The sequence below is a fragment of the Lissotriton vulgaris genome, chromosome 11 (assembly GCF_964263255.1).
Source record: "Lissotriton vulgaris chromosome 11, aLisVul1.2, whole genome shotgun sequence".
NCBI lineage: Eukaryota > Metazoa > Chordata > Amphibia > Caudata > Salamandridae > Lissotriton > Lissotriton vulgaris.
In genome coordinates this window covers 306,768,441-307,056,798 of record NC_141699.1, presented here as the reverse complement: position 1 = coordinate 307,056,798, position 288,358 = coordinate 306,768,441, and the positions used below count along the sequence as shown (strand labels likewise).

The following is a 288,358-nucleotide window of genomic DNA, read 5'->3' as shown; positions in this document are numbered from 1 at the left end:
CTCCAGTCGGGGCTCCCATCCCTCCTCCAGGCCGTCCCTGCGCTTGGATCTGCCGCAGTATATCTCCAGCTCCCTACAGCAGGCCTCCCTGCAACAGTCACCGTAGGCCACAAGGGCCGCAATAGCATAGGCTCTGGGGCGGGAAGGGGGCCAGAGAGCCAACTCAACCGTCCGCCTGTTATCAATGTAGGAGGGGGGCGGGGTGGGAAACCCCACAGTTGTACCCCGCGCTCAGCGTAGTGCTACGGGCGCGCGGCTCGAAGGGGACCTCCACTGTCCAACGTGGCCCCCGCTCACCATAGGACGCCGTGTCTGACTTCTTCAGACAGCCGCACCGCAGGCCTCACGTCCGGAACCCACCACTTGTCCAGCTCGCACAGGGCGATGCAGCACTCTCGCCAGTCCTCCGGAGTCCACAGCTCTCGCTCCAGGCGCCTCAGGGAGTCAGCTCTCGCCGGAGCGCGAGCCAGGGAGGAGTTCCAGTCTTCAGCACACCCCCCCCTCAGGCTACAGGCCGCCGGATCGCACAGAGGCTCACAGCTTCATCAAATGGGCAAATAGGTGCCTCAAACAAAACGTGATCTGTCCCTCAGTGTCTCCGCTTGTCGGCAGGCGCCATGAAACGGGGGAGAGACTTCTCAGCTGCAGGATTATTAAAGGATAGTCGGCGGAAAGTGGGAGCTCTCGGCTCAAGCGGCCATCCTGGTCGTGAGCTAGCTCCGCCCCCCACTTTCCCTACTGTTGCACTCACTGGAGTGGGAGTAGTAATCTTTACCCCTCTGCTATCCAACATTTTCCCTACTGTTGCACTAACTAGAGTGGGAATATTAATTTTTACTCCTCCCCTATCAAACACTTTCCCTACTGTTGCACCCACTGGAGTGGGAATATTAATTCTTACCCCTCCACTAATCAACACTTTCCCTACTGCTGGACTCACTGGATTGGGAATTGATTTTTTTCCCCTCCCCTATCCAACCTTTTCCCTACTGTTGCACTTCCTGGAGTGTGATAAGTAATTTTTACCCCTCCGTTATCCAACACTTTCCCTACTATTGCACTCACTGGAGTGGTATTAGTTATTTTTACCCCTCTGCTATTTTTGACGGATCTCCATCGGGATCTTGTAGCCTCAGGCAGGACCTCTCAGGATGGCAAACTTACCAGGCCTTTTAAATCAGCGCGGGGTGTCCGTCAAGGGTGCATATTGGCACCCTTGCTGTTTACTGTATATATTAATGCTCTAGATAAATCCCTAATAGAGGCAATCCCGCATATTCCGTGTGTAGGAGAATGCCTTGTTCCGGTTCTGATGATGCCGTGCTTTTAGCACGGACCGCGGTAGGCCTCCAGAGGCTACTGGATGCATTAGGTGCCTACATGAGTTCATTGGACCTGATAGTAAATCCCGGGAAATCCCAAATTATGATCACTGGAAAAAGCTATAGAAAAACTAAGGCCTTCTACTGTAATGGGGTGGAAGTGACTATGGTATCTTCCTTCACATACCACTGTAATGGGGTGGAAGTGACTATGGTGTCTTCCTTCACATACCTTGGGGTTTTATTTGACGAGAGAGGCTCATGGGTCCCCCAAGAGAAACTTTTAAAAAAAATGCAGTTTTGAGATCTACAGCATCTTTGCTAGGGTTTGCCCAACTCCTGGGGGCTAGGCCGGTGGAAGCTATTCTTAAGGTGTATTGCTCAAGTTGCCTTGCCATTGCTTCCTATGGTTCTTCTACATGGGGTTCTAAACAGCAGGAGGGGTTGCAGAACACTGAAAATAAATTCTTGCGTAGTCTCTTGTCTGTACCCAAGTCGACCCCAATTTTTTCCATACATCAGGAATTAGGACAGGGCTATGTCTCTGATATTTTGAGCACCGTCCCGCTATTGTGCTGGCTCAAAACCTGGCTTAACCCAGAATTGACTCTGAACCATCAAATCCTACGGGATTGTGTCAAATTGGAGAAATCTAGCAAAATTAAGTGGCTGGTTTATGTCAAGCACCTGCTATTTAAATTGGGGCGTCCGGAACTATTTGAGACACCAGACATAATTTGTAAGGAAGATGTGAAGTGGGTGAAAATGAATTTTATGAAGTTATTAATGTTAGAACGAGAAGAACAGGAGATGAAGAAGCCCTTAGTTAGGGCTCATTTTTTAACCAAAACCACTTTGCTAATTGAACCATACTTGAAACTGGTAAATAGGGCCTTTAATCACTGGTTATTGACCAGGTTCCGTTTTAATTTGATCCACTTCACTCTGGGTGAGTTCCCTGTGTGGTGCAAACCTGAGGATGCAGCTCCCTGCCAATGTGACAACTATTCTGTACAAGATACTACGCATGTTCTGTGACTTTTTTATTGTAATCCGTAGGAAGTTTTTTATTTCTATATTGATTGGTAAAGGTTTCCTGCAAGTTAGTCCTGCCCTACTTTACCTTCTAATGCTGAGTAACCCTAGGGATATTTTTGCTACTGCTAGCTTCCTTGTAGCCGCTATGTGAATTAAACAAAAAAGATGTGTCAGACCAACAATTGTATACCTATTCGGCATATTATAGGAGTGGTTTTCATATTTTTAAATGTGTACTATTTAGGTAATTTTATGGGTATTGATTAATGTTTATGAATATATTAAACATTTTTTAAATGTGGATTAGTCTATTGTTATCTAAATGTATTTTGTACTTTTATGATTTTAATTAATCGAATAAAGTGGATTGATTGATTGATTGATTGAGGTGTATGTATATACACATATTTATTTGTACATTTTCAGATATTTATAAAATGTAACAATAAATTAAAATTAATAGTTTATTATTTGTTCTAAAGTAAACATATTGATATATTCCATTCCAAACTACTTTATTTCGGTCACAAAGACCATAAAAGCACCTATCAAAATACACAATAAAATATATAAAATTTCTCCATATATATTGCACTACCGAGAACATGATTCCACATTGCATTGTAGGCAAATCTCTTCCAGGGGAGCCACAACCCGTGGTCTGATGAAACTGCGAATTATTTAGGGGCAAAAATCCTAGTGCAATTCTGCAATGCTTTAAAGTAGTCTCTAAAAGCAGCAAACTTCAAACTTCATTTCAGTGCAAATGTTTGCAAAAAATAATTAAAACTGCTAAAAATGGCTGAAGATAGGAATGGAAAGGATAGACTATTACTTTGTTAAAACGCTGCTAAGTTAAAATAGTACTCCGCACGTGCCACATAGATTTAAGAAAACGGGAAATGGCAAAAACAATTGGTGCATGGGAATTGTATTTTAGTACTCTATATGCTTCAGCACAATGCACAAAGCCCAGGTTTTTGGAAAGTTGAGTGCGCCAATGCCCGCGAGATAACGCATATGCAGGACAAAAGAGAAGAACATGTTGCTCAGTTTCTTCCTTGTAGTTGCAGGCGGGGCATTCACCAGAATGAGTCTTGGACCATTTGGTTGTGTTGGCATGGAGAGGCAAGGCCCCTAATATGAGCTGCATGTATAATGTGGATTTTCCTGGATGGCAGAGAGCCTATGAGATCTATAGGCTCTTACCAATTCCAGCCTTGGGACTAGGAGACAAGACTCCTCAGGTGATCTCCATAGGTCTGATTTCCCTAGCTGAGTACAGAGATCCCTAATATGCTTAAGCCAGGGTATTTTGGTAGAGCCGGGGATGCTCAAGAGCTCTTTGAGCTCAGAATGATAAGTGGCCAGTTCTGGGATCACCCAGAGACGGCGCCAAAAAGTCAGAGGTCTGAGAACCAGCTCTTCGTTGATGGGTCTAATACCCAGGTCCAGTCGCAATGAAGTGAGAGGTGTGCTGGGTGGAAGACCTAGTAGCTGTCTCATGAAATTTTTCTCCACTTTGTTCAGACTAGTGCTAGTGCTATGATGATGCCCCACAGTTCTGCCCTATACATTGTGTCACCCTGTGCTCGAGTTTTATACATTTCAACTATTGTCCCCACTGGTTTAAATGGTGAGGATCTGTACTGTTTCATGAGCCCTCCTAGTGTCTGTGCTAGCTTAAGGCTGGCCTTAGCCATCTGCAGACCCCACTCTATATGCTCAGTCAGATTGATGCCTAGATAGTCGAACAGCAACACTCCCGTGGAAGCCATTCAAATGTGGATTTGGGTGAGATGTGTTAACAGGATTAAACATCATATACTTGGTTTTGGAAGTGTTTATCTCCAGCCCCCGGAACTTACAGAAGGTATCAAAGCATTCTAGAATGCGCTGGATTCCCATTGGTGTCTTTGAAAGTAGGAGGGTGTCATCAGCAAACATCAGCGCTGGGACCTTGCCCGATGCTAGCCTGGGTGCATCATTATCCTGGACTTTTCTGAGTTGCTCAATGAGACCATTAACACATAGGCAGAACAGGGAAGGTGCTTGCTAGCATGCAACCCTGGCGTACCACCTTGGTAACAGGAAAGCAGGGAGTAAGTTTGCCACGTTTCCCCAATCTCACTTGCGCAAAGTTTTCTTCATGGAGCCTCACCAGAATGTTAAGGAGGTAAGATGTAATGCCCAAGTCTCTAAGTACCTCCCAAAGTTTCTCTCTGGGTACTAAATCGAAGGCTGACTTCAGGTCTACGAATATTAAATCTATTACCACCGCTTTCCAGAAAAGAAGTTGGAGTCTGAATATCTGGTCGATGGTTTAGGTGTTTTTCCTGAAGCCTGCTTGATAGGGGCTCAATATCTCCTCTTCTATCCATGCCTGGAGGCGATCAAGGAGAACCTGCACAAAGAGTTTTTGGGATACATCGATCAAACTGATCGGCCTATAGTTGGTGGGAAGAAGGAGGCAACCTTTTTTATAAATCAGGACAATTCCTGCCCCACGCCAATTATCAGGGGGGGGTCCATGCCATTCACGATGGCATTGAATAGGGTCCTCAAATATGAACCCCAGATTGTTGGTTCCTCTCGAAATAAGTCTCCTGGTAATTTATCTAGGCCTGGAGCTTTGTTGCTGTGGAGCTTGTTTATGGCATTCGTCACTTCAGATAAGGTTATCTCCCCACCACCCCCTGGCATGACTTAGGGGTTACTTTTCGAGATACAGGAGCTTCAATTTCATTTTCGTAACTGGAGTAGAGTGAAAGAAAGTGTTTCTCCCACACTTCAGAGGCAATATTTGGCTCAATTGCTGATATATTACATTTTATGAATGTATGTTTACATTATTTAATTACATTTATTTCTTATATTTGTTAAAATGTATATTAAATCCCCCCAAAAATGTAAAGGTAATTTTATTATATAATGTATTTAACCTAGTCTGCAACGTGGGTTGCATCTGCGGCACTCTACCGGCCCGTGAGTTCGTGTGGGGGCATCTAGTGAAGCCGAGCAATCATCTCTCCTGACCTGCTGCTCCGTCGCTTTGGCTGCTGCTTTCCTGCTCCCTCTCTGTTGCCGCAGGCTGTTCCAACCTTCCTGCGGCCGTTGTGTGTGGGGGAGGGTCCTCGCCATCAGGGACAGCCAGGACTGCAGGTACCAGCCTGAAGTGCCGCCGGAAGCCGCCACCCGCTGAATCTCGCCAGGAGGCGCTACAAAATCGGACTCTTCCCCGGTGGAGCGGGGGACCTAGTCTGCAACGTGGGTTGCATCTGTGGCACTCTACCGGCCCGTGAGTTCGCGTGGGGGCATCTAGTGAAGCCGAGCAATCATCTCTCCTGACCTGCTGCTCTGTTGCTTTGGCTGCTGCTTTCCTGCTCCCTCTCCGCTGCCGCAGGCTGTTCCAACCTTCCTGCGGCCGCTGTGTGTGGGGGAGGGTCCTGGCCATCAGGGACAGCCAGGACTGCAGGTACCAGCCTGCAGTGCGGCCGGAATCGTGCCAGGAGGCGCTACAAAATCGGACTCTTCCGCCGCGTCGCGGGAGCGCGCAGGAGCGTCGCCGGGCTAAGCCCGGGCAAAGGGCGGCCCGTCTGTGGCTGTCCGGGGCAGGCCGAGGCTGGGCTGGGCCACCCCCGTTGGCTGGATACATCCTATGAACATATCCTACAGTTGCCAGCATATCAGGTCAGTGATAAGATTTGGATATCCTCCCCACACTCCTGTGGTTATTGGCGATTTATAACCTGAAGAGAGCCATTTGTTGCATTCTGACATTGAGTGAAATTTGGCCACTACATATTATGGGTGAAAAAACACCGGCAGTGTCTGGGCCAAAGGATAGGCAGAAGACGGCTGCAACAACCACTACTACCCCACTTCCAAGCCTAACGGCCATAGACAATATGCTTCAGAAGACTATTGGTGTTGTGGCAACAGCCATACAGAACACTGAAAGACGCCTTTCGCTTCCACCAAGCATGCCCTGATTTAAGGAGCAAGAAAATTCATTTGACTCTCTTCTTGCCGCATCATATCCAGGGCTCCCTGGAGCTGGCCCTAATGAGATCTGTATAACTCAGGATACGGCGCCTTCAGACCATCTTTTCACAGGAAATAGACTCTCATCAACCCCCACCACGCTCACGACAAATATTATTATGAGCCAAGACTCTTTACCACTGTCAGTAAATGACTCTGAACATTTAGAAGGCATAGATTTGTGCCCGGAGCCCGATATGTCAAATATAGATAGGGAAAAAAGTGTTGGTACACCGGTACGAACTAGGGGGCAAAAGGCCAGGTGCAAACAGAAAAACGTAGTTACTGAGCCACTGACAAATAAGCAAAGAGGCAAGGGTGGGCGTAAGCAACGGAGGAGGGCCCCTGGATCTGTAGGGCAGAGAGGGGACAAGGGGCAGGGACAACCCAATGATATATACACTCAAACCACAGAGGCAAGTGCAGCATTGGGGAGCAAAGGTTTCTGGGGTAGGATGGAGACTTTGTTTTCTACCCTACTAGGGCCCATCAGCCTGCAAATTACAACTATTGAAAATAGGCTGAGAGTGATAGATGAATGTGTAGCAAAATTGGGCATAGGGCATACTCCAGTAAATAAAACTAATTTGGGTACAATCAGTGGAATTAAGGCTGAAAACAATGCAGCCAATACAAAAACAAATGCCCACAATAAAGCCCCCCCACCAACACTGAGACCAAGTACGAGCAAAAACTCTGCAAATGCCCAACCCCCAGATAAACGGGTTCCCAATCCTAGCGCAACAAAGGTAGTTAGCCTAGAAGGTACTATCCTGACTACTGATAAAAATAAAGGGGCACCTGCTAGACAAGCCAACAAGGATGCTCAAAACCCTTCAGCAGTCAAGATGGGCCCAACCTCGGCAACCAATACGAGACAGATTCCGGCCCATATCAGTTTACCCCCAGAATGTGGGGCTTATGTTGCAGTATTAGTTAATGTCCCCAAACTAAGGAAGGACCAAGAGGAAAACCCCACAAGCCTTAAAAATAGAACCCTCCATTGGTTATCTGGAAATTGTAATTTCCCACTGGAAGAATCGAATGAGATTATCCAAACCCAAAGAGTGGGGTGGGTGGGCCCATTGAGAAAAAAGTTTGAGGGGGACTGCATAATTATAAATTTTAGGTCTCTCCACTGGGCCCAGAATACTCTTGCCAATGCCCCAATGCCCTCACCTTGGGAATTTAATACTACTCTGCTTCCTTTGGGTTATTTTTATAGGCACTTAATGGACCCAAATTTTAACCTGAGGAATAATTCCATATTGCTTCATCAGGACCCAAATTCCAATATTAGGAATAGTCCCTCACTGTGTCACTAGGCAATATACCCAGCTCAATTAATGTCTTCCTCATGCTTTCCTATTCCGCCTCAGTACAATCCAAGACAGAGACCTAATTCAAGGTTCAACCAAAATCAATATATGCCCCGGAATGAGCTGAGGTATATATATAATATCCCAACTCACAACCGGTTTGAACAAGCCTTCTCAAATTTAGAAGATCAGGATTGACTGGGGAACGGGGAAAGTTATACTACATCTGAAGAGGTAAATAATGAAAATGAGTTATACCCAATGGCCACTAAAGCTAAATCTGTTCAGGGAATAGTTGTACATGATCAGATTCCCCCAACCACAGCCACAAATGATGATGCAATTCCAACCCCGTTTAAAACAAAGATGAGCATTGATAAAGGTGTTAGGAGCAAGTTAGCCAGCTCTTTATCTCATCCTGATTTGTCAATCATTAGCTGGAACGTTGCTGGGTTAGAACCAAGATTGTCAGACCCGCAATGGGTGCAGCTATTGGATGACAAAGATATTATTATGTTTCAGGAGAAATGGGCTACAGGAAATTTGCACATAGAGGGCTACCATTGTTTCAGTGTAACAGCACCGAAGCCTGACTTTGGACGTGCAAAGGGTGGATTATTCATTGGGATTAAAATATCAGCTGGTGGTACTATTAGAGATCTATCAGTAGGGAACCCGAACATACAGGTCCTTGAATTCAAAAGAAAGACCCGGATTAATTTAATACATTTTTATAATAATGATTTTCATTCTGTACCTAACAGGAATTTTGTAGCGCTCTCTAAGATTTTACGGAATCTGGAATTAAATTCAGATATAGAGGAGGAGACAGGGATTCTCAATGGAGGGGATTTTAATGCGAACATTTCAAAGAAGTATCAGTCTGAGGGGAGAAAAAACCTAAATCAAGCAGAACGAAGGGGTATCGAATTAGAAAATATGCTAACTGAGCACATCCTCGGTAACGCCTTGGATGTAGGTTACACTTCTAGCATTCATTGTGCCCCTACGTTTAGAGGTAGAGATTGTTCCTCAACCATTGATTTTATTTTTATGTCCCCCCACTTAATAGACCGAATAACAAAGTCCACAGTGTTGGAAACATCATTTGAAGACCACAATCCTCTTATAGTCACCTTGCAACTAGGGCCTAACCCAGTATATGCTAATTTAAATGGCGCTAGGGACATTACACCCTCGGGAGATGGCCTCCGATTAAAATGGAGGGGAGTTGATAGTGGGACCATATTAGAAAATGTGAAAAAGGAACATCCCCACCTAATCTCCTCCTGTTTATCCTTTGATGGGAATCCCCTCACAATAATCGCGGACTTTGGCAAATGATGTCTTGTTATGAAAACCTGTTTATCGGTCCCATTGCCAAAGAAAGAGAAAGACGCGAGGTGGTTTGACTCCGCCTGTTCATTGGCAAACAGGGCATTGCGTAAGGCACTAACTAATAAGCCCAGATGCACAGCAGAGGTACAGACGGCTAGGAAATATTGCAAACTCAGAATAGCTGAACGGACAGCTGCATTACTGACAGAGCAGTGGGAGTCACTGGTTGGAAGTGCAAATCAGAAGAGCAGTGGCCCCTTCTGGACTGCCGTCAGGAAAATGCGAGACATAGGCAAACAATTAAATCTTATTAGCTGTAATATAACCAACAGTGTTTGGGAGGCCCATTTTTCCATCATTTATGCTTACCAAGTGAGGCAACACAAGCTTTGTTCCTGGTCAACTGTGTTGCCTACAGTTTGGTCTCCATGAGGTAGAAGTAGCCATCAGTCAGAGCCTTGGTAACAAGGCTCCCGGTCCGGATGGACTCCCTATAGATGTTATTAAGTTTAGTCCGGATCTATGGGCACCGATTCTTCTTAATGTTTTTAATAGACTGCCCTCTGTGCCCATGCCCGATACTTGGTCCACGAGCACCATAGTTCCAATCTTTAAAAAGGGCGATAGATCAGATCCGGTCAATTATCGTCCTATGTCACTTTTGGACAACACTTTAGAAATCCTTGGGCGAGTCCTTTATAACAGGATTTTGGAGTGGACAGAAGAGCAAGGTGGGCACGGTGGAGCAATGTTTGAATTTGAAGTTAATAATCGACAGGTATAACATCGCTCGATCGTCCCCTATTTACCTTGCATTCATGGATCTTTCATCCGCCTTCGATCTAGTCAATAGATCCAAACTATGGTCCATCCTTTTGGACTACGGACTGGACGAAGCTCTTGATAATTTCTTGGCCTATCTCCATACTGACCTCAAGGCACAGGTCAGGATCAGGACAGGCGGGGAAGTATCAGGACCTATTAAAATAGGTAGGGGGGTAAGACAGGGGTGCGTTTTAGCACTCCTTTTTTATCATTTATATCAATGGCCTAGCTAAATCCCTAAAACAAGTGACTACAGATGTGCTAATTATCCAGGGACAACCATTACCAGTTTTATTATACGCAGACAATGCGGTTCTTATGAGCCGCACACCTAATGCCCTCCGCTCACTTATCAAAACTTTTGTTCAATATATGGAAGGCTTAGATCTGCGTGTGAATTTAAAAAAATCTTTTATTATGGCATGTGGGCCTGGGAAGCGGAAGCTCAACACTTTACATGTAGGGACAGATAAATTAGAATCTGGGAAACACATTTCCATACTTAGGGTTGGTTTTCGCTGCGAACGGCTCATGGAATGGGCACTTGGCCCACGCCACGGGCAAGTTCTCGAAAGCCAGCAATTCTATTTTGAGCTTGTCACGCCGAAAGAAAATAGGCATCACTAGAGCTATTTAAAAACTTTTTAGGCTACAGTGTGTACCTGTAGCAACATATGGGGCAGAGGTTTGGGGTCTAGGGACAAGACCCAGTATTCAACGAGAGGAAAACCGGTTCTGTAGAAGAGTGCTGGGCGCCCAATCTCATCCTCTGAGTTCATTTGTCATAAGGAATTAAACCTCCCTTATACATGTGATTTTATCAGAACTAGACCAGCTCTAATCTGGATTAGGATCTGGAAAACAATTCAGCTGCCCTAACACAGGAGACTGTCTTAAATGCGAACAGTGCTTAGCTATCCCCTGGCTCACAGTAGTTTCAAAGACATTGCATGCCGTGGGTAGGGGAGATATTTTCTCCGATCCACTTAGGATCGAGCCTAAAGATAAGAACGAGGTCAAACAAGCTCTATATGCATTTTATAACTCAGAAAGAATAGGAAGGGAAACACTTAAATCCACCGTTGCGACATACATGGGGAATGAATTGTGTAGACAACCACTTCCACCCTACCTCACTCTCCCCATGACCAACTGGGAAAGATCATTGGTATTCCGCCTTAGGGCGGGCTCTGTGAAATTTTTATTGGGTTTCCCTTTGGATTATTATCATACAGCACACTATAACCCATGTCCGTGCGACGGTACAAGTACACAGAATGATTGGCACTTCCTATTTTTCTGCAAATTTTATTTAAAGTATATCAACTGGTTTTTAACCCCATATTTTAGAAAAAGAAGACCTCTCTCTTTAGGGGAGTCTTATTTAACGTTGCTTTCACTGGATACAGATGAACTAAATTTTCGCACAAGCACTTTTTTGAGACTGATATCTCGCGTACGCAAAATGATGGAAAATCCCTAAAAATTTGATCTATGAGAGCAGTAACACATTTTTTTGATTATGATCACTGTAATTGATTTATTTATGAAATGGTACTGTTTGTTTTTATTGTTGTACTTTTCTGGATTTTATGAAATTAGGATGAAGGTCTTTTGAATTGAATTGAACATTATTTTTTACATATATAAAAAATATTTTGTACATTGATATTTTTTACATCGTTCTTATTATTTCAATCATTTTATACTTACCATTATACCGTGTGTATGTAAAATCAATAAAAATATTTTTCAAAAAAAAAAAACTATAGGATGTAGATATTTTTGACATCTATATTTATGACTTGAAATGTGTGTATGGGGATATTTTGGGCATTGATATTCTATCAGTGAAACCTGTGACATACTTCAAGAACTGTATGAAATATTTTGCTCCTAACTGTCATGTTAATTCTCTCGAGCCCTGTGAAAGTGTTTTCCCACATAGTTAACTGACAGGTGTCTCCATTATCTTGTGATAAAAACATACATATATGCATACCGAGAGAGGTTTTTGCATCGGCCTTCTTATTCCACTGATATGTCATTCACAATTTGCTTAGGCCCACCACATCTCTCAGTCTAGGTCGAAGGGTCAGCCAAATTCAGCTACTGCAACTGGCTAGTTTTCACCGTGAGTGATTTCATTCAGTGGCAGAGCTGGTGAGCTAAAACCATACCTTGCTAATGCGTTTGTCTCACATACTTTATCCTTTTGTTTATATTTTTTCGGGCATCCCAGTATGTTTAAACTAAGTATTCAGGTTTCAATAATTCAAAGAAAATTGTTCCTTTTCTTTATACTACTAAGAAACAAACTTTCCTGTGATGTGCAGCTGGTTGTTGGTATTTAAACGGCTCTTTTAAAATTGATCTGATGAATAATTTCCTATAATGTGAAATGGTATTGTAAACAAATGGTCACCCACATTTAAACAGGAAAATATAAGTCTGTGTAGCATTCATAAGACATTTCTGTCCTAAGAGGGTAGCACCAACATTGGGCCTTTCCAGTGAGGATACCTATAAGCCGACATTTTAGATATTATTTAAAAGTATAAAGTCCTTCTCAAAATAAGCTTTCCTATCTGTAGGTAAAACGATTTCTAATACAGAGAACTCACACTAAATGTACATTTAGCATTGAAATCTCAGCTGCCCATGAGTTTTGCACAGATCCTGCTTCCTCAATATGCAGTCTAGTTTCCATTAAAATTGAAACTTTGGCTGATGAGAGTATTTAAAGTCTGAAGCACGAGGAAATAGAACAATATGGACAGTATTAAACATTGTTTTTGGGGGGAATCGGGGAACATGGTCAGATCTTTTCTTTAAGATGAATAGCTAATATAAATACACTTGTATACCCTAGTCCAGCTTTTGAGACTAATACTACGAGCTACATGTTAAGGGTGAGGATGAGAAGACTGCTCCAGCATTTTCAGAATCTCCTTTCCCATGTTTTACATTGTTTACCCAATATGGAATTGAGGCTTCCTCCAAGCACAGTTTAAGGTTGATATTGATAGTTGCCTATATATGCATTCAACAGTTAATTAGGCTTCCTACCCCTGAGTCGATCAGGTGCCTTTGCTGAAGCAGTAGTTCAGCAATAGACTGGCAGATGACTAACTATTTGCCTGATTCTAGTGCCTATCAAAAATAACATTATATTTTCACATCCAAATAATGTTGCTTTCTTCTACGCTTTTTCATCCTCAAATTGCATGTTCTCTCAAAAAGCCTCCTATAAATTCATAAAACCCTGCATGGATAAAATGAGTTTGATTCAAAACACGCTTTTTAACTGTCAAATCACCACATCTTACTTTCCATCCTTTGTATGCATCATTTCTCTGAGACTCTGAGAACAGCCTCATATTAATCACATGAATATTCGCCTTAATCTCTATTAGGGTATTTCTGAGAATTGCCACACCTCATCTCAATCTCAAACGTCTTCTTTGAAAGTCATAACCCTCATCCTAACAATACCGAATCACCTCTAACACATCTCTTAATCCAATCAATAATCTGTCATGAATGCACACACCCCCACCCACTAATGATGACACCTAACTCCTATTAGTTAATCTTCCACAAATAAACCTAACTAAATGCATGGAATGATTCCCTTGACAGACGAAGACTGATCCCAATAACTAACTAATTTTAGGTCTGAAACAATGTGCTACCCCTTGTAAAGCTCTTCAATGCCTCTACAGGGGTAAAACTGGCTATGTAAATGCAATATTACAATTCAATTTAATACAATATATACTCTGCAAACATGATGTAGATGTACTAAATTCTAGCATGACCTCTTAGCAAACAATAATTGATGGCCTCTATCGTGCATCATGTTGCATCCCTCATGCATAGTGACACAACATGACAGGCATTGTGGCATAAAGTAAGAAACAAAACAGAAATCTTAGATGCCCCCACAATGAAATGCTTGCACTGCACGAGCATTAGAAAATCAAATACTCTCATTGGTAGGACACGATTTATGGATTTTGCCAATGATTATTAAAAGTTAGAATCAACATATTTATTTGCAGGATGGACATATATGTTATGTTATGTTATGTTATGTTATGTTATGTTAATTGGGTCTTTTATAGCGCTCGGCTACTCGAAAAGAGTGTCCCGGCGCTTTATTGACAACTTGAAAAAGACAAACACAACACAGAGATTTAAGAAAACGGAGTCAGCAAAATAAAAGTGAGTCTAAGAGGCAAAAACCAAGTTTTCAGGCCCTTCCTGAAGGCCAGCAAATTCGAGGTACTGCGCAGTGTCAGGGGCAGAGAGTTCCAAAGCTGTGGAGCCCGGGACCTAAAGGAGCGACCTCCAATGCGGGCCTTCTTCCCACGAGGAACAGTGGCAAGAAACAGCGACTCTGATCTCAGAGATCGTGACGGACGGTAGAAGGCGAGCCTCCTTTGAAGGTATTTATCCCCCGAGGCGTAGAGGGCTTTGTGTGCAAGAGTTAGGGCTTTGAAAACTATCCGCTTCCGGATAGGCAGCCAATGAAGAGACTGCAACAAGCCAGAGACTCTGACTCGCCTGCGCAGGCCAAAAATGGCTCGCGCTGCCGCATTCTGGACCACCTGCATTGGAGTAGTCCAATCTTGAACAAATTAAGGCCTGTACCGTAGTCCTCCTATGGTCCTCAGATAGCAGAGGAAAAAACTTCCTAAGCATCCGGAGGAGACCAAAACAGGTGCCAGTGAGGGCAAGGATCTGAGATCTTAAAGTCAGGCCGTTGTCAATTTTAATCCCCAAATTCTTAGCCAACTGAGACGATCGCACCGGAGGAGACATATCAGCGGGCCACCATACCTGCCAGTCTGGATCGGATTGACAACCGAAGAAGAGTACCTCAGATTTGTCTGAATTGCACTTGAGGCTGTTCAGTTGGAGCCATTCGAAAACAGCCCCAAGGCACTCACGGATACTCTCTCCATCAAAATCCTCTCCTTTCCCACAGGTAAAGAGAAGCTGGGTGTCGTCGGCATAGGATACGATCTGAGCCCCGAAAGACTCTGCCAATGCCGCCAGAGGGGTCATAAAATGTTAAATAGAGTCGGGCTCAACACAGAGCCCTGCGGGACTCCGACTCCCAGTGGCGGCATCTCAGCAGATCTAAAGGAGGCCCAGACCGTTTGTCGACGGCCAGCCAGAAATGATCTAAACCAGCTAAGCACCGACCCCCTCAGACTGATCTCATGAAGTCTGACGAGCAAACCCTCATGGGGGACGGTGTCAAAGGCTGCCGACAAATCAAGAATTATCAACATGGCTCTGCCACCCGAATCCAGCGTCTCCTTGATGGCTTCGGACACCTCCAGCAGCTCCGTCTCAGTGCTAAGATTAGGGCGAAAGCCCGATTGAGTGGAATGAAGTAGATTGTATGATTCCAAAAAATTAGAAAGCACAGTGTGCACGTGCTTCTCCACGATCTTAGCCAATGCAGGGAGGAGAGAAATAGGCCTATAATTGGCCAAAACCTCGGGATCTAAACCAGGCTTCTTAATGAGGGGAATGACCATAGCCTGTTTCCAGGCCGGTGGGACCACCCCCTGGCTCAAAGAGATATTCAGGAGGGGATTCACCAACGGATTTACCACTGCCCCCATTTTCGCCAGAAATTTTGCCGGACATGGGTCAAGCGGCGAACCCGATTTAAGATTGGCCATGAGTGTCAATGACGAAGGAGCTGAAATAGGCGGAAAGTCTGCCAGGACTGACCCTAGGGGGACAGATGGAACTGGTCCGTCCTCAGAACAAGGGGAGACAACAACCGGCCTCAATGGAAAAGAGTCCTGAATCAGCTTAATCTAAGTAGTAAAAAAGCTGGCGAGATCCGAAGCCCATGTCTCGGTAGGGGCGGTCTGGGTCGCATTCGACCGTGGGGCAATGAATTCCCTAACAATCGTGAAAATCTCTTTGCAGGAGTTAGAGGCAGCCTCAATCCTCCTAGCAAAGTAACTCTTCTTCTCAAGGAGGATATCCCGATGATAGGCCTTGACCATGGTTCTATAATCGAGTCTGGCGGCAGAATCATACTGAGCCTGCCAGGCCCTTTCAGCCACCTTGCACTGCCTGCGGGAAGCAAGCAGCGCTTCAGTGAACCAAGGAGCAGAAACCCGTTTAGATAGCGAACGAGGAGCCCTCGAAGGGGCCAAATCATTCAGCCTGTCCACAAGCCAGGCCTGCAGAGACTCCAGGTCCCTATCTAAAACACCCGTGAGAGGGCATGAATGTTCGCACAATGCCTGCGCCAGCATTTCTGGGGTCACCTGATGGTATGCCCTCAACGCTAATCCTTGCTGTCTGAGGGCACTGCTCGGGGTTTCTTATTCCCCAGTATGTAAAAATTGACCAACCGATGATCTGTCCAAAGGACCGACAAAAGTGCTGTCACCTCTATGGGGGACGTAGAGAAGACCTGATCCAAAGTATGGCCTTTATCATGCGTTGGTTCAAAAAGATAGGGGGCCAGGCCCAGGGGGGCCGTAATATCGGACAGTTTGATCACATCTGTGTCCGAAGCCTCATCCATGTGAAAATTGAGATCTCCAGCCAAGATACAGTGGTCAGCTCTCAGGACCAGCGTTGGCATGACAGACTGAAGCTCATCGAAAAAAGAACCAACTGGACCAGGGGGTCTGTACACTAGCAGCCCTTTCACCGACTGGTGCGGCGCCAATGATAGAGAGAAGGCAAGGGATTCAGACCCATTGATAGCCTCCGTAGGAATAATTGAACATACGACAGATTTCTTCACCATGAGTGCTACACCTCCACCCCTCCCTTCCAGTCTATCCTGCCTATAGGATATGTCTCGCATTACACACATGCCCATAGATTTCACACTAATCTTTGTTGTGGGAATCATGCATTCTTTTATCTGAGGAGATCTCTTAATTTTGACCATTGAATGGCTGAACAAATTCTTTAATACCTCACACCCAGAAGACTCATATTTTCCCTCTCCAACAGAATACTTATCAGTGGGGGTTGGTCAGTGGTGTCAATGCCAGCCTTTTAAGGACACCCGTAGACCCGGTTAAAGGTTGAGGAGTAGACTGGCAGTAGTCAATGAAGTTGTTTTATAGAGAGCATTATTGAATGTTTACTTCAGTTTTCACTATTCTGGCATGCAGACCTAAGTTTGAGGCTATTCCAATTGTTGATGAGATCTAAGGATAGTGGATAGCCTTTTTTGGTCACCCCTACACATACCATTTTGTTTTTTGTTGCTGAAAAACTATTTTGACAATATCATTGCTAAAAATGCACTTTGATCACTCTGGCTTTTTGCGCAACTTCAGGGGGCATCACTATATTGCTACATAAGTCCCTTCCGTTGGCAGTTACTGGACAGCACGCAACTTACAGGGGTGCTATATGGGCGTTGAGGGCCACTTGGAGGCTCAGCATTATAACTTTATATCATGTCCCCCTACTGCACTCCACTCGACAAAACGTGTGATTGTTTCTCCTAACTCTTCATCACGGGGACTCTATGGTCGGCTGTGACTTCAATTCAGTCTAAGATCCGGATCTCGATACATCCACAGCTTCAGTCAGAGTGTCTCTCCTCCTAGGGAGATTCTGTCGGTCTCTGTGACGCTTGGCGCTGTGATTGCCGTACAAAAGGTGATGGTGATGGACGGAGCATCTGAATCAATCAAACACTCACACCCAGTCTAAAGATCTGGGTTTAATCCATCACCGTTCTTTAGCCCACTCTGCCACCCCAGTTCAGACATGGCTATATGCAAATCAGTCTGACCCTGTGCCTCAAGGGAACAGTCCAGCCCGAACTGCCAAGCCATGTCTTCCCTGGACCGGAAACAAGCTTCCGAGGACCGGTTTCTGGCATTCCAGCCGTCTTCAGCCCGGCTTGCTTGAATCCAGTGGCAAAGTGAGCAAGGGACTCACGTCTGAGCATACCTTGCCACACTTATGGTGGCCAAAAGCGGTACAAAAGGGGGTGGTGATGGACGGAGCATCTGAATCAATCAAACACTCACACCCAGTCAAATGATCTGGGTTTAATCCATCACCGTTCTTTAGCCCACTCTGCCACCCCAGTTCAGACATGGCTATATGCAAATCAGTCTGACCCTTTGCCTCATGGGAACAGTCCAGCCCGAACTGCCTAGCCATGTCTTCCCTGGACCGGAAACAAGCTTCCGAGGACCGGTTTCTGGCATTCCAGCTCACTTTGCCACTGGATTCAAGCAAGCCGGGCTGAAGACGGCTGGAATGCCAGAAACCAGTCCTCGGAAGCTTGTTTCCGGTCCAGGGAAGACATGGCTTGGCAGTTCGGGCTGGACAGTTATTACAGTACATTGTTTTAATATGCTGCAATTTGGACATCGAAACTATCTATCCCACATTAAAGAAATTATGGAGAAAACTATTTGTTACCGTCAACTATTTATTGTATATTTATTTTGTACATATTAACAATTATCGCCATTTATATGAACACATGACCTTTATATGTAAGTAAATTCCACATTCAGTTTCTTTAACTGCACTCTCACATTAGTGCAGTAGAGTTTAGCAGGTCTGTGTAACAGCTCTTCAGTGCTGACCAGTGCAGAAAGCAAGTGTTTCTCCTGCTGTTTGTGTTCACAGTAGTCACACTGTTTATGGCGATATTTCCATTATCTTCCAATAATGCCTAAGGTACACACACCATTTCCCTGGATACACAACCTGCAAGTCAAACATTAGATCTGGTTGTTATGGCTTCTGATTCAAGGTCGGCTGTAGAATTGATAGGGAAGGTGTGACATTGGAGTTCATCCCGTTGCACCACTTGCTCTAAGCTGTTGCTGCCCATTCCATCCTAACTGGCAGGCAGGTATATATAATTAGTATAGAATGTACAGCTTCTGTGACATTTTAGCAAAACGTGCTGGACTCATATCTTTGATTATTTTTAATGCAATAGCCCACATGCTTGCAGATGTGGTATTTTATCCCATACAGCACTTGGATAAACTGCAACAAACTGATTGAAATTATGTTCTGTTTTTCAATGAAGGACTCTTCTGGAGCCATTTACTAAAAATAATCTTTTAGGGCAGTGGCTTGAGTGCTCCGAGGATGGTGACTTAGCCTAGAGCTCTCTTTTTTCACCTCAAGTAACACCATCACCATTGGAGAGATAATAACTGGCCCAAATCCTCCACCCTTTCAAAGATACAGGTGGTGGAATATTCAGAGTACTAATGGTTAATCCCTAGGACTCTCGCTTTTGTCTAGGTATACCTTTTTTATATATTTGCTGGCTTTCAGTCTGGTGCTTCTCAGCCAACATTTTGTTGTGAGATCCGTGGAGTTTTCCTCTCAAAATGGCTGCAACTTTGACATGCAATGGGGCTACCCATGTAATATGCAAATAGATAATTGAAGAACAGGAACAAAAAATTCTTCTGTGAGCATTTTTAGTTAATGTAGACTATTTCTTTTTGCTTATCTCTTTTCTATTTTTATATCTCTTTAATGGATAAACTGTTCGTAGTTAGTGAATAGGGAGCTGCTGACATTCAATGGGTCTCAGGGCTTTATGCTCTTTTTATTCCAAAATGTGTAAGATGAAAATATAAGCACAATAGTCAGGAGATCGTTGGTTCCTGGTTTTATCTTTGCTACTGTATTAGACTTTTTTTGCTTCATCAGCAAATGAAAGCAACTTAAACGCCTGGATAATCAACTATCTACTAGTAGCAAACACACTGTGGAAAATAGTTTGAGTATAAATAGTGATACCAAATGGGATGATGGACGGAGCGTTTGAGCAAATCAAAAACTCAACCCCAGTCAACTGATCTGGGTTTAATCCATCACCATTCTTTAGCTCACTCCACCACCCCAGTTCAGACATGGTCATATGCAAATCAGCCTGACCCTGTGCCTCATGGGAACAGTCCAGCGCTAACTGCCAAGCCACGTCTTCCCTGGACCGGAAACAAGCATCCTGGGACGGGTTTCTGGCTAATCAGCTGTACTTATTTTTTGAAACCTGAGGCACTGTTGGGGACATTGAGGCTATCATTCACTCATTTTTACTCATGCGCCACTATTTACTCTGAAACTCACTGCTTTCGTACATGGGCAACTAAAGAAGCCACTGTACACCAGCAAGGTGCAGCCATTCACTATAATGGACTCAGACCTGTTTTCTGGGGCACCTTTAATGGATGGTTCAATCTCCTCTACCAGCATGGCACATTCTATCCCTCCCTGCTCTGCAAATAAAACAATTACCACATTGAAAACCTCTTCTACTGATAAAAGGCTTAAGCAAGATCCTCCTTCTCATGAACAATCACCTTTGTCTATATCTTTAGAGACCTTATTCAGAGAAATTGAAGCCTCGTGACCATTTTTTGAGGAAACAAATAGGCTGATCTAAAATCGTAACAACAAATGGTTGATTATAGAGACAAGGGTGACCTCGGTGGAGCAGCATGAAAGTGATATACAAGATGAAACAGATAAAATCACTGTTTTGCAAAAGGAAGTTCTTCATTTGAAAAAAACACTCAGAAAGCTTAGCAAAATTAAGATTCTCATGATACAAATAGGTATAACAATTTACACATTTGAGTTCTTCCTGAAGGTAAAGAACAAGAAGACCTTTTAGCTTACTTTACTTTGTTTCTGTCTCAATTAGTAGACTTACTTCCATCATGAACCTAATCATCCAACTTGTGCATAGACTAGGTCATTGTCTCTCTGCCCTTCCTGCCAAATATTAAGGAGTGATTATTTTATTTCTCGAGTTCACAGACCTTCTGAAAGTCTTAAATGTAGCTAAATCCTAAAACAAGTTATGTGGTCAGGCAGGAAGATGTTTATCTCTCAGGATTTCTCCACTGCTACAACTAACAGACAAAAAAACTTTCTCAAAGTTTGTCCTGCTCTATGAACATTAGAAGCTCGTTCTGACCTATTTCCTCCTTGCCAATCCAAAGGCACCTGTCAAATTAAGACTACTTTGTTCGAACACCCCTCTGAATTCAGAACATTTATAAACTCCCATGCAGCGGATACAATGGACACAGCAAATCCCTCCTCATGCTAATATATTCTGCAATGTCTTACCATGTTTTTAACTTTGATTGATTTTTCAATGGACTTCTCTCATTGGCTGTTGCATTTTCTTTTTCTTTCTATTTTTCCTTGCAGGTTATCAAGAATGTTTTCATCTTGTCATTTTTTTAATGTTGTGTTCCAGTGTGGTACATTGTCCCACCAGCCACCCACCAGATTACGAGAATATTTGTAGTCTGGTAGGTGGTCCTTTGGCTTTTCCACAGCAATGCTTTTCAAAAAGGCACCGCAATAGGAACATCAAAGCCAGTTCCTGCATGGCATGGACTGTCAAGTCCATGCCATGCAGGACAGGGGGTGGATGCACACTGGAGTACACAGCATGTGCTCCACTGCATGCATCCCACGAGCCAGAGGCAATACAGGGCCATGTAGGGCCCCCTCTGTTTACTCACTGCCGGCATTTTCATGGATGATCACTGCCATGAAACTGCTGGCAGTCAGGAAACTTGTAATATGCTTGGAGTTGCTGCAGCGGCACGCAAAGCATATGAAGGCCTCAAGACCACAGTGCCACCAGTGGTTGCGTTGGTCTCACAACAGTCTAAGCGCATCAGTTTTAATACAGCGGTCGGACCACTGGTGCTGTGGCACCTTACCACCTCCACACATCCACCACGGTCCTATGGGCTGCCAGTGTCGTAGTCAGGCCTATAGTCCTCCTTCAGGAAATTCACCTCACAGAATTGGAGCTTAAATGTAGTTGGGAGGGTTCAGTTTTTGAATCACCAATGTTTATCAAGAAAAATGGAGTAATTATCCTATGTCACACAAATGAAAATGTACAACTTTCACCCAAGAAACAGGTACTGAGGTTTATTGCTTATTGTCAAAATGCTTATTAAAGATATTCCTTTAACAATCTCTAATGTTTATGATTCTACACCACCAGACTACTCTTTTTGCCCCAACATTTCTAGGAAATGTCTTCAATATAGCTATTCATTTTTCATTTTAAGTGGATATTGTAATCAGATTATGGATCTCTTATACATCTTGGGCCACTTCTATTCCCCAAAAACGAATAAGTAACTCCACTACACTATTTCCCAAAACCACCTGGTAGATTCATGGAGACTATCTAATTCTTCTACTAGGGAGATCTTTTTTTATTCCCAGCCCCATGAAGCCTTAACTTGACTTGATCATATTTTTGCCAGTAACTCACTTTTCCAGAACTTTATCAACTCTACTATTGAACCCATTGTGATTCCTGAACATGTGCCAGTTGTTGCAGATCTATATTTACTCCCAGGATATCCCAGGAGTTTTTTGAGATTCATGCAGAAGAAGGGTTTCTTAAAGACCATGATATTTTGGAGGAATTTATGAAGTTCTACAAACTATATATTCCAGAATTTCCTGCAAATCATTCTCCTATTGATGAATAGTTGACAGACATCATTCGTCCAAATCATGAGAATCTTAATTTTGCCCCTCTTGAGAATAACATATCTCTCTAAAAAAATCTCAAAACACTCCAATCTCTTAACAAAGGCAAAACTCCAGACTCTGACATTTTTAAAGTGGAGTTTTACCTAAATTTTTCTAATAATCGTATTCATAAAGAAGGTTATGATCCCACACCGTGCAAACATTATTAGCCTATCTCTTTTGTAAATGTAGATTATAAAATCTTTGCAAATTACTGGCTCTGACACTCAAATTGTTTTTACCCAAATTGATTGGTAAAGAACATTCTGGTTTTGTTAAAGGTAGGCTTGCATCTAATAACTCCTAATTCTTTTAAATAAGGCATCTTCTTTACTATATCCCTTGGTGGCTGTTGCTAATGATGCCAAAAAGGCATTCGATTTGATTGATTGGACATTTTTTTATTAAATCCCTTACTTGGTATGGCTTTAGTTCAAATATGATCTTGCTCTTCTTTATAACTCTCCAAAACGTCAGTCTTGGTTAATGGAAGAGTTTCACAGGATTTTCAATTTTAAAACAATGAGTTTGACAAGGATGTCGTTTATCCCCTCCTCTCATTTGCTTTAGCTCTTAAACCCTCTGTGGAATTTGCAACAACACACTCAAAACAGCATTCAAATATGGAGATAAACATCTGAAACTCTCCACTTATCCAGATGATATTTTTCGTTTTTTTTTCTAACCCTGACTATACTCTCCAGTTTTGGTTCACAAACTTTCTGAACTCAGTCTTGTGTGAGGATATAAGATTAATTCAGCAAATAATTATTTTTTGCCTAATACCAAATTCTGTCTTTAACATGCTTCTGATCCTACTGGTTTTCATAGGAATAATTCTACGATTAAATATTTGGGTATTTGGTTCCCAACTCTATTAAAGAGACTGTTGCTATACACCTAAAGGAAAGAGTTAATAGAACAGACAGACTCCTATCTAATTGTAATACATTGTTCCTATCTTCGGTGGGGTCATCTTGATTCCATGAAAATGATGATTTACACCTATTTTGCTTTATATCTTGTCTTTGGTCCCAGTATATATACCTCTTTCATACTGAAAGAAAATTGGATTCTATACTTTTCACATTTCTAAAGAATAATAAAAAATCTAAATTCTACTTGGCACAACTAAAGAAGGCTAAGATAGAGGGTGGCACTAACTTTGCTGAATTCCAGAGTTTTCATAAACCTTTCTCTGTGAGACAAAGAGTCTAAGTGGCGATTCACGTTACCTCCGTCATATACTCTCTTATGGCTCGATATTGAATATTCCCTGCTTGCTCTTTTCTCTCCTAGTAAAGTTTTTTCTTTCTCCGCAAATAACACCATCACAACTTCACTGCTGTTTAAACATACTTTCTTCGAAAACCCTGTCATCAACCGCAAATTTTATCTCCAGTCTTTTTTACTGTCTCCCTTATGGTATAACTATCATATTACCATTAATAAGAAATCCCTGTATTGGGAGTCTTTGAGGCAATGTGGTATATTATGGGTTCATGATTTATTTGATGGTGTTACATTTCACTGTCCACGCACATTCTTGAATACATTTTCTCTTCTCATGAATATCATTTTGGATATTCTTTATTCGCTGTCGCTACATCCCCCTTCTTCTACACCTGAATCTTCTTTGTATACAACTCTTCCTTCTACTTCCAAAGCTTCAAATATTCACAAATATTTCTTTCTCCAGATATATCTCAAGAAAAATGTAGGGTAGAACTTAGTTGGGAGTAGATGTGGGATGTGCTTGCGCCATCTCCTTAAGGAATAAAATATGGACTATACTTCACAAGGTTTTCAAATGGCCACCACTACTGAATCTTTATTTTTTTTATATCACAGACAATATCACACTCATACCTCTATAGCAAATTCTCCAAGTGCCTGCTTGCATACGGTCATCCCAATGGGGATCTGATGCATCTTCTTTTTCAATGTCAACGCACTGTATCCTTTTGGGAGAAGTTCGGTCTCAACTCACAATAGTCTTTAATATACAGTGCTCCAACTCCCCGCTAATACTTTTTTAGGAAGTCTCTTTGATGTTACCAATGCAGGTATTCATAATAATAAATTGTTAGATCTCATGTTGGCCGTAGCCTTTTTGATACAGGCAAACAGTGATCTGATCAGAGGAAGAAAACAGAACGTAGAGAGTCGATTGTACCAATATCTCTTAACAACGCATTAAGTATCAAGGCAACAGGTACAGAAAAAAACTCAATACATTTCGAGACACATATCTTCATTTCAGTAACTCTTTAGTTAATATTTTTGGAAAACATAATAATTACACAATTTATACAAGTGCAATTTAATTTAAAGGTCCAAAAAGAATTAGAATATAGTGAGAGTGCTCGATGACAGTGCTTGTAAAGAAGTTAAAAGAGAATGGAAGGGTTTGAAGGACCCACCTGGTCATTTGGATTTTGTCATCTATACACCTGCCAAATATATAAGTATTTAATTTAATACCATAAAAGAACTGGCACTGCTGCAAAGTAGCAGCTGCCAACAAGTGTATCATCATAAATGGGTCAAGGCTTTTTTTTAGAAGGCATCAACCTTTCAACCATGCACAAAGGGAGGGGCCACTAGCTGCCCCAAATATGGGGTTTCATCAGGACTATAAGGGTGAGGAGTGGAGGAGCAATCTAGAAAAAGGGGACACCTTTAAAACTGAACATATAAATACAGACAAATTATGTGTGTGACTTTAAAATCCATTACATCTGCTGCCCTCAGCCAGCGTCATCCAGAACTGACAACATATGAAGAGAAACAGGCCCATAGGCTCCGTCTTGAGTGGAGGAGAAAATTCATCTATAACACAATGCACAATATCACTGTTTTTATGAGAGAAGTCACAAAAACAATATCTGTGTGCACCAAATATGAGGTCACAGATAAGCCTCATCTAAGCTGCAGTGTCATCCATCAATATCCACCAAAATCAGAGAGAGTGCCATCAGGCTCAATACCAGTTAGAAACGTTAGAAACGGAGGGGAGAGGGAAGATGTAACCACTAATGGATATATTACATACATATCAATCAATCAATCACATGTTTGTTAAACGTGACTACTCACCCGTAAGGGTCTCTCATGGCGCGTGGTGCCGGTTCCACTTCATCAAGGACGGGGTCTGTCGAAGTGCCAAGTTTTGAGGCTTCCCGTGAAGATTGGGAGTGATGTTGTCTGTCTGAGGTGGAGCAGTAGGGCACTCCAGGCTCTGGCTGCGAGGAAGGAGAAGGAGTGTCGTCCCTATCTTGTCTTTCTGGTGTGAGAGACCACGGCGTAAAAGAGGTGGGCTGATCATAGGGTCCTTTGGGTTGTGTGGAATTTGAGTTGGTTGTTCAGGTATGCTGGTCCGGTGTTGTGGAGGGCTTTGTGTGCTTGGGTGAGAATCTTACAGGTGATTCCAGCCTCGATGATGAGCCAGTGAAGTGTGCGCAGGTGCTTGGAGATATGGCAGTGTCTTGGCAGGTTGAGGACCAGTCTTCTGGCAGGTGAGGTGTTTGTTTATTCTGGCGTAGAGTATATTTTTATAGTCGAGTCTGCTGGCATCAGTGACAGTCTTTCTGTGCTCGAGCGGGATCCATTTCAAGGTCTTACGTAGGAGTGGAGGGTGTGGAAGCAGGATGATGCAATGGAGTTAATCTGGCGGTCCATTTTGATCTCAGAGTCTAGGATGATTTCAAGGATGCATGCGTGTTTCATGGGGTGGTGGGCTTCCGAGGGCAGGAGGCCACCAGGTGTCATTCCAGGCATTGGAGTATGCGCCCATGATGAGTACTTATGTTTTGTCAGTGTTGGCAGCTGCTTTTCATCCATTTGGCAACAGCTTCAAAGTCTTCTTGAAAGTTGTGATTGGCAGTGTTTGGTTTGTTGGATAGGGAGAGGATGAGTTGGGTGTTGTCTGCGTAAGACACAATGTTGAGTCCATGGGTTCTGACGATGGGGGCGAGCAGAGCCATGTAGAAGTTGAAGATCGTGGGGCAAAGGGAAGACCCATGGGGGGACTCTGCAGGTGGTTGGTGAAGGGTCCAAGAGGAAAGGATGAAGTCTGACCCGCTGCATTCTGCTGGAGAGGAAAGAGTGGATTCAGTCAAGGCCCATTTCCGGGATCCCGTAGTCTGCGTGTCAGGGTGCGGTGGGAGACCATGTCGAAGACCGCTGAGAGGTCGAGGAGGTTGAGGGTTACTGTTTCTCCTCAGTCCAGCGAGGAGTGGATGTCATCTGTTGCGGTGAGGAGGGCGGTTTCTGTGCTCTGGTTTTTTCGAAAGGTGGATTGGGACGAGTCGAGGATGTTGTGCTCTTCGATGAAGCTGGTGAGTTTGCTGTTGTTTGCTTTCTCGATGACTTTCGCTGAGAAGGGAAGCAGGGAGATGGCTCTGTAATTTATGAGGATGGTGGGGTCCGCCGAGGGCTTCTTCAGGAGGGAGTTGATCTCGGCCTGTTTCCAGTTGTCGGGGAAGAAGGTGTTCGCCAGGGAGTGGTTAATGGTGTGGTGGAGCATGGATGCGATGGTGTTGGCGGCTCTGTTGAAGATGTGGTCGGGGCTGGGGTGTGTGGGAGCCCCGGAGTGGATTTACTTCATCGCCTTCAGTGTGTCTTCAGTGGTGAGTGCTGTCTAGTTGTCACTTGTTGGCTTCAGGGTGTCGGGTGGCTGGTGAGGGTTCATTGTGTTGGTTGTCTTTGTTGAAGTTGTCGTGAATGTTCTTGTTTTTGTGGTGGAAGTAGGTGCTGAGTTTGTTGCAGAGGTCCTGTGATGGAGGAATGTCCATAGACTCGCTGGGAGTTGTGAGAATTACATGATTATCCTGAAGAGTTCTTTGCTGTTGTGCGCATGTGCAGAGATTCTGTCTTTGATTGCTTTTTTACTCATTTTTCTGATGAGTTGGTGGTGGGTGTTGGTGGCGGCTCTGAAGTTGTTGTGGGCTTCAATGGATTTGGAGTTCCTCCCAGCCTTTTCGAGGTGGCAGTATGAGCGTCTAGACTCTCGAAGCTCGGGGGTAAACCATCTGGCTTCCTTGGGGTGTGTGTTGTTCTTCTTGAGGGGCACTATGATGTTGGTGCTGTTGGAGATCCATCTGTGCAGTGCTCTGGCTTCGGTGTTCGTGTCGTCATCTTCTGTGGTCGTTGAGGTGGAGTTGCTGAGTGAGAGGTGAGCTGGTCATCTGTCATTTTGGTCCAGTTTCTTCATGGGAGCAGGTGCTTGTGTCTGTGGATGGTGGGTGTAATTCCACTAAAAACAGGGTCCTATTTGTGGTCCCGCCTGGAGTTAATCCGATGAGTCTTTAGCTGAAAACGGGGGTCTGGGTTCCTCGCTGCTCTCGCGAGAGCGATTAACTCCAGGCGGGACCACAAATAGGACCCTGTTTTTAGCGGAATTACACCCGTCCATGTCCCGTGATCCTCTTATACGGAAATCACACCCGTCCAGCTCCTTACTTCATAGTCTTCTGAAGCAGGACCACCTAATGCTTAAGCACAAAACTACCACAATTCTTCAATGCCTAACACAGTTAAGAAACCCTGAAATGACCAAATGAACGAAACCACTGGAATTGAAACTTGGCAAAAGTGAATTGTCTCTCGCGCACGAATGAACTTGGACGATTAATGGTTATCCAATTTCAGGGAGCTCCCCAGTCCTGAAGATGATCTAAAATTATAACAGATCGAAACGTCGTCGACCCATCCAAGGAAATGCCCCCACCCCATTGTATATAAGCTCTGTGTACTATACCTTGTTGTTGTGTGACAATTCGTTCTGTTCCACTTTGTTCACTCATGTCACGTTATGCACCTTGTCACTCATGTGAGCACCTTAAACTCCCTAGTACATGTTAAGATTTGAAAATAAATGATTGAATATATGTTTCCCTACGCATTCAGCTCCGGAGCGTGATTTATTTATACGCTTTATATATATATATATATATATATATATATATATATATATATATATATATATATATATATATATATATATATATATATATATATATATATATATATATTCATATATATATCAGGTAATCCGCTTTCAAATGTGCTGAACCAGAATCTCGCCAGCCGGCAAGGAAACTCGGACACGGACCAATTAGGCGCTGAATTTTTCTTTATTGCAGAGTTTCTGTCAAAGACGTTTCGGCTCAACGGAGCCTTGTTCACATGACCTATATATATATAGTAGGTAGTTATAGTTAGGATTGTTTTCAATGCAAAATCTCAAAATTCTTTTGTGAGTAACTTTGGCACCCGTTGACGATTCTGCCTGAAAATTTCCTCAAACTTGCCTTGCGGAGCTTCGGTCCTTCCTTGAAAGTTTGGGGGGGATTCGTGAAGTGGGGGCCGAGATAAAAGGGGGGTCCCAAAACATGTTTTCCCCATGTTAATTTCCATAGGGCGGTCAAACTCACCTTTAGCCCGAACGGCTGAATGGATTTCCACCAAACTTGGCAAAATTGTAGGGACTGGTAGCCCGATGTGCCTTTGCTAGGTCTCAAGAAATGTGCTCCAGAGGATTTTGAGTAATTTAGGTTCAAAAAAATATATATATATCTATGGCCGCGCCCCGGTACGCGCACTGGGGAGCGCACCGGCCGCGCTACGCGACTTGCATGCAGAAAGCTGATTGGCTCTCGGGTGTCTGTAAACATTCTAAATAGTCCGGAGCGGCCGCCATCTTGTGTCTCGGTAGGATCGAGACACAAGAGGTGGCAAAAACAAAGGCGGAATTGACCATAAGGGAGCAGAGTAGACCCCCCCTGACCCCATAGGTTTGATGTGGGGGCTATAAAAGGGCCCCGCTGGGCAAAAAAAAAATTATTTATTTTTTCGATTTTTGCGGGGGGAGCGCCCAGTACGCACACCGGGGAGTGCACCAGGGAGCGTACCATGGGGAAAAAAGAATGACAGACTTTTCAAAAAATGTAGGTTTATTAATAAAATTGTTCTTTTTGTTGTTTTTTTTTTTATTCAAGTACCAACATGTAGGTATCAATGCAGAGTCTAAAATTTAATGTACACAGTCTCCTTTGTAGATATCTTGAATGTTGTTACAGAAGTTATTGTGGTATATGGAATTCATACCATAGTCTGTCAGGAAAGCAGAAACAACATGGAGGCAGGAGATGATAAAGAGATGTTAAATACACATTGGAGATAATATAGTGGGAGAAAGGAAGTAACTATGAGCAAAATTACTATGTAACATAAAAAAGTTGCACAGTATACTATAAGTCTCAATTTATATTATATCTATTTTGGTACTACTTCATAATTTACATATAAAACAGAATAATGTCTCAAACAATTTTTAATTTTTAAATAAAAATTTATTGCTGTGATTTTTCAAAATCTAAAAGAATTGCCAACATTATTTCGTCAGGTATGTGCTCATTTGGATTCCATGATTCAATTTCTTCCACACAATTAAGTAAGTCTTGGTACAGAGACTGATCCAAAAAGTCTAATTCATCAATGTCTTCCTTAGGATTGTTCTCCAGATCAATTTCAAATGAAATATTAATTTTATTTTGTTCTCCTTCCATTTTCTTGCTGTAAATTGCATAAAAAATAAATATATCAGTAGAGATAGGGCACTGTTGGGTTTAAGTTCAGACAGGTACTTGTGAGGTTTTAGGTCTTGCGACCTATCAATGCGCGCAAGCGCATTGAGCGGAGCGTGAATTCAAGTGCTCAAAATCCTCGTCAAACCAAGGGCTTCTTGGTGCGGTTTTCTTTAAGTTCACGTGAATCACGTGACCAAACAAGCACGCGCATCAGCCTCCCTCCCTCCTAATTGCATTTATGGCCGCACAGCACATCAAAGGGCTTCGCCCAGCGTGCGCTCTGCGGCTTTTCCTCCCCTAATTAATCATGGCTGGCCGGCCGTACTTTCAGTTTCCCGGCCGCTCTTCCCGTTCACACACCCGTTCTCTCTCATTTCACGTCTTCGCTATTGTCACGCATTTACCTTTTTTACCCAACTTTCCCTCATCACTCCTCACATGTATCTTTTTTTCTGTCGTTTTGTCTCCCTGTCTCTCACTGTCTGTTCATCATCCCCTCTACTCCAGTTCCTCTCTACCTTTCATTTCACATCTCCAAGTATCAGTTCTTCTCTCCTTTCTTTGCTTCTCTCTCCAGTCTTTGCTACACCCGTTCTCTCTCATTTCACGTCTTCGCTATTGTCATGCATTTACCTTTTTACCCTACTTTCCCTCATCACTCCTCACATGTATATTTTTTTCGGTGACGTAACATACTAACATCTCCCGAACATCTTACTTCACCGCCCACAGAACCGAGACATCCAGCTCTGAGCCAAGGGCGCAGACTCCTTGACTCCGGCGCCTCCCGGCAGACGACCTGTGTGACCTGCAGCTCCTATGTGAAACTCACGGCGGGGCCGACTCAGTGTCTCAGCAATGCAAGGTCGATCAACTGCATACCATACTGTTAAATTAGGGAATAGGGTGCTATTTACGTTGCGTAGACATTGAGTCGAACCAGTGCAGGTAACAAGGCTGCTGTCTGTTTTAGGGTCTCCAAGTCACGCCCCCTCCACAGTATCGTCAGTCAGTGGTTTCGAGCTACATGACAGGGGCAGCATCCAATCACGAGCAGTTTTCACTCGTGAGGGCCCCCAGCACACATCCAAGAACACAGCAGCCAGTCTAAAATGTATCCATAAACCATAAATAAATAACTGAAAACCAGGTAGCCTTGAGGGTAGAGGGGCGCGCTCCCCAGAGGATGAACTCCCAAATGAGGTATTCAATGTAGTAGTGCTGCAAGGGGGGGGTACCTAACTCTGACCAACACCCACAAAGGTATCAAGTACAACCAATGCCCTGAAGGCCGCCATGATGAGCCATGCATACGTGTTTCAGGCATGGTTCAGAGTGTGATTCTTAATCCAGTTCTTCTCTGTTCAGAACCTATGTCCTAGCCCAGAGTTCTCCACAGTCGGGCCGGATCCATGCCAACTTTTTTAGCATATCCACATTTAGGTAAATTAAATGATCTTAAAAGTCTGGCATGGATCCGGCCCTCCTTGGACAACTTTGGAGAACCCTGATCTAGCCTTTCAGTTGTTTCGGTTTAGCCAACACGTGTTTCATCAACAGACTTCATCAGGGCTCACCAGTTCCAAAAATAAGTCTTCAAAACTCACTTAATATTCGTAAATCCACACATAGACGGACATATCACCAAATTAAAAAAATTAGTTGTCAACTCAAGATCCAAAATTCAGAATAATCTCAAGTTTGCCGCTCTCACAGTCTGCCCCCCTAGCCTGACCCTTCCAGGTAACCGTGTGTATGTGGCCTACTTGTATATGTGAAGATTTACAAATCTGAATTTATTTTTGAAGACTTCTATTCAGCATTAGTTGTGCATAAATAAGTGCTCCAGAAACCCTAGCAGCCAGAGAGGGGGTTATGGCCGACATGACTTGAGCGAATGCATAGTGGCCGCTCTTCTGGCTTGTGAGGTGGAGGTCCAGGTAGCCTTACGGATGTCAGGGCCGCGGCCGCAGTCACCACCCAAAGGCTTCTGCAGGTAATTGGATGAAAAGGGTGTCCTGGTGTCATTCTGTGCTCATTAGGCACACCACCCACCGCTGTAGCCCTTTAACACCCCCCTCCCCCTCTTGAAGCCACTGCCAGGCTGCCTGATGGCTACTCACTGATAATGACCACTGGACTCCGGGTCCACTCAGCCGGCCGGCGCTAGTGCTGGCATCTGGGGGGAGCTGGTGCCATTGCTTTGTAAGTTCATAGACACAACCATCATTTGTGTATGAACCAGTTCCTATGACGCCAGGGTTTTTGTTTTATCAAATAATTGTTTATTTGATTGAATCAGTGATATTACCCCAGTCACGTGTTGTGAAAAACACAGATACCGTAGTTGGCCCCACACAAGCCTCGGATAAGTGCGCTTTATGAACTAAAAAGACACAGTTCGTAGGGTGGTGGCTCTGACTTGGCTCCTTCCGCCCTCAAGTAGCATTGGCAAAACTAACCGTTCTGGCTGTCAGGCTTTTTGCTTTGTCAGTGCTTGTTTTTTTGTCTTTTTTTTTTTATTTGTAAAACGTTATCGTTGAGGAGCTGCTGTACCCTCATTAATACAATTAAAGAAAAATGGATAACACCCAAAAAGTTTTCGGTCTCAAAATGCATAGATTACTACAGTAGTGCCTGTCACTCAAGGGACTTTGTGTGATGAGAGCTTCTTGTGAAAGAGCGGACGGCCTTCACTCACGGTGAAGTTAGCCAATGGCTGAAGGGGGCTGACCCCATTGCCTCATGCTGTTGACTGGAGAGGGTGAAAGAAAAATGTGAATGACAACAACAGACCAATGGACGAAGAGGGCTGGCTGAGAGCCATGAAAGCTGGTCTATTATACAGATCGTTTGAGTATTAGCCAAAACACCAGACCTAATAAACTTTGTAACAGTATTCACAGTGTGATCAGAATCTATATGTATAACAAGCACTGGCATTGCCAATATGTCTCGCAGTAGGAAAGTTGGAGCTATTGGTTTTGTAAATGACAAAGCCCTTTATGTTTTTAAAATGAAAACAAAAATAAAAGGCATTGTTATTTGCAATTGTAATAGCTCCAACTTTCCTACTGCGAGACCTATTGGCAACGCCAGTGCTTGTTAACAGTGAAGTTATCTTTGGGCAGTGTATGTATGAGGTAGGAAGTAGAAATATAAAAAAGTGTATGTGAAGAAGCCTAATATAATTCATAATTATACCAGAGAAGCCTAATTCAATCTATAACTATAACAGAGAAGCCTATCTCAATCTGTAATTATATCAGAGGGACAGTAAATAACTGTCAGAAAACGTTTTTACAAATGAACTTAAAGTGCCCCTTCACAAATTTATAACTTACCTTATAGAAAGGTGATGAAGATAAATGAGAAAATCTTTTAAAGATGTATCTCAGGTAGTTGTAGTCAAAATGGCCGTGTTTCCCTCTCATTTTTCATGTATATTCCTGTACATATCCAATCAAATGTCAGGAAAAAAAAGTAGGAAATGAAAGTAACATTTTAATTGGTTGTAAATTCCAACACTTTCATATGTGTTTTTGTCATGTAATTTACCTCAGGATATTTAGACAGGGCTACAACCAAAATGGCTGAATGGAATACTATCAAATGTGGGATAATGGTAGGGAGTGGTATATAGTAGGGTCTATGCTATATTTGGTGAAAGTCTGTCCAGTGGTTTTTATGTAATTTCATTTCCCACATTTTTTTGGGGAGCGCTCACCGGTGCGCGCCCCAGTACGCGTACCGGGAGCCCTACAGGAGTCCGCCATTTCGTATTTCGGTCGAATTGAGACACAAGATGGAGGACAAACAATGTTGGGAATGGGCAAAAAGGGGCACAGTAGACACCCCTTGACCCTCTAGGTTTGGTGAGGGGAGTTTCGGAGGGGCATATATGCCTAAAAAATTCTTTCGCAGGGGAGCGCCCGGTACGCGCACCGGGGAGCGTACCGGGGAGCGTACTCTGGTGAAAAATAGTGAAAAAAGTTACAGAAAGATAATCATTTTGAGTGATCAGAGGTAGGGTAGCTCTGAAAAGAGCTTTTGGGTTCTGTGGCTGACAAGTAGGTTCCAATGCACAGTCTTAAATTCAGGAGGAATATTCTATTCCCCTCATCTGAGAAGTGCACACCATCTCCTCTGTAGATATCTTGCATGTTGAAATGCAAGTTATTGTTGTATATTGAACCCATTCCATAGTCTCTCATGTAAGCAGAAACAGATTTATTCACATGTTTCCGTGCTTTCTCAAATTGTGGACAAAATTGGTTGGACCAGTTCCATTTCTGTCTTTGACATATATTGGAATATACCAAGGCAGTTTGTGGAAAAAGTGTCATCAATTGATCAAAGGTGTCATTTAAAAGCATTTCCAGGCCTACCCCAGTCAAAGTGCCCAAGTCATTTCCTCCACAGTGCACTATTAAGAGGTTAGGGTTTAGCAGATGCAAAAAGGTTTTCACCAATGGTATCAATTGGTGACATCTCAATCCTCTCTGGCCAATCCACTTGATTTCCACATTTGTTAAATCAAGGTTGTGAAAATTTCTGCTAGCTGCATACCTTTGAGCCCAGTGGATGTAGCTATGTCCAATAATCCACACAGAATACATGATGAGAGAAGGTTCTGGTGCAGTCAGATGAAGTGTGGGAATGAAATGGCAGTTGGAATAGTAGGAGTTTACAAAACAATAATTGTGGAGTTTCACTGTTCTTGAATCACAAGCAATGATTGGTGGATTCAGATAGTTGAAAACTAAAAGTTAGGGTGCATGGTTGTGTTTTGTGAAAGAAGCAATTTGAATGGTTAAGTAAAAGTCAATTAAAGAAAGATTTCATTGGATAAGCTGGTGTATTGAGAGGTCAAACATCCTTGCTTAGTTCATTTGCAACATTGTAGAATAAACTTTTGAACCTGAGAGTTCAGTAAGGAGGGAGTTGCTATGGTAACAGATAGAAAGGGCTGAGGGGGGAAGGGTGTTGGTTTTAAAATAGTGAGGGAAGAGTTTTGATTGGTTGAAATTAGGCATATCTGTGTAGAATTAGAGGTTTTCTGTGCCAGTCATGGTTGCAGAGTGTGGAATGCATACCTTTTGCTCTGCTAAAGAAAAATTGGTGTGTGTGTCTGACATTGTTCTCCATCTCCCAAAGCATTTGTAAAGGTAAGAAATGATTCATTTAATTTAGATAGAGACTTGTATGCTCTCTGGAGAAGATTTGGAAGCAGATAGTTTTTTTAATGTTGTTTTGTGTTATGTTTTTTGATAATGCTTGGTTGAAACATTTTAATGCATAGAGGAATTGTATTTTGTGAAATAGTGAATTTTCAGTAGTGAAATTGAATGCTTATATATAGGACCTGTGCTGTGTTTCTAAAATGTTATTTAAAAAAGGATTTTGGGGTAAATGAATGCTTTTTATATTTTTGAGAATGAATTATTAGTGCTTGCCTCAATAAATAAATATATTTGAACCTTTTACAATGATGTCACCTGCATTACCTCAGATTAGGATGCAGATTGAGCTTCTTTCTGGTTGGTTTGTGTCATGTTTTTGGATAATGCTTGGTAAATTGGTTTTGCAGCATAGGGTAATTGCATTATGTACAATTGAGAAGTTTCTCTAGTGACATGGAATGCTTGTACATAGGACCTGTGCTGTGTTTCTAAAATGTTATTTAAAAAACGATTTTGGGGTAAATGAATGCCTTTTATATTTTTGAGAAGGAATTATTAGAGTCGAAGAAATGGAAGTTTTAGAGAACAGCAGAGTTTTTCCAATGAAAAGGACCTTCACGATCTACTATTTGGCCTCAAGGAAAAGTAAGTGAATCAAAGATTAGTGTAAATATGTGATTTGTAAGTTTATATGGGTTTTTACAAACACAATCTTTTAGATTGTGTTTTTTTCCCCGCTGTTATATGATGAATAGTTTGAACTCACTGTTTTTAGTGAAATTCAATAGATTATGAGAACAGCAAAAATAAACTATGTAACATGTTGTTGAAGTTATTCTATCGTTTATTTTGTGTAATTTATATTGTATTCCCCTTTACTCACACTCACTTTCATTTTCCACCCTTTTTCAGCTCTCTTTACTCACACTGCCTTTCTCCAACTCTGTTTCATCCCCGTTCTTTTACTACACTTTTTTCAGAACCCCTCATTCCCATTTCAACTGTCTGCATCCCCTCTGTCCCTTGCACCACTTTTCAGCTTTCAGTCTCTCTGCTTTATTTGCCTTTTCCGTCTTTTCCTTCTTTGCTCTTTTACTAATTTCTCTTTACTCACTCCTCTCTTTTTTCGTACTCTGTCACTATAACTTACCCATTCTCTCTCACTTATCTTTCTTTGCTTCTTGCTTTTATCCTCTTTTTTCGTTTACTACCTCTATGTCCTCAGTCTCACACTCTCCTTGTGTTATGCTCATTTGTATTTATCTACCTTCTTTCTTTTCTCTTACAACAACTTCACTGTTCCTCTCTCATCATTCTTCACCCCAGTTCTTTTACTCCGGTTGCGTTACTACCCCGCATTTCCTATCTTTCAGTATCCTTCTCTTTAGTTTCAGTACCGACTCACATTCTCTCAGTACCATTGCTTTAGTCCTCTTCCCCTCTCTTTCCTTGTTTTGCTCCCTTACACATTTTCCATTCCTTACTCATTGTACTCCACTTTACTCACTCCTTCCCTTAGTCCCTCTGTGTACTTACTTCCTCACTCATTTTCTCTCAATCCTTCTATATTATCGTCACTCCCTTCATCCGTTCATTCTGTGACTCCCCTTCACTCACTCTCAGTCATCTTCCATTCCTCTTTCTTGCAAATGAATTCTCAATCTGACTCCTTTCCCTCTCACTCATTCCCCTTTTACTTACTCTTCTTTCTTGATTTAATTTTGCTAACTCACATTCTTTTAGTCTCTTACTTACCTTCTCTTCATTTCTCTCATCTGGTCTTCCTCTCTGTCACTGAATTTATCTGACTTACTCTTAGTAATTTGCTCTTCTTCTATTTTTTTCCGTCTTTTTGTCCTTCTACATTACTTTATTTCCCTTTCTGTATCCTTCACTCTTGCTTTATTTCTTAGTAGACTTTTATGATTTTTAACCTCTTCACCTGTCTCTTTTATTTATTTTATTTATATTCTACTAATTATAACTTATTTTTTCTTCTCTCTTTCACAGATACAAAGTGTAGAAAAAAAGTAATTAAGTTTACATTAATTATATGGTAAGTATGACTAACAAATGTAGTTTGTCATCATCCTTTGCTTTAACCTCACTACTTTTCTCTCACCCTACCTCACCCCTATTTCCTTACTCTGCATCCCTCACTTATTCTTATCCTCCTTGTTTACTTCTCTTTTCCTTACTTTCCTACCACATTCAACTTCTTTCAGTCGTCCTGCTCACCCACACTCCCTCACTTTCCTTTCTTTTCTGGTTCCATGTCTTTCCTTTACTCAGTTACTTCCTCTAACACCTTTTCTCTGTCTTACTATCTATTACACAGTCCCTTTGTGTTCCTCCCTCTACAGCAGTCTTTTTGTCCCCTTTCATTATGCTCACTTCTTCATTATTTTTTGAAAATTTTTTGGGGGGTGCGCTAACGGGACGCGCTCCGGTACGCGCACCGGGGCGCGCCGGAAAACTGCGCTTACTGGTGCGCTCCAGGAAAAAAAAAAAGAATATACATAAAAAAATAGTATTACATAAATATATAATATAGGACTCATTTTAACCGCATCGCTGCTATGGGTTTTCCCGCTGGGCGCTGAACACTATGATATTACATTGTTTTGTGACAAAGCCAGCTCGTCATCCGCGCAGCGCAGGTAACGCCCATGACGAGCTGGCTTTGTCATTAGCGTCGAAGGGGTTAAAAAATATTACATTACATAGGTATAGAAATTTGCTAATAAAAAACCTTTGAAATTCACTGAAAAAACCATAGGTTTCACACCAGTTATAGTTAGGAATTAGCATTTAAAAAACCTATTAAATTCACTGAAAAAACCATAGGTTTCACACCAGTTATAGTTAGCTGGAAATTTTACTGACATAAAACCATTGAAATTCCCACGTTATAGTTAGTTGGACTCACTATAACTTGTGCGCCTGCAATGCACTGCTGATGACGTCATATATTACATCACTCATGACATGGTCAGTGACATCACTCATGGCATCACTGATGACACCATCCTTGTGACAGACCTCCTTTCAGTGTAATGTAACCCTTGAAACACATATTCAAAAATAGAAACTAACATTTTCAAAAAAAAGGACATACCCATACCAGTAACAACAACCAATTCAGTAATTCCACCATCTATATACACATCCACTCATTCACCAACAGTTCTATATAGTCACTCATACATATACTCACTCATCATATGTAGTGATACACATATACATCCTGTTACACACCGACAGTCAACCAAAAGTTACTCACACACATACAGACACATGCAAATAAACTATTGAACATCCATTTATTTGCATATACAGCTATACACACACTACCACCTTACTTCTAAGGAAAGTTACACATACTTACTCTCTTAAACAATCACTTATAGAAACACATACTTATTTAACAGGAACTCTTACAATCTCTCACTCTCACATATACTCACTTATATACATCAATACTCACATATACTAGATTAAAACATATGTAGTTACTGATAAAGACACTAGTGAGACAGTCATTCACTCACTAACACACACATATACACACTCATCCACCCATACAGTCCTGCACATATGCTGTCTTCAAAACACATACAGTGAGTCAGTCATTGATGCATCTATGTGCTAAGTAATACCCCCACCAAACCATACAGACACTCATACTGATACTAAAAAATATAAAACAACAAAAAAGAATAAAAAAACAGTGACACCATCCTTGTGACCGAGTGACAGACCTCCTTTCAGTGTAATGTAACCCTTGAAACACATATTCAAAAATAGAAACTAAAATATAAAACATATTTATTTTTCAGAAAGACACACATTCCCTGGATGGTGTCATCAGTGATGTCATGAGTGATGTCACTGACCATGTCATGAGTGATGTAATATGTGACGTCATCAGCAGTGCATTGCAGACTCGCAAGTTATAGTGAGTCCAACTAACTATAACGTGGGAATTTCAATGGTTTTATGTCAGTAAAATTTCCAGCTAACTATAACTGGTGTGAAACCTATGGTTTTTTCAGTGAATTTAATAGGTTTTTTAAATGCTAATTCCTAACTATAACTGATGTGAAACCTATGTTTTTTTCAGTGCCTGCTCAAAATAAATAGATTGCACAAAATTGGACCGTGTCTGCGTCTCTCTAAGGTGTGGGAGGACGCCGCACCTGTGTGGAAACTCGAACGTGGATTTCGTGGATGTTGAACTGGCAAGCTTCCGAGCCGGTTTTTACACGGACCCTCCTTGTTGTGGTCGGAGCCTAATGGGAAACATTCCTGGACCCTGTGCCTGGAGTTTGGTTGTACCCCGGAAGGAGTAAGGCTATCCGGCCCCCTGAGCCCGCAAAACAAACTGCATTGAGCGCCGAGTGGAAAAACAGAGTCAGCACAAGTTGCGCGTTGGACGGCTGTGACGAGCCGATGTAATTGACTCTGTATAATTCCAATTAACGGACATACGGGCTTATTCAGGAAAGGGGTAAAGTGCAATGACGCGGAGGAGTGAAGCAACGATTGGAATTGTTTAACTCCAGAAACGCCGTGAATTTCAAATACAGTATTAGCAGGCATGACGGCTGACAGTGTCCGAGACCGGGAGGCGTTGGCTCTGACAATGTTCTCCGATAGTTCTCCGCTCCCTTCTGACAGCAGGGAGGCACCTGACATCTCAGCCAGCAGCAGCGGCAGCAATACCTTGCGGGACCTGATTAAGACCTTGGAAAAGAAGTCCCGAAGCGAACAATCCAAATGGTGGGAGTCTAAATCATTGCAGAGGTATGTGGAAGTGAACCGAATCCCGAGAGGGTTGCGTATCTTAACTACACCCACTTATGATGACCCCAACCCTGAGTTAATGAAAGAGTGGGCAGAGTGTAACCTTGATGCTTCTCGACGCCAAGTATTAATCCTAATTAAATATGCTGACATAGATCGTGCTAAATTATTAACTGAAATAGAGGAAATTAAGGAACAGATGGCAAGTTTGGGGGAAAGTGATGAGAAAGAACAGCTTCTAAAGGCCATGCAAAACCGCCTCAAAAAGGAGGAAGCCAAGATAATTGAGAGAAAGAAGTACAAATTCCAAAGGGACCGTAATGACTACGAGCTCGGTCAAATATTCACTTTTGCCAGGAAATATGATGCACTGCGTGGGGGAGGAAACAAAGCCCAACCTCAGCCCAAGCGTAAACCAAACAAACAACCAAGGGAACAAAATGATACAACTAACTCTACTTTCAGTTCAGACCCAGATTCAGGGTCTGAATCAGAGCGTGTAAACCAGGCACAAAGGGCTGGGAATGTTAGACCGTCACCAGGGCAGGAGATGGTTTTTTTATGCCAACAAAGACTGCAAACACTGAGGGCAAGCACGCAGCAAAAACATATAAGCAGAGAGCAAACCTCAGAAGGCGCCAAAGATCAAGGGCCAACAAAAAGAGGCTATCAAGGGAAAAAGCGGGGGAGAGGCCAAAGCAGGAACCTGGGAAACCAACCCAATTAAATGCAAATAACAATAAAACCATTGTAAATTTGACCCCTACAATATTAACAACGGAGGAAGAGAAAATATTACAATTGGGCCTGTCTTTTGCACCTCAATGCAACTTCAATTACCCAGCAACCAGATGTGACCTGTATAAAGCGGTGAGGAAACTAAAGTTACGCAAATTCTTTGCAACTAAAACCAAACAAAAAGGGAAGACACCATTCACTATTGTTGACCCAGAGAACAAACAAGTATCTATGTTGAGCCAAGGCACACGGGATATCACTGAGCTTTGGGAAACTGATGGAGTAGGATATAATGATAATGTTGAGACACAAAGCGAGGCTAGTTTGGATGAATGTGGCAACCGCATTGTGAAAGTAACCCCATTTAAACCTCCATCGAACTTCACACCAATACTCCCACGAGACACAATAGACATCTTTCATGAGAACGTGGTGAGTGACTTGAAGGACCTTAAATCAAACATGCCCAAATGGAAATTCAACAGACTATCCCATAGCTACAAGACACTGGTGGCCCGCCTATCCAAGGATAAGAACCTCGTTATCCGTGGTAGCGACAAAGGGGGCAACATAGTCCTTATGACCAAATCGGATTATGATAAAGAGGCCTATACACAGATCAATGACAGGAACTGCTATGAACGTATTCCTCCCCAAAAAATTACTATAATCAAGACTGAGTATCACAAGAAATTGTAAGGATGGAAATCAGCAAATTTGATTAGTGGGGATGAACACAAATATTTGAAGGTCAGCAACCCTGTACTACCAATCTTGTATTTCATACCCAAGGTTCACAAAGACCCTATCAGTCCCCCTGGCAGGCCAATCATCTCTGCCAGGGGAAGCCTACTGGAGAGGACATCAATTTACATTGATTATTTCCTACAGGGTTATGTTCAGAAATTAAGATCATATGTACGTGACACCAGTGACTTTTTGGTAAAGCTCAAGGAGGCGGATTGGAGACAGGGGGACTGGCTTTTAGCCCTTGATGTAACTTCGCTGTATACCAGCATATCTCATACTCAGGGTTTGGAAGCAGTTGATTATTATCTCTCTAGGAGACCTGAAGAGTGTAAAGCCCACAATACCATGTTGTTGGACATGCTGGATTTTTGTTTATCTAACAACATCTTTATGTTTAACCATTTGATTTACCGTCAAATACAGGGGGTGGCGATGGGGGCCAGCTTCTCACCAAGTTTCGCATGTCTGCACATGGGAGCTTGGGAGGAGCTGGTCCTCGAAACCACCTACCTGAATGAGATGAGGGACAACATTATTGTTTGGTTTCGATTCATCGATGATTTGTTTATTATTTGGCGGGGTAGCAAGGAGTCTGCTGAAAAATTCATTGCTGAAATCAATGTAAACAACTTGAACTTAAGGTTCACTGCTACATTAAGCCAAAGTAATGTAACCTTTTTGGATACTGAGGTATACACTGAAAACAATGAACTACACACCAGAATATTCCGGGAAAAAACTGCTGGAAACAGCAGTTTACATGCTGCAAGCGGTCATCCCAGGCACCTCATAGCAAGCATCCCCTATGGGGAAATGCTAAGAATGAAGAGAGGATGCAGTGACCCTGTAGAACTGAAACTGGCACAACAGGAAAGCAAAAAGAGGTTCCTAGAGAGGGGATATTCAGCCAGAATGGTTGACACAGCTATTGCTAAGTCTGAACTAATGTCTAGGGAGGAGCTACTAACGGGCAAGCACCAAAAGAAACAACTAGGAAACAGCCCAAACCAAAATGAGTTTAGAATAATCACGGGATACAGTAAGCAATCCAAAGAGATCTACAGGATTGTTAACAAGCATTGGCCATTGGTCATGAAAGACCCTGTTATAGGCAAGGATTTGCCCAGCAGGGTCTCTCTGACATACAGTAGAGCTCCTTCCCTAAGGGACCAAATTGTGAAAACTAATCCTGAACCAATCAGAGGCAGCAGCTGGTGGCAAACAGGCAGAGGCTTTTACAAGTGTAAAACATGCAAAGCCTGCACCCATGGGGTCAATACCAAAGAATATAAAGATGGATTCAATGACACAGTTCATCCAATAACACAGGTATTGACATGTAAGACCGACCATGCGGTGTACGTCCTACAATGCCCCTGTCCGCTGATGTACGTTGGAAGTACCAAGCTACCTGTACATCAGCGAATCCTCCAACATCTAAGAGCAATCTCAAATGGGGACAATACTTATCCTGTTGCCCGCCACTATCGGGAAGTACATCAAAGCAACAACAAAACACTTTCGTACTTCGCGATAGACAGTGTCAACACAAACAGGCGGGGGGGTGATAGAGAAACCAGTTTGAGAAAACTTGAGACAAAGTATATCCTCATGTTAAACACCAAGACGCCATCAGGTTTAAACATCACTGAAGACTTATACACATGTCTACTTTAAATATGTTAGTACTCTGAAACCTAGGATGTTACTTCGTACCCCTTTTGACAACACAGGAAATATCTGGGCTGGGACAGAAATTTGCATCAATTATGTATGTAGGATTACTTAGAGCATCCCATATCGGTCAATCGGATACTGCAGGATGTTGCTGCAACTGCTAACTAACAGAAAAATGAATAAAAAGATAAGATAAATAAGATAAGAAATGAGAAAAAAGTTTTAAATAAAATGAAAAGAAAAACAGTAAAAAAGATATAACACAAAAAAAGTACTCACCATAGGAATAATATTATCTGGAATTTTCAGCTAACAGGTCCTTATTCCTGGGGCTGGGTTAATCCAGATAGAATAGGTGTGATTTATTTTGCACTTTATCTGTACTTTATTTTGCACTGAACTTGCACTTTATTAATGACATGGAAGTAAATATAGATTCTGTAAGTGTAAATTGATCCTTGGGTCAGTTTTTGGTGGTGCAGGGGGATAATACAAAATTGAATTCATTGCATTGCCTTTACATTAAAAACACGGTAACGTTTACATCACAAATCTGCTTGGATTTGCACTTGTTCAATTTAACATCGGATGTTTAACATCAAGACATTTTTTGGTGCACTGAGTGCAAATAACTTAAATGACCCAACGGTTATAAAGCACAAACACCTTATTGGTGATTATGTAAATATGTAAATATGATATGTAGATATATGTAAATAATATATAATAATAGGTATAACTATGAACGTGTTTTAATCTACTTTTGTATTATGAAGTATAATGGGGCAATTTTCTATTATAGAGTGATTCATACAATTTTGTATTTAACCCATAAATAATGAATTCAAATGTATTTTAACCACAATGCACCAGATGGTATTACACCATGATATCATGTGTAAAATGTACTTTATAATTACAATCTTTCATTTTATTAAGAAAAGTATATTATGCAAATCACAGCGGAAAGTATTGCTTCCATGTCTATCACCAAACCGAGCATGTGATCACAAACTTTTTTCTAATGGCTGCTCCTTTAAAAGAACGGCTCTAAGATTATGACACTGTCATGTGAACAAGGCTCCTCGGAGCCGAAACGTCATGCGTTGTGCCTGCTCGAAATAAATAGATTGCACAAAATTGGACCGTGTCTGCGTCTCTCTAAGGTGTGGGAGGACGCCGCACCTGTGTGGAAACTCGAACGTGGATTTCGTGGATATATATATATATATATAAGCAAGTTTGCACGAGACCAGACAGACTATGCTAATGGCCAGATCTTCACCTTCTCACGCAAATTTAATAAAGTTAAGCGCCAACAATATAGTGCGAAAGAAAGTAAAAAACAGACCCCAGACAATCTGATTAATAGTGGGGCCAGCAGCAGCAAAGAAGCTGATGATATGGGAAGTGTGACCTCAGAAGGGTCTGATGCCTTTTCCAGCGCTTCAAGTGGGGATTTGCTATTCAATGAGCAACCGCTAACTATTTTGAATATGGAAGAAGAGTTGGATTTTTTAGTGGCGGAAAGACTGTCAACCCTGCGCCCTCGGCAAAAGAATGCAACAAGAGCCAAAGGAACAGAAGGAGGCATGAAAGACGAAAGAAACAAAAACAAAAACAAAAAATGTGCAGCAAAAGAAACAACAAGGATGGCGCAACAAGAAGCATTAAAAAGTAATGCTGTCATCAATCTCACTGATGTAATTCTTAGCAAAGCGGAGGAACAGCTGCTTTCGCTAGGATTGAATTTTTGCCCAGCACAGTCTTTTAAATATGCCCCGACAAGAGTTGACGTATTCCAGTTCATACGTAAACTAAAGTTAAAAAAGTTCTTTACGTTGCAATCCCTTAAATCTGGAGCCAATGCCCGCTCTACCAATGTAACTTCAGGGGCTCCTGAAGTTTTAGCAGTGGACGTCCCTGTTCTGCTGGATATGCACGATCTTGATACAGCAACTAATTCTCAGCCAATGGGGCCAGACGTGGATTTGTCCACTCAAAGAAGACTGAACAAAATACATATGAGACAGCAAGGAGCAGGACTCACTCCATTTAAAGGCAAGTCAGATTTTGTCCCCGTGATGCCAAAGGATGCGATTGATACTTTTCATGACTGCATCACTACGGAAATCAGATCTCTCTACAAATTGACCAACAGGAACAAGAGGCAAGTATTTAATCAACAACAAGCCAATTATCATGCCCTCATGAAGAAACTTAGCACTAACCCTAACCTGGTTATTAAGACTGCAGACAAGGGCGGGAACCTGGTTTTATGGCCTAAAACAGATTATATCACAGAAGCCCATAGACAATTACATGATATCAACTGTTATGTTAGATCTAGCAACAAAGACTATGGTAAAGCTTGCGATAACCTGTATAAATTACTATCTCAATGGCGCAGGGAAGGAATCATCTCAGGGGATGAGTTTAAGTTTTTACACAATGAGTTCCCAACCCTCCCTGCATTTTACCTAATACCAAAAGGTCACAAAAACATCAAGCCCATGCGAGGCAGGCCTATTATATCTGCACTTAATAGTGTAGGCGAAAGGGTGGGCCAATATATTGATTTCTTCCTCCAGGAGTTTGTTAAAAAGCTGCCCAGTTACGTCCGGGACACCACGGACTTTCTAAAAAAATAGAACTAATTGAATGGCAGGAAGACATGTTGCTGATTACACTAGATGTGGAATCTTTATATACAAGCATAGCACATGAAGATGGCCTTAACGCAGTAAAACACTTCCTGGACCAGAGACCGATATATTTTTATCAACACAATAAGGCAATTCTGAGCCTCATAGAATGGTGCCTAAGAAACAACTATTTTTCTTTTGGAAAAGAGATCTAGCGACAGGTGAGAGGCGTAGCAATGGGGGCCTGCTTCTTCCCCAGCTATGCGTGTTTACACGCTGGCTGGTGGGAGGAGTGGGTCCTTAATGTGACACATAAAGTATGGGTTAAAGAAAAAGTGATCAAGTACCTTCGGTACATCGATGATGTTTTTATTGTGTGGCAAGGTACTAAGGAGGAAGCAATCTCCTTCATTGAGGAAATCAACAATAACTCCTTAAATCTTAAATTTACATCGCACATCAGTGCAAGACAGGTGGAGTTTTTAGACGTTAAAGTCTACGTTGACAACTCAATGAAACTGCAAACCACATTATTCAGAAAACCCACCGCAGGTAATACTACCCTACACGCCTCTAGTTTGCACCCACAACACACCATCAATAGTATTCCTTACGGGGAAATTCTCCATCTGAAAAGAATTTGCAGCTCAGAGAGTGATTTCAGGCAATGCATATTGGAACTAGAAGCACGATTGAGGGAACGTGGCTATTTTTAGGAAACCTTTGACCGAGCTTTGGCTAAAGCCGATCTTAGGACCCGCGAAAGCCTGTTACCTATCACTGGTGATGCATTAGTGCTCATTGCCCCAGTAGAAGAGATATCCGAATCTTGTCCTAGGTTCATCACCTCTTTCAGTAATCAGGAACGTAAGATCAGGCAGATTATTAATAAGAACTGGCCTATCATCTTATCTGATAATGTTCTGGGGGCCCTTTTACCGGAGAAACCCACTGTAACCTTTCGTAGGGCGCGTAGTATGGGCACTGTTCTGGATCAACCATGTCCGGAACTAAAAGAAAAAACGAATTGGTTACAATCTGCAGGTGGTTTTCGAAAATGCTCTAGTTGCCGCGCCTGTAAGTTTGGGATTAATAAATCTCACTATACTACCCCTTTCAGTGATAAGGCAGTTAACATCGTGGGTCAATACACCTGTAAGACAGAATTTGCAGTTTATGTCCTAACGTGCACCTGTGGTTTGAATTACATTGGCAGTACCAAGCAGCAGGTGCACGTTAGGATTCTGCAACATTTACGTGCAATTCTGCATAGTGACCCCAGTTACCCAGTGGCTCGCCACTTTGAGATGAAACACAACAAGGACATTAATTGTCTCACATACTTTGTTGTAGGGGCAGTGCCTAAACTCAGAAGAGGCGGTAACAGAGAGCTGAGGCTCAGACAACTCGAATCCAACATGATCCTGTAGTTCGATAGCAAGTGGCCGCATGGTCTCAACAACACGGAAGACTTACATACTTTTCTGTAGGCTGGCCTTTGTCTACTATTGTTGTCTAACTTCGGTGGGGCTTCTCTTGTTCATTATTTCGTATCACGTTACCCTTGGTAGTCAGGTTCCCTGTTACCAAGGGATTTGTAGAACCAGTCTTCAGAGTTATCAGTTATGTATTTGTACTTGTCTTGATGGCCCTGGCTAGTCAGGATCCCTGTTAGCCAGGGTTTGAATCCCCTTGTAACAGCAACCTCATTGTATATAGTTATTTAACTTAATATTTGAAAATATTTGTATATTTTAGCACTGTTTTACACACAGGGTGTTGTCAATATCACATTTTATCACTTTTTATGATGAACCCTGTTTATATATGAAATGTTTTTTATCAGGCTTTTATCTTCCAGAATGTGACTTCTGGTCCATCTGTACAGTTAGCATGAATTATTCATTTCTTAATGCAGGTAATTTTATCATAAATCATGCACTTTACTTCCTCTCTTGTAAATACAATATCAAATTGGTATGTTTTGCACTTTAGGACATGCACTGTTTGCACACTTTTTTAGCACTTTAGTCTCTATTCTCTGCACTACGCCCACCACTAAATATGCTAGTGACATATGTTGAAGAAGGGTTCGCCCAACCCATGATAGGCATGGGTACTTGCTGGTGATATACTTTATAGTAACCAAAGTTACTAACGGATTTATCCGGAAATAACATGTATTTATTTATTTATTTACTTGTGCTAAAAGAAAATGTTTTACAGTGTAAATACTGGTATTTATATTATGTATCCAGTCTGCTTTCCATATGTCACAACACATAGTGTGTTTACCATGTTTTTGACCACATGATGTGTGGGAGGGTCATGCACTTATCATTTTTTCACCAGGCATTATAAAAAGCAAAAGAGTGACAGACTTATTTATGCATGTGAACAAGGGCTTGTAGCCCGAAACGCGTTATGCATTTCCTGCTTGAAACTTCTTAAACTGGATCAAATACCTGTCATCCATTCCGTGGTCCGTCTCCTGTTTGTGCGCTTCGCTGACCTGAGGGTTGGAAGTGGCGCGTTGGGAGTTCTGTCGGAATATATATATATATATATATATATATATATATATATATATATATATATATATATACCTATCCAGGCCACCATTGAACCATTGTTTTCCTAAAATACGTCTCAACCCCAGGTTCACTTTTTACGGGGTACCCTTGTTTCCTAAAACTCCATCAGGTAGTGTGCTCAGCCGGAGGGTGGATTTGTGGACAATCGTGATTCCTCCTCCTGGGCGGGTGAGGTGGTCCTTCCGAGAGATCTTGCATACTTGCGGAATGGCGATGGCGATGTCGGGTCCTGAGGTGGTGTTGGTCTAGGTTTCAGTGAAGAATACTACATCCGGGGTGGTGCTGTCGAGGAGGTCCCAGATTTTGGTGGCGTGTTTGTGGAGTGACCGGACGTTGAGGAGGATGCATTGCAGGGTCTTCAGTTCAGTAGTGTTATTGTGGGTGGGTTGTGCTGGGCCCATGTTCCTGGCGGTGCTGCGGGTGTGCCAGCAGTGGTGACAGCTGAAGGGTCCGTGGGTGTCAGCTGGTTATGCTAGCTTGCAGTTGTTGGTGCGGCCTGGATTGAGTGCTTGGAGTGCCACTGGGTTGTAGCGTTGGTGGTGCAGAGTTCCAGGGTTCCTGGCGCTGGTTGCAGTAAGGTTGCTGACGGACACAGATGGGCTTGCCTTTGGCAAGCCAGCGGCACAGCTGCACAGTGGCTGCTAATAAGTAGGGGTCAGGGAGGGCTGGACAGCTGGGAGGCGTGGAGGGGAGCTCGATCTGGTCGCTCTGAGGGGTAGGGGCTGCGGGGGCAGCAGCAGCAGGAATAACAGGGGGAAATGCAGGCAATAGAAGAGGAAAAAAGGTAAAAGTGGTGAAAAAGATAAGGAAAAAAGATATAAAGAGTACAAAGTGAGAGCTAGAGAGTCTGAAAGGGTGAGAAAAGCTTAAGGGCGAACAACAGACCAGAAAGGGGTAGAAGAGGAGCGAGAGAGAGGAGTCAGAAGGTCAAATGGAGCAGAAAGCAGCAGAAAAGTGCTAAAGAGGGTGAGAAAAGCTGAAAGGGTGAAAAGCGCAGCAGAAAGGGGCAGAAGCAGAGCGAGAGAGAGGAGTAAAAGGTCCACTGGACCACCAGGGGTGAGGTGCAGGTATAACCTGTGAGTGGAAGAGGGCCTCGAACAGCAACACTACGGGAGAGGCCTTACTTAATGGTGGAACTCCTAGGGTGGGAGAGCAGTTTCACTGACAGTGAGTAAGTGGTCTTGTAACCTTCCAGTAACCTTCAAACGTAGTTTTTAGTGACTCTGGGGATCTGAACTGATAAGGAGAAATACCAATTACCAAATGACAGGTTCCAAATAACACTTAGACTTTCAGCAAGTTACAATTAATTGGAAATGTTCCTCTAATATTTCGTATAAAGCTTGGTGGCTTAATGTTTGTCATTATCATAGTTTAGATACAGCTTTTGCTACTGTGGGGGCCTATTACGATGTCAGGTGGAAGGTCGTCCGACAGCTCCTTGGTGGCGGTCTGCCTGACATCTTCTTCGGCAGTCTGATCATCACATTATGACACGTGCAATCGGAGTTAGCAGGCAGAGGGACCAACCCACGCCTTCCGATGGGCTCAAGACAGACAGTATGACTACAATAGGGGTGGCGCCATCTCGGGCACTGCCATTGGGATTGCAATGTCCCTTTGTCTCTGCCTTTCTATGGGGGTCGACCGCCATTGAAAGGCAGACAGAAAGGGACTTTGGAGTCCGCTAGCAGGGCCCCTGTCCCCCCGGGACTCCGCTAGGGGCCTTAGTGGGCACCTGAGGAGCTCCCCGAAACATCCATGCATTTTGTGCTGGAACTGCATTGTGCCTGGAACACCGCGCATGGATGTTTCAAAAGTGTATATTTACTATTGTGGTTTGTGCTGCTGCCCGTAGCACAAGCCACATTAGGAAAAATACACTTTCCGGCTGCCGTGAATGCGATGGCATTCTTATCAGGGAAATAGAACCTCCAAATCCTTTTCGGGAAGTCCATTTCTGAAACAATGCCAGTCGGACGCTTGTCCGACCGGCATAGTAATGATTCCCTTTCTATCTACCAAATGTTAATGAAGATTTGTATTGTTTGCCACTAATTAATTTCCTAACTAATATTGTTAAAAACCAAACAAACTTTCATACCACCATAAATTGTTACAATCTCTGCATACTCTTAGTTCTACTTCATTTTATCAACCATTCAACTCAAATTTCTGTATTTTTTATTGCATATTTATTGCTATTACTCAGTCTTCAGTAATGACTTTGTCATTACCCCTTTCCTTCATTTCCCATACAAATTACAAAAACAGCTTTGTTTTTTTTGACATAGTACAATAATCTCGTTGTTTAAATCAATGCATTTATTGTTATCGTAATCCACTTTTATGATTGATTATTTTAATAAAGCTGATTACACTCATAAAGTAAAGTATCATGTATCCGACTTTTACAGTGTTTATGCACATTGCTAAGTAATTTAGTCTACAGACAAAAGAGTAGTAATTACGTATCATAAATGTCAAACATTTTTGAAAGTGGAAAGCTGTAGCTGATATATTGGGTAGTCACATAGCATATGAATATTAGGCTCCAAGGTTTAAACAAAGGGCTTGCATCTTTGAACAAGGGGTAATTACTAGTGTTAGGCGTGAATGTCTGACATAATATCGACAGACAGAATATCGAACTACAAAATATCGGAATCCTATCTTCATAAAGGTAAGTACAAAAATATCGGAAAAAAATATCGTAGTACAAAAATATTGGAATTAATAAAGTATTAATAATAATGTAAAAATAATTTTAAAATACATATAATTTAACAAATATTAAATAAAAATATTAAAACAAAATTAAAACTAATACATATACATTTAAAATAAATAAAACACTTAATAATTTAATGTAATTTTTTTTTTTTTAATGTTATTTAATTGATTTAATGTAATATTTTTTTGTTTTTACCCTGTACGCCTGTACCCCAAAAACCCAAAACTGACCCTGAACCCTAAAAATATCCCTGTACCCCAAAAACTGAAAACTAAGCCTGAACCCTAAAAATACCCCTTTACCCATGAACTGAAAACTGACCCTTATCCCTAAAAATACCCCTTTACCCAAAAACTGAAAACTGACCCTGAACCCTAAAAATACCCCTTTACCCAAAAACTGAAAACTGACCCTGAACCCTAAAAATACCCCTTTACCCAAGAACTGAAAACTGACCCTGAACCCTAAACATACCCCTTTACCCAAAAACTGAAAACTGACCCTGAACCCTAAAAATACCCCTTTACCCAAAAACTGAAAACTGACCCAGAACCCAAAAAATACCCCTTTACCCAAGAACTGAAAACTGACCCTGAACCCTAAAAATACCCCTTTACCCAAAAACTGAAAACTGACCCTGAACCCTAAAAATACTCCTTTACCCAAAATAATTAATATTATTTAATTACCAATTAATTATTAATTAACAATAACAATAAAGTAAATATATTAGCACATTAGCTGTAATTAATTTAATTTAATAATTAATATTATTTTTTCAATTAATTAATTAAGAATAACAAAAAATTATATATAAAAAAAATTACTATAATTAATGTAATTAACTAATTAATATTAATTAATTACCAACTAATTAATAATTAAAAATATGTACAAAATTATATTAATTAATTAACTAATTAATATAAATTAATTACCAATTAATTATTAATTAAAATATGTACAAACATATATTAATTAATTAATTATTATTAAATTACTTCCCACCCTATTCCCCTATAAACCCATAACCCGCTACAGAACATATTTATCAATTAATCAATTAATTAAAATTAATAAAAAATTATTTCTCAATTAATTAATTAATAATTCCTACTAATTAATAATTAATTTAACATAATTAAATTACTTCCCACCCTATTCCCCTATAAACCCACAACCCGCTACAGTAGAAAAAGACAATATTTAATTAAATTACATTAAAAATAAATAATAAAACACAATAAATACAATATAATATACACTAAATTTATTTAAAAATTGATATTAGTAACATCGAAGTTATTTATTTCGATATTATTGACATCGATATTTAAAACTTCGATATTACTGATATCATACTAATATCGATATTAAGACTGTCGATATTACTTACCTTCGATATTTTGTCCCATCGATATTTAAACTTCGATATTATTGTATATCGATATTTAAAACTCGATATTTTGTCTGTGTACCGTTAGGCGTGGTCTTATCCTTCCTTATGGCTAAACTGACCATTCGATGATTCTGGCACTGATCTGTAAATTGCAGTCAGGTGATTTAATTTTAGAGCTGAAAGAGGCAATCCAAGTCAAAACTAACCATGGGCATAGTGAGCGTAGCGGGGCTACGCTGAGGTCCACAGAGTTGCAAACAAACTCTGTGGAATTCCGCTGCGCCACCTGCCTCCGTACAGGTAAGTGGTTTTAATTTACTTTTAGAAAATGTGGAAGCACTTGTTAATAAATGGCTAGGGGGAGGGCTAGCCAACTCCACTCCGCTGCTGAGTGTACAGAGATGTTCCTTCTCCCCGTTCAAATCGAAGGAGGCAAACCTCTGCACACTCAGGTGGCGGAGCGGAGGTCTCTGCCCAGGCTTACCCAAAGAAGCTTAGCCTTCATTTGAAAAAAGGGCTGTTGTATGTATTGTTTGGGCAGATTTTTCTAAAGTGCTCCATAGAGGAAAGCTCTTTTTCTCAGGTTTGCTTGCTGCACTCACACAGTGCAATGTAGAGCCGTTTTTGTTTCCAGTTAGGCTGTCTCATTTCCCCAAAATTGGTTGGCAGATATGTTAACATTCGAGGATTGTAAGTCTGTGGCCAGGGACAGAGTTATACCAGCAGTAGTACCATGTGTTCCAGCTTGAATGCCCACCCGAAATGCTCACTGCAATGTGGAATCATCTTAAGGAAATCCAGAAAAAAACATTTTAACGTCGTCGACAGTGTAATAAAAATGTGCCAACTATTTAGTAAGAGCCAAGAAGATCTGTCTAAACATGTAACAGTGGGTATCTGTTAGACTCTAGAAGGAATTTGGACACCAGGATCATGGGATGTTGTGTTAAGGCTTAATATGATCACAGAATTACAGGCTTAGGTACACCGCTATGCACAGAACAGAAAGAGAATGCCAAGATGTGACACATACACCTAAGTCACACCTAATGAAACCCCTGCAGCCTAATCCACATTAACACCATGCCCAGAATATGGCACATAGGTGTATCCAAAATTTAATGATGGTTTCAGAGGAGCACGGTTTTTCACAGGTGGAATAAAGGGAACCATGAAGCCATCTGGTTCTTGCTCCTTTGGGCACTCCTTCTCTGGGTAATCACCAGGCGTGGCGTTGTTATTTTGGATCCATTTTTCAAAAATCCTGAAAGACAAGAATGTGTACATCACATCAAGACTTAAAACGATATGTAACAATAGTTTTGGTTGCCTGTATTTCATAAATTTCATAGCCTTTGAGTGAGGTAAGATCAGTTGCCTGCATTAATTGACCAAATAAGTACATGAGAATAATCACAATTTTCTGCACACATCAATTTCGGGTGTGTTACCGTCACTTCCCAAGACTTCTCTGTAAACTCATTTACTCCTGCCCTTAACAGTTATACATCTCTAGCTGTTTGTTGGGTAGAAATGGGTAAATGAGAAATGTTTGATGACTCACCGGTAACATAATGCATCAAACAAGTGTAACAAAATTACCCATAAATTCATAAGTGGATAAAGAAATGCACCATCAACAACAGGACACAAAGGAAAGGCAAAGAAGTTGATACCCAGTGGTCACTCAAACAGTTACCCATATCGCCTGGAAAATTGAATGGAGACAAATATTATCACTTTGCAGAACACCTTAAGCATGGTTGTGCATCTACACACACATACATGCACACACATGGTGCAGCCCAAAGTGACCTTCTGTGGCGGAGAAAAATGTAAGCATCTCATACATTATTACTTTGTTATACTTTGTTATAGACCACTCTATGAGTCTGACAGGTGTACTGACAAATAGTCCCCATGATCATTGGGCCACACGAATCAAGTTGTTCCTCATGGTGAGACCTTAAAATCTGAGTTTGCCTGTGTCCCTGCCTAGAAGGGACTTGTTATGATCAGGCAGGACAGTTGCTATTGAAAGTGGACCAAGGATGATTTTCATATGGTTAGCATGTGTCTAGATTTGCATAGTGTGCACAATCTATATACTGGAATGCAGCCTCCAGGGATAATAGTTGTTACTCATAAACTGATCTTTATAGACCATGGTTCTACCATTGTTTTCCTAAACGTGTGTTGTCAAGCTGCTAGCTTTCCCTTTGAAGCGTTCACAGATGGTCCTATGTATACAAATGGGAATAAAATATTAAGCAACCCCACTTCCTCCATCTAGTCCTCTGTTAAACGTTGTGAGAGTACAGAAGCGAGAATGACTTTTTATGCAGGGAAGAGGGGACGATGCTAGCAGCTAAGCTTTAGATACTAATTGGATGTAAGAGTTTTTCACGGATTTGATTACGAAGAAGCTAACAGACCACTGCCCAATTAATCCAAATTAATGTAGAATTGAACTTCTGCAAGCTGCATTGATTCCTCTTATTCCAAGAGAACGTTTTCATTTTACCAACAACATGTCAAAACTAATCAACTCAATAGAAGAACTAAAGACTATAAACACCTCTGACTTGTTATCAATTGAATTCCATCCAGCAATAAATTCACAAGGGAACGCGAAAACAAGGGCAACGTGGAAAACCAGGGAGTTAGCTAAATCGATTATGAAGCACGCACCTAGTTTCTCCCAGTGGGGAATTCAGCTTGAACCAGAAATAAAACCAGCCTACCCTACACCACTACTGGAAGACTGGAAGGAAAAACGACCTCTACCTGCTACATCAGTACTCAAAGGAGCACAAAGCTACTCCCCAGAACGGGAAAAACATCTGAGGAAACCGCAAAGTCCAACGTTCCAACAAACAGCTCCCTTTAAAGAAACAATAACTCGGACAATAACCGGAAGGGACACAAACTGACAACCCGAGTCAGGTTTAGCCACTAAATCCGCAGGTCCCTATAAAAACAAAGACAAACTCAAAATTTGTAGTTGGAACATAAACGGCCTAGCCGACAAATTGGAGGACCCCGAAACATTGAACTACCTACAATCGTTTGATCTGATTCTCCTCCAGGAAAAATGGGAGCCCAGCGAAATAACTCTGCAAGGATATATACATTCACCCTAAGAACAAGCAATCTGGGTCAAATGAATTAGTGCAAGAACTAACAAGACTCATAGAGGATGAAGAAACGGATAACATACTAGTGGGAGGCGATTTCAACCTCCAGTTATTCGGCGAACTGACAACCAACGAGATGACGCAGGAAATGGACACAGTATGAAAATTCCACCTCAAAAAATCCCCTACAAATACAAACACAGCAACATTGCCTCCAAGCTCTTTAAAGCTCTAGAAAAATTGAACCTGCACGTTCTCAACGGACGATTTAAAGAGGATATTCCCCAAGTACCAACATTCTACTCGTCAACTGCCTCATCCTATTTAGACTTTATTCTAGTTACACTCCCGTTGTATGACAAAGTATAAGAATTTAAGATAGGAGACAGAGCCCAGAGCGACCACCTGCCGCTAGAAGCCAACTTAGCACTAATCTGTAAGAACGAATCAACCGAAATCAGAAGCATGTGTACAGAACATACTACTAACTACAAGCGAATACGATGCAAGATCTCGGATATAGAAACTCTTACAATCAGTGCAAAAACAACAATACAGGAAATATCTAATACAACCGACAACCCCATCATTCAATGGGAAAAGTTTACAATGGCACTAGGAGAAAAGCATGCCACAAGGAAGAAAAATCAAAAAGGGAATACGACTTGGCTTATGCTTGGCAAAGTACCAACAGCAGAAACAAAAAATATCAAGCTCGAAATAAAAAAAGACCCTCAAACAGCTCCCGCAAGATCCAAACAATCCGGACACTCAACTACAGTTGTCAGAGACCTCGCCCACCCCACGTGTGTGGCCAGTTCTGTCCCTTCATCGCAAGCTCTCTGTGATTCTATTGCCGAGGCCTTTGAGGAGAAAATCCGCAGAATCCTGGAGGGTCTGCAGGATCCAGTTGATTCTTCCACTGGTTTGGGAGCTCCGGAGGCGATGGCCAGTCGACCCCTGCAGGGGGTTTCTCACCTCTGTTTGGAAGCTCCGGCCTCACCTGCCAGTCGACCCCGACCAGAGGATCAGGCGCTCAACTTGGGAGCTCCGGTGATTGAGGCCAGTCGACCCCAGCTGAGTAGCTTTCCCCTCTCCCCTGTGAACCAGGTCCTCAGTCTGGAAGCTCCGGTAAGCGAGACCAGTCGACCCCAGCTGAGTAGCTCTTCCCCGCCCTCCCTGGTCCGGGCCCTCAGTCTGGGAGCTCCGGCGACTGAGGCCAGTCGACCCCAGCTGAGTAGTTCTTCTCTGCCGTCCTTGGACCAGGCTTTTAGCTTGGGAGCTCCGGCAATGGAGGCCAGTCGACCCCATCTGAGTAGCTTCTCCTCGCCCCTTTCGGACCAGGCCCTCAGTCTGGGAGCTCCGGCAAGTGAGGCCAGTCGACCCCAGCTGAGTAGCTCTCCTCTACCTTCCTTGGTCCGGGCCCTCAGTCTGGGAGCTCCGGCGTCTGAGGCCAGTCGACCCCAGCTGAGCAGCCTTTCCTTGCCCTCCTTGGACCAGGCTTCCAGTTTGGGAGCTCCGGCGATTGAGGCCAGTCGACCCCAACTGAGCAGTTTTCCTCTGCCTTCCTTGGAAGAGTTTGGCAGCCTAGCCCTTACGATCTCATCTGGCTCGCCTCTTGACCCTCTTCCGCCAAAACTCTGGAGGTTGTTTCAGGAGGAACTTTTCCAGCCTCTACATTCCATCTGCTGTCAGTCGTTTGAAACAGGGATTGTACCGGGTTGTTGTAAGAAGGCAGTGGTATCCCCGCTTCTAAAAAAACCTACGCTTGACCCTGCCTGTCTTTCCAATTACCGGCCAATTTCCCTGCTTCCTTTTCCAGTTAAAATCATGGAAAAGTTGGTCACCCGCACTCTATCCGGCTTCTTAGAAGGGAACACCTGGCTGGATGAGACGCAATTTGGCTTCCGCCGAGCTCATGGGACGGAATCCGCGTTAGTGACCGTGTTAGACAATCTGCGGGCGCGAGTCGACAGTGGTCAGGCGGCCTTTCTGGTGCTGCTCGACATGTCGGCCGCGTTCGACACGGTCAGCCATCCGACCTTGATAGCGAGGCTGGAAGAGTGTGGGGTCAAAGACAAGGCGAGGGACTGGTTAATTTCCTATCTGGATAATCGTCAACAACGGGTGTCGCTCCCTCCCTTCAGTTCAGAGGAGCGGAGAGTGGGACAAGGAGTACCTCAGGGCTCAGCCATCAGCCCTATACTCTTTAATATCTACCTCCGCCCTCTAGTCCAGCTTATTAAATCGTTTGGGATCTCTGCATTTAATTATGCAGAAGATGATACCCAGCTGGTCTTTTCACTGGAGGGACAGGATGCGGTCCCACTGGAGACTTTTCATCGGTGCATGCAGGCCACAGCGGACTGGCTCCGCTTGAACTCGTTACAGTTCAATGGTACTAAAACTGAGGTGCTGCACTGCTCCAGCGACCGAATCCCCAGGGACCTCCCAAATGATTTTTGGCCCCCGTCCTTTTCAGAGACAGTGTCAGCCACACACTCGGCGCGTAATCTGGGGGTCATCTTTGGGCCTAACTTGCAGCTGGATTTGCACGTAAACAAGACCACCTCAACGTGCATGATGCTCATCCGTATGCTGCGCAAGGTCCTACCTCTCCTCCCTGAGCAAGCCTGATCCGAAGTAGTGCGGAGTACCATCCTAAGTCGACTCGACTACTGCAACGCACTACTATTGGATGCCCCTGCAACACTACTGGGCAAGCTTCAAAGGGTACAAAATCTGGCGGCCAAACTCGCCCTCTCCCGCCCCTACTACAGCTCATCTACAGCAGCGCTTCAGGAACTCCACTGGCTGCCGGTCCACCTTCGCGTTCGCTACAAAGCAGCGTGTATCGTGTTTAGAGCTATTCATGGCTTGGGACCAATCCCGTTGCGGAAAATGTTTGCTTGGTATCTCCCATCTCGAGCCTTACGCTCCTCGTCATCCAAGCTGTTAGTAGTCCCGCGCTTCCAGAGAGTGAGGATGGGTGGCCGATCGTTCAGAGTAGCGGCGGCCAAACTCTGGAACTCCTTGCCATTATCCCTTAGGAGTCTTGAGGCTCTTTCAGCCTTTAGAAAGGCGTTGAAAACCTACCTCTTCCCGAGGATAGGCTAGCTGCTGAAGTTGCTGGTTCAGGGTTCAAAGCGCCAGGATGCCCTTGGTGGTGACAGGCTGCGCTCTATAAGTATACCACAATACCACAATACAATACAGTTACGTAGCTTAAAGGCGTTGCTACAAAAGAAAACTTGGCAAAGGAAACGGGAACTGAACGAAGAACTATGGGCAAAAATTCTACATAACTCGAAACAGAAAAATAGCTCTAGCTTTTGGAAGATGATCCAAAGGCTCCAACAGCCAGACCACAGAGGTATCTCTTCTGAAATACCGGAATTAGACTGGGCCAACTATTTAACAACTCATTTTAATACAATTGACCTCGTAACGAAGAAAGCCGGAGGGACAAACTTGGAAGAGGGAGCTTACCAGCAACTGGGAAAAAATTACACACCCGCTAAAAAAGCAAATCAAGCGCTAAACAAGAAAATAACTGGGCCCCGTATTCTAGCAGAAACGAAGCTAACCCCAAGATAGTCGTCCCTAGCAAAATAGAACCCGGAGTATCGGCTCAGGAAACAACAGACACAATCGTTAAACAAATCTCAAAGGGAAAACTAGAGGGGGCGCCAGGACCAAACGGGATCCCTCCGATATTATATAAACAGGATCCAGCCTTTTGGTGCACCATATGGATCCCAACATTTTACGAAGTAAGGGATTCAGGAAAAATACCAGCATCTTGGAGCGGTTCGATAATAAGCCCAATCTACAAAAAAGGCGCAAGGAACGACCCAAGCAGCTATCGGCTGATTGCCCTGATAGACGTAGAGGCGAAGTACTACGCAAGCCTCATTTTGAAGGATCTAACAGCATGGGCAACAAAAAGGAACATCATCCCAGCAACTCAGACTGGCTTTCGGACGGGCCAGGGAACCCTAACCAACATCATGGCACTAACTCTACTGTCCGACGCAGCAAAAATGTCAAAAAGCTCTCTGTTCACGTGTTTCATCGATTACAGCGCCGCATTCGACCATGTAGACCGACACAAAGTATGGCGGAAGCTGAGCTCATGGGGAATCCCCGGCCCCCTACTACAGCAGTTGGAAATGTTGCATACGGATACATGGGTCCAAATAAAACTGGTATCCGGCACACATCTATCGAGGAAAATAAAGACCAGTAAAGGCCTAAAACAGGGCTGCGTCTTAGTGCCAACATTGTTCAACCTCTTCCTCGCGGATCTTCCCGAAGAGTTAGAAACAGTAACATCCCACGCACCTCGGCTAGGAAACATCACACTCTCAAATTTGTTGTACGCAGACGATCTGGTCCTCGTCAGCCGGTCTTCTATTGGCCTCCAAAACCTTCTAGACAAAACCAGGACATTTTCCAAAGCAAATTCCTTAACAATTAACCTGGACAAAACCAAAGTCATGCCAATGAACTACAGCAAAAAACAGAAGCCTGCATGGTACCTGGATAAACAAAGACTAGAACTGGTAGCCTCATATAAATATCTAGGAGTCATAATAGAGGGCAATGGCTCCTTCAAACAACAACTAGAGGCCACCCGCAGAAAGGGCATGACCTTTCAACTATCAATAAGGCCCCTGCAGAAAGTCCTCCCGGACAGGACATTGGCACCACTTCTACAGGTAATAAAAGCTCGCCTACTGCCAATGCTCTCCTACGGCAGCGAATCAATGCGGGGCAATGATGCAAGCACCCTGAACAATACTATCAGCCATGCATACAGGGCAATCTTCCATCTCCCTAAAAACTCCTCGCCCGCTCAAATGCGTCTTGAATTTGGACTATTGGAAAAATCTGTGGAGAGGAAAGGTCAATACATAAAAAGCTGGCGCAAAATCAAAGACTCGGCGCAAGGATCGTTAAACGCTAATTTATGGACTGAGCTTCACCACAAAGAAGTCTCACCAGCAAGGGCCTAACTAACAAACTCTTTGGAGACCCTAGCACTAAATATGCTTTGGGATACAAGAACGGATTCTGGGACCTTTAAGAAAGCGGTGACAAAGGTCATTAAACTGGTCTCCTCACTCGAGGATAGAGCCACCCTGACCAGGAGAGCGCACGGATGGGTAGTGCTTGAAGGGTATGGAGCCATAAAGCCACAAGAATATCTATCAAGGGGCCTCACACAAAAAACAAAAAACAAGTTCCTAAACTTGAGCTTAGGCAACATACCCATAGCACGTCACCTGGAACCTTGGAAAAGGCCTGATCCGTTAAACACATGTCGCCTTTGTCAATCCGCGAAGGAGGATCTTATACATATTACTTGTATCTGTAAAGCTCTTGTGGAAGTAAGGCGGACCATGCTCCGGCCCCTATGGAACCAGAAGGGTGTAAGATCATGCAGGCAAGCAGTGATGCTTTGCTTTAACCCCAATGAGATTCAGTTGAACTGTAGAACAGTTAAATACTTTGAAATAGTGGCCAAAAAACTACATGAAATAATACAAGGACGCGAAAAACAAACTGCACCAGGAGAATACTAGCCTTCCTAAACGGCCCTCACAAAAACTTTTAAGACTGCTGAGCGAAAACTAAACACACCAGGGGAACAGAGATCCCTGCAACAGCCTTATAACTACAATAACTACAAATAACAATAGCCGTGACCAACAGGAAGTCCCCTAAATGATTATAGACTCCTTGAGATTTTACTAATGTGCAATATCTTTTTGTCTGGAAAAGTTTTATACAGTCAAAAGACTTTTTATCTTTGTGTAATATTGTGAGTTTTTATTAACTGTGCAATAAACAAATTCAAATTCAACAACATGTCCAGTCCTGCCTTCTATTTTCCTTGCTTGTGAAATTGATATTACTGAACAACACCCTTTATTGCTTGTGGAGCCCTTCAAGGGTATAGGAACATGAAAGTCAACATGTTTGTCAATTAGAAGCTCCTTGTAACGTTTCTCATATTAGGTCCCCCATCACCCCTTTGAGAAGTCACAATCAGGTCTGTGGCTGCAGCATTTAGGCATAGGGCTCATTATGCAGCTGTAGAACAGGCCAGGCTCTCTGTGGTAGACCAGATCAAGTGACACCTAATCCTTCATTGAAGGACCCCAAGTTCAATGAGCAGGAGCCAACAGAGGAAGGTGTAAGATTATCACAGGTAGCGGTTATAGTCAATGGGAAAAAACGTTGTCTATTGCAGAGGGAAACATCCGTGTGAATTCTTTCCCCGTGTTCATTTAGAGAACAGCAAACTGGTAGGTGGCACATTGTGGAGCATACAATCATTATCTAAGCCAAAACAGACGTGAGAAATTATAACTAGTGCTAAAACTAAAATTAGCAATAGTAACAATAACTGCTACTACCATTACACCAACCAAGTAGTGGGGTGGAAGTCTCATAGTGTGATAGGAAAACGAGTCAGGGGGGTCCTAAATAAGAAAAGCTGGAGCAATCACGGGCACAGGAGTGTATTTAGGGACCAGTAAAGGGGAAGGCAGAGGCAGGGACAAAGGGGGTTTCAGAATCCGAAGTAGTCACATAACACCCTCTGAGAACTTACTTTTTGGAATATAAATTGAATGCCGAAAATAGATATTCTGTACTGTTTTTCCAGGCCAAATTAGAATTAATATAATATCAGGTAGCTTTGCTCAGCTGTAAGCCAGTGCTTTTTACTCAGATATATGAATGTTTGTATGGTATTCCTACCGCGCAAACCAAGTCAAAAGAAAGTGGAGCACTTCACAGGGTCAAAGACGAGCATAAAGTAAATGAGCTTTGGGAAATGTAGTTGGACAGAGAATGTAGTGTTCTTTAAAGAGATGAGTCATCAACTCCTTCCTAAATTGGAGCAGCTTTGGTGGGGGTCCTGATCAATACTAGGATCTTGTTCCATATCCTACGTGCAGGCAGGGGCGTAGCTTAGTCAATAACATTGGGGGGGGGGGGGGGGGGGGTTGCGAGTATGCGATGTACCAACACGCAATGCAGTTTACCCAACTAAAAAGGACCTGTGCTGGAATGGGGCATGGACTGGAGCGAGTGTAGTTAGAGAAATGACCCCCTAAGCAACAACGAGCAAAAAAGCCCAGTTAAAAATAAACAAGTGCTAGATCATACAATAAGCCAGCACATGACATTGTGTAATGTTTACAAAGTGGCTCAATGCAATCTCACCTTCATGTGGCATACAATAGTATGAAAGGCAATGCTTGTGTACTATGTTGAGTGCTTGGCTTGAGTCATTTAACGGTGCATTTTTTTTCAATTGGGTTCTTTAAAGTAGGTCTAGCATAAAAATGGCCCAGTGCAAGGTCACAGTCAAACCACTGTTCGGGACATATATGGGATTCAGAGGTGGACTGACTCAAACTGAAAGAAGCAAATGAATAGCACCTACTTCTCACTCCTTTACCCTACCACCACAGCCTCCTCTAGAGAAGAGAACTAGGCCTTCAGCTCTATCTGCTTTTAACAACAGCTGTATTTGCAGAGATGACAGTGTCCTGTTCTCCTGCCAGAACTATTTATGGCAAACAACATCCAAGATCACAGTTTGGTGATGGTCCGTCAGTCATCATAGGGATATAGTAAAATAGTGGATGATAGTAGGTTATGGGGGATGCTGCTGTCCATTCCAAAACAGTAAGGTAGAGCAGGGAGTACAGGGGGAGCTACTCTAATAGCAGGCCAGGCTAAGGGGGCAAAGAAGGAGCAGCAAGAACAGATTAGTACCAACACAAGCCCAGCAGCAGTCAAGGCCAGGGGTGAGGCGAGCTTGGGGAGACTAGGCTGATTAGCAGGAGCAAACTAGGATAGGTGGTCTGGAAAAGCTTTCAGAGGCTAAATGAGAATTAACAGTTATCAATTCTGCTTCTTGAAAACCGAGATATAGAGAGAGAGAAGAAGCTGTTAAATACCTAGCCACATGTAATAACACAAGGCATCCAAAACTCTCGAGATCATATAGAAAGGTTTAATACCACTGCAATGTGCAAAAAAGTCATAGGCTCTTAAAGGTTTCTTGCAAAACTTTCCAGTACTTTCAAGGAGTACAGCCCTGTCCAGATTCACTTGTTTGGTATTAAAATGGTGCAATTTTCAGCAGAGTCTAAAACGTAATAGGTGATAGAGAGAGTGCATAAAATGCAATGTCAGGTGGTATATCATTTACCTTAGCATCTAGCTACATGTATACAATTTGCGTTCTTTCCTTCCCTTTCCAATTTAATTCTCAATCATATGATGTAAATAAGAATCTTCTTGAAAGGGATATGGGTGCAAAAAAGAGATGCACAGTGTTCCAATTTCCAGCAGTAATATGGAGCAGGCATAACCAGGAGAATGGCTACATTAATCTTACATGTTATCAATTCGAACAGCACTGATGCAATAATTTTGTCCCCAAATATCAGCTTTTCAATTTATGAACATTCACATCTTTTTCTATCGCAAGCAATATTTTCATTTTTGGCAAAATAAACTCAAATAGCTTCTCATTTTTAACAAAATGTTCTCATTTTAATTTAAAAAATGAATTGTCCTAAAATGTCAGCTTTTTATCTTTTGTAACTACATGTTTGTGGCTCAACATCAACAGAAAGTTCATCTCTCCATTACCAGGTAGGGAGCAGGCCACCAGTCCAAACTCTGGAGGAAACCCCCAACTGCAGTTTGTCTTTTTTTAATAATACATTTGTTTGAACATTTTGGCCTAAATAGTGTATTGAAGAGCAGGGAAGATTGGCTGTGCTCTTTGGGGAAATTCTTGCAGGAAATTGGGTTACTGGTCGAGGGGGGTGAAACTCTACTCAAGCAGCAACCACAGTTTTTCTCAGGGTGAAAAACAAGCAAACTCCAAATTAACCTGTGCTCCACCCTCTGGGCGTAGCGCAAAAGCACTCAGGCTTAACTTGGAGGCAATGTGTAAATTATTTATGCAGTACTTCAAACAGTAATAAAGTGAAAGCATAACACAAGAAAGATTCCACACCATTTTAAAAAAACGTGTACTAGTTAATAAATTATTTGAGACCAATCAGTAGAACCATAGGTATGCAGTTTTACAGTTTTAGGTAAAAATAGCACCAAAAGGCACAAAGTGCTACTCTTGGCCTTCTGGTCGTGCAAGAACAAGTGAAAGTCAGAAGTTCAGGCCGACCATGATGAAGCATGGGCAAGATACAGGGACCAGGTTAGTCCCACTGAAAGAGTTAGCTTCAAAAGTCTAGAATGAAGATCCAGTTTGCAGTGGAGGGGGCAGCAAGGGGCCGGAATTGCATCGCAGATGGTCACTGCTGTAGTGCGAAGGGTAGGTTAGGCATTGTGAACTATCATCGCTGTAACATGAACATCCTGTTTAGACGCTGCAAATAGTCATTGCTGGAGGTACGTGTTGGCAATCACCGTGGGCAGTCCTCCTTTTCTTTGAATAGGAGTTCCACTGGTGCCACACCAAGGGTCCAGTATATGAGGGGCACCTCAGATACTGGACCAGTATCTGAGGGGCACCTCAGATACTGGACCCTCAAGTATCTGATCCAATCCAGCAGAGGCCATCAGGGCTCAGGTTGGTCCAGTTGCAGGTACATGTAGCAGGTCAGCTGGGCAGATACAGGGAGGCCTATTGAGTGTATTATGTCTCTGTAGCTCAGAACAGGAGGTCAGTCAGCTGACCCTTTGAGTCACTTCAACCTGGGATAAAGGGTGCAGGTCCAGTCTTCCTTCATAAGCAGAGCAGGCCTCAAGCAACAGTGCATGAGAGTGCCCTTCTTCTGTAGTATTTACAGGTACAGAAGAGTTGGGTCCAATATTTATTCCTGGTACCAGCTTTGAATTAAGATAGGTCTCTAGATGCTTCCACCCCCAGAGGTGCTTGGAACTTTCTGCTTCCTATTCCTGTCTCAGCTTCTATGTGGACACAAAAGACGAGTGTCAAATCCTTTGTGATTGTGATGAGGCAGAAGCTTTGTGATATGCAAGTGTTGTAGCTGACAGCTCTGCCCCCTATCAACTCAGAGATGGTCCATTCTGCCAACACCTATTCCCCTATGTCTCACTGTCTCGGAGCAATACAAAAAGTCTGATTGCCAGCTACACTTATACATGTAACCAAAATATGGACTGCAGGCAGGACAAGGAAATGCCAACTTTTTAAAAGTGGCATTTTTAGGATTGTGACTTAATCAACTTTAGGATTAAAGAGAGTTTTTTTTAATTACACTTCTTTAGACACTAAACTTGGCATTCATATCTGCTCCCAATTTAAAGTTAACACTCAACCCAATGCCAGTCTGTGGAAGAGGCAGGCCTCACAGTACTGAATAATGAATTTCATGCATTTTACCAACCAGGACATGTAAAACTTAAATGTATATGTTCAACCTTTTAAATACACTGCACCTTGCCCTTCGGGCTGTGTGAGCATACCATAGGGGTAATATAGGTATATTGAAAAAGGAGGGTTGGGCCTGGCAAGAGGTTTATCTTGTGAGGTCAAAATGGCAGTTTAAACCCATACAAACAGACTGCAATGGAAGTCCTGGGACCTGTTTAAAGGGTGGATTAAGTGGGTGGCACAATCAGTGCTACTGGCACACTAGCAGCATTTAATGTACAGGTTCTGGGTACAAGTAGTACCACTTTACTAGGGACTTCCAAGTAAACCTAATGTTCAAATTGGGTGTAATTGAGCATTTGGATAGCCCTTGGGCTATTCATATAGTCCTTGTGCCAAACCCTCACATCCAGGATGGAAAGAGAGAAATTAGGTTTTGTACAGACTACAGATGCCTCAATGCAGTCACTAGGGCTGATGCCCTTCAAATTTCAAAGGCAGGTGAGCTTATTAATATTCTGGTCTCAGCCAAGTCTCAGTACATGATTATTAACTAGTATCACGGCGCTTAGGCCCATCGATAACCGCTGTAATTCACTTAGCGAGAACATACTCCAATAATTCCCTTGTATGACTGACGCTCACCCCCCCCCCCCACCCCCCTGGGATAAGGCACGCCACACAGTGCCTGGAGACTATCACCTCTCACGCTACTCGACACAGCATTTCATACCGAAATAGGAGAGGAAATCACAGACTTTTTTCAGAGAAACAAGGGGTCCGTGGACAGCGTTGAAGTGGTCTGAGAGACCTTTAAAGCCCCAATCCGCTGAATTTGCATCTAAAAAAATTCTGGAATCCTACGTGATATCCAAAGAATACTGAAGAAGCTAGAGGCAGAGCTCAAGCGACTGGAGACTTTGCTCTCTATAGGTCCAGATGGGAAGACCCAACGTGAGTTTCGTGTGAAACTTTTGGACTACATGGACACTGCTGATTGCGTGACTAAATTTAGAGTTAAATACTGGGTGGCTCGTAAATACGGAGGGGGTGAATGCCCCAGCAGGGCACTAGCAGATACTATAAGGAAATCTTGCTTCTCTAACTATGACTTAGAAAGTGTGAGCCCTGAGGGAGTACGGTACAGAAATACTACAGAAATTTTAGATATATTCACCGCCCACTATTATGGGCTGTAGTGTATACCTCCGGCAGGCGAGATCCTCACGAATTGGATGCCTACCTGGAGGATGTGGCCTTAGGACGGCTAGGCGACTCGCAGAGAGAATTCTTATGTGCCCCCTTTGAACTTGATGAGATATGGGAAGCCATTATGCATTTGAAGTCCAGCAAAGCCCCTGGCCTAAACGGGCTCCCTATCGACTTCTACAAAGCATACATTGATCAGTTAACCCCCATCCTTAGAGTGGTGTATCACGATGCCCTCGAGTATGGAACGCTCCCAGCCTTCCATGAGAGAGGCACTTAATTCCTCCCTACAAAAACCTGGGAACCCAGTGAATCAATGAGATTCCTATAGACCATTGTCCCTCATCAACAACGATGCTAAAATTCTCGCTAAGGCACTAGCAAATCGGTTGAACTTATTGATGGAGAAACTTGTCCTTCACGATCAGCCTGGGTTTATCCTAGGGCGTGCGACCACACACAACCTGCTTACCTTCTTTTCCCTATTACATAATGTAGATCCCAACCTCGCGTTGGTGGCGGTCTTCTTAGATGCCACTAAAGCATGTGATTCCATTGAGTGGAACTATTTACTGGGTGTACTACATCGAATGGGCTTTCCTCCACTGTTTCTCTCTTGGATAGGCTTATTTTACCGACTCCCAACAGCTAGAGTCCTAATTAATGGGCGGATGTCTCTGGCTTTCCCATTCACTAGGGGCACTATGCAGGTTTGCCTACTTTCCCCCCTGTTTTTGCCCTTGGCAGCCAGGCTGTGGCAGCATCACCAGGATAAACTGTTGCGCTGTCATTTGCGCCAGAAACTTATATCACTCTACGCAGATGACATTACCCTTTACATTACAGCCCACAGCAAAACCTTAACCCGCTGCTGCGAGAATTCATCATCTTTGGGAAGTTATCAGGGATTCACATAAATTGGGGGAAGTAACAAATATTTCCTATTACCACTGCGGCCATACAATTTCCCCCAGACTTGAGGTATTTGGGTATACGTGTATCCAGGGATAGGCAGGAGCTACTGCACCTCAACTCCGGCAAAGCGCTAGACCACATCACAAACTGTGTTATGCAATGGACCACACTTCCACTTTCTATGGCAGGGCGCTCCTCATTAATTAAAATGGTCGTTCTCCCACAGCTGATGTATTTGTTCCTGAATGTCCCATATCACCCTGGTGGGCACTTCTTCAAAGCACTAAAATCAGAGATGATCAGATTAATATGGGGGGGAAGTCACAACTGCAGTGGACTATACTTACCATACCATACTCTGCAGGCGTCTTTGATGTCCCTAGCTTTGAACTATACTACACGTGCGTTCAGGCGCACTACGCTTTCTACTGGTTCCACCCACCCAATTATATGCCTCAGGTAGCAGCGGAGCAGCGGCTGGCTGACCCAGTCCCCTTAGAGGGCGTGATATGCGCCACTCCTTGGCCTCGGGTAGGGAACCTACATCAATAATGTGTACGGTTGATGCCTGGAGGAGCATTCTGACCCGGTTAAAAGCTCTAATGCTTTATTCACCACTACTTCCATTACTGTATCACCCCCAGATGCAAATACTCCAGGAGACAGAGTTTCGTAAGCTCATGGAACAGACAAAAATCACAACCTGGGGAGACTTATACCATAGTGGGACGTTCTGTTCTCTAGAGCAAATATTCATTGAGATTATTTAACTCCACTAGACGTATTCCTCTATGTCAGGCTCCGACAGGGACTGTGACACAATACCCAAGCATTCCCACTGGAGCCACCTACATTAGCCCCCCTGCATTTGATATTACAATCTACCTCTCCAGGGCATGCTGTCTCTCTACCCTATCACACAGTACACGCTCAACAGGAAACAATCCCTTACCCTGCCTGCACACATTGGGAACTAGAACCAGGCCATGAGCTCTCAGACAAACAGTGTACATATTGCTGTCTACAGACAGAACACATTTCAGTGAGTAGCAGACTCAGAATTACGCACTTCAATTTTTTACATTGCTTACACTATACCCAGCCAAAATGTACAAATATAAGCTGAAAGACTCTGACAGATTCAATAGATGTGTTGCAGAAGGTGCTGACTTTCTCCACTTAGCTTGGGGATGCCTGAGTACATATGCCTATTAGGGTCAGATCTTTGACGCTCTGGAGCAGATGACATCAGTAACCTTGGACCGCACACCTTAAGAGGCCATATTGGGCCACACTGAATTAATGGACAAGCCATATTTGTGCTAACTTGCCATAGCTTTCTTAATGGCCAAATGCCACATAGCGTGCAGATGGGGCAGAGGGAGGGTGCCGAAATTCAAGAATTGGCTCACTGACTTAATATACTGTCTGGAACAGCTGAATAACTATGCAGGGTTGCTCCCTCTGGCTTCACGGCCTAAATATATTTGAGACCCTTTGAAATGCTACCTTATGAAACATCCACCAGCTGCTCATGCCACAAATGATGAAATGTAACCCATATGGGTGTATTACTCTAAGGTGATCGCAAGATGATTGTGCTGTGTACCCTAAGCCACTAGTCGATCTTCCCCATACTGTCATACTAACTGCACTGGGCATTGTTGGTGTTCCGGTAGTCAATAATGTTATATATTGCAAAAGCCAAACGTGAATATTGATTGACTAGTACCATCACACAATGAACTCTCCGCCGAACTGTTGAGCCTATGCTCTAAGGATCAAGGGTAACGTATGGACTCTGTGGACTATATTCTGTGTTATAGATGGCTTCTGCCTGAAATGTATACGATACGTAAACTGGTGCATTTGTGTCTGTGAAATGACAGATTGTTTTTGTTTATGTATTTTCCTCTCAAAAAAAGTCAAATACAATTTAAAAGAAAAAGTATCTCAGTACATTTGGCCCGACTGCTGGCTATTGGCAAATCAGACTCTCTGAGGGTGCCAAGCCAAAAACTGGATTTTTAACCCCTAGTGGGAATTATCAATGTAATGTTATGCCTTTTGTCTTGAAGAATGCACTTGTCACATTTCAGAGGCTGGTGAACAAAGTCTTAACAGCTTTGGAAGCATTTAGTGCAGCATATCTAAATGATATTGATGTCTTTATCTATACCTGGGAAGATCACCTGGTCTACCTCAGAAATGTACTGCAGTAGGCAGGCCTCACTATCAAGGCCACAAAGTGCCAGATAGGGCAGAGTAAGTTTGTGTACTTGGGCCACCTTGTAGGTAGGTGCCAAGTTCAACCATTGGAGTGAAAATCCAGACCATAATGGACTGGGTTGCTCTCACTACCCAGACTCAGGTCAGAGCTTTCTTGGGCCGACTGGGTTACTACAGGAGGCTTGTTAAGGGCAATAGATCCATAGTGACAACCCTTTATGATTTCACTTCCAAAAGAATGCCTAAGAAAGTTAAGAGGACACTTAGCTGTCAAACGCCATTTGATAAGCTGAAGCAGGCCATGTGTTCTGCTCCCATTCTACAAAGTCCTCATTGCTCTAAAACCTTCACTGTCCGTACAGATACTTCAGGCAGTTCTATCACAACTTAATACAGAGGGCCAGGACCAACCAGTAGCTTTTATAAGCAGAATATTGACCCCCAGTGAGAAACATTGGTCAGCTATTGAGAGGGAGGTTTTTGCTGTGTTCTGGGGTTTTAAGAAGTTGAGGCCATACGTGTTTGGCAATCACTACATTGTTCAGACAGACCTAAGCCCATCTTTTTTTTTCTTTTTCTTTTTTTTAATAACATTTTGTTTTGTCCTCATCTCACCATATAGCGTCTGCAAACCAAACAAGAAGTCATCCTTCCATCCTGGGCATCCCAGACTTCTGCTACTGGATTGGCTTTAGGCCTAACCAGGCCAGCTTCTCTGTTTGAAGCTTGGTGTAACCATTGAGCCAAGGGGCATTGAACCAGTCTCATTTCTTTACCCCGTGATAAGAGCAGTGACCAGATGTTAAAGTTATTATCATTCAAATGTCCCTGGTCTAAACAAGTCATACCAAAAGAAGCACTCAGAGAGTTCTCATATAGTGGGGGCCTTGTATCTTTCCACAGTTTGCAAATCTCCCTCTGGGCAATAAGAACATTTGAGGGGGGGGGGGGCTTTTTATATAAGTTTGGGGCTCCAAGGTTTTAAAAAAAGTTTGTTTGAAAGTTTTAAGAACAGCTCTCAAAGTGTGGTATAGGGTCAGAAGTAAATGGGGGATCGGCTATTATTCTGAATTCGCTACCATTTGGGATTCCCCTGGGTTACCCGCATGTCTGGAGGATAGTCTTGCATTGCGATCTGGTCTGATCTTATATCATCAGATGGAGTCCACCCTTGGGAGGTATTAATAACATAAATAGGAAGCTCTTTCTCAAAATTTAAATATTTACAACTCTCCTCCTGGTATACAGCTGAGAAAGAGTCTATAGGTGGAAATTGGGAAATTGAGTTTCGTCTTCAAAATGCAAAACACATAAAAAAGGAGGTTGGCTACTGGTACAAGAATCTTTTGGATGCCGACGTAACTGATCTCCCCCCACAGTATTCTGTATGGAATTTATCAACCTTGGATAGTATAGCTGTTGATTTGTATGATCTTTATCTTCAAACATTATACAAGTATGTTAAACCGGCAACCCTTAAAAAGAATAATTTTTATGTCATCAATAGGCTATTTTATACTCCCATGAAAATAGGAAGATTCACCCCTCTCTCCTCCCCGAAGTGCCCAAGATGTGACTTCTCCACTGCAGACGATATACATATATTTTTTGAGTGTGCTAATCTAAGTGGATTTTGGCAGAATGTGGAGCGTGTTCTTGGAGCAATTTTTGGAGTCAAGATCGATCTGGATCTTTCAACAGTTATATTTGGTATTGATAATGAATTGATTAACTCATTGTCGGCAACTCAAAAAGGCTTGTTATTGTATCTGACCTAAGCCCATCTTATAGCTTAAACAACTGAAGGGTTAAAATCCCAGACTTTTGAGGCGGTCCATTTTCTTAAAGGGGGTGGACCTTCCTGTGGAACATAGGTGTGGGAGTAACCATGCCAAAGCAGATGGACTCGCCAGATATTTCCACTTAGAAAATGAAGAAGACTCTTCTGGGCAAGGTTAAACTCATCTCCTTTCATTTGGTGGTGGTTGTTTAGGAAAGTAGGATTTGCTTTCATGGTTACCCCTCACTTTTTGCTTGGTGTCAGTCTGTTTTTGACCAAGTCTGACTTGGATTCTGCTAATCAGGACTCCATTCACTGTGCTTTCTCCCTAAATTGAGAATGGTAAGTACATGTGTCCATCCACAATTGGCTACTGGTGTACCCTTGTAAGTCCCTACTATTTGGTACTAAGGTAGCCAGGGCATAGGTATACCAGGGGCTGCAGCATCTACTGTGCCACACATGGGAGACACTAAAACTGTGACTACAGGCCTGATATGCAGCCTGGGTTAGTTTGTTGCTTGCACCCCCAGAACAGATATAACCTTCCTTAAATCTGAGGTCACTGCCCTCAAAACCTAGAAATCACCCATAAGGCAGGCTCCACAGTCCTGAGGGCAGGGTGTTGTGTTATAAGTGTGAAGGTGCCTCTGCATGAGCAGGACATCCCTTCAAAACTCCGGAGTTGATTATCCAGGCTTTGTAAGTATGGTCAGCAATTTTGATACATATAGTGGACATCAAGTCATTACGAGATGTCTAACTATATGATTGGTGCACCAAAACCGGCCATGTTTGGTATTAAACATGTTGGAATCATACGCAACACCAATTCCAGTCTTGGAAGTATGATCCCATGTAATGGGGGTTCCCTTGGAGGACCCCCCCGGTACTGCCGGTAACAGCCTTTCAGAGTCTGACAGCAAGCTAGTGCTGCTTCCAACCACACACACGATTCTGCCCTCCTGCTACTGAGCCAAGCTCGAACAGGAGAAGGTAGGACAATAGGTTTCCTGTTTCAGGGAGGTGCGACTACTTCCCAGACATGACTTTGTGTATTTGGCATGGATGGGTGCGCTTGTCAATGTCATCAGACTGCTTTGAAGCGCACATTTGGTGCCCTCCTTGCATACTCCAGTTTGAGCAAGTTCAGGGAGCCCTTGGCTTCTGCCCTGGTGTAGAACTGGACAAAGGACATGTATGTATCCTTCCCTCTGTCCAGCCTCTCCTCTGGGAGGGTCCCTGAATTGTTACAACCCTTTCCCTAGGGTGCTTAAGGTCATACCTGTGGGTGGCTCTTCAGATTCTTTGTGGGACATGATTCAATACTGAAACCATGTCTCTCCATGTCTGCACACCTGACTTTGCCTGGAACAAAGACTGCACCAAGTAATACTCCTGCTGCTCCTTGTCATGCTGTTCTGCAAGTCTTCTTCATAAACTATGCCTGCGCTTCTTCTACAAACTCCACCAGACCTGTGGGCATCAACAACACCCAAAGTAATCTCTCTTGGACTGAAGGAGTCACTCCCCTGCATCTACAAGCACTGCAACAAAGCTGACCAGTCTGCTGCTCCTGACACCCCATGTCCTTTGAAAGGCTCAGAAACAAGGGTGGTGGTTCTGCAACTCCCTCGAGGCCTGACCTGTCCTCTCTGCAATTTTGAAGCCAGTATCTCTCATCGGAACCTCTCGAACTGACCCCCGTGCACCACATTGACTTACAATTTCCAAGGCTTGTTGGCTCCGTACAGCAGAGATCTTCAGGCTAGAAGAAGGTCCAGCATCTCATTGTGCCAAGTACAGCCTCCCCACCACATCCTATGCAATGTGGACCTTTTTTTATTGGTGAGCTGCTCCAGATCCTCTTGCAACTCCTTTGCCTTCAGCCCAGGGGTCCTCTTGAGGGTCTTCCTATGGTCCAGTGGGCTGCCCTATTTGCTCAAGCCTGCTCCTAGTCCCCTGCTTGTGGTGAGTCCTGTGGACCTTGCTGGTCCCAACGTTGCTCCTTCTTCACTTTCCATATTGGTTGCCATTGCCAAGGCTTATTGGTACTCCCGCCAACCACCGACCCTCTGGTTCTAGACATCCTACGTGGGACAGCTCATGCCTCACTCTTTGTTCTCTGACAAAGCTTTAACAAGCACATCCTTGATAGCTCTGTCCCCTACCTTGCTAAATGAACCGCATCCCCTCTTTAAAAAAGAACTACCAAACCTTTCCTCCCTACAAAAAACCTTTAGAAACCACTAAATCGTTTTCACGCAAGGGCAACACAATAATTCTAGGACCTCTGTACATCCTCAGTAGCTTATTCTAGAATTGTAAGCCATGACAAGTGCTGTATGAGCAAAATTCGACCTCTTTTTTTTTCAGCACCACCCCAATCGTTGATGCAATCAAATTCGGTAAAAGTAATTGAGCAAAATGGCCCTGCCATTCTGTCCTCCTGAACTTTTTTAGTCAAATGATCCCTCACCACTTGCTTATATTCCAACTTTTCTGCCAATCTTGTGATTTTGGGGCACCTGTACCCCAAATGAAACTCTGCCCTAAAACTGTGGCTCAACAACTTTGTCTGCCATGATATTACATCAACCAATTGTCAAGCCGGTTACCCTTAACTGGAGTATGAGAATTTGCCCATTTTGCCATGCACCCCCTGTCAAATCAGGTTTGCAGTCGCTTGATTGCCCTGTTGTCCATTGTAGGCCCCTTGGTAATGATTCCATTGTCCTGCCTGTACATCCTGTACATTTCCTCCTGCCCAATGAGAATATCTTTTAGAACACTTTGAACATCCACTTGATGCAGTTTGATGCTGCTGTTCCCAGACTTGGGGGCCTCATTGACCAGCCTAGGTTGTTGCACTACCGGGGCTACCCCAGACCTTTGTGTGGCAGAGTTGTCGCCGTCCCAAATTGCTATCTGGCTGGCAGCCCCAGACCCTGCCATCTCTTCCCCTCAGGGTCTGTGAGCAGCATAACACTCTTCCGAGTCCGCATGTCTGCCTCAACACTGTTCCTGTAAAAGAAAAGTTAGGTCTAGTGTATCATCATTAAGGTCCCTCTCTCCCTGCTCATACCCCTAGTCTGGTACTTACTGCCAGCTCCCCTCCTTTGTCTGAACAATCGATCTGCCTTGCCCAGCTAGACCCCCCTACCACCACAGCGGAGTGTCTGCCCCTCCTTGCCAGTGCTACCTCTTCACCCATACAGTGTTGGGCATAGGTCGGAGGCAGGGGCCGCACCCCAAAATTTTGCCCTTCCCCCTCCTCCAGATCTCCCTCCTCATCACCAAGGCCTACCCCATCTCTTCAATCAAGGGTTGCCTCCACTAACACTGAGGCAGGTCCGGAATAACTGCCAGACTCTCTCCATGTTTTTTAGTGGTCTTCATAATGTTTGGATACCCCCACCCCTCTCTTCATCCCAAAAGACCTGCACTGCTCTGGGGCCTTCTCCAACAACCCCCTGCTGATAGCAACACCCAAGCCCACTGATTGTCCCCTTTAACCCCATCTGCTTGCTGGGAAGGGGCATACTCCTGCTTCTTACTGGCTCCCACTCCCCGGTCTACTGCCCTATGGCAAGCAGCTCATGCTATTCCCCTTTTCCTACCTCGCACCTGCAAATGCCTTTTCTCCCTCCTCTGCAATAGACACTGCTTCCAGGGCTGTTGCATCACTTGCTGTGCATGCGACCGTACCCTGTTCTGCCGGTCTAGACTTGGCCTCGCCCCCCCTCTCCCACCCATAAGTTCTATGGTTGGGCAACATGCTGGGTCTTTCCCATCACATGAGCCATGCACACCTTTGGGGTCACTCTCCTGACTACCAAGCCACGTAAACCCCTTACCTCCACTCTACTCTCCAGAATTTGGCCACAACATGGGGCAAGTAAGCAAGAATCGTTGCTGCCACACCTCTTGCTGCACGCCTCACTGGGTGCACCATGACAATCACACCCTGGGTCGGACGATCCATGCAACCTGCCTCCACAAGCAGGCCCATGGCTTTCTGTACACGTAATTCCTCCACCACTATACACTACACATCTGCACAAAAAAAAGCTCCTAATTTAGTGTTGAAGGGCCTTGAGTCACCAACCAAAATGGGGACTGGCCATATAAAATGCATGTGTATATATAATAGGCAAGAAGCCCAATCGTGCCTAGCCCAAAAGTTGCCCAAATAGCCCAAATGTAGCCTGGGCTGCACCATTGTCCCAAACCTCCTCGGGGGGCACACTTCCCTATGGTTGGCTGCCCCCCAACCTTCATTGTGAGTGGCGGCTCCTCTGGTTGTAGTGCACACTGTCTCAGTGTAACAGGGGCCCAAAGGAGCACAATTTCATTTTTGGATGTGTCTTGCCTTCAGCCATGTCTTTTCCTCACCTGCACAATATTGCTTTTGTGAGCACCCAGAACACCCCAATAAACAATGAAGTGTTGATGGGACCCAACCAGCTGAGTCAAGATACTACTTGTAAAAAAATTAGTGGGTATTCCACCCCAAATAACCCCCCTTCCGAAGAGAAGCCCCTGCCTACATGCATAGATGCAAAAGAACTGCCTCATTGTTTTTTTCTTTGTTATACATATTTATCTGCAGTCTGATGGTGTCTAAAATGTATGTGAACTGAGAACTACCAAAGGTGCAAGAGAAAGGAACAGGGAACATTGGACATCAGGGCTTTGCACATTATACGGCTGGTTTTATTGATGGTACAGAAAGAGAAGACAATGGAATTCCAGGTGAACGGAGGTGATGTAGCCATATTTCGTATCACTCTGGGGGAAATGTGGTGTGGCATGTAGGATGACCTTAAAGTTTGCCAGTGTGGAATTTGAGAGGCCAGGGTGCAGGGTGTTACCACCATCCAGATGCAATGACGTGAATGCTTGGTTAGCAATTCTAAAGTTGTGTTTTAGAATCCATAGTTTCACATAGTTTTTTAGAAAACATAACCGATACCAGACCATCATTTTTCTGTGGGTAATGTGTTCCTTGAGGGTGCAGGTAGCATCACCAGTAAATCCACATGACTTTGTACCCGGTGAAAGTTGGGGTTGGAAGCTCTCAAGGATTATGTCATTGAGCCAGGTTGGTGCTGTTTCCTATTTGTTGTTCTTGGTAAATAACTGGAATTCTCTCTTGGCTAGGTTGAGATTCAGGGAGGCACTGGACATCAAGGTCTGGGTGATGTGCAGGTAGTATTTGAGGTATTGGATGCTGCCTCGGAGGATACCTTTAAGCAGAGTTGTGTGTTATCTGCATTTCTGGGAAACTTAAATGCTGCTACTTGTGAGTGGAGCCATAGGCAGGTCCATGTATAGGCTGAAAATGACAGTGGACAATAGTAAACCCTGGTGGGACTCCGAAGGTGACCTGCAACTTTGGGGAACTGGAGGTGCCCATATGAACAAATTGGTGTTTGTTGGAAAGGTGGAAGGAGTACCAGCGAAGGGCATTGTAGGTGAATCCCATTTGTGACTCCAGAGTGTGTTTGAGGGTGTGATGTTCAGCTGTGGTGAAGTCAACTTAGAAGTCCAGCAATATCAGGAGGCAAGGATCATCTCCATTAATGGTCAAGAGGGCATCATCCTCAGTGTGCAAGGTAAAAGTCTCCATGCTGCAGCATTATCTGAAGCCACATTGGTATTCGTACTGGAGATGGTTATCATTGTGACACATATGATAGTATCAGTAAAACACTTAACCTTGAATATGACTCAGCATTAGAAATGAAGCCAGATCCTATCCCAAACTCGGTGGGTCAGAATATTCCCACCATTCTCAATGCCCATGATGTTCTGCTATCATTTTCTTCAAATAAAATGCTGATGTTGGAAGCTAAACCAAAAGCTTGTTAGTGCATGCTGCTTAGACTAACAATGGATTTGGTGTCTGTTTTGATGTTTGTGTATATGGTCCTGATTTTTAAGTGCTTTGACAGTCTGGTAAATGGCCAGCATGAGGATCCAGGAGCAGTAGTTGCTTATGTGTTGAAGGTACAGAGCATACAGAACTCAATGAAAAAGCAGTGGTAAAGCAAGCATAATTTCAGCTCTTAAGCAGCCCCTCGCAAGCATCTAGGCCCCTTCCACTAGTATGACACCGTCTGCTAAGTCTTGTTGAAGTAATGATCAAGGGCCAGATCTACAAAGCAGTTTTGGGTCGCAGATGGCCTAATTGACAGAATTGGGCCATTTGCAACCAGAAAAATGCTTTTTCAAATGTACAAAATGCAACTCTGTAACTTTTTACCAAATTGTATTTTAGATTTTGTATTTGGAAGGGGCATGTTCAGGACGTCCCTTCCAAATACCAAATTGGTAGGGTATGCCTTACTGTTTTGCGACCGAATTCCAGTTGAGAAACCGTAAAACGTTATCACCAATATAAAACCAGTGGTAACCTATTCGCAAAGGAGAAGGGGTCCACAAGGGATCCCATCCCTTTTGAAAATGTAGAAAGAAAAGAGCAGACAGTGGTCCCATGGACCACTTCAAGGTTTCTTTTTGTTTGTTTTAAAAGGATCCCATTTTCCCTTAAGGAAAACGGGCTGGATTAAAAATAAAATACAGACTGCTTTATTGAGAAGCAATCACCGACATGGTGGTCTGCTGACCTCAGCAGGCCACAATCCCTATGATGGATTTGATCCCTAATGGGTCGCAAACTGCTACCTACCTCATTAGTATGCATGAGGTAAGTAAATTTGCTACCCCCAAGGAATCCCTAAATGAAACTCGATGAGTTTCATACATTAGGAATATCAATTTCCTAATTGTGATTTAGAGAGAATCGCAATTGGGAAAATGTTATTCCTAATGTTTTTTAATCTGGCACCACATTCTAAGACAATTAACAAATATGATATGTTGAAAAACTAATAAAAGGACATCTAGCCCTTATGTATCAGCCCTAAAAACCTTTTATTGAGAACTGAAACTCTGGAGGGCTGCTCTGGATGGAGTAACAGATTGGAAAAGCCAAAACCTTCTTAATTCAAGGAAGGTTTGAAAAGATTGGAAAATCAACTCATATGAACTCCACTTCTTTGTGATACAGGTGCTTTTATAACGCTATCTTCCAATAACCATTCTTTAAAAATAGAATTATAAACGTTTAGGTAATGATTTAGAAGACCACACCCATTTCAGAAGGTGAGTAATCTGTGTCAGAGAAAACCATTTTTCCCTAATATAAGAAGCTCTAATACATCCCTATAGTCTGCTGCTGAGGGCAATACCAGTTGTTAAAGCACCTGAACTTAAGTTATGGGCCTGAGCTGCAACCAAAGTTGTTTTGCTGCATCATGTGAAAGGGACAGCAGAACAGAATCATATCTATTAACATGTGACGCTGTATCTATCTGCATTTGAGTTGACATGTTTTAGACTGCCTTGTGCCATGCACAAAAACTTGCACTATAGTGAAAGGGTGTAAGCGTGATATTCAGCATAGGTTTTGACCTGGACCCTTCCAATAAAATACACTATGCATAGACATAGTTTAACGCTTTTCCCATGTTGTATGTGTGCATTAATGTACAGCACACATGCAAAGTTTGATCATTGTTGGAAAAAGAACACCTGTTTTCCTGCCATGAAGGCCGTACTTGTTTAGTGTAAAGCTCTGCCTATCTTTTTTACTGCTAGAGCTTTGTGTCAAAAACCATGGGTGGTTGCATGGCAATGCCCAAGTACTAACCAAGGGATGCCATCTTGAGACAAAGTGGTACAAAGTAATTTGCATTACTTTAGGGCTGTTGTTGGACCTGGCCCTCTCTGCAGGGTCACCCCAAAACCTTTTGCTTTTACCCTCCACTTTTTTGCTGTATTATTTTTTGTTGGCATTAGGACTCTGTGCAGACCATTAATACCACTCCACCACTAGGGGCCCTGGCAGGGTCATACAACAATGAAAGTCAAGTTGGACTTAGGGCACAACCTTACCTCAATTGTACTATAGGGAAATCCTGCCTGACTAAAGTCTTGGCAGTAAGGATGCTGGCATTACAAATCAAAGATTTTTATCCTAACTGGCCGCTGCTTTCTAAAGTAGACAAGTGCAGACTCTGTGGCTACAAATCAGAATCTCTTTTACATTTACTGTGCAGCTGTACGATCTTGCTTGATTGCCGTCGAACTTTACTAAAGCCACTCTTTTTAATTCATGGTATAAGAACATGCAATCAAGAAATGAACTGGATTTTTAGCACAATGTTCCCCACTGAATTGGCAAGAATAGGTACATTTTTTAAGCTGCACAGGACTTCCTAAAAAAACTCTATACAAAGCACTGAGAAGATTATGTATTAACCCTTAACCCATGGATAACGGACATTAATGCATAGTAGAGTTAGCCTACGCCATAATTGAGTCTTTTTTTAATGTAAACCTTTTATTTATTTTATGGAAGGTTTTTTAACTTACTTTTATCCATTATTTTCATAACAGGAAAGGGAAGATGGCAGAGAGAAAGTCTATATACCAAGTCTTCCTTTCCTCGGGTACAATAAGCCATTCATATTGCATGGTTTTGACATGCAACTAGCATTTTATTTTACTTTTGTATAATTGTGTTTTTTCTTAAATGTTTTCTATTGTCATGGTTTTAAGTAATCTACACAATAAACTTTGCATTGACTGACTGACTCTGTGCAATGTAGCACTGTTAACCAGTGCTAAAGTGCCTGTGCTCACTCCGCTAAACATTGTTAAATTGCTTTACTCCTGGATGACATATTTAATTTGCTTAGGAGTCCCTTGTAGAGTCTTATACCATATACACATGGCCTGTTAATTACAGGCTACTGGTGGGCCTACAGCACTTACTGTGCCACCCACTTAAGTAGCACCCTAAAACATGTCCCAGGCCTGCTTTTGAAGCCTGAATGCAGTTTAATCTGCCAATTCAACTTGGCAATATGACCCCCTCGCCACTCCCTAAACACCCTTTTTATTGCATATACGTCACCACTAAGATAGGCCCAGGTAGCCATGGGGCAGGGTGCAGTGGAATCAAAAGATAGGAGATGTACTTTTAAGTTTACATGTCCTGGTAGTGATAAAACTACTAAATTGTGTTTTACTAGAGTGAGGCCTACCTTCCCGATAGGATACATTGGGTTGCCTTATTACATTTATAAGTGCTAACGTTTGATTAGGACCAGGTAGCCAGTTCATGTTTAGTATCTATGAAATTGTGATGAAAACACATTTGTAATGGTAAAGTCGTATTTTTATTAACAATTTTGAAAATGCTACTTTTTAGAAAGTTGGCATTTTGCTTCCCTAGACAGTCACGCTACAGCTCGATTAGGTGTGCGTGAATGGGCCATCTTCTGGCAGGATGGACGATTGCTGAAGACAGCCCTACTTGAAAATAAATAGGCTGTGTTCTCCCTTGACAAAAAGAATCTCTCACCTCCACATTATCACAACAGCCAGCTTGGAGCAAGAGCAGGGGGGTCAGGAAATTCCATGTACTTTAAAGAAAGTTTCTAGAATCTTATCCCACCTTCCCGAGCAAGGGCGCCATGGTATAAAAATAGGACCCTCAGATCCACTCTTCAGTTCACCTCCGGGCCTGTCGAAAGCCTACTTGTGGACAGCCTGCTGCTGTGACCAGCTGTGCACTCTGGAAGATGGCTTTGCTATAACTGGAAGGACAGTTTTGCTGCCTGGGGCATGCCTTGAACCTTCAGTGGCCAGCCGTGCGGTTTGAGCCCTGCACCGTCACCTGCACCCCAGATTACAGGAATTACTCCAAGGGGTAGGTTTTGGGCCTCCTGTTCAGAGCCACCAGGAACAAAAAACTCCCACCATCTTGAGCCTGTACCTAAGCCTCCCCAGTGGTGTGCCACCAGTCCTGGGCCCTGGGTTGGGGTGCTAAAGGTGCCAAGATAGCCACACTCCAAAACTTGGGACTTTTTCTGACTAAAAACGGCATTGAGAACCAGTCGGAGAATGGGACCAACATGCTCATCGGTCCGCCCAAGAGCCATCGCAGGTTGGCCTGACTCTACTTCTCTGGAACCAACAAATCCTGTTCAGCGGTCCTCGCCAAAGAGGTATCTGAATTCATGAAATTGACCTCATGAAAGTGGCTTTGGTTACAGCCTTCTGCCTCGTTGCGCTAGAGATTTTTAAGATCCATTGAAGCGACTAAGTCCAAACGTGGAAATCTACACCTTACTTCAGCCCAAGGCTCCTCTGCAGTGACACTCCCTCCCTGGACACTACCTGTAGCCTGGCCCAGCTGAACTTTACTTTATCAGAACATGTTTATAAAAATTCTAAGTCTCGAGGTAATCTCTGACCGGGCCCAAACCACTTCTTGTATCCGAACTGGGCTCCATTGTGGTCAGCCATATTTTTTTACTTTGGTCTGGTCCTGTGTGAATAGATGTCTGCAGTTGGTGCTTTGATCTTTTAGGCCCTTGTTTCCACTAAAAACGTTAAAAATTCATAGCTACAGTTCTACTGATAAGATTTTTGTTGTTTTTCTGTCAAATAATTTAATAATATTTACTCTATTTTTCTAAATTGATGTGGGATTTTGTTTTTGTGCTGTGTTTTCCCTTTATTACTGTTTTTGTGCTGCATAAACACTTTGCACATTGCCGCTAAGTTAAACCTGACTGCTTTTTGTGCAAAGCGATCAGGGTTAGGCACAGGTTAATTTTGCGACATTTTTGTGGTTCACCCTCCAAGGGATCGTGGCTGTTGCTTGACAAGGGCTCACACCACAGTCAACCAACAACCTTATTTCTCACAGTTACTTTAAAGTATTTCAACTGGAAAGTAAATTCCACTTCAGCACTGCAATGGTTTCCATCACTTTTGTGATGCTTACTAGGTGGAAAGCGTTAGTAAGTCTTGGCCACAGTTTAATATTTTTCCCACTTTGTATGAATGCTGTACATTTCAGCAACTATGCAAAGTTTGAGAAGTTACTTATAGTGTAAGCCTCTGTAAGTGGCATGTAATGTTGTAGATTCACATGCTCTACATACTCCTGCATACTCCTGCCATCTAGTGTTAGGTTTGGATGTGTGCAACTTGTTTTTCTCCAAAGAAATCTTACAGAGACAAAGTATAGTGACTCTACCATTAGTGATAATATGCATGTGCCATTTCCATTATTAAATTGTTTTTCTACACGGTGGCTAAGGAAGGAATGGACTGCAGGGATACATAAGAAGTCCATGCAAGAAAAATGGTGAAGATATAGAAGAAACCTGCAACAACCATGAGCATAGGCATAACCATGGGAGGAGGATGCCACATGTGAATTCACAGCACCACTTGCCCCAAACAGATAAGTACAGTTTTCCATTCAAGGCTTGTGTAGCTTTAGATAGCTAGGCAGTGCACAGACTGTAAAGCAGTTCCCCTCCAAGCAGTGGTTAGCCAGAGGATGCTTTAAATGACTAGAAATGTGTAAGGAGTATGGCCTGGCCAACACTGGCTTGTTGGTATGCTAACACGTCCACACAATAATTGTCATTGAAGGCATGAGGTGAAGTCCATGTATCTGCTTTGCTAATGCCAGCTATTGGGATGTTAGCCAAAAAAGGTCATGGAGGCTCCTGTCTTACAGGTAGAGTGGGGTCTGGGAGGGACAGGAAAATGTTGTTTGCCTTTAGCATAAAAGGTTTGAATAAATTTGACTAACCAACATTCTATACTTGCTTTTGCGTGAACATGGTTCCTTGAAAAGAAGACAAAAAGCTGTTGTTTTGTCTTACAGAAGGTTTTTGTCCTGTTTACATATTAAATGAGGGCCCCTTTGACATCACATGTATAGGGGGCCCTCTCTGCTACTGAATCTGGAGATAGGAAGTACATTGGAAATTCTATGGTCTGGTTAAAGAGGAAAGAGGAGACCACCTTAGGGTGGGGTGTTTATTGTTAGTTTGAAGGACAACCCTATTCCTAAAAGAAAAGCTCTTCCAGTGTTAGAGCCCGAAGCTCACTGATATTACTGAGGAAAGTGATGGCCACAAAGAAGGGTACTTTCCAGAAAATAAATTGTAAGTAGTCATTATTCCTGGTGATTCGACAACTTGTTTGAAGAAAAACAAACAGCATAGCTCCTGGCCACACACTAGATGGCAGGAATATGCACAGCATGTGAATCTTCAGCATGTGAATCTGCAGCACTACATGTCATGAACAGATGCTTACTGGGTATGTAACATTTTTCTTTCTTTTTGTAGAACTATTTTAAACTTTTTGAACATGCTACAAGCGCATTTCTCCAAAGTTATGCCCGCCTCGAGGAGATGTACACTTTTGGTGCAAAGTCCTGTCTACCTTTCTTAGTAGATAAGGCTTTGCATCTAAAACCATGTGTGGTTGCAGGGGAATGCTCATGTACCATCCCAGGGATACCCTCTTGGAGCAAAGTAGCATATGGTGCAATTTTGCATTATTTTAGAGCTATTTGTTGAGGGCAACTCCTAATTCAACACTTTGTGTCAGTTTGCATCACTTTTGTGTTTGATATCCCTTTTAGCTCCTCATTGACCTCTTAGGCATATGTGAAATTGTCTTTATATGATATTGTATATGGATATAGTCATTTTCTTGTTAGAATGTTTGCGAGTGCCTATTACCACTACTGTGTTGCATAGTTAATTGGATATCATTTAATAACTGTCAAGTTATGTTGGTTTCTGCAAGTTTTTATTTTCAACTAGTATAATGTTGAGGAAAGAATCAAACTGGCTTTTTTCCTCACTAACATCAAAAGCCCTAATTACAATGTCAGGTGGACTTGAATCCGCTGACACCGTTTCAGGGTGGGAACCAAGAGACCGGTGGTTCCGAACACTATATCATGAAGTCGTTCCTGCCAGCAGCAGAAGCTCCCATAGAGAAATGGGAGTTTGTGTAAATCCCTGAACCGTGTGGCAGGCACCTCACAGTGAAGGGATTTACAGGGGGCAGCATAAGTGCCCCGCAGGCCTCCAATCGGAGGCCACAGAGGGATGGGGCCCTACTAGGAGCCCCCAAAGTCACTTTCTGACAGGTTTTCCATGTTGGGAAGCCCAACATGAAAAGCCTGTCAAAAACTGAAATCATAATCCCTGCCGCGGAAATGCTGTACGTAAGGGATTATGTAGCATTTTCCAACTGGCCGACAGGCTCCTTTTCATCAGGGCTTGGTGACCACTGAGCAAGATTTGAACTTTACTTTGATCTTAGGTAAATATGCAAAAACCAGGAGAGGGTCCATACATATGTCCTTCATGGACCTCTCCGGTGCCTTTGACTTGATGGACAAGGACATTTTATAGGGAATCTTGGATCAAGCAGGGATTGTCCCGGCATTAATTCATATTTTAAAAACTTTACATCAAGATACCCATATGAGGGTCCGCTATACGCAACAAGGAGACTATACATCCCCTATTCAAGTCAAGGGTGGAGGGATGTATTTTGGCCCCTTTTTTAGTTTTAACATACATAAATGCTTTGGAGTCCTTTTTAATTTCTTGCACCATTGACTTCCCCAAAAAGTGATACTCGCTTAGTCCCTCTACTATTGTAAGCAGATGACACAGTTTTAATTGCGTGCACAGTTGAATGGGTTGCAATCAGTTTTTAATGGTTTTAATCATTTTATGCAAGATCTGAAGCTGAATGTGAATTTAAAGAAAGAAATCTTATGTAATGATCTGTGACCCAAAGAATACACAGTGGAACACATTTTTTATTGGGGGGACTGAGGTCCAACAAAACAAAACCTTTAGTTATCTGGGTCTAGTGTTTAATGAGAACATGAACTTGGAAATGGTATAAATCCAGAGAAGACAGGAGATGGAGACAGCTTCAGAATCAATTTTAGGTTTTGGCAAAGAAGTTTGAACAAAAACCTCTCCCAGAAATGATTATTCTTTATAACAGTAAAGCTCTTAGTAGGGGCACATTTGGGGCTGGGGTATGGGGTTTTTCTATTCTGAAGGCCCTACAAGGAGAAGAAAATATATTTTAAAAACGATTATTAGTGATCCCAAAGACCCCCCCAAGTTGTATTACCCATGAGGAGCTGGGAATGGGGTTTTTGGAAGATAAGGTAGGCATGGCCCCCATTAAATTATGGTGCAAAATTTGGAACACACAGGAACCGGGCCACAATAAAAGATTTCCTCGTTCAGAGTAATATGATTGCAATACTGTGGATCAAGTACATTAAGAAATGTTTTGTGACCTGGGACTGAGTGACATTTTTGTAGAACCAGATAAAATACCCCTAAATGCAAAGAACTTAATACAAGAAAAATATATTGCATAAAGTGAGGAAGCTAGCCTCATGAAGGTACTAGACCTGCACACGGTTCAATCATACCTGCCACTTTCTACATCTAAATGTATGGAGACTTATTTGACCTGGATAAATGAACCCCAGCTAATGATCTACTTGACTAGTTTACGTGGGAATAATATTCTTTTTTTGGCGGCTTTCCCATTGCAAGCTTCCTGGTTTCCATCATTTCCTTACTGTCCGTGTGATGGGAAATCAAATCAATCTACAAAGCACTTTATACTCTTTTGCATGCTATATCCTTCTCTCAGGTTACAGTTTCTGTGCCCAATTTTAAGAGGGAGATTTTTCAATAATCAGCAGGACGGTTTGTGCTTTCTCTAGCGCTTAGAGTCCAAAACTATATGCTGGTCAGTCTTATATTTATGCACTTTAGCTCAAGGTTATGAGTTTGTAAGGACATTTATATGTGAGGCCAAAAAGCTGTCATGAAATTTGGTAATTCTCAGGGAGTTTAAAATGTTTTCTTAAGTGCTCGTGATTCTCATTTAAAAGAGGGGGACAGTTGATATTTGCATGATTTGATTGTGATTTGATGGTTTTAAACTGTGTTTTTATTGTGCTTTTATGGACTTTGTGGCAGAATAAAGCTTGGAAAATAAATAAATACACTAAAAATATGACTGGACGGTTTAAACTCCAACCGCCTACATTGTAATTTGGGAGTCGAATTTTAAACCATGGATGGAATTGAGGTCAAAGTCATTCCAACCCACATCCTAATGAGCCCCTTATTGTCTGTGAAGCTAACTGACAGGAAATTGTCATATACCCTAATTTTGTTTTTGTGTTTTTTTTATGTTAGATGGGAATAAATGTTTTAGTTTAAACTTCAGAAACATTAGTTTATTTATTTTAATACATTTAAAGTAAGGATTTCATTCAAATTCAAGTTAATAGTGCTGTAGTATTTTTATATTGCTTTATTTTTAAAATAAATATATGAACATTTATTTAGAATACTATTTAATTTGAAATATTTTCACAATTTGTTCTGACTTAAATACAAAGAATTACCTTTGGGGGATGCCACCATGGGTGTTAAAGTATAGGGAAAATTTAGAGTATAAGGAAAATTTTAAAAGTCAGATTTTGTGGAGTGTTCTGAGCACACACTTCCTTAAAATGATTGAAATGTCTATTGGGTGGGTGGATTTTTAGAGCTCAAAATGTAAGAAAGTGTCCAAAAAATGCTAATTGTTCTTCCTGTCAAGTTGAAGGGATATCTAGATGGAATTTTCCATGTGGAGGAGTTTGTTAAAATATGTGCCCATGTATCTTTCCCCTCATCCTACTGGATAACCTGCCTTCATACAGCACACAAGTGTATGGTTAGACGCAGCAGGCCCCTCAGAATTTACTGGTTGAATGAAGATTACAAACTGTGGCAATAGGGGATTGTCGATTTGTTTCCCCTACGCTAGGGTGACCAGGCGTCACGGATTTGCCAGGACGGTCCCAGTTTTTCACCAGATGTCCCTTTGGATTTTAGGAAATTTAGATCATATACCGGTTTTTAGGGAGGGTCGACTGAAAATGGCGAGAGGCTATTTTTTTTTATTTTATAAAGCAGGGATAGTTAGCAGTTGTTTCAAGAAACAATGTAATTAACAGGCAAGCTACTGGGTTTGACAATCAAATTGTATTTATGTTCCTACTGCCTGTTCTGTTTTTCTCTGCTGAGGAGTGCTGTCTTTCCATGCGCTCGCTTGAAGTAAAAATTGTAGTCCTTCTTCTATTTTTGTAAAATGTCCCTGGTTTTGGCTTTAAAATTCTGGTCACCCTACCTACGTAAATTTGATTAAAACAAACTAGTGAAGTGTGTGTGGGTAAAATGGTCAGGAAGGAGGGAAAACATGAAAGAATTAGTGCAAAACATGGATTCCTGCTATAATTTCCTTTCGTAGGATCAATGACTGACTGACTGACTGACTGAAATATTTGTAGAGCGCACAAATGCCGCAGCGTCTTGGCGCTAACAGATACAGATGAGAGGGAGGCAGAGGAGCAGATCAATCTAGTGCTGGGGGTAGCGAGTTCCAGATTTTTGCCGCCTGGTAGGAGAAGGACCTTCCCCCCCAGCGGACTCTGTTTATTCTGGGTTGGCAGACGAGGTCGAGGGTGGATGACCTCAGTGCGCGCGGGGAAATGTATCGGGGCAGTAGGTTATTGAAGTCGTCTGGTCCCTTGCCGTGAAGAGATCTGTGGACCAGGCAGAGAGCTTTAAATTGAATGCGACGTCTAACCGGGAGCCAATGTAGCTCCCGAATAGCATTGGACGTAGGGTGGCATCTGGGGATGTTCAATAAGGCTCTAGCCGCCGCATTTTGGATTACCTGAAGTTTAGACAGCTGTTTTTCTCCTGCTCCCAGATAGAGGGAGTTGCAGTAGTCAATGCGGGACAAAACAAGGGCTCCCATTACCGTTTCCCTAAGTGTGTCTGGGATGTAGGGAAGAACTTTCCTAATCAGTTTGATATTGTGAAAACAGGCTGAGGTCACCTGGTTCACCTGGGCTTTACAGGAGAGTTCTTTGTCTAATAGGAAGCCAAGGTTTCTAACCTTGTCTACGGGAAGAGGGCAGGTTCCTGCTTCAGGGGGCCACCATAGGTCATTCCAAATAGAAGTTTTATTGCCGAACTCAATGCGTGGAGTCACACAGGAATCAAAGGAATTTTATGAAAAGGAAACACCTAGCCGTGCTCTATTGGTATTTCCCCGGAGGAGAAATTCCCTGTTGGTTTCCCAATATAACTTGAATTGGGGCCAAAGAATTCGGGTTTCAGGCAATGTGCTGGTTTTCAATGACATTTTTAGCATCTCAGTTTTACACAAGTTGCAATGACTAAGCTGTGAAAAGTTCATGGTTGACAGTGCTCTGCTGGGCAAATGTTAATTTTTTACTGGTTGTTTCCATTGCAAAATTGTCCCACGTCAATGCAAAAATTAGCCAGCATGTTATAATTCATATATTACGGATGTGGTGCTTTGACCATATGAGTTTTAGATCTATATTACTGGTGTACACTATTCTTACATTTATACCCTTAATTCATTCACTATAAACACAGAAACATTGGTTGTCAAAATATGAATCTGTTAGCAAAACGTGCCTGTTTTGAATATTTACAAAGATGTCCATTTGTATATGCTGTACAAGTATCCATAATAAATATGTTATGGAATGCACATGAAAATATATTCCCCTGACACAGAGGAGGATGAGCTATTGTCTATCCTTGATACTAATATCCCCTCATTTAGAGCATGCACATCTCTGGCCCTTGCAAGCCTGTAATGGTCGCTTTAGGTCAGACATAGCCAACTTCATCAGCCCGCACGCCCTTCCCTCCGCTGACTACATCCTCCTAGGGGACCTCCACTTCCACCTGGAGAACAACAATGACAGCAACACCACCACCCTGCTGGACAACCTCGCCAACCTCGGACTCAAGCAACTGGTGACCACCCCTGCCCACTACGCGGCCACACGCATGACCCCGTCTTCTCCTCCAGCAAGGACATCTCCTTCAGCCACACCACTGGATTCCACTGGACAGACCACAGCTGCGTCCACTTCAGCTTCAGAAGGACCACCACTCACCACCACCCGCAACAGGCTCCCCGCAGAAGCTGGAACAAGATGACCACCGACCAGCTCACCACATCCCTGAGCCAGAACCCACCCGCCAGCTCAGCGAACCCCAACCAAGCCGCCAACAACCTCACAAGGTGGATCACCAACTGCGCAGATGACCTCGCCCCACTGAAGACCCCCCATCAGACCCGGCAGCAAGAAAGCATCCGGGTTCAACGACGAACTCAAGAGCTCCAAGAAGAACTGCCGGGCCCTCGAGAAAGCCTGGCGCAGAAACCCGACTACAGACAACATGACCACCCTCAAGCACGCCACCCAAAAACACCACCAGCTGATCCACACCACCAAGAAAACTGCATTCAAGGAACGACTAGACAACAACGCCCACAACAGCAAGGAACTCTTCAACATCGTCAAAGAGCTCTCGAACCCTATCACCGGAAACAGCAACATCACCCCCTCGCAAGACCTCTGCAACTCGCTCGCCTCGTTCTTCCACAGCAAGATCGCAGATATGCACAACAGTTTCAGCACACAGCCGACGCACCCTACGACCGTACCAACGCCCCCCACCACCACCCTCCGCGCCTGGACCCCGGTCAACACCGAAGACACCATCTGCACGATGAACTCCATCCACTCCGGATCACCAACCGACCCCTGCCCTCACCACGTCTTCAACAAGGCCAACTCCGTCATCGCACCCCATCTCCGGGACATCATCAACGCCTCCTTCAACACCGCCACCTTCCCAGAGAGCTGGAAGCACGCCGAACTCAGGGCCCTACTGAAGAAACCATCAGCGGACCCCACCGACCTCAAAAACTACCGCCCCATCTTGCTCCTTCCTTTTCCTGCCAAGGTCATCGAGAAGACCGTCAACAGACAGCTGGCAGCCCTCCTCAAGACGAATGGATCCCTTGACCACTCACAGTCCGGCTTCCGGGCCAACCACAGCACCGAGACCGCCCTCATCGCAGCCACCGACGACATCCGAGCCCTGCTCGACAACGGGGAAACAGCGGCCCTCATCCTCCTGGACCTCTCCGCAGCCTTCGACACGGTCTGCCACCGCACCCTAGTGCAGCGTCTCAACAACATCAGAATGCAGGAGAAGGCACTGGAGTGGATCATCTCCTTCCTCGCCGGAAGAACACAGAGAGTCCGCCTCCCCCCGTTCAGATCCGAGGCCACCGAATACATCTGCGGCGTACCACATGGATCATCGCTCAGCCCCACGCTTTTCAACATCTACATGAGCCCCCTCGCGGCCATCGCACGCCAACACACCTCAACATCATCTCCTATGCCGACGACACCCAGCTGATCCTCTCCCTCACCAACGACCCCACAACTGCCAGAACCAACCTACACGAAGGGATGAAAGACGTAGCCGAGTGGATGATGAACAGCCGCCTGAAACTGAACTCAGATAAGACGGAAGTCCTCATCCTAGGATCATCACCCTCCACCTGGAACGACTCCTGGTGGCCCCCTGCCCTGGGCCGCACCCTCAAACCAACGGACCACGCACGCAACCTGGGCTTCATCCTGGACTCCTCCCTCTCGATGACCAGACAAGTCAACGCCGTCTCCTCGTCATGCTTCAACATCCTACGCATGCTACGTAAGATCTTCCGGTGGATCCCCACCGAAACCAGGAAGACGGTCACCCAGGCCCTCGTCACCAGCTGACTGGACTACGGTAACTCCCTCTACGCCGGAACCACAGCCAAACTTCAGAAAAGACTCCAGCGCATTCAAAACGCCTCAGCACGACTCATCCTGGACATCCCCCGACACAGCCACATCACCGGACACCTGAGAGACCTGCACTGGCTCCCCGTCAGCAAGAGAATCACGTTCCGACTCCTCACCCACGCACACAAAGCTCTCCACAACCAAGGCCCCAGATACCTCAACGACCACCTGACCTTCTACACTCCCACCCGCCAGCTACGATCGACCAGCCACGCCCTCGCCGCCGTTCCCCGCATCCGAAGAGCCACAACGGGAGGAAGATCCTTCTCCTACCTGGCTGCCAAGACATGGAACTCCCTCCCCATCCACCTTCGCCTGACCCAAGACCACCTCGCCTTCAGGAAGCAACTCAATACCTGGCTGTTCGAGCAGTAGCGGACCCCACTCCCCCAAGTGCCTTTAGACCCTCCGGGTGAGTAGCGCGCTATACAAATGCTTGATTGATTGATTGAGAATCTTCAGGGAGTTTTACATACAATAGAGTTGGGCATTCTTTAATTTTAAACTATTTTCTTGTTGAACCTAGGTTGTGGGAGCTGGTTATCATTAAGCCTTGCTTTGACAGTGATCGTAACGCCCTATTACTGAAAAGTGCTGTCCCTATGCCAGGAGCTCTATCAGGGCATGAACCTGCTAGCGACCACCCTCCAACCGTATTTAATGACAGGCGTAGAGCCCATTGGGCGTGGTTGGAAAAAAACCCTACCAAGATGGCTTGATTATTTGAAGCAGTCATACCCAATCTCGAGGCCATGTCCGAGCTCGTAAATAATGAAAGCGACATACTAGAACCACAGAAGTAGCAAAGGTTAATGGCGCTACCACCTGCAAGCTAGGGAAGGTATTCTGGCTATTATGTGTAAGGGGACGTGGGTAAAGGTCTCCACTGACATGGTTTCACGACCATTGTCAGCTGGCTAAAAATGCGTTGTTGGAGGCTATTAGATCCAAGTGCAGGACCAGAATAAAGAAAGCAAGATCTCTTTATAAATCCATTATTGCAACTGCAAAAAAGGACTGGGAAGTGGACAAATGGGATAGCTTGAAAAAGGCCCTGGAGGCCAAGGACATGAAGAAATTCTGGTCCATTATTTCCAATTGTAGCAGCTCAGGAAAGGTGGCCATGGAGCCTAACATTGATGCTAGCTGCTGGAAAGAGCATTTTCTGGCTCTCTATGCCCCACACTTTATGGGAGTTAATATTTCGGCTTTAGAAAATATGTCGCCTTTTTTTGCAGATACACCCATCCCAGAAATTACCCTGATTGAAGTCACAACAGCTGTAAATAGGATAGTGCCTGGGAAGGCTGCTGGCCTGGATAAGATCCCAGGGGACCTTTACTGGGCTGAACCTATGATCTGGTACCCCAACCTTTGGGTGGTTTTTAATGCCATCCTTCAAGCAATGGTCCTACTAGCAATGTGCTCTGGAGTAGTACTCCTCCCAATATATAAAAAGGGTTCACCCACAATACCAACTAATTATAGACCAATTAGTCTGACTGATATTTCCCGAAAGGTATTTGCAAGGATCATTGTGGGCCAGTTGCAAACCTGGCTGGAGGAGCACAACATTATGACCCCATTGCAGGCTGGGTTCAGAGCAAACATTTCCACAATAGATCAGGTTTTCAGGCTGCAACTTCTTTATTGGAAAACTGTACATCTTGAAGGGGGCAGCCTGCACCTGGTCTTTGTGAATCTTGAGATTGCTTTTGACCTGGTCCCTAGAGATGCATTGTGGGGGGTACTGAGCAAACTAGGGCTACCACATTATCTTCTAGACATATTGAAAAGGCTCCATACCGGCAATTATGCCTGAATTTGCTTTGGGAAAAAGGGGAACTGTGTCAGCCTATTCCAATTGAGAGATGGGTAAGACAGGGATGCGTACTTGCGCCCACCCTGTTCTGCATATATATCAATGGTCTGGTAGGCGCCTTGAATAAACTCAAGGACATAGATGCCCCAAACTAGCGCATAAGCAGATACCCTCCTTGATGTTTGCTGATGACACCCTACTCTTATCTAAATCCCCCATGGGAACTCATATAATACTGGATGGGTTTTGTGAGTTCTGCAGGGACCAGGGGATTGGAAATCAATCTTGATAATACAAATTTATGGTCTTCAACCCCAAAAAAATCAAGGCTTGCTAGCCCACGTATGAATGGTATTGATCTTGAGAGGGTAACCACATTCAATCATTTGGGAGTTACACTTAATGAAAATATGGCATGGGGCCCCAAATAGCTAAGTCAAATCTTAAATTGTGACAGTCCACAGGTGGCTTGGCCAAGATTTATAGGAAATCATTTCACAAGCCACTAAGCCCTGCTGCGGAGATCTATAAGACCCAGCTAAGAAGTGCAGCCCTATATGGGGGGGATTGTGGGGGCATCTTTATCCAACCTTGATTGCCAAAACAGAGAACAACTTCATAAGGCAGCTGTTTAACTTGCCTATGAGCACTCCCTTGGTTCCACTTCGTATGGTGGATCTAGGTGTGAGACCAGTTGCAAAGGGATCAGGATGCAGACCCTTGCTTTGGTGGCGCCGCCTCTGGGCAACCCCGGAACTGGTAGAATTTAGATCTGAGCTTTTAGAGATCCTCAGGTGTCCCAGTGTAGTTAAGATGCCAAGGGCCTTATTTATGAAGGCCTTGCGCCACCGGTGCGTCACTTTTTCCCATTTTAAAAGTGACGCACCGGTGGCGCAAGGCCTTCATAAATAAGGCCCCATGGTTTTCTTATAACAGAGAAAGTTTTTTCTCCCTTGACAGATGTGATCTGTGGAGAAAACACTGAAAAAGCCTGTGTGAGAACCCCACCTAAATCAATAATTACCAGCTATAGCGAAAGTAAACTGTATAAACTCCAAGCAGATTCCTCCATTGGCTCTCTTACCTCAAAATTTTTTAATGTAAAGGCCATGTATACATTTGAGCCTCGTCTAGATGAAATCCGTCCGGCATTAGCCAGAAAACTGTATATGCAGTTTTGTCATGGCTGCCTTACCTTGAGATCCTACACAAAACATTGGTGTGGGCCCTATTGGGGTGTCCTGCCTGTGGCAAGGGTGAGGAGTCAGAATTACATGTACTTTTTTCTGCAAGGGCTAGCATACAATAAGCATTGAGGGTTGAACCAGTTATGCAGAAACCCCGGCACAACACACTGCACAGAAGCTTTTTAGGCTCCTAAAATACAGCACTGATCTGCATATAACCTATGATGTATCGCGGTTTTTAAATTCTATGTGGTGGTCAAGGTGTAATTACGACCCTGTTAATTGATCATATTTTATGCTTTTAGCTTCAATTGTATTTTATTTACTGGTGGTTTTTATCCTTGTTTTAAATTTTTTAAACCAGTTTAATAATGTTTGTATCATATGTGGTCATTCTTTTATGGTGCACTTTCACCAAAATTAAGAATCAACAAATAGAAAATGGAAAATATATCTGAAACTGAAAAAAAAGATATATTGCAAAGACTGGCAGGTGCAACTTTGCATGACACCTCTTACGCATGCACAAGATGTCATTTATGAAACACCTGCAATAGATTTTCCCACATCGACTGCCTGTTTTATATTTAATAAAAAAAAATTCTGTCAGAAAAATGTACTACTAATACATCCCTAATAGACTCCGGTTATTTTGAGAACACGTTTGTAATTCGATTTTGGTGAGTGCATGATTTGAGCCCGTGATTGAAAGTGAGGCCCATTCTCACTCATTTTTGGTGACCAGCACTTATTTTTCTAAATTCTATCCCAGTGCAGGGAGAGAAAAAAGTCCAAAAAGAGAAAATAAGAAGGAAGAGTAAGAAGCAAATGACATCGGGGATTGAAAAGAACGTGAGGAAGTAAAGTATCGGTGCAGGGAGTGTCGGTGGTGCCAATTGGTGCATGAAAGAGGCTGCAGATAGAATGATGACCGGGCAGCCTTGGTGTTTGGCACCCCACAGTCAGTAGCGCCATTCGTGGGCTTTTGAACAAACCTTAAGCACTGATAAGCGTTGCCGCTGTAACTGTTACTCTGTGTGTACAAGCCCTATTGCATACTATAAACTGATAGAGGACATTGGGACAGACGCCTTCGACCAACAGCTTACTTGCGACTGCCTCTTTTAGCCGCTCGCTTGAGACATTTTACATTTTCCCAGAGGATTATTTCTCGTTGGCATGATGTATCATTTGGACTCCCATGCAGAGTACCATTATAAACTAATGGGGTTAACTCAGAAAGTGTTGAAAGACCTGGGAGCAAAAATAGATTAAACAACAATTGGTCCTGACGTACCTTTTTGCGAGCCAGCAAATGGCGTAAAGGACTAGAAAATACAATCCAAACGGTCATTTGCGGTCGCAAAACATTCATACATGGCTCTGCAGTCACTATTACGGAGGGAACGCCCCACCCTAATTGCGAGTCGCAATACACTATTTTTCAAGTCGAAACTCGCAAAACAGTGTAAGTACATGGCCCAGACTAAAATTGCATGAGCAAGCGGGTCACAAACGCATTTGCACATGCAATTTTACGTTGTACATCTGGCCCCTAATCTTTTAGTTTGTATAGTTCTTATAAGTAGAAAGTATTCATAGTATCATCTTTACAATAGGAGATTGTCAAAAGGAGAGTGTAAAGAAAGTGCTCATGTGCAATGTGAACGAGGAGAGATAAAAAAAAGAATAACAAAAATAAAGAACACGATTTCCTAATTCCTATATACACAACACTGGTTGGAGTGTATTGTATGTGGGCCTAACCAATGTTCGGCCTGTATACATTATCTCTTTACTTCCTTATTCATTGTCTGATCTCTTTTCAAAATAATGCCATCTAATTACGCATGCATCATCCTAAAAGTTAATAAGATATATTCCAGGCCAAGAGAGAAAATTGTTGATGTTTCAACCTGTTTTGAGCAGTGAGGGAAAATTACTACTTCTGCATGCAGGTCTTCATCAGGGCATAGAGACAACCGCGGTATTGGACTGAACAATTCATAGCAATATGTTGTCCATGTTGATAGGATAACATCTTATTCACAGTGGTTGTGGACTGGGCAATTCATAGCAATATGTTGTCCATGTTGATTGGATAAAAACCTATTCACAGTAGTTGAGGGATGATGGTCCCTGCGTTGGGGTGAGATCACTACAGCATTTCCAAAAGTTCTTCTCAGAGTCCAATGAAGCAAAAATGCAGAGCATAATGAACGCATATCACATTTAAAATATAAATGTCACATTCAATTCTTCATCCAATATATACTTCACATACAGAAAGCTATCTTTTTGGTTCTGGTGTTGGTGGTGATCATGACTTTTTATATTAGGTAAAAGTTGTATATATTCAGCTCTCTTAATCCATTCTGCTTCTGCCCACCACAGTATGGAACATGGGAAGTTGGTGAGCCCAATTGTGTCACTGGTTCCTTTCTCTGTGAGTGACCACATTCTGCCAAAGCACAATGTTATCACCCCTCAGTATCAGGGACTTGTGGGTTATTGCATGTATGTATTTATCTTATTCTTTTTAACTTGTTTTTAAATATTCTGAATACATGGCTGCTCCCTGAACACGGCTATCATGCCCTTGCAGGTTGTTGTGTCTCGCGCACTGCTTGCAGCCACAATGTTTTCAAATGAACCTTCAAACCACTCAAAAATTGCACATGCATAGGTGGCTATCGTAGAATAGGCTTGCAGCCAATTAAAAAAACACAGGCAAGGTAGACCATTGTCACAGCTGAAATTAGGATCAAGCTAGATTTCTAGGGGTTTTGACTCCCGGGGCGATCCCTTAGTTTACCGCCCTCTATGACAGAATAAAACACAAATCTCACCCACAAGCTACAGAACATCCAGAATGCTGTTCTGGATGCTCACCCAGGCACACAAGGCCCTCCACAACACCGGACCAGCATACCTGAACAGCCGACTCAAATTTGAAGTACCCCAAAGGTCCCTACAATCAGCCAAGCTCTTCTACGCCGTGGTCCCCTGCACCAGAAAGACCAGAGTGGGAGGCCGCTCCGTCTCCTTTCTCGCAGCCAGATCCGCTCCACCTCAGGCAGACAACATTGCTTCCCATCTTCGCAAGAAACCTCAAAACCTGGCTCTTCAACAACCCCCCTCCTTGATGGACTGGAATCTGCATCCCAGCTCACCCCTAGCGCCTTGAGACCCTTACGGATGAGTAGTCACGCTTAACAAACGCCTGATTGATTAATTGATTGACTGCCCAGTGCCAGTAAGAGTGGAGGGGGCTGTTGGGAAGGACTGCGATGAACAGACGATAATGAGCCGGGGCGTTTAGCGACACCGAGAGGGAGAATAAAGAAAAAACAACATTTACTTTGTGCTCGTGGCTCACCAACGCTGCCCCCCAAAAAGTGAGGCCCCCACTAGCTACACCACAGCTTTATTCTTAGCTGTATAGTTCAGCGAGCAACCAATGACACACACCAGCCTCCAAATGATTAAAACCATCACACTCTCCCCCACTACACTATGGGAGGCATATAAGACAGTGCTCAGAGGTCATGCTATCTCCCTAGTTACTGGTTATAAGCGAGAGACACTGAAACATATTGACGAACTGGAGCAAGAGGTGCACAGGCGGAAGCAAACCTGGAAATAACCACGACTGAGGCGGACGCACATAGATTACACTTAGCACAGCAGGAATATAAGACGTTCAGGCATGAAGAGGCTGCCACTAGACTGACCAAGACACAGCACACGGTTTATGAGCAGGGGTACAAAGCTGGTCAATTACAGGCCTGGTTAGGAAAGAAGGAAAGAACACATAACTGGATAGCTTAGATAAGATCCACAGATGGAGACCTAGTAACTAGCTGCATTAAATTACTGAAATTCTTGCACAACACTACAAGGCAATTTACACTCCGCTGGCCACTGCAACGGTGGACGAGAACATAGCATTCTTTCAATATATACACATGTTCACGCTAGACGTGGAAGCTATAGAGGCCCTAGAGAGCAATATCACCCCGGAGGAACTTACACAATCCATTGGAGCACTACATCCGGGTAAAGCATTGGGTCCCAACTGAATCCCAATTGAGTTTTCTAAGCAAGCTGCCCCACAGATTGTGCCACACTTACTAGCCATGTACAGGGAGAGTCTAGACAACGGAATATTGCCTAAAGATCAGAGGCTCGCCCCCATAGTGGCGATACATAAGCCCGGTAAGCCACCTCATGAGTGCACATCCTATAGACCAATTTCCCTACTTAATGCAGAGGCCAAAATACTAGCCAAGGCACTAGCGAGTAGGCTGCAACCACACTTGGGTGCGGTGATCCACCGGGACCAGTCCGGCTTTATGCCCCACCGCAACATAGCGCTAAATCTCAGAAGGCTACATAGTGTAATGGAATGTAAATCCACCATTGCAGAAGGCGCCGCTATACTATCCCTAGATGCGCAAATGTCCTTTGACTTGGTAGAGTGACCTTTTCTATTTGCAGTGCTTAAGCGTATGGGGTTTGGACCTAAGTTCTGTCCGTGGGTCCAGCTACTATACACGGAGCCAGTGGCACGGGTAGTAGTGAATGGCCATTTGTCAACAGAATTTCAACTAGGCCGAGGGACACGGCAAGGCTGTCCTTTGTCGCCACTCCTATTCGCAATAGTCCTAGAACCACTGGCTTGTTTCCGGTCCAGGGAAGGCATGGCTTGGCAGTTCGGGCTGGACTGTTCCCATGAGGCACAGGGTCAGACTGATTTGCATATGGCCATGTCTGAACAGGGGTGGCAGAGTGGGCTAAAGAACGGTGATGGATTAAACCCATATCTGTTGACTGGGTGTGAGTGTTTAATTGGTTCAGATGCTCTGTCCATCACCACCCCCTTTTGTACCACTTTGTTTGCCATAAGTTGGCAGGGTATGCTCAGACATGAGTCCCTTGCTCACTTTGCCACTGGATTCAAGCAAGCCGGGCTGAAGACGGCTGAAATGCCAGAAACCAGTCCTCCGAAGCTTGTTTCCGGTCCAGGGTAGACATGGCTTGGCAGTTCAGGCTGGACTGTTCCCATGAGGCACAGGGTCAGACTGATTTGCATATGGCCATGTCTGAACTGGGGTGGCAGAGTGGGCTAAAGAACGGTGATGGATTAAACCCAGATCTGTTGACTGGGTGTGAGTGTTTTGATTGGTTCAGATGCTCCGTCCATCACCACCCCCTTTTGTACCACTAGAACCACTGGCAGCATCGATCAGGCAAAACTTGACAATACGTTGGATAAAATGGGCATTACGGATGGGAAGACTGCATCTCGCTTTACGCGGATGATGCATTACTCTACTTAACATCTCCGGCGCGATCCATCAATTGTCTCTTGGACATCTGTGGGGTCTATGGCCGGGTATTGGGATGTACCATTAATTGGGAGAAGTCGCTTCTATATGTTCTGCATGGCCTTCCTCCAAGGTTCCCGTGTGGCTGTGCACTCCAAATAGTCACAGATGGGTTTAAATACCTCGGGATATTCATCACACACGACTGCACGTAATTCACAGAACGGAATCTGGCGCAACCCCTATCGCGATTCAAAAATGAAGTCAAACCCTGGCGCACACTGCTTCTGATGATACTTGCAAAACACACCCTTCCCTATTCCTGCGGCGATGAACGCAGAAGTTACGACCTTGCTATGGGATGGAAAGGCACCCCGCATAGCCCTACAGAAATTAACTAGAAGCTGGTACGATGGAGGATTAGCTCTCCCAGACATCAAGGTATATTATTGGGCATCCCAGCTCGTAGCTATTAATTAATGGCTGCACATCCCCCAAGAGGATCCAGCGTTTAGATTAGACAGGCACTTACTGGCTCCATCGGGGATCATGGGAGCACTTTACAATAAAAAGAAGAGAAGCAACATAACAGGCCCAAGGTCACATGCCATACGTATATGGTTTGAGGTACAGAGAGCTCTGGGATGGAATGACGTAGTGACACTATCGATGCCTTTGTGGGACACAAAACAGCTTGAGATGCTGGGCAACACCAAGGGGTTTTGCAATTGGGACCTGATAGGTATATCCACAGTAGGGGACCTGTGGCAGAAGGGAGAAATGGTTACTTTTGCCCGTTTGCATGCCACCTACGGTTTAGCGCAGACAGAACACTTCCGGTATTTGCAAATTAGGCATGCACTTCAATCTCTGCTACAGCCAGGGTCGCGACCTGAAAAATCCTCACCGCTAGAGGATAGACTCTTAACAGATCACTTACACACGTAAGCGATCTCACTGAGCTACCGTAAGATAATAATACCTACTCGGACCCTACGGAAACGCTGAAGGCTACAGGGGAGCGGGATCTGGGAGACATTGAGGAGGCTGATTGGCGGAAAGCACTTGCGTCGCCCAGAGAGGTAGCAATCCCATCGAGACTAAGGCTAGTGCAGCTGAAAATTTTACACCGAACATATTACACGAGGACCCTTTTCCACAAAATTCACCGCACGGGAACACCACTCTGCCTTCGACAATGCGGGGAAGCAGGTACAATTTTCTATACTGTCTGGAAATGTCCCAGAGTCGTTTCCTATTGGGCGGCGGTGATGCTAACACTCTCCCAGGTCACTCATGTCACAGTGCTGCCAGAACCGAGGTGCTGCCTGCTCAACATCTGGGAGCCCACGGACCTCACCAGGATGGCCCAAGTCTGGGTGACATTGGGCATCACAATAGCAAAACGTAACATCGCGCAACGTTGGGGGTCTGGGGATGGCCCTACCCTCGGCCAATGGTGTAAAGATATGGATATGGCAATGGTTGCGGAAAAATCAGTATATATCCATTGAGGATGTCCGAAGAAATGGGCAAAGATTTGGGGAAGCCTGAACAGCTATAGAGGTGACATCACACTCAACATTCTACTAGGGAACATGGAACTGCCACACAGCAAGGTTCCAAGTCCCCACACATTGCCATGAAGTATACTGGGATTTTTGATTGTTTATAGAAATATTTCTCACAAAACATTCAAACAACTTTGTGGATGCACAGGCTACTATTTTCTTTGTTAATGTTTTCATGACAAACTTTACAGTAACTTTAAAACAAATTGACAAAGCCAAGTGAATGACAGACAATGCTACCACAATACCAATACCAATCAACAACAATAAGATTGCCTAAACCACACTTTATTATTTAAGCTTATATACTTTTTGCTTAATGGCCAAACACAACTATTTCTGGGTTTGTACCGGTATTTTATTTATACCTTTTTTTTTTTTTTTAATTCTTTTTCATTACATTTTTCGTGTGAAAAGGAAAAAGTAAAGGAAAAAGTGTTTCAATCTTCAATACAATATATATAAACACTTATACAAAATATTTACAACCATCCATTTCAGATCCACATATTCATTAAGATGTATATTCAACAAACTACATCTAAATACAAAATTTCACATAAAACAAAACAACTACTTATGGTCTCAATAAAATACAAAATGAGTGAATCATTATCAAACCTTTAAGACCAAATTATTATAATCAATAGGAGCAATGGACCATTAATAACATATTTCAGCAAAAACAAATTTGATTCAAACTGTTTGAGGACAGAATGATGGTTCCTTGTCTTATTTTGCTCCTTAGATATGCGTACGCATTTTGAATCAAGAGGAATCACTACCTAGATTCTCATCAGGGTTTTTCTGAATCAACTGCAGGGGTTTTCAAGTCTCTCCTTATGTCAAAGTTTTGGCCACGATATTTATCTTCTCTGGACTTTTTCATTTTTAAGTTCTAAACAAGAGAATATACCGGTTCTCTGTTAAAGCGATGCTGTCGCTATATTCATAGCATGTCTGGAATCCTTCCTCGAAATCTGCTCTTCCACAAAATAACGTTATTTTGTGGAAGAGCAGATTTTTGACTGCGAAGTAGGAATGCAGGGACCGCCAAGATAGATAGTACTCGAAAGAAAGAGCAGCGCGTCTGACAAGAACGCCATTACAAGTGATCCAAATTAGATGCTGCGATGACAAAATGCTGAAAGAAAGGAAAAAAGACTTGTGCAACTTCAGGAAGGTTTCCAAACTATAGATGCAACACTTTGAACACAAAGTACCTTGGATGCGTCACAATCATACACAAAAACAGCTTCAGGGAAGGTGATGCATCGGTTCCTTATGCCTAGGGAAGGTGAATAGCCGGTTCTTTACTGAAGGCGAGGTGATGTGTCAGTTTCTTAATGTGCGGGGAGGAGATGCATCGGTTTCCTACTGCAGCCCTGGCGTTCTTGTAGACTTGGCACACCGGTGCTATACGTGGGGATCGGTGATGCAGAGTTTCTTAATGCGGAGGTGGCGGCAACTGCGCTGCGTTGGTCTCTCCAGCCGTGGTCCCATGATGCGCTGGTGCTTGCCGCCGCACAGCATGGCCTGTGTGGGAATCGGTGTGGTGATCTCGACGTGCAGCCTTTTTCTCCAGCCGCTGGCAGGGCTGCATCGGTTTCTTCAGCGCCACAGAGGCGATGAGGCGATGCTTCGTCTCTTTTCCAGCTCCCAACAACTAAAACAACCTCCAGAGGCCCAATGCAGCAACAGGCACCTCTCAGCAGGACAAAACTCCCAGCAAGGAAGTTCAGGGGAGCTGGTGGTGTAGTCTTTTTGTCCCTGAGACTTCCGAACAGGAGGCAAGCTCTACTTCAAGCTCTTGGAGATCTTCTTCAAGCAGGATAAACAGCACACAGCAAATTCTTTATCCTCTCCTTGGCAGAAACCGCCATTGCAGGCTAAACACGACATCACACAGCAAAGGGTCAGTACTTAACCATCTTCTTTCCCAGCTCTTCTCCTTGGCAGAGGTTCCTCTTGAGTCAAGAAGTAATCTAAAGTTCTAAGGTCTGGGCACCAATATTTATACAGCATTTTCCTTTGTTCTCTTGTGGCAGGGAGGCTCTGTGTTCAGTCATAGAGAATTCTGTCCTCTCGGGTCCAGCTTCCCAGCAGGAAGTGGAGACAGCATTGTATAAGGCAGACTAGGCCCATTCAGGTGCAAGGAAATCTCCTCCCCTACCCTAAATGCAGCCCAGGTCTATTCTGCCCAGCCCCGACTCATCCAGGAAAGGCAGGACACACCTCAACCCCGCAGTGGCTGTCTACAGTGAATGCTCATCCGCAGCCCCTGTCACTCCGAAGCCAGACAGTCAATCCACAAACAAGCAGAGGTACACTGGATGGCTAAACAAGAAAATACCCACTTTCTAAAAGTGGTAGTTACGAACACAGAATGTAACAAGCATTTGCAATGCAATAGGTCTCCCATTTATGTGAGTTTAAGCTATTGGAATTGTAAATGACAATGCCTTTTATTTATGTTCTAAAAACAAAAACAAAAATAAAAGGCATTGTTATTTGCAATGTTACTAGCTCAAACTCTCCTAAATGCAAGACGTATTGCATTGCAAATGCTTGTTCATTTCCGCTTTAGGTCTTAAGTTAGAAATAAAAAGTAACAAAATCCACATTTTTAATATTGTTTCAATTAATTTTTCTCATGTTTTAATTTTGAAATTGCAACCTAGATTTGTGATTAGATGCAGTGTGTGATATTCAACACTTCATTTTGCTTCATCATGCCTGTTTCAGGGGTTTTACAAAGGTGTTGGTGGTGGGTAAGAGCACATGAGTGCGAGAAACAGCACAGTGACATAAGGAATGGGAGGAAAAGCACACAAGGCTGACAACAATAGACAGTGAGGGAACAGGGGAAAAGTACATGAGAAACAGATCACAGGGGTTGGGGGAGCACACTGGGAGAGAAGGAGAAAGCCGAAAAGTACCCTAAAAGCAGTCCCCGTACTTTTTTAAAGCACTTCAACCACTAGTTACATAGCAAAGAAACAGACAGGTTGTTACGCTATGCATGATACTACGTGACATAGAAAAAAATAGTTCAAAAGCACATAGGCTGTGAGGGGGCAAACTAAGGTAATTTTATTTTGGCTGCATAGTTAAAATATCTATCCACTGTTTCCTGGAGGTACTCTTGCATTTGTTTTTGGGTTAGAGAGAACAAAACTTTTTTTTAAACTGGCACCCGCTGGGATGTTCCTAGGAACTGGTGTGTGAATATGGGAAAGGAGGAGTGATGAGCATTCTGATACCAGGTCTGGTATCAGGCCTGACTCTTTAAGTGTTTTTGCCTTCACTAAGGGGAGGGGATAATGCTGCATTTAGTAACAGAAGATGACAGTTTGGACGGGATCGGAGGTAGCGAGGGGCGGAGATATAATGGGGGTTGTTTGAAAGGACACAAGGACCTGATGCGTAGAAGGAGAGAGGAGCTGCAAAAAGAAACAGAAACAAGTAAAATAAACATATGGCTGGGAAGCGCACTGCTGGTGTAGTGGCATGCTGGAATCATGTGCTTGCTGGCCTGGAAGTGGTGCGTGCGTGTGTGCGTGCACGCGCAGTCTACTCTTTTTCGAAGCACACACTTGTGCTTGGCGCACCCCTCCGTGCTCCCGCAAGATGGATGCCGCCACAAGCACGAGTATGTGCTTCGAAAAAGAGCAGAACGACGGCTAAAGGTCCTCCTATGCAGCGCGTGCGCGCTGTGTAGGCGAAACCTAAAAACCATCAATACTAAAAGATGCATCTTTACATTCTGAGTTCAGGCATGCTAAACTTTACCTTCCCTATCTTGTCCCAATGGGAAGTTATATTTATAAGATGTTATAAATAAACTCCCATTCTATCCTATAGGACAAATAGCCTTTCAATTGTGAATAACAAATTTTACTGTAGTTAACTATCATGACATGTTATTCATATCAGGACATGTCCTACCTTTCTCATACACTGCACCCTGTCCACAGGGGTACCTTGAGCCTACCTTAGGGGTGACGCACATGTAAGAAAAGGCAAGGTTAGGGCCTGGCAAGTGGATGAGCTTGCCAGGTCGACATGGCAGTACCAGACTGCGCACAGACACTGCAGTGGCAGGTCGGAGAATCTTTGGCAAGGCTGCTTGTGTGGGTGGAACACTCAGTGCTGCAGGCCCACTAGCAGCATTTGACTTACAGGGCCTCGACACATACAGTGCACACTACTAGGGACTTAGTAGTAAATCAAATAGGCCTATCACAGAAACACCAATCCATAATACCAATTTACACAAAGAGCATATGGAGATGGCGGGGCAACCAGAGTCAACAGGACAAGAGCTAAGAGGAACCGGAAAATCAGAACCAGTGTGACTACATCCAAGGGGAAAAGAAAGCTTAAGTCACAGAGGCCCAGTCATATCAGGACCTGGCATACAAGCCCAAGCAGGACCAAGATAAAGGTAAAAAGGAGCACAAGGACATGGAAGGCTAGGATGACAGGAGCCAAGATGAACAAACTTGGTGGCTACGAACTGGATGTCCTGAACAAAGAAGATCAGGGCTAAGGGGACTAGTTAGTCAAGATGACAATGAGCAGGAGGACTAGGGTAAAGAGTATCAAGAAATGTTGGAGGATGGGGCCTGGGAACTAGTCAGGTCAGGAGTACATGGACAAGGGTCCAGATGGGAGGATTCGGTGAACCAGAAGAATCACAATAAACAAGACCAGGAACAGGGCTAGGAGGACCAGAGAGGTCAGAACCAAGGTATCTGGAATGGACATTCCAAGTGGAGCAGGAGGACTAAGAACTGGTGTATTAGGACCAGGTTGGTGAGGAACAGGGCAACCAGGACAGCCAGAGAAACATGAAACACAGGGGCCAGGCCAAAATCAAAATAACTAGGCCCAGCCCAAGAGGACCAGGGTTGGTTCAGGTAGTACCGGGTAGACCACAAGGACAAGGACCAGGGAAAGAAGAATCAGGATGACCCAAACCAGGACTACTAGGAGTGTCAGCCCTAGGAGAACCAGAACAACAGGGATAGGTAAACATGTACCCAGCAGACAGCAGGATCAGTGTGAGGCTCAGTAGTATCAATAGGCACTGGAAGGGCTAAATAAGCATGAACTAGGAGCAGGACCAGGAAGACCAGGGTCAGGAAAGACTATACCCCAAACCCCCAGATTCAGGAAACCAGAGTGACCAGAACTAGTTAGACTGTGGCCGGGAACAGGATTAGGAGAACCAAAACAGCCCAGAGAAGGAGAACTTGGAAAAGGACTTGGAGAAGGACCACAGTCTAAATGCACAGAACAACCAGGAAGTGAAGGAAGAAGACCAGGGGCAGGAGGACAACTATGTGAATCTAGGCTACATGTATTAGGCAATCCGTTTTGTGAATGGTTGTTATTCAACCCCTCAAACACCCCCTTAAGCCCACATTTAAAACTAGTAAGTGTTTGCTGAAAAATCAGAGCATGCAAAGTGAATAAAAAGCCAGAACTGTTACACTCAGACCTTTGAGTGTAGTGTATGATGCTGGCACAGTAGTCTCAGGGTGGTTCTGAGGACATAGGACTGAAGTTTTGAAGAGGAGGTCAAAGGTGGATGGGTGAAGGAGTGTGGTCTGTGAAAGATGGCAGAAAGAGTTTGAGCCACTCAGATGGCTGCAATAAGGAACAATGGTTAATGGATAACAAATGTGTCAAACGTATATGGAAAATAGTAAAGGGAATTTCAGAATCCTAAGAAGGCTCTAATAAGCAGGAGAGGAGGTGATGGAGACTTCAGATAGATCGTCCAAGATGGCATTCAGTGGATTCTGTGTGACCCCCAGAGCGCACGCATTCAGACAGGAAACCATCTAATAGTTCTTTTTTATTTAATAAGTGTTGTGTATATAGAAAAATGCATATTCTATAATGTTGAAATATTTTATCAATTGTCTATAATCATGTATCAATTTTATCCAATATTATGTTTTTTTATAAGGAATTAAATTGTATTCTATGTGTAAAAACAGTAGTTGACTATTAATTTTTGTGTGGCACATGCCACCTTTCATGTGCTAGTTGGTATTTGATGATTTGCCTGGGTGTTGTACTCACATCTAAAACCTCATGCTTCATTGTGTCCTTGTTTTGGATTCTTCTGCTTTGACTCAGCACTATTGCTACTGTTGGGAGCGCCATCACCAAAAACTAATTCTGTGTCCAAGCTGCAGCCAGAAAATGATATTTGAAAGAAAAACAAACCAAATCAGTTATGAAGCCTCAATAGTGAGTCCAATTCCCCGATCTGGAAAATGAGTATTAAAGTGGAACTATGAGATGATCGATGGGTAGGTCACAAGCATTTAGGCAACAAAATGTATCTGTTTATTCAGTATCTTGTTTCTGGCAAAGAATGAGAATCATTAGGAGGGTTGTTTTGCTTCTTTGAGGTCTAAAAGTACATTTCTGGCTTACTGGAAACATTAGTTCATATTCTAATGGCATTCAGTTCAATTATTATAGTCAAATGCTTTTGCTGTTGGCTCCTCAACAGAATATATCATGGGGGGTGATTACTTTACCGGACTCGCAGCTTGACCGCTCCTGCCGTGAGGGAAACGGCTGTGGGGCTCCCTGCTGACCGACAAGCGCCGTGAGGGCAACGGCTTACAACTACATTACCCAGGTGCCCCTGGGACTATCGGTGCATCCCTGACACGCCTGTCAGCGCCCGGAGGTGCTACATAGCTGAGGAGCGCCGAGCGCTCTAGCGGGGGTGATTACTTTACCGGACTCGCAGCTTGACCGCTCCTGCCGTGAGGGAAACGGCTGTGGGGCTCCCTGCTGACCGACAAGCGCCGTGAGGGCAACGGCTTACAACTACATTACCCAGGTGCCCCTGGGACTATCGGCGCATCCCTGACACGCCTGGCTGCGCCCGGAGGCGCTACATAGCTGAGGAACGCCTCCCGCCCCGCGGGACGCGCGCGGGCAGCGCCGGGCTAAGCCCGGGCAAAGGGCGGGCCCTCTGTGGCCCTCAGGGGACTGAAGGAGACTGGACTGGGCCTGGACCCTTATTTTTTCCCCTTGTGGACCATTTCCGCGCCTGGAGCGTGTAAGACATCTGATCTTTTTTAATATTGAGCTGTATAGGTTGTTTTAACACTTAGTGCTTAGATTGAAGGGTATCTGTTTGCAAGTATTAGTTCTATTAACATTCATAATGTCTAAATCCAAAAATGATAAGGCACCGGTGGGTCCCGCTACTCTTGATAATTTCCTGGTTAGGAAAGTAAACCAGATAAATAATAACAGGCGTGCATCACTGGGGAAAAACTCTGTGGTAGGGGAAATGTCTGAAAACTCCCCTATCAGCCCGTTACAAGGATGTGTAATTAACTCGTCTGATGTCATTTCTATTGACCCTCCAGTGTCCATTTTAGTTAACGTGGAGGCTCATTCTGACCCTCAGGTGCTGTCATGTCCTGATACTAGTGTGTTACATGAGCCCCAACCAGAAACCAGGGCTATAAGATCTTGTAGAACACTCTCTCAAAGGGTAAATGGGAAGCAAAATAAGTCTAAAAAGAAGGATGGTAATGCAATTATCAGTCCTGCAATACCAATCCCTTTTGTTTTTACGGGCACTAACAATGATGGTAATGGAAATGGTGTAAGCATAACTCCTGATTTTCTAGCTTCACTTATAAAAAATCTAGAAGCTTCTTTGACAACTAAAATGGAGGAGCTCATTAAACCATTAACGAGTAAGATAGATAACCTAGCAAAGGAAGTGACAAGGCTGGGTGGTCTGTTATCAGCAAAGAATAGTGTCACATCTTGTGGAAGTGTACCCTCTGGGAGGAAAGGTTTAGAACTTGCCGATATCAACGATACATGTAATAAGGCAAGGGGGAATGCTGCTGTTGCAGTGGCCACTGGTTCTGAAACCCCTATTCGTCCAGATATTCCTGTGGCAGCGGCTCCGCCGATACCATCCACAAAGCAAATAACCAGTAGAGTACCCAGACCCCCGAGGTACAATCGCTATCTTAATTTACCACCAGATTGTGCTCCGTTTGTGGCTGTACTAACTAATGTGCCCCCCTGCGGGACTCATCCCGCATCTCCTTTTGATGAATCCCAATCCTCTTTGAAAAATAAAACTGTGTCTTGGCTCAATAAAAACTGCGGGTTCCCTGTTTTATACTCGGACCAAATTATGACAGTAAGACGTGTAAATTGGGTAGGGCCGTCAAAAAAGACTGGGACAGGGGACTGTATAGTCATAAATTTTAAACACCCCCAGCACGTGGCAACTATCCTTTTGAGAGCTTCTGCATTGGTATATAACATGAATAGTATTTGTGTACGCCCCTTGGGTTACTTTTATGCACATCTGTGTAAACCTACACCACAACAGAATTTAACCAGGCGGGGGTTTGAACCCTATACTCCTGTTCAGGAGTCTCAGTTTCTCTATAATGTTACTAACCCTTGTGGGTCAGGGGGGCCTATTAGAAGTCATAATAGGAGTCCAAGTGACGGTCATCATCAATTTGGGCTGAATCTAATTACACAGAATAGATTCGAAATGTTATCCGGTCTGAAGCAGTGTGACTGACTGGGGGCACCTGCGGCTCAGATTACTAGGGCTTCAGGTGAAACTACAAATTCTTTGAACCCGGAGGGTAAAACTTCAGGAAGCCTTGTTGTCTCCTGGAATATTGCTGGTCTTGCGGCCAAAATGTCCGATGTAAACTGGGTTACCTACATCAAGCACTTTTCTATTATTTGTCTCCAAGAGACCTGGGAGTTGGGCTGTAATCTGTTTTTAGAAGGGTATAAGGCCTTCTTTGTGCCGGCCGTGCCTTCATTGCGGGGAAGGCCCAAGGGGGGTCTTGTAGTCTTTGTCTCCATATTGATACCATGCGAAGTACGGAGACTGGTAGCTCAGCACACAGGGGTCATGGGACTAATTCTATCTGGTGGTAATGTTCTTGTGGGACTGGTGAATTTTTACAATGCTGCTTTTGATAGTGCAGGTTTGAATCATATCCATGCTCTTAATTCTTTTGTCTCTAATTTTATGGAAAAAGTGGGCCATAACCTCATGATTTTGGGGGATTTTAATCTGCATCCATGTGTAGATCCTTTGCACAAGTGTTTATCAGAAATGATCTGTGCTCGTGCGGATTGTCTGCATATGGAGCACACCATAGAGGGGGAAATGTGTAATGACTTAATGAATGACCTTGACCTCTCTTTGGCTATGTCCTTAAAGGACCCTTCATACTGTTTTGATATCCCTACTTTTAAGGGACATGGCAGGGGTACCTTCATTGACCATATACTTGTCTCTAGGACTATGCAAACTTTTTTAGATTCTTTCTGTATCCTCCCTAGTGAATTTAGTGACCATAATCCTGTCACAATCTGTTTGAACTGTCCATGGGGAAAAAATTGTCCTAAAAGTACTGTCGAAGGAAGCTTGGGCACAACAGATGGGAGGAGGCGGTTAAAATGGTCAATTGACTCCGCGGATGCACTCTATAAAGACATCTCTGAAGGGTGTGCTGAGGACATTGACGTTTGTATCAACAGGGGAGGTGAACCTAAATTAGTTCTAGAGGCTTATCAAAATATAGCGGAGAAGGTGTCAGCGTTCTTATCTGTTCCTAATAAAACCCAGGTAAAAGTAGGATCGAGATGGTTTAGCCATGATTGCACCGTAGCTGCTCGCAAATTGAGGCTTGCTTTGTCAGCTTCCCCGAGGGATCGGGAGGTTGTAAAACTCTGTAGAAAGGAATATAAGGCTATTACTATCTCCCGTAAGGAGCTACTGAGGAAAGAGGCGTGGGAGGAATTGCTTGACCCCTCCACCCTGAATAGCAGCACGAAATTCTGGGCTTTGGTTAAGAAACCTTTCTTGATCGAGGACCCTGATGACGGAATTGTTTGCTGTATAACCAAAAAGGAATGGGAAGGCCATTTTAAAAGTTTATATTATTCTGATAATTCTGGATCTATGGCTGTTGCCCCCTATGATAGGGTTACCCCTATTATTTTTAACAAAAGTGAGGTCTTGGCTGCCGTAATGGGCCTCACTGCTAATAAAGCGCCAGGGCCTGACGGAATACCCCCGGATCTTTACAAGTCTGATCCAGCCTTTTGGGCTCCCATTCTGGTTGCCGTATTTAATGCAGCGGCCGCAGTGGGGTGTCCAGAATCTTGGGGACTATCAACTATAGTCCCCGTATTTAAGAAGGGAGATAGGGGAAGTGCACTTTGCTATCGACCCATATCCCTAATCGATTCAATGGTTAAGATCATGGGGAGAGTTATACTTCAACGCCTAATAAGTTGGTCGAATGAAAACCACATCCTGTCAATCTCTCAATATGGTTTTTGTGAGGGGCGCTCAACCATAACTCAGTGTCTCAACCTGTTCCTTATTCTGAATAAATATACTGTTGTTCAGAAGGGAGCAATTCATCTTGCCTTCATGGATCTGTCCTCAGCCTTTGACTGTGTCAACAGGGGGAGGCTGTGGAGGACCATGAAGGACAAGGGAATAGATGGGGGTATTGTGGAGTTCCTAGCGGATCTGCACAATGAAACAAGAGCCAATGTGAGGTATTCTTCGACTGGGGAAACCACGGGTTGTTTTCCAATTAATAAAGGTGTACGTCAGGGGTGCATTATGGCTCCTTACCTTTTTAATTTTTATATAAATGACCTGGAGGCTGATTTACAGGAAATAAAATCTGATTGTCCTAGGGCGGGTGCGAGGGGTATTCCTCTGCTTTTATATGCCGATGATGCGGTCTTAATTTCACGAACTGAATTAGGTCTTCAGGCACTTTTGATTGGATTTAATAAATTTATGTCTGATAGGGACCTTACGGTCAACAGTTCAAAATCTTTCATAATGCATGTCGGCCGTCAACCTAAGAAGAAGCTCAATTTTAAATTGAATGATGTTCCGATACCCATCACCCAGATGTTTTCCTACCTGGGTGTCTTATTTGATACAAAAATGAGTTGGGCCCCACATCTGGCCAAGAAGAAGGGGGAAATGTCCAGGGTAAACGCTTCTATCTTCAATTTTGCCTCTAAATTAGGAAAAAAGCCAAACGGGGCTATGATGAAATTATACAACGCTAAATCCATAGCCACTGCAGTGTACGGAAGCGAGATTTGGGGCTACACAAACAGTGATCAACTTCAAATAGTTGAAAATAAATTTTTAAAACGTCTGTTGTGTGTCCCTGGGAGCACACCGAATTTAGCCGCTCATGAAGAACTTGGCTGTTTACATTTATCGGACATTGTTGGACTGAAACCGTTGTTGTGCTGGGTAAAACTTTGGTTAAGTGATGCAATCCCTCTGACCCACTTGATAGTGGAGGATCTTTTATCGCTTGACCACTCAATGCGTGTACCCTGGCTTAAATATTTGAAGTCGCAATTTGCGAAACTTGGCCGACTGAACCTGTTTGATAACCCGGGGGATATAGTTAAGGGTGACGTTGTTGCAATTAAGAGAGCTTATTACCTGAACCGTAATGCTGCAAGAGATGAAATAGAGCTTCTGAAACCTAATGTTAGAATGTATATCATGTTGAGAACTTGTAATTCAATGGAATTGTATCTAACATGCTCCTTCACCACCCATGAGAAATTTTTGCTGACCCGCTTCAGGTTTAACATCTTTCATCAGCTTTTAATTTGACCCAAGTCGGACATTTTTAAGAAACCAGCAGCTCCCTGTGGCTGCGACGGGAAGTCTCCACAGGACATGCTGCATTTTATATTTTTATGTACATTTTATGAATATCCACGAAAGCTGTACCTGGTTACTCTTTTAAAGAAATTAAATTTTAACCAAATCAGACCCGCCCTTATGTACTTACAGTTGCTGCATTCGGACAGTGTCCTCCAGGTGCTAGAATTCTTAAAAATGACTATGAGACTAAGAAATTGTTTGGATGAGTAAATGTGCATTAACTGTAGTTTATGGCACTATTGCACTTTATTTCGTATATTCTGTATATGGACTTTACTTGCATCTCTTATTCTAATTCTGTCAATGCACTCCCTTTTTTATGATATATTTGTGTTGTATGTAATTTAAGATTGACTTTGTGAGTATTGTGATGTTTTTATTATGAATTGTCTAAATTGTGTGTACTTTTATGGATTGCAATATATCCGAAATAAAGTCAATTTGAATTGAATTGAATCATGGTTGGCCCGACAAGGGCCATAGAAGGAAGGGTTTTATGCATATGCAGGAATCCTGCATGATGGCAGTTCTTGTCATTATAGAGAGTTTTCCATAGGACCAGTGGACAACTCCTAATTTTGCTTGCAGATGTCCTTTAGGATGTCAGAGGTATTGTGCTCCACCATGTTGATGTAATTAGCACCGTCCTCAAGACTCTAAACCAGGCCCCTAGATTTTTGAATAAAGACTCTCAAATGTACTGTATTGGTCACTTCACAAGGGGACCTACGTATTTGTTTCTATTTTCATAAAATCACCCTAAATACTAGATGCCTCTATATCATTGGGATACAACATTTTCAGTTCCGACTTTTGCTTTTACAAATCATTGTTTTCAGGCATTTTGATCTGATTTGTTAAATTGAACAGAACCAGAAGGAATAATTCCAAAATTCACTGGTTTATGTTCTCATAAATTAGGCCTTTTGGTAATCCTATATCTGGCCCTTGTACATTCCCATGGCTGTGTGAGTAGGTATATAGATTTAGAAGACTAAATAGCTTTAACTAGACTTGCAAAGATTCTAATCATATTGAGCATTAATTACCTCTGCAGGTAAATATAATGCTTGGAGTTCAAACAGTGCAGAAACTATTCCATTTAACCAGAGGTCAGGTGAATAGTGAAGTTTTTTGGCTATTTGCATGGCTGTCAGCTGAACAGTGCAGGATCTCTACTATTTAGCCAGCAGCTGGGTAATATTTAGGTTTTCTGCTGATCGCATGGCCGCTGGATGTACAGTGCAAAAGCTCTACTAATTAACCAGTGGAGAGTAAATGATGAATATTTACCCAGGTAAATATTTAAGTTTTCCTGCTATTTACACAAAGCTGGCCGAACAGTGCACAATCTCTCCTACTTAACCAGTGGGTGAGTAAATATTGATGTTTTCTGCTATTTGCATGGCCGCTGGCAAAACAGTGCACAATCTCTACTATTTAACCAGCGGGCAGGTAAATAGTGATGTTTTTCTGCTATTTACATGCCTGCAGCCAAACACTGCAGAATCTCTATTACTCGTCAGTGGCAAGGAAAATCGTGGAGTTTCACTGCTATTTTCAAGGTCACCAGCAAAATTGTAAATAATTTCTACTATTTAGCCAGCGGATAAGTGACTAGCAGACAAAATTCCCTATTTACCCAGCAGGTGGGTAAATAGCAGTTACCTTTTGTTTAACAGTTTTATATTGCTGTGGAAACGTATTTGCAATAAACATATTTTTTTTGTTGGACAGTCATCTTTTTTTAATGCTGCGTACAGCTGATCCAGACAGAGGCACTTTTGAAACCAATCAAAATTGCATTTTCCCTTCATGTTTATGAATGAGCACAATGTTTGCTGGTGTTGTCATCTGGGAGCTGTTCTGAATTGCAATGCTTTAGCTTGGCCCCCGATAGAACACTGGCATCCAGCATATAGAAACTGTATAATTTAACTCATATTCTGCTTTGAAAAAACAAAAGGTTTGCTGTAGGCACACCTTGTTCCTCAATTTTTAGAAGTGTGGCTTTACTGCATATGTGTGACATCTAGGGTTATGTTTACAAGTCCCTATTGCCACAGGAATATCAATTTAAGTGATGTTCCTGTGGCGATATGTGCTTCGCCTAATTTACAAGGGAGCGTTAAGCCACTTATCGGGGCTTAAAACTGCCTTGTAAATAAGGTCCCCTTTCACGCTATACTTAGCGTGAAAGGAGAGGGTAATGGTTGTTATGATGGATGTTGGACCGCAACACCCACTGATTTTGACTCTGCCCTATATATACAAGGGTGGCATAAATATGAGGCAGCAGAAAAATTAAGAACAGGGAAAACCTGGTCTTGAGCAGGCGCAACAAGAAGAAATATATTATTTTCTCCTTGTTTTTGCATGTGTGCTGCATTGTGCCACACTCAAAGAAACATGTTACAGAAAACAAATGATGGACGGAATGCTGACAATGCAAACATTCTCCCCCGTCAAAAGATCTGGGTTAAATCCATTGTTCTTTTGCCCACTACGCCACCCCAGTTTGGACCTAGCCATATGCAAATCAGTCTTGACCCTGTGCCCCATGGGAACAGTCAGACCAAACTGCCGGGCCAGGTTCTCCCTGGACTGGAAACAAACATCCTGGGACTGGTTTCAGGGTATGTCACCCTTCTTTAGCCAGGCTAGCTCGAATCTAGTGGCACAGTGAGCAAGGGACCCTCGTCTGGGTATACCCATCCCACTGAGGGAGGAAAGTGTTACAGCAAACAAATGATGGGTGGAATGCTGACAATGCAAACATTCTCCCCCAGTCAAAAGATCTGGGTTAAATCCATTGTTCTTTTGCCCACTACGCCACCCCAGTTTGGACCCAGCCATATGCAAATCAGTATTGACCCTGTGCTCCATGGGAACAGTCCAGAGCGAACTGCCAGGCCAGGTCCTCCCTGGATAGAAACAAGCATCCTGGGACCGGTTTCGGGCTTTCAGCCCTCATTAGCCGGGATAGCTTGACTCCAGTGGCAAGGAGAGCACAAGACCCACGTCTGGGCATACCCGTCCCACTCGGGGCGGATCGCAACCGCCGGTCAGGCAAGAGCGATCCACCCGAAATCATAATGGACCCCTTGGGTATTTCAACACTCTGCCGTAAAATCTATCACTTCCCCTTCTTTCGGCGGCTAGTGCTGGGATGCCCTATGGTAGCTTTACGCTCTACAAATGCTGAATAATAATAATAATAATAATAATGATAATAATTGGGGTGTTCCAGGATCCAGTACACAATAGTACTTGAAAGCTGTGAATACAGGCCTATTTCGTTGTTTGAAGCCACTTGTATAGCTGACTATCCATTTTATGGATTTTAAATAGGTTTTTGAGGCATTTTATTTGTTGATTTTTCTTTAAAGAGCTTAATCAATGTAATTGTTTAAGGTGCCTCTGCTATATTTTATACTCCTAACGCTCTTGTTTTATTCATCATCTTATATTCGGTTCAGACTACCAGTTGTAAAAAAAAGAACACTTTAATAAGTACTTCTCAATATAGGGATAATATGTGCCTATTAGTGTCAAAGCTTCTTTGTTAAAGAAATGCACTTTTTTGAATTTTTAAAAGACGTGATCATATTTTCATTAAATAGCACAAAAAACTATCCTTGGCTGTGTTTGCCCATTCACTATGGGCTCCTGAAATAAAAGTAGAGGTTGTAGCACCAAGGATAATGTGCGGCATGGCTAGATACTTTATGGGTGCCAAATGCCAATGCTTGTTAGTACTTAGGCTCAAGGTCCTAGTGGATCAGAAGTGATAATCTTGCATAGCCTCTCTAATCTACTAATCAACGCTGTTGCCATACACCTGTTTTGCTAATAGTCTTTCATTTTTAGTATAAGAACTGTTTATGAATGTGTTTATTAACTTTATTATAATTATACTGTTTATTGAGATTTCGTTAGAAATTTGCTAATTTGGGTCCTTCATTCCTGAATGGTTTTTATAAGTTTAGAAATGGCGACTAGGTGCAAACAAACATCATGAACTTGCAATGCTTCTCTTAAAGCTCTGTAGGATTGTGCAGACTTACATGTCTATATATGCATGGTGCAGATAAAATATTGGATCATTGGCAGATATGGGGACTTGTCCCATTGTTCCCATCATGTAGTCATGCACCAGGTTATGCATGCTTTCCCGAGCTGTCACTCCATCCTTTGGATCCATGAATCCTAAACAGGAAAGAAAGGGATAATATCAACAGGATTTCAGCTTCTATCACGGTAAGCTCAACAAATCAACTCGAGAGACATGGGGAAAAGTTCCAAAACAGCCTGTAAAATCTGAACACAAAACTAAAAGTTGGACATTTGGTTTAGTACTCCCTCACTCACTCACTCCGTACTACAGTACATGCATACATAAAGAATATGTCAAAAAGTATGTCTTAGAAAAAGTGAAAACAAGTAAATATGAACGTGGGTGTTAAAGAAACATATGACAGTTCCAGTAAATGTGCCCCAGCTACATTTGGCAAAATGTATATTGGTGGAATTACCATCAGCAGTATTTCTGTTGACATACCCCACGTAATTCCACAGTAGCATTCACACTGATGACAGCACACATATAGCATTCACTGGGAATTAGCTAATTTGACAAATTTAACACAAGGATGAACATCATGAGGAACCCTTCAACGGACATGAGGGCTGTGCCAATTTGATACAACCTTCTTTTCTAAGGTCAATTTTGCTCACTCAGATTTGAGTGTTTGGGCTACTATACTTTGGATTATATGAGAAATGATCTGCTTCTTTCTCAGGACTATGATTTTTTCATACGAAACAGTATTGCTTTATGAGTTGATATTAAAGTCTTTTGTCTATGTTTTGGTTAAAGTTTATTATCCTTATTCATTTTGATCATTTGACCACTTTAACATGGTTGTCTCTCTTTCTATGCACTAGCTACTCTACCAGTCTTCTTTCTATTTCCATATCCCTTTCTCAGTTTTTTCTTTAAGAGTGTGGACATTATGAGAATTGATTTACTCCTCTCAAAGTACTGTGTTTTTTTATAATGAACAGCATTGCTTTATGTTTTGGAATCCATGTCTTTGCTCTGTGTTTTGAAACTGGTTCTTATGATTGCTTATATTGATCTTAGAAACAGAATTGTATATTCTCTGTTCTAAACTGGTAAACTCTGATTTGACCATTCTAACATGGCCTCTCTCTCGGTCTCTGTGAGACAGGTGGTTGTACAAGAGAAAAGTCAGGAGCAGCTGGAGCGGTGAAGTAAGTATCTTTATTCCAGAAAAGGAGACCATGTACTGCTAGTCCTTCCTCTAGTGTTTCTCAACTCAAACTGATGAAAATGGAGTTTGCAGCCATGGAGAAAGAACTTAGTGGCATATTATCAAGAACAGTGTTAAAATTATCGTTGGTTTAGCGGCATAAAACTGCTGCTAAAGCGGCGATAATGGACTTGATAATATGCCTTGGAGAATTCCAATAGAAGCCCATGTTCACACCACAACATGGACTTCTATTGGAATTCTCAAGGGCATATAATCAAGCCCATTATCGCCGCTGCCGCTAAACCGCCGATAATTTTTAATGCCGTTCTTGATAATATGCCCTTTAGAAGCATGGACGCAGGGCAAATACAAACATGTTGTTATGTGCAATAAACGGGCAGCTCATGGAATCCATGACTATTAAGAAAAGAAAATAATACTAGCAAATTATTAAAAAGTTTACAAATAAAGACAACACTGAAATTTGCAAAATTTTAAATGTCCTGCAAATGTGAAGAGATTTAAAATTGGACAATAAAAATAAAGGTTGTACTTGCAGACTCATTAGAGGGAGCAGTGCAAGTGCACCTAACAGAATATAGTATGGACGATGGGTGGCCTCAATTGAATTTAGAAAGACTCCAACCTTCACATCAAATTTAAAAGCTCCCTTCCCATTAAAATTGAGACTTACATTTTTAAGATTTGTTTATGAATTAAATAAAATATATTTCATAATATGTGTATTTGATTGACGCATACTTGTTTCTGTATTTTTGTGCATTGTTTCACGGTTTGAATCATCGAAATGACTTAAGCCAAGGGCACTGATTTTCAATAATGACTCAGTAGTGGTCCCCAGATCCCAATAATGATTCAGTATGGGGCCATTAGGTTCCAGTTGTAATTATTAAGTGGAGAACCACAGAAGTCAAAAGATTAAGAACCACTGCTCTAGGGCATACATTTTAAATTTAAAGTACATGAAGACACATGGGATTTTTAAATGTGTTCCTACAATTAACTGAGTCACAAACTGTGAAGAGATAGGTGTTATAAAGAAGATTGAGGAAAGAAAGAAAGAGAGAAAATGACGATAAATGGCAAAAATATAAACAATATGATCAGAACTTTGGTTACAGAGTAAAAAATGGTCAAGTGACGTTAGATTACAGATGAATCTATATAGGGGCTGATTCCGATCTCGGTCGGAAGGGCGCCGACCCATGGTCGGAGCCCCTTCAACCGAATCAGTCATTGCCGGCTGGATTCCATTCCGACCGAGCCTTTCCGATGGGCTCGGTCGGAATGGAATCTGACTATGATTTCCAGATGGGCTACGACGGGCTCGGAGAGCCCGTCTGCCATCCGGAAATCCTCCAGTACTCCACTGGTCGCCTCTTTCCGACCGAGGGAGTACGATGGCAGCTTTTCACTGCCTTTTCATGCGGGTCTGTCCGGCATGAAAGGGCAGTCGGAAGCTGTTTCTGGAGGTCTCCAGCAGAGCCCCCATGGGTGTCAGGCCGCCGGATGGTGGCCTGGGGCACCTATGGTGCCCCTCTGTTGATCCCTGCACCCGGTGGCAGGCACCTTGGGGTGCCGGCCACAGGGTGCAGGGATGAACTGCACCCCTGCTCTCAGAAATGAAAGTATGCTTTCCGACGGGAAGGCATGCTTGCATTGACAGGTATACGAATGTGACCGAACCCTGTTCGGTCGCATCGTACTACCAGGGCAGTAACCCACGACAGCAGGTCGTTGGGTTACTGCTCCGGAGTCCGGACCGATGTCGGACGGACTCATGTCCGTCCAACATCGGAATCAGCCCCTTAATAGAACATCAAATTTTCATCAAAATGCTATCAAATAGGGGGGCGGGGGTTTAAAGAACATTCTCAGAATACATTACACCATTAAACAATCAAAATAAAACGACCAATAGGCCAGTTAGAGAGTAAACAGTTGGTTAGGTGTTACATTAGAATACAGATTCATCTCTTTATCTATAACATTCACATTGTAACACATTCTCATCACATATTGAAAAGTCAGATTCAGAGAACATTCTAAGACCATGTAATATTTTTAAGTACAGATATTGAAGAAAGCTACACATGTAATAATCTTCTAAGCATTGGATGGTTAACTCAACAATAATATAGTTGCTAAATTCATCAGTAATAACAGAAATACATGATATTCAGAAGCTTAAAAATCAAAACTAATATGGCTAGTTGTAAAATCTGATGAGTTCATAAGAAAAGAGATGCACACCTTGTCATCCATACTAAATCAATCTTCTTTTGCCATAGTGATTTATTGGCGTGGAAAAACCTGCTTTTCGCTTCGTCTCAGTGCGCTGTGACATGAACAATTTTACCACAAGGAACCCCTTTTCAGATTCCACCAGGCTGCACTGCCACACTCATGGTTTGAGTCCAATGTATCAATTTCTTTAAATTTACTCTTAATTTAATCCTTGTTTCATCATGCTTTTTAACCCATTTACTCTTCTTTCATTATCAATTCATTTTACTCAATCTTGTAAGCGTAGGTATTTCATTAAAGCACAGAGTTCCATGTAGGGTTTCACTTGCCATGATTTTAATAAAACAACCCAATGCATTTCGGGAAATCACTTCCCTTCCTCAGGGGCATCTATAAATATAAAAATGTGTCATTATAAAACCATATTTATAACAGCAAACTGAATTAACAATGTAACAACAATGTTTTGCAAAACCAGTTTACACAATGAGGCATGTTCAGGACCATTTTCATGCTCTATTTAATTTCATCATTAGTGTTTAACTCGAAATTTCTCAATCCATTTACTCCTGTTTATACTGGCAGTTTTTAACAAACACTTAGGGGTCGATTCCAATTCGGGGAAAACTGCTCCGAATATCAGTTCGGAGCGTTTTTCCCATACAAATTGTACCCTGCAACGCCCCGCGTACGTACGTCGAAGTTCGATTCGTACCAGGAGCCGGACTCCATACGAATCGTACAGAGACCGTATGACCCGAATCCCCGTATGAGTCTCCGTCGGAACCCTCTGTATGCGACATCTGTACGGCTCGTGGCTGGTTTATACGACCCAGCAAGTATGATACGTGTCGGGTACGCACCCTATGACCCTTTTTTTATGGTAGCTGAAAACAGCCATAAAAGCAGAGTTTGCGCCAAAGCAGGTACAGAACGGCCCCCCGGGTATGGTGCATAACCCCCAATATCGCAGGGGTACGCCCCGTATACCCAGCATACATGGGGTACGGTGCATACCCCCCATGATCACAGGGGTACGCACCGTACCCCATGTAAGCTGGGTGTACGGGGTGTACCCCTGCAATCATGGGGGGTACGCACAGTACCCCATGTACGCTGGGAGTACGGGGCGTACCCCTGCGATCATGGGGGGTACGCACTGTATGGTGTGTATGTGATTGTGCGCTTTTCCGTACAAATCGCCCTTACCTAACGTGGACCGTACGGATCCGGTCCTGATCCCCCGGTCCGGATCGAACTCGTCGGGTCGTACGGCGTGTGTATGAGTCGTACAGAGATTCGTATGGATGTTTTTTTTACCAGATCGAAATCGACCCCTTAAATGCAAACATGACCCATTGTGCGCTTACCATGACATGTGAGTCCCGCGTTTGTTAAAATGTTGTAACATTGTTAATCAAGTTCACTGTTATAAATATGGTTTTATAATGACACATTTTTGTATTTATAGATGCCCCTGATGAAGGAAAGTGATTAAGTGATTTACCGAAATGCATTGGGTTGGTTATTAAAATCATGGCACGTTGAACCCCTACATGGAACTCTGTGCTTTAATGAAATAACTACGCTTGCAAGATTGAGTAAAATGAATTGAGAATGAAAGAAGAGTAAATAGCTGTAGAATTTCTCAATGACAATAGCTGCTAAAGGCCATGAGGATGGTAAAGATGCTGGCTAACTACAAAGGTGAGGGCCAATGTTCAGAGCAGACATTTAAATTGGGTGATATTGTGAAGCTTCAATAGGGTATCTGAGTAAGTTGATCTTCCTTTTTATACTCCATGACTTTCCATTAGGAATTTTGGTTGGCTAATTTACTGAAGAAAAACCATTTGGTCAATGTTAGGAAAGATAAAATACTATTTTTTAAGGTATTTCAAAAATTAATTCAACAATTCATGAGAACATTGTGTTTATGGTTATGTGTATGGTAATAAAGAAAGGAAAGACTACTAATCCCTCCGCTCTCTCTACCTCAATATCGTACTCAAACACACGAGGGAAGCCCATCAGAGATGAGAGTCCTCTACGCAAGTGGATACAAGCTAAAGGGGGGGTTAAAAATATGGCACTGCGGTTGTCAGGGAACAGCCCCACGGATGTAGTACATCTGAAAGCTCCACTTGAGGATGTGGACTGCAATGTTACTTCTCCGTTCTTGCCTGAGGCCCCTCTCGTACCAACTAGGCTGGAAGCAATCTCTATAGCTGGGGCAACTCTTCAACTGGAAACTGATAGTACTGATAGCACTGCAACAACAACTATAACTGCAACAGCAGCAGTAGCAGCAAATTAAATATGCCCATCAACTGTGCACATATCTCCAACCCCAGTATTGGAAGTTACAACTAATATATCAAACATGACGCCTCCAGCTGTTGTACAGTCTTCCTAACTTGCATTAATCCTAAAAAACGCTAACAGAACACCGACAGGAAGCACAGCAGCACTTCCTGCAATTGAGGGAAGACAGCAACAAAATGCAGAACTGTCTACTGGAGGTAAGCTGAGAGGAGTCACACAAGAAATCGAAGAGCTTCAGCAGAGGGTGCTGGGTGTTGAGGAATTGCCCGCTCGTACAGAGACCTCAACCTTCCAGCATGAAACAGACATTTTGGCGTTCCAGAGGGGTCAGAGGGATCAGATCCTCGTGCATATGGGGTAAAACGATACCAACATGCTTTTCCAGACTTGGCCGATTGGGATTGGGACTCACAACTTCAAAGAGTACACAGATTACAAGTATTCAATAGAAACAAAGTGAGTAAATTTCCCCATCCCTTTTTGATTTATTTTGGTAATTTCTTACTTAGGCAGGCAGTATCTATCAAAGCAAGACCCAACTCCCCGGTGACAATAGAAAATGTAACATTTTTTGTGAGGTCCTACCTTAGTAAGACTACTATGGAAAAGCGATGGAAGATGCGCCAACTCATTGACCCCTTTAAATTGGCGGGTGCTCAGGTATACCTTCAGGAACCAGCACGTCTTAAAGTAGTTAAAGCTGGTCATACTTACTACTTCACTGATGTTAAGGAAGCCGAGTTAGCACTCCCTAAACTTTGTTAAAATGTTTTTTTTTTGTGTGATGTCATATTAAGCTATGTGGCTCTCTCATCAGGGGGTACAAGACATGATAAAACCTGCCTTTATCGTACATATTTGGTTTTATCTCTTTTTTTCTTTTGTTTTTGAGCAGAATGAAATGAGTCTGATTGAGGGAAGTCTACATAAGAAGTTTATATAGAAACTTTATTTTTTTCTGCTTATTTACTTTTATTTTTTCTTAATTAATATGCTGTTGCAGGGTTTAGATAAGGGGAGAAAGAAGATTCTGTGGCTACCTCTCCGATAGGCTGCCCCTACAGCGGCAGCAGGAGATAGAGGTGGGCTCTCCCTTAAGGTACAAATGAGTGGCGGGAAGGGGAGGGGAGGGATGTGTAGGTAGGGTAAGGGGGACAATAAAAACGTGGAAAAAGACAACACAAATACAATTGAGGTAGAAGGCGAACATAGGGGAATGTCTACATATATGTTACATCAGAAAAATTATAGAATACTCAGATTTATGAAATGTATCAAACCAGACGTTTAGCTTGGAATGTTGCAGGTCTTAACAATAAAGGCAAGAGGCGACTAGTATGTGAGGAACTAAAAATGTATAACCCTCATGTGGCGCTGCTCACAGAAACCCACGTCTGTTATAAGGATAGGAACCTATTAGGGCAACTGGGTTATGAGGTAGTGGTTTGCACAACTTTAAATGCCTCTATACGAGGAGTAAGCATGGGCGAATTTTGCGAATCTCGCGTTCGCGAATTTTGCGGATTTGCGAACTCGCAATCCGCAAAATCCGCGAATTTCCGCGAATTTGCGGATTTTTTTTTTGTGTTCGCCCGTGTTTCTGCCAGTTCGCGAGGGTTTTTACAATTTCGCAATTTGCGAACTTACCTGTCGGGTCGCAAGTTTTGCGAACTTGTTTTTTCTACGTGTCCAACCTGTTTGGGACACTCTTCTTCATCACTGCCACTCTCTGTCACCACTGCCACTCTCTGACTACTCATGCCACCCTCTGGCCCACCCATGCCACCCTCTGTTTCATCACCACACCCTCTGGTTGTCCAGTGTACATTATTTTCGGCAAAGCAAAGCACACCTTCCCTGCCTCAAGTGACCTGAATTAATTTGGGGCTGATTAATGTGTCACAGAATATTTTTTTAGCTGGCACCTGCTTCCTTAGTGCGCCCTGATTAGTGATCTTTTGCACTTGCTAAGTGCTTTCATTGTTGCAAAATTAGTTACAACACCTGCCCTGCCCCAACTGACAATAATGAATTAGGGGCTGATTAATGGATTTTAACTTCCAGCCTGGGTCCTGCTTGTCTCCCTTAGCTGTAATTCAGGACCTTTGTGGCATATGTGTAACTATTCTGAGGTTCAGAGCAGGGTCACATAATAGTTGCAACTGGCAACTGAACTCTGGAGGGGCCCCTCAGGAAGCACTACAGGAAATGGCTACTAATGATGAGCCTGAACTTTTGAACCTGGTAAGTAGTTTCAGTTTTGCTAAGATCGTATTTCTGCAATTTAGCACTTATTCGCGGGGCGCGAAGTTGTACTGGGAAGCCGCGAACTCACGCGAACAGTGCGAGCAGTGCGAGCAAAATCCGCTGCTCGCGGATTTGCGGATTTTGCGGGAGATTCGCGAATCTCGCGGATTGCGAATTTCCCGAAAATCCGCAAAATCCGCGAGCGAAACGGATTTTCCGCCCACGCCTAACGAGGAGTGGCTATTCTCAAGAAAAGGCAATTACGAGGAGAAGTAATTAAAAAGGCTTCTGATAAAGGAGGCAGATGGGCGATCGTACAAATGGAGCTGGAAAATTGTAAATATGTATTCTGTGCAGTATATGTGCCTAATATTGATGATCCATTTATTTTTGATTGGTTGAATATCGATTTATTAGCTTGGGAGGGGGATTTTAACTGTATAATGAATTACGATGAGGACACTACTAAGAAGGGATCGTTTCAACTCATGCGTAAGACGCGAGCTGCTATATTAGAATTCGCTCGCTTACACAATGTTAAAGATATCAGGCGGAATTTATATCCTAACATAGCAGGGTATACTTACTACTCTCCACCTCACAAATTGTGTTCATGTATCGATATGGCATGGGCTTCAGACAAAATTTTAGAATCTTGCATCATGGAAATCTGCCCAAGAGTAACATCAGATCATAATCCAATTCTTCTTCTATTCAATATTACATTAAGGATACAGGAACCAAGACATTTTTCTTTTCCCAGATACTTATTGGTGGATTTAGTATTTATCTCTCAACGTAAGGAACATATTAAAGAATTTATAAAAATTAATACCAATTCTGCTGCACTTATATATGTATGGGATGCCTGTAAGGCCAGTATAAGGGGATTCCCCCAGCAGTTTATACTTAAACAGAATGCAGAGCAAAAGAAAGAGATTAAGACCGAGACATCTAATATTATGACACTTGAAAAGCACTTGGCGGAAACTCTTCGGCATGGGGTACCAAGCTTGCAAAACGCTGCCCAATTAGTAATCAAATTAGTAGCCCTTCGATCTGCCCTTAAAAATTCTTTTAGAGAGAGAAGCAGCATTAAACTTCATAAATACAAACTGTCACAATATGAAAGCTGAGACAAGGTTGGGAAAATCCTTGCATACAAAGCAGCGGATGATAGAGCCAGTACATTAATTAAGTCTATTAAAGGACCCAACAGTATTACATATAGCCAACCGGCACAAATATTGGAGCAATTTGTCATCTACTATAGTAAGCTATACACTCCTGAAAACTGCCCTACCGAGGTTAGTATTCAATCGTACATCCGTAAGAATTTTGTAAATGATAGGTACATAGAAAGAGAAAGTTTGGAACGGCTGGAGGAAAAGATTACACTTATAGAGCTGAGACTCGCTATTACTTCTCTTCCCTCAGGTAAGGCAGCAAGGGAGGATACGCTCCCTTTAGAAGCATATATAATCTGCATAGACGAATGGCTGCCACTTCTTTGTCTGGTTAGAAGACCACCAAGATTATGTTCCTCTTAAAAAAGAACAAACCAGCAACAGAATGCGGGTCTTATAGACCTATCTCGCTGATCAATGCGGACTCGAAGGCATATGTTAAACTCCTTGCCACGCGGCTTGCTCCACTCATGCCAAAATTAGTCAACCCTCAACAACATGGTTTTGTGTTAGGAAGGGATACAACATCCCATGTAAATATGGCAATAACAGCATTTGACGTAGCAGCAACTAATCCCACCCCACTCGGAATGGTATTATTAGATGTCGAAAAGGCTTTTGACCGAGTGGGGTGGGATTACCTCTGGGCTGTAATGACTCAATATAGCTTTAAGGGGCAATACTTGAGGAGTGTACAGGCTTTGTATGATCACCCCAACGCGAAAATTGGCTATGCGGGTATGATGTCTCCTAACTTTTCAATTCTAAGACGGACACGTCAAGGGTGTCCTTTAACACCCTTATTGTTTGCACTCTCTATGGAGCCATTTATAAACGCTCTTCAGGCACAACCCAATATTATTCCTTTTCAATTTGGCACAAACACTCTTAAAATTACAGCATATGCTGACGATTTAGCGGTGTTCACAACAGATGTGGTAGAAGCCATAGCAGGGGTTACTGAGGAAGCAAACAATTGTGGAGCCATCTCTGGCTATAAATTAAACTTAAATAAAACTCAGGTTATAATGAATTACAAACCTCCAATCCCTGTTCATGGTATCTATCAGACGGCCACTTATCTTGGTGTAAAAATCTCATCTAAAATAGGGGATATAAATTCACTTAATTACAATGTTTTATTGAAGGAAGTGGCAGCCCTTCTGAAAAAGTGGCATAAGATTCCTCTTAACCTTATAGGGCGGATTAACCTTATCAAGATGAAGATCTTACCGAAATTTCTTTATCTTTTTAGGTCTAGTCCTTTATGTGTTAATAATTTTTTCTTCAAGAAACTTGATGGGATTTTCAGCAGATTCATATGGAGATCTAGAAAGGCCCAAAGATCAATTTCTATATTGAAGCTTCCATTTAAGAAAGGCGGGCTTAACTTTCCAGATTTTAGAATATATTTCTTTGCTACCTTCTTGGGTCGCCTCTGTAGCCTTTTTTTTCCAATAATCAATTTTATTTTCATCAGTTTATGTTAGGTAGGGACGCTAATCAATTTCTGGAAAGAGTAAATGACCCAAACTATTTTAAAAAGGTTAAGTTCAAGACTGCTAGGGACGCGGTACGAATATGGAATTTAATTTTGACTATTGGCAGGACTTCTTTTTTTCACTCTAAATTGTTATTGTGGACAATCCGGTATTACCAGGAATTTTTAGCGCTAGAGTAGGTTGTGCATGGGCCAATTTTGGTATAAATTCTTTAGGAGATTTAATGGTACAGCAGGTCTTCTAGACTTTGAGACACTCAAGCTTCTTTATAAGCTGCCAGAACGGATGCGGTTTAAATAAATACAAATACGTGATTTTCTCACACGTAAAATGAATCTGAGAGAAGCTAAGACAATGATTGTTGGCTTTCATGACCACCTTGGTCCTTTTGCAGTGTTGCGGGCTACGAGCACTGCAACCCGAGACCTTTCCTGGCACAGCCGTTTGCGGACTAATGCATCTCCCCTGGCTACTGTTTATTTTCACTTATGTATGACCAACATGTCAAAACATGCTACTAGCTGGGTAACGTTTGTAGTAATTATTCTTTTTTATGACATTGTGTGATCAATTGCCTTATTACCTGTGAAACTAAATAAAGTTTGGGACCATTGGTCTTAAAAAATAAAAATAAAAATGAATCTGAGAGAAGTATCCGACTCTGATATTTGGACATGCTTATATTCTGAAAATAAGAAATCGTTAATTAGCGCAGGCTATAAGTGCCTCAGCCAATATAAAGCTGATGACTGTCCTAAATTGGCTTTGAAATGGACCACAAGACTAGGCGTAAATGTAACCGCACACAACCTTTCTTCGTCATTTAGCAATGTTACCAAAGTGGTACAATCTTCTAGTTTGAGGCTCCAACTATACAAAATAGAATGGGGGTCATTAGGATGTCGGGCGGATTGCCTCCGCCAGGCTGGCGGTAGCCACCGCCGGCCTGGCAGAGGCAATCCGCCTGACATCAACTGCCTAATTCCCCCCGCCATATTAGGATGGCGGGGGGACCGCGGCGGTGTAAAACACCGCCCACCTGTTTTCCACCCCAGTCGCCTTGTGGCCGAGGCGGAAATTGTTTATTATGGTGGCGGTGTCTGTTAGACACCGCCAGCCATATTACAATGGGAAAATTGACATGCCTTTCTGTGGCGGTAATGCCACCACGGAAAGGAAGGCGGTCTTCACTCTGGGGCCCCCCTGCGGGCCCCCAGAGTGAAGGAGAATGGGGGGTGCACACGGGGGTACCTGTGGTACCCACCCATTTACATAATCAAAGCGGCAGGCACCGAGCGGTGCCTGCCGCTTTGGTTATGCAAATGCTGCATGTCATTTTCAGTATTGTGGCGGGCGGTGCAAAGAGCACCGCCCGCCACAATACTGAAAATACAGGATGTGCCCGCCACTGTGGCGGGCACATCTTAAATCCCCCTACAGGACCCCCGCACTTATGGTGGGCAGTCCCGTTCTCCGTTAGGGTGGCGGGCGAACAAAGTCCGCCCGCCACCCTAATGAGCCCCTATGTCTCCTATACTACACTCCACAAAGAATTTCTAAATGGTCCCAAAATAACACAGCAAGTGATCGTACTAAGTGTCCTAAATGTGGCCTGGTGGCAGCAGATCTCGAACACATGCTCTATTCATGCCCATTATTAACTGAATACTGGTCTGGAATTGAAAATATTCTAAATCAAAAACAAGTGATCTGTACTTCTCTAGCAGGCACGATGGTGTTATTGGGCATACAGTCACCGAATAGCTTAAACAAAGATTTATCAATTATTTTAATATCATGTGCAAGACTGGTGATAGCTAGAGCATGGACTTCTTTAAAGCCACCACATATAATGGACTGGTGGGCACTGGTTAACAAAATTCATACCTTGGAATCTTCACTAGCCATAATAAGAGGAATCAGATCAGTGAAAAAATTTGATAAAATTTGGGGAACTTTTTTTTTAATATTAAACATAGATTTTTCTCATATAGACTACGGAATGTCTCAGCCCAAAGACAGTTATTGCTTAGCATATACTTTGCTGTTTAGATTCATTTTTTTCCTTCTGTACTTTTTGATGCTTATCTATGGTTTATGATCTGTTAATTGGAGATTTATTGATGTGTGACTATTAATGTCTTGAATAATTTTTCTATTTTGTTTCTTTTTTCTGTATATGGGAGAAAAGATTCTCCCTGTGTTTTGTTTTGACTTGTGCTGTCATTAAAAAAAATTTTTTAAATAAATAATGTATTAAATAGAGAAGAAATACCCTCTGCATCAAGGTGGTGAATACTGGTGGATCAGTGACAAAATATCGAAGGTTAAAAAATGTTCCTACCTAAATATCGAAGCAAAAATATCGATATAAAGGATATCGACATCAAATCTACAACATGGTACAAAAATATTGAGGAAAAAAGAATCGCTGACAAAAATATCGTTCTTAAATATATCGTTTTCTTTTTAGTTAAAAAATATATACAAAATAAACTAAATAATACTTATGAATAAAATAAACAGAATTAAAAAAATTCATAATGTTTAAAATGAATAAGTAATATATAACATTTAATGAAACATTTAAATATATACATATAATAAACATTACATCAGTTTTAATAATTAATTTAATAACTTATAAATTATTAAACAATATTATAAATTACAAATACATCAATATACATAAACAATAACATAAATAAATAAAAATAAATTATGTATAACAAATTTAAAAAAATTTAATTTACTTTTCAAAATTTTAAAATTAAATGATATACTACATTAACTAAAATATTACAACAAATATTAAATAGCAGAGGGAATAAAACTAATATTCCAAGTGCAAAATAAACCAACACTAAAGATAATGTTGGATAGCATAGGGCTTAAAATTACTATTCCCACTCCAGGGAGTGCCACAGTAGGGAAAGCATTGGATATTGTATGGGTATAAATTACTATTCCCACTCCAGAGAGTGCAACAGTAGAGAAAGTGTTGGATAGCATAGCGGAAAATATTACTATTCCCACTCCAGGGAGTGCAACAGTAGGGAAAGCATTGGATAGCTAGGGGTATAAATTACTATTCCCACTCCAGAGAGTGCAACAGTAGGGAAAGTGTTGGATAGCGTAGAAGTTAAAATTACTATTCCCACTCCTGAGAGTGTAACAGTAGGGAAAGTGTTGGATAGCATAGAGGTTAAAAATACTGTTCCCACTCCAGAGAGTGCAACAGTAGGGAAAGTGTTGGATAGCGTAGGGGTTTAAATTACTATTCCCACTCCAGAGAGTGCAAAAGTAGAGAAATCGTTGGATAGCGGGTGGGTAAAAATTACTATTCCCACTCCAGGGAGTGCAACAGTAGGGAAGTGTTGGATAGCGTAGGGGTATAAATTACTATTCCCACTCCAGAGAGTGCAACAGTAGGGAAAGTGTTGGATAGCATAGGGGTATAAATTACTATTCCCACTCCAGAGAATGCAACAGTAAGGAAAGCGTTGGATAGTGGCAGGGTGAAAATTACTATTCCCACTTCAGGGAGTGCAACAGTAGGGAAAGCGTTGGATAGCATAGGGGTATACATTAGTATTCCCACTCCAGAGAGTGCAACAGTAGAGAAAATTTTGGATAGCGTAGGGGTTAAAATTACTATTCCCACTCGTGAGAGTGCAACAGTAGGGAAAGTGTTGGATAGCAAAGGGGTAAAAATTACTATTCCCTCTCCAGAGAGTGCAACAGTAGGGAAAGTGTTGGATAGAATAGAGGTATACATTACTATTCCCACTCAAGAGAGTGCAACAGTAGGGAAAGCGTTGAATAGCGGGAGGGTAAAAATTACTATTCCCACTCCAGTGAGTGCAACAGTAGAGAAAGCGTTGGATAGCGTAAGGGTAAAATTACTATTCCCACTCCAGAGAGTGCAACAGTAAGTGTTGGATAGCATAGGGGTAAAAGCTACTATTCAAACTCCAGAGAGTGCAACAGTAGAGGAAGTGTTGGATAGCGTAGAAGTAAAAAATAACATACTTATAAATAAAATAAAGTTTTAAATTAATAAATGAATTAATCATTAAATAACTCTAAACTATTTACAAAAAGCAACAAATAATTAATAAAAACATAATTACCAATGAATGTTTAATTAACAATAAGAAAATAATAAATACCAATACATAATCATTAATATGAATTACCAAATAATAAATATTGATACATAAAATATGTTTATTAACAAAACATAATAATTATTAACCATTACCTACCAATTAATAATTAATTATTAATATATTAATCACATGTTTTAATAAATAATATGTAATAATACTTATTTACCAATTAATGGTAGAACGTCAATAAATTCATTTTCATAACCAAAAAAATATAAATTATACTAAATACCAAATAATAATTAATGGCCAATAAATTAATTATCAATACACAAAAAAATGTATTAGTTAATTACATTCCAGTTACTTCAAAAACTATTCCCCTACAAACACACAACACACTCCAATAATAAAATAACATAATTCTCAATGAATCAATTTATATAAATGAATTACCACTTAATAACAATTAATTACCAATTATTAATTAACAATCATATAATTATCAATACACATTATTTTAAATAAATTATTACTTAATTACAATTAAATTACTTCCCACCCTATTCCCATATAAACTCACAACCCGCTACAGAACTTAAACGCAAAAATGAATTAAAATTAATTTATAGTTCCTAAAAATTAATAATTCATTTTGTGTAATTAAATTACTTTTCATCCTGTTCCCCTATAAACCCGCAACCCGCTACAGCACTAAAAAACAAAAATAACTTAAAAAAACATTATTACCATATAAAAATTTTAAATATTTTTTAAAACAAGTAGAAAACGTAGCAAAACACATATAACACATACATATTAAATCTATACTAATATAATAAAGATAGAGCCCAAACCTTTGAGGCGGGTAATCTCAGGAACCACAGCACCAATCACAACACCCAATACAGCGTTGGAAAGGGCAGTTGCAGCAGAAGGAGATAGGCTATGCAGATGCCCACCATATACATTTAAAAGGTAAAAGAACCGTGCCAGCAAAGTAGTCCCTTGTGGGCGTGTCTGCGTTGTGCTGTGGGCGTGTGCTGGGGGCTTGACAAATGTTGGAGGCGTGTGGTACGTTCCGCCCTTCATGCCATGTCTCATATCGTGTGCTGTGGGCGTGTGCTGGGGGCATGGGCATGTGCGGGCGCAGGATTAAGGAAAAAAAAGCGAGCGTTGTGCCCAATTTTTCATTGTTTTTTCTTCCCAGGTTCTGTACATTCCAGCTCCAGGTGTGCTTGCCCTGCGCTCCCAGTGACGTGCACCTGCTTTACTGTATGGAGGTCAGGCATGGCGCTATTCCCAAGGGCCGGAAGGAGCGCAAACAGGGGCCAATGTGCAGGAAATGTAATCTCGCCTTAACTCCCGGTGACGCCTGAAGCGCACACTGGAGATTATCCACTTCTGTTGTGCACAGGCCTAGCGCCACGCACATCCGGACAGAAGGCCCGCCTCCACAGAAATAGCAAGAAAGGGACTACCCTCCCCCGGGAATATGTGATGATATTCCACAAACCAACATCCCGCAAACCATCACTCTGCAAGTTTTATAACGCGGGACTATTACTCCGCAAAGACATCATTTCTAAAACTTTTACAATGCATATGACTTTATCATGCAGGCCATTATAACGCAAATGCATGTGTGGTAAAGTCATATACATTGTAAAAGTCCATTATTAAAACATTGAATATATGTTTGTATATATGTGTATTTATATATATATATGTATATATATATATATATATATATTTTCTCCAGTCCCGACCAAACAATAGCAATCAGGCGCTGACTCCGTGGGGTCAAGTTCAGAAACAAGTATTTTATTTTCTCAGTGCATATAGGATTGACGCGTTTCGACGGTCAAAGCCGCCTTGCTCACAACACAGAGCAAACAATGTGTCATTGCTTTTAAACATGTCAACATTTGATTGGGTCTCGAGATGGTTTCCCCGTAGTCATGGTTACCAGTTGCAAACTCACTGGAAAGTTACAGCGTTTTATGTAGTGAAACTGCTCTTACTTAATAAAAGCAAATAAGGGTTAAACCACATATAATTCATATCATGTAAATAATGGACAATTAATCTCATTGCCAATTATTAATTTTTCGCCAAAAAACATTGCACTCTTCGCAAATCGAATTGAATTTACAAAATACTGGGTCTAGTGCCCGTTTTATAAACAAGAACCTTGAAAATCACAGGGTTCACTGTGTGTGTAAACACACATAATTGGTTTTAGAACAAGTTTGGAATATATATATATATGTGTATATATATATATATATATATATATATATATATATATATATATATATATATATATATATATATATATATATATATATATATATATATATATATATATATATATATATATATATATCCAAGCTCACTGCTCCAAATTACGGAGGCACTCTCGCAGCGGGTGCAGGTCAAGGCGCGTCAGAGCTTCGCGCTGGAAACATACAAGCTCACTCCCTCCCGGGACCGGGAGGGAGTGAGCTTGTATATATATATATATATATATAACGCTCCAACTCCTCCTCATATATGAAGAAGACAACAGCACTCGAGGGTTACTTTCAAGCATGCAGGTTTATTTCTCGCAAGCACTCTCCACAAACGCGTTTCGGCGTGCTGCCTTCGTCAGTGTGGTAACAACATTTTACACTCATAGGTGGATTATATGAGACATTTTCACTTTCTTGTCACAGCCATAGGAATAGACAGAGGACAACCCCACTATGGTCACTGTGGGCGCCATCTTTGAATGTCAATATGTGCAACCTAAAGATGATATACAGGTTATGCAATACAGCCCATAGATGGGCAAATCCGTACAGGAAGTGGGTATACACAAAAATTATAATGTTTAAGACATAAACAGAATAAAATAAAGCCGTGGATCGGCTAGGGTCCTCTATCTAGTATGTCAGATAATAGTCCACCAATTTTCTGCAGGCACATGGCATCTTATGTTTACTGAAAGAATCGCAAAAGTCGCAAAACTGTAAGACTCCATAACTGGATATATATTCATCCACATTGTTATGTAAATAGGATTGTAAAAACCTTGGGACACAACATTATTCAAATCCTTTGCATAGGTGAAGTCTAGGCAAAGGAACAAATTCCAGTAAATTTGATCAAGGTCCATTCAACATATTAAGGGCCCTGATCTCCTGAGCGTACGGACAGTGCGAAGATGTTAAGTTAAAATATATGTTCTCAAAAAACAATTAAATATTTCATTGCAAAACAAACAAACAAGTACTTCCGCATGCGTCACATTCAACATCACATTACAGCTACATTGAAGACCCTGTATATATTATATGATCGCCTAGGATTCTTACTACACTACTCCTCTGATGTTTCTTACTGATGGGGAAGTATTCCACACTTTATATGGCCTACACGGTATTTCATGATCCTATTTTCCCAGATGGAACGCCATCTCCTCCCCCGCATTCAAGCCCCTGGGGTGCTTTGTGGAGAGGTCTATAATGAACCAAGACTCCAGTCTACGGAGTCATCTCAGGCAATCTCCACCCCTCACGTTAGCGGGTATGGTATCTAGACCGTAGTATTGTAGCAATTTGCGGTCACGTCCATGAACCTCCGCGAAGTGGCGGGCCACTGGGTAACTGGGGTCGGCTTTATCAATGGCTCTCAAGTGCTCCATAACCCTCAGTTTCAGTTCTTTAATCGTGCTGCCTATGTAGCGCAAGCCACACGGGCAGTGCAGACAGTAAACCGCGTATTGCGTACTGCAGGTGATGAATTTTCTAATAGGCATGCTCCTTCCTGTGTCTGGTATAATATACGAGAGAACCCTTTTGCTGTTCGCACAGGCTTTACATCTCCCACAGGGGAAAAACCCTTTTTGATCTTTCAAGGTGTTTACCCTTGGAAGGGGTTTTTCCAGATGACTTGTGACGAGCATGTCACCCACAGACCTGGCTTTGCTGAATGTCACTAGTGGATTGGGGGGAAGGTCATCTTTTAATACATTATCCGTTTGCAAGATATGCCAGTTCTTTTTAAGCATTCTTTTCAGGTCATTCGCCCCAGTGGAGTAGGGGGGTGATCATTCTGAATTTGTTGACATTGGTGTTTTTGTTCACATCACGGCCTGATCCATCCGGTCTGGCAGTGAGCAAACTCCCTCTCAGTATCTTTTTAACCCTTCCCAATGTGTCATGTAATAGGTCTTCACCATATCCCCTTATCTTGAAGCGGGATATGCATTCAGAGGCAGCCGCCTCAAAATCCGAATCCCTGGAACAATTGCTACGGAGTCTCAAGAGCTCTCCGTAGGGAATGCTGTTGATCAATTGTGGTGGGTGGCTGCTGCTGGCAAAGAGTGTTGAATTGCCAGCAGTCTCTTTTCTGAACAGGCAAGTGTGTAGCTGCCCATCTTCAACAAACACCTTCAGGTCTAAATACTCCGCTGCCACCGGACTAATAGAACCCAAAAAGAGTAAGTTGAGACTGTTGTTATTGAGCAGTTTGATGTACTCAGTGGCTGTTTCAATATTGCCGTTCCAAACGATGAAGAGATCATCGATGTACCGATGCCAGCACACTGTAGTTCCCACCTCCTGCTCAACCCTACAGCTCCTGGGTACCTGCTCCTCCCACCAGCCCACGAAAAGATTCGCGTAGCTGGGAGCGAAGCAGGTATATATATAAAACGCTCCAATTCTTCTTCCTTTTACCGGAGAAAACAAAACAGCACTCGAGTAGTTCGTATCAACCACGCAAGATTTTATTCTGCGGGGGGCTTACACAGACGCGTTTCGGCATGCTGCCTTCGTCAGTGTGAATTACACAGATACAACAACCGGCATGTTAATAAGGTATTTCATGAGTCACGAAAAGTGACAGAGGACTAACCCCACTAAAGTCACTGTGCGCGCCATCTTAGAGTTGTTTAAATGCACCATATAAATCCATGTAAGGTGCAAATTAAGCCCACCAATGGGCTGTTATACGTGGGCAGGGGGTATTTATGACATCAAAATTATTTAAGACATAAACAAAACATAAAGCCGTGGATCGGCTAATATCCTCTATCATTTCATTTCATCATGATAATACTTACATATATACAAGGATACATATCCTATTTTATACCGAGTTGACATAAAATGCATCAAATTTCATCCGTCAAAAGTTCATATGCATCGGGCAATTCGAAATCATATCTATAGTCGATCCATCTTGAATTCAAATTTTCACATTTTCACATTGTCAGTTCACCGTTCATATACTATAGAAAAATCTACAAAATTATACATAGAAAACTATATACTGAAACATCTCCTGTTTTTGGTACACAAATGTGGTGATGTGATTACGTAATCAAATCACCACATTTGTGTACCAAAAACAGGGAGTGATGTTGTCAGAACATAAATATATCCATATATCACTAGACCCACTGGAGGGATAGATGTAATTGCACAATAATGATACATCAACAATCTGTCTAACAATACCACTGGAGGGAAAGACGTAATGGTAAACGCATAATAACGATATATCAGTGACCTGCGCAAACTATATAAAAATAACATGAATTGCAACAATATAGAGCAACATCTACTACATATACCACAAGGCTTAGCGGTATGTAAAGGAATTAGACACGCTCTATAGCACTTCCTGTTTTACACACACACACCCTTTTTTTTCAATTGCACTTTATTTAAAATTAACCAACACTTTGAAAAATCATCTTGTGAGAAAGTGGCGTGTGCCGCGATGCGTGTCGAGGAGTGCTGCTGGAGGCACTGTTATGGCAATAAAATAACAGCGAGTACTTTTGGAGCATTGTCGTTTTTGAAAAAACGGAGCGGGGAGTGCGCAGGACCTTTTGTGTATGCAAAAAATTGATTGAATTGAAAGCAAAAAGGCTCTGCTGCACCTGTAACGCACCGCCATCAGAGCGCTTGGGAGTCCTGACGGGGGCCATCCATCTTGGATTATATATATATAATCATTTATTAAATTTAATTAAAACATTTATTCTTTTAAATTGCATTATTTATATTATTTTTATTTATTATTTTATTGTATTACTCTTTACACCCTAAAAACGAATCCCACCCGGCTCCCTTTAAATACCCCTGCACCCCATAATCATAACCCACCCGTACTCCTTAAAATACCCCAACACCCTTAAACACTAACCCATCTTAACCCTATAAATATACCCTGTACCCCAAAACCCAAACCTATCCCTAAGCCCTAAAGATACCTCTGTACCCCAAAACCCAAACCTACCTCTGAACCCTAAAAATACCCCTGTACCCCAAAACCCAAACCTAGCCCTGAACCCTAAAAATACCACTGTACCCCAAAACCCAAACTTACCCCTTATTTCTGCCCATTCTCCCTTTCTCTCCCTCTGCTCCTTCACTCGTTTTTTTCCCCTTTCTATCTTTCACCTTTCTGCACCTCTGCTCTTTTGTGCCTTATTTCTGCCCATTTTCCCTTTCTCTCCCTCTGCTCCTTCACTCGTTTTTACTCGTTTTTTTACCCTTTCTATCTTTCACCTTTCTGCATCTCTGCTCTTTTGTGCCTTATTTCTGCTTATTTTCCCTTTTTTATTTATCCCTTCTTTCCTCCCTTTACCTTTTCCCGCCCCTGCTGCCCCCGAGGCCCCTCCCCCCCCAGCACGACCGGCCCAATCCAGCTCCCCTCCCCGCCTCCCAGCTGTCCAGCCCTCCCCGACCTCTACTTAATGGCGGCCACTGCGGGGACAGGCGAGCAAGACCACTGACTCATTGTCAGTGAAATTGCTCTCCCACCCTCGCAGCTCCACCATTGTCCCTGCCCCTGCACTCTTCAGTGTTGGTGATCGAGGCTCTCCTCCACCCGCAGGTTTCCCTGCGCCTCATCCCTGGTGGTCCAGTGGACCTCTGTCTCCTTTCTTTCTTTCTGCTCCTTCACTTGTTTTTCTCCCCTTTCTATCTTTCACCTTTCTGCACCTCTGCTCTTTTGCGCCTTATTTCTGCCCATTCTCCCTTTCTCTCCCTCTGCTCCTTCACTCGTTTTCACTCGTTTTTTCCCCTTTCTATCTTTCACCTTTCTGCTCTTTTCTGCATCTCTGCTCTTTTGTGCCTTATTTCTGCTTATTTTCCCTTTTTTCTTTATCCCTTCTTTCCTCCCTTTACCTTTCCCCGCCGCTGCTGCCCCCGCAGCCCCTCCCCCCCCAGCACGACCGGCCCAATACAGCTCCCCTCCCCGCCTCCCAGCTGTCCAGCCCTCCCCGACCCCTACTTAATGGCGGCCACTGCGCGGCTGCGGGCGCGCCGCTGGTGCACCGAAGGCGCGTCAAAGGCAAGCACGTCTGCGCCCGTCTGCGACCCGTCCGCAACCAGCACCAGGAACCCTGGACCTCCGACCCGCCAACGCTACGACCCAGCAGCACTCCACGCACTCAACCCAGGCTGCAACAACAACTGCAAGCTAGCATCACCAGCCGACACCCATGGACCCTTCAGCTGTCACCGCTGCCGGCACACCTGCAGCACCGCCAAGAACACGGATCCAGCACAACCCGCCAACTAGAACACAACCGAACCGAAGACCCTGCAATGCATCCTCCTCAACGTCCGATCCCTCCACAAACACGCAACAGAAATCTGGGACCTCCTTGACAGCACCACCCCAGACGTAGCATTCTTCACCGAAACCTGGACCAACACCACCTCGGGACCGGACATCGCCATCGCCGTCCCCCAAGGATACAAGATCTCCAGGAAGGACCGCCCCATCCACCCAGGAGGAGGAATGGCCATCGTCCACAAATCCAGCCTCCGCCTGAGCACACTCCCTGACAAGTCCACAGAACTGATGGAACACCTTCACTTCAAGATACTGGCCAGCCCCACCGCCGCCCTCCGAGGAACCCTCATCTACCGACCCCCTGGACCCCGCGGACCCTTCGCCAACTCCATCACGGACATTATCTCCCTGCAGGCCATCGCATCCACCAACTACACCCTGCTGGGAGACCTCAACTTCCACCTCGACAATCAACTGGACCCCAACACCACATCCCTCCTGGACAACCTCCACAACATTGGACTCCGCCAGATCGTGACCGAGCCCACGCACTCAGCAGGACACACCCTCGACCCCCTCTCCACTACAGCAAACTCCATCACCTTCAGCCACACCACCAAACTCCCATGGACCGACCATTGTTGCGTCCACTTCACCTTCAGAACACCCACCATCCACAGACACCAGCACCTGCTTCCACAAAGAAACTGGACCAAAATCACCGATGACCAGCTCACCTCCCCACTCAACAACTCCACCCCAACCATCGCGGAAAACGAAGACCCCAACACCGCAGCCCGAACCCTGCATAGATGGATCTCGGACAGCACCAACACCATAGCCCCCCTCAAGAAAAACAATACCCGTGCCAAGAAAGCCAGATGGTTTACCACCGAACTTCGAGAGTCCAGGCGCACATGCCACCGCCTTGAAAAGGCCTGGAGAAACACCAAATCCACAGAAGCCCACAACAACTTCAGAGCCGCCACCAACGCCCACCATCAACTCATCAGAGAAACGAGGAAAAAAGTGATTGAAGACAGAATCTCCACCCACGCACACAACAGCAAGGAACTCCTCAGCATCATCAAGGAGTTCGCCCAACCCACCAGCGAGTCTACCAACATCCCTCCCTCACAAGACCTCTGCGACAAACTCAGCATCTTTTCCCACCACAAAATCAAGAGCATCTACGACAACTTCGACGAAGACAACCAACACACTGAACCCCCACCAACCACCCCCGACACCCGGAAACCAGCGATTGATGACTGGACAGCCCTCACCACCGAAGACACACTGAAGACAATGAAGTCAATCCACTCAGGGGCCCCCAAGGACCCCTGCCCCCACCACATCTTCAACAGAGCCGCCAACACCATCGCACCCATGCTCCGCCAAACCATCAACCGCTCCCTGGCGACCGCCTCGTTCCCCGACGACTGGAAACACGCCGAGGTCAACCCCCTCCTAAAGAAACCCTCAGCGGACCCCACCGACCTCAAAAACTACAGACCCATCTCCCTGCTCCCGTTCCCAGCGAAAGTCATCGAGAAAGCCATCAACAGCCAACTCGCCACATTCATTGAAGAGCACAACATCCTCGACTCCTCCCAATCCGGCTTCAGAAAAAACCACAGTACGGAAACCGCCCTCCTCGCCGCAACAGACGACATCCGCACCTTACTGGACAAAGGAGAAACAGTAGCCCTCATCCTCCTCGACCTATCAGCGGCGTTCGACACAGTCTCCCACCGCACTCTAATACGCAGACTCTACGATGCAGGAATCCAGGACAAGGCCCTCAACTGGATCTGCTCCTTCCTCTCCGGCAGGACGCAGCGGGTCAGACTCCCCCCTTTCCTCTCGGACCCCACACCGATCACCTGCGGAGTCCCCCAGGGCTCCTCCCTCAGCCCGACGCTCTTCAACGTCTACATGGCTCCACTTGCCCCCATCGTCAGAACCTACGGACTCAACATTGTGTCATATGCAGACGACACCCAGCTCATCCTCTCCCTATCCAACGAGCCCAACACCGCCAGACGCAACTTTCGAGAAGGCATGGAAGCCGTCGCCAAATGGATGAAAAACAGCTGCCTTCAACTAAACACCAACAAAACAGAAGTACTCATCATGGGCCCAAACCCCGACGCCTGGAGCGACACCTGATGGCCCACCGCCCTTGGAAACCCGCCAACCCCCACAGACCACGCACGCAACCTGGGAATCATCCTGGACTCCGAGCTCAAAATGGACCGCCAGATCAACTCTGTCTCATCTTCCTGCTTCCACACCCTCCGCCTCCTTCATAAGACCTTCAAATGGATCCCCCTCGAACACCGAAAGACAGTCACTCACGCCCTGGTCACCAGCAGACTCGACTACGGCAACACACTCTATGCCGGAATAAACAAAAACCTCAACCGCAAGCTACAGAACATCCAGAACGCCGCCGCAAGACTGGTCCTCAACCTGCCAAAACACTGCCACATCTCCCAGCACCTGCGCACACTCCACTGGCTCCCCGTCGAGGCGAGAATCACCTTTAAGATGCTCACCCACGCACACAAGGCCCTCCACGGCACCGGACCAGCATACCTGAACAGCCGACTCAAATTCCACACACCCCAAAGGACCCTACGATCAGCCCAGCTTTCCTACGCCGTGGTCCCCCGCACCAGAAAGACCAGATCGGGAGGCCGCTCCTTCTCCTTCCTCGCGACCAAAGCATGGAACGCCCTTCCGCTCCACCTCAGACAGACAACGCTCCCCATCTTCGCAAGAAACCTCAAAACCTGGCTCTTCGACAGACCCCTCCTTGATGGAATGGAACCTGCACCCCCCCCACACCCCCCACCCCTAGCGCCTTGAGACCCTTACGGGTGAGTAGTCGCGCTTTAACAAACTCCTGATTGATTGATTGATTGACCCCTGAACCCTAAAATACCCCTGTACCCCAAAACCCAAACCTAGCCCTGAACCCTTAAAATACCCTTGTACCCCAAAACCCATACCTACCCCTAAACCCTAAAAATACCCCTGTACCCCAAAACCCAAACCTAGCCCTGAACCCTAAAAATAACCCTGTACCCCAAAACACAAACCTACCCCTGAACCCTAAGATACCCCTGTACCCCAAAACTCAAACCTAGAGCTGAACCCTAAAAATACCCCTGTGCCCTAAAACCCAAACCTAGCCCTGAACCCTTAAAATACACCTGTAGCCTGACACCAAACCTACCCCTGAACCCTAAAAATACCCCTATACCCCAAAACCCAAACCTAGCCCTGAACCCTAAAAATACCCCTGTACCCCAAAACCCATACCTATCACTAAACCCTAAAACTACCCCTGTACCCCATAACCCAAAACTATATCTGAACCCTAAAAATACCCAAACACCCCAAAACATATACCTCAGTACCCCAAAACATATAACCCTATACCCATACTTATCTTATCCAAACGTTAAAAAAACATGCTTTTACCATTCATGCTTTTACAACGAATTTCGATGTAAATGTATGCGTGGCAAAAGCATATAAAATGTAATGCCATGCGTTATAATGGCATTGCGGAGTCATGGTTCTTTCGTAAAGAAAGTTGCGGAATAATGGGTGTTTACCCTCCCCGGTAAGTACATTGGTGGCACGGCGGCCCACTCCTCCAGCAACATACTCATATTTTTTCACCACCCATTTGAAAAATGCACAGGTCTCTCTCATTGATGGCCAGCACCGACATACACTTTTAGACACACATCCCACCACAAGTTCTAGAATTGCGAACTTTAGAGGTGGGGAGCTACGTTCGAATCTCAGCATCAATTCAACATCCTGTGATTCCCAGCAAATCGCTTTGTCTCTCCGTGCCTACCACAAATGAATGTGTTCTTCTGTAATGTAAATTGTGCTCATGCCATGTTGTCGAGTTTGCGCTATATAATATTGCAAGGAAAAATAAAGTAGGGAAACTCTAGTTCACACACTACTGAACGCGCACTCTTAAGTGCATCAGCAGTGCACTGTGAATTGGAGTGTTTCACAGGCCTGTCACAGATAAGAAATGCTATCAAAACGAAATCCACGCAAACCACACGGTGGTATTGTCAGTTTTCTCCTTCATAAATTGATGGTTCTTGTACAGGTAATATCAACTAATCCTCACTAAATTAATATGTCCTTTTGCCAGTGTGAAAACAATTTCTATTAACCTCAAAGTTGTCCAATTTATATTTAGTCAAACAATGTTAGTAGGAGAGATGCCGCATTTTTTAGGGCAAGTGGTAGTCCTTTATGAGCGGATTCTCCTCATTCCCTATTTGTATAAAGGTTCAGTTAGATCCATGAGCCTGAGATGAGAGACCTGAAAACGTCCAAAATACATGAGTTCCACATGTGGGGGCAGGCAAGGTTTTACCTCTAGAGTTAAGAAACTGGAAATGTGAGATATGTAAACAGGATAACCTTTTGAGAGAAAGCAGATGCAAAGACAACAAAAGTATGTATCTGATGGAAGCAATTGAACAGTTAAAAAAACATGACTACAAAATATATACACAGATGCAAAATGAAGAAGATAGTAAAACAGAGAAGCTACTGGGGTGGTTCCTGAAAAAATGACAAACATGGTGAGACCTATGAGGCGATGTATCAGGAGCTGATTGATGATAGGTTTTCAAAATATTGCCAGGAATGTTACAGGGGACTGAAGTTCATTCTCGATATACATGTTTGATCCTTGTTAGATAAGCCAAACACAACGTTGATAGACAATCAAGAAGAATAAATAGTAGATTATAATAACCACTGGAAAAATAAGATGGACAACTGTACAATTAAATTCTGGCTAGCTTCAGGGTGGGAATGGAATATGACTCGTTAAAACATGAGTCATTACATTGCGTGGCATTACAACGCGGTCGTCACAACTGAATTGTTACCACGCTATGCCTTTACTACACAAGTCATTACATCGACTTGAAGTAGATGACACGCTGAAATTAGACATTTATATTTTACTATTCCAATTCCAGCCTACGTAAAACTAGGGAAGGTGTTGTAATAGTAAACTATACTATTCCTAATGTTCGTGCACCATCTACTGCAAGTCGATGTAATGACTTGCATAGTAATGGCTTTGTGTGGTAACAATGTGGTCGTTGTAACAACTGCGTTGTAATAGCATCGCGGGGTGATGACCGCTATGTACGATAGTTTCTCGTGGGTATGTCTTTTTAATTGTTTAAAATATATAATGATCAACTTATCCCCAATGCAAAATAAGTTTCATGAAATGTATAATGTCCGGCGATTTCCGCTTACTATGTGTTACCAAACCATTGTCCCTACACAAGAAAAGCATTCATAAACAAGCTAAGCATCCACGCCTGTTTGACAGATATCGTCCCATCTCAATGATAACATGTTGTCATCTTAATGGTGAGCGTAGCTAAGGTTAAGACTAACTTGATAGGAAAAAATTAAAGGGTTTTTAGAAGCTAGGTCTACCCATGAGATTAGAAGGCTTTTTCCTCTGCTCATGTAGATGTGAACCCCTACTCAGCCTCACCCCTAAAAAGCACTTGATACTATGGAATGGGATTTCATGGTGAAAGTGCACCTCAAATACTGATTAAACATTTATGTTATGAGTTATGCTGCTTAACAAAGGAGTCAATACAACTGGGAACCTGATTCTGCCAAATAGTATTGTTTTCATTGTATTTTATGGATCAAGGGCATTGCTAAATGTATGTTATACCACAATGGAGGAGGGTCTATACTTAGGTTTCCTATAGAACGTGGGTACGTGAATGCTATGCAGAAACAGAGATAGGCACTCTATAGCTTACAAAAAAATAATCCCCAGCATATTGTAGCGAGACTACAAAGTGGACCCCAACCATGTACAATCTCCTGCATTTAGAAAATTATACAGAATGCCAGAGAGACACTCACAAAATAACTGAGAAGATTATATGGGTCTTGGAGAATGACTCAGGATCAGAGTCAGCTTGATACCTTCGGCAGCTACAATGACTGACTTCATATGTGTGGTGGTAGATTTGAGCACGAATGTAGGAAAATGACTTACAGCGATTGATTAGGCAAATGTTGTTTTTTCAATTCCCATTGATGAAGCAAGTCCAATAGTAAATTTACAGTATAAGTATATAAGAGACCCCTTGGGGTGTGTGCACAGTCCAACTTTGTGGCATGGGCTAATTTTGAGAGATCTTTCCATTTCCCCAAATCCAGGCAACAGAATTGCACATTACATACATTATATTATGATCAATGGAGACACTAAAGAGCAGGTTCCAGGGAGACACAAGAGATTGATTAAGCACTTACAGGAAATGGGGTAGGCTATCAACCCCAAGACGGTACAGGGACTTGCTCAAGAAGAGACATTTCTAAGCATAGTGTGGTCAAGAAAATGTCAAAAGATACCCGAATAAGTGACTGATATAATACAGCAGTTAAAAGTTACAACCTCAAAAGTGGGGGTGGGGGAGAAAATTATAGGACTGATGGGGCTATAGAGAACATGTAATACACATGGGATGAGCAGGAGAACTCCCAGAATCTGGATTTGTTACATACAAAATAAATGATGATTCTGCTAGAGATTCTGCTTAAGGGAATATTTTCAGCACATTTTTTTTCTGGCCAGGACTTACCTTAAAACATAATGTTTTTAACATTTTTAAGCAAACAAGTGGATTGCAGAGTATCTTCCAGGCCTTTATGATATCTACATCAGCAGATGGTCACTTTCCTGCTCATCTATTGGCAAAAAGGCATACTGTAGAAAAGTGGAGTATTATGTGGTGTGGGGTTTAGTCCTCACCATGTAAAACTATTACAGTCCCCCAAAGATGGTCTTTGTATTTACACTAACAAATCCTTATCTCAGTCCTGGTAGAGTGGCACAGAACAGTCAGGTTGTACTAGAGTAATGTGTGTGAAGCATTTCAGGGTATCAACGTGGATGATAAGTAATTGAAACTACTCGATAGAAATACAATATCAATTTATAAAACTAGAAGGCATTTTTATCTTAATTTAGACACCAAATCCAATGGAATAGCATACATATAACTGGAGTTATCCAGTTTAGGAACAATAGAAAATCAATGCAAAATAATACAAAGAACATTTTAAATTGCGGTTGAGAAAAACTACTACTGACAATCGTGACTTGCAGATCGAGTTGCATTGCACCCTTTATGGGCAAAGGTGATCCGGTACCTGGCCCGTGGAGCCTGGACACAGAGTTATTTTGGCTGCCCTTGGTGCTGAACGTGAGCCACAGGAGAGTGGTTGCTGACTTTGGTCACAGGTCATATGGTGTTCACTCTTAATGCAGCGTCCAATAAATAGGTCAGTTTCTGGGCTGGTGAACAGCAAACCTTGGCAGAGGTAAGTGTTTAAATCTTTTTATTAAGGTTTTACGTTTCAAAGCCCCCCGAGGGGGGTGATACATCAAATAGTTACCAATTATGTCACACATTGAAGGGTTGCAGCGTGTAAATGTCACCCTGTCCAGCATAATTGTACCCAAATGTCCTCAGGTTTGTAAGTTCGGGATCCGAATGTGTCGTGGTAGGACCCTTCTATATATTGTCCCTGAAGTTGCGTGCTGGCGGGGGTATGTGTGAATGTCATCCCTGTGTGTGTTTATATGAACCTTTATCAAATCGGCAGTTGCGAACAAGGGAAATGTGTGTCGGTGTCCGAACTACCGACCAGAACTAAACGTGGATAGTAGGGAAAGCTTTTCCTGGATCTGTGTGCGGTGGGAGTGCGTGTGGCAGGCTGGTTGGGGCCGATGCTCATGGTGAGTAGAGGGCGCCGGGGACCGTGGGCCAAGGAGGAGGGGGGCGCAGGTCCGCAAGGGCTTTCGGGGAAGAGGGGAGTATCATGTCAGAGGTGGCGAGTCGCGTCTCCAAGAGGGACCGGCATTCAGCCCGATCCATCTAGTTTGCAGGGGATTCAAGCTCCGGGCATTTGACTAGGGGGGTTGGGGCGTCATGGGGAAGCCTGGGTGTGAGGCGGGGATGGTCCCGGTGTGTCATCCGGGGTTGTCTCTTGTTTAAATTGTATGAGTAGGTGTGCCCATTCCAGGGAGATGGGGTGCTTGCGTGTTCCCTTCACTTCCTCTTCCGGTAGGATATCCTCCTCCGCAGCCCCCCACTTGCTCACTGGTCCTATCCAGGCTGCTACTGGGGGCCCGAGGGGGCCCTCCAGTGCATGGCAATAGCTTGCCTTGGCAGTAGCAGAGCGAGGGATACAAACTGCCAGTGCAATCTTTCTGATTTCTTCCTTCTGTATGTCCCTAGTGCACAAACTTCCCATGAATCAACATGCGGCAAGTTGACCAATGCAGTAAGTGTTTGGTGTATCGTGGTCCAGTAACGGTGTAGGGAGGGGCAATCCCAAAACATGTGCCTAAAATTTGCATTTAAATCAGGAATGCATTAATTTGCAACATACTTCATGATATTGACAAATTGAAATGCATTAAGTTGATGTTTGTTGAACAATAGTATCTAAATGTTCACTTTGTCCTTTGTTTTGGTTAAAGATCATTCTGTGAGTCTAATTGTTGATAAAAATTAATATGGGGTTTATATATGTAATGTGGATTTTTGCGGTGTTTATATATGTAATGTGAAATGTAATTTTATGTTCTGTGAATTCATGTTGAAATTGTTTCATGTATTTTTGTGTCTTTTTTATACCAAAACAAACTATTTGAACATAATGAAATAAAAAGTAAAAAGGTATCAAGTAGATATACCAAACAGACTATACAGTAATTTTGGTTTGGTTTCCTCAATTGGGAGGTAAAAAATAAGGTGAGGTTGGCAATTATTTTTGTGTGCAATTTATTGATGGTCCAGCCGACTTCATGCCCCAGGACTTAACTCCTTAGTGTAAGAAAATAAAGTTTGCTTCCGGCAGGTTACAGCGTGGGCAGTTGAATTGTGTATCCGGGTAATACCGGTGTAGTTTGTCCGGCGTGAGGTAGGCCCGGTGGAGTATATTAAACCGTATATTCTTGAATCGCGCGTTTTTGGACACTTTCTTTGTGTATTCCAGAGCGCGCTTCTATTCTGTGTCATGGAACACCCTGCCAACGTCGTCCTCCCAGGACTGTCGTAAAGTATCCAGAGAGGCATTTGTCAATTCTTGGATGGCTTTATAGTGCCATGTAACCAGGTGCCTGCCAGCTCCCCTACGGACTATCGTATGGAGCACCGGATGTGTGGGCGGTTCTTCGTCTCGCAGATTCCAGAATGGTCGTGCGCTATCTAGGAGTTGCCTGTGCATGAGAAATTGTCCACGCGGGAGGTCATACCACTAAGCCAGCTGTTCGTAGGTGCGCAATTGCCCTTTGTGGAACAGCGCCTCCACCTCCGTTATATGTTGATCGGTCCAGATTTGTAGAGTTCTGGTAGTGTAATGTTTTTCCCCACGAGGGAGACCCACCAAGGGCAACAGTGGGGAATAAAGTGGCCGGTCTTTGGACATTCGATGAATACGCATCATACGTCTGCGCGCGATGGAAACTTGAATCGGATGAGTGCAGGACGGTTTGGTTCCGGGTAGGAGCATCCTCCTGATAATCGGAAGAGGTATCCTGCCGGTCTCCGTTGTCATATCCCCGACACACCGCTCCGCTGTCCAGTGGGATAGCCAGTCGAGTTGTGTTCCTAGGAAATATGATTTGAAGGATGGGGCTCCTCAGCCTCCCTCTGTGGTGGGCAAATACAGCGTGCGGAGGGCCATCCTATGTCGACCGGTACTCCAGATTAGTGTTGTGAGCAGGGTATCTAGTTCCCGGAAGAATGACCGGGGTGGGATTACCGGGAGATTGGCAAAGTGATAGAGTAGTATGGGTACCATTATCCTTTTCGCTATGGCCACCCGGCCAATGGGTGCCAGGGGCAGAGTCTTCCAGAAGCTCACCGCCAATCGCAGGCCCACCAGCACCTTGCGGTGATTGCCCTCATATAAGTCAGTTGGAGATTGATAGAGTCGGACTCCCAAGTATCTAGGGGAAGCCCCCTTCCAGTGCAAGGTCTGAGTGCCCAGCATCACATCGTGCGGTGCCAGGTGGGGGCCAAGGGGGTAGATGGTCGATTTCTCCCAATTGACCCTGAGACCTGAAATGGCTCCGAAGGGCTGTACAGTATCTCATATCGAGGTAAGATCCCCCATCACGTCGCGGACGTAAATCAGCAGATCGTCTGCGTACAATGATATGCAGTGTGTGGTCCCTGCAATCGGAATCCCCCAGGTCTCTCCCCTCTGTCGCAGCCGCACAGCCAATGGTTTGACTGCTAGTGCGAACAGGAGGGGGGAGAGAGGGCACCTCTGACTGGTTATCAAAGAAAACAAAGGTGTCCCCAACAGGAAGGACAGAATGAAAATGTGTCCAATTCTAATGGGTGTTCACTCTAGTGAAACTATTCTCTAAATGCAGCACACCATCAATTGGGCGGGAAAGGTAAAGGTACAAAGTGTTTTATTCGACTTCTAACAGTATGCTCAAACTGGACAATAATGGGTATATTCTTAAAAACTGCTGTATTTGATAAGTACCGGAATTCAAAACAGAGAAGATTATAATTGTATGCTCAAAATGAACAACAACAAGTTGTACTCAAAATCCGCTGTATTCAATAAATACCACAATTGAGAAAGAGATGATCTCCACACTATATATTTGGTAAACCTCTGTTAAGATTTATTCTGATACAAAAATAATTTTTCATTCTGCATTATTACAATGTTTAAAAACACATGTTTTTTAAATCTATCCAGAATCAGTCCTGATGAAGGTATACTAGCAGAATACCGAAACGCCGCGTCGACTTGTTTGATTCTTTGTGTTTTTAATGTAATTTTTAATAAAATGTATAACATGTGTTTTTAAACATTGTAATAATACAGAATGAAAAATTATTTTTGTATCAGAATAAATCTTAACAGAGGTTTACCAAATATATAGTGTGGAGATCATCTCTTTCTCAATTGTGGTATTTATTGAATACAGCGGATTTTGAGTACAAATTGTTGTTGTTCATTTTGAGCATACAATTATAATCTTCTCTGTTTTGAATTCCGGTACTTATCAAATACAGCAGTTTTTAAGAATATACCCATTATTGTCCAGTTTGAGCATACTGTTAGAACTCGAATAAAACACTTTGTACCTTTACCTTTCCCGCCCAATTGATGGTGTGCTGCATTTAGAGAATAGTTTCACTAGAGTGAACACCCATTAGAATTGGACACATTTTCATTCTGTCCTTCCTGTTGGGGACACCTTTCTTTTCTTTGATAACTATCATCCCCCCAGTCCCCTATAAGTCTGTGTGGGGTCCTCCTTTTATTTTAGAACACCTCTGCCTGGTACCTCTTTCATTCGGGAAGTGAGCGGAGATAAGCTTGCCGACTCTTACTCTAGAAGTGAGACCCCTATATAAAAGTTGAGTATACTCTATCAAAACCCGGCCGAAGTTCAGTGTCCGGAGGACCACAAATAGGTGTGGCTATAGCAGTGTTTCAAACGCTTTCTCCAGGTCGAAGATCAGGCACGCCGCGTGGGGGAATCTGTCATGCTCACTGTCCTGGATATGGAAGAGCCGTCTTAAATTGTTTGATGTGTTGCGCCCGGGCACAAATCCGCACTGATCAGGATGAATTAGGGCTGGTAAAATGTGACTATAATGATCGGCTAGCATTTTTCCTAGGATCTTACAATCTGTGTTCAGGGGTGTGATGGGTCTGTATGAAGACGGGTGTGTGGGGTCTCTGTGGGGTTTTAGAAATGTCACCATTGTGGATTCGCGTAATGATGCGGGTAGAATCCCCTTGGATAGGGTCTCTTCGTATGTGATTGTTAAATAGGGCACTATCTGGGCTGCGAATGTGCTATAGTATTCCAATGGGAGCCCATCCATCCCCGGTGTTTTCTTTCGTGCAAGGGACCAGATAGCGTATTTAATAACCGAGGAAGTGATTTTGCTATCTAAATCTTTTTTGTCCGCTGATGATATGGTGGGGAGCATGTGTATGCTCATGAAGTGTTGCAATGTGCATGGTGGCGCCGGTGCTGGGTTACGGTACACGTTCGTGTAATGGGTGCGAAATATGTTCAGGATGTCGAGCTGTGAAGTGTGGAGTTGTCCAGTTTCGTCTATCATCTCTGTAATGGGTTGTGAGGTTGTGTCCTGTTTGGCCATCCATGCTAGGAGTGCTCCTGTTTTGTTGCCCTCCCTGTGTGCCCGTGTAGCATACATGCAGAAGTTATATTTTTGTAGATCTCAGAGTGTTTCCGCGTGTGTGAGCTTCGCCGCCCAATCTGCTCTAGGGTGGCCCTTCCCTGGTCCGATTCTCGGAACAGTCCTGCCAGCGCTGTCTCCGACGCGTGTAGTGCTTGCTCTAGCGTTCTTCGCACCCCCACCACCTGTTGAATACAATTTCCCCGTGCGGTAACCTTGTATGCATCCCATTCTATAGCCCTGAAGAAGGTGAAACCCGCATTACGCTGAAAGTGTTCCCGGATGAACTCCCTGTGTGTTTGGCGGAAGGCCTGATCAGTGAGGCGTTCCTGAGGGAGCCTCGATGTGGGGATCGGGGGGTGGGGTTGTCTCCAGTGGAGGGTCACCGTGTGTGCATCATGATCCGATACTATGCGTCCCAGATAGTCAGTATGTTGTATTTTCGGTAGGACGGCTGCGGAACACAGGAATCTGTCAAGTCGCACGCTATGGTCGTGCGTGATGGAGTGAAAGGAATATTACCTGGCTGTCGGGTTCTGTACTCTCCAAGCATCCAGTGGGCCACCCATTTGCGGAAGTGTTCTGTTTGTTTGTGTGCCGGGGAGTGTGGCGGGGGAGGGGGTGACCTGTCTAGGTGTAGTTCTAGTACACAATTGTAATCCAATCCCAAGAGCTACGGATCGATGTGTGACGGGTGATATAACAGTTAGCTTGTCCCAGTAATGTTCCTGCTCTGCATTCGGAGCGTACACACAACCAATAAGTATCGGCTGGCCCTCTAACAGGCCGCTGACTATAGCGTATATCCCGTCACTGTCAATCAATCGGGTTTGTTCTTTGAATGGCTCCTGGGTCTAATCCATATCAAAGCTCCTCTGGCGAAGGCGGAGTATTTTGTGGCACATACAATCCCCGCCATTTTCTATGAAGGCGGCTTACCTCTTGTTCCATCAGGTGAGTCTCCTGTAGGAGGGCTTCCAAGCCCGCCCGCTTCATGGTGTCCAGGAAAGTAGTATTGTAAAGGGAAGATAGACTATAACTCTGGGGAACATTCCCAACTAGGGGGACCTATTGCTCGGGGCAATATGTCCAAACAATATAGCATGTGAGTTCTTTCATTCGTTGTTGTGGGGTGCTGGCCGGATTCCTTCCCAGGTGCTGCCGGCTCCATGATTAAGGCATACTGGTTACGGAGACTGTCCCTCTGGTGTCTCGTGTGGTGTGGTCATTTGGTGTAGGTTCTGGGCAGCGTAGTAAAGTCCCATATACGTCCCGGGTCCCTCCAACGGACCCATATCTTTAGACAGTTGTCTGGGCCGCCGAAGGCCTGCCGAAGGCCCGCCAAGCTGTCCAGTGCAGGCTGGGCTGTGGTATCGAGCAGTCTCCATACTCATAACCCTGTTACATCAGCAGATCCGCGGTCTGGGGCGTCACTATAGGGGGCGTCATTGAACCCTCACGGGAGGCCGGAGCATCACTGGTTTCATCCTCAGAGCTGAATAGGTGGGGCTCTCTGTCCACGTCCAATCCCCCTTCCATCGGGCTGAGCGCGGACACCATCTAGATCGCTCTCCTGCGCTCCGCTATAATCTGGGTGAGGTCTGGGGAGCCGTTCCCTGGTTGAGTAGACTGGGCGCTGGGTTGTGTCAGGGTGACTTTGTGGCCCTGTCTCTGCGGTCATCGTTCAGACGAGTCGTTTTGTGTACCCGGTGACGTCAGGCGGTGAGGAGCATGCTGCGCCATCCAAGTGTCCGCTTCTTTCGGGTCTGTAAGGAAGTGTGTAGCGCCATCGAGGATAATCTTGAGCTTGGCCGGGAACAGGAGGGCGTACTGGATGTTCTTCTGCCGGAGCGTTCGCTTTATCGCCTGGAAGGTGGCCCTCTGTTGCTGTACGGCCCGGGAAAATTCGGGGAAAGGCATCACTTGTTTATCCTCCACTTGTAATTTCCTGTGTGTTCTGGCCGCCCGGAGAATTGAGTCTCTATCTCGCAAGTGTAGAAGTTTCAATAGGAACGGACGCAGGGGCAGGCCCGGTTTAGGTTTGCGTAATGGGACTCGGTGCGCCCGTTCAATGGAGAAGTAGGGGGTGAGGTCTGTGGCCGGTGTAAAGGTCGCGATCCAGTCCGTGATGAATTGTATTGGGTCGATTCCCTCCGCCCCCTCCGGCAGATTCATGATGCGGATGTTGCTCCTCCGGGACCGTACCTCTAAATCGCCTGTCTTGTATGCCAAGGCCTTGAGCCGGGACTGGAGGTCCGCAATGTCCCGGTGGTGTTGTTGTACTTGCAGGTTTAGAGTCTACATCACCTGTTCACCTTGGGCGACCTTGTCTGATAGCTTCCTATGGTCGTCGCGGAGAAGGTTGAGGTCCATGGCTAGTCTGTCAAATTTATTCTCCATCGTCACCCTGGAATGTTCTATAGCTGCAAGTACTTGGTCCACTTTTCTGGACTTGGAGTCTGCGTTGTCTAGCCCATCCCGTTGTGTGGTCGGAGTCGGCGTTGGGGGCGACATCTTCTGTTGGTCTGCACCTTGTGAGGTTTCCGTTGTTCGGCGGCCCATTGTGCTAGTTACGGATCTCTTGTGGGGGCCCACGTTGGTGACAACAGGCACCCGGGTCAGCGTTCAGGCCAGTTCGATATATCTGGGAGTCACCTCATCTCGTGTCGGCCGACACTGCGTTCAAGAAGAGGGGGGGTCCAACGACGCCGTCGTCCCCGGGGATGCAGCCGTCTATGGCACCAACAAGCGATCTGTACCCTGCCGGTCCAGCACCAGGGGGGGGTGGGGGGAGGGGGTCCCCTGCACTAGCTCCCCAATCCGAAGGTCACCGGGGCTTGTGTTGTCCTCTGTTGGCCAGCCGCCACCGGTACGTCTCCTCCCACACAGCCCCAGTCCATGTATTGGACGCAGGAGGTAGATGGAGGGCAATTTGGCGCCCCAGGCGCGTGGCATCCTATTCCCGGTAAGGTGGCTCAGACCCTACTCGCTTGGTGGCTCGATGGCAGGGCATCGGGGTGTCGGGCAGGCCAGTAATGGTGGTGTGGCAGCAGTGGGCCGTCTCTGGTGGTGCGCAGGTCGTCAGTCCTTCTCAGTGTTCCTGGCATTCAGAGTCGCTGCGTTTCTTGTCAAGTGCTCCCAGACACCAGACCTTCCAGCTGTGGATCCCTGTGACGGGGACTATGCAACCGTTCTCTCTGCCCCAGGGCAGCCAGCTGTGTCTCCTGCCTGAAGGTCTCGCAGGCACCCCAGCAGCGCTGTCTGTCACGGGCCGGCCGCAACGGCGATGGTCTATCCCGGTGAAGGTGGGCGTCTCTCAGTGGCGCGGCTCGCACAGGCCGCGCAAACCTCTCCTCCCATCGTTGATCCCTGTGACGGGGCCTATGCCGCAGTTGGGGGCCGCTCCGAGTCTTGCCAGGGCCCCGCAAGGAGGGGGGCAGCCGTTCTCTCCGTACCAGGGCAGCCAGCAGCGTCTCCCTGCTCGTAGGCCTCGCGTGCACCCCCACAGCGCTGTTTGTCGTGGGCCGGCCACAACGGCGATGGTCTATCCCAGTGGGGGTGGGCTTCTCGCAGTGGCGTGGTATGCGCGGGCCGCACGGGCCCCTCCTCACTCAAGACCCCGGATAGCGAACAGCACCAGGTCGCCGCCGCTGTGCGGCCTCCTCACCTCTGGATCCAGTGTGGGTGCTCCATCGGGGAATTCTCGAACACACAAACCCGACGGCGCTCAGATGCCGCCACTCCACCCGGTGGCCGCCATCTTGCCAGGCCGAACACAAAGAGCGACAGCGGAGCACCTCTAAGGACCACGCCCGGGAGCCCCAGACGAAACAGGGCTGCCATAAGATGTTCCGATGATCAATTCTGCCCTCGCTGCCGCTGTTCCAGGTGAGGGGGCTCCATGAGCTGATCTGACGTGGGCCGGCAGCCGGAGCTCTAGGGAGATCGATCCGCCATCTTAGGCGTCTTAGCCACGCCCCCTTGGCAGAGGTTAGTGCTGTGAAAAGTAACTTCGATGTACGGTGGTCCCGGGGAGCATGATAGCTGCTTGTAACTTTGTGGAAAGCAGGACTACAGTTGGCAGAATGCACTAGTCTGTCTGGATTTGGATGACCTCATGGAGGACCAAAAGGCAGAGAATTTTCAGGTACGGAGAGTTGTTTTACCTGCAGCTTTCAGGGGACTAGTGCCATTACTCCACAGGAGTCTGAGTGTGATTCAGAATTCCACAGAGGTCCCTCTGCCAGGGAGTGCCGAGGTTCAGCTAAGAATGAGGCTCGTTCGCACGGTTCCAAGTCTATTGCCACAGGGACCAAGTATCCCTCTTTTGCTTTGGTGCTGACAGCTAATCCTGTTGACGGCAACACAGGTCTCCTGGGTCCTTCCTTGATTCAAGTTGATCAGATCTGGGGTTCTGCTGTTAGGGAGGTACCTTAAATCCTAGATTTATGGTTGAAGGAGTGTGGGAGCTAGTATCCACTACGCAGTTAGTCCCTGAAGCTAATCTGCCCCTGAGATGTGGGTCACCTTTACTTCCCAGAACCTTCTTTTCTGCCACTTCTAAAGATGGCAGAAATCTAATTTTAGTGTACAGACCAGGTTGCTCATGATGGAGGTGTAGCTAGCATTCTGGGGGTGTACACCTCCTTGACTATGTAATTTCCCACCTCTCTGGGTGCAAATATGCCTTGGGCAGGAGGAGGGCTGTTTCCTGCACTGAGAGTCAGCCCTGATGAAGCCTTTGAAGATCACCACCTTCATTTGCCACTTCGCTAGCCTGCTTGAGAGGGGGAGGTGTGACCTCCTTCCTGCCCAGGCATTTCTTCCTGACTCCTGGGAGTGATCAGACTGCCTGGCAGGTCTCAGAATCCTGCCTTGGTGGCAGCAGGCATGGTAAACATGGGTTGGCCTGCCTGAGCACAGAGAAACTGGGGTAACAACTAAGGTAGCCACCTGTGTGCATATCACGTCACTCAGAGCAAGAGATTCATATCAGGGGTGAGAAGATATGTTGCTTGATACCATACGTGGCATATTCAGCAGTACTATAATGGAGCTGCCAACCTCAAGAATGTCCAGGGGGCAGCCAATATTATCCTATGGACCACTAACACTCATAGTTGTTTCCAATGGGGAACACCAATGTAGGGACATATAGGCTGTGCCCTACATGGTGAGGCCAGTCTTGTTTGAGCAGTTTGCACTGCTCCTGCAGTCTACAATGGCAGGCCTTGTGTCAGTAGTTTACTTGTGTCACTCGGGTGGCACATCATGCTGCAGCCATGGGGCCCTGTTTACCACCTATGTCCTGGGTACCCCTGGCAGCATATACTAGGGAGTTACAAGGAGGTAAAGTCTTTGCCAATTTGGATTACCTAGTCGAACATATCAGTTTTGGGAAAGAGCACAGGCACTTTGGTCTGGGCAGCAGATTACAGTGCACTATCAGTCATAACCATCAGCATTTGGAGCAAAAGGTTGTGGGTGAACATATATAAAGGGAATTTTCTTACACCTACACACATACCTCTGCCTATCATATAGTCGTTTAAAAATTGCATCCTCTTCTCTTGTCCTGATGAAGACCTGTCTTTAAACCATACATACACGGGTCAAATTGACAACACTGAAATAAACTAGTAACTTGATAGAGGTTGATTTTTTAAGCGCAGAATATGGAGTTGACTGCCCTATTGGTTACACTAAAATTATTTACAAGCTCTCATCAATGTATTACTTGTTATTTGTTTACTATGTTAGGACCTCACTATCATCAGCACGGTGCCTCTTTTCATTTGTAAAAAATCCTTATGTGATGTATCCTTTTGCTTTGCATCCTTAAATATAAGTGGTATATTTCTTGAAAGATTTATACATTATGGGCTATGGGTAAGTTAAAAGTTAAAAACAAATTGAGGCTATGGATATGACACATTCCTATATGTAGGATTGATTCTGAAACCTTTGCAAAATGTCACATGGAAAACAACACTATCTTAGAGGGGCCAAGAATAGCAGGAGGCATTTATGAAAAGAAAAGACGTTATTCAACTTTGAGCTGGAAGTAGTAAAACAAGATTATGAAGCAGTTTGGAACTTGTGACAAAGACAGAGTCCCAATAGGATTTTGGTCTAGGAAGATTACACTATTGATGTGCAACCATGCCCTTTCAAAAAGAACTAACAGGGGCATACTGGGCACTGGTAGAGACCAACAGAATTACAGGTGACCGGCCAGTAACCCTGTAGCCAAAGGTTCCCCTGCATGGCTGGGTAAATGGTGGTATAGTTCAAAGGGTAGGAAGGGCATAGGAGTCAGTCATTATCAAATGAATGTGGCATATGCAACCCAGCACAAAGACTGGGACTAACTGTTTGAGGAACTGTTTGTGGCAGTGGACATACAAACAGTAGCCCCTGTACAACCTGTGAGTAAACTGGAGTCCCTCTCCAAATAAAATAGGAACTGCATGTCGAATAGCCCACTAAAGAGGACTAGCAAAACTCCTTGTGTGCAAATTGTAGTACAAAGTATCAGCATAGATGTGGCTTTTCAGCCTATAAATCATACCTGATGAGTGGGGGAGAAAGAGGATCCAGTCAGTTTGCTGTGTTTGAACGGTGATGGATTAAACCCAGATCTGTTGACTGGGTGTGAGTGTTTGATTGGTTCAGATGCTCTGTCCATAACCAACCCCTTTTGTACCACTTTGTTTGCCATAAGTTGGCAGGGTATGCTCAGACGTGAGTCCCTTGCTCACTTTGCCACTGGATTCAAGCAAGCTGGGCTGAAGACGGCTGAAATGCCAGAAACTGGTCCTCTGAAGCTTGTTTCCGGTCCAGGGAAGGCATGGCTTGGCAGTTCGGTCTGGACTGTTCCCATGAGGCACAGGGTCAGACTGATTTGCATATGGCCATGTCTGAACTGGGGTGGCAGAGTGGGCTAAAGAACAGTGATGGATTAAACCCAGATCTGTTGACTGGGTGTGAGTGTTTGATTGGTGCAGATGCTCCGTCCATCACCACCCCCTTTTTTGTTCGCCATAAGTTGGCAGGGTATGATCAGACGTGAGTCCCTTGCTCACTTTGCCACTGGATTCAAGCAAGCCGGGCTGAAGACGACTGAAATGCCAGAAACCGGTCCTCGGAAGCTTGTTTCCGGACCAGGGAAGGCATGGCTTGGCAGTTCAGGCTGGACTGTTCCCATGAGGCACAGGGTCAGACTGATTTGCATATGGCCATGTCTGAACTGGGGTGGCAGAGTGGGCTACAGAACGGTGATGGATTAAACCCAGATCTGTTGACTGGGTGTGAGTGTTTGATTGGTTCAGATGCTCCGTCCATCACCACCCCCTTTTGAACCACTGTGCTTGAAAGGGTGGCAGCTGTGACTGAACAAAAAAAGAATATCTGTGTGTAAACATTAGGGCCCCATACCAAGGACTGGTCAGCTGTGTTCGTACGTGTTGAAAACTGGATGGAAGCTCAAAGGACGCCAATATTGGGAGTGAAGCACATCTGGAATGAATGTGGCAAGAAGGGCTATCACTGTAAGTTAGCACATTTGGCATCTACCCAGAACAATACAATCACCAAAACATGATTACTGTATTAAAACAGTTTGATAAGTCAGTTGTGCAGTGTGCCTAAATTGAGTCTGGACCACTATTTTAAAAGAGTAGGGCTCTGATTTGGAGTTTGGCGGATGAGTTACTCCATCGCAATGTGAAGGATGTCCCATTCACCCCATTACGAGTGCATTATATCCTATGCACTTCTGATAAAGAGGACAGGATATCCATCCCATTGTGACAGGGTAACTCATCCACTAAACTCTAAATCAGCCACAGATGTTATACAGAGGTCCCTCCTCTGCGGAGTAAGGCTGCCACAAACAGCAATGGATACATTCAGGGAGGCATTCAGGGATGAGGGAGAGATAATTGTTCTGGCCTTAAAGTAATTCTACTATGAATAACAAATTAGATATGAAGTCCTGTGCTTTATGAACTCACAACCAGATCAAGTGGTATGACTGATATTTAATTCATTCAACAAAACGTAGGGAAGATGTTCTTATACTCAATGTTAGAATTTCAAGACCACCGCAAAGGGAGATGCAATCAAATAAAAATGAACAAGTTCTTGGAAAAACGCTGAGTAGAAACATTCCTACATGCCCCAGTTATCTCTGTGGACCATGGTACTGTATCTCTGTAAGGCCCACAGTGATACTAATTTATGTGATAGGATGAATCCCACCACATTGGACTACCTGTGTAGGGATAGCCGATTGATCAGTTTTTCAGGAATTTCGAAAACACACACATTTTTTTGTATATTTTGGTATATCCAAAGCTAGTGGCCGGAATAAGAAAATATGGCCATATTTCCCAAAGGAGGAGAAAGTACACCGATTGATATTGTCATTGAGGAATGTGGAAGAGTAGCCATAGAGCTATATAAAACATGCCAACCCATAATTTTCACGTTTAGTCAGATTAAAGGAACAATGGGCATTCGATAGGGGAGAGCCACTGCAGACAGATCAATGGTGAAAAATATATTTGATTATTGAGGTCAATTACCAGATGTAAACAGGAGAAGGGTACTTTCATATTCATAGTGTGGTAAAGCACAGCATTAGTGGATGAAAATTGCGGGTAGAGTGAGGCTGGGGGAACTCACTGCGGAGGCTGTCCCCTAAGGGGGCTTGAGAGCCGGCGCCATAACTAGCGCTGTGCCCACGGACAGAACCAGTTTAGGGCCAGTTTTTGGTGCGCAAAAGTGAAGAAGAACAGAAAAACACCTGGGCCCCCAGGCGGCTGCTGCCAAAGAGGCACCTGTATGCCCGGCCAATCGGTGCCCAGGCGAGATACGAACCCCCCCAATAGGGGAAGGCGCCTACCTGGGCTGGAAAGCAAGTGTGAGGCATTTAAGCACTGCTCCCCCAGGTAAGCTCCTATCTTCACGGAGCGGGGGAGCAGCACCGGCATCAGAACCTTTTGTCCCACCCACCCACTCACACCTAAGGAACAGCAATGTCACAGAGCTAAGGAACAGGCAAGGCTTGGCGAAGAACTACGCTAATAATGGTTGGTACGGAGGCACACCAGAGGGCGGTGTGCCAGAATAGGTCCACTCACCTAGGGATGCCTAACCGCTGGGTGAGTTGGCCTTACCAAAGAGGGGGGTAGCAAACAGAGACGGCGATTGTAGCCCAGTCCCGCCGGATGGCAGGGCTCAACAAGAGTAGGACAAGGTAGCGAGTTGTGGCCTAACTCCGGGACAGAAGCTACTCCCTTTCCGCGCAAAGAGAGCGATAACCCAACCTACCAAAGAAAGCGACCCAGAAGGGCCAAGAGACAATACCAAGGAAGATTTATTATGACATAGCATGCAAAATATGCAAAGTATATACAGGTTTCCTTGTATTCCTAATAAACTGTGGCCAACAAATGACCACCACAAGACAAGCATGTACGTTGGCTTTTTGTCATGATGAGGAATACAGTATGGAGAATGCTGCATACATGTGGGAGTGGGGCAGAGTCCGAGGGTCATGGCCTTTACCGTAATGAATATGGAGTATCTACTCCGAGATGTTCCAATGCGAAAGGAAGGCAAACAAACTAGAAACGTATTGCTCTAGGACTTCCGGTGACCGTAAGACGGATAGTCAGCGATGAGCTGGAAACAACCAAAGGCGCATTCTGTTCAACTGCAGATAATTGATTTGTTCCATGAATGTGCAGTTCTCTGGACAGCATTATAATGAGGTAGAAGTCTTGTATTTAGCGTTGACAAAACTTTTGTGTACCACTCGGATGACAAGCTGCAACAGAAATCTGGACAATGGTAAGAACTTCTTGTTTAATGTTGAACTATGTAATGACGTGAATTGATAGAAAAATAAGCAACGGATATTAGAACTGAATAGTTATACATACTGGACAATGGTTTCAATTGCTTCCATAAGGATGTGTCTTGACGTGGCAGTTTATTCCAAGTGGTTGAAGAATGTTTTACTTGTGTTTTGTTGTTGTTTGAAGAACAATAAAGAGACATGAACGAAACCTTTCTCACGAAAATGAGCAGTACAGTACGGGTTTATGAAAATGAAAAGGAGATAGATGAATGTTAACTTTGAAGAAAGGTATTCAAATTAGTTTCGCAGTGTAACTTGCACAGACCCCTTGGGTTGAATCTGCAACGTTTCTTTCCATGGAGAAAATGTATCACTATTTCCGATTTGGCCTAGGGGCTGGAATATTTAAGTAATTTGGCTAATATGTTTTGCAAATTCCCCTCTGTTGCAGATTGGTCTAGTTGTTGATAGATACATGGCTTGAGTACGTAAAAAAGACTTTATGGAAAATATAAAATGATACTCTCAGAGAAAATTTTAGAGGAGCAGGAGATTTGTGTTAACAACAAGGATAGTAGCACAGCCTTTAATTATTCAAAAATGGTAACAATCAGAAAGATCGCTCTGAGAAACTGAACTGAGATACTAATCGCGGAAACTATAGCAAAAACATTTTTTAAGCATACTTAAGGAAGGGAATACAAACGATAATTAGACTCGATAGGATGGTTTTTAAATTGTTTAATGTACATTAACTGTTTAGTAAGAAACAAATACAGAAATTATTTTGGGATAAATGTTGCATTAAATTTAGATTGTATGTACCTATAGCACGCAGTAAGTAACTCGGGAGCAATTGCGAGTGGTATTCCTGCCCCTCCTCTATCTTGTTAGAACCGCTTGACAGCCACCATTTTGGGCCATCAAAGTGAGTCGTCTAGTTGTTTAGACAGAATCAAGTAGGGAGGGCTGCATAAACAGCATGGTGGAGTGACCACACAGTGAGTTCGTGCAGTGGGCACTCCAAAGACAAGCCCGTCTGCGCCTGTAAGCGGCCAGGACCAGCCATGCTGCTGGTTTTAAACCACACCCTACACAAGGTAAAATGAGTATCACCTATGCTAGCAAAGATCTCCATGAACTAAACAACAGCACTGACACTACGTACGCCTATGTAGACCATGAGACAGTTATTTTTAAGCATAGAAACAGCCCCAGTAACTCACAAAACACCATTAAGACAAGTAGCAATAGCATATCCCGTAGGATGCTCAATACTAGATCCATTGGGAAACACGCAGCTCAGGTAAACCTGTTAATAACTTCTAATGACTGGGACTTGTTTTTTATCACAGAAACCTGGCTCTCCCAATAACCGGAGGTTACCTTGGAAAGTGTGTGCCTCCTGGGCTAGAAAGCACTGCGTCAATACAAAACCAAAAAAAGAGGGGGCGGGTTGCAATCTTATTTAAGGATAAATGGGCCTTAATAAAACTGGAGGTGAAAGAAACTCAGAGGACAGAGGTATTGTTTTTTTTCAATTAGAGAAAAGGAGGGTGTTGTTCTTTCTGGGCTATTATGTTTTAGACCCCAGGGTTGCTAATGGAATATGCCCAACCTTTCCTGGAGGCAATAGCTAGTTTTGTAATGTCCTTCTCAACTGCCTAATTTTGGATGACTTTAATATCTGGGAAGATAACACCCTTCAAAATCTAAATTTGTAAAAATCCTGCAAAGGTATTGGATTCATACAACAGGTCAGAGGCCCAACTCATATAGGCGGACAATCTCTGGACTTAATTTTTGCCTTTTCAGATAAGGTAATAGTAAGTAGCCCTATCCCTAACAGCTGGACAGACAACTATATGGTCACTTTTAATTTTAAAATACCCTCCAACTGAAACAAGGACAATAGAATTAACAGACAGTCACTGAAAAAATCCTTGGGCTAAACTAAAAAAAAACTAAAAGTGAAACAATAATTAACACTACAACTTGCTTTCTAGACTCTAATACAGTAGAGGTAAACTACGCAAGCTACAAAAAATCCATTGCAGATACCATAGATAAGGTAGTCCAACTAAAAATAATCAAGCACACACCTAGGAATGCAGCACCATGGCTCACAGAAACCCTAAAAAATCTAAAATCAAAAGGCAGAAAGCTTGAGAGACAATAGAGGACAATTTATACAGACAGCCACAAAATGCTACTAAAACTGGCCTATAAAGGATATAAGATAGAAATAAAGAAGTCCAGAGCCTCCTATTTCTCATCTATTATCCTTGAAGCATCTAAAAGAATTCACCACCCCTAATTGTATAGGAGAAAATATTTTGCCTTCACAAGAAATATGCAATAACCTCTCAGATTATTTTCATGACAGAATTGAATGGATCATAAAAGACATTCAAAACAAGAATAAATCAAACCAAAATTGAAAACCTGATGATGAGACCGGGAAGCTAGACCCAAATCTTTAATGTCCAATTAGACAAGCTTAAAAACAGTTGATCTGCTAGGTGAGACAAAATTCAGAGATCTGGCTTTTTCAACCTCTTTAGGCTCCCCTATAGACCTCATTCCAACAGGAATATGGAAAGAGAGAGAGAGCAAACCCCTCCCCCCTCCACAATGAATTTGTAATCAATCGCTTAATACCAAGATGGTTTCAGTAGCCTGGAAAAAGGCCCTGGTGATTCCTCTCATGAAGAAACCCCTGACCGATATCCAAGAATTGAGCAACTACTGCTCTAATTTGAGGCTCCTTACCTTTTACTTGAAAAATATCTTAGTAAGACTCTAGCTGACTTCCTTGCAGATAACAATCTGTTAGAACCAGAACAAATGGAATTAATGCCTGCCCATAGTAGAGAAACTGCGCTGATTATGGCCATGAATGAAGTACGAATGAAAGTTGAATGTGGTCGAACTACAGTATTGATTTTACTAGACTTATCCGCTGTGCTCGACACTGTCAACCACCAAATCCTGCTTACGCACTTGAAGGAGACTGGTGTAAGAGGTACTATGCTCAACTGGTTTAAGTCCTACCTAGCAAATAGACTACAGGCAATTTCCCTTACACCATTCATACGAGACTATAAAGAAATTAAGCATGGGGTCCCCCAGGGCTTTGCCCTAAGCCCTATGTTATTCAGTATATATCTAGGACCACTGTTAACCCTGATCAAACTGTTTGGTATATCATTTGTAAACTATGCAGACAACAGACAACTAAAATTATCCCTGGACAAATCCTATCCTAACCAACTGAATAATCTCCATGCTTGTCTGAAACTGATGATCAAATCACCTAGAGTTGTGGCCAGGCTAATGAGCATCCCCTCCTCTTTGGTCACTCCAGACCAGTTTTGAGGGCAGCTTTCCCCCCACAAGGTTTCGCACCTTCCTGACTGGGAGGCTAAAGAAAATGGCCTGTCCAGGTGTCATCTGATTTCTGCTTTTGCCAGTGGAAAAACCTTTGAAGGAAATTAAGTTCCTGGGTACAGCAAAAGAGTCTTCCTGCCCAGGGAACAAAAACACCTCCTAACATACATACCATTGGTTCTGCTCTGGGAGGACTATTCACCAGCTGGGTCACAGTTGGAGGCTAATGCAAATTAAGCTCCAGACGCTTCAAGCAGGGAAAAGATAACTTTCTAAAAGTCCCTTATCCTTAATATTTCCCAAAAATTCAACTTCACCATTAAATCGTACTTTTACTAAATATTAAAAGGTGGTGTTTATTCATTTTTCAAGCTCGCCCCTAACCTTAGATAGCAGAATGAATATGTATTAAACTGTTCCATTGTTTCTCTGGGGGATGGCCAGTCTTCCTACAGTAGAAAAAGCTTTTGGGTACTAGTAAACATGAGAACGTTATCTTTACATTTCTAAATGTCCTACTTTCAAATACCTTGCACACTGTTGTGTGGGACAACAGCCCTTCATAGGGGTTACTTATTAATATTTAAAGGAATGTTTTCTCCTTTCAAATTGGGTCATTTTGACAGGTGAGGATGCACTTTTAAAACTTCAGTAGCTAGGCTACAGTGTTAGGCCTGGAGTCATGTTTGTCTTGTGATCCCAGTGGATGGCTGTAGTCCATATGTGCGCTTTACCTTTCCATGCCATGAGTGTATTTTGGGACATCATAAACTCTGGCTTTATAGAAAAGTTAAATAAGCCAATTATAAGTAAGCCAAGCTTGCCATGTCAGGCCTGGCTAGCAGTGTCCCAGTGCACAGAGTCAAAAAACAGCATCATCAGTTTACAAACAATAAGTATGACCATGCAAAAAGAGGTACTTTCATACAATCCGTGCATGAGAGACCTTGTTGCTCTGACATGGTTTCAACTTTTTGTGAATAATACCCTGTTTATAAAGTAGGTAGTTTGTAACCTTTTATGGCAGACTGTTTTCATCCATCCCATCAGCTGAACGCTACCATGCCCTAAACACAAATGAAGGCGTGAGTAGGAACTGGAGGGCTCATCAAATCAAAGACTATCAAATGAAAGGTTTACAAAAGCTAAGGCAACCTGCTTTTTCAGTTGTATAAGGTGTATGTTTAGATTCCACTGGGAAGATGAAACAGCCTTCATCTAAAATTTAGAGCATGCTTCATCTTTGGACCTCTCTTCTATCATGCCAACATTGATCATGTCGGAATGGGGTTAACCAATAAAATATAGGATCTCTTCATATCATGTGTGGGTATCAGGGTTAGGTGTATGAAGAAATGTAAGACTATATTTGATTAACCACAAATGACCTATTATCTTGTGTTTAATATGACAACATTAACAATTAAGTGAGAACTCTGGTTACTATTCACTAAAAAGCACCTTTGGCATAATTTCATATATCATATGTACATAATTTCTGTCTCTGATATTTAGCAGATTTTTGCTAGATGACTACTACAGCTCTTGCAAATGAATTCCTCAATGTTCCCTAAGGTGCATGAAACATGCATTGCTCATTCATTTGCTAACATGTCCTCGGCACTAACAGAAAGATTTAAGGTAGTTGGAGAAAGGTCAAGACCAAAAAAATCTTACTGTTTTGCAGAGCACTCGAACTATAGATAGGAAGAGCAGACCACTTCTGCCTCAGAGAACTTTCACAAGACAAATTCATCTCCAAACCTACAAACTTAAAGTCATCAGCTAGAGCGGCTAAACTATATGCAGCAATGAACACCAATGGAAATCCCATAAAAAGAAAACAGATGTTATACCAGGGCACATTCCACCAATAAACTCTGAAAACCGGAAAAAAATACGCCTACAGGTGATAGACGGCAGGTTCATGCACCTTGTCAGAAAATGGGTTTCTGGTTGGCCGAGGTATGCACTCTGTCCAAGCATGAACCATAATCCTAGTCAGGGTAGCCTGGCGCAGAGCAGCCAAGCTAAACTAAAGAGGCAATGTGTAAAGTATTAGTGCACACATACACACACAGTAACACAGTGAAAACACCACAAAGGCACTCCACACCACTGGGCTCCCATATTAGTCAACGTTCTAAACAGCGCAATTGTTTGTGGTACCCCCAGGTCATATTCAAACGTCGAAAACACAGGGGATGATAGAGGGACCGCTGAAACATTTCAGCCACTCAACCCCAGTCACAGACCTGGGTTGAATCTATCATCATTCTTTAGCTCACTTTGCCACCCCGGTTCAGACCCAGCCATATGCAAATCAGTCTTGACCCTGTTCTTCATGGGAACAGTCCAGCCCAAACTGCCAAGCCAGGTCTTCCCGGGGCCAGAAACAAGCATCCTTAGACTGGTTTCGGGGTAACACCTCTCAGTCAGTCAGGTTAGCTTGAATCCAGTGGCAAAGTGAACAAGGGACCCGTGTCTGGGCAAACATCATCATAGTGCAATCTTCAAAAAGTGTGATAGAGGGGAACCCCGATTTTGCTTACAGACTCTGCAGCAAAAGTGATGGGTAGGATTCTGATGGAACAATTGGAGAACTTGGGTAACAGAGGAGGGTATTTTATCCTCTGTGCAATATGGTTTCCGGCCGGGCTTGGGAATGATTGACCAGTGCTTGAATTGTTTTCTCATGCACAGTAAGTATGTATGAGTCATGGGTGGGGGCTTATACCTTGCCTTCATGCTCTTCAGTTCAGCATTTCACAATATTGGTCTGAGGCAGTCTCTGGTCTTTGGGAGTGGAGGCAAGGGTAGTACATGTCTTAAGCCAACTGAATGAGGATGTAGTGGGCTATTTAGGTATGGTCCTAACGGGGAATGTACTCCTTCATCTAACATTAGGAAGGGAGTACGCCAAGGCTGCAAACTTGCTCCATTCTTGTTCATCATATATATGATTGGCTCAGAGATGTTTCTAGTAGAAATAATGGCTGTTCCCCCAAGGGCAGGGAAAAGAGAACTCATGTACATGGATGACTGCATGCTGAGGTCCAGAAAGAAGGATGAGCTTGCATGGACATGCTCGATGGGTTTGTAGAGTTTATGGACTCCTTAGGGCTACAAACAAATAGACTCACAGTCTTACACTATGATCTGTGTTCAACCCAAGGGGAAGGTGAGTACATTCCATATACAAGGCACAAGCTTACAGACAGTAAACACCATCACCTACCTAGGGTTACCTTTTGATAACAAATGTGACTGAAAACATCTCTGCAAGGTTAGCCACACACTATTTGAACACAACAAGGTGTCTATCCTCAAGTCTGCTAAGAAACTAGGATCCTCCCCTTTGGAGGTAATTTTTAATATATGCAAGGCTAGATGCATTTCGGTAGCTACATACGGGGCAGTCATTTGGTGACTCTGTGACCTGATACAACTAAAGACTGACGAAAATCTTATCCTTCGTAATCTACTTCAATTACCTGGGTGCGTACCTGGGTCTATTTGCCATGAGAAACTAGGGCTAAATTACTTGAGAGATACTGTTAAGTTAGCTCCTCACATTTTATGGTTGTACAACCGAAATCAGTTTTATACTACTACTCCACACCAGTATAGAAAAATAGTCAATATTTATCTGAGTACAAGAAGACAAAAATGATAAAAAGCAAACATACACAAGTCAAGATACAAATTCTGCAAGATTAAATCAAAATGCAGTGCTTAGAAGTCAATAGCTCCAACTGGGGCTATCTAGGTGTGCTTGACCAGGACAAGTCCACAAGTTTAGTTCAACTATGATGGAGCGTGGGCTGGATACAGGAGTCACGCAGACCCACTGACAGAACCTTGGATGCATCAGTTATCGCAGAGGATGCATTGTGTAAAGGAGGGGCTGGGTCGCTGTAGAGGCGACGTGTCATTTCCGAAGCCGGTGCAACATCATGGATGCATCAATGTCAAGAAGCAATGTGCATCAGCTGATGTGTCGATGCTACATCGGCAAAGTTGGGCCTGGGTTGTATTTCATGGTCATTGCTTGGCACACCGGGCGAGCGATGTCCACAGCTTTGGTGTCGGCAGAGGCGATGCGTCAAGATTGCAGTGGAACACACCAGTTCCAATTGATGCGCCAGGCGAAATGCACTCACTTCCAAGGGCTGAGGACTGGTTTTGGCATGACTGGGCAGAGCAGAACTCACAGCAGAGGAGCCCAAGTGCTACTGGTAGCAAGATGCATGAGAAACCTTTGATATCACTGAGGCTTCAGAAACAGAAGGCAATCCAACAAGCACTTGGTGAAACTAAAGTTGTGCAAAAAGCAGCAGGCCAACACAGCCAAGTTAGCATCAAAGTGGCAGTTCGTCTTGGGAGCACAACAGCTATTCATGGTAGAATGTCCTCGGTACCAGAAGCGTACTGAGTATGTGGTGTCAGAGCCCAGCGCTTATACCCATTTTAGCCTTTGAAATAGGGAGATTTTAAAGAAAGGTATTTGACTTGCACAAGACCCTCCCATTTCTGGTCCGGCTCCAGACTCTGTATAGGGGGGTAAAAAACCCTATATATGGCGACAGGCACAACCCTATTCAGGTGCAACTGGCAGCTCCTCACTCCAGCTTAAGAAGACTAAGGGTGGGCGTAGTTCGCGTAGCCGCACTCCGCGAATCTACGCGAAGCCGTTCTCGCACTACGCGAGCTTCTCGTAGCTTCGCGAGCTTGCGTAGTAGCTTGCTGGTCCCGTTCGCGAGCCGTTTTTCTTGCTCGGGAGCACGTAGTGCGTGTTCGGGGCGTTGTCTGCGTGTTCGGGGGATTGTAGCGTGTGACCTTACCCATGTGGTGGGCTATGGGCGCGGCCATCTTGTTTTATCAATTGTCCCCCACGCCCGCGTCCCCTACTTCCTCTTCTGGGTCGCGAATAACGCGTTCGCGCGCTGCATGTCTTGTTCGGGAACACAACTACTTGTTCGCGCGTCCGAATGACGTTATCACGTTCTCACAGTCGGGTTGGATTGTGCGGCCGGATTCCAAACATCGTAGCGAACGCGACCGGGAGAGAAAAGCAAGAAAGCGAACGCAGAACCACGGTAAGTCATTACCGCGCACGCGAGAATGCTATTGAGCACGCGAGGAAGAAAAACTACTACGCTACGCTGTAGATTGCGAAGTAGGCGACAGCTTCGCGCGCTCCGCGAAGTGCGAAGTTGCCGAAACTTCGCAAACTCCACGAACGGAGCGTAGTTCCCTGCCCAGGCCTAAAGAAGACCCATCAGCCTGGTGATGGGCCATCAGGATGTGTGTGGCACATCTCAGCTACGTTTGTGTGTGGGACAATCAGTGCTGCAGGCCCACTAGTAGCATTTGATTTACAGGCCTAGGCACATGTAGGTCTCTATACTAGGGACTCATCAGGGAGGTATGTCATTACATCGCATACTAATACCACGCGTGCCATTACAACTTGGGTATTACTACACAATGTCAATGACAATGACATGCCATTACATCGCAACATTTTACCACAAGTATGCCTTTACCAGGCATGCCATTACAACGCAAAGGTAAGCGTGGTAAAGCTATACTTGTGGCTAAAGATTGCATGGTAAGTGAAAACACCACCCCTTCCCAACCCTCCCCCGACCCCCAGTCCTCTCAAAAACTACTACACTACCCTAAACCACTACCCACACTACTCCCACCCCTACACAACCCTAAACCATAAAACACTACGACACTACAACACTAACCACACTACTCCCACCCCTACACTACCCGAAACCCTAAAACACTACAACCCTACAACACTACCCTAAACCACTACCCACATTACTCCCACCCCTACACTACCCAAAACCCTTAAATACAACACTACAACACTACCCACACTACTCCCACCCCTACACTACCCTTAACAAACACACCAACACTGCACTACTCCCACCCCTTCACTACCCTAAAGCAGCTGCGGTCGGTAGTGGGAGTACCTGCTGGGCGGTGATGTGGGGAGAGGGAGGGGTAGGGTGGGGGGTGGTAAACTATGGATTACGGAGGTTTACAGGTAAGTAAACATATAAATAAATAAAATGAATTTCGTTGCATGAACTGCATCTCCAAATGCGATGCAGTGTGCGCAATGAATTTCTTTTTGTTTATTTATGTTTACTTACCTGTAAACCTCCGTAATCCATAGTTTACTGCCCCCAACCCTGCCTCTCCCCCTCCCCACGTCACTGCCCAGCAGGTACTCCGACCACTGACCGCGGCTGCCTTAAACCCTAAAACACTACAACACTACAACACTACCCTAAACCACTACCCACACTACTACCACCCCTGCACTACCCTAAACCCTAAAACATTACAACACTACCCACACTACACCCACCCATCCACTACCCCTAAAACACTACAACACTACACTAATTCCACCCCTACACTACCCTAAACACTAAAACACTATGAAGCTACAACACTACCCACACTACTCCCAACCCTACATTACCCCTAGCAAACACTACAACACTACCCACACCACTCCCACCCTACACTACCCTAAACCCTAAAACACTACTACACTACCCACACTACACCCACCCCTACACTACCCTAAACCCTAAAACACTACTACACTACACCACTGCCCACACTACTTCCACCCCTACACTACTCCTAACCCTAAAACACTACAACACTACCCTAAACCACTATCCATACTACTCCCACCCCAAACACAATCAGCCTTTCCTCTTTCCTCGTGGTTCCAGTGTTGCTGTCTCTGCTCCTGGTTCCTGCTTCCAGCGTCGTCTGAGGGGCGGTGCACGTCGTTGTGAGGAAACAGCCTCAGTTTCCTCACAACAACGTGGATAGCCATTACATCGCATGCGTTGTAAAAGCGCATCCGATGTAATGGTATGCGTAGTTTTCACTACGCGTTGTAACATTGCATGCGTTGTAACGCATGCAATATAATAGCAATGCGTAGTAAAAGTTGTATTGTGATGGCTGTTCCCCACTCATCAGTAAACAGAATATGCCAATCATCGAGAAACCAAATGCCATTATAATTAAGACGCAAAGAACATGCACCTTAGCACTGGTCAGCAGTGAAAAAGTTCAGAGTCAGCCAGCAAAAACGAAGTTCAGAACACAGTCAAAAACAGGAGGTCAGAAAGCAAAAAATCTGTGGAAACCACACCAAAATATGCCAGGTTAAACACACCCCTTTTGAGAGGCTCCAGGCAAGTTCGTTAGTAAACCAGACTTGTCAGAGTGATGAGTGAACATGGTGGTGCTGGGACTGTTCTCTGACAGGATGTAATTAATTAATATGTTTGTTGGAATAGGAGCTGGGTTTGTCATGCCTGCTTCAAATTTACAGATGCAAAATGCAGGAAAGAAAGCTAGAATGTACCCTACTTTCTCTGGAATTGTTAAAGGTTAGCTAGTTGAGAACGCATCTATTCATCAGAACACAACACGCTACTTACAAAACTTTATAAATGAGGGTAAAGTAAAGTTGATATCTTGAAGGGCACTAGAGTTAGCAGAAAATAGCACATTTTACATTGGTTAGTTTAGACTAGATCATTCCCAAAGTGAACAGCACTGTGATCAGATTTATTATTCTTAAGAGTAGACTCACTCATAGTTAGTTTCCCTCACAGTTTCACGAAATAGAAACCAAGAAAAAGTAGTGCTGGTGTCAAGGGTAAAAGCAGGATTCTGCGTTGGAAATCTTTAGTGGGGTAATTTAGAAAGGACCTCAAGAGATTGAACAGAAAGCTGAAATGGTCAGTTAGGGATTGCAGATAGTTGAGAATGACAACGAAAGAGCCTCCAGATTGGCTTGAAAGGAAGAAACCTGCATAGCAGGGCAGAGAGGTTAATCTTTTGTCATGAAGGATCTGGTTGAACTAGAAGCAAAATCGGGTCATTGTAAGGAACACCACTGAAGGGCACAAAGATGTCCAACCCTTAAGGAGAGAATCTTGGGAGAAATGTGATTTGTTATGTTTACTGGACATAGTTAAGTAGGATATTATTGCAAATGCTCCCACCTTACATCATGGTACACTAGTATTTGTCAATTTCCCTTTATTATGATATGGAACTCCTACGGAGGTCCACATAATCTAAAACAAATGATAAAACAGTAATACATTTTACAAATTAAAATCCACAATTAAAAAGATATAAATCCTCCAATCTGTTGCATCCATCCAATGTGAACAGCAGTAAATAGCATCATAAATCATCATATTTCAGTTCACGACACATGGAGTGCATTTTCTGCTCAGTTATTACCAAAATACAATATTGACGCAAATAGGACGCTCTAAAAAAACTGCATGTTCAAACCATTATCGTGCGTCTGCGTAATATACAAAGGACAATGAATACAACAAAAAAAAATAGCAGCAATCAAGCTCATAATTGGAATGTACCAGTATCACGTGTCTAAAAGTAGCAACAGAAGCCCTAATAATATTAAAAAGATTTTAAAAACTGGGAATTCTCATTACAAATCATTTCCTTTGTGGGGGATAGAACACATTTACGGGCCTCAAAGTTAGAGTGTGTGATGACCACGACGACAGACGCTGGACGCTAGGACCCTGTGGGTCACAGGGTGGTGACCAGGTCACCGGACACCACTTCCTGTCGAGGGACAGGAAAGGACATTAGACAATAGGAAGAGGACGAGGACAGACGTGCCCTGACGGACTGACGAGATACAGAAATAAAGAAGTACCTCCACACACACGATCAGCGTCCTGAGTATTCCTTCCTGCTGCGCGCTGTGAACATGACATCTGGCGACGAAGGACGGATCCGGTCCCTGCGTGCAGAAGTCGCGATTTGAAACCAGGAGCCCACCCTGGATCGCGTTGTGGCCAAAAGGAAGAGGGAAGAGTGAAGCGCCGTCCAGAAATCAGCAGCGACGTGGGAGCCCACCCCGACCGCCGCAAAAGAAAAAGCAACACAGCCGGTAAGCGGCAGCAACGAGCGCGAAGTTTGAAGAACTGAAAAGCCAGCGCGAGCTCTCGCGAGAGTCTCGGCGGCCATATTGGGGCCAGGCGGGAGAGCCAATAGAAACGAAGAATAAGCGCGGCGGCCATTTTGAAGTCAGGCAGTGCCCGGATTGGCTAAGAAGTCTCGCAAGAGTCTCGGCGGCCATTTTGGAGTCAGGCACGAGGGCCAATCAGCGAGCAGGAAAGTTGGGCGGCCATTTTAAAGTCAGGAAAAGGACGAAAATAGGAGAAAAAGTGCCGATTGCAAGAAAAAGGAGAAACAAAGCACAGGCAAAGCCAAGAAATAGGAAATAAAGGCTAAACAAAGGAAAGAAAATAAAAAGAACACTCAGAGAAATCAACATCGTGTCCTGTGCACCAAAAAGATGGAAAAAGGGACAACACTGTCACCATAAGACAAGAATATTAAAGAAAGAAATAAAGGAGCAAAGATATCAACAGAAATAGCTCGAAATAAAAGAGTTTAAAGAAAATGCCAGACACAAAGTCACAGAGTGCACAATACCGCAGACCAGTGCCTTTCGTTGTATCGGAGCCACAAGTGGGCATCAGGTGGGAAAAGTGGATCATAAAATTTGAACGATACATGAAGGCGACTGATGTGGTGGATGAAAAAAAGTTAGATCTGTTCTTGAACCTAGTGGGGGATGAGGTGGATGACCTCCTCATAACACTGCCACAGAGTGAATTAGAAACATATGAGAAATTAATAAAGTGTCTGACGGCTAAGTTCGACCCGCAAAGAAACGTCGACTTTGAGAGATATTCTTTTCGCATGGCATATCAGCAGCCAGAAGAGTCAATGGATGATTTTGCAACGAGGCTGAGAAAGCTAGTAGCACATTGCGAATTTGAAAAATACGACAACGAACAGGCACTTCGCCTCAAACTGATAGAAGGCTGCCGAGACACGGAATTTCGCACAAGGCTACTAAAAGAACCGACCACTGTAGAAAAAATCCTAGATCTTGCGAGGGCAGAAGCAAGAGCGATGATACAAGCGAAACAGATGGATCGAAAAGGAGAACAAATACATAGAATGGCAGACACCGGCAAGAAAGGGAACTGGAAAGGAGGACACCAGGAACAAGCGGCGAAGAAACAAAGTTCCCAATGCTACAGGTGTGGCCTGGAATTCCCTCACAGAGGACCATGCCCAGCATTTGGTCAAACGTGCAGAAAATGCAACAGAAGCAACCATTTTGCTACTATGTGCCAAGGGGGACAATTCAAAGGTGAACGTGGCAGGCCAGGAAAGCCAAGAACAACAACAACAAAACATGTACGGCACATGGAAGCGACGGAGAGGAGCTCGTCGGGGGAATCAGGAGAAGAAGAGGAAGAGGAAGAAACAACAAGAAAAGTAGAACGCCTATATCTCATGACCACGGACGAAGGGCATGAAGAGGAACATATCAGGCTAATAGACAGGAAGTCAATAAAGAAGACGGATTGGGTGACAATTGAAGTAGGGCCCCATCAAACACAATTTGTACTGGACAGCGGAGCCACGCGCAACATCATGTGTGCCACAGAATATGACAAGATGAAGAAGAAGCCGCCGCTACAACCATCAAGTGTAAGAGTATTTACGTGGGGTGCACAAAATCCTGTAACAAACATGGGAAAATTCACGGATACCATGATGCACAAAGGCAAGACTGTCGTAGAAGAAATACATGTGTTACGAGGAGACATTCCAGCACCGTGTCTACTAAGCAATGTCACAGCAAAAGTAATGGGACTATTGAAAATGATGTATCACATGTCAGAAAAAGAGAGCATACTACAGGAATTCCCGAAACTAACAGAAGGACTAGGAAAGCTAAAAGGAAAACAAATAACACTACACATAAATGAGGCTGTCAGCCCAGTTGCACAGCATCACCGAAGGGTACCAATACATCTACAACCTCAAGTGGAGGAAGAAATAAAGGCCTTACTGGCACAGGATATCATTGAGCCCGCAGAAGGACCAACGCCATGGGTGTCCCCAATAGTGGCTGTACCAAAGAAAGACACTACGCAGATAAGAATCTGTGTGGACATGAGAGTACCAAACACAGCCATCGAAAGAGAAAGGCACCCAGGGCCACATTTGGACGACATGATAAGCTGCCTGACAGGAATGAGAAAATTTTCCAAACTAGACCTGTGCAAGGGATATCATCAATTGGAGCTAGATGAGCAATCCAGATACATAACGACCTTCTCAACGCACCTCGGACTGTTTCGCTACAAAAGGCTGAGCTTTGGAATATCTTCAGCAGCAGAAATATTCCAAGAAACGATCAGGCAGATAATAAGACCGATAACGAACAGTCTAAACTACAGCGATGACATTCTGGTCTTTGGGAAGTCAGACGGAGAGCATGACACGGCACTGAGGGAAGTATGCTCACGGTTAGTAGAGGTGGGCCTGACAGTAAACGAGAAGAAATGCGAGCTGGGAAGAGAAGAACTAGTGTGTTTTGGACACATATTCTCACGAAAAGGAATGAGGCCAGACAGGAGCAAGATAGACACGCTCGAAAAAACGAGTGAACCAAAAGACGTCGCTGACGTGCGCTCGTTTCTTGGCCTTGCCAGCTACTGCGCGAGGTACATAAAAGACTTCGCAACGGTGAGCACACCATTGAGAGAACTGACAAAACAAGGACACCCATTTGAATGGACCACAGAGTGCACAAAAGCGTTTGAAGAGATAAGAGCGTCAGTGACGGCAGTAGACCACTTAGCGTATTTCGACCCGAACCTATGCACAGAACTAACAGTAGACGCCAGCCCGGTAGGCCTGGGTGCAATACTAGCACAACACAAACCTGGGAAAGATTCACCTCGACAAATAGTAGCATACGGAAGCAAAAGCCTGTCCGATGTTGAGAGAGCCTACTCTCAACCAGAGAAGGAGAGCTTGGCGGTAGTATGGGCATGTGAGCACTACCACATGTTCATATATGGAAAACCATTCACAATAGTGACAGACCACCAAGCGCTAGTGACTATCTATGGCAACCCAAAAGCGAAAATACCACCAAGAATAGAAAGGTGGGGAATAAGGCTGATGGACTATAACTTCAAAATAATACACAAACCTGGCAAAGACCAAAACCCAGCCGACTACATGTCGCGACACCCGTTCCCGTATCGGAATGGTGGTACCACAATGGCAGAAGAATACCTAAACTTCATCGTGAAACAAAACACTCCAGCGTCAATAACAAGTGAAGAACTGGAGCGAGAGACAAAAAGAGATCCGACAATGAAGACAATAGGAACGATAGTGAGGCTATAGAGATGGAGACACATCAATAGCAACACCATCACAGAAGAAGGGGTTGACAAAGAAGAACTGTTGGCGTTCAAAAAGATAGGCGAAGAATTGTCGGAGACAGAGAACGGAGTCCTGATGAGAGGTTCAAGGATTGTAATACCACATCGACTAAGGAAGAGAACAATCAAGATAGCACATGAATCACATAGAGGAATAGTAGCGACAAAGAAGATGTTGAGAGAAAGAGTGTGGTTCCCCGGACTAGACAGCATGGTGGAGGAAGAAGTGTCACAATGTCACACCTGTCAAGTAACTGGATCATCCAGTAAGCCCACACCGTTGAGGATGTCGGAACTGCCATTGGCAGTATGGACTGAACTAGCGGCAGACTTCTATGGGCCACTGGAGACTGGAAAGTACCTGCTGGTAGTCATTGACAAATTTTCGAGATTCCCAATTGTGAGGGAAGTGTCATCGACATCTGCAAATGCCACCTTACCAGTGCTGGACGACATATTTGCTGCCTGGGGCTCACCACAAACACTGAAAACAGACAATGGTCCTCCATTTTCAGGAGAAGAATTCCGCAGGTTCGTGGACTACCTGGGGATCAAACACAGGAAAATAACTCCACTGTGGCCACAAGCCAACGGGATGGCAGAACGATTTATGAGGACCATCAAAAGAGCCATCCAGCGAGCAAAATTGACACAGATTTCCATTGGACAAGCGCTGTGTCAGGTACTACGAGATTATAGGAACACCCCTCACAGCACCACGGGCAGATGTCCAGCAGAACTGGTGTTAGGAAGAACAAGCAAAACAAGGCTACCACAGAGAGAAGCCATAGCAGACACCAGCAGACAAGAGATCGCAGAAAGAGACAACAAAGAGAAAAAGAAAATGAAAGAATATGCTGACAGAAAGAGACATGCAGCTGAACACCAACTAAAGGAAGGAGACTTAATAATAGTGAAGCAAACACAGCAAAGAAAATCAGACAGCCCTTTTTCAAAAGATCCGCTGGTAGTGACTGGAGTAAACGGGTCAATGGTGACCGCGGTCTCAGACCATCGGAAGATAACAAGAAACAGCTCACACTTCAAGGAGTTCAAAATGGAAGAAGGAGAAAGAGCAATAACGACACCGGAAGTGGAGGAAAGAGAGCAAGGAACAAGCAGAGAAGCGACAACCTACAAAGAAGAAGGTGGAGGACCAGAACAGAGCGGAGAACAAAGATCAAGAAGAGAGTGCAAAAAGACAAAGAGACTGATAGAAGAATTGTAGAGACTCTCTCTATCTATCTATCTCTCTCTCTCTCTCTCTCTCTCTCTCTCTCTCTCCCTCTCTCTTGCACTCTCTCACAAGCTTTCCACAGAGTGGATAGTATTGCCAGGACTTGTGCATGTGAAAAGTATTTGTTGTGACAAGGGGGGAGATGTGATGACCACGACGACAGACACTGGACGCTAGGACCCTGTGGGTCACAGGGTGGTGACCAGGTCACCGGACACCACTTCCTGTCGAGAGACAGGAAAGGACATTAGACAATAGGAAGAGGACGAGGACAGACGTGCCCTGACGGACTGACGAGATACAGAAATAAAGAAGTACCTCCACACACACGATCAGCGTCCTGAGTATTCCTTCCTGCTGCGCGCTGTGTACATGACAGAGTGTACATTAAATTTCATAAACATAAGTCTTAAAAAATGACGATGAGCATTCTGCAACACTGGGCACACAAATAGTACATGGTTAGGATCCTGGATATATAGCTGGAACAGCTCACATCGTCTATCGTTTTGGGGATTTTGACCCAAATACCAGTAACCACCCGCAGAGGGAGCACATCCAATCTCATCAATAGGATGAAACTTCTGATCCCATGAGGCAAACTCCATACTAGATAGGGCTGAGGTTTGTTCCAGAGATAGCTCTCACATACCACCTGATAACGTGGATCTTACTGACTTAGTGCAATGTATCTGGCCAGGCTAATTTTGGACACAGAGCCCTTTATTAGGCTCTTTAGGGAGGACTTGGGCATAAAAGAATCAATATTCAAATTAAGCCAAAACATTTCATTAGCTCACTCAAAGGACCTAACAAACAAGCTCCTTTCTTTCAACAGGAAGAAAATGTTGAACTTTAAAGCTGCCCTTGATGTTCTCTCCTGTCCACCTAAGCAAGAGCTTCACCACATCAATACAGCTGCCAGGAAGAAGGCATACGAGGATGGTAAACCAAACTACAGACACATAACATGGGGTGGCTGCAACAGTATTCAAGTAGCAAATCTGACAAAGAATTATACCTTTAGTCCCTTCTAAAGATTGCCAATAACTCAGATCCAATACTTTACAAGCACAGCACTAACAGAAAGGAATTGTGGTCCTGTATACTGACAAGACATGCCCAAAATCACACCTCCCACTAATTTCATAAAGTCTATACAGGGCATTAGCCCGAGAGAGCGCTGTACTCACACAAAGGTTCATGTGATTAGCATCCTGCCCTTCTTGGAGAAGACCTTCCAACAAAGATACAAACCACTATTTCAAGTTTATCTTTGAAGTTCTTCCTTAGTCTTAAACCATTCTTACAAAAGACCAAAACTTTTCTTTTAGTAATATAGATCTTCCAAAAATGGGCTTCAACATAATTAGGCAGCATTTCTAGATGGCATTACAAACCAATGGGCGTAAGTCCAAAATAGCTACATCATCAGCAGGCAGTAGGGAGCCAAAAACTATGAGCCAATCAAGGAGGGGGAGGGTCATGTTTCCCTTGGTTTAAGGGGCCAATACGCTACCTTGCTTAAGACTGTTATGGGTTTATACCTTCCGGGATAAATCCTGCTTCCCTCCCATCAGAATTTGACACCTATTATCAAGTATCCATTTGTACCTCCACAATAAGACACAAGTGATGGTGGGAACAGTGAGAAAGAAAAGCTTCCTACACAGCTTTGACGATCCACTCTTTCAACTGCTGTGGAGATATCAATGAATGATGTATATACTGGCATACCTTGAGAGAAGGTTTTTTTTTCCACTACTGTTTGCAGGGCCTAGATATTGTCCAGAGTAATGATGTTCTGCTCTTGAGCCTACTTCTGTAATTGACTAAGTATACTCTTAGCAAACACTTTGGCAGAAGCATCCAGCAAAGCTATGGCTCTAAAACTTGCCAGGGAGGATTTAGGGGCCTTCTTATACAGTGGGACGATAACACTCCCCTTCCATGACTAGGGATTTTACCAGAACAATAACAATAATTAAATAATGGGGTAAGGAAAGATCCTCAAGTGACAGCCTCCTTTTTAATAACCGTTCTGGGGACCTCATCAGGTCCTGAGGCGACGGATGTTCTGGCATTCTTTACAAATACCACTATTTCATCCACAGGGGGAGCCCCATGCACCAAGTAAGATATATCATCCACACAAAGAGTCACGGGATGGCTAACTTGATATTACTTGCATACAACTGGGAAATAAAGTATACCCAAGCATTTTCAGGGATCAATATTGCCTGCGCCTTTACCCTAGACTCGCAGTATTTGGTGTTTAAGCGCCAATACTTCCAGGTGTCTTTAGCCCTTGCAGCCTCTCTTAATTGGTCAATCTTACTTCATACTGCACACCCGGTGGTTTCTCTAGTGGGCTGATGGCGCTCTAAGGCAGTACAGAAAAATTATAGGATGAACTTCGGTGTAAGTGCGGTGCAAAAGAGTAGGGAGAACCATCCCTCTCCCTAGATTGTGGTAAACCACAGACAAAGAGCTCCAAGGTCCCCTGCACACACTAGTGGTACATAGATTTAAGTTAGTACAGTAATGAGTGTAGGAAAGAAAGAAACACTGTTCATCCACTGATTTGTATGGTTCCAGGATTTATTGCCCTTATTGTGCGTTGCTTGGTATAGACTATTAGTCTAGCCAACACGTGTTTCGTCACAACCATGAAGAACACAGCAACTTCTTCAGGGCTAAGAAATATATAAGATACACAATGGTATCAAAGTGGGTATAAGACAATTAACCCATTGTGACATGTAAAATAAGAGAAAAGCAGCATGGTACACGAGTACTTAACACAAGTGGAAACCCAAGTTGTTATAAACATAATGTTTAACGCGTCAAAGCTTTTTTATATAAAAAGATTATTTATCAAATGAGGAACACAACTGTGTTTGGAAAACACTAGTGAAATTGTGTGTCTTATCATTGTGACAGCATTAATGTGGTTGTATGGTATTGTGATAAACTAAACAGCCATTAATGCCCTGCGGCATGGTAACTTTCATTACTTAAAATGGTGACTTGTGCATGCAGGGCATTAATGACTGTTTAGTTTGTCACAATACCTTACAGCCACATTAATGCTGTCACATTGATAAGTCACACAATTTAACTAGGGCTTTCAAAACCCAGTTTTGGTCCTCATTTTATAAATAATCTTTTTATATAAAAAGCTTTGAAGTGTTAGACATTATGGGCCATATGTATCAAGGCCAAATGGGTTCGCAAACGCCGAAATTCGCAGAATTTCGGCGTATGCGAACTCATTTTCGCAAATTGGTATGTATGAAAGAATTTGGGTGCAAAATAAGGAATGACAAAATTTGCGATTCCTTATTTTGCGATTGCATTTAAGGAATCGCAAATTTTGCGATTCCCTAAATGCAATGTATTAAGCAAAAATAAATCCTAAATGCCCTTAAGGAATCGCAAATTACCACTAAACTTCTAGTTGGTGGTAAGTTGCGATTTCCTTGAAAAATGCACATTTCAGCTTTTTTCAAAGTGCCATGTGACGCACATACATGCCTTAGGGCATGTATGTGCACCACATGTGCACCCATACTTATTTCAGGGGTGCAACAGGGTGTCACCTGCACCCTTGAAATTATTCTCAATTTGCGATTAGCAAATTGCGAATCGCAAATTGAGAATATATTCCCTTTCCTTCCTATGGGCCAATTCGCAATTAAGGAATATCAAGAAATCGCAAAAAAATTGTGATTTTCTTGATACATACCAATTAGCGATTCTGAAATAGCGATTTCTTAAAAATCGCTATTACAGAATCGCTAATTGGTATCTTGATACATATGGCCCTTTGTTTATAACAACTGGGGTTAATTGTCTTATACCCACTTTGATACAATTGTGTATCTTATATATTTCTTAGCCCTGAAGAAGTCGCTGTGTACTTCATCGTAGTGATGAAACGTGTGTTGGCTAGGCTAAGACTCTATACCAAGGAACGCACAACAAGGACAATAAATCCTGAAACCACACAGAGCAGTGGATGAACAGTGTTTCTTTCTTTCCTACACTCATTACTGTAAGAACTTAAATCTATGTACCACTTGCGTGTTACATCCTGTTACTCACCGATACTCATCCATAGAGTTACTTACACACATACTCACACATGCAAATAAACTATCAAACATCCATTTACTTGCATATACAGCTATACACACAAACATACACATACTGACTCTCTTAAATGAACACTTATAGAAGCACATACTTAGTTATACAGGAATTCTTCAAATCTCTATCTCTCATATATACTCACTTATATACACCAATACTCACATATAGCAGTTTAACACATATGTACTTAGTCATAAATATAGTATTGAGACAGTCATTCACTCACTAACACACCTATATACACACTCATCCACCCATACTGTCCTGCACACATGCTGTCTTCAAAACACATATAAACAGTGAGTCACTCAATAATGAATCTATTTACTAAGTAATATCCCCCACCAAACCATATAAACACTCAGACACTCATACTGATACTCAAAAAACCAACTAATAACCTATATAGACACTCATGTAGTTGCTCACCAACCCATGCAGCCACTTATTCAAAAAATGTGTGAGACTGATACAGATATTTACATATTTAAACATTACTCACTAACCCATGTATTCACTAAGATACAATTATTCGGACAGTTATACAATCAATTTTACAAAAAAGTCATCCATTTAGACACTTACTTACCCATTTATTCTTCCATCGACCTTTAGATATATATATTTAAAAAAATATTTATTTTTCAGAAAGACACACATCCACTGGATGATGTCATCAGTGATGTCATCAGTGATGTCATTTGAGATGTCATCAGTGATGTCATGAGTGATGTCACTGACCATGTCATGAGTGATGTAATATGTGACGTCATCAGCAGTGCATTGCGGGCGCGCGAGTTATAGTTAGCTGAACTAGCTATAACGGGGGAATTTCAAAGGTTTTGTATGAGTAAAATGACCAGCTAACTATAACTGGTGTGAAACCTATGTTTTTTTTTAGTGAATATATATATATATATATATATATATATATATATATATATATATATATATATATATATATATATATATATATATATATTTATATATATATATATATATTTTGGTTTTTTTCTTTTCTTCACAATCAGCTTCAATTCAAGACAGACTGCTCTGACATCTTTCTTGTGCAGTTGAAATAACGATGTATTGGCAAAAACAGCGTGTTTCGGCGATTATATATATATATATATATATATATATAACGTGTGATCAAGACACAGAGAGTGTCGAAACGCGTAGCGTGATAACTGAAAAATAAATTTCTATGCTGATATCGGATTCCTGAGTGCGCATTTATTGCAGTGAAGCAATCCTTTGGATTTTCATAATTAATCGGCCCTTGCGGTCCGCCGATTTCCGTGCGCCACCTGACCCGGGAGGAAGAATCCCAGCAGGCCCCTGCTTTGTGCCTTTGGATATATATATATATATATATATATATTAGTCCAATGCTCACTCCGGATAAGAATGAGACCGACACGCCATGGGAAAGACAACTGGATTTTATCCAGCAAGTAGTTGCAATGCAGATTACAGCAAACACTGTGGCAAATGCCTTTCAGCTGTGTAGGCTTTCATCAGTGCCTGGTTTCCAAGAAGGTTCTTACGCCAGGGGCTGGTTTAAATCTTACAGTGGTGTTATAGCCATTCCCATTAATTATGAGGTTTTCAGCTCCTCCATTAATTTGCCGCAAAGTTTCTCACGCTTGCCCAAGGTCAGCTGCATGCTGGGAAACGGAGTCCGATGAGGTTACCTATACAGGTAGGGTTTTATCCAATCACACAGAGGTGTCCCAATTGCTATTGGCATCCTGCCTTCACCCACAATCAGCGGCGAATCCTAGGAGATGAGATGTTGCCGCTGACACCAGAAGATTCCCCTGTAGACAAATCGGTAAACAGTCAAAATATTGAGTAAAAAATATCGAAAGGCAAAATATCGAGTTTAAAATATAGAATGGACAAAATATCGAATGGACAGAATATAGACATCAAAAATATCGTTTTTGAGGTAAGTATTGTAATATCGAATGTTAAAAATATAGAAAGTTAAAATATCAAAGTATATAATATAGGTTATTAAAATTATCGAATTTTTGATAATATCGAATTTTTTATAGTGTTTTTTATGTTATTATATGTGTGAAAAGTGTATTTATGTTACAATTTATTTTAATTAATGAATTTTGTTTTTTTAATTTTTGTGTAATTTAATTCTGTAGCGGGTTGTCGGTTTATAGGGGAATTTATTTTATAATTAATTAAATATGTACATGTATTTATTGGTATTCATTTTTAATTAATTGTTAATTAATTTATATTTGGTAATTAATTAAATTTTAATTTACAATGAATTTTAATTAATTGATTAATAGCTAATTATGTTAATTTTACTAATTTATTTTCTGTAGCGGGTTGTGGGTTTATAGGGGAATTGGGTGGGAAGTAATTTATTTATAATTAATTAAATATGTACAATTATTTATTGGTATTTATTTAGAATTAATTATTAATTAATTTTTTATGGGTAATTAATTAAATTTTTATTGCTAAATAATTTTATTTAATTGATTAATTGCTAATTATTTTCTGTAGTGAGTTGTGGGTTTATAGGGGAATAGGGTGGGAAGTAATTTATTTATAATTATTTAAATAATTCAATTTATTTAATTGTATTTAATTTGAATTAATTGTTAATTAATTTTTAATTGTTAATTATTCAATTGTTAATTTGTAATAATTTGTATAATAGGTAACTAATTGTAATAATTAATTTTAATTTGTAATTTTAATTGATTAATTATTATATTATATTAAATTGGTAATTACTTTGAATTAATTTTGTATAGATATTAATTTCTATTTTTTTAAATAATATATGAAGTATTTACTTTCCCTACTGTTCAACTCTCTGGAGTGGGATTAGTAATTTTTACCCCTACGCTAGCCAACGCTTTCCCAACTGTTGCACTCTTTGGAGTGGGAATAGTAATTTTAACCCCTACGCTATCCAACGCTTTCCCTACTGTTGCACTCTTTGGAGTGGGAATAATCATTTTTACCCCTAAGCTATCCAACGCTTTCCCTACTGTTGCACTCTTTGGAGTGGGAATAGTAATTTTTACCCCTACGCTATCCAACGCTTTCCCTACTGTTGCACTCTTTGGAGTGGGAATAGTAATTTTTACTGCTACACTATCCAACGCTTTCCCTACTGTTGCACTCATTGGAGTGGGAATAGTAATTTTAACACTCTTGCTATGCTACGGTAATAATATTGTATATTTTTAATAGCAATATGTTAATATATATATATGTTTTAACAAATAAAATTGCATTATTTTTTTTTATAACTTAAATTAATTATTTAATAATTTTAAGGTTATTTAACACCTTGGCTGCTAGAGGTTTTCCCCTCCTGTGCTGAGCCTCATCGAACCCCATTGTTCATGACGAGCTCAGTTCGTCATAAGCACAGCTTTTTTTTTTTAATTTTACATTAATTTTAATAAATTCGATATTTTCATTAAGTACATATTTTGAAACGATATTTTTGATTCAATATTTTTGTACTTACCTGTTTGTAGATAGGACTTCGATATTTTTGTAGTCGATATTTTGTAGTCGATATTTTAAATGCCTATATTTTTGTAGTCGATATTATGTCAGTGATCCAGACAAATCTACAGCCTCTCTCCCCACACAGTAAGTAAAACACTGTAGTAGTTCATCCGCAAGGGGTGGTGACGCATTGGAATGTAATACCTCAGTCCAAAGTTGCTGGCATCACGCTTCACTCCAAACCGAGAGTGAGTGTCTGAGACCAGTGCCTGCCTTCTGGTCAAAACATACAGTCCAATGCTCACTCCGGATAAGAATGAGACCGACACACCATGGGAAAGACAACTGGATTTTATTCAGCAAGTAGTTGCAGCGCATGGTATGCAGATTACAGGAAACATGGTGGCAAACGTGCTTCATCTTCGTAGGCTTTCATCAGTGCCTGGTTTCCAAGAAGGTTCTTACACCTGGGGCTGGTTTAAATCTTGTGGTGGTGTTATAGCCACTCCCATTAATTACGATGTTTTCAGCTCCTCCATTAATTTGCTGCAAAGTTCCTCGTGATTGCCTAAGGTCCGCTGCATGCTGGGAAACTGAGTCCGATGAGGTTACCCATACAGTGAGGGGTTTAACCAAACACACAGTGGTGTCCCAATTGCTATTGTATATGAATGAATGAATATAAAACTTCTAAAGCGCTAACTTTGCCCAAGGGTTTCAAGGCGCTAACAGCGGACGATAAATGCAGACAGCCGAGGCACCCCTAAACCAACGTCTGAGGAAACAGCCAGGTTTTTAGCATTTTACAAAAAAGAATGTGTTAATATTGTCCAGCAATTTCGTCGGGAAGAGAATTGCACAACTTAGCAGCAGTCGCTAAGAAGGATCTCCCGCCCCATCTCAGACGCTTAAATCTAGGCACCATAAGAAGATACTTACTGGCCGGCCTGAGGTTCCATGTAGGGACCTAATGATGAAATAATGCTTTGATACCGTCCGGGCCCTGGCCATAGTAGGCATTATGAGTGCCAGAAATAAGACGACTCCAGTGCGAAAGGTAACTCACGGCAGGCAGGAAGTCCATCATAAAGCATTTGCCCATAATCTTAACGCGTTTCAGCTTTCCCTCAAGACATGGTCACGGGTAGGAATTTCATCCAACAGGGTTCACATGCTTTTTAAGCATTGGTCAGACTTTCAGATTGGTTGTAGTCCGTTTCTTGATGAGCACATTTTGAAACTTTAAAGGTATTTCTTTCAATTGCATTTTAAATCGTTTTCAATGTTTCCTAACTGCAGTTCATAATGTTTTCAATCATGTGATAAAATGTCCCGTGCAATTTCACCAATTTCACTCTCCACGTGTGTGCTTGAGTCCCTTTAACACCAGCATGCAGAATGAAATATTCTGCAAGCATTCCTTAGGATTATGGGCAAATGCTTTATGATGGACTGCCTGTCTCCAAGGTTGAAATAAATGGCTGTGAGCTACCTTTTGCACTGGAGTCGTCTTATTTCTGGTGCAAAAATGTTGGTGGAAAATAGCAGGACTCCTCGTTCTTGCTTGATGAAGCCGCTCTGTCAGGGTCTGGGTCTCTGTTAACGAGGATGTTTGTGGTGGAAAAAGTTTAAGTTAGGACCTAGTTTCCATAGGAAAAGCATTTTTTGTTTTCTCAATATCTTTGACGCCGGTTGACAAATCTTTGCGAAATATTCAAAACTATTGGCCCGCTCCGGTCAGCTCCTGTCTTGAAAGTTTTGGGGTGATTGGACAAGCAGGGACAGAGAAAAAAAGGAGGTCTTTTGTACTTTTCCATAGGAATCTTTAGACACAGCTGAAGCCAGAACTGCTGAACGGAATTACACCAAATTTGGCAAAAAGATAGAGCTCTTTTTGTCAAATGGTGTAAATCCGTTCAGTACTTCCTGAGAAATTTAAAAAAGAAAAAGTTTCAATATCTAGGGACGCAGGGGAGTCGCAACCCCTCCCGAGCATGAGCTTCACTGTGATTGGCTGCCAACACTCCAAACCCGGAAGTGTTGGCAGCCATCTTGTGACTTGGTAGAACTAAGTCACAAGAAAACAGTCAAACAAAGTTGAAAAACAAGAAAAGGGGGCAGGGTAGAAACACCCTGACCCCCTATGCCTGCTCTAGGGGTCCCAAAAAAGCATGTTATTTTTTTAAAAATTGCATTTGCACAGTGGTGCAGGGAAGGGGCGTGGCCTAATTGCACACTTGTCAAAACGTGCCCTGTGGCGCATGTTAAGTTGGAGGATTAGGTCCCATTCGATCCTAAGGGTCCTTGGGGGCCAACTAGCCCACCAGGTACCTTCAGCAATCGCCAGGGAGCGGCGTAGCAGAGTGGTGGTCCAAGGCCATGCCCCCATTTATACAACTCTGCAACGCAGCTCTGTGGCGCTTACTGGAGATATCTGGTGGGATAGTTGGCCCTCAGGGACCCTCAGGTTTCAAGGAGACTAAATCACCTAACTTAAATGCACCACAGGATGCGTTTGCACACTTGTCACATCAGGCCCCACCTCCCTCCCTGCACCACAGTGCAAATGCACCCTGTGGCGCATTTTAAGTTTGGAGATTAATTCCCCATCAATACTGAGGGTCCCTGGGGTCCAACTAGTCCACCAGGTACCTCTTGTAAATGCCACAGGGCTGTGTTGCAGAGAGGTACTCCGAGTCCAGGTCCCTTTTTACACCACTCTGCAAACGCGGCTTCTGGCGCACTGCTGGTGGGGTGATGAGGTCCTCTTGAGTCCTAAGGACCTCAGGACACAAGTGGACTTTATCCTCTTAGCAGCAGTGTGCCAGAAGCCGCAGTTGCAGTGTGGTGTAAAAAGGGGCGTGGCCTCAAAACACCTCTCTGAAACACAGGTCTGTGTCACTTACTGGATGTACCTGGTGGGCTACTTGGCCACCAGGGATCTTCAGGATTCAAGGGGACTTAATAGGGATGTCATAGTTATAAGTTAGCATTTTAAAAAAACATTGAAATTCACTGAAAAATACATAGGTTTCAGGTACATTATAGTTAGCTGGACATTTCACTCTTACAAAACCATAGAAATGTCACCGTTATAGTTAGTTTAGCTAATGCACTGCTCATGACGTCACATATTACATCATTCAAGACATGGTCAGTGACATCAGCGATGACATCTCAATGACATCACTGAAGACATCATCCACGTGAAAATCTAATGCACCGCCTCACACTCTAATATAACCTTTGATATACTCACTGTAAAATACAGACTACCATTTTCTAAATCATTGACACACCAATACCAGTTACTACATACACACTCACTGATTCCTAGATGAACACACACATCCACTCATTCATCCATACAATAACTCATATATGCAGTCACTCATCAATACAACACTGTCATATGCACTCATACACCTATACAGACACTCACACACCGCCACTCATCCATACAGTTACTCACACACCTAGTAAGTCATGCTAAGAATCAATCACACTCCCATTTACTCACCTATATAATTATACACACACAACCTCACTTATTCATACAGATAGTAATGCATACTTACTCTCTTATATAATCAATGATACAAGTACACACTCATCCATACAGCCAGTCTCACAATCACTGACTATCATGTAGAGTCATTTATATACTTCAACTCTCACATACACTGCCTTTTATAGATGTAGTTACTTGGACATGTACCACTGAGACATCCATTCACTCACCAACACACCCATACACACACTCACACACCCATACAGCTGTTTCCACATGCACTCTTGAATTCATACACCCAGTGAATCAACCACTCACATCTGTGCAGAGTCACACACCTCTCACCCACCCACACACACACTCAATCTCCCAAAGAAATACTCAGACAACCAATCAATAACCTATATAGACACTCATAGCTGAGCTAACTATAGAGGCTCTGAAACCTATGGTTTTTTCAGTGAATCTAAATATATGAGATGAAATCAGTGCCCGAGAGTTTGTGAAGAATCTTCAAAACAATCAGCGCAATTTGAAATTCACCAGTGTCATCAGCAGTGTAGAGGTGAATTTTTTAGACCTGACTGCTTACATTCACCAAGGGAGAGTACACACCAATTTATTTCCAAAACCTACCGATGGGAACAGGTTGCTTCATGCAACGAGCTTCCATCCGGTGAATTTGGTAAGAAGCATCCCCTTAGGGGAGTGTCTTCGAGCCATTAAGAACTGTAGCACTAACACTGACCTTGAGATGGAAATGGAATGTCTCAAGAACAGGTTCTCCAAGAGAGGGTATGCCCAGAAATGTGTGGAAACAGCAGTATATAAAGCAACTAGGAAATCAAGGGAAGAGATACTCTTCAAACCTAGGGGCCCATTAGGATGACGGGCGGACTTTGTCATCATAATGGAGCCCCTAGTGAGAAAAAGAACAGGAAGGTAATGGGGGTTTCCCAATGCTGATTAATTACTACTTATAACAATCAACACAAAGATTTGAGACATATCCTACAAAAACATTGGCACATTATCAGCAATGATCCCATTTTGAAACAATGTGTCCAGAGGAGACCACTTATTACCTTTAGAAGGGCACGGTCTTTGAAACAAGCACTAGTCAGCAACATGCTGCCAGCAGGTAAAACATAAAAAGCCAAGAGATCATGGCTGGCTAGGAATGACGGCTTTATTAAGTGCACTAAATGCAAGGCCTGTACCTTTGGGAAAAACACCAGCAGCTACTTACCAGGGTTCACCATTAAAGAACAGAAAATAAGGTCCAGTTTATTTGTAAAACATTGGTATATTTTATTTGTATATGATTAATTAAAATCTTTACAAAAGTATAAAAGCCATTTGACAATAAAAGAAAATGAATTACTTTTTAAAATGCAACAATTACTGACAAATTCAAGGTTTTTACTAAGCCACAATGAGTCTTTCAAGTATGGTTTAGTCTTTCCTTTGTTAGGTCAAAGAACTTCACAACCTGACAGTTCAGTTTGATGTTGCTAGTGGTGAAACACAGTTTAACTGCCTACCTACAAGTCCGAACGGCATGTGATCTAAAAAATGATAGCAGCAGGTTCTGTCTCAGGTCCCTTAATCTCGGGCATATGCATATCACGTGGACAATGTCCTCTTTGCCAAATTTACACAGGCGACACAAGTTCGAGGCATGAGATCTCTCCCATGCAGGCAGATGCGGTAATATCGGGATAGCCCCAAGCGCAGATTTAAAAACTTTTCTTTAACTTTTATTTTCATCCCGATGTAAAGATAGGCTTGTGGCCGTATTTTACCGTAATCTCCCACCGTTATCCATCCGTGTGCTTTGTTGGCTAGGTTTTTCTTGTCTTCTATTGCTGAGATTATCCGAGCAGACTTTTTGGCCGAATTTTTGAAGGACTGAAGGTCTATGGCTGTTTCCCAAATGTCAGATAAACCTAGCACTTCAAGAGATCCAAATAGGTAGTCCCTAGGCAGTGAAGAGCGACATCTGAGTAGCTCTTCCCAGACGCTAGCATTTAGAGAGTCAGGATCTGAATTGCGCTCCGTCTTTCTAGTACTTGTTTGATGAGTCCAAATTCTAAACGAATTTGGGCCAGAGAAGCATATTTGGGGAGGTTAAAGATAGCCCTATAAGAGTTGGCTATCACTGTGTCCAATAGTGCGGCATCCTTCCCGTGCAAAGATTCACTCCTGTAAGTGAGCATTGGTTGAAGTTTCGCTCGGATGATTTCAAGGAAGGGTTTGAGGGTGAGGTCAGGAAGTTTGGGCTTTAGTGATTTTAATGCAAGGTAATTCATTGTTGCCTTCCCTCGAATGGACTGAAGCTCTGGCCTAGACGTGTTCTTAGAATCCAGTACGACACCAAGATACTTGTAAGTGGCTACCAGTTCAAGCTTTTCTCCGTTCAAGAACCAACAAGGGGTCCTTTTCTTCCTATAGTTCACCGTCATGACCTTAGATTTGTTTAGGTTTATTTGTAGGGCATTTTTTACCGAGAAGGCGTGGGTACAATTCAGGAGGGGCTGAAGGCCTATTGGCGACCGGCTTATCAGTACTAAGTCATCCGCATATAGCAGGCTTGAGAGGGTGGCTTTTCCTAACTTGGGAGCGTGATTGCGGCATTTATCGAGTTCTAAAGGTAAATCCGAGATAAACAAATTGAATAGAATTGGCGCTAATAAGCACCCCTGCTTTAGTCCTTTAGTTGTCCTAATTGGCTTCGAGAGATGTTGGCCAGTTCCAAGTTTGATTTTAACCCAGGTGTTAGCGTGTAGCAGTATTAGGATATCCAGGAGGTATTTCGGAATGCCCCAATTAAATAGTTTTCCCAAAGTTTGTTTCGGTCCACGTGGTCAAAGGCGGCAGTATAGTCGATGAATGAAAGGAATAGCGGTAGCTTAATGGCTTTTGCTTCACCCATCATTAGGGACAAGGCCATGATATTGGTTGTTGTCCCTTGGCCTTTACGGAAACCCGTTTGATTGGGAGGGATGATGGCTTTTTCTGACGCCCATGCCGATAGTTCCTCCAGAATGAGTCCAGCGAAGTATTTTGCTTCTATATCAAGCAAGGCATTGAGACGATAACTATTCGGATTACTCTTGCTCCCATGTTTATAAATCGGGCTTATAATGGACCCATGCCAGGAGTCCGGAAGGGATAAAGTGAGTCTGGCCTCGTTAAAGACTAACCCCAGGGATGCACTCCAGAAAGCTATGTTAGGATTTATACAACATGGGAGGGATCCCATTCGGTCCCGGAGCTCCATTCGGTCGCCCCTTGATGATTCGCCGTCCGATGTCTGCCGGGGTAAATCCTGTGAGCCCTGTCTCCACGTCCTTTACAGATTTTCCTTCCAAGCTTTGTGCTCTTCATGCAGGATGACTTTGTCGTCGTGTCTCCTGAGTTGTTGTCATTATTAAAATGTTACGATAAGTATTTGGTCCATACTTCCTCTGCTATGTGCGAGTTTTGACCCAGATGGTCAGGGTTCTGTATTCTTTTCACCATTTGCCAGAAACCAGAGCTGTTTTTCTGCTTCCCTTCATAGAGAAATTTCCCCCAAAGGTCGTCATTTCTTTGCTTTTGGCTTTCCCATTTCACCCGTTTGAGTTGCTTTTTTGCTTCCCTCAGCACTAATTGCAGGCTAGGGTTTCCCTGGTCCTTTCACAACCACATCAGAGTTTGATTGATCAAAAGTTTTTGTGATTTCATATCCAGCCGCATCTGTCTCGTGCATGCGGTGCCCTTCACGAGGCGAGGGTTAATAGGCCTTGTACTTCCCATTTGCTCGCCGATGGTGTTAATGAAGTCTTCCCAGACGTTTGCTAGTTTGGATGAGCCATGAACTTGATGGAAGCGTGTTTTCTCAGTGGTACTAATAAGGTCGATGTTATCGGGGTTGCACCGTATCCGCTTTAGGTTAGCGCTGACTTCTGTCTCTGGGCCAGTATAGCGTTCTTTTTCCTATGTCGAGTTAGAGCTTATCTCGGCCACAAGGGGCAGGTGATCACTGAAGTCAGTCGCATCTATTTTGAATGATGTTATCCAGCTGAACGGTTGAAGGGCACTTGCCCATTCTGTCAGACGGCAGCAGTCGTTATGGCGACGGTGCGCTGGATACATCTCCAATTAGGGTCGGTGGATAGCGAAAGGTTCGTGTTTTGATTATGGTTGGGGCCCAATTGAGGGCTTTTAATGTTTCAGGAGCGTTGCCCCGGTGAGCAGCTCCTGGCTCCCTTTAGTATTGAATTAGAGTTTTTTGAGGCTGAGGTTGAGTGGAAGGTAAAAGGGGAGTCGGATAGCGAGGTTGCCTTTCCAGCTTCAAGGCGATTCCCCATTGCTGGAACATTGCCTCCTCTTCCAAAATTTTATTAGCTATCTCCAGAGAGATCCAAGTTGTTTTGGTGATATCAGGCTGGTGAAGCATGGTGTTGGATTGAAACCCTACTTGCAAGAGGTCAGTCGAGCTGATATTTGGGAGGTTTGTTAAGGAGTGCAGAAGTCTTAATATATTCCCCCTGTTCAATATGTCTTCATTCCCTCTAGATGTGTATTCTGGAATGAATAAGATTGTGGTTGGAATGGTCTGGCGCTGCACTCTTGTTGGAACCGTCAGTGGGCTCTTGTTGGCCTGTGAAGGTGGTTCAGGGAAATGACTTGAGGATGCTGCACCTGAGGTGTTTGAGCCCCCGCCTTGGTTGTTGTCTAACTTCGTAATCCGGAGAGTACTAATTGTTTTTAATATGGGCTCATGGCAAATCTCCAAGATCGTGACCGTGGGGGCAACATCCCGCCTGGTTGACCAGTATAATTTTACTATTATCCGAAGTCTGGCCCAGCTGGATTCTTTTGAATTGTAAAAGTTTCTGTTTATTGTATTTTTTTGGTGTCAGATTTTTTATGGAGTTGAGCGTTGATTTTGGACGCTGCGATGGGGACTTTGTTGGAGCGCTACCTCGGGCTTCGGGCAGAGGGGACCGGGGGGCATTGGGTGACGGACTCCGGGCGTCGGTGTCTGAAACCGTAATGGAGAGTGGTGGTTCTTCTAGATTAAGTCTTACCCCTGTTAGCGTGCGGTTCCTACCTTTCCTTTTGTTCTTTCTACGGGACTTTGCGTTGGGTTGTGTGGGGAGTTCGACTGTGCTCGTGGTGGTAGTCGCTTGCTCTGTTTCCAATAGCCCAAAAGCTGGAGCGTGGGGTGACAAAGTAGTGGCTAGGCTCTGGTCGCCTAGCACCTTGGTCGCTGGCCTTAAAGCAGTCGCCGGGGGACCTGCGGGCGGGTCGAGGGAATGTTGCTTCAAGGATTGTAGAACTGATGATTTTAAGTCACTTATCAGATCCCCGAACATTGATGGTAAAGATGATAATTTGTCTAGAAGGGGGTCATAAGGTGGGGGTTGGGTGATGGATTGTTTATCTACAAAAGCTGCGTCTTGGCCCCTCCTTATGAGTCCATTTAATTCCGAGATTTTCCAGTCAATCCCTGAAATTGAATCTGCCATTGACTGTAAAACAGTGAGCTGTAAGTCCATTTTTTTGACTGAAATTCCCGGGCGGTGGCCGACTGTTGTAAGGTGCATAGGATTGTAGACCATAGGGTGTCTAAGCCTGGTTTGCCTAGGTTGGTGCCCCCTTCTGATCTTAGGGTGGCGTTGGTCGTCGGTTTCCCTTCAGTAGGTTTTGGATTGTAGGCGGCAATTAATTCCTCCCACTCTTGTGCTGCAATGGAAGACATATCATATTTATAGATTGGGAGTCATTAAACTGCAGTGGGATACGGCGTTGAGATGCCGTTAACACCGTTGGACCAATGTTTGGGGTTAATTGTTCAATGGTTCTGCTCAGGTTCCCTTGGGAATTTTTTGCGGGAGTCAGGGGGAATCCTGGCAGTTGGGGTGAGGGATACCCGCTTTCTTCCATTGTTAGAGCCATTGGTGACTCCATACCTGCGCCTTGAGTTTCCATTGCAGGGATTGCAGGAATTGGGGAACTGCTGACTGGATGGAGGCCAGGCGAGTCTTCTCTTGCCCCCTCCCTGTGAACCATGACCTTTGTTTCCTTAGGCCTATCTTGGCTTCTCAGGGGAGATAGGCTGTGCTTACTGGGTTGCGTCATATTAAGAATGGCTGAGGTCTGCCCGCGTGCTGGCTTAATTGTTTCCGCTTCATTTAGGGGACTCCGCTCCAACGTGTAGTTTTTCCTGTCCATTCCCCAAAAAGTTGAGGATGGAGTGAGCGTGGCTGGCTGTGAGATTAGGAGCAGCAGTGTCCCCTGGGTCAGTTGAAGTTAGTTGTGTTGGAATTGGCGCTGGTGCAGCTACCCCGCCGCTAGATGGAGAAAGGGCATTGGTGCGATTGGGTGAGCCTGCTTGGCTTTTTGTCATGTGGGTGCCAACAGAAGCACCTTTTAGAAGCGGGGTTTGGAGGCCACTGATGTCCCCTGTCTTAGAGAAGATGGCTGTCCCTGGGTCTTTAAGAAAGGAGAACTTTGTGTAGATCTTAGGCTGGTAGGAACATATCCTTTTCTTAGGTAGCATTCCGACAATTATTACCAGATTTTCAAGAGCTGTTGGTGGAATCTTCGGTACTGCTTGTGATAGCTTTTGTGCGGGCCCTTGTGAATCTTGGGGGACAGTAGTTGAGCCGAGTGGCAGGGGGTCAGTGGCTGCCTGATAACTTTTATGTGTGGAGTCAGTTGCTGGTAGTGGTTGGTTTGGTGACAGCATTTCCGTGACTGCTGGCATAGAGTCTTCTCCAATATTACTTGAAGGTTAATAGCCTGGACATGACCTGGCTTTGGTGAGGTTCTCGGCTCTAGGTTGCCCTGTTTCCTTTTCCTCGTTTTGGATTTGGCAGGTGAATTGGGCTTCAATTCTAACCTGACTGTTCTTGATCTCATTGCTCTGCCTGTTTGTATTCTCTTAGTTTTCCTTGTTAAGCCCTTGCAAAGATGCCGGTAATGGAAGCTGTTTGTCCTGAGCCTCCACACCCAATGCACAAAACCCGCGCCACACCTGGCTGCTGTAACAACCGCTGTTGTGATGAAATCGGTATTTGTGGCGGTCTCAGAGGTCTCAGGGGGTGTCAGGGGTGAGTTACTTGTGCTGTTTGTGAGCTGGCTGGGCTGGCTGGGGATATGGAAACTAACTGCGTGTGGGGCGTGCAGATCAGCCTGCGGAGGTTCTGCTCCTTCTGATTTACTTGTCCGCTGCCCGCTCGCTCCACCTCCTAACCCAGAATTATTGCGGCGCTATCGAGGTACCTGTGGTGAAGGCTCTTCAGTGGCAGTTCACATCTGCAGATGGTCTCCGACGCCAAGCCAGGGTACAGGTGTTGTTCTCAGCTGGGCTTGGTGCTCTCACCTGGACGCGGACTGGCCTTCTCTTACTCCTTTCCCCCCGGCAGTAGCTACCTGGTGGTCAGTTCTGAGTTTTTTACCAGCTGTTATTGGGTGTTAATCCCCCAGCGCAGGTGTTGTTTTCACAGCGCTCGGCTCGACTGAGCTCAGCGCTCACATCTGGCGCCGCCTGTACTTCTCAGCTTCACGGCCCCAGCGTAACGTGGTGCAGCCGAACAGCCGAACCGTGGTGACCGTGATGTGATATGGCGAGCCTCTCTTTGCTGCACCCACTGGGTCGGCCCCGCTGCTACCGGTGACAGAGGCGCCACGCCACGGCTCTCCTGCCAGTGGCTCTCCCGCTTTCCTGCACTCGCAGGGGCCGACACCCCCCGAGGGGTCACGGGCGTCACGGAAGTCACGGGAGACACTGGGGGGCCTGGGGCTGCTTATGGCCAGGTATGCCGGTCGGTACTCCGGTCGGTATGCCGGTCGCTCGCCCTACTGCCTGACCGGCGCTAGACGTCCTCGCGGTTCGCCTCTTACTCGCCTCTCACTTGCTTCTCTCAGCTGTGGCTGCTTGTCTCGTGGCTCCTCCCACAGCCAAACTCCTGTGGTTACGGCTCTTGAGTGCTTGTAAAACAGAATTTGCTGTCTACATGCTTCAGTGCCCGTGTGGCCTGAGGTATGTAGGCAGCACCATTCTTCAAGTTCACAAACGAGTGCTGCAGCACTTACGAGCCATTAAGAATGCCGACAAATCCTATCCTGTCGCCCGCCACTTTGAGCAATGCCACAACAATGATGTAAATGGATTAACATACTTTGTTATAGATGCTGTTCCTGCTAGTCCTGTGGAAAATTAGAGAAATTGATGTACATAAACAGCGTTCATTTCCCTTTTCCCACTCCTCTCCCTGTAAGCACCATGAATACCATAAAATATTGACCGCATCACTCCGCCAGTAAAAGCCCGTACCCATATGCACATGACAGCCATTCTAGGCACCCTGGCCTTTTTCCCGCTCTTTAGGATCACCGGCTTCCCTTCTGCGCGTATTTGAAACCCCCCCCCCCCTCTCTCACATGCATAGACCATGAAACCCTCTCCCTCTGCGCGACCCTGCCCTGAAAGGCAACCCTTCTGCTTGACCCACGCAAACCCCCCATTTCCTCTTGAAGAGGCATCCTTCGCCTCAGCTGACATAGCCCTCCCCAGCTGCACCTGACTGCCCCCCCCGCTCTCTCATATACGGGTCATAAGATCTCTCTCTGTGCGACTCTGTCCCTGTGAGCACCCTGGCTCTCCCCTCCTCCCTCGCATGGACAAGTCATAAACCTCCCCCTTCTGCAAGGCCCTGTCCTTGGGAGTCACGACCGCACCTGACCAGCACCTCCTTTCCTTTCATGAATGACCCCTCTGTTAGTAAACCCTCCCTCCGCGATGGACTGTCCACACATGTCCGAGGCCAACACCTAAGCCAGACGATACTGTTTATTGCCCCTTATTGTATGGAGTCACTCCTCTTCAAAGAACCCACTATTGATCTTGGCTTCCCCACCCCTTGGGATACGATCAGGCGCACATATCCTAATAATCAGCGGAACACTCAGCTGCGTCATTGCCCCTTCTCTTATCGGCAGTTCAAGGGTCTCTATTGTAAACATATGTGGGGTAGGATTGACACGAGGATTATGGGGATGTCTTTTCTTTGTGTCACAATGTCCTGATTGTAATGCCAAGTGTTTTGTAAGGTATAAAAGACGATGTCTCAGCTCACTTGTTAGAGCACCTCCCGAAAGACACTGTGTTTCGTGTCCGAAATGACAGGCTCTCCTCATGAGAAATAAAACTCTGTTCTTGTAATTCCAGCTTCCAGCGCCCGTCTCTTTTTTTGGTAAATATTCAGAATGAGAACTAAGAGGCGACTTGCGCCAGCAGCCCGGGCATCGATACTGATATGGGCTCGCATTTTACAATTGGCGTCCCAACGCGGGGTCCATCAGTGACATAAGGTCCAGTAAGAGAGATCCAGACGAAGAAGTGAACATCTAAATGATCGGAGTATACCTGCCTTGAGAGGGCCCTCGTCCGGCTGCCGATCGAATGAACTTCACCGATTCTGAACGGACCTCTCTCGAGTGACCTATTGTCCTGACTGGAATCCCACAGGAATGCTGCATGGAGTAAGAGAACGATCGGGCGCTGGAGGAGGAAGATAAAGAACTATCCATATGGTCCGGTCCGGGTAAGATTAAGTAGGGCGTTTTACGCCTGATCGGTAGGATGGTTTCATCCATCTGATTGTTTGATTGATTGTATTGGAATCAGTATTTGAATACTGATATTGTTGTTATTGGTTCATTTAGCTTTGGTTGCTACTTGAAATATTGGTTCTCTTCTTGAGAACGAGACATTCTCTGTTTGCAAACAGCGGCGAATAGGAACGTTCGTCTCTCTTTGCAGATAGAGAAGGGTAGGTAATGCAGACCTTTGTCCCCGTTGTAATCCGTCATGCCTACTTTTCTCCCCACTGATTGTTTGAAATCGATTAAATCGATTGTTGCTCTTTGAGATCTTCCCTGTCCAGAAACAGAGACGAATAGAAATATTCTGTCTCCCTTTGCAGATAGCGAAGGGCAGGTAATGCAGACGTTTGTCCCCGTTGTAATCCGTCAGGCCTGTTTTTCTCCCCACTGATTGGTTGATTGACTGGACATTGTTGTCCAAGGAATTGTTTGTTTGAGGTATTTTCTGTTTGCAAACAACGTGGAATAGAAATATTCTGTCTAGTCTTTGCAGGTAGAAAAGGGTAGGTGATGCAGACTTTTGTCCCCGTTGTAATCCGTCAGTCCTACCCACTCCCCACTGATTGACTATTATTTGGGGGGTAGCTCACCTGGTCCGTCCAGGAGGCTACCCTTATGGAGGACACATGCCCCCACTTGTTGGCCATTTATTGGAAGTAACCCATCTGGTCCGCCCAGGAGGCTACCCTAGTAAGTGGAGGTACATCACTTGGTCCGACCAGGATGATACCCTAACGAAGGATATGTGTTCCCCTCTGATTGATAATCTAGTTCCACCCGGACCATTTATTGGAGGTAACTCACCTGGTCCGTCCAGGAGTACCCCTAATGGAAGGACATATAAAAATGAAGTGATCACCGTACCCTACTAACAGAAAACTTTAGCTCGAAACACGCTAAGGAAAAGAAGGAAAAATGAACAGAAATCGGGCTAAGTCAGTAACCCCCTGATGAGCTTTCGACTTCACTAAAAATAAGAAACATTAGAAACAGTTCGTAATAAGAAATATAAAATGGCGAAAAGTTTGACAGCAAAAATAGCCACGAGGTAGCTAGGCTCCGCTGCCTATTCCTGCTCCCAACATGTCTGCCTCATTGTCTGCCACACCCAAATAACGGTAACATGAAATAGATACAAATCAATTAGACACCTACCCCCATTCCGGAAGCTCCCGAAGTGCAACAGGTCCGCGGTTACGCCCATCCGGAAGGCGAGGCCTCGATGCGTGCAGGGCTCGGCTGGCCGCGGTCGGAAGGGGAGGCTGTAGGGCGGACGGCCCGAGGAATCATGGAGCTCTCCCCTTTCCCTCTTCTGCTGCCCTGCGGGCCACGGGGGGGGGAAGCTGTCTTGCCTCGGCCACCGACCACTCCCCGCCCCCTCTCTTGCCTGATCTGGCCATCGTCGAGGACCGGAGCAACGGCGAGGTCGGACAACCCTGAGAGTTGCAGATAGTCCCGCCACATGGCCACGCCTGAGAGTTGCAGATAGTCCCGCCACATGGCCACGCCTGAGAGTTTCAGGTAGTTCCGCCACATGTCAGAAAAGGGGGGGATGTCTTGCCTCAGCCACCGACCCCCCCCCCATCTTTATCAGCCGGCACGGCCAATACCGAAGTGCTGGAGCCAAAGAACGGCGCGGGGTCGCTGGAAGGGGGAGGTGGCGCGAACGAGCCTCCCCCACCTCCCTCCAGGTGGAGGCTTCCAGCGACACCCCAACGCTCTTGCTTAAAGAGGGTCAACATCGAAAAGCGGTCCTTTTGCCCAGGACGGGCACACGCCCCATGCCTTCTCTCCTCAACTTTGAAGATTCTATGAGAGCCGGGGGGGCACCCCGGTCCCTCCGCATGGGCGCCCCCGTCCCCCTCACTGGGAACCGCGACATCGGCGCACTCCTGCCTGCGCCAGCCTCAGTTTGGAAATTGCTAAAATACAGCCAAGGCACAGACTTGTTCAGTTCCGGAGGAACACCCGAATGACCCGGTAGGGAAAATTGTTACCGCCCTCCCCACTCTTTGACTGATGGTCCATATTGCTAAACTGTTAACCCATTGCGAAAAACTTTTGAAACCACCAACGGAAGGTTCTGGTCCTACTACGAGTCAGTGGAGGCAATCTGACTATGCAGGGACTTGCCTGACCTCGCCCAAAATGGCGCCGACACAAAATGAGACTTTTTTAAAAATCCTTGTTGCACCCTGATTGCTCAGCTTTGATGCCCCGGGATATGTATGCAGTTTTTGGACAATGAAAGTAGATAAGAAGGACATTGAGTATGTGCTTGGAAAGGAAAGCGATATAAGATGAACATTGATTATGTGTTGGGATGATGAACTGATTTAGAGTGGGTACTAATTATGTGTTGACAGCTATGAATCGGTATGAAATAGGCACGGAGTGAGCATTTAAACAATGAATTGATATACATTAGATATTGAGCAAATAGTAGAATAACGAGATGATATTGTTGAACGCTTGACACGCATTATACTTGGCGCTTAAGAAAGTTCGATATGATTTTCATTACACTACTGCACTTTATGAAATAAATGGCCACCGATTTCGTTTCCCTTATGCACAGTTCCAGTCTGCTCCATAGCCGGCCCACTGGGTTGTAGGCCCGTATTTGTGCGCCAACCTTTTCATTAAAGTTTTTGAACACGCAAATATTCTCGTAGTGTTTGTATTTTATGAATGTTATCGAAATGTATGGCTACTGTCACCGACATAAGAAACGTACAGTATGATTAAGGCAGAAGGTTAAAAAAGGGCCCGACATTTAGCAGCTACATTATGTGTCACAAGCAGCCGGAAAAGTGTTTTAGACGCCCTTAAACGACACCACAGAAATACCACCTGACCGCCACCCTTGCACACGACCTATAAGGCCACGATCGTGTGATCCATGTAGATACACAGACCATCGATGATTATCTCTCTGATGCTACTGATCCCTATGGGCTTAAACGCCGAGATGGTAGAGAATGCGGCCCGTGGAGATAGGTCAAGTATGTGGTAGGTAAAAACATTTTCGGATTTATGCAAGTTGATGTGTTTTGGATGTTGCCCCCACCCCCTTCCTTCTCCTCCCTTCTGCAGGTCACGTCAGAACGTCGGCTGAGGTATGGAGGAGTGACGATCAAACAACCGACGAAAAGGGAAGGAGGAAATATGAGCATAGCCCTTATGTTGATGAGTTTTTTAAAAAAAAGAGACGTAGACTTAGACATGACTGTTCCTCCTTAGAATGTAGCGACTGGGAGGATGGACTGACATAGAAACTTGACGGGTACTGTATGACGAAAATTGACTTGAAATAGCATGTTAAATAATGTAACTAGACGTTTGACTAGATAGGGAAAGGACAAAGAAGAATCCTGGGGTAAGGATTCCCAGGCACCACCCGTCTGGGAAGTTAGAAACGTTGTTGATGTTCGAAATGTACCACTTCCTTCTCACCCTCTTATAGATGTAACCAAGCTGTCTGACTGTTCTCCTGATCAATACCCTCTGTTGCCTCAGCCTGGAGAACTTCCAACCAAAAGAAGAAACTCAAAAGTGGTTTAAGATCCACCTATGGGCAATGGCCCGACCAGGTTAATTTCTGACCGGCTGACCGAGGTGTAAGTATTGACAATTGGGAACGCTCGCAAAGATAGCAAGCGAGAGGGAAAAGGAGGGAAAGGTAAAAAGAGCTAAGCACGTAGGTAAATAGGATATTAAAGATACGCAGGATGTAAAGATAGATCTTTCTGGCCAATATTTGTTTTATGTTTTGTCGTGAATGTCTTATATATGTAATACATGTACTGTCTTCCTTTGTCGGAGTTTGTGTGTGTGTACTGTAGGGATTTATGTCCTCCCTCTGTTTGCGTCTCTCCGTTACCTGACCCCCTGCTGTTCTGTGTTGTGAGCGCACTAAATGACCTGTTTTCGTACACGTCTCTCTCTCTCTCTCTTTCTCTCTCTCCCCACCCCCTTGTCTGTCTCTCTCTCTCTCTCTTTCTCTCTCTCCCCACCCCCTTGTCTATCTCTCTCTCTCTCTCTCTCTCTCTCTCCCTCTCTCTACATGTCATACGTGTACCGAATGGCTCGTTTAGATTGCGGACGACTCTCACTCTCTATGAGAGTCTCCCTATTTCCTCTTCCTCTTTGTGGTAAAATTGTGCCCCACCGGCACCAGTCTGATTGGATACTTATTGAACGCGAAGGTGTTCAGCGAAATTGACCAAAACTAAAATGATCGTATCTCGCCATATTACTACCTCTCCTTTCTGCAAAATGAATGAACTCGAGTTGGCTGAGAAGGAAAGGACAGGTAAGACGACTAAAGTCCCCCAATCTGGCCTTTTACAGGGGAACTGTATGTCAATGGCACCTTATTTTTTAGTTCATCAGAGACGAACGCCAACGTCTAAATTGACCTCCAATGCCCAGATTGCCCCACCCCTTTGCACCCAAGCGCTAATGCCCGAAGCATCCCCGCCCCACTTGATTGACCCCAGCTGCTGTCCCGGATATAAACATGATGACCATGAGTAACTGTCGTCCCTCGAGAAAAACCTGTTTTACCCTGACTCACGATGATAGCGCCCCCGCCCTGTTTGAAAAGGTTAGCCAGCCTTGAAGGGAAATGTTAGACTGTTAAGGCTCAGGTTAGAAAGACGAGTCTCCCTGGAGGTTCCGAAATATTGAGTTAGACGATGAATAAAACTTGGCATGAACTCAGTAGGAATGCTGACCTATGCACTGCTTGGTAATGAACCTCTGACTGTGACCGATGAGCGTATCTCCCAAGTGCGTAGGATTGAGGGAAGAATTCACATGCATAAATGTCTTCCCCTGACCAGTTCTCTAAAGCTTGTTTTGTACCTATTTCAAAGATATACGATCACCGGAGGAGAAGGGTCGGACGTGACACACAGCCTGGCCGCAGATCATGGGACACATGCGACCTCGACCAAAGGTGGAGCCCCAGCACGACAGGAATACGGGACGAGGCAGCACTCTCCAATGTGGTAAACGAAAGGATGAAAGGCTGCCCTGAAGCCCTCTGTCCGCCTACCCACACGTGCCTGAAGCTTCCGTCCCCCTCTTCAAGCCCGGTTGATGGGCTTGCTTGCTTGTTATCATTTGCTCCCTTGGTCCCTTTGGTGTGTCCCAGGAAAATCTGCCCCCACTCCGCCCTCTCACTCCCATCGACTATCGAAACCACACACCCTCTTTTCCACATGACTTCTTGTCGAAAGGAAGAACAGCATCCAGGTGGAAAGGGGGTACGCCGCAGGAATATGGGTGCCGAGCATAAGGCGCCACTAAAAGGATTGGTTAGGGAACAGGACTGTGGTCTAACAGCAGAGGACTGACCGCACCCTGCAACGCGTAAGGATGGACCCGAGCTGGACCTATAGCTCCACCGCCGGTGCTCAACAGCGCCAACGAAAGGACACGGACTAGAGCCTACCAGTGATGGCTCACTGCTAAAAAGACACTGTGACGAAGAGATCTTGTGTATTGAACTGAATTCCGCCCTCAACTACTTGGTCAAAATGTTCATTGGTCACATTTTTAAGTCAGAAACATTTATGCTATGTAGTGCTTTTGAAATGATAGGAACTCGACAAATGCAATTTCCTATGTGCTGCATTCTGCCCATCACATCAACTGTCCATGATTATATGCCAAATGTAGTATTGACAAATGCTAATTCTTCAACCACGCCTGTTTATTTGTACCCCCATCAAGTACAAAAATGAACTCTGTAATGTAAAAAGGGGCAACTGTGGAAAATTAGAGAAATTGATGTACATAAACAGCGTTCATTTCCCTTTTCCCACTCCTCTCCCTCTAAGCACCATGAATACCATAAAATATTGACCGCATCACTCCGCCAGTAAAAGCCCGTACCCATATGTACATGACAGCCATTCTAGGCACCCTGGCCTTTTTCCCGCTCATTAGGATCACCGGCTTCCCTTCTGCGCGTATTTGAAACCCCCCCCTCTCTCACATGCATAGACCATGAAACCCTCTCCCTCTGCGCGACCCTGCCCTGAAAGGCAACCCTTCTGCTTGACCCACGCAAACCCCCCATTTCCTCTTGAAGAGGCATCCTTCGCCTCAGCTGACATAGCCCTCCCCAGCTGCACCTGACTGCCCCCCCCCTCCCCCCCGCTCTCTCATATACGGGTCATAAGATCTCTCTCTGTGCGACTCTGTCCCTGTGAGCACCCTGGCTCTCCCCTCCTCCCTCGCATGGACAAGTCATAAACCTCCCCCTTCTGCAAGGCCCTGTCCTTGGGAGTCACGACCGCACCTGACCAGCACCTCCTTTCCTTTCATGAATGACCCCTCTGTTAGTAAACCCTCCCTCCGCGATGGACTGTCCACACATGTCCGAGGCCAACACCTAAGCCAGACGATACTGTTTATTGCCCCTTATTGTATGGAGTCACTCCTCTTCAAAGAACCCACTATTGATCTTGGCTTCCCCACCCCTTGGGATACGATCAGGCGCACATATCCTAATAATCAGCGGAACACTCAGCTGCGTCATTGCCCCTTCTCTTATCGGCAGTTCAAGGGTCTCTATTGTAAACATATGTGGGGTAGGATTGACACGAGGATTATGGGGATGTCTTTTCTTTGTGTCACAATGTCCTGATTGTAATGCCAAGTGTTTTGTAAGGTATAAAAGACGATGTCTCAGCTCACTTGTTAGAGCACCTCCCGAAAGACACTGTGTTTCGTGTCCGAAATGACAGGCTCTCCTCATGAGAAATAAAACTCTGTTCTTGTAATTCCAGCTTCCAGCGCCCGTCTCTTTTTTTGGTAAATATTCAGAATGAGAACTAAGAGGCGACTTGCGCCAGCAGCCCGGGCATCGATACTGATATGGGCTCGCATTTTACAGTCCTAGAGTGGGTGATCGTCAGAAAATTCAAATTGAATACTGATTCCTATGGGTTTAAATATGGAAGAAGATGTGTATACGTATTTATGAATTATTCCCGTGATCCTCATATTTTTAACTGTTTTTTAACATTCACATAATCACATCGAGCACTAGAGTAAAGAAGGTATAGTTGAAAGATAAAGGAGTTTATATGAAATTTGGAATGTTCACAATGACCACTTGGGCTTGATTGGTAGAATTCTAAATTGAGGTTTGCACGCATGCACTGATGGGATCAGTCATGGGAATTTAAGAGTATATTGCCGCATGGCATACACAGAGTGTGAAAGGAAAGGCTGTACATGTCATTTTTGTAACACTCAGCAAAATGTAAATGCATATAAATGATCTGTACACATTCAGCAGTCAGGAAAGTAAAATTGAAGAACATTTTCGTACTTCTTAAGTGTGATGTAAACAAAGAATATGATAGGATTAAAACAAATCAATGCACTAGTGGGGGAAGAACAAATGCTAAATATTCTTTGAATTTCGATTTACACAAGTTATCTTTGTGTGCAACATATTTTTATCAGTATAACTGTATGTCTGTGTAAATCTAGTGGGCACTTAAACGGAAACTCTGCTGTCAGTAAATGATAGAGAGAAACCACACGATGCTTTAGTTACATTTAGAAATCGCCCGCCTCATGCCCATTAAAGGTAGGTGGGTTGCAAAAGTTTGTCATTCTAAAAATTAGGATCTTGTTCTAAAAACTTTGGGAAGCACTAGTCTATAGATTACTTGTTAACTGTTTACATATTTAACAAGTTTAAATATTTTATATTAATATCCGTATATGATTTTTAATGATAGTTTTAGTTCTTATTAGTTTCTATGAGATTGCTGTATGCTTAGTTTTCAGCCAAAAAGTAGGAAATGAAAATTATTACAATGAAAACAGATGGGGTTTTAGTGATATTCTTCATCTTTGGGGCCCAAGCTGCTACAATCATTTCACCCATGAGAATCCAAACCATCAAACTAAACTACTTTATAGAGAAACTAAGGTACCACCGTGCCCTGCAACCTATTCCAGCACACTACATGGATTTATGTCTTTTAACTTTTTGCCCACAATCTTAAAAGTAAAATTGTAGCTGATATGTATCTAGAAGACTTCCATAGTCTTCTGTTAGAGGAGCCGCTGGGTCCATTGAATGACGTAGAAGAAGGGTATGACCTCTTCTGCTCTTGGCTTACTAGGGCTCTGGACACTCTGATACCTATCGTATCGACTAAAATCAATACTAGAGAGTCGAGTCCCTGGTATGATGGCGCCTTACGTGCCTTGATGGGTGCCTGTAGACGGGCGGAGAGAGCATGGCGGAAGACGTATGGGGCTGATTTAAAAGCTGCATACGCCATGTCCGTCAAGCTCTATCATCGGGCTATCTGTCGCGCTCGAGCGGCATTTTATGCCGCAGAATTCCGAAACAGCACCAACCCGTTGAAGGCCATCTTCAAGGCCGTGAAAGATCTCATGGCGAAGCGGACCACCTCTATGGCCGTGAGCTCCATCTCCCACTGCGAATCCCTTGCTTCTTATTTTTTGGGAAAAGTCCAAACAATCTATCGGACATTCCCTAGCATAGGGATCGGTTTGGGAAGTTCCAATGGGACACCTCATCAGACCACCCTGCTCTCATTCCCCCCTCTCACTTTGGACGGATTTGACAAACTTGCGCTGCAAGTTAAATCTGGTTCTCCATCTGATCCAGTAAGACCTGCTCTCTTTCGAGATCAGACCTTTATGGGACGCTCGGTTGTGCGTTCCCTTGTCAACCTCTCCCTGGAGTCGGGTATAGTTCCAACTAAGTGGAAGCAGGCGGAGGTGTCCCCAATTATCAAAAAACCCTCTCTGGACCCATCTAAGCCCGAAAGCTACCGCCCCATCTCGTTGCTACCTTGGCCGGCAAAGATTACAGAGGCCCATGTCAATCTGGCCCTGTCAGAGCATCTAGCCCGGACCAATACCCTCGACCCCACACAAAATGGCTTCCGTGCCGCCTGCAACGGGTTCAAAATGCTGCGGCAAGAGCGATTGTCGGCCTGCCCAGATTTAGCCCGGTGGCAAGTGTCCTTCGCTCCCTACACTGGCTTCCAGTGAGGCAGCGCATTCTCTTTAAGATCCTCTGTTTGACCTTTAAGATCTTGAGAGGTATAGGCCCTGAAATCTTGTCCAGCTGTCTTTCCTTCTATGTCCCCACTCGCACCCTCCGCTCTCAAGGCCAGGCCCTTGCTGTAGTCCCTAGATTTAGACTCAGCCATATGGGGGGGCGCTCCTTCAGCGTAAAAGCTGCACTAACCTGGAATTCTCTCCCGGTTGAAATCCGTTTGCTAGAGGACCTCTTTACCTTCCGGAGAGCAATAAAAACTTTTCTGTTTTAGCTGCCCCGATTAAATCTTACTTTTTCCTGTTGTGTTATGTTCCTCCTTGTCTATGCGCCGGGACGCTCCTTGGCTGGAGTAGCTGTGCGCACAATAAATTAATATAACATAGCATAACATAACATGTATGATCGACTTGTGATAAGCTTCATAACACCAAGATGCCTAAGTGTTTAACCACTGACCCCAAATAAAATATCTGCTTTATATTTGAAGACCATACTATCTCTACCATACAATAACGTCAATACATCTACTAGTGTGTAATCCAAGAAACCAGATATAATAAAGAATAGTTGCACTGTATTAGAACCTGGCGTTGATATGTTCGAATATTTGCCCCTGTCAACCCTGAAGGAAAGCGCCCATTGGGTTGAGGACATGTTTCAAAGTTTTAGCAACAATGAACTGCAGAGAATATAAATCAACACGGATGAAGAAGGCATCTGGGGCCATCTAGTGGTTTTAATAGACAATTGCGGACCCTGAACTGGCAATGGTGAGACGAATAACACCTCAGAATAAATGCCCAAAATGAATTTTGAAATAAGGAATAAACAAGACATGGACACTTTTTCAGACACTATGCAAATGGAGTGTTTTGTGTCTTGAAAAGGGAATAAAAAGATTATCTCTGACCCCATATTACAATAGGCCAAATTAAGTTTAAAAAAAACTCTTTAACTCAATACCTGTGATTTTAAGTCTATGTTTGATGCAGATTTACACATTTTGGCGAATTCACAAAAAAGTCCCTAAGTGTACTCCTGCAAACCTCATCCAGTCATAGCATCCCTATTAGAACTCACCTATTTAAAGGGTTAGGCATAGGTAGGTAATTATGCATGGTATACATTTTCCCCACATGTGAATGCTAAGAAAAAGTGCATTTCCACTTTCTTATTTTTCTCCAAAAAAGGCATTATTTCAGCTTAGTATATTAAAGTAGAAGTATAAATTCACTTTTTTTATTACAAACATGAAATTACACTCGTACATCAGGTCACTTGTGCAACCAAAGTAAATTTTAGGGTCAAAAATAGTTTTTAGATGAGTGCCTATTATCTTTGGCCATACATAAATAAAGAAAAAGGAAATCCAAAGTCAATTACCAAGCCAGGCAAGGAGTCGTTTAACACTCCTATAAAAAGCAACATACCTTAACCGAGGTGGAAATTTTAGGTTTATTATTCTTTTGAAACTTAGGGGCATATTATCAAGAAGGGCGTTAAAATTATCGCCGCTGTAGCGGCACGAAACTGCCGCTAACGCGGCGATAATGGGCTTGATAATATGCCCTTGAGAATTCCTATAGAAGCCCATGTTCACACCAGAACATGGGCTTCTATGGGAATGCACAAGGGCATATTCGCAAGCACATTATCGCCGCTTTAGCGTCAGTTTACTGCCACTAAAGCAGCAATAATTTTAACGCCCTTCTTGATAATATGCCCCTATGTGCATTTGCTAACCAGAGGACTGATCTTTATAAAGTGCCAACAAACCTCTGAGATGGGAATTTTTATGATTGATCTAAAAATGCAAAAGCAACGCCACATACAATATTTCTTGTGAAAAAAATGCAAGAAGGTTCATGAGCCTACCAATATGCCATTGTCTTTATCAGGGTCAGCTTTAGGGCAGTGCGCCTGGTGCGGCCGCAACTGCACTGACTTGGGCAAGAAGGCACTGAACTCAAGGGTGCAGTGTTTTTAGCAAAAACACATGCGGCAGAGTTCCTTGTGTGTCCAACTTTCAGGTAGCAATAAAAATGTCACGATTACTCTTGTGATTAATGCACCTGCTAGAGAGAGCGAGATGGAAGTTTTGTCTAGTGGCAGTTTTGACTCGCCATGAAGTAGCACAAAGGGTTAATATTCCTGCAGCACAGAATGCGCACCGAGCAGATCACAGATCGGTATTTTATGTATGTAGCTGAGTGGATAACTGCTTTTGTCACAGAGATCCGTTTGTTACAACGCTACTATAGGACAGTGACTCTTACGATCTGTCAAAGAGCTGCATGCAAATTGCATAAAATAGTTTAGGACGCTATGATTTTTCCCCCAGTCTTTCATTATCCATTCCTAATTTTGCTGAAAAGGGTTCTTTTGGGTAGATATACATTCTTATTGGTAACACCAGTCTTTATCAATGCTTTAAAACAAATTAAATGTATGTGAGAGATGGAATCTGGAGAGATGAGTGGCACATTTCCGCAGTGGAAGTGAGAGAATCCGAGGAGGAGGTCATTGGGGGTGCCAAAAATGATTGTGGCACTGGACGCCACCAATGCTTAAGCCAGCCCTGGTCTCTATTGGACATAGAAGAGGTGATAGTGAGATATGAGAGGCTCGCTCCTTCTCCAGACCTGCTCCTAAAGCCTAGAATGACCTGCCCTGTCACATCAGAGCCCCCCCATCAGGTCTTGAATGCCAAAAGAAACTGAAGATCTGTCTCTTCATTTAGCCCTTCCCTTAAAGCTCCCACTTCAGTGGCAGGATACCCTCCCAGGTGAGTGATTCACTATACAAATGCACACTACATAAAAGAACATGATCCTTTTCCTGCTCTATTAGAGAATAAATGATAACTCTATGGGGGGGAGGTTGGTATATCCTCTAGTCTGATGGGAGAACATCCGTGTTAGAACTTTTAGTTATTGGTTGAAGATGGTGAAAATCCTTCTCAAGCTACAATCACAATCCTTGTCTAGGTGAACCACAAATGATATTAAATCAAACTGTGCTTAATCCTCTTGAAGCTTGGCACAAAAGTAGTCAGGCTTAGCTCAGAGGTACTGTGTGAACATTTTATGCACCATCGAAACAGTAATAAAATGAAAACACAACACAACAATAATCCCACACCAATTTAGAAATATGGAGAAAAATGTAATATTAATTTGACACCAACATGACGAAATTCCAATCAGTAGGAACAGAGTTAAAAATGTGTAAAGTTGCAAGTGAAAAATAGCACCAAAAAGAACAAAGCGCCAACTTGCATAAAACCAGGGCACATTCTCCAGTTAAGGCCCACTACAATGGGGCTCAGCTAAGTTGAAAAGAGTGGATTGGATCCCATCTGTGCTTACCTTCATACTCAGTAGAAATGAGGATAGAAAGTTGCTGAAAAGGTCATAATTAGCGGGTGCAAGGCAACATTTCTAGTGGGACTTAACCACACACTGTAGCTCACGAGGACACCACAAGGCCAGATACCCAGATGCCCCTTCTGAGAAGAACCGCTGAACACGATTTTCTGCTGTGGAGAAGAACGTAGAGGGGTCTTCCGCAAAGTCAGGCCTTCCAGCAATGCATCTTGGGTGGATCAGTGAGCAGGTAGGTCCCAGTCTCATGTCGGTTCATAGGCCACATTTTGGTGGGAAATCTTTGAAATCCCAAGGGTCAGGTTTGGCTGCTTGGGCACCCTTAGCACAACTTCCAATGGTCCAGGACTAGTGCGGCACCACATGGAGGGTAGAACTCACTTCAGACAGGGTCCAGGTGCAGGTGACACATTTTTGGAGCTTGTTGTGTCCCTGTAACTCAGAACATGAAGTCAGTCAACTAGCCCATTGGGTCACTGTGGTTTTTCTGGGTTCAAGTGGCAAGGGAGGCTGTGAATCCTTTACGCATACAAGGCATGCTTCAAACAGCCAGGCACTCCTCTGAAGTACAAAGCAGGCTTCAATCAGCAGGGCTGTCTTCTGAAATAGAAGGCAGTCCTTCTGTGTGCCCTCTGCAGATCCAACAGTAAACTGAAGAGTTAGTCCGAGGGTCAAATATGTATACCTGGTACCAGCCTTTTAAGTGAGAGAAACATCTAGGCATTTCTACATCTGGTGGTGAAAATGCACCCCCTTCCTCTTGCCTAGGCTTTCATGGGGTCTACGTTGGCAAACGTTATTCATGAGTGTGTTGGAGGAAGTCCCTTTCAAATGTAAGTGGGTAAGGGAACAGCTAGAATGGCCCACATTGTCAATACCTAGTCTTCCTTTGCCTCACTGTCTGGAAGGTATGCACAAAGGCCAACTACCACTCTAATCACAGTCATGTGATGCTGGACTCAGGCTGCAGGCACCACATGGTTAGGACAAGAAAATGCCAACTTTCTAAAAGTATGAACCTAGCGGTTCATTCTATTGTTTCAGCAAGGTTAGACAACTTGAAAAACGTCAGAAACATTCATATACCTTGTTTGAAATTATTTACATAGATAATAATTCATTATAACCAAGAAGTTTAATGAACATTACCACAATCTCAATGCATATAATTGATTGAAACATTTTTTGTTAGTTTTGCATGAAAAATCATTAACATTGGATAGCATAACCATCAGTAAATGTCAAATGAAGTTAAATGACCCACAATGCATTCTTGGGTTCTAAAAATCTACAAAAGAAAATATGAAAATGTTATTAGTTTTTATAATTATAATCCACCTTAAAATGTACCATTCTGCTACTTTTCCAAATGTAGGAGTTAAAATTTTTGTATCCCAATAATCTATACTCCTATCATGAAATAGAACATCAGGGGCTATGACAACGTATTGATTAAACCTAAACAAGGCACCAAACGTTTTCATTTGAAAGATATCTATACTTTGATATATTCATCTGTGTACATTTTGTTAAGATGAAACTGTCAGAGACAAACAAAACGAAGAATACTTCAAAGTCCAAGTAACAGTAAAAATTATTCCGATGGGTTAAGTCAAATGTGACATGCCCACAAAAGGTAATACAATATGGCAGTGCATTTATTTCTGTTTTTTGTTGTTGTACCCAGTTCTTTGTCCTGACGATACCCTTAAATCATGGAGGTCAATGCGCATCAACTACTAAGCATTAAGGAATTATTGGAGTTCCAACTATAGATAGGCAACCTGTGTGAAAAATGTTGGTGCCTTGTTTAGGTTTAAACAATCAATTGGCATAAGTCCTGATATTCTATTTTATGATAGGAGTATTGATTATTAGGATATAAATTGCAACATAATGTCACTAACACCCCATTGCTCAATCATGAGGTCAGAGTACCTCTATTCTGACCCCGTATATTAGATTTTTCAGAAATTTTCAGCCCCGGGGACCGTTCCCGAGCAATTAAATGTAAACCGCAAATTTCTGTTCAGGTTCAGTCCAGCCAATCAGAGCATTCTTATTGGCGCATGCATTTTCGATGAATCACGAAACCACTGCGAAATATCCGCGGTCAGAGATATCACTAATTTAAAACTTACATTTCTCAACAACTACTGAACGGCTTTCACCAAATAAGCAAAAGGCACTTCCTTGAAATTAGATCTCCCTCCCTGCTAAATTTGGTGCACGTCCGTTCAGTGGTTCGGGCTGTAGGTGTGGCTAAAGGCTCCAATGAGAATTTACATTACTAAGGCAACATTATTTCGCACCTCTCATTCTTAGTCCCCACTGCACGGATCACCCCAAAACTTTCCCTGACAACCACAACCTACTTTGACCCTCTTTTTTGGAAAATTTCATGAAGATTGGTCAAACGACGCCAAAGTTATAGGCAAGTCAAAAACTGCTTTACCTATATATCCTTACCAGTAGGTAGTTATGGGACACCCCCGCGCCGCACGGCCACCAGCTGCTGCGTGTGCCCCAGTGCCTGCCTTCTGCCTCAGCGCCGGCCTCGCTGCCGCCTTGAGCGCTCCCCTTTGGTTTTCGCCGGTTTTTGACCTAAATTTGTGCTTGTTTTCTTTGTGTGCCGTATGATCGTTTGTTTAACTGTTTTTCCTCCGTTTTGACCTGCATTAGTGCCTGTATTTTTTTGTGCCGTTTTGCTTCGTGTTTTGCCCTCCATTTGTGCATTTGTGCTTGTCTCCTTCCTGTTTGCCCGCCTACCTCGCCGCCCTCCGCTCTCCCTCCCCACTCCCGCTTCCCGCCACCGCCATTAGCCCCGCCCCTTTTCTCTTCTGTTCCCTCCCCGCTCCCGCCTCCCAGCTGTTCCGCCCACCCGCGCACTTGGCCTTAAATGGCGACCGTGCGACGCAGGTGAGTGTGACCCACTTGTGGGACACCCCCGCGCCGCACGGCCACCAGCTGCTGCGTGTGCCCCAGTGCCTGCCTTCTGCCTCAGCGCCGGCCTCGCTGCCGCCTTGAGCGCTCCCCTTTGGTTTTCGCCGGTTTTTGACCTAAATTTGTGCTTGTTTTCTTTGTGTGCCGTATGATCGTTTGTTTAACTGTTTTTCCTCCGTTTTGACCTGCATTAGTGCCTGTATTTTTTTGTGCCGTTTTGCTTCGTGTTTTGCCCTCCATTTGTGCATTTGTGCTTGTCTCCTTCCTGTTTGCCCGCCTACCTCGCCGCCCTCCGCTCTCCCTCCCCGCTCCCGCTTCCCGCCACCGCCATTAGCCCCGCCCCTTTTCTCTTCTGTTCCCTCCCCGCTCCCGCCTCCCAGCTGCTCCGCCCACCCGCGCACTTCGCCTTAAATGGCGACCGTGCGAACGCGCAGCGGTCACGCGCAGCGGGTGCGCCGATTGTGCGCCGAAGGCGCGCCAAAGGTAAGCCCGTCTGCGCCCGTCCGCGACCGGATCGCGACCAGTGCCAGGACCCCTGGCCCCCGAAGACCCCGACCGACCCGCTTGACGTACTCTGCCGCCTCCCTCACCGCACTCAACACCGGCCGACTCCCAGAATGCCATCAAGCCACTCCACGACGTACCCACGGACCTTTCAGCTGCCACGCCTGCAAGTTCTCCTGCATCCGGACCAGCCTCGCACCAGCACCCGCCAAGTCGAACACCAGCAGCACCCACCTCAAGTGCATCCTGCTCAACACCCGCTCCGTCCACAGACACGCCATCGAACTCTGGAACCTTCTAGACGCCACAGCCCCTGACGTTGCCTTCCTCACGGAGACATGGATGAACGCCTCTTCAGCTCCCGACATCGCCATCGCTATCCCAGAGGGCTACAAGATCGTCCGGAGGGACCGAAACGCCAACCAGATGGGAGGAGGCATCGCCATCATCCACAGGAACACCATCCGTCTCACGACCAGCACCGACAACACCCTGACCAGCGCCGAACACCTGCATTTCCAGATCCACACCAACCCAAACACCACCCTCAGAGGCACCCTGATCTACCGACCCCCTGGACCACGCACACAATTCAGCGAGGACATCGCCGACTTCGTCAGCCCGCATGCCCTCCCCTCCGCTGACTACATCCTCCTGGGAGACCTCAACTTCCATCTGGAGAACAACAACGACCGCAACACCAGCACCCTGCTCGACAACCTCGCCAACCTTGGACTCAAGCAACTGGTGTCCACCCCCACCCACCTCGCCGGACACACACTCGACGCAGTCTTCTCTTCCAGCACAGACATCGACTTCAGCCACGCCACAGAGCTCCAATGGACGGACCACAGCTGCGTCCACTTCACCTTCAAGAGAACGACGACCCACCAACACCAGCAACAGGCCGCCCGCAGAAGCTGGAACAAGATCACAGCAGACCAGCTCGCCACCTCCCTGAGCCAGCACCCTCCTGCCAGCTCAGCGAACCCCAGCCAGGCCGCCGACAACCTCACGAAGTGGATCAGCATCTGCGCGGACGAGCTCGCCCCGCTGAGGACCCCGCCCAGCAGACCCGGCAGCAAGAAAGCCCCGTGGTTCACCGACGAACTCAAGAGCTCCAAGAAGAACTGCCGAGCCCTCGAGAAAGTCTGGAGAAGGGAACCGACACCGGACAACAGGACCTCCTTCAAACTTGCCACCCGGAAACACCACCAGCTGATCCGCGCCGCCAAGAAAACAGCATTCAAGGACCGGTTGGACAACAACGCACACAACTGCAAGGAACTCTTCAACATCGTGAAAGAGCTTTCCAACCGCAGCGCAGGAAACAACGGCATCACCCCATCGCAAGACCTCTGCAACTCCCTCGCCTCATACTTCCACAACAAGATCGCGGACATACACAACAGCTTCAACAACCAACAATGCACACCATGACCGAACAACCACCCCCCACCACCACCCTCCACGCCTGGACCCCGATCAGCACCGAAGACACCATCCGCACGATGAACTTCATCCACTCCGGATCACCGACCGACCCCTGCCCTCACCACGTCTTCAACAAGGCCGACGCTGTCATCGCACCCCACTTGCGAGACATCATCAACACATCCTTCGACACCACCATCTTCCCTGAGAGCTGGAAACACGCCGAACTCAGCGCTCTACTCAAGAAACCAACAGCGGACCCCACCGACCTCAAGAACTACCGCCCCATCTCGCTCCTCCCGTTTCCAGCCAAAGTCATCGAGAAGACCGTCAACAAGCAGATGGCCGCCTTCCTCGAGACGAACGGATCCCTCGACCCCTCACAGTCCGGCTTCCGAGCCAATAACAGCACCGAGACCGCCCTCATCGCCGCCACCGATGACATCCGAGCCCTGATGGACAATGGAGAAACAGCGGCCCTCATCCTCCTAGACCTCTCCGCGGCATTCGACACGGTCTGCCACCGCACCCTAGTACGGCGCCTCAGCAACATCGGAATCCAGGACAAGGCGCTGGAATGGATCATCTCCTCCCTCGACGGAAGAACACAGAGAGTCCGCCTACCACCGTACAAGTCAGAGGCCTCCGAAGTCATCTGCGGCGTCCCTCAAGGATCATCTCTGAGCCCCACCCTCTTCAACGTCTACATGAGCCCCCTCGCGGCCATCGTACGCAAACACAACCTCAGCATAATCTCCTACGCCGACGACACCCAGCTGATCCTCTCCCTGACCAACGACCCCGCCGCCGCCAGAGCCAACCTGCACGAAGGGATGAAAGAGGTGGCCGAGTGGATGACGACCAGCCGCCTGAAACTGAACTCGGACAAGACGGAGGTCCTCATCCTGGGCTCCTCGCCCTCCGCCTGGGACGACTCCTGGTGGCCTCCCGCCCTGGGCACCGCACCCAAACCGACAGACCACGCACGCAACCTGGGCTTCATCCTGGACTCCTCCCTCTTCATGACCAGGCAAGTCAACAACGTCTCCTCGGCGTGCTTCAACATCCTACGCATGCTACGGAAGATCTTCTGGTGGATCCCCACCGAGACCAGGAAGACCGTCACCCAGGCCCTCGTCACCAGCCGACTGGACTACGGCAACGCCCTCTACGCCGGTACCACCGCCAAGCTCCAGAAGAGACTCCAGCGGATCCAGAACGCCTCAGCCAGACTCATCCTCGACATCCCACGAACCAGCCACATCTCCGGACATCTGAGAGACCTTCACTGGCTCCCCGTCAACAAAAGAATCACCTTCCGCCTCCTCACCCACGCACACAAAGCCCTACACGACCAAGGCCCGAGCTACCTCAACAGCCGAGTCAACTTCTACGCTCCCAAACGCCACCTCCGATCAGCCAACCACGCCCTCGCCGCCGTCCCCCGCATCCGAAGAGCGACTACAGGAGGAAGGTCCTTCTCCTACCTGGCCGCCAAGACCTGGAACTCCCTCCCTCCCGACCTGCGCCTGACCCAAGACCACTGAAGCTGAAGACCTGGCTGTTCGAGCAGTAGCGGACCCCCCCCCCCTACCCCCCCCCCCAGCGCCTTGAGACCCTACGGGTATGTAGCGCGCTTTATAAGTGTCACTGATTGATTGATTGATTGATTGAGGATGTGATTTCCTTAGGTAGAGCATTTTTTGTTTTAACAATAACTTTTGCATTGTTTGATAGATCTTTACAAAATGTTCAAAGCTAGTTTTAACCACACTTCAGCTGCTGTCTTGAAAGTTTTGGGGTGATCTGTCAAGCAGGGCCCGAGAAAAAGGGGGGTACCAAAATGCCTTTTCCCCAATGTTATTTCCATGAGAAAATTTAAACAATGCTACAGCACAAACTGCTGAACGGAATTTCACCAAATTTGGCAGAAATGTAGCTGTTGTACCAAAAAGTGAATTTTTTGTTAAATGTTGTAAATCCATTCTAGAGTACGTCCTGCCTTCTATGGAAAGAGCCAGGTTTTAAGTTGTGTGCGGAAGGCTAGGTGGTTTGATTGTCTGCACAGCTGTAACGGCAGGCTGTTCCACAATTGTACGAGAAACGCCGGCCTCCACTTCTGGCCTTCCTTATCCTGGTTCCACAGTAAGGTATATCTCATCCGAGTGAAGGCTTCTGTTGGCCTTGTATGGGCAAATCATTGATTTGATGATGGGAGGCACATTTGAGAGCGACCCACTTGCAGGTAGGGGCTGTTCCCGGAACGGCCAGATTCCTAGACAGATAGATGTAGGTGTCAAACTTCGGGGCTGTCTCAGGCTTCAGGGGATGCAGGTGCCCTTGTGGTGCCGTCAGTACCAGTTTGAGCCGGACTTTTATGTGCGCTGTGTTTGAGAGTTGTGCGCGCCTCGCAGAAGGAGTCGAGGGTACACATTGCATGGGACACCTGCTACTATGCTGCATCACTGGATAGCGCACCTCCGGCGTAGCTCAATGGGACACAGGGGCTGACGGGTGAGTTGACAATGGTTTTCCTGACCTGCTGAAAGTCTTATGGCCTGGAGCTAAAACTAGCCTCTCTGTGAAGAAGTGGGTCAAATGTGGTCTGAAGTGATTGCACTGCAACCATTTACATAGAGCTTTCTGATCCCTTGTCCTGTAAAGGCAAATTATCTGAAATAGCTCTTGGATTAGGTGAACATGTGAACTCAGTTGCAGAACACAACAATTTAATTGAGCTGAGCAGCTGTGGATTTGTGAAACTGGAACTTCAGAGTCCTCCAAATGAAAGACGTTTTTCCCTGTTATCACAAGCAGGAGCTTTAACAATAGCATCGGCCAAAGACTTTCTTTGGAACCATCCCTTCGCCTGACAAGCTATGTTGATAGATGCAGAAACATTCTCTAAGACTTAAGAATGGAAATTTAAGTCAGTATTGAGAGGAGGAAGAGACAGAAAGTCGACTACTACGTTGTTTCTCACTATTTTCTCTGGAATATGAGAGGGACTTATTAACCTGCATTGGTATTATGCCTGTACGTGCATAGAGGGCCGTACGCCCACCCGTCCATTGAGAGCTGGGCTAAGCCCAGTCTTGACAAATATTCCCAGTGCATAGGAAACACGCCTGGAGCATTTACATTTTGGTGCTCTTTTCAGTCCTGAGGAAGACCCCATCCTAAGGTTGAACTCACCTGGTGTACCCAATAGGGGTCGAAATGTGGACTTCCATCCAACTCACAAGCTAGGACAACTCTAAACTACTGTGATAGTGTCCACACACTACTATGTGTTATTTCTGGAACAACTGACCTTACACCAAGGCCGGACTGGTACCAATATGTGATACCAATGTATATATGTCACACTACCCTGGCCTTGCCCACAACCCCCACTCGTTAATCACTATCACCATCCTTTCCTTCATCCCCCCATCTGGAGCACCTTTCACTTTTTTGGAAATGTTCACAATAACTTTGAAATGAAAGAGCAACTGCATTGCCCAAACTGATAAATCAAAATCTAATGCAAATAAACTGCATGAAATTGCAACAGTGACTAGAATTCCTAATAGTGAATGCTAGTAAAGTTGTTTATGTTTTATGCTAAATTGTGCTACTAGACCATCTTTTGTATTGTATCGCGGGAGGCACATTTCAGCCTAGGGATTTGTGGGCAACACACAGTGCCTTAAAATTAATTATTTCTTGCACCAGTAAGCAGTGTAGCATGCATAGTGCCAGTTTTGCTTCACGTTGGTTCTGGGTTCCTGTGAGCAGTCTTGCAGCAGAGTTCTGCACAATCTGCAGTTTTGAGACATGGTTAGGGGTGCCCAAATAAACCATAGTGCATTCTGGATAGGATGAGCGCATGGACCAGCATTTGTTTTGGCTTGGTCCGGTAAGAGTGAAAGAACTTTGTGGATCATCCTTAGCAAGCCAAAACAAAGACCAGTGTTTTTTTCTGGCTTGGACTTTAAATGAGAGGTCTTGGTCCAACCAGATCCCCAGACTTTGTATCTCTTTTTTTGGGATGGGGGCCGATCCCATACAAGCTGGCCACATGGTATTGGCTTTAACATGTAGCTGGTTGCCAAATAGCATAGCTCTGTTTTATCACCGTTTTGTTTTAAGTGGGATAGACTCATCCACTTAGTGACTTCCTCAAGACAGTCACGGAGATCCGGGGGCGTATCGTTTGCCTGGGTCAAAACCACCACCAAGTGAGTGTCATCGGCATACGTGACTATATGAATCCCAAAGGGGGGTAGGAATCGCCACCAGTGGATGCATATAGACATTAAAAAGGGTTGGGCTCAAGGATGAGCCCTGTGGGACTCCACACCTGCGGGGGACCGGTTTTGACAGGAAGTCACCTCCAAACACCTGGAAGCACCTGTCCTCCAAAAAGGATTGGAGCCATGATAACACCTTGCCGGACACTCCTATATTCCTGAGACGGTGCGCCAAGATATGATGATTCACTGTGTTAAAGGCCGCGATTAGGTCGAGGAGTATTATGGCGGCTGTACCTCCTAAGTCGAGAATCTTCCTCGCTTCCTACACAACCGCCAATAAGGTGGTCTTGGAGCCCTGGTGTGGGCGGGAGCCCATTTGTGAGGAGTGGAGCAGGTTCTTGGATTCCAGGAACGTGGAGAGAGTATGGTTGACAATTTGCTCTGCAATTTTGCCCATTACCGGGAGAAGCGAAAGAGGACGATAATTGCCCAAATCTGCTGGGTCCAGGTTAGGCATTTCCAGCAGAGCTTTTACCATAGCTCTCTTCCATTCAGGGGGAATAATCTCTAATAAGAGGGAAGAATTAATCAAGCTGGTCATAATAGGGGCCACTGTAGATGCAGCCAACTTTAAGATGTTAGGAGGTGCAGGGTCTAATGGTGAGCCCGATTTGACCGTGGATAAGATAGCCAAGAATGACTCCTGAGTCTGCGTTGTGAAGGTCTCCAGATGGTATTTATTTCCATGCTGGTCAGCAGCAGTCGGCTCAAGAGTGTCATCATCTCTAAGTGGGAGGTGCTTTAGAATATTATGAACTTTTGTGGCAAAGAATTCTGCAAGTTTGTTACAGCGGTCTCCTGAAGGGTCAGGTGCTGCTGGGGGGTCCGGGGCTTTGAGGAGTTTTTTTGCTATCAAAAAGGTCTCTCTGGAGGAATTGGCTGCTCCTGAAATCTTTTCCTCATAGTAAATGGCCTGGGCTCGTTTTATATCAGCTTTGTATTCTCTAATAGCTATCCTATATTAGTTTCTTAGCTACAGAGAAATATTTCCTCCATATCCTCGCTAGACGCTTGCATTTTTGTTTTAGCACCCGCAGCTCTGGTGAGACCCATGTGGACTTGTTGTAGCCCCCTTTCTTCTGGATTAATTTCTTGGGAAGCACTGTGTTCAGTGATTCATCGATCCAGTGTGTGAAATTCTGGTAGTCTGTGATTGGGTTAAGTTCCAATTTCGGTTCGGTATTTCCCATTTCCTGGATCCATTCTTCCAATGGGAGTTTGGGCCAAGGTTAGATCAGTGTTCGCGTTGACTGTGTGTCAAAGTGGTGGTCAATGGGGCCCATATTGTGGGAATTAGGAAATGGTCAGACCATGGAATGGCAATGGGAGCTTCAGCTTTGAGTTCCATCAGGTTAAAAAAAATTGGATCAAGAAGGTGACCTTTAGTGTGAGTTGCTTGTGAGACCTTCTGGTGAAGTTGACAAGCCATCAGGTCTTGTGTAAGTTTAGTCACTGATGGTGCTAACAGATCATCAAAATGAAGATTAAAATCTCCAAGGAAAGTAAAATTAGCCAAGGAGCTAGCTAGGGTCATAACTGTCTTCATCAGGGATTTGCCAGATTGGCCTATTGACCCACTTGGGGGATAGATGAGTATGCCCGAGAATGACAATGATGGGGTACATTCGATAGAAAAATGAAAATTCTCGCAGTCTGATAATAGACTCTCTAGAAGTCTACAGGTCAAGTGATCTTTGTAAATTATGGCAATCCCACCACCCACTCCTGCCATTCTGTCTTTCCTCTGGATTAAGTATCCGGGGGAATGTTTGAACAATATCCTACTCTGAACTAACGTTGAGCCAAGTCTCCGTGAGAAACAGAACCTCTGGCCCAAGGTCTTTTAGCAGCATGAAAATCTCGGTGGTATGCTTGGGCAGGGATCTGCAGTTCAATAAGAGAAGTTGATAGGTGGGCCCCATTGGGAGAGATGGGAAGTCCAGTGGGGTGAGTCTAAAATCACAGTATAGGCACATATCTTGATACACCTACAAAACAACGGTATGCGTACACCTAGGAACAGGGACTCTATTTAACTGTTTCAACACAGAACTGGAGTAGGAGAGTCTTTATGGGGGCACAGAAACAGGGGTTCTGGCCCCTGGACCGGGATGGGCACGGACAGGCGCAGATGGGCTTGCCTTTGGCACACCAGCAGCGTGGTCGTGCAATCTGGTTTATTTATGCCATCAGCTGCACGTCTGGTTCAGCATCTAGAACGCTAACCCGGCGCCAGCCCAGCATGAGCCCTTGTCAAGTGCAAATTCCCTCACTCCCCCCTGGAGCATTGAACACAGCTCCTCAAGTAATAACAATGGTGACAGATGTAAAATCAATTAAAAACAAGATATGAGTGATATAGCAGTTAGTGTTAAAAAATTAGTGATGGAGGAGGCAAGCACCTTAACGCGATCCTGTGCAAAGGTCAGATCCCTCTAGCGAGATCTGATTGGCTGCCAATAATTCAAACCAGGAAGTGTTGGCAGCCATCTTGTGACTCAGTTGAGCCAAGTCACAGTAAAAACATTAAAAAAAAGAAAAGGGGACAGGGTCGAAACACCTGGACCCCTTAGGCTTCTTGGGGGTGACCCACAGGGACCTCGCAGGGCCAATAAAGTATTTTTTCTAAATAATTCAGCAGGATTCACGCTGGATCAGCGAAGCCCGCCAAAACGTTAAAATAAAATGCTTAGTTTATTATCTAAGGTTCTGGTGGTCATGGAATGTTTGGGGTTGATCCGTGCAGTGGGGACCGAGAATTTGGGTCACAAAATAAGGTTGGGTTTGTCATGTTAATTCCCATAGGAACCACTGATTGGACGTACACCAAATTCGGCAGGGGCGGCATGGACCCCCACGCAGCTCCGAGCCTGCCACCTCTCTGTGGCTTTCCTTTGAAAAAATGCAGGTCCCACGTGGAACCCCTACCCATAGCCCTGAGAACCACCACCTCCCTACCGCTATATCCTGTAAGCTAACTATAACTCACACCCCTGCAATGCACTACTTATGACCTCCTCACATATTACATCACTCATGACATGGTCAGTGACAGCACTGATGACATCCCAAATGACATCACAAATGACATCACTGATTACATCATCCAGTGAATGAGAGTATTTTTTAAAAGTTTCTGAGTGTTAAATATATATACACCAAGTTGTATTGGTGAATCAGTGGGTGTATGTTATCAGTCTTTGACTATACTGCCTTGACCTGCCTTGGAGATCATGGAGAATGCAAAAGTAATAACAAAAGTATTAGTTGTCCCAGGGCTGTCACTGGATCACCTAATTTATGAGCTTTGTGGGGGTTGTGCTTGGATTACTTATATTACAAGCTTTATGGTTGCTCTGCTAGTACAGTTGCCTTGATGATACTCTTTAATCATCATAATCATTAACAGAACAATGGGCAGCTGTGTGTTTTTGCCTTTAGCTGCACTCTCAGTGCCACATAGTTTTGTTCATGTTCGAAAATCGTATTTAGTATTCGATCTGCAGTCTTACACATTTTGCGGAAACCACAACGTTTCTCAAAATATTTCAGGAGGCTTACTTGCTGCCTCACTTTCATCATGATATATTTTGAGTAGAATTAAAAATAATCCCCAATTATTGAACACGTTGAAAGATGGTAAACTATCCTTTCAGTACAGTCGAAGCAGTTTCTAACAGTGATCCAAGAATGCCTTGGAACCAGAGGTACAGTAATTTGCAAATGTACTGTTATTGCCTGCTTAAAGCAGCAAGATGAGCAGACAGCTTTATTGGAATACTGATTTGGCAACTGAGTCATTCATTCAGTTAGAGGCAGCACCTGCTAGATAAATGTATACATATTTGTGAGAAAATATCATCCATTTCACTTTCAGCCTTTCATAGATTGATTCTCATTATGTTATAAAGTGCACTACATCTCATTAGATACATAAATGTGCAAGAAAGCATGTACCTTCCAAAATGTTTCGGAAGCTGTTCTTTGATGTTTTATCATAAGGAGGTGTATCATATTGGGTCCATTTCAGTGTGTTTTCCACGTCACTCCATGATGGCAGGAGTCTGTTACTAGGGTCCGAGCCTGGCTTCCTTCTTATTGGAATGATGCTTGCTGTAACATCTGAGCAATATTGGTCAGGAAAGTTAAAAGAGCTGCAAATAGCCTGTAAGATAAAAAATATTTGCTTGTTTAGGTTCAAAGGTCAGTCACAGCACATGGTTATGGGTAGCAGCACATGCAAATTATAATTTGATTGACTGTTACGTAAAAGTAACATATTAGTTCAAACCATTTATGTTAAGTCATGCTATGAATATTTGTGCTTTCTATTTAGGTGTGGGCACAAATGATATACTTCTCTCTAGTGTAATTACTCGTAATTTCCTCAAAATTACGCTTAGTTATGCATAATTGTATAAGAAGCATAATCCCTAATTTAACACTATTTTTGTTAGTGCAAAATGCACCCTCACTTCCAGAATGGACCACAGGATGCATTTTGTGCTAAGAAAAAAGAACTAAATGCTACAGGACCCAAACAGCAGTAGCCAGCAGTCACTCACTCTCTCTTAGTTCATTGTTCTTGAGCTCCTGAAGTAAGAGTTTCACCCCAAATTACTCTTAATTACTCAAACTGGAGTAATTGTGAACATTTTCTAATTTCACATCAGAAGAGTAATGAATAATTACTGGCATTAGTCTTGCGTAATTAACATTTCTCCCAGGCATACTACTATTGACTGAAATGCTGAAAAACTCATGTTTTTGGGGGTGAGCCACTTCTTAAGTAGGATTTCTTAGGCAGCAGAGCCAGTTTGTTGAGATACTTTAACTCCAATGGGTTTGCTATGTTATGATTACTAGAAGCACCTGCATTTTTGTCAAACTGCTTTTATCATGGATTTATGATCTGGTGACACCCACACATATCTTTTGTTGATGTATATATCTGTTGTGTTTTTAGGCAAGATTGTCATACACTGGAGCTCTTTGCTGACACATCAAAGTATGTTTAAATGATTCCTAGGGGATTTTTTTTCTCCATGTCTGTATTGCCCATGTTTCCTGGAATACTGGGTGCCCGTTGTTCTCAATGAAATAGTTTTTTTATAAGGTAATTCATCACTGTGGCCTTGTTTGAAAGCTGCTTAGTATTGTGTGTGAAAGACAGGTTCAAAAGCTGAGTAACCTTAGGATTGGACGCCACCAGTGAGGCTCGACATAGGGAAGAGGGCTGAGTGTGGACATGAGGAGAAAGGATGCCTGTGAGGCATAATGCAATGTGAATGCAATCAGGACCATGCACAAGATTCAAAGCTTTTGCCTGTAAATAGGAAAGGGAGCAATTATTAGTTTGGGAAGTGGATCCGGGAAATGTAAAAGATAGTAGACACAAGCAATCTGAAGAGCCAGTAATGGCCTAGTTCTTCTAAACTTTAAATGAATGGGTTTACTATGCTACACAAGAGGAGCCTCTGATGCTGAGGATGGTAGGAGGTAAAGCGAGGCTGATCCCAATGATGGGATTGCTAACTTTCCATAAATATCAACTAATATTAGCTTGTTTGGAGGGAGGGACCTTTAGTGCAGACGTCATTGAGGATCTAACCACTTTTACATGGCAGTCTTATACTAAGTAGGTGCAAAAGAGACTGCTTGTGGAAAGCAATCTTTTGCCCTTTTTTGACTGAGGTGAAGAATGAGAGTGTCTGGTGACTGCTAGAAATCTAGAGGATGATGGTGGGGCAGAAAGTCAAAGCTAGCATTGTGGAGAGCAGAGACAATACAGGTGATGATGGTAAATACGTTGGGAAAATGGAGAGCAAGTACAGGCAGCAGTGGGGATATGCAAATATTTGTATGAAACCATTTGCATAATTCTGCATTACACTAGTAGACACTTTTCTTGTATCTTCATAAAGGTGCTGCTGTCTGCCCAACTCAGACACTGCACCCACTTAGAATAAGATCAAGAGAGAGGAGCAGCAAAAAAAAGCAGAGAGCTGAATGTGCTACTTTGGGCTCCCTTGCATCAAAATCAAGAAGATAAAACAACATTTGGCAATTAAACATAGATGAAAGTTAGTGGTAAAGTAAGGAATTTAGCTGGTGTCTTGGACATACTTGACCACTGCTTGGCCAGTTGTACTCTTTTGTCGCTTGCTAATAAGGTAGCAATACAGCTTTGAATTTCTTTATTTATTTAACCCTTTTTGTTACATTTATCAAGACATAAGGTTCCATCTCTTCCCCCATCCAGGCATATACAGGCCAACAAGGCCAAAACACAGGTTGAGTAAGTAGCTGGGAACATAAAAAAACAAGCATTTGTGAGAGTTTGAGCTAATGCCATTGTAAATGACAATGCTTTTTATTTATGTGTTTTGAAAACCTGCAAGTTGTGTGTAAACATGCACTTTGTAGTTGTTGTTGCTTACGAGAAGCAAGGCTGGTAATAACTGTGCCTCTTTTACTGCCAGCCTGACTTCTTGTAAACAAGATCTATAAGTACAAAGTGCATGTTTACCCCCCACTTGCAGGTTTTCAAAACACATAAATAAAGTGCATTCTCATTTTTAATGGCAATAGCTCAAATTCTTGCAAACATGATAACTCCCGCACCAGCCCCACTCTCTCCCCTTTGTGCTCCTTTTGAACAGTACCCCTTTCCTTGTAAATAAGCCAACATATACATTTCTTGTGGTGGTCATTTGTTGGCTGCAGTTTTTATTAGGGGTACATATCAATTGCTGGGTACTCAGTACCACCTTTATTCAGCTGTCAATGGCAGTGTGGCATGACAAATTTGTAAACATTATTTTCTTGACAGGTGATTTGGTTGGGTTTGCTTTGACATCCGACTGAAGGAGGGGTGTAGCCGCTGTCCCGGAGTTAGGCCCAACTCACTACCTTGTTGGACTCCTGTTGTGCCCTGCCAACCGGCAGGGGCTGGGCTGCGAGCGCCGTCTCCGTTTGCTACCCCTCTTGGTAGGCCGACTCCCCCAGCCGTGAGACATCATAAGGTGAACGGTCCTACCCGCTGTCCTTCGGTCCCCTCGCCCAGCCGTGAGGCATCCTAAGGCAAGTGGTCCTGTCCCAGCACACCGCCCCCCGGTGTGCTTCTGTGCCAACCATTGTCCCCGTTGTTTCTCGCCCATTCTCCTGTCCTTCCAGCAGCCCTGCGACATGGCTGCTCGTTAGGTGTGGGTAGGTGGGTCAACAATTCCTCTCTCATGCTGCTCCTCCCGCTCCAAAGATAGGAGCCATCCTGGGGGAAGCCGTTTTATATCCCCCCCAGCGAAGGTGGCCGTGGTTCGCGCCATTCCCCCCATTGGGCCGTTCGAATATTGCATGGAGCCCATTAGCCGGGGGGTGGGGCGTAGGCGCCGCCGTGGCTACCGGGTGGGGGGTGGGGGGTTTCCTCCCGCTTTCAGCGTACTGTTCGCGCCGCAAACCGGTTCTGGCTGGAGGTGTGGGGGGCTCTGCGTCTGTTATGGCGCTGGCCTCTGATGACCTCGTTGGGGGCTGGCCTCTGCGAGACCTATTGCATTGCAAATGCTTGGTGAGCTCTGAGACGGAGGCAGCAGCCATGTGCATGTTGCCATTATCCCTTGTACCTGAAAATACTTTTGAGATCTAGAGATCCATAAGTAAGACGCCCAAACGCTGACTTGGATCTGGAGTGTCGAAGGACCCACGGAGCTGCCCTGCCTGCCCTCTATCCCTCGGGATACTGCTGTTTTCCGCTACTGCTCGCAGCACCCACTTCGCGGGTGCCGCTTCGCGGTCAGCAGCGAGGGGCGAAGGCTGCCTGGGCGGTTACAATCGCTGTAAGGAGGACTTCACTAACTGCAGAGGGCGTGTGCAAGCAGGGACTCTGAAGACCAGGAGTCCCTGCGCTGCTCATGTGTGCACGGCTGTGCCCCCAGTGAGACACGCCCCACCGCCTGCAACGGCTACTACTTAACAGGTCGTCTGGCGCTCAGTGGGACGCGAGCGGGACGCCGAGCGAAGCCCGGGCAAAGGGCGGGCAGTCTGTGGCAGTCAGGGGCTGTCAGAGGCTGGGCTGGGCCACCCCCCTGTTATCTGCTATCTTCTGTGTTACAGCTAGTAGTTTCCTTGGGGGTTTAGCCGCCTAAATGTCTACCCGCTCTGGGAAAGCTTTGAGGGGTGGGGGAGAGGGTGCTGCGGGGAGCTCTATGATAGGCACGATGGACAAATTCATCACAAGAGTAGCTGCTGTTATTGAAAAGGAGATTTTGATGACGGAGCGCCGCCTCTCCCAAGATTCTTTTCCGGTTAGATGCTCCTCACTAGGAGCAGTGGCACAGGCCCTGTCTCCAATTCCTACCCATCCTACTTCCCCTCTTCCTGGGATCATGTCCGAGCAGCCACGGATTGCAGCAAAAGAGGCAAGCATTGATAGGTTGGAAAGTTTGGTAGCACAATCCTTGCCCCTTAGCTCTAGTCCAGTGGTCACGGGACATCGATCTGTTGTACCTCCAAGCCCTTTCATCGGCCAGGTCTGCCAATTGCCCCTTCAAGTTCCTCCCCTGGCCTCGAACCTGTCGTGCTTGGCACATGACTCCTTGATTCGTATTAAAAGGAAAAGGGTTGCTAGTACGCGGAAGGGTAGTTTTACATCACTCCACAAGCGCCCGAGGAAGCATGTCCCAAGAGGCCCCGGCCCATCAAACAGCCATGGTTCTACTAGACTGACCTCTGAACCAATGGGAGGAAATGCTTCCTTGGTAGCTGCGACTGAAGTGGTACAGGCAAACCCTATCGCCCCTGCTCTACCAGCAGTACCACACGAATTGCCTTCCTCTAAGTTTATTGAGAATCTGGTTAAGTCCCTACTGGTCCCGCTTATCGATCAAGTTAAGGGTTTGGGGGACAGGTTGGATAGGTTTGAACAGACTACCTGAGATAACTTTTTTCCCTGAAAACCCTTATCAAACTCCAGTCTAAATCTAGGGAGGACAATGTGGTTTGGAATGACGGAAAGGGGGTTATAGGGGGCCCATTTCAGGTAACACTCCCGTCAACGTCTGTAACCACTTCAGCAGCAGGGAAGGACTTGACAAATGTCTTTGTGACCCCTGCTACTGTAAAACCGGGAACTATCACTCACACTGCCCAGGTCCATGTTAGTACCCCCCTGATAGCGAGGAATGCAAAGTCCAAACCAGACCAAAAGAAGTTGCAAGTGGGAGGGACCCAATCTAAGCCAAAACGACCAGCTCAGCCAATTGTTGATGCCAGGGGAGCTGCCTCAGCCACCAAGGCAAAAGCAGCTATGAGCCATCTTGAAGCTCCTTCTCTAGCGGTCATACCGCAGAAGGCGGTTCCAAAATGTCTGCCAGTTAATCTCCCCCCAGAGTGCCATCCATACATTGCTGTCCTTATTAATGTTCCCATTCTGAAGGACGCTCAGTTGGAAACCCACCAGGCACTGAAGAATAAAACCATGCACTGGCTAAAAGCCAACAAACCCCTACCCAGGGGTGTGGATGGGTTGATTCTTGGAGTGCGTAGGGTAGGATGGATTGGACAGGGAAAGAAACCATTCAAAGGCGATTGTGTGGTAGTCAACTTTCAAGATATGAGAGTTGCCCATGCAATCTGCAATTCTAAGCAGGCTGCGGGTGGACCAGGCATTGACGTGATCGACTTAACATACTTTTACCCGCGGCCAGTTATGCAACGCCCTGGCCCACCCCCCGTGGACACCTACCAAAACACCTTTGGTAGTCAATGGTATCCTGCAATACCTCTGTTCCAGCCGCATGCAGTATGGCCAGGGTCGAGATGGGGTCCTAGGGGGTACTGACTTGCTGATTCCTTCGGGGAGGCTCGGGGGGATTCTACATCTGGTGGAGCTCTCCACTTGTCCCTAACGCTGACTGGCCCACTTATCCCTACAGGGAAGCAGGTAGCCTCAATGGTTAGTTGGGAATCAGGTGTGGGGCGGGACACGAATGAAGATGATATTGACCCTCCCACTCCGGCCAAGGCAGGTCCGGTTGGCACGGTCGCGTCCAGTAGCGCTGCAGCTGTGACGGACCCATCTATTAGGGTTTTCAGCTGGAACGTGGCTGGACTACATAGGAAGTTGGCTTTGCCTGACTGGAATGCCCTTGTGGAGGAGTATTCCATCTGTGTGTTCCAGGAGACATGGAGTAGGGAGCCCTCACACAAGGCGGGTTATTCATCCCACTATATACCTGCTGTCTACCCTGATTCAGGCAGGGGACGTCCCTCTGGAGGCCTCCTTATTTGGGTAGCCTCTTCCCTTAACTGCAGGGTAGAGGAGCACCAAACTAACTGCCCGGATCTCCTCAATATTACCTTAAAAAACTCCAGGGGTTGTGTCATTCTTAACATCTTCAATATTTATGCTCGGGGTATAAAGGGAGGCAGACAATCACCTACTATAGCTCTTCTAGAGAGATTGCTTAGGTCTTCCCCTTACAAACTATGTACCCTGGTCGCGGGTGACTTTAACTGCACGTTCGAGCCCCTTGGCTCGGAAGTCACCCAAGACCAGGAGGAGGAAGATCAAAGGAGGGGGATACCGGCTCTAGAGCTAAGCCCAATCAAGAGATGGACGGAAGTGGCACTCCAGATTAATTCTCTCACTATGGAGTTTGACCTGAGGGCCCTTAATGGTAGGACTAGATCTGACAAAGCGGGAGCCCATACGTTTAATAGGCCAAACCACACGTCAAGAATCGACTACATTCTGCTTGACGTCCACCTATGGAGCGCGGTGAGAGATATGGAGATTATATCGTCTGTCGAGAGCGACCACAATCTGCTCTCCCTTGCCTTGTCTCCCTGGTGGTTAGAGGGCATAGGGGGCCCGCCTTTACGTACTACTGTTCCCGGTGAAACAGTTGTCTCGAACTGTGGCAGACGGCTGAAGTGGGCTAAGCTCACGCTCTCGGTTGAGAAGGTGACCATCATAACGCAGCTCCTAGCCACAGCTCTAGACAATCTGGATTCTCTTGAGGGTGGGCCGGTGGAGGTGTTTTGCTCAGTTCTGCGATCTAACCCTGGCCATAAGCAACTTGTTTATTGTCCCAGCTAGACACAATGGGGTTATGACACGCCCCGGGAAAAGACAGGGTTGGTTCAACCACAAGTGTAGGGAATCCAAGACACTGCTTATTGAAGCAGTGAAATCTAAGTCCCAAACAAGGACTAGGGAGGCCAGGAAGCTATATTCCTATTGCTTGAAAATTACAAAAAAAGAATGGGAGGATAACTTTTGGCAGGATCTCTTGGCCGCTAGTCGAGGGAGAGATGCTAAGGGATTTTGGGACTTTGTGGGCAGTAGGAACCGTCATGACGACACCCTGCGGACTTGTACGATCCCAGCCCAGACGTGGTTTAACCACTTCAAGGCCCTATACTCAGCAGTAGAAGGGCCACTTGACGAGCCATTCTCCCTTCCCCCATTTTCTCTGGATAGAGCCACCGACCCCTTTACCGTACGGGAGGTTACGAGCATTATCAAATCTTTGGTACCCCTGAAAGCAGCTGGCCCTGATGGGCTCCCAGGGGATCTACTTCGAGCCTATCCAGGTGAATGGGGCACACTGGTTTCTGCTCTTCTGAACGCCATCATAGAGGGAGGTCCTGTCCCTGAGTCTTGGAAAGGGGCAGAGGTTATTCCAATTTTTAAAAATGTTGTCGGGATCAACCGGGGAACTACAGGCCAATAAGCCTCATAGACTCAACCCAGAAGGTGGCGGGAAAGGCGATCCTGGGGAGGATTCTTCACTGGGTGGACGAAAACCACATATTGTCTGACTTACAGGCAGGCTTTCGTTCCGGTACAGGAACTATTGAACAAGTGTTCAGAATGATGCTTCTACATTGGAAGGTGGTGGAACTGGGCAAAGGCAGTCTCTACTTGGTCAATATAGATTTAAAGACTGCCTTTGACCTGGTTCCTAGGGAGGAACTTTGGAGGGTCTTGCAGGGTCTCGGGCTGCCCCCTTACATCCTGTTGCTCCTCATCAAATTACATAACGACAACTATGCACAGGTGCGATGGGGACAGAATGGGGAAAAGACCGATAGGATCCCGGTCAACAGGGGCGTCCAACAGGGATGTGTATTAGCTCCCACACTATTTTCCCTGTATGCGAATGGTGTGGTAGAGCACCTGCTTGACGAACCAGCAGACGCACCCTCCCTGGGGGGCGTGAGGATTCCAACCCTATTGTTTGCCGACGACACCCTCCTCATCTCAAAGACTCCCCAGGGCCTTCAGAAGCTTTTGAACCGCTTCCAGGATTTTTGCTCAAAAAGAAGGCTGGTCATTGATGTGGACAAAACGAAATATCTGATCATGCATCCTCCACGTAAACTTGGTCGTCCACCAGTCCTGAATTCTGTTCCTCTTGAGAGAGTCTCCGAATTTGATTATTTGGGGATTCGCATGAGCGATGGCATGAGCTGGTCACCCCATATCAACAAAATGACCCTTAGTCACAAAAGGGTGGGGGGAGCATTGTTAAGGGAGTATCGTAACTCATCTAAACAATGTGTAGCTCCAGTAATTGACATTTACAAAGCCAGAGCTGTCACGGCATCTCTTTATGGGGCTGAGTTATGGGGCCTTGGTAACTCGGAGGCTCTATCCAAGGCAGAGAATACATTTCTGAAGGACCTTCTGGCTATCCCGCTGAGCACCCCAACAGTCCCGGTGCTATTGGATGCGGGTTGTAAATCAATTAGGGACCAGGCTCGCCTCCGGCCCCTCCTTTTATGGGCTCGCCAGTGGAGGGTCCCCGAATTGAAAACTTATGCGGATGGGCTGTCAGAGGTGATGGGAATGGGTGGTTGGCACAAGATCAAGTGGCTAAGAGACATCAAAAACCTCCTGGGGGACTTGGGTCTGGGGTCTTGTTGGACTACACAATCTGCCCCGCCGAAGGGGACCCTAAATCAGCAATCCACGTCACTGCAACTCCACCGCAGATTATTTGAAAATCAAAGACGTTGTTGCCTTTGAGCCTTACCTGGACCTGATTACAATACCTGTTGACCGGGCACTCTATATCAAATTTAGAGTGGGCACCTTACCCCTAGGAGACCTGCTCTCAAGATGGAATACGCCCACGCAGGTATCACCTCATTGTGCCCTTTGTTCAACTAGGCCCAAAACTGTGGCACATTTCTTTTTTGAGTGCCCCGATTACACCCGCCCAAGAAGACGCTGGCTCAAACCTCTCTGCAGACTATTGGGAACTCGCCAGTATATGGTGGCTTTACGGATTTTATTAACTGACTGTCTATTTCAATTTAATTCCTTTTTCATTTATTTATTTGTTGTACAAACAGAACTCTTTTATCTCACTTATTCTTAACTTTTAACAGTTTTTCTACGATGTGCTGTTTTATATATTTTTGTAATGCTTTTATGATATCTGCATATCGAAATAAAGCTATCAACCAACCTAAGTAAGATAATTGGGCTTGACATGTGGCACCGTTATCAACTGAAAAATCTTAGAAGTGAGAGCGAATTCACTTCACCTTCTTGAAAAAATAATGTACCTTTCCCCAAGATAAGAAGAAAAGCTTGAGCGCAAAGAACTAAGTGTACCTGTTAACTGGGTGCTTCATACTGAATCTATTGTTTAGTGCCAAAAAAAAATATTTATTTAGGAGTGCAACTATAGTTTGCTGTGCAACATGTCTAACCGCAGCCTTTGGTTGATGGGTACACAGACACAGGTATCCTAGATAGAGTCATCAGACAACAGGACTCCTTGTAGAAGATCTGTAATGCAAGTAACGATTTCACCCTGAAAGAGCGGTGCTTCCGTACCATAGAAGAAAAATATAGAATTACCGGACCTCCATTTTCCTTTTTTTTCTATTAAGTTAAAAGGGAACTGCCTCCTTTTACTAAAGCAACGTGGCTCCGTTCAATAAAGTTTTGTATTTAGAAGTGCAGTGACATAAAGGAGTGTAGATTTAATAGGAATCTGTCAAGCTGTGGCAAGAAACCATTCGTTGCAGATCTTTCAAGGCTGATTACTAAAGGTTTTTGGAGGGAAGGACAAGGGTCAATTAAGATGACACATGAGGGCTAAAAGGACCAGACATTGCTTGTCTTCCAGTATTTACAGAGATCAAAACTTCCATTAGGTGCAAGTCAAGAAGCCCAAGCCTTGCACGAGCCATTTGAAATGAAACCCTTTTCTGTTGGCTGTCAACTACCACATTAGTGATAAGAAAAAGAAACCCTGAACCTTTTAAATACGCATTAACTTGACTAGGAGCAATAAACGAATAAAACGTAATAAGAAATGTGTAACTGATCTTAATTACATTTCTGATAACTTAAATATACAAATATATTTCATCAGCAAGTGCTGTATGTAACGAATTACAGAATTCATTTGTAATGAAACCAGTAGTAAAATATAGTTAGGAAGATCGTTTCAGCCCCATTAATACCAATTATTTAATTATAAAAAACACTGTAAATCAAATAGTAAATCAAATAAAACGCTGGTGGAATATTCAAAGGCAATAATACACAAGGCTTTATAGTCATTGAGAGGCAGGATTTTGAAGTTGAAGAGTGGGATTTTATTTGTGTCCTGCTGAGCCTGCATGGTTTCCATGTGATGAAACATGCCCTTGAACTTTACGGCTGGAATGCCAGAAACCGGTCCTCGGAAGCTTGTTTCCGGTCCAGGGAAGACATGGCTTGGCAGTTCGGGCTGGACTGTTCCCATGAGGCACAGGGGCAGACTGATTTGCATATAGCCATGTCTGAACTGGGGTGGCAGAGTGGGCTAAAGAACGGTGATGAATTAAACCCAGATCTTTTGACTGGGTGTGAGTGTTTGATTGATTCAGATGCTCCGTCCATCACCACCCCCTTTTGTACCGCTTTTGGCGGCCATAAGTGTGGCAGGGTATGCTCAGGCGTGAGTCCCTTGCTCACTTTTCCACTGGATTCAAGCAAGCCGGGCTGAAGACGGCTGGAATGCCAGAAAACGGTCCTCTGAAGCTTGTTTCCGGTCCAGGGAAGGCATGGCTTGGCAGTTCGGGCTGGACTGTTCCCATGAGGCACAGGGTCAGACTGATTTGCATATAGCCATGTCTGAACTGGGGTGGCAGAGTGGGCTAAAGAACGGTGATGAATTAAACCCAGATCTTTTGAATGGGTGTGAGTGTTTGATTGATTCAGATGCTCCGTCCATCACCACCCCCTTTTGTACCTCAAACTTTATGTGGCATTCAGCAGCAAGTTGTTTTCCTACCTATGGATTTATATATATTTGGGTAATTGAACCTAAAAAGAGTAGCACTCTCACCAGCTTAGGCATGTGCAATGCCACTGAAAGGATGGTGAACGGAAACAATAAATTGCCAAACCAAGAGCTATGTAAATGTAAATGCTGAAAGAAAAATTATTCCTATGCCAACTGAAAAAAATCTGTTGCTAGGAAACAGCCCCTAGTACGCAACAAAACAAAAAAACAATTCAGGCAAGAACTGAGTAAAGACTGTTTAATAATTCTTACCCAGCACGTGGACAGGCAGAGGATTAGACCCCGGGTCTGATGGCAGTCAGGTATGTGTGCGCGTGGTCATTAGAGCGGCCAGATGTGCTCTGCTAATGGCTGCCAGTGGAGGCTGCTGCAGGGGGAATGTGCTTCCTACACAAATGAGCTAAGTACTGGTGCATTGGGAAGGGTGATCGCCATTTTACTCCTCTAATTAGCAGCGGTCTGGATGTTAATTCTTTAGAGGTTGACGGGACGTTTTAGTCCCTGCAACGGAATTGCTGAATTACAATTCCATGATAAGTAAACAATTGTGCTCGAAAACAGTGTGTGAGCGACTTTTGCCCTGGGCAGCAGCTGTGCAGGGCCAGTGACAGAGCAAAACTTCTACCCACGGAAATTCATGCTGGCTTTGAGGAGAACATGTTGTGTCACATAGCTGATGCGTGCCACTGCAAAAAGCGTGCGTAGCATATGCCTGTTGTAGAAAGGGGCCTAACAATTCCTCTCCTACATGCCTTGTGATTCCTGAAGAGACAGGTCGAAATGGAAATTTGTTATTGGAGGCTATTCCTCCTTTAAGTCTTTCCTCTCTCCAAAGTCTCCTTAATCAGCTTACATCTGGAGCACCATCAGATGTAGTAACCCCCAATATTTTAAACTTAATTACTGAGACATGTCTCCTGTTGTCTTAAATGTGATTAATGCTTCTCTGGCAACTGATGGAGTGCCTTCTCAATGGAAACAGGCCATGGTGAAAGCACTTTTAAAAAAAACTAATTTGGACCCCAAGGTTTTGGCTAATTATCGGCCTATTTCGTTATTACCAGGCACTGGCAAATTAGCAGAAAAGCACGTAAACCGGACATTATCTCTCTTCCTCGAAGAAAATTCTCATCTACATCCATCACAGAATGGATTTAGACCACAAAACGGTACAGAAACTGCACTGTTGATGGCAGTGGAAGAACTAAGGAAAATCTTAGATGGCGGGCCCTGCGCTGCACTCATATTATTAGATCTCAGCGCAGCCTTCGATATGGTTTACCATCAATTGCTGGTTTAAAGTCTAAGACTGATCGGAGTGTCAGGAACTGCATTAGAATGGATACAATCCTATCTATAAGATCGAACCTTTGTTGTATTTGAAGATGTTACCATCTCCAAGAGAATGCTACTCAGATGTGGGGTGCCTCAGGGCTCGTCCCTGAGTCCCGCCCTATTTAATGTTTATATGAGTTCGCTAGCGGACATAGTTACTCCTTTTGCTATTCAAATTATTACCTACTCTGATGATACTCAGCTGGTGGTGCACTTGACGGAAAATAGAACTCCGGTTCGAATCTAGCTTTATGCCTTGAAAAGGTGTCTAACTGGATGTATGACTCTTATTTGAAGCTAAATGGAGCCAAGACTGAGGTCATGTTTCTGGGTTATCCCACTTCTTTGACTATGGGATCCATTTGGCCCAGATGTTTGGGGACTACCCCGTCCCTAAAGATCATATTAAGAGTCTAGGGGTATGGCTTGATTCTAAGGTAGATTTCAATGAGCAGGCATGTAAGGTAGCAGCTAGCTGCTTCGGAATTCTAAGAATGATTAGGAAGATCCTTCCCGTGCTTCCTTTTCCAAAAGATATTAGTCCAGGCATTGATTTTGTCACCCTCATAAATTGGAGCTTAGAGGGAAGAACAAAGGACCCAGGGTGCCCTCCACTCACAATGTACACAACAAAAAAACCTTGTCCTAATCTTTATAGGCGATATTATCTAACATCAACTGTCTATTCGTGTGTGTGGATTTGCTTAAATCTGACACCTACTATATTTCTATCGACTGAGTGTGCCTTCTTAATATCTTCTAAAACCCATTGTGTGTCTATATGAGCCTGCTTGGCTATCAATCAGGCACTCTACTAGGTGTCCGTAGAAAAATGTGTGTGGGGAAGGAAGGAACCTCACGGGAGCAACCACCAAGGAACTGCTGACTGGTACTCGTCAGTTTGTTCCTCTTATCGTCATTGGCTCCTTCCAACCATAAATGAAATGAATTGCAAAAAATGATGTAAAAGGAAAAGTAATCATAAACAACTCAAAAAGTGATTCTACCTAGTTACATTCATGTGCACCTAACCCCCTGGGCACCAGAATCGCTATTCGGCGCTCTACCTTTACTAAAAATGGATTAGATATCCCTAGCTATGTGATACTCTTTATTCTGTGCTGGGTATCTACTCCTATTAAAACCTACACTCTACAGTTGAACTTCGTTATAATGTATAAGAAGCCAACATGTTTCGTTGTCTGTCTTTCTTGGTCGGCAACTTCTTCAGGGCTGGGGGTTTCCTTTGCCACACATTTCTGGATTCTTCCAGTGCTTAAATCTACAGACACATGGACACACAACAACAAAAATAAAAACATAGAGTGACACTGATAAATATTATTTATTTATTTATTTGAACTTATAATGCGCAACAGCTACTGCAGTGGGTTTCCCGGCGCCAGGGATAGACAAAAGAAGAAAAAAGACAACACAACACAGTGCAATGAGCCAGCTAGTGCGAAAGGACAGATCTACTGAAAGAGCAGGGTCTTAAGTTTTTTCCGAAAGCAAAATAAATCAGTCTCTGATTTCAGGGCGATAGGTATTGCGTTCCAGGATTTGGGGCCTAGATGGGAGTAGGACCGACCCCCCATCTTTACAAGTTTAAATCTTGGAACAACAAAATCGCCATTTGCAGAAGATCTCAGTGTGCGACTTAGTTTGTAGGTTTGGACAAGACTGTAGATTTTTTGGGGCCGAGCCCTGCTTAATTTTAAAAAGATAACACAGGGCTTTTAAACAGTTTGTTTAGTATACCAACTGTATCCAGGACATGCTGTGTTTACCTTCACGAGGATGTATGACGGCATACCTGTGATTCCTCATATGCCAGTATTAAATATTAGTCCCCTTTCATGTGATGCGGTCGCTGTATGTCGACCTAAAAACATGTCTTAAATTGGATCAGTTTTTGCTCGAGTCCCAATTATTAGCTACCTCCCCTCCACTTAGCACTAAAATAATTGTCGAGTATCACCCTTTGTGCGTATACCGCTTATGACTGCACTGCTAGATTTAATGGCACATAAAAATTACCTCGCATGCATCGTATCTATCACAACCTTGCGGTCTGTGTAAGCCTGCCCCTGCATAGTTTCCACGCTGGCACAGCTGTGCTAGCATCTTACCCGAGCCGGCTCTAGCATTGCCTCTTACCATCATCTGCAATCGGTCTTAACTCGAATCGGGCTCCCGTTCCCGCTACTCAGGACTGTGTTCCCAATGGTGTTACTTTTGCGGACGCGCCAGCGTGCCGCGTCATCACGTACGTGACGTGCATGTGTACGTCACGTGTCCCAATGCCCGATATTGGCCATCTTAGAGTGGTGAAAAAGTGCTAATATGTTTAGTATGCTGACATAATAGTCCTAATAAGTCCTTACAACTTACTCGAAGTGGAATGTATGCACAGAAATGACTTGTTATGTGAACCTCACCCTCGATACATACCCCACCAGCCTATATGTGATGTTGATTGCCTATAGCACTGACGATGAAAAGGCCTGCATAGTATATCGTTATTATTTTATTTTAACCAACTATTACCCACTGCCATGGGATAGTGTTCTTTGTGCCCCATATGTCATGTGATTCGGACTTGCCAATTCTGTGCATTCCGAAACACTTCACTCATAGGGGATAATAAAACACAATAGTGTTTGCTCATACTAAGTCTCATGTCTATTGAAATGTTGCGCAGCCCCTGTCGAGACCCTGTACACCTCCATAGTGTCTACTTCAACGTTAACTGGGCTCGGCGATGTGCTGGGCATATGTGTTGATTATTCTCAGTGGGTCTAAACCATTAACTCAGGAGAGCCCTCCTGGTATGACCACATCACTGTGTGATTACCTTATTCCATTCAATAAGGTCGTTCAGGCCTTTTCTGTCCACTTTTTCCTGGTAAATCCACGGGCTTCTTTACTTATCAGCCTGGTCTCAATATTAGTAGGGTCTCGCCGGATTTTTTCTAGGACTACACAGCAAATTTCTCTAGGTTGATGTTTCAACTTCTTGTAATGCTCGACCTGTCTAGTCGTCAATAGGCTGGATTTGATCGTGCTCAAACGCTCTTGTATACGTATCTTCACTTTACTCGTAGTTAGTCCAATATAATGTAGTCCACATGAGCACGTCAAGCGGTAAATTATGTTAGCAGTATTACAGTTGGTTAAGCTGTTCAAATGCCAAGTCCTTCCATTCACTAGTTGAACACTCTTGTTTTTTTTTTATTAGCCCACACACGGAACATCCTCCACACGGATAGTGTCCAGTTAGTGTGTCTACTGCTGGTGCCTTCTGTCTAGTACCTGAGTGTACCAGTCTGTCTTTCAAATTTTGGAACCTCTTAAATGCGAACCGTGGAGGAGGCATCTTAAAGTTACTGGTACTTAAAAGGTGCCAGTGTTTTCTAAGAATCTGCCGAATCCTAGTAGATAACGGGTCAAACGTAGTAACCACAGGTAAGCATTCTCCTCTGTCCTTTGTAGTTCTTTCCAATAGTACTTCCCTCGGTGTATTGAGTTCCCTCTTCCATGCTGACTTCACAACACTTTTGGGATAGGCACGGTTTTCCAGCTTCTTCACCAGATCACTGGTTGATTCCACGTATTTCTCTCTGGTACTACAATTTCTCCGGTAACGGAGGAATTGTCCTACCGGTAAATTATCCCGGAGCGCTCAAGAATGGAATGATTCATAGTGAAGCAGAGAGTTCTTATCTGTGGGCTTCTTATGGACATGTGTGGTGAGTTGATGATTTTGAGCCACAATGTCAAGGTCCAAATATACTGCTGTATCCCTGCTATAGTGCCAGGTGAATTTAAGACAATGATCCAGGTTGTTGAGCCACGTGAAGAATGTTAGCAGCTCTGTTTCTGTGCCTTCCCACACACATAACACATCGTCGATAAACCTTTTCCAGAGACAGATGTTCTTCTGGAAAAGATTCGAAGGATCGTCAATGTAGTGTGTTTCAAATTGTCCAACATAAATACAGGCAAGACTGGGGGCAAATGTAGCCCCCATCGAAGTACCGGATATCTGTAAGTATAGCTGGTCTTTGTACTGGAAGTAATTGCGGGTGAGGGCTAGCTCTATTCATTGGAGGACAAAGGATTGTGGTGTGTCATAAGACCACTCGCTAGCTGCCAGCGCCCGCGCTGCTGCCACCAGCGTGGCTTACTGGGGTATGCTGGTATATAACGACTCGATGTCGATTGTTACCAGGAATTGTTGATTGGGGTCGTATTCTAAAGTTTCTAGTATGTTTAAGACATCAGTTGTGTCCTGCACTACTGTAACAGCCTGTATGCAGGGTCAAACAAATCGGCCATGCACAGACTTCAGATGGTCCAGCATGCGGCCGCTACACTGGTACTTAGATGGCCTAGAAAGTCCTCGGCCTCTGCCGCATTGGATGCCCTTCACTGGCTCCCTATCCACAAACACATTTTGTTTAAGATCCCAACTATTACCTATAGGGCCTTTCACATGCAGGGCCCGATGTACATCCCGAAAAGTTTTGCACGATACCACCCTTCTCGAAATCTCAGGTCCGCTACTGCCAACCTGCTAATTGTCCCTAAATTTACACTTTCAACGAAGGGAGGTAAATCCCTTGCAGTGATTGGCGCAAGGGCATGGAATAAACTACCTTACCAGCTACATGAGATCACATCCGAACAAGGGTTTAGGAAATCCCTAAAGACCTGGATATATAGTCTGTCGGATTCAGCATGCAAATTATTGATGTGAATTTTCTTTCTCTGGAGCCAGTATAGCTGGGGACATCCTCATCAGCTTAGTTGAGTCATAGCGCCAAGATGCTCCTTGGAGTGATAGTGCGCTATACAAATCCCTTTCATATCATATCATATCATATCATATCATATGGAAATGTATTTATATTTTTTTATTGTTTTTTCAATTAGGTTTACGGAGTTTTGCGCTTATACCAAGTAAGCATCATATTTTATAGAAAATGTTTATCTAGTTATGCAGTATTTGTGCGGTATTTTGTAAGTATTCCCATGGTACTCAATACACTATTTTACAGAATTAAACATGTTAAAAAGTGAAAACACACCGTAGAATACTATATTTTTGAAATAGTGGTGTATTCTAGAGTTTTAAAAACATTTTAAGATTTCTTGATTTTGATTTTTTGTAAGCATCACTGTACTTTCTAGGTGGTACTGCTGTACTCCGTAACTTTTTTTTTAAATGCATGGAAACTAATAATTATTTTTCGATACCTATTACCACTTAACTAAAGTGACAATATAGACAAAAAACAAGAAAACTAATACTTACCAATATCTAAGGCCCTAAGCTAGCACTGGTAAAGTGGCTTTAAAATAACATGGATGTCTTGAACTTTTGTAAAGGCAGTCATTATCCAAGCATATATTGACTTCCCGTCACTATGTACAGCACTAGTTTCACCTAGGTTTGTGAAATTACATGAAAGTATCACAGTCGCAGACCTCACAAAGTTTAAATGCCTTATGACTTGAAAAATACATACACTATGTATCTGTAGTACACAAAAAGAATCGTCTGCGCACCATAATGTATAATCCTGCCAAATTTCATATAAATCCGTTCAGCTGTTTCATACATGGCAACATTTTAGAAGATGAAAGCTAGAGATTTTCAAAAAATAATGGGGAGAAGGTATTCCTCTAGTGACTTCTATTTATGCTTAGGCAATTTTAGGCTGGAGACTTAGAAAACAAAACCATTTTTTGGCCTCACAAATCTCCTGCCTGATTTAGATTTCAGCGCTCCGTCCATCATCTCCTTGTGTTTGCTTTGTTCGCCCTAAGTTGGCAGAGTATGCCCAGAAGTGGGCCCCTTGCTCACTTTGCTGCTGGATTCAAGCTAGCCTGGCTGATGAGGGCTGTTAGACCGAAACTGGTCCCAGGATGCTTGTTTCCGTTCCAGGGAAGACATGGCTTGGCAGTTCGGGCTGGACTGTTTCCATGAGGCACAGAGGCACAGAGTCAAAACTGATTTGCATATAGCTGTGTCTGAACTGGGGTGGCGAAGGGAGCTAAAGAACGATGATGGATTCAACCCAGATCTGTGGTTGGGGGTGAGTGTCTGAAATGTTTCAGCGCTCCGTTCATCATGTCCTTGTGTTTAATTTGTTTGTCCTAAGTTGGCAGTGTATGCCCAGACGGGGAAACAGCCATTACTATGCGATTTTTATCACGATTAGCCATTACATTGCATGCGTTACAACGCAGGCGATGTAATAACGCGTAGCCATTACTATGCATACCATTACATCGCATGCACTTTTATAACGCATGTGATGTAATGGCTATCCACATCGTTGTGAGGAAACTGAGGCTGTTCCCTCACAACGACGTGCACCGCCACTCAGACAACGCTGGAAGCAGGAGAGAGGAACCACAAGTAGAGTGAGGTAAGGGGGGTTGCGCTTGGGGGTTACTTTTGTAGAGTTTAGGGTAGTGGGGCTGTGTTTTATGTTTTAGGGTAGTTTTTGGGTGTTTGAGAAGTGTAATGTAGTGTTTTAGGGTAGTGTCAGTTTTTTAGGGTTTAGTGTAGTGTTGTGGTGTTTGTGTAGTGTAGTGTTTTAGAGTAGTGTTGTAGTGTTTGTGTAGTGCTTTAGGGTTAAGGGTAATGTTGTAGTGTTTGTGTAGTGTAGTGTTTTAGGGTTTAGGGTAGTGTTGTAGTATTTGTGTAGTATTTTAGGGTTTAGGGTAGTGTTGTAGTGTTTGTGTAGTGTAGTGTTTTAGGGTTTATGGTAGTGTTGAGGTGTTTGTGTAGTGTTTTAGGGTAGTGTTGTAGTGTAGGTGTAGTGTTTTTGGGTTTAGGGTAGTGTTGTAGTGTTTGGGTAGTGTAGTGTTTTAGGGTTTAGGGTAGTGTTGTAGTGTTTGTGTAGTGTAGTGCATTAGGGTTTGGGGTAGTGTTTTAATGCTTGTGTAGTGTAGTGTTTCAGGGTTTAGGATAGTGTGGTAGTGTTTGTGTAGTGTAGTGTTTTAGGGTTTAGGCTAGTGTTGTAGTGTTTGTGTAGTGTAGTGTTTTAGGGTTTAGGGTAGTGTTGTAGTGTTTGTGTAGTGTTTTAGGGTTCAGGGTAGTGTTGTAGTGTTTGTGTAGTGTAATGCTTTAGGGTAGTGGTGGGCGGTTGTGCAGGATAGTGTAGTGTTATTGTAGGGAGAGGACTGGGGGTCGGAGGAAGGGTGTGCAGGGGTAGGGTAGTCACTTACCTTGCACACTTTAACCATGAGTATAGCTTTACCACTCATGCCTTTGCTTTGTAATGGCATGCGTGGTAAAGGCATAGTTGTGTTAAAAGTTTGCGATGTAAAGGCATGTTGTTGTCATTGACATTGCATAGTAATACCCGCGTTTTAATGGCACGCGTGATATTGGTATGCGATGTAATGACATACATTCGCCCAGGCGTGGGTCCCTGGCTCGCTTTGCCACTGGACTCAAGCTAGCCTGGCTGATGAGGGCTGTTTGCCCAAAACCGGTCCCAGGATGCTTGTTTCCGGTCCAAGGAAGGCATGGCTAGTCAGTTCAGGCTGGACTGTTCCCATGAAGCACACGGTCAAGATTGATTGGCATATAGCTGTGTCTGAACTGGGGTGCCGAAGTGAGCTAAAGAACGATGATGGATTCAACCCAGAACTGTGACTGGGGTGAGTGTCTGAAAAGTTTCTGCACTCCGTCCATCATCTACTTGTGTTTGCTTGATTCAGGTTTATTGCCAATTATGCAGTTTTGTCCCAACACCAAATACAATAGTCAATGGAACATGCATTGGTGGAAAGTGCACTTTGAGACCCCCCGTTTATATTGGCACCCACTCAAGGATTCACCGCAAAAATGTACATTATCACAAAATGTAGAAAATGACATAGGGGGACCCTGTTGGCAACGTCGGTTGCCTTGCTGTCATTCACCTGCCTTGCGGGCGGGCCTCCTGACCCGGAGGTCGTGTCTTTCCTGCTCTGGGCTGCTTGACCTGGCCCGTATCTCCCTGCTCTCCTCCCGCTGCCGCAGCTGACCTTCATCTCACTCTGTGGCCGCTGTGCGGGGGAGAGCGCTGTCACCAGGGACTACAGGCTCCAGCCTGCAATGCGGCCGGAAGCCGCCAACGCCAGGAACGCGCCAGGAGGCGCTTTAAAAACACCCTCTTCCTCGGTGGAGCTGGGGGACCCTGTTGGCAACGTCATTTGCCTTGCTGTCATTCACCTGCCTTGCGGGGGGGCCTCCTGACCCGGAGGTCGTGTCTTTCCTGCTCTGGGCTGCTTGACCTGGCCCGTATCTCCCTGCTCTCCTCCCGCTGCCGCAGCTGACCTTCATCTCGCTCTGCGGCCGCTGTGCGGGGGAGAGCGCTGTCACCAGGGACTACAGGCTCCAGTCTGCAACGCGGCCGGAAGCCGCCAATGCCAGGAACGCGCCAGGAGGCGCTTTAGAAACACCCTCTTCCTCCGCGTCGCGGGAGAAGCCCGGGAGAAGCCCGGGACAAGGGCGGGGCAGTCTATGACAGTCATAGACAGGAAGAGGCAGGGCTGGGCCACATACCCTGGCCAAAATTGTGTCTGGTCCCTCAGAGTTTAAGGACATTCGTATCCGGTAAAGTGTCGACCTAAAATATTGTTATATACTTGTTTATACCGTATCGGATACATATTCGGTTGTATTTTCCACCCCAGTATTATTATCTTAGGCCATAGGATAAACCATGCCAAGTGGCTCAAAGGAGAAATTCACATCGGGGGTAGGCCCTTTTGATAATTACCTGGTGAAGATGGTAAATAAAATCAATAACAACAGGAGGGCCTCTCTGGGGAGGGGTAGTCCTCCCAATTCTACCCAAGATCCCCTTATCCACTTGGAGAACCCGCCAGAGACTGCTACCCCTAAAATGGATCTCACTGGGGTAACCACGGTGGTAGCCCAGGTTCACACTGAGCCCCCAGTAGTAGACTTAAATATAGCAAGCGATGACAATGAAGAAGCCCTGCCTATCACTAGACCTGTTAGAAATTGAAGGAAACAACAAAATAAAAGGGGGGGGAAGCATTCTAAAAGAAGTGTAGATACCCCCTTACTAGCGCAGAACAACACAGATGAGTCTACTAAAGTACAGTACGAAAGCAATGTGGCTAGTAACACAGTAAGTCCAGATCAATTTTCTGAACTACTTCGCTCTCTGGAAGCCAAGTTTGAAGCGAAATTAGAACTGTATGTACAACCCCTAGTGCGCAAACTCGACAGTGTCACTGTCGAAGTAAAAAGGTTAGGAGGGCTGCTGTCTAAACATTTATCAATGGCTGACAGCACTAAACAGGCAGAGAAGGGCATAGGAGGGCCAGAGCAGGTAGTTAGAGTAGGGTCATAGCAGGTAGTTAGAGTTGAAAACCAGCAGCATTCTACCCAGCATACAATTAGAACAGACCCAGTCACATCAGCCCCTACCACTGCAGTGAGTGTAGTCACACGACCAACAACAGGGCCTGATGTCACATCTAGAATTAATCCGGCAAGGAGAAGTACATTTATAAACCTTCCTCCGGAGTGCACCCCCTACGTAGTTGTTTTAACCAATGTTCCTGTCCATGATATGCAATCTGCTCAGACACCTGAGGAATCGCACGACTCCCTTAAAAACAAAACTGTGTCGTGGTTGAACAGGAGGTGTGGTTTCCCTATAAATTTTTCCCCTGACATCATAACAACTAGAAGGGCAAATTGGATTGGGTCCTCCAGAAAGACGTGTAATGGGGACTGCGTAATTGTAAATTTCAGACACCCACAACATGTGGCCACAGTTCTGTTAAAAGCAGCCTCCATGACATACAATGCTAACAGTACCTGTGTGCGACCTCTTGGGTTCTTTTATAATCATCTTACAAGAGTGCCCCCACATAGCGCGAGAATGAGACCATTTACTCCTGTCTTGGCCCAGACGCCGGGTTCATTCCATAGACCCGGTGGAGAGAACTATTTTAACTACAGGCCTAACATTGCCACACATAACAGATTTGATGTACTCTCTGGCTTAGAACTGTGCGATTGATGAGAGGCTGGTGAGGGAACAAGAGAAGAGTCTGTCACAGGTTTGGTTTCCCGGGCACCTGATCACCTTAATTTGATTCCTCCCGCCAACCATTGTAACCCCGAAACTATGTGTAATCCCGAGGGGGAAACGGTTAAGATGTTAAGCTGGAACGTTGCTGGCTTGCGTTCCAAGAGAGAGGACTGCAACTGGTTAAATTTTGTTAGGCAACATGATATTGTGGCTCTCCAAGAGACATGGGATATGGACTGTGACTTTTGGATGTATGGTTTCACCTCGTATTTTGTCCCTGCACTAAGATTATCAGCCGGGAGAGATAGAGGGGGACTTGTGCTATTGGTATCTGTGAATGTAAGGGGGAAAGTTAAAAGGGTAGACTGTGCCTCCTATAATTTTCTTATCCTGGAACTAAACCTCACAAATAACACTAAAATAATCCTAGTGAACTGCTATAATTCGCAGCAAGGGGATTCCCCAAATGAACATTTGGTGTGGTTGACTGAATGTTTAAATAATTCTAATGCAAAGCAAACCACTTTCTGCCAATATATTTTGTTGGGTGATTTTAATGTGCACTTATGTAGTCAGAATTGTCTATTAATTGATAATGACGGGCCAGACTTCACAACCCCACAACATTTTGAGCATTCCAACAAGGGTGAAGCTCTGGAGAAACTCCTGTCTAATAACGATTTGTTTGAAGCAGGGTTTTTTGATAAAAGTACCCATGTTGCCACATATATAGGCAGGGATTGTGAAACAATAATTGACTACATATTTCTTTCTTCAGGACTTTTAAAATATGTTATTTCCTATAATGCTATACCGTCTTCTTTTAGTGACCACAATCCAGTGGTAATTCAGTTGATAAATGTTTTTTCTCTTTTAAACAAAATCGTTCCGCCACTGGCTGTAGTGGAAGTTAAAGCCAAAGACCAGGGGAGGAGGCTAAAATGGAGTAAGGTGGTCCCAGAGGACTTTTTTAACACCATCATCGTTAAGGCTGCTCACGACTTAAACATCTGTGGAGATCCCCTCTCAAATGGGGTGGAGGTATTAACCTCTTATGAAGCTATCTGCTCCCAAGTAGCCAAAGAACTTACACCCAAAAGTCGACAAACTAAAAATAAACCGGTAAAGGGCTGGTTTGACCATAAATGCACTAAATCCCATAATCTCCTTAAAAAAGCTCTTCAGGAGCTACCAAGGAACAAAGCTCTGGTTGCTCAGCTTAGAAGAGAGTACACAAGAGCAGTACAGGAAAGGAAAAAAGAAATGAAACATGATGCGTGGGCTGAGCTTATGGATAAAGCAACCCTAAAAGATAGTGTAAAATTCTGGTCTATTATTAATATGCCCCTGTTTTCCAACACTCAAAATAATGTTTTAGAAGTAAATATAGCAGAGGAGGACTGGTTGAGCCACTTTGAACAAATATATGGAAGTCATTTAGAGTTAGAAACCTTCGTGGCCCCAGCCTCAGAACCTCCTGTCATGCCAGTAATATTTCATTTAGCGGAAGTTGTTAAAGCAATTGAAGGCTCAGCAGGTCAAAAGGCACCAGGCCCTGATGGCGTTCCCTCAGATATGTACAAGGCAAACCCGTATAACTGGGCAAATATCTTGACTAAGGTCTTTAATACCTCGGCCTGTGTAGGATTCCCTAAATCTTGGTCTCGATCAACAATAATCCCAGTGTTCAAGAAGGGCCAAAGGGGAGACCCTAGATGCTATAGGCCTATATCCTTGCTGGACTCCTCCATAAAAATCCTGGGGATGGTTATTCTAGCAAGGATAACAGGGTGGGCTACTGACAACAACATACTGCCAGATGCCCAGTATGGCTTTAGAGCGGGAAGGAGGACGGAGGACCAATGTCTGAACCTACACCTAATAATAGCTAAATACACAAAGGCGGCTAGGGGCTCTATCTTTCTGGGTTTCATGGACCTGTCCACGGCTTTTGACCTAGTCAATAGGTCATATCTGTGGACAATGCTCCTGGAGCTGGGCCTTGATCGGCCTCCAGTGTATTTCCTGGCCGAGCTGCACAAAGACTTAAATGTCTCAATTAGGATGACGAATGAGGGGAAATGCACGTCAAGTTTTAAGTCCGGTAGAGGGGTGCGACAGGGATGCATCTTGGCCCCCATGTTGTTTACGCTGTATGTAAACTCGTTGGAGGTCAACCTGTTAACAGCGACTCCCGACATCCCACGCATGGGAGGTACACCGGTTCCGGTGCTCCTATATGCGGACGACGCTGTTCTATTAGCAAGGGCCCCGCTAGGCCTGCCAAGATTACTGGACTCATTTGGGGGTTTTATGAAAAGCCTGGATCTGGTGGTAAATAATGGCAAATCTCACGTCATGTCACTGGGTGCCTCTAAAAATAAAGTTAAGTCCTTTTACTGTGGCGGAGAAGTAATCACCAGAGTGAAGGTATTTACCTATTTGGGAGTAGTTTTTGATGATAGGGGTTCATGGTCCCTTCAGCTTTCAATAAAGGTAAATGCAGTGAGAAGTTCTTCAGCCGCAGTGTTAGGTTTTACTAAAAGGCTGGGGGGAAACCCTATGAGGCGATTTTGGCAATCTATAAAGCCAAGACCATATCTATTGCAAGGTATGGGGCATCAATATGGGGATTTACCAAACCCGACCCCATCCAAACAGAGGAAAACAAATTTCTACGGTCCCTCCTAGGCCTCCCGCAATCTACAGCAACCCACTCTGTTCATCTTGAATTGGGGATAGTTACATAGCAGACATAATTAAAATAGCCCCCATTCTGCTATGGATCAAAATCTGGCTGAATCCGAACCTTTCCCTAAATCATAAGATCCTAAAGGACTGTATCAACCTTGACAATAGGAAATAAATCCAGTGGTTGTCTTATATAAAAATGTTAGCCATGGATGTGGGGCGACCTAAGATCTTTTCCAATCCAGAATCTCTATGCAAGGCTGACCTAGAGTGGGTAAAAATTAACTTTATTAAGTTAAGGGAGGCAGAGCGGGAAGCAGTAGAACTAGGTAAAATATCGGTTAGGGCCCATGTTTTGGTTACTTTGTCAGTAGCGATGTCACCTTATCTGTCCATAGTGACAAATTCTTTTCATAGATGGCTACTGACAAAATTCCGGCTCAACCAAATACACACTGTACTTTGGGATTTGGAGGGCTGGAGTAGACCTGAAGATGCTGCCCCGTGTAAATGTGACGATTTCTCTCCCCAAGACACCATGCACTTTATGATTTTTTGTCCTTTGTACCATGATGCCAGGAAAAGGTTTATTCTTCCATTACTAAAAAAAATGAATTTTATCCAGTGTAAACCTGATTTATTGTTTTTACAACTGTTGGAATCCCCGGTAATTATGTTTTGTGTTGCCAGCTTTCTTGCCGCGTCTGTAAGAAATAAGAGGGATAGACAGAAAGCCGCACAAGAAATCCAACCCTCTTAATACTGTGACAATGTATTCCAATCAATTGCTTCAAATCTAGAAATGATTGTTAATGTTGTTTTAATGAATTTGTACTGTATTTTTATCCTGTATAATACATTTTTAACTAATATTTTTAATGTTTTTCGTACATGTATAGCATACTTTTATGATTTTAAGTAATCGAATAAAGTGGTTTGACTTGACTTGACTTGACATAGGTCTGAAATGTTTTGTGGTAATTCACCAAATGGTTAATAGAGAGCAAAAATCTTAAGAATTCCTATCTCTGGGAATACTAACTATAACTATAGAGCGGCAATCATATTTAATGTGATTTCTTTCTTTTTATCTACTGTATTTGTTATGTACTTGTTTATTGGTTTATGTAATCATGTAACTATGAATGTGTCTTTTAGTTATTCATGTAGGTTTTCTGAAACTTTACATATGTATTCAAGTTTATTTTAGGAGTTCCTTGCAACTTTTAGTAGGATTGTGCAACATATGAACGCCAAAGTGAATGAAAGCCATTCCTTTTTGTTATTACGAAAATTGAGATTATTTTTTGGATTACTAGTGGTCAATTATCATGTCATCCATATAGTAGTTTGAATAGCCAACTGCTAGATCACTTTTCCATTCTGTGGCACATTAGTGCATAAGGAAAACGTTTTTTTGTTTGGGGTGCTGGCCACAGTTTTATGTTTGTCAGCCAGAGAGCATGCAAAGTAAACTTATGTAGATTAAGAAGTGTTCTATTTGTTATGTATTTGTTTATTTGTTTCCATTAGCATGTGATCATATATGGGGTTTTCAGTTGTTCATGTAATAAAGTTGAAGCTTTACATATGCAGTCTTGTTTTTTTTGGGGGGGGTTGCTTTGCTACTTTTAGTAGTTTGTGCTACAAAGATATCACTAAGTTTTGGCCCATAAAACTCATAACCATTTCATAGCATTGCTTGCAACAGCAAAAAGGATCGTCTACTTGGTCTAATGTACATAGCTGTGAAATGTCCTTACAATCCTATCAGCTGTTTTGCAGCTATGACCAAAATAAAAAGTCTAAGTAATTGCATTGGGGTCAAAACCTGTTTTGGGGCCCCCTTTTTTCTTTGCACCTTATTGATCAAACACTGCAAAACTTTCCATCCTCTGCCAATTTAACTAAGGAACTAAGTCTAGAAAGTTTGCCGAAAAGGTGTCAAACGGATGCAAAGTTATTAAGGGGCAAAATTCCATGGAATTCATATCGCTGGTAACCCTAACTATAATTCCAGAGTGTGGGTTGTGCCATATTATACATAGTCGTTTCGAACCCATACATTTTGTTAAAGGGTAAAGAAAAACTATGATTATTCTCAGTTAACTTTGCTTGACACTACATTATTTCTACATTCACCTAGTACCCATTTAGCACTAGCATCTTTCAGACACCATGGTTGTATCCACTCAAGTAACATACAGCGTATTCTTTCAATTCAGAAAGAATCCCTGAAGCTCATGCAGCTTTCCCATTTCCTTGGCACATCACAGCTGCAGTAGTCCACCCTGCTTATTTGTTTTCTTTTCTTCTTAGTTTCTACTCAACAGTCCTAAGTGCTTTTTAGATCTCATCTAGACAGAGCATATGCAGTCTTTTCAATACATTTTGTTTACATACAGTGGGATTACAGTCCTGCTCATTACTTACCATTGTTTGCCTTCTGTGTCACTCTCATTTGCCTGCTTCTATATTATGTGCACTTACCGGTGTCACTTTTTTTTGTGGTCCGCGTAATCCTCCCCTGGGGCATCCCCCAAGTACTTGTGCTCATCTATTATTTCTCTTGTGGGAGCAATGTGTTCTTTATTTTCAAACCATGCCTGTGAGTGCAAGTGTCGCCCATGTACTGAGTTGTATCTTGTTTCCGTTAATCCCCGTTTACTTTACACTTTCATTTTCATGTATCCATATTTACATTACTTTTGTTGTTTTGGCTAATAGCCAGGCACACATTTATTTACCCAATTTGGTGTTACATTTTCAAACAGGTTTCTTTATGTTCCCCACTTCTTGCTTGACTCGGTCTTTCATATACTTTTCCGGATCCCAGCCTTCTTTGACTGCATCCATAATACACTTTCACGTATTGCGTTATTACAGATGCACTACTTACGTGTTACTTCTTTTCCTTCCCGCCACCTCGTCGCTGGTTAATATAATGTCATTGTTCTCCCCCCCCCCCCAAAAAAAAAAACCTGCCCCGGCAATGTTTCATCTCCCCTTGGGGTACAACGGGTCCCTCGCACCCCTGACTTACTGTACCACTGCACATGCTGCACCGTTCATGGTTACGCCCCAGCATTACAGGATATTTCACAGTACATCTGCCTCACATGTCATTTAATACCTTCTGGGCACACCAGGTCATGTTCAGGGCAGCCTCACCTCCCCTGCACACCATCTTTCCTTTCCCCTCTCTCCCTTAAAGTCTGGTTTACTGACATAAGTTAATATTTGCCATTTCTAGATGAAGGTTTTTTATCAGCTATGCATTCAATACATACCTTCCAGTCTCCAAAGTAGGATTTAGGACTGAGGATTGCTGGAGGCAAACTTTCTCCCATGAGTTCGTTGGTACAGATACTACATCCCTGATCCCTGCTCCAATCGTAGTAGGGCAGCCCAAAATCTTCATCTCCTGTGAATCTTTGGATTTCATTCTCCAACAGCAGAAGAAACATGCGGTGCCAGACGGGGAAAGCAGGGCCTTTGTGGTTGAAGTTGGCAGTGCCATACAGCGTGTTATTTATCAGCAGCTGTGCTGAGGCATAATAGTGCATCCAGGTGAAGATGTCATAAACAAAGGCAGTCACAAAGGTATATGTGTTTCTGTCGTGCCGGTCTCCACTCGTGAGGATAACATAGTCCTCGCTCTCTGTGTGCTTCAAGAGGCTGAGATACCCAAAAAACTTTATTCTCTCACCATGAGTGAGGTCGCGAATGTCCTTCCGAGTGACATTCTTGAGTCTGTCACATGTATCCCCTCTGTAGCCAGGCGCGCACCGGCCACAGTCAAACCCGGAGTATTGTGGTTCGCATGCACAAAGCTTACTGAAATAACCTAAAGGCCAGTCGAACCGGTCATCATCGACCTGCGGTTTGGGCACATACGAAGCAAACACCACGCACCTGCCCCTCCCTGACTTTTGTCCACATCTGCTGTTGTCGGTCCAGATTGGACAGCATGTCTTATTATCAATGGCCTCCTGTGTGGTACACGCCTTGGGGAACTGGCTGCGCACCTCGCTGAGGGAAAACACAAAAAGGAAGAGTAACAGCCACATGGCTTCTTCGCCTGCAGAACTAGACCAAGGGCTCCGCCTGCGCGTCTGTCAAGAGTCTGTCTCCTTTTCCTGACGGCGGGTTTTATACTTATATGCCCAGTGGTGAAAGGGCGCGGCACTTATCTCACTATGAGCAATGTGTAAATATTCTCCGGAAACCTGCATCGATAAAGTGGATTATGTGTACCGAGGGCTTTGAAACAGTCTGATTGAAGAGGTTGTTCTTTTGCTGACTAGACAAATGTATCGTAATGAAGGTGCAGGTTCGTCTCCGAGTACGAAACATACATCGCCCCGCTTAAGTGCGCTGCTGAAAGATAAATAAAACTGCCCACGATAAACGGACAGGCACCAGGAGGATCTTGTTATTTACGCTTTGAAAGCGTCCAGGGAGGAGAGACAGAGGTGTCCAATCTCAGTGACGCACAATGAGACAGATAAATACGCACTCCAAAGCTGCAACATAGGCGGCCACCTTTGTGGTCTGACACACATTGACTAAAACAAAATAACCCAATATGGACTGGTAAAAGTGAGCTCTGAACGAAGTAAAGCAGGTAGCATAAAAATCAACAGGCATAAAATGTGCCTGCAGGTGTCTACTAGGGCAAACCTGTCTGGAGGAGCTTGCTGGACTGTGGTTGATGCTTCATGGTACAGACAAACCTTACTAATCTTCTGATTTGTTACCTTTGCCTCCTCAAATTGTAAAGCGCTCTGATATCCTTCGGGATCAAGTTTGCGCTATATAAAACGTTATAAATAAATAAATACAGGTTGTAGGGTCTGGATCCTCGAGAGCCCAATCACATGAGTGGTCACATTGAAATCCTCTCGGCCAGGCTTCTCCAATGAGTAACTCGTGCGTCACTGGCAGCTCCCCAGATACCTGTAAGTATCTCTCCTGGGTGCAGCCCAGCCTTCTAAATAAGAAGCCGTGGCTTGCTTGAATTAATACATGTACTCCAAAATTGTGAGTATCTGAGATGAAAATGTGTGTTTTTCCAGCACGCCTAAGCTGATGTTTGGATAAAAACAACAGATTTTCGAAACATATTCAAAGCCAATTGTTTTTAGATACATTATATGGCGCTGGAGAGTGTTATTGCTAATATTAATACCTTGGTGCAGAGGCATAGCAGCCATGGCTGCAATGTATTACACATGAAGAGGCATTCCAAATTGGTTTGTTTTTTTGTACATTACTACAAGCAACCTGGCTTGCTGCACTGAGGAGGTCACTGCTAGTAAGCTTGCATATGGTGGCCCATGGCAATCTCGTCTGCTGTAGTCGCTATGAAAAACAAATTCTACCAGTAGCTTGGGATGATTTTCTTTGAACATTGGAAGTTCCTATTAAAGAAAACGTTAGAGACCCCTGACCTACTCTAAGATTAAATGTTGAACATAGGAGTGTAACTCCCTTGCTTTTAATATTAAATGCCCTTCCAGACACCACAGATATGGAACCGTGCTGAGAGTGGTAAATGTTCTAGCGATTCTAGCCTAACAAGTTTAAGGACAAACATATGATCTGGAGTCAAAAAAATCTATCTTTTACCAAATATATTTTTGCCACTCAACGCTTGGGTCCTACAACTTTCTGGGGGTCATCCTTTGGAACTTACTCCCTACTGAAATAAATCAGACTTTTCACTCCACAAGTTCAAGACTGTACTCAGATCTGACATACACGCACTTGAATGGAGTAGCTATCCTTTCCTGTTCATCGGTCACTGTACGCTGTAGCATAGTATCTCTCGTTTTCTTACTGATACTAACCCATCACACCTGTACACCCTACTCACCGAATTCAATGTTGGTTTATGTGGGACAGTTTTGACGCTCTAGTAAATGCATCCATAAATATATACATGCTTATCTGTAATAAATCACTTAATAAAAGCTAAATGATTGTCAAAATTATGCTTGTGAAAATGATTGATTTCTTTATGACACAAAGTAAATCTATGTCTTGCCATCCTAGTTCAAATCAAATCAGGTGTTTGTTAAGAGCGACTACTCACCCGTAAGGCTATCAAGGCGCCGGGGCTGTCGAGGGGGGGGGGGGGGGGGGGTGTCGCAGGTTCCAGTCCATCAAGGAGGGGATCTGTCGAAGAACCAGGTTTTCTGATTTCTTGCGAAGATGGGGGAGATGTTATCTGTCTGAGGTGGAGCGGAAGGTCGTTCCAGACACTGGCCATGCGGAAGGAAAAGGAGTAGCCGCCCGATCGGGTCTTTCTGGTGGTGGGGACCGCGGCATTAGAGAGCTAGGCTGATTGAAGGGTCCTTTGGCTTGCTTGGAATTTGAGTCACCTGTTCAGGGATGCTGGTCCGGTGTCGTGAAGGGCCTTGTGAGCGTAGGTTAGCATCTTGAAGGTGACGATGGGGAGCCAGTGGAGTGTGCGCAGGTGCTGGGAGATGTGGCAGTGGCTTGGCAGGTTGCGGACCAGTCTTGCAGCAGCGTTTTGGATGTTCCGTAGCTTGCAGGTGAGGTTTTTGTTTATTTCGGCATAGAGTGCATTGCAGTAGTCGAGCCTGCTGGTGACCAGGGCGTGTGTGACGGTTTTTCTGCGTTCTAGGGGGATCCATTTGAAGGTCTTACGTTGGGAGGGTGTGGAAGCAGGAAGCATGTATTTGCCCTGAGACCTGGAGGCTGGGGGTGGCATGCTACAAATTGGTGCTCCCAGGGCTCAGGAGGAGTCTCATGATGTTTGCATGTGTGACAATGAAGATTTTAATTAAAATAATCCATTATATTCCTTAGGGACCAAGTATATTTTAGGTAAGATCCCAGACATTGTTTTGGGCACAACTTTATTTTGAACACAAAAAGGAAAAATACAGTAATCTATACATTTTAATGTAATGTATGGCTTAACATTATTTTAATTTATAATATACTCCTGTCATTACTGACTGTAGTTTACATTTAAAATTCGTTTTAGATGCCTTAATAGCTAGTGGGTATTGTAGAGGTGTTAAGCATCCATTGGGGAACCATATAGCCACACATCTTTGTGGAATTATGAGTTACATAACTCTTGACTGTAGATAAATAGCGATCCTTGTACTACTGGCATGAACATCATGACAGGTGTGTGCGCATAAAGGTTACTATAAAGAGTCAAAAAATTCATAACACGTAGGCCAACTTAGGGTAATTACAATTCTTTTTTTCCCTTTTTAAATGTCCTTCATGTGTGAGTAGCCACGCTTAACAAATACAGATTGATTTATTAACTGATGTCGCTACAGCATTAAACTTTTAAATGTGCATTCACAGGACACGAGATAACTGTGAAGAGGGGAATCGAGACACTCTGACTCTCTGAATGAATCTGTAAATGTCTTAGCCCTAATAAGAGCTTCACTTAGTCCATAAGATTCACGCATTTGTGGCTCCTTGGCCTAGACAATTTTTATGCCAGTGCTGGCCATTAAGAGAAACATTTTAAAGTGCAAGACCCAAATATAAATCTTAATGTCAGCCTACGAAATATAGAAAAATAAATCCATTTCAAGAAGACTTGATATTATGCGTGTTCTTGATAACAACATTGCAACAGTAGTTGACTCTCAGCAAACCCCAGCCAGAGACAGAACTGCAGCCTCCAGTCATCTCACTGATGTCTTGGAGGGCATGCGGCCTTCATCACCACCTCAGTATTCTCCACCTGTGTGTCCTTTTGCCAAAACATTGTGGTAATCAGCAAATGAGTAATAGCCATGCCACAATGTCAAACAATGACGGTATTAGTGAGGATGTTCTGCTCCAACTTCTCCTTATTCCTTTGTTTGCTCTTATGTCACCTTTTCTTTCATCTAACGCCCTCTTTTAAAATATATCAATATGATGAATTTGTCAATGATCTTCTCGTTCTAAGCATCCCTCTTATGTATTGGGAGTTGATTTTCTTTATTCATAGTGCATATTAATTAGTTTGCTTATGCGTCTTACTTGTTCTAGCTTTGCTTCTAAGCAAAATCTGTAAATGTGCTTTCTGTATAACAACAAGCATTTGCAATGCAACAAGTCTTGCATTTGCGAGAGTTTAAGCTGTTGCCATTTTAAATGACAATGGCTTTTATTTATCTGTTTTGATAATGAACAAATAAATAAAAGGCATTGGCATTTACAATGCAAATAGCTCAAACTCTTGTAAATGCAAGACATATTTAATTTCACGTTTTCCCATATTTAGGGCCCGATAAGGAATTTGACGGTGTGGCGGCGTTACCACCCCTCAGCCGCACTGCCAAACCTGCATAAGTGCCCGCCAAATAACTACTTTTTTTTCATTTGTGGGCGATCCTTTAAAATAGGCACCACAATAGGAACGTCAAAGGAAGTTGTACCATGGCATGAGCTCGAAATTTCATGCCAATGCTGGAACTTCTGTGCATGCTCACAGGAGGGCACATGTTTTGCCGCCCTACGTGCATTCCCAAGGCATGAGCACAATCTTTCTTTCATCTCCGCAACTGTTTTCATGGAGGAAAGACCTCCATGAAATCAGTGGCAGAGATTAAATTTGTAATATGCTAGGCGCGACTGCAGTGGTCCCGCCAATCTCTATAAATGCCTCTTGACCACTGCGCAACCTCCATGGAATAGTGGTTCCCTGGCAGTCAGCGGTCCCACAGAGGTGAAACCTCTCGGTCATGATGTGACAGTTGCAAGATGGCCTATTGTGAACCACCACAAGTCTGGAGGTCCTTGGAGCGCCAGACTCGTAATTAAGCCCTAAGAGTGACATACCGGTGGCCCAAGGGGCTGTAAATAAACCCCAATGTGTGATAAAATGGCGCATGCATGTCCAGCGCAAAGACTAACAGGGAAATACTGCTGGGTTGGATGAAAAGACTACATGAGGGCGTGGACACTGGACAAGCAAGGGACTACATGAACTATGCACAGTACAATATTGAAGGTCTAAATGAGAACCTGCTCGCATAATACAATCTATGCACAATCCTAGATACAGAAGGTGCCCATGTGATAACGTCACATAAGCAATCTGAAAGAGTTAGTTGTGTCAAAGTGTCCCTCCTTAATACATATGTGGATTATCCTTAGTGTCTATGCGTTTTTGACTAGTGGTTGGTCCAGTTCGTGCCTTTAATGTGTGTTTGCGCTCCTGAAAAGTACACCTGTGGTCCACTTCAAGTACGGCCAAGGCCACTGAAATTATGCGGCGGGAGAGGGTCAAATTAGGTGGCAGGGTTGAGTAAATTATGAGTAGGCTGTCTGGAAATCAGTTAAAACCAACTGTGCTAGACATTACCATACTGGATGAAAATCCGCTGACCCTGTTTAAACCGAATGTCACTAATTTTCATAGTTGTTGCACCACTTGGCCACTTGATGAAGCCAAAGCATTACAAACCAACAGCAATTTAGGCCTGAGAAGGAAGCAGCTCGGAACGGGAGTCACAGAAAGGGTACCATAGGCACTAATGCAAGCTACGAAAATTCCCTCTTAGCACCTACTTTAGAAGTAAAAGCAACTATAATTTCAACACAGTAGGCCACGGCGCCACTGCTATTCTGCACTACTGCAAGCTACGTCCCCTCAGCTACCTACCGGTGCGTCAGTTTAAAAATGCAATCAATTCAGAGGAGGGAATACTCAATAATATTCAATAATTGAAGAGATTCCTATCATTTGTATGCTTTCTTCTTCTTTTATTCCTGAGCACGTGGTCTCCTTCTTGAAGTATTATGCATCACACTTCTTTAGTAATTAGTGTTTTTTTATCTGAGACATATTTCGCTGATGACCACTTTTTCTGTGCTTAAAATCTTTGTGTTAAATATTTTGAAACCAAGATCCAGCTCTGCATCTTATTTCTTAATTATGTAAATTAATCCTTCCAGAATATCAGGGCGCTGCTCCTCTGTGATTGTATTATATGCAGGCTTTCTTGTTCAGTCTCTGAACTTCATAATGGTGCTCGCAGTTATGAAAACGAGCACGGTCTGAATATTTTTAAGCTATATTATGGGTTCAGAGCCCTATGTGAGAGTCTGTAGAGTGAATTAACACTCCAATTGAAGAAGGTTAGCGTGGGTGCAACTGATGGGTTCTGCTGACTCGGGTATGGCTCATGGTGAGATGATGTCTTCTTTTGTAATTTGATTGTTTAGTTTTGAAGCATTGACCAGCTGCTGTGTTGTTAGTTTTGCAATGTTTCCTACTGTTAAGTGCTATGTAATATTTGCTGTGAGGGAGTTCTTGGTGATAAGAATGAGAGGATGGTGGAGCTGGAGCCGTAAATGAAAGGGGTGTCTCTTTTACTAGGAATTCATGCTTATCAGTTGTAGTTCTGAAGAAATGGCTATTGTTATTTCGAGGTCCTGGCAGTTCTAACTTTCTTATCTGTTTCCTTAACACATTTCATCTTAGTCGTCTCACCCCATTATATTTGAGAACTACCTTTGCCTACATTACTGACCGTGTGTAAACATTTCTTTAGAAATGCTGAAGATTGTACAGATTACAGGAAGCAGCATTGCAAAAAAATACACATCTCCTAGGATATAGAGTACATCAAGTAATTGCAGAAATAACGGGCGTTGTCTTAATGGTATTGTAGAGAACGCCCCAATCAAGAAGCTTAAGCGAGGGCTGCCACTGGGACTGGTAATTTCTGAACTGGGTAACAATAACACTTTAATGATTCAAGTAGAGGCCTCTCCCGTCCACATAGAAAGGTTAATTAATGACAAGGAATACCATGAGAGTGGGGTGTGGGTCATTGGCTGACCTGCAGAGCAAAGTAGGGAATAGAGAGAGAAATATGATGGATTGATAAATATGTGGGACTACCCAGAGAGAGGGGGAAACTGCAAAAATGTGCATGAGAGAAATGTAAAAAAGGATTATCGAAAAAGATGGCTATTACTAGTAAAGAAAGAACTGGAGGAAAAATGAAGCCTGAACAGTGAAAGAAAATGTGAAAGAAAAGGAGGGGTGTTGGGAGTGGCTTCGGTGTACTGTAGACTTTGTCAGAGACAGAAAAGGAAAGGCCGGCTAATGACACTTGGTTCTCCAAGGACTTCTGGTCCTTGACTCGAACGTGTCTGGTCAGGGACGTGTCTCCTCTGACTTCCGGGGTAGAGCACCTGTCTTGAAGTAATGTGAACCTTACGGGGACAGGTCTCGGGTGCGCCAACATTACTCCCGAATCCATAGGAACATTTGTGGACGCAGTTCCATTTCTCTGCAGCCTTCTGCAGAGTCCATTGAGAGGTGAGTGTTGTTTTGTGTATCATTTTAAACCAGGCTCCTGCATGCCCCAGCCCTTCAGGCTTTCAGGACGCCTCCATTCAGGCCAATGCCATTTAATGTTTGTGAAATTTGGGAGACTAGGGGGTGTGGGTTATTTTATGCAGGGAGACCCATCGTGTTGTGTTAGCCCACTGGCCTGTCACACCCTGGGGAAGGAGCTGGTGTTTTAACCGGTGAAGACTCCATGATACTCAGAAGGTGGTTCACTTTATCAAAATCGGCCTTCAAATATTTAGGGAATGTGTACTTTGCTTGTTGAGACTGCTGCAAAGTCCATCAGAGAGCGTGAAAATGCCAGAATTTTCCGTGTTTTTCTTCAGATTTCTGTTCCTTCTTTCCCTTCACAGAATGGAAGAGAGCCTTGTTTCCATTTCAGACTGATGCAGCCGAAAGTGAACATTAACGTTGCAGGAACAGTTGTTTTTTGACACCAAGCATAACTACTGATTTGATGAAATTATAAAAGCTTGGGGATGTACTTATCAATAAATGCTCCCTGGAACTAGCCATCATATACACCTGGCTTTCCTATTTGGAACTACTGTAACAATATCACTCAGGAATTTACTTTTTGCGTGTACAGTTTCACATCGCTACCACTCATTGCGTTCAGCCCCCACTCATCCTAGCTCTAAACATTCCTCCCTACATACCTTTCTGGATGCCTCCTATCTTTTTGAACAGAAGACCACCCAACTAAAAAGCTCCATTGGAGCCTGCTCCTAACAAAAGCCACTCACCCGAGGTGAAAAAAAGCACACTCTACTGCATTCTAAGATTTTTACAGGAAAACATGACTGCTGTAGTGGACATAATCAAACAACTAGAGCCTGAAAACACTCTTGTCTACCAAGTATTAAGCATAATTGGTGTAGATGTGAAACATCTTCTCAAGAGTAGGAAAGGCAACACCTTTGGTGACTTTGGCACTGCAACATGTTCCCTGTTAGAATGCTTGCCAGTTGGTAAGCAAAGAAGTTTGGAGGACCAATTCAGGGAAATGTACAACTTTATTTTCTTCTGAGCGCATATGCACCCAGTTCAACGCATATGTTGCAGAACCTGTCTCAGAGAATGTCAACCTTCAGGTGCACCAGTATTGGCATGGAAAGCTATGTCAGTGGCCAGAGTTGGCAAATTGTGTACTGGCTGTTTTGGCGTTGCCAGTCTCAAGTTCCAATGTCGAGAGGGGCTTTTCACAAACAAAAGTTTACATGGGAAGGAAAGAGAGCGCGAATGACCAAAGAGTCACTGAAGAAATATTGTATAGTGTACTACAATGAGTTCGACTTGTAAAAATGTGTTTGAACCTCAAATAGACTATACGTACACAGTCTATATACCATGCATCAATGAAGAAAGCAAGCAATAAGAAAAGTAAAGCTTTGCCTAAACAACGGTAAAACGCGCCTTCAGTTGTTTTTATGGCGCGAAAACGAGTAACCACTGAAAAGCCCAGTTTTTTGAGTTATTGAAATCACTGGAAAACACTGAAAACCACCACCAGAATTTACCAAAAATAGAAACTAAAAACAGGAAAGCTTAATTATGAGGCAAGAAAAGGCAAATTACGCTGCATAATACATCACATTTTTTTAATAGTATTACTTTAATATTTTGTACATTTTACACTTGTTAACACCGTCTGGTTATTGGGTGGACCTCATTAGTACCAGTTTAATACCCAAATTTAGCAATAAGCAACAAAAAAGGTGACCAGTCAACCTTTGCAAAACGCCTTCCACTGCGCAATAACATGAGCCGGTACGTTTTTAATAACATTTGAACCGTTTAAGCTAGTAAATTTTTTTTTGTTGCTAAAATATTCAGATTATGCAGCAGATGATGGATTATCTGGCAAATGCAGCACATCTCAAATTATGTGAAAATCGCAGCGGCCACACAATTGCATAATTCCAGTGGGCCTTAGTATGGCGGTGTTGTCAATAAATGTTCAAAATGTTGTGCTCAAAACGCACAGAAAATAAATACGTGTTGGTTCAGGCCAGTCTGGGCAGGCATTTAAAAGGAGCCCTGAAATTGTCATAGGAGCCGTGTATTGTAGTGAGTGAGGGTAGCCAGTTTCACAGGAACGATGAGAACCTCCAATAAAAATTTCTTCTGCTTTTCTGGGTCAGAGCACCGTGGAGATGATGTCAAGCTGAACCCTAAAACAAGTCAGGGCTAGTAGCAGCTTTTCTAAGTGGACATTTCCATCAGAAAAAAACAGATCTCTCTGGGAGATGACAGCTCAGCGGGCACGCATGCCACCGTGAGACTTTTTTAAGACCCAGCAGACCTGCGTGGGCTCTAGCGGCCAGGTGCCAGGGCAGCACACATGCGCATTCAAGGGGCATCTGCCCACACGCAGCGTGCTGCATTGTTGTTAAAATAATCCTCAAGCACTGAATAGCCCAAAACAGCACGTCTGTTAGCTACATCACTGACTTTTTATTTTAATTTCTCAATTGAATTTAATGCACCCTTTGACAGTGCTCAAGGGTAAGAAATAAAACCAACAAGTTTCCAAAATCTACCCCACTTTGATGCACCACAGTTGGAAGGCCGGGCCGGACCAGCATTTCATTGTCAGATAACGGTCTCGGTCTGTGATGAGCGGGGCTGGGAGCTGCTCTTACCCACGGTGGACTTGCAGGCCTTGCAGAAAGTGTCGTAGGTGAAGCACTCCATCAGGCTGGTCTTGCCCACCACTTGGGAACCGATGGTGATGGCCTGCGGCTTGAAGTCGGAAGGTCGGGTGGCTGCTTTCAGGCCTTGTGGGCCTGACTGCCTCCTGGAGCCGGAGAGCCCCCAGCACTGCCTCCAGCTCCCCTCCACTACAGCCTGGCCTGGGAGTCCATGGCCACATACATTAGCTCCGCTCACGACCGACAGCTGAGAGCACAGTGAGGGACCTCCGGGTCTCTGACAATGATCCACCACCGCTGCCTGGATGCAGACTGTGCAAAAGAGCAAAAGTCAGATGAGGAAAGCGAGCCAAAGTCCAAGGGGGGGCGGCTAGAATAGCAGGGCTAAAGGAAATAGTGCACGCCCCGTGTAACAACCAAGTAAAGGAGCCAGAAGCCATGGGAGGTTACAAATGACGACATGGACGTAATAAGTAGGGACTAACAAGCCTCATAATGAATCAGAAGACACCATTTACAAAGAACAAACACACAAGCCTATGAAAAATAAGGGCCTGGGAGTGGGTAATGCTTCTCTCTGCACTGAAATACCACAGATCTTCGCAGAACAGCGCTTACGCGCTGGCTCATGCTCGACCTAAAAAATGGTTATTTAAATAAAGAATTTTAGTGTGAATTCAATTTTTGAAATGCTAACAAGTTAATAGTATTTTGTTTGTATGTCTCCTTTATTCTAACCCTGGGCGGGCAGCTACGCTCCGTGCACGGAGTGCGCGTAGTGCTGGTTCCTACGCATTTTGCGTAGCATGCGTATCTGCCAGCACTACGCATGCTCCGCAGACGGTGCATAGCTGGCCGCCACCCGCCTCCCTCCCGCCCTCTCTAAATCCACCTCTTAAAGTGTAAAATGGCATAAAAGTAAGTTTAAATCACTTACCTGGTCCGCGGCGCGTCCCGGGGCTCCCTCTTCTGTTTTGCTGCACGTCGTCAATCCCAATGCGCATGCGCGGCCGCCCACGCATGCGCATTTCTCGTGACAAATGCGCATGCGCGGGCTGCCGCGCATGCGCATTGGGATTGACGACGTGCAGCAAAATAGAAGAGGGAGCCCCGGGACGCGCCGCGGACCAGGTAAGTGATTTAAACTTACTTTTATGCCATTTTACACTTTAAAGGGGGGATTTAGAGAGGGTGGTAGGGAGGCGGGTGGCGTGTAGTGGGGCTACGCGGAGTGTGCGGGTGGGCGTAGCTTTATGCCCACTTTGCGTAGCTCCGCGTAGCCCCACTACGCGAACTACGCCCAGGCTTACTTTATTCTCAATATTCACAAACAATTATACACAAGTTTAACGTAATATATAATTTTCCTTAAATTAAAATATCAAATAATACCATGTACAAATGCCTGTTTTCATTATTAGCATTAATTTAAGATACCAAACTTCCATCCACATGATGATTTAAATTGTCTTTGAACTATCTGTTCACCCACAAAGTAGGGTCCATCCTAATATGGGTCTGCAAACTTGAATCTCATTGGTAGCAATAAGACTAGTCACAGATCCATCAGGGAGGTAATATTGTGTGGGGCCAAGCCCGAGCTGAATGATCACACTACAACCCAATATATACATTTCAAGTCGAATAATTAACTTTGAAAAAAGAAAAAAGTACTTTAATGCACACTGAAAAAAATACTATACACTACAATAATAAAATGCAATTTAGTGATCCTGGTCACTTTTTAGGCAGTGCTGTGCCTCCAATCACTATGCCTTTACTTCCCCTTTGATTTATGTTCAATCTAGTAGCGTGAATATGCTCAGGTTTTTTATGATGTCACTCAAAAAACGACTGCACTCAATTCGGAGCCCTTAGTCCTACAACATGCAGTTGATCAGTTCCGATAGATAGATTGTTGGGCAGCCTGGCTTCTTTCTAGCACACTTTCTCTCGAGATCTGTCAGGACAGAAGTAGCGCCTTCAACCAGTCCTGTAAATTCTACTAGGCCTGCATTCACATAGTGCACCTGGCACAAGTGGAGGCGAGAGTCCTGGGTCTTTGCAGTCCTGATCAGACCAACCAGGAGTTAGGAACTTGTTGACGGACTCTTGCCGGAGCTGGCAGTCCTTGCAGGGGCCACATTCGCACCAGATAACAACCGAGAAGTGAAGTAATTTAGGAAACCAGGTTCATGTAGAAGATAAGGTTTAATGGGAACAGACAGCTTGTATATCCACAATCCATGAAGAACATCCTCTTTCTTCCAACTCCCCACACATGGAACGTTAACCCCAGAGAGAACAATAACATTCTAAGCATGTGCATAACATTCTACAATAATATGCAGTAATCACAAACTAATGAGAATACTACACACCTTCCCCCCAATAAAAATAAAATTTGAAAAATGAACAATAAGTACAATAAATACAATTATCAGTGAATAAAATCTTTCAATTTGGCAGGTGTATACTTGATGCGAGAACTTTTCCTTAAATCACCAACATTACTACTCAATTCCCTACCAACCTCACTTTGAATCTCATTATTGTTGGTACAAATGGAAGAAGACGATTTACCAGCATTACTAATATCCCCAGAACTTGATGCACTATTAATCAGAGATGGCAATGCATTTTTAAAAGAGTCAAACAAGGCAGAATGACATTCATCATCCTCACGAAATTTCAGCAAATCAGACTGTGAAGCTTGCAAATCAGGCTGGGAAATTTTGTTAGAATTCACTCCTTTGCACAATGATATACGTCTAAAATTCCAGATTGTACCACCTTCAACTCTAACAGCTCTGCTAAAAACTTCAATCACTTTGCAAGGATCAGACCATTTACCGTATTTCTTTCCAACTGAACCACCAAATTTAACACGCACAAAGTTTCCAATTCTAGTTTTAGGAACATGACCAGCACGTGACCAGACATTATCTTTCATTTTCATTTGATAACTCTGAACCTTATCCTTATTTCGAGATAAATCGAAGCTAGAATCATGTGGCAATTTAACTTTCAACCACCAAGGTAACAACTTCGACCCAGGTTTCCTTCCCTGCAACATTTCAAAAGGTGATACAGCAGTGACAGAATTAGGGGAAACCCGATACGATAAAATAGTAGCACGAAGAGCTTTCTTCCACTCCAAACCATTCTTGATAGCTAATTGTATAGAGTCTTTAATTACTCTGTTAAAACGTTCTACCTGACCATTGGCCATTGGGTTATAGTTGGACACTCTTTTATGAACAATATCACATCTATCAAGAAAAGAAACAAAATCTTTGCTAATAAATTGTGGACCATTGTCCGAAACAATTTCTGCCAGAATACCCTCACGACAAAAAATGTCATCTAAAAAATCAATGACTTGGATAGAACCAATTTTATCCACAACTTTCAACTCCAGCCATTTTGAGAAATAATCAATTAACACCAACACATATACCTCCTTATTGGGGAACAAATAGAGAGGGCCAATGATATTGATACCCAGTTTCTTCCAAGGACTGGAAACATACTTCATGGGAGAAACTACAGTTGACAGAGCTTTAACAGATTTGTCACTGTTAGCACAAGGAGAGCACAAACGGACCCATCTGTCTACCATAGCATCAACTCCCGGCCACCAATAAAATTCTCTGATACGTCTTTTTGTACTAGACATACCCATATGTCCTTCATGGGCCATTGAAATAATTTTTTCTCTCATACCAAGCGACAAACAATCTTATCACCTCTAGAGACAAAACCTTGTGAAAACATAAGTTCATCCTGTATCTTACAAAAAGACAGCAAATCACCAGATAATTTCCTTTCCTCAGGCCACCCGATTTGAATAAACTTAACAACACTAGACAGAGAGTATCACTGCACATAGCCGCTTTCCACTCAGATTCAGAGATAGCATCAGAAGAAGCATTAGAATCGCCATTATTAACGTCATCCATAGTATACGCAACATCCAGATCATTACAATTATTAAAAGAATCATGTGTATCAAGTAACGGCAAACAAGACATACAGTCTGCATGTACATTTAAACGATCTGGAACATACTCAACGGCACATTGAAACTCTTGCAATTTAGCAGCTAAGCGTGCTAACCGAGCAGTAAGCCTTCTACCACCACCACCAGCTAACATGTTGATTAAAGGCTTGTGATCTGTACGCAAACGAAATTTCGTGCCCCACAAAAATTGTCGAAAGTGTTGTGCAGCCCAAGTACATGCTAACAATTCTTTTTCTATAGTGGAGTAATTGTATTCAGCCCCACGTAAAGTTCTTGACGCATATGAGACCACACACTCTTCATCTTTGTTGCTTTGCATCAAAACCTAGCCCAAGCCAACATTACTTGCATCAACAGCAACAATAAATTCCTTCCCAACTTCAAAAGGTCTTAGAAAAGGAGCATTTACTATTTCTCTTTTAAGTGATTTAAAAGCATTTTGATGTTCGTCTTCCCATGTGAATTTTACATTCTTCTTTAACATAGATCTTAAAACATGAACTTTAGACGAATAATCCTGTATAAATGTACTATAAAATTCTGTGAGACCAAGAAATGATACCAGTTGTTCTTTGGTCGACGGACAAGGAGCATTGGAAATACTTTGGATATGATTACATTTTGGTTTAATACCATTGCTGGAAATCTCATGTCCCAAATACTCTACTTTATTTTGCCTAAATTTGCATTTAGCAAATTTTAAAGTTAGACCTTTGTCTTGTAACTGTTTCAATACTAATACAAAAATTTTATCGTGGTCTTTGATATCTTTTCCAAAAATCAAGATATCATCTTGAAAAGCCACCGCACCCCCACAACCTTCCAACACTTGACATGAGTCTTTGAAAGACTGACGCTGGACTAGCCAATCCGAATGGCATGCGGCAAAATTGAAACATACCTTCAGGTGTAATAAAGGTTGTCAAAAATGTTGAGTCTTTGTGCAATGTTACCTGGTGATAAGCACTAGCCAAATCAATAGTTGAAAAAATACAGGCGCCAGACAAAGTTGAAATGAGCACTTGTATGTGGGCTAATGGATGTCTATCTATCCATATCTCCTTGTTTAAACTATGGAGATCAACACATAGACAAAGTTCGCCATTGCTTTTAAGGGATAAAACCACCGGAGAAACCCATGGAGAAGATTCCACCGGCTCAATAATCTATTATGCTACTAAATCAGACAAAATAATCTTTAATTTATCTCGATACGCTAGGGGTACATTTCTCACTCTGTGCCTAATGGGAATAGCATCTTGTTTGAGAACAATTTTATGCTCAAAATTTTTGAATTCCCCAAGAGTGTCTGAAATAATTGCAGAAAATGTATTCTTTAGAATACTAGTAAGTTCTTCAGTATCAGAAGGTACAATGTACACTGGTGGAGAAGCATTGGGATCTAGTTTAATGCCCATTTCCTGTTTATGGGGCCAACAAGGAATAGACACACCTTTTTTAGCAATGTAAACCTTATCTCTAGTTCTCCTGTTTTTAAACATTAAGGGCCAGATGTAGGTAGCCTAATACCGGTCGGTAACGGCCGAAAATCGGTAATTTCGGCCGTTACCGACCGGTATCCATGAAATGAGATGTAGGAGCATATTATTTACCGATTCGGAAAACATGAGGCGGTAAAATTCCGACTCGGTAAATATGAGTCGGTATTTTTACAGAGGCAGAATATACCGAATTCATATTTACCGATTTCTTATTTTCCGAATCGGTAAATAAGAAACGGTAAAAAATGGTCATGGAGATGTAGGGAAGCTCAAAAATACAGAATTTAGGAAATTCGGTATTTATGAGTCAGTATTTACCGTGGATTGAATGCAGGTGGTAAGCAGGTGAAGGCCATAAAAAGAGTCCCAAATTGCACCTGTGGAACCATAATGGCGGCTTTCTACGTCATTGCAAGGCGACAAAGACTACAGGCAGCAGAAGAGAGAGAATGGCAAAGGGAGGAACAAGTGTACAGGCAGAGGATAACACTGTTCCAACTGGCAGAGCCTGAAATACTCCAGAGGTACAGGATACATCCCCAAACCACCCAGGACTTGATCAGGGACCTACACCCACTCCTGGAGCACCCAACACCCAGGGCCCACGCCATCCCATCCCATGTGCAGGTGCTGTGTAGCTTACACCTGCTTGCCTCCGGGAGCTACCAGAGTGTGATAGCTGCAGTGGGTGGTGTGTCCCAGAGCTGCCTGTCCCGCTTCTTCAGGAGGTTCCTTGACGCCATGATGCAGAGGATGGAGCATTACATTTCATTCCCTGATACACCAGCGGAACTAGCAAAAACCAAGACTGACTTCTATCAACTGGCACACTTCCCTCACGTGATAGGCTGCATTGATAGCACCCACGTACCACTCTGTCCACCTGCAGCCACAGAACACATATACAGAAACCGCAAGTCAACGCACTCCATCAACGTACAGGTCATATGCAACGCAGGGAACATCATCACAGACATTGTTGTGAAGTTCCCTGGAAGTACCCATGATTCGTACATATTCCAGAATAGTGGAATATACACACGCCTACTTGCCGGAGAATTTGGAAACGGATACCTGCTAGGTAAATGACATTGACACACCATGACACTCACAGCAGATCAATGTATCATGTACAAGCAATTAATGTCATTCTTTCTCCCCTCTAGGCGACAGTTCATATGCCCTGCGGTCCTTTGTGCTCACCCCCTACCTCAACCTATCCACCAGGAGTGAAAGGCGGTACAATGTGGCTCACAGATCTACACGCAACGTTGTGGAGCGCACATTTGGACTCCTAAAGAGCTGGTTTTGCTGCCTCCACAAGAGTGGAGGGGCACGCCAGTACATCCCAATCCAGTGCTGCAAAATCATTGCGACCTGTGCAATGTTACACAATCTCGCCACCAAGGAAGGCACAGAGGTGGAGATCACACATCATGAGGACATTGATGATGACACAGAACTGGCAGAGCCCCATGGTACAGTAGCAGCAGCAGCTACAGATGTGAGAATGAGATGGGAAGAGGTCACACAGCAATATTTCTGAATGAGTAATGAGACACAGACAGGCAAAGTTCATGACGTACGAAGTTTAATTTTCACTACACAAGTGCAATGATAGCACACATTGGTTACACGATATATAAATGTCCATGGCTGTGTTGTCACGGTTAACACCACCGTGACCTGTTCCTTGGGTGGAGGGCATAGTCAATGTTTACGACCACAGACCACAGGGCGGGACTGCTGTGGCTGTGTGACAATGTTCTCGGTGTGGCCTGTCTCAGTTGCATGACGCCTGCCGCTCCTACGTACTTCTTGTACAGGAGTGCTTGCGCCACTCCTGCTGATAGGACTCCTCACTTTCCCCCACACATGTGTCACCTCGAGTGGCAGTCTGTTGTGCGAGCATGAGCTCCATTGCAGAGGTCACTCAGGTCATTCCCACTGATACATTGGTGCAGCACTGCACAATGGCATCCTGCATCGCCACTGACCGTCTGCACTGCACGGTGGTAGCAGTTGCAAATCTGTTCAGGGCTTTTTTCTGCTGCCGCACATCGACACAAGCCTTGCGTCTCTCCAAATGGTCCCTGTCCAACTTGTCGCACAGGACAGTCATGCACTGTGTAATGTCAGAAATGCCAGATGCCATTGACTGCATGCTCTCGGATATGTCTCCAATATCCTTGCCTATTTCATCAAGCTTGTTGTTGGTTGTGCGTGCCTGCCTCTGAACCCCCATCATTGCTCTCGCCTGCAGGCGCTGTACTTTGACCATGGTGGCCTCCAGTCCGCAGAAGACCCCCTGATCCTGACGCACATCATCTGCCTCCCGTGGCCTTCATCCTCGGACACTGGCCCGCACAGCTCTGGGAGTGGGCAGCTGCTCAGTGTTGGCTGAATCCTGTGGGTTGATGGCCACGTCACCCTCATCCTCCTCCTCCTCAGATGTTTCCAGTATGCGGCGAGGGGGCACATCAAGGCGCCTTGCCCTTTCCAGCACTGGGGATGGAGTTGTGGGGGTGGGGGACTGTGCACCTGCTCCTGACTCCTGACTCCCAAATAACAGAGGGGACTGTGGCTGTGGTGGTGTTGGCTCCTCAGGTGACTTGGCTGCCTTCTCTTTGTCCTTCCCTCCATGTAATGTGCTGGGTCCAGCTTCTTCCCTCCTCTTCTATCTATCCTTTGCTGTGCTGCGCATTGACTCTCCTGTGGACAGACATGGACATTGTGTCAGTGGAGTGGTTCACCTGTGTCTCCGGATTAAACACAGTACTATAGCACATTTGCCTGTCTCTCATTTGCCTATGCTAGTAGTCTGTTGCTTCCCTTGCTGCATGGCATGCTGACTGCTTAGAGTTATCTACCCATGACTACATTTCCCATGATGCATTGCAGGACATTGGTAAAACCTGTTCTGGAGTATGATGTAGGCACACAGAGTGTGTGAGGGCAATAGGTAAATGGGTTAATGACAATGTACTTGCATCTTACCCTGTTTCTTTGCAGCTCTTGCAGAGCTGTCAGCGTCCCCGATGCCATGGATGGATTCAGGCTCAAGGGTGGATTCCACCAGCTCCTCTATGTCGGTGAGTCGTGGGGCTCGGTTTCTTCCTCCCCCTGTTGCAGCACATTCCTTGCGGTGGCAAGCTAGTTTCTTCTTGGTGATGATGCGGATATCATACCACCGTTCTTTCAAATCGTCTATTTCACGGTGGGTGACACCAATGGCATTTACCTTGCCTTGTATGTCAATCCAGTTGGTGCGCTTGATGGACTCAGCTACATGCAGTGATTGCTTCCCAAATATCTTGCTGTAATGTCTGACGACCTCTGCAACAAGCACTTACAGTTCTTCAGGGCTAAACTTCATCTTCCTTTTGCACTCAGCAGCATCCCTCTGTGCATCCTGACTCTCCATGGTGCTGTACAGGTTAGCTCAGGGAAGCCTGCTCCTCTGTCTGTCCTCCTGCTCTCCTGACTGTTGGTTTCTGCACCTGCATGGGCGTGGCCAGTCCCAGGTACTGGGGAGGGGTGCTTGATTCTGAATGGTTGATTCCCATGTACCTTTGGGATTGGGTGTAGTTGGTGTTCCTGATTGGTTCACAGGCTCACATGTTTGTCAGTTTCAAATTTCCAATTCGGTATTTACCGATTCGGTATTTACCGAATCAGTAACTACAGATTCGGTAATACCCATTCATTCCTATGGGCCAAGGGCCCATTGGAATGTATGGGTTTTACCGATTCGGATTTTACCGAGTCGGTATATACCGAATCGGTAAATACCGATTTCAGATACTGAGTGATTCCAAATTGGTAATTTTTACCGATTTTTTATCTACATCTCATTTTCCGATTCTGAAATACCGATTCGGTATGACTCTGTATTTTAGAATCAGTAAATTACATTTACCTACATCTGGCCCTTTATCCGCCCACATAAAACCCTCCAGATCAATTTTATGACCAGTGTAACCTCCTGGTTGAACGTCAGATGGGAATTACTTTTTGTTGTTCCAGAATTTGTCAAATATATCCCTTCCAATGATACTATACTAGGCACATGAATCAGTATACATGGAAATTTCTCTACCATCAATTGATATTATATCTTTATGGAAACTTTTATGCCTGTTATCATTGACGCACAAAATGCTGTTGATCTCTGGAATTTGGTTCTGATATTCATCCTCATCATACGTAACTAAATTAACCTTCTGGACAGACTTGCAAACTTTGCTAAAATGACCCGGTCTTTTGCATTTAATGCAAACTTTATTCCATGCAGGACAACCTTTGTAACTTCCTACATGATCTAAACCACCACATCTGTAACAGACTACTTGAGATTTTTTCCCCACATTTTTTTTGTCTTTTACCATAGTGTCTTTCTTGGGAGGAAAATAAGAAACTTTTTTAAAATTAGTATGATGCTTCACTACAGAAACTTCAGGAATTACCTCTTTAGATTTAACTACTTGACCTCTTATTTCACTGACGAATTTTTTCAGATTGTTCAATCCCTTTAGCAATATTTAATACAGCGCTAAGGGAAGACTCAGTACCCATCCATAAACGTTCTTGTATTTTCTTACTTTTGGTCTTCATCATGATTTGGTCCCTTAATACCTGCTCAAAGTTATTGGTCTCAAAAGCACAAGATCCAGCTAAGGTACGCAGAGCTGCTACGTAATACTCGATGGATTCTTCGTCCTTTTGAGCTCGTGAGTAGAATTTAAATCTCTTCATTAAAGTATTAATTTTCCTACCAAATCTAATTTTCATCTGTTGAACAGTAGTTTCAAAAACATTGGTGTCACATGAACTTTCTATGGCAGATAGATTTGCTAGTTCCTTTAAACCAGCTCCTCCCAAAAAATTTCTTAATAAAGCTAATTTTCTTTTAGCGGAACAACCATCTTCCTCTAACACGTCAACATAGGCTAAAAACATAGGATACCAAAGATCCCACTCCATTTTAGGTTCACCTGCAGTTGGTAGGAAATGTGGAGGTGCAACAACGTTAGACATGTTAATGCTAAAATGAGATAAAATACAAAACAGCAAAATGTCCCATTAAAAACCTATAACAAAAGAAGTGGTTACAAAATAATTAACTAACATAAAAAAAATGGTTGCCAAGTTCCAAAGTCTGAAGTTCGCACCAAGTTCAATAAAACCCTTATTTTCATAAAATAGTAAATTACGTGAATCCCTCAGTAAAATCTGCTCATGTTCAATCTTTAAAACAAATGTTGTTCCTTGCGCGATGTCCAATATTTAAGATTGCAGTCCTCTTCGTCGATCCGTGTATCCTGTTGCTAGGTAACCCGATTACTAAACAAAGATGCTGGCCATAACGTTGCGCGTAATATTACGCGATTATGTCATCACGCATGAACCTTTCAAGTAATGAGCAGAGCTGTCGTGACTATCAGAGGACAAAGAGCATTCGAACGTTCATCGAATCTGTACTGACGATGTCACTGAGGATCTGTACACGCTCAAGAAAAAAAAATGCACTTTCAAAAAATGCTGGTATCAAGCGTTGCCCATATACAAAAGATGCGATGAAGGTAACCGCACCGCTGCTCGAACACAATAGCCCTTTTTCTGCCCGATACTGACAGCCGAAAGCACACACAACGTCACTCAATACAGCACTTCAAATGAAATTCTTCTTTCTACTCACAGGTGGTTCATGTAGTTCACAGCAGATTACTCGATTTTCCAGTAAATTCCTGAGCTTCTTCCTCAAATACACATCTCAAAATTACCTTAAGCCATCTAATTAGCTAGGCAAACACACCGTGTGTATTGAATTTACAAAGCTCTTCCATCCCAAAAAAATATATATATATATACCAGAAGCCACTGTTCAACTGCTGCATATATTTTGTCTTTTAATATAAGAAAACTGCATATAAAATGACACAGGCGGTGGTGCAATCAAAGCACGTAATGTAAAACAGCCGCAGGTGCAATCAAATCACATGGAGTAAAATATAAAAAATAAATACCTTAAAAATAAGTGAACGCTGCCTGTCCTTTAATAACCTTTTCAAAATCTTTTTAAAATCCGTAGAAATCCAGATCGTCGCCAATTTATGAAGTAATTTAGTAAACCAGGTTCATGTAAAAGATGAGGTTTAATGGGAACAGACAGCTTGTACATCCACAATCCATGAAGAACATCCTCTTTCTCCCAACTCCCCACACATGGAACTTTAACCCCAGAGAGAACAATAACATTCTAAGCATGTGCATCACATTCTACAATAATATGCAGTATTCACAAACTAATGAGAATACTACAAGAAGCAGGCTCTTCTGACAGGTCATGACTTTGGCGGATGTGAGCCTGCACAGGCTAGAAGTTGTAGTCCCCACATAAGCCGAACACTGAGCAGTTTCAGCCACGCACAGGCTTAGTCCAACACACAAATGCAGCCCTAATAGGGCCTCATCACCTGTGGTCATAATGATTGTCTTCCTGCAAGGTACCAGTGCAGAGAGACTGTGGAACAGCGGCAGCTCGTTCGCTATGGCGGAGGAGCGTCACCCTAAACAACCAGCTTTAACAATAAAACGATAATAAAAGTGTTTATTATCGTTTTATTTTTCTTCCAATAGCTGAGTCCTGGGTGTGGGGCTTAAATGGAGGCAATCATGGAGGGGGGAGTGGTGGGCAGAGCATTGATGTCAGTGCGCATGTGGGTTTGGCCATCAGTGTAAGTACAAACAAACCAACATGCGCACTGAAGCGGTCTCCAACCTGAGCGGATTTCCCAGGTTGGAGACAGCAAGCACAGGCTCCCAGTCTCACTTGGAGCAAAAATCATCGGCACTCAGGTCAATTACTGATGCTGCCAGCAGCATGCCAGCAGCAGTAGAGCAGCGTCAGAACTGGCTGCAGGGGATTCTAGGAGACTGTGCTGGTGAGAACGGAGCAGAAGAGCGGAGATGCTGCAGGTTAGTGATTATTTTTTGTGTGTCTCCTTTGTTGATTGTCATCCGCCATCCACGCCCGCCACTCTGCCGGGACACGAGCCGATATTGCTGTGGCACCACAGATACCAGGGTCCTTAGATTGTCCTCACTTAGGCACCCAACAGTCTCCTGTGAGAGAGGACACCTCGTTGTTCCTAGCTAGACATTCCTCAGCAGGGTTGGTTTGCTCCTTTCCACTCAGCAGGCAGGCAGGCTTCTAGGCACTAGTTAGACCTGACATCTTTTGGCGTATATTTCCTTCCTTTTTACTTCTGGCCTCCCACTTTCAATGGTACGTTGGCCTTCGTTTTGCTGGTTTAGCACCTCTACGCACTTTCTCACTGCTGTTCAGTGTTAACGTGCAAGTGCTTTTACTGTAAATTATGTTTATGGATTGGTATTTCCATGTTTAGCTTATTTGATTTACTACTAAGTACCTAATATAGTGCACTGGGTGTGCCCAGGGCCTATACACCAAATGCTGCTAGGGGGCCTGCAGCACTGATTGTGCCACCCACACAAGCAGCCTTTCAAAAGCGTCACAGATCTGCCAATGCAGTGTCTGCACACAGTCTTTACTGCCATGTCAACCTGACGTGCCCCACTTACTAGGCCCTAACCTTCCCTTTTATTACATGTAAGGCAATCCTCAGGTAGGCCCAAGCTACCACCTGGGCAGAGTACAGCATATGTGAAGGGTAGGACATGTCCAGGTGTGTGTTTGACATGTCCTGATAGTGAAATACTGCCAATTTCGTTTTTCATTCTTGAAAGGCTATCTGTCCCGTAGGCTCACATGGGAGTTGCTTTGTAATATTTTACAAGTGTAACTTTATATTAGGACAAGACAGAGAAATGGTGTTAAGGTTCTCTGAACTCAGAATTAATTTAATAACATATCTTTTTCGGGAGATGGGTTTTAAATTGTGTTTTGAAAAAGCCACTTTTTTAAAGTACGCTTTTTCTTGATTAACTATTCTGTGTGCCTTTGCTGGATTGTGGATTGACTGCCTGGTTTTGGAGTGACAGGGGCTAGGGATGTGCAATCACTGTAGACAGTCAAAAGGGGGGTTGAGGTGTGCCCTGCCTTTCCTGGGTGAATCGTAGCTGGGCTGAAGAGGCCTGGTCTGCATTTAGAGTGGTGGGAGGAGTTTTTACTAGCACCTGAATAGGCAGTGTCTCCACCCCCTATAGTGAAGCTGTGCCAGATAGGGCAGAACTGGTTTGGATTGGGCTCAGAGACCTTTGCCACAAAGAGAACAAAGAGTAAGGGCCCGATGTAGGTAATTTCATTTTACCGGTTCATAAATACCGATTGATACTGAATCGGTATTTATGAATCGGAAAACAGAATGTAAGTAAAAAATTGTAAAAAAATACCGATTCGGTAACAGTCGGAATCCTGACTCGGTAATTACCGATTCGGTATCACCCATTCAACCCTATGGGCCTCCAGGCCCATAGGAATGAGTGGGAGATACTGATTCGGTATTTACCGATTCGGACATTACCGAATCGGCATTTACCGAATCGGTAAAAGCCGATCTCGAAAATTCGAATGGAAGACATGTGACCCACTCAACCAATCAGGGACACCCACCACACCCCACAACAAAGCTAATGTGAAATCAACCAGATGCAAGTAACACACCCAGTACCTGGAGTTGGCCACACCCATGCAGGTGCAGAGCCACAGAACTGTTTGGAGAGCTGGAGGGGAGTCAAAGGAGCAGGCTGCACTGAGCCCATCAGAGCATCACCATGGAGTACCAGGAAGCCCAGAAGGATGGTGTTGACCGAAAAAGGAAGATCAAATTCAGCACAACTGAGCTCCAGGTGCTGGTGGAGGAGGTAGTGAAGCATTACAGCCAGCTTTTTGGGAGACAGTCCCTGCAAGTGGCAGAGTCTGTCAAAAGAACCACCAGGCTGGCCATCCAGAGCAAACTAAATGCCCTTGGGATCACACATCGTGAAATAGAAGACATCAAAAAAAGGTGGTATGATCTGTGGATCACCACGAAAAAAAAGATAGAAGCCAGAGGAAAGAATCTTCAGCCACAGGTGGAGGGAAGAGCCGTGCACCAAGCCTCACTGAACTGGAGCAGATGGTGGAATCCACAATGGAGCCTGAAAGCATACACTGGATTGGGGATGCTGACAGCTCAGTCAGAGCTGCAAGAAAGAAAGGTAAGATGCATGGACATGAATCCCCACCCATTCCCTGGGCCCTTCCCCAATGTGGGTTACACATGCACAATCCAGAACACATATCAGTACTCACCAGCAATGCATCATGGTAGTCGTAGTCATAGGAACATTCATCAAAGCAGCCAACACAGAACACTGCATGCCATGCCACACTCCCCATACACAAGCAGTTGCAGCTCTGGAAACTATGTGATAGGAATTTGTCCAATGGAAACACACAGGCGATCATTGTCCATGTCTTCTCACAGGAGAGTCATCGCGCAGTGCAGCGCAGGGAGGGGAGGCAAGTGCACCAGCAATGGCTGCGAGGGAGAAGCCCACAGACAAAACAGAACCCAGCACTGTCCCTGAGGACACTTCCACAACACAAGCACCCACAGCAATGGAGGAAGACACCACAGCACAGCCACTGTCACCCCTGCTGTTTGAGACACAGACTCCGGCAGTACCTGCAGATGCCACAACACCAAGCTCGGGGTCCTCTGTGCAATTGAGGGCAAGGAGGCAGGACTTTCCACCACTCAGGATCCTGGAGAGCTCTGATGAGGAAGAGGTGGGGGATCAGACACCTAGCACTGCAGCAGTTTCTGGGAAAGCAGGGCAACCGGGGTCATTTGGATCTGGGCATGTAAGTGCCCGTGGTCGTAGGGCACGTCAGCAAGAGGACGGACATGAAATGCAGGGTGTCTTTGCCGGGTTGGAAAGCACCATGGTGAGGATCCAGCGCATGCAGGCCAAAGGGATCATGGCAGTGCACAGACAGGTGCGCATCCTCAATAGCAGGATGTCAAACATTGATAGGTGGATATGCTCCATGGCCCTAGGAATGGAGTCCATGGCCAAAGGAATGGAGTCCATGGCAGAGGGGGTGAGGGACATGGGTGTGGGCATGGGTTCCCTCTGTGACAGGCTGAAGAGTGACCAGACAGAAAGGCGCAGGAACAGGCACGAACTTAAGCAACTGAATAAATCCATCAACCGCCTGGCAACTGCAACCACCTTGCGATGCCGCCAGTCTGTGAACATGCAGACTGATATTGTGCACTGCTGCAGTGGCTTGTCCAGGGGGATGGGGAGGGTGACCTCTGCTATGGAGGTACTGCTGACACAGCAGACAGCCACTGCTGGTGACACGTGTGTCATGGACACGGAGGAGTCCACAAGCAGGAGTGGATCCAGCACGCCTGTACAGGATGTTCGCCGGAGCACCAGTCTACATGCTGATGACCCTGGCCCCACTGCGCAAGTTGGCCCCCTGCCCCGTGGCTCCCACAACATCATGCGTAAACGCAAACATTAAAATTTCATCCATAACACAGGACAGGTCACAATGAAGTGAACTTTGTCCACCCAGTGTGAAAAGTGGATTTTATTTGGTTTATGTTGTCTTGAATATGTGGAGTCCGGTAGTGCAAATTAAACAGAGTGCTTCAAAAAGTAAACCTGCCTGTGTATCATCAATCTATTAGAAATATCTGTTTGTGATTTCTGCGCGTCTCAGTCTGCCATCTGTTGCTGGTGCTGCACCAGCTGCATTGTCATCGGCTGGTTCTGTCCCATCATCCATGTCCTCATGATATGTGAGTTCTACCTCTGTGCCCTCCTTGGTGGTAAGATTATGCAGCATGGCGCAGGTCGCAATAATTTTACAACAGATCAGTGGCGTGTACTGCCGTGCACCTTCACTCTTATGGAGGCACCTAAATCTTCTTTTCAGCAGTCCAAAAGTGCGTTCCACAACGCAACGTGTTGTTCTGTGTGCCACCTTGTAACGCCTTTCACTTCTGGTAGATGGATTCAAGTAGGGTGTGAGAACAAATGAACGCAGGGCATATTCACTGTCTCCTGGGTGGAAAATGAAATTATGTTTAGTCACATACTCATGATTGATCCTTCTGCATTGACTATCAGGGTGTCTCACACTTACTCACCTAGCAGATATCCATCCCCAAAATCACCAGCCACAAGGTGTCCGTATATCCCACTATTCTGGAATATGTAGGAGTCGTGGGTACTCCCTGGAAATTTCACTGCAATGTCCGTAATCATGTTGGCAGCTTTGCAGATCACCTGCACATTGATTGAATGCGTAGACTTTCGGTTTCTATATATGTGTTCAGTTGCTGCAGGTGGGCATAGTGGGATGTGCGTCCCATCGATACAGCCTATAATGTGCGGGAACTGTGCAAGGTGATAGAAATCGTTTTTTGTCTTTGCTAGTTCAGCAGGTGTGTCAGGGAACTCTGCATCCTCCTCATCATGGCGTCAAGGAATTTTCTAGATAGACGTGACAGGCAGCTCTGGGACACCCCACCTATTGCAGCAATCACATGCTTGTAGCTCCCAGAAGTAAGAAGATGTAGGCAGCACAACACCTGCACGTGGGGTGGGATGGCGTGTGCTCTTGGGGTTGGGTGTTCCAGATATGGGTGGAGGTCCCTGATCAAGTCCAGGATGGTTCTGGGGTGGAGTCTGTACCTTTGCAGGATTTCAGCTTCAGTCAGTTGGAAGAGGGTGATCCTCTGCCTATACACCTGCTCCTCCCTTAGCCAGACCCTCTCTCCTGCTGCCTGTATCCGTAGCCGCCTTGTAATGACATAGAAAGCCGCCATTTTGGGGCCTTCTTTTGTAACCTGTACCTGGTTTCCACCTGCTTTCAATCCATGGTAATTACCGACTCTTAAATACCGATTTTCATGGAAATCGGTATTTTTTGTGTTTTCTACATCTCGATATGCCATTTTTACCATTTCTTATTTACCGATTCGGTAAATAAGGAATCGGTAAGTTCCGATTTGGGAAATTACCATTTCTTATTTACCGATTCGGAAAATGGGAATTAAATTTTTTCCGATTCGTAAAATACCAATTCGGACTTTTACCGACAGGTTTTTACCGATTCGGTACATTTTTTGTCACATACATCTTGATTCTCTAATACCGGTCGGTAAGGGCAGAAATTACCGGTTTTCGGCCGTTACCGACCGGTATTTGCCTACCTACATCGGGCCCATAGTATGTTATAAATATTGGGGCCCTGACCACCATAAGTGTGGCAGGGTATGCTCAGACGGGAGTCCCTTGCTCACTTTGCCACTGGATTCAAGCAAGCCGGGCTGAAGATGGCTGGAATGTCAGAAACCGGTCCTCGGAAGCTTGTTTCCGGTCCAGGGAAGACATGGCTTGGCAGTTCGGGCTGGACTGTTCCCATGAGGCACAGGGTCAGGCTGATTTGCATATAGCCATGTCTGAACTGGGGTGGCAGAGTGGGCTAAAGAACGGTGATGGATTAAACCCAGATCTTTTGACTGGGTGTGAGTGTTTGATTGATTCAGATGCTCCGTCCATCACCACCCCCTTTTGTACTGCAACAGAAGAAAAAGCAAGACAACACCGCTGCTGCTGTCTCAGTGTCCTGAAGGCACCACAGAGGGCACCACCGCAGTTCGCACCGCAACCCTGGTCTCACTGACGATGACGCCCGCTGTCACCCAGCCGCTGCCTGCACCATGCGCCCTGCACTTCCCATCACCGTGCTTTACATCGACGCCATGGTATCCACAATGACGCCACTCCACTCCGACATCAAAGCCACTTCTTGCACTGTGGTTTGAGGGAACCGCTTGTAAGTTACACGACGCACTACCCCACACCGCAACTTTGGCATATCAACACCAGCACCATCGAATCCTGTTCGTCCGTCTGCAACAACACTTCAGCAACTATGATGACGCTGCTTGCACCGTGACCTACCAGCACCGCAACACTTTGCACTGCAAGCCTGCTCTCACCAACGCTATGGGACAACCATCACGAACCACTGCCTGCACCACAGCCTGAGGACACTGCACGCCATACTGCTGTACTTCGCACCGCATCCCCGACGTCCACTGACACCGGCACTCCCAACTTCAATCGCAAGGAGTTTGATCTGCAATGCATTTGACTACAAGGCCCGACAACTCCCGCACCGCCATCTGGAACCGATGCCTGCTGACACTGGCTATTCTGAGCTCATTGCGAGGTCCCCAATGCCCTAAATTTCTATAGGTACCTTTGTGCGGGTCTTCATAACACCATAGCTGGACCGTGATGCTGCAGTCAGCCAGAACTGTTTGGATTTGTTGTTGTGAAAGCCCGGGACGGAGCTATCAACTTCAAGGAACTGTATTTTAAGTCCATGTTGCTCATTGATATTTCTAAGAACTGTATGGTGGATTTTTATAGTTTGGGTATTTTTCTAAAACTGGTGTGGTGTCCTTTTGTAGTGGTTTCACTGCATTATTGTTGGTTGTGTGCAAATGCTTTGCACGCTGCCTCTGAGATGAGTGTGACAGCTCGTGCCAAGCTACCAAGGGGGTGAGCAGGGATTACTTTAGAAGTGTATCCCCCTTATCCTGACTAGAAAGGAGGGTTCCTATTTGGACAGGGTCACAAACTGCCAACTAGACATTCACATTTCTAACATTGGTTGTCAGCGGTAAGGAGAGGACTTGCATCTGCACTTGACCTACAGGGATTGGTGGACACTACTAGCATATCACAGACCATTACGTACCAGATACGGTTTTCTTTTTGGTTTATTGTTGTGTTCCCATCTTTTTTAACTTAAACTTCTTACTACATCATTCCTGATTCAGCAGCATCATCAGTTCCATCCCTAAAAGTGGCCTTTGAGGAGGAAAGGTTTAAAACCTACAACTTAAAGGAGTTGAAGGCTATTTGTTAAAACCTAAAGCTTCAAATCAGAGGCCTCACCAGGAAAGAGGAATTACAAAACGCACTGAGTGCCTGGGTAGCAGCCAGGCATGCATGTGGGCAATCTGGACACCTTAGTGTGAAGGTAGAGGACCCTATTTCTAGGGTGGATGTGTTTCTGGGAGGCGAAGGGCTCTCCAGGCCAGGCAGCAGTGGTTTGTCTCCAGAGGAGCTGGAGGACAGACGGGAAGCTAGAAGGCATTGAAAAGAGCTTGAGAGGCTCAAGATGGAATCACACAAGTTGGTTTTAGACCATGAGCATGGTCTTAAGGACCTGGAGTTAAAACGTAAATCCAGCACAGATGGTGACAGCAATTCCTCAGTGCACTTGGATAGAATAGTACACATTCCCAAAAGCATAGGAAAGGAATTTAAGAAAGGTGATTTGAGGGCTATATCCACATAAATGGGGTCCCTGAAAGGAATTGGGGGAGCAGGATTGTGGCCTCATTTCTCAGAAGAGGGAAGGGACACCTTGTTGGCTTTGGCTAAGGGGTACAAACTCACCTACATGGACAAGATGAGGCCCTCCTGACTAGGTAGGGTCTCACTCCTAAAAAGTACAGGGATCAGTTTAGGTCCAGTAGGAAAACTGATTTCCAGACATGGTTGGGATGTGTGGATTCTTTCTGCAGGTCACTGGATGGTTGGGTGAAGGCCATCAATGTAACAGATTTTCAGAGGCTGTACAATGTGATTGTGTGGGCCTTTGTCCTGCCCACTGTCACTGTCACCTACTTCTTTTGGCCCCAAATGCGAAGGCAGCCTAATGGGCATTGTAGGTGTTCCTAAACTTGCCAGGCAAGTGTTAAGAGTGGGAGGGAGTGTAAGGCTCCTCTCCAACCTTTTCCAGTTGTAGGCACCCTTTTTGAGAGGATGTAGATGGAAATTGTGTGGCCCCTGGACCCCAAGAAAGCCATGGGCAACATTTGCATCCTGGTCTTGGTGGACCATGCCACCCGGCGCTATCCTTCTCAGGACAACGACAGCCCAGTGGTGGGCCAGGATTTAAGGGGGATCTTTTCCAGCGTGGGATTCCCCAGAGAGGTAGTATCTGACTGGGGTACCAAAGTGTATGACATCCCTGTGAGAGGAGTGTGGTGTAACCTACAATTCACTACTCCTTCCCACCCACAAGGTAATGGGTTGGTGGAGAGATTCAACCAATCCCTAAAAGGCATGAGCAAGGGTCTAATAGAACACATGAGACACAATTGGGACATCCTCTTACCATGCCTTCTCTTTGCATACAGGAGGGTACCACAGAAGTCATTAGGGTTCAGTCTCATTGAGCTTCTGTATGGGCACCCTGTGAAAGGACCTTTCAGTTTGGTGAAGGAAGGCTGGGAGATAGCTCCTAGAAAGACTCCTCAGGATGTATTTAGCTACATGCTGGCCTTTAGGAACCAAACTTCAAGCTTCAGGAAACTTGTTAAGGTCAACGTAGAAGCCAGTCAGGAAGAAATGAAATGCTGGTACAACCAGAATGCTACTCTGGTAGAGTTTCAGCCTAGCCAGGAAGTATGGGTCATGGCCCCAGTAGAGCCTTGCGCTCTTCAGGACACGTGGACTGTGTTTTTTGAGGTGGTGGAGTGCAAAAGTGATGTCACCTATATGGTGAATTTGCAGACTCCCAGGAACCCTTTGAGGGTACTCCATGTGAACTGCTTCAAACCTCACTTTGAGAAGTCTGAATTAAGCATGTTCTTGGTGACAGATGATTGGGCGGAATAGGACAGTAAACCTCTTCCTGACCTCCTGTCTACCAAGGAGCTGGGCTACGGACGCTTAAGGCCCAGATCTGGTAGACGCAATCCCTTCTGTGTATACCCTGGCTAGATTGGATGGAGTTAGACGGCGGGAAGGAGGGCGGGAATTCTGTACAGTGATTACCTGACTTGCCGCACACAGGCTCTGACTACTCCCTCTGATCCCTATCAGGCCTACTACTTTTCCATCAACCTTCACCCCACTGAAAGCTGCTCTGGCATTTTATGCTAAAGGCAACTGTGCCCTTGGGCTTCTTTTAATCAGGATTTTAGCAGACTGGTAGAACCATATCTTAAGAGGTCAAACATGACTCTCTTGGGAGATTTTAATTTTAATTTAGAAAATCCCTCGTGTAGGGACAACCAATGCCTCTTGGAAACTCTGAGCTGCTGTGGATTTGCACAGCTGGTCAAAAACTCCACTCATATTGCAGGGCACACCCTCAACGGGGTATTTTCTAATGATCCCAAGATAAGGGTGGGGCAGCCAATCACCCAGCCTGACCATTTTGCTGTTCCGTTTGACTTACATTTCCAGGCGTCAGTGTTGCCCGCTTCTAGTGATAGGAAATTGGAGGAAAGAAGGAACTATAGCCTTATAAATAAGGATCGCTTTCTAACTTCCTTAATAATCTGGAGCCCACTAAGCATCTTTATGCCAATTCTACTGCTGTGGAGCTATCTCAATTACTGACAGCAGCAAAGGTCTCCCTTGCTCCGGTTAAGAAGTATTATTCAGCAAGAATAAGGCCCTCAGCTCCATGCTTTACAGAGAGACGCAGAAAACTTAGACAGGGCTGCCGTCAACAGGAGAGGTTGTGGCTTGCTCACTTAGAACTTCTCGGTAGGGAACGGCACAAACAATATCTGAAAGATTATAAAGTGGCCATTATGGAGGAAAATACATTATACTTTTCCAGCGTTACTGCATCTATGAACTCATCAAGGGATCTTTTTAAGATCATTATTTCTCTTACTTCTCCACATGTCACTGATCCCTCAGATGTTTCGCAGGAACTCTGTGACAAAATATCGGATTTCTTCCAAGCTAAAATTTCCAACATTCATGCCCTGTTTAAGCAGCTAATTCCAATATTAGGTCAGGAATACAAACTGCTATTCTCCGTATGAGACTCTGCTCTTGGGGGAGACTCCCAGGCTCCTTACCTTCCCTCCTATGTCCCTGGAGGTGACGGATAGGCTCCTGGATCGTGTCAATTCGGGGTCCCCTTTAGATCCCTGTCCCCTTAAGGTGATAAAAACCTGTCAGGAGATCCTGCCCCCCCCCCCCCCTCACTGAAGTTATGAATGCCACCATCTCTGAGGGAGTGTATTCTTTGCTGTGGAAGACGCGGGTTGTGAAGCCGCTTTTGAAGAAACCCTCCTTGGATACTGGGGAATTGAAAAATTTCCGTCCGATCTCCTTGCTTCCCGTCCCTGGAATGATTTTGGAGGCCTATCTAAATCTCCATCTCAGCATATACCCAAAAGACCACCACCTCCTTGACGGTTCTCAACATGGTTTCAGGAGACGCTCTGAATGAGTCTAATGTCTTAGCCCTAATAGGACCTTTACTTAGTCCATAAGATTCTCGCATTTGTGGCTCCATGGCCTAGACAATTTTATGCCACTGCTGGATAATTAAGAGGAACATTATAAAGTGCAAGACCCAAATGTGAATCACAATGTCAGCCTACAAAATATAGAAAATATATCCATTTCAAGAAGACTTGATATTATGAGTGTTCTTAATAAAAAATTGCAACAGTAGTTGACTCTCAGCAAACCTTAGCCAGAGACAGCACTGCAGCCTTCAGTCATTTCACTGTTGTCTTGGAGGGCATGCGGCCTTCATCACCACCTCAGTTGTCTCCACCGGTGTGTC

At 44.2% G+C, this 288,358-nt stretch overlaps 1 protein-coding gene across 1 annotated transcript; it reads right to left on the bottom strand.

The window, feature by feature from the left end:
• Nucleotides 1–50,622: 50,622 nt before the first annotated feature.
• Nucleotides 50,623–255,336, bottom strand: LOC147679698 (tyrosinase-like). Its single transcript, XM_086943276.1, has 5 exons — nucleotides 254,493–255,336; nucleotides 225,741–225,948; nucleotides 117,702–117,843; nucleotides 52,663–53,847; nucleotides 50,623–51,050 (listed from the first exon to the last, which is right to left on the bottom strand). Exons 1-4 carry the CDS (start codon nucleotides 255,270–255,272, stop codon nucleotides 53,649–53,651), a joined length of 1,329 nt encoding a protein of 442 aa, XP_086799402.1. The 5' UTR covers nucleotides 255,273–255,336; the 3' UTR covers nucleotides 50,623–51,050; nucleotides 52,663–53,648.
• Between the last annotated feature and the right edge of the window lie 33,022 nt (nucleotides 255,337–288,358).

Coding starts and splice junctions, on each gene's coding strand:
- LOC147679698 (XM_086943276.1), bottom strand. CDS start 255,272: ATGTGGCTGTTACTCTTCCTTTTTGTGTTTTCCCTCAGCGAGGTGCGC. Junction 225,949..254,492: donor CCTACTTTGGAGACTGGAAG/GTATGTATTGAA, acceptor TTTATCTTACAG/GCTATTTGCAGCTCTTTTAA. Junction 117,844..225,740: donor CTTCCGAAACATTTTGGAAG/GTACATGCTTTC, acceptor TTTCCTGTTTAG/GATTCATGGATCCAAAGGAT.